Source organism: Salmo salar, chromosome ssa13, assembly GCF_905237065.1.
Source record: "Salmo salar chromosome ssa13, Ssal_v3.1, whole genome shotgun sequence".
Lineage (NCBI taxonomy): Eukaryota > Metazoa > Chordata > Actinopteri > Salmoniformes > Salmonidae > Salmo > Salmo salar.
Window position 1 is genome coordinate 109,572,526 of NC_059454.1, and position 288,358 is coordinate 109,860,883.

General features: G+C 45.4%; 2 protein-coding genes across 8 annotated transcripts in view; one reads left to right on the forward strand and one right to left on the reverse strand.

The window, feature by feature from the left end:
* Positions 1-80,439: 80,439 nt before the first annotated feature.
* On the forward strand, positions 80,440-230,655 carry LOC106568549 (metalloprotease TIKI1). Of its 2 annotated transcripts, XM_045692666.1 has the most exons (8): positions 80,440-81,385; positions 82,102-82,662; positions 132,997-133,143; positions 134,914-135,088; positions 198,372-198,462; positions 219,835-220,116; positions 228,572-228,697; positions 230,182-230,655. In XM_045692666.1, exons 1-8 carry the CDS (start codon positions 81,278-81,280, stop codon positions 230,234-230,236), a joined length of 1,545 nt encoding a protein of 514 aa, XP_045548622.1. In that variant the 5' UTR covers positions 80,440-81,277; the 3' UTR covers positions 230,237-230,655. The 2 variants fall into 2 exon arrangements, with proteins under 2 accessions (XP_045548622.1, XP_045548621.1); XM_045692665.1 differs by having other exon boundaries at positions 228,572-230,655.
* Positions 230,656-285,005: 54,350 nt separating this feature from the next.
* LOC106568550 (protein Hook homolog 3) overlaps positions 285,006-288,358 on the reverse strand; it is a 63,757-nt gene continuing 60,404 nt past the window's right edge. Inside the window, exons 20-22 of one of the 6 annotated variants that reach the window (XM_045692669.1) lie at positions 287,727-287,863; positions 287,543-287,621; positions 285,006-287,504 (exon numbers count right to left, since the gene is read on the reverse strand). In XM_045692669.1, coding sequence (XP_045548625.1) covers positions 287,618-287,621; positions 287,727-287,863 — 141 coding nt within the window. In that variant the 3' untranslated portion in view covers positions 285,006-287,504; positions 287,543-287,617. Of the gene's footprint in view, positions 287,505-287,536; positions 287,864-288,358 lie in introns of all 6 variants that reach the window. The other 5 variants (XM_045692672.1, XM_045692670.1, XM_045692671.1 and 2 more) reach the window with 5 other exon arrangements.

Genomic DNA, 288,358 nt, shown 5'->3' on the forward strand with positions numbered 1-288,358 from the left:
CTATACCACCACTATACCACCAGACACTATACCACCACTATACCACCCGACACTATACCACCACTATACCACCACTATACCACCACTATACCACCACTATACCACCACTATACCACCAGACACTATACCACCAGCCACTATACCACCACTATACCACCACTATACCACCAGACACTATACCACCACTATACCACCACTATACCACCAGACACTATACCACCAGACACTATACCACCAGGCACTATACCACCAGACACTATACCACCACTATACCACCAGACACTATACCACCACTATACCACCACTATACCACCAGACACTATACCACCACTATACCACCTGGACACCATACCACCACTATACCACCACTATACCACCACTATACCACCAGGCACTATACCACCACTATACCACCACTATACCACCAGACACTATACCACAAGACACTATACCACCACTATACCACCACTATACCACCAGACACTATACCACCACTAAACCACCACTATACCACCAGACACTATACCACCACCACTATACCACCACCATACCACCACTATACCACCAGACACTATACCACTACTATACCACCAGACACTATACCACCACTATACCACCACTATACCACCAGACACTCTACCACCACTATACCACCACTATACCACCAGACACTATACCACCAGACACTATACAACCAGACACTATACCACCAGACACTATACCACCACTATACCACCACTATACCACCACTATACCACCACTCTACCACCACTATACCACCACCATACCACCACCATACCACCACCATACCACCACCATACCACCACTATACCACCACTATACCACCACTATATGACCAGACACTATACCACCACTATACCACCACTATACCACCAGACACTATACCACCAGACACTATACCACCACTATACCACCACTATACCACCACCATACCACCACTATACCACCAGACACTATACCACCAGACACCATACCACCACTATACCACCACTATACCACCGCTATACCACCACTATACCACCTGACACCATACCACCGCTATACCACCACTATACCACCACTATACCACCAGACACTATACCATCAGACACTATACCAACACTATACCACCAGACACTATACCACCAGACACTATACAACCAGACACTATACCACCACTATACCACCACTATACCACCAGACACTATACCACCACTATACCACCAGACACTATACCACCAGACACTATACAACCAGACACTATAGCACCACTATACCACCACTATACCACCAGACACTATACCACCACTATACCACCAGACACTATACCACCACTATTCCACCACTATACCACCAGACACTATACCACCACTATACCACCAGACACTATACCACCAGACACTATACCACCAGACACCATACCACCACCATACCACCACTATACCACCACTATACCACCAGACACTATACCACCAGACACTATACCACCACTATACCACCACTATACCACCGCTATACCACCACTATACCACCAGAAACTATACCACCAGACACTATACCACCACTATACCACCACTATACCACCAGACACTAAACCACCACTATACCACCAGACACTATACCACCACTAATCCACCACTATACCACCACTATACCACCAGTCACTATACCACCACTATACCATCACTATACCACCAGACACTATACCACCACTATACCACCACTATACCACCAGACACTATACCACCACCACTAAACCACCACTATACCACCACTATACCACCACTATACCACCACTATACCACCAGACACTATACCACCACTATACCACCTGACACTATACCACCACCATACCACCACTATACCACCACTATACCACCACTATACCACCAGGCACTATACCAACACTATACCACCACTATACCACCAGACACTATACCACAAGACACTATACCACCACTATACCACCACTATACCACCAGACACTATACCACCACTAAACCACCACTATACCACCAGACACTATACCACCACCACTATACCACCACTATACCACCACTATACCACCAGACACTATACCACTACTATACCACCAGACACTATACCACCACTATACCACCACTATACCACCAGACACTATACCACCAGACACTATACCACCAGACACCATACAACCAGACACTATACCACCAGACACTATACCACCACTATACCACCACTATACCACCACTATACCACCACTATATGACCAGAGACTATACCACCACTATACCACCACTATACCACCAGACACTATACCACCACTATACCACCAGACACTATACCACCACTATACCACCACTATACCACCACTATACCACCAGACACTATACCACCAGCCACTATACCACCACTATACCACCACTATACCACCAGACACTATACCACCACTATACCACCACTATACCACCAGACACTATACCACCAGCCACTATACCACCACCATACCACCACTATACCACCAGACACTATACCACCACTATACCACCACTATACCACCAGACACTATACCACCACTATAACACCACTATACCACCAGACACTATACCACCACCATACCACCAGACACTATACCACCACTTTACCACCACTATACCACCACTATACCACCACTATACCACCAGGCACTATACAACCAGACACTATACCACCACTATAACACCACCATACCACCAGACACTATACCACCACCACTATACCACCACTATACCACCACTATACCACCACTATACCACCAGACACTATACCACCACTATACCACCCGACACTATACCACCACTATACCACCACTATACCACCACTATACCACCACTATACCACCAGACACTATACCACCACTATACCACCTGACACTATACCACCACTATACCACCACTATACCACCACTATACCACCAGGCACTATACCACCACCATACCACCACCATACCACCAGACACTATACCACAAGACACTATACCACCACTATACCACCACTATACCACCAGACACTATACCACCACTAAACCACCACTATACCACCAGACACTAAACCACCACTATACTACCAGACACTATACCACCACTATACCACCACTATACCACCACTATACCACCAGACAATATACAACCAGACACTATACCACCAGTCACTATACCACCACTATACCATCACTATACCACCAGACACTATACCACCACTATACCACCACTATACCACCAGACACTATACCACCACCACTAAACCACCACTATACCACCACTATACCACCACTATACCACCACCATACCACCAGACACTATACCACCACTATACCACCTGACACTATACCACCACTATACCACCACTATACCACCACTATACCACCACTATACCACCAGGCACTATACCACCACTATACCACCACTATACCACCAGACACTATACCACCACTTTACCACCACTATACCACCACTATACCACCACTATACCACCAGGCACCATACAACCAGACACTATACCACCACTATAACACCACTATACCACCAGACACTATACCACCACCACTATACCACCACTATACCACCACTATACCACCACTATACCACCAGACACTATACCACCACTATACCACCTGACACTATACCACCACTATACCACCACTATACCACCACTATACCACCACTATACCACCACTATACCACCAGACACTATCCCACCAGCCACTATACCACCACTATACCACCACTATACCACCAGACACTATACCACCACTATACCACCACTATACCACCAGACACTATACCACCAGACACTATACCACCAGGCACTATACCACCAGACACTATACCACCACTATACCACCAGACACTATACCACCACTATACCACCACTATACCACCACTATACCACCAGACACTATACCACCACTATACCACCTGACACTATACCACCACTATACCACCACTATACCACCACTATACCACCACTATACCACCAGGTACTATACCACCACTATACCACCACTATACCACCAGACACTATACCACAAGACACTATACCACCACTATACCACCACTATACCACCAGACACTATACCACCACTAAACCACCACTATACCACCAGACACTAAACCACCACTATACCACCAGACACTATACCACCACTATACCACCACTATACCACCACTATACCACCACTATACCACCAGACACTATACTACCAGACACTATACCACCAGTCACTATACCACCACTATACCATCACTATACCACCAGACACTATACCACCACTATACCACCAGACACTATACCACCACCACTAAACCACCACTATACCACCACTATACCACCACTATACCACCACTATACCACCAGACACTATACCACCACTATACCACCTGACACTATACCACCACTATACCACCACTATACCACCACTATACCACCACTATACCACCAGGCACTATACCACCACTATACCACCACTATACCACCAGACACTATACCACAAGACACTATACCACCACTATACCACCACTATACCACCAGACACTATACCACCACTAAACCACCACTATACCACCAGACACTATACCACCACCACTATACCACCACTATACCACCACTATACCACCAGACACTATACCACTACTATACCACCAGACACTATACCACCACTATACCACCACTATACCACAAGACACTATACCACCAGACACTATACCACCAGACACTATACAACCAGACACTATACCACCAGACACTATACCACCACTATACCACCACCATACCACCACTATACCACCACTATATGACCAGAGACTATACCACCACTATACCACCACTATACCACCAGACACTATACCACCACTATACCACCAGACACTATACCACCACTATACCACCACTATACCACCACCATACCACCAGACACCATACCACCAGCCACTATACCACCACTATACCACCACTATACCACCAGACACTATACCACCACTATACCACCACTATACCACCAGACGCTATACCACCAGCCACTATACCACCAGACACTGTACCACCACTATACCACCACTATACCACCAGACACTATACCACCACTATACCACCACTATACCACCAGACACTATACCACCACTATACCACCAGACACTATACCAACACTATACCACCACTATACCACCAGACACTATACCACCAGACACTATACCACCACTATACCACCACTATACCACCGCTATACCACCACTATACCACCAGACACTATACCACCAGACACTATACCACCACTATACCACCACTATACCACCAGACACTATACCACCACTATACCACCAGACACAATACCACCACTATACCACCACTATACCACCACTATACCACCAGACACTATACAACCAGACACTATACCACCACTATACCACCACTATACCACCGCTATACCACCACTATACCACATGACACTATACCACCACTATACCACCACTATACCACCACTATACCACCAGACACTATACCACCAGACACTATACCACCACTATACCACCAGACACTATACCACCAGACACTATACAACCAGACACTATACACCCACTATACCACCACTATACCACCAGACACTATACCACCACTATACCACCAGACACTATACCACCACTATTCCGCCACTATACCACCAGACACTATACCACCACTATACCACCACTATACCACCAGGCACTATACCACCAGACACTATACCACCACTATAACACCACTATACCACCAGACACTATACCACCACTATACCACCAGACACTATACCACCACTTTACCACCACTATACCACCACTATACCACCACTATACCACCAGGCACTATACAACCAGACACTATACCACCACTATAACACCACTATACCACCAGACACTATACCACCACCACTATACCACCACTATACCACCACTATACCACCACTATACCACCAGACACTATACCACCACTATACCACCTGACACTATACCACCACTATACCACCACTATACCACCACTATACCACCACTATACCACCACTATACCACCAGACACTATACCACCAGCCACTATACCACCACTATACCACCACTATACCACCAGACACTATACCACCACTATACCACCACTATACCACCAGACACTATACCACCAGACACTATACCACCAGGCACTATACCACCAGACACTATACCACCACTATACCACCAGACACTATACCACCACTATACCACCACTATACCACCAGACACTATACCACCACTATACCACCTGACACTATACCACCACTATACCACCACTATACCACCACTATACCACCAGGCACTATACCACCACTATACCACCACTATACCACCAGACACTATACCACAAGACACTATACCACCACTATACCACCACTATACCACCAGACACTATACCACCACTAAACCACCACTATACCACCAGACACTATACCACCACCACTATACCACCACTATACCACCACTATACCACCAGACACTATACCACTACTATACCACCAGACACTATACCACCACTATACCACCACTATACCACCAGACACTATACCACCACTATACCACCACTATACCACCAGACACTATACCACCAGACACTATACAACCAGACACTATACCACCAGACACTATACCACCACTATACCACCACTATACCACCACTATACCACCACTCTACCACCACTATACCACCACTATACCACCACTATACCACGACTATACCACCACTATACCACCACTATACCACCACTATACCACCACTATATGACCAGACACTATACCACCACTATACCACCACTATACCACCAGACACTATACCACCAGACACTATACCACCACTATACCACCACTATACCACCACTATACCACCACTATACCACCAGACACTATACCACCAGACACTATACCACCACTATACCACCACTATACCACCGCTATACCACCACTATACCACCTGACACTATACCACCGCTATACCACCACTATACCACCACTATACCACCAGACACTATACCATCAGACACTATACCAACACTATACCACCAGACACTATACCACCAGACACTATACAACCAGACACTATACCACCACTATACCACCACTATACCACCAGACACTATACCACCACTATACCACCAGACACTATACCACCAGACACTATACAACCAGACACTATAGCACCACTATACCACCACTATACCACCAGACACTATACCACCACTATACCACCAGACACTATACCACCACTATTCCACCACTATACCACCAGACACTATACCACCACTATACCACCAGACACTATACCACCAGACACTATACCACCAGACACTATACCACCACTATACCACCACTATACCACCACTATACCACCAGACACTATACCACCAGACACTATACCACCACTATACCACCACTATACCACCGCTATACCACCACTATACCACCAGAAACTATACCACCAGACACTATACCACCACTATACCACCACTATACCACCAGACACTAAACCACCACTATACCACCAGACACTATACCACCACTAATCCACCACTATACCACCACTATACCACCAGACACTATACAACCAGACACTATACCACCAGTCAATATACCACAACTATACCATCACTATACCACCAGACACTATACCAACACTATACCACCACTATACCACCAGACACTATACCACCACCACTAAACCACCACTATACCACCACTATACCACCACTATACCACCACTATACCACCAGACACTATACCACCACTATACCACCTGACACTATACCACCACTATACCACCACTATACCACCACTATACCACCACTATACCACCAGGCACTATACCACCACTATACCACCACTATACCACCAGACACTATACCACAAGACACTATACCACCACTATACCACCACTATACCACCAGACACTATACCACCACTAAACCACCACTATACCACCAGACAGTATACCACCACCACTATACCACCACTATACCACCACTATACCACCAGACACTATACCACTACTATACCACCAGACACTATACCACCACTATACCACCACTATACCACCAGACACTATACCACCAGACACTATACCACCAGACACTATACCACCACTATACCACCACTATACCACCACTATACCACCACTATACCACCACTATATGACCAGAGACTATACCACCACTATACCACCAGACACTATACCACCACTATACCACCAGACACTATACCACCACTATACCACCACTATACCACCACTATACCACCACTATACCACCAGACACTATACCACCAGCCACTATACCACCACTATACCACCACTATACCACCACTATACCACCACTATACCACCACTATACCACCACTATATGACCAGAGACTATACCACCACTATACCACCACTATACCACCAGACACTATACCACCACTATACCACCAGACACTATACCACCACTATACCACCACTATACCACCACTATACCACCACTATACCACCAGACACTATACCACCAGCCACTATACCACCACTATACCACCACTATACCACCAGACACTATACCACCACTATACCACCACTATACCACCAGACGCTATACCACCAGCCACTATACCACCAGACACTGTACCACCACTATACCACCACTATACCACCAGACACATACCACCACTATACCACCACTATACCACCAGACACTATACCACCACTATACCACCAGACACTATACCACCACTATACCACCACTATACCACCAGACACTATACCACCAGACACTATACCACCACTATACCACCACTATACCACCGCTATACCACCACTATACCACCAGACACTATACCACCAGACACTATACCACCACTATACCACCACTATACCACCAGACACTATACCACCACTATACCACTAGACACTATACCACCACTATACCACCACTATACCACCACTATACCACCAGACACTATACAACCAGACACTATACCACCACTATACCACCACTATACCACCAGACACTATACCACCAGACACTATACCACCACTATACCACCAGACACTATTCCACCAGACACTATACAACCAGACACTATACCACCACTATACCACCACTATACCACCAGACACTATACCACCACTATACCACCAGACACTATACCACCACTATTCCGCCACTATACCACCAGACACTATACCACCACTATACCACCACTATACCACCAGGCACTATACCACCAGACACTATACCACCACTATTCCGCCACTATACCACCAGACACTATACCACCACTATACCACCACTATACCACCAGGCACTATACCACCACCACTATACCACCACTATACCACCAGACACTATACCACCACTATACCACTAGACACTATACCACCACTATACCACCACTATACCACCACTATACCACCAGACACTATACAACCAGACACTATACCACCACTATACCACCACTATACCACCGCTATACCACCACTATACCACCTGACACTATACCACCACTATACCACCACTATACCACCACTATACCACCAGACACTATACCACCAGACACTATACCACCACTATACCACCAGACACTATTCCACCAGACACTATACAACCAGACACTATACCACCACTATACCACCACTATACCACCAGACACTATACCACCACTATACCACCAGACACTATACCACCACTATTCCCGCCACTATACCACCAGACACTATACCACCACTATACCACCACTATACCACCAGGCACTATACCACCAGACACTATACCACCACTATAACACCACTATACCACCAGACACTATACCACCACTATACCACCAGACACTATACCACCACTATACCACCACTATACCACCACTATACCACCAGGCACTATACAACCAGACACTATACCACCACTATAACACCACTATACCACCAGACACTATACCACCACCCCTATACCACCACTATACCACCACTATACCACCACCATACCACCAGACACTATACCACCACTATACCACCTGACACTATACCACCACTATACCACCACTATACCACCACTATACCACCACTATACCACCACTATACCACCAGACACTATACCACCAGCCACTATACCACCACTATACCACCACTATACCACCAGACACTATACCACCACTATACCACCACTATACCACCAGACACTATACCACCAGACACTATATCACCAGGCACTATACCACCAGACACTATACCACCACTATACCACCAGACACTATACCACCACTATACCACCACTATACCACCACTATACCACCACTATACCACCACTATATGACCAGAGACTATACCACCACTATACCACCACTATACCACCAGACACTATACCACCACTATACCACCAGACACTATACCACCACTATACCACCACTATACCACCACTATACCACCACTATACCACCAGACACTATACCACCAGCCACTATACCACCACTATACCACCACTATACCACCAGACACTATACCACCACTATACCACCACTATACCACCAGACGCTATACCACCAGCCACTATACCACCAGACACTGTACCACCACTATACCACCACTATACCACCAGACACTATACCACCACTATACCACCAGACACTATACCACCACTATACCACCAGACACTATACCACCACTATACCACCACTATACCACCAGACACTATACCACCAGACACTATACCACCACTATACCACCACTATACCACCGCTATACCACCACTATACCACCAGACACTATACCACCAGACACTATACCACCACTATACCACCACTATACCACCAGACACTATACCACCACTATACCACTAGACACTATACCACCACTATACCACCACTATACCACCACTATACCACCAGACACTATACCAACCAGACACTATACCACCACTATACCACCACTATACCACCGCTTATACCACCACTATACCACCTGACACTATACCACCACTATACCACCACTATACCACCACTATACCACCAGACACTATACCACCAGACACTATACCACCACTATACCACCAGACACTATTCCACCAGACACTATACAACCAGACACTATACCACCACTATACCACCACTATACCACCAGACACTATACCACCACTATACCACCAGACACTATACCACCACTATTCCGCCACTATACCACCAGACACTATACCACCACTATACCACCACTATACCACCAGGCACTATACCACCAGACACTATACCACCACTATTCCGCCACTATACCACCAGACACTATACCACCACTATACCACCACTATACCACCAGGCACTATACCACCACCACTATACCACCACTATACCACCAGACACTATACCACCACTATACCACCAGACACTATACCACCACTATACCACCACTATACCACCACTATACCACCAGACACTATACAACCAGACACTATACCACAACCATACCACCACTATACCACCGCTATACCACCACTATACCACCCGACACTATACCACCACTATACCACCACTATACCACCACTATACCACCAGACACTATACCACCAGACACTATACCACCACTATACCACCAGACACTATTCCACCAGACACTATACAACCAGACACTATACCACCACTATACCACCACTATACCACCAGACACTATACCACCACTATACCACCAGACACTATACCACCACTATTCCGCCACTATACCACCAGACACTATACCACCACTATACCACCACTATACCACCAGGCACTATACCACCAGACACTATACCACCACTATAACACCACTATACCACCAGACACTATACCACCACTATACCACCAGACACTATACCACCACTTTACCACCACTATACCACCACTATACCACCAGGCACTATACAACCAGACACTATACCACCACTATAACACCACTATACCACCAGACACTATACCACCACCACTATACCACCACTATACCACCACTATACCACCACTATACCACCAGACACTATACCACCACTATACCACCTGACACTATACCACCACTATACCACCACTATACCACCACTATACCACCACTATACCACCAGACACTATACCACCAGCCACTATACCACCACTATACCACCACTATACCACCAGACACTATACCACCACTATACCACCACTATACCACCAGACACTATACCACCAGACACTATATCACCAGGCACTATACCACCAGACACTATACCACCACTATACCACCAGACACTATACCACCACTATACCACCACTACACAACCAGACACTATACCACCACTATACCACCAGACACTATACCACCACTATACCACCACTATACCACCGCTATACCACCACTATACCACCAGACACTATACAACCAGACACTATACCACCACTATACCACCACTATACCACCACTATACCACCGCTATACCACCACTATACCACCAGACACTATACCACCACTATACCACCACTATACCACCACTATACCACCACTATACCACCAGACACTATACCACCAGACACTGTACCACCACTATACCACCAGACACTATACCACCAGACAGTATACAACCAGACACTATAACACCACTATACCACCACTATACCACCAGACACTATACCACCACTATACCACCAGACACTATATCACCAGACACTATACCACCACTATTCCACCACTATACTACCAGACACTATACCACCACTATACCACCACTATACCACCAGACACTATACCACCAGACACTATACCACCAATATAACACCACTATACCACCAGACACTATACCACCACTATACCACCAGACACTATACCACCACTATACCACCAGACACTATACCACCACTATACCACCACTATACCACCAAACACTATACCACCACTATACCACCACTATACCACCAGAAACTATACCACCAGACACTATACCACCACTATACCACCACTATACCACCAGACACTATACCACCACTATACCACCACTATACCAGCAGACACTATACTATACCACAACTATACCACCACTATACCACCACTATACCACCAGACACTATACCACCAGACACTATACCACCAGACACTATACCACCACTATACCACCACTATACCACCAGACACTATACAACCACTATAACACCACTATACCACCAGACACTATACCACCACTATACCACCAGACACTATACCACCAGACACTATACCACCACTATACCACCACTATACCACCAGACACTATACCACCACTATACCACCACTATACCACCACTATACCACCACTATACCACCAGACACTATACCACCACTATACCACCAGACACTATACCACCACTGTACCACCACTATACCACCAGACACTATACCACCAGACACTATACCACCACTATACCACCACTATACCACCAGACACTATACCACCACTATCCACCACTATACCACCACTATACCACCAGACACTGTACCACCAATATAACACCACTATACCACCAGACACTATACCACCACTATACCACCACTATACCACCACTATACCACCAGACACTATACCACCAGACACTATACCACCACTATACCACCACTATACCACCAGACACTATACCACCACTATACCACCAGACACTATACCACCACTATACCACCACTATACCACCACTATACCACCAGACACTATACAACCAGACACTATACCACCAGCCACTATACCACCACTATACCACCACTATACCACCAGACACTATACCACCACTATACCACCAGACACTATACCACCACTATACCACCACTATACCACCAGACACTATACCACCACCACTAAACCACCACTATACCACCACTATACCACCACTATACCACCACTATACCACCAGACACTATACCACCACTGTACCACCACTATACCACCAGACACTATACCACCAGACACTATACCACCACTATACCACCACTATACCACCAGACACTATACCACCACTATCCACCACTATACCACCACTATACCACCAGACACTATACCACCACTATAACACCACTATACCACCAGACACTATACCACCACTATACCACCACTATACCACCACTATACCACCAGACACTATACCACCAGACACTATACCACCACTATACCACCACTATACCACCAGACACTATATCACCACTATACCACCAGACACTATACCACCACTATACCACCACTATACCACCACTATACCACCAGACACTATACAACCAGACACTATACCACCAGTCACTATACCACCACTATACCACCACTATACCACCAGACACTATACCACCACTATACCACCAGACACTATACCACCACTATACCACCACCATACCACCAGACACTATACCACCACCACTAAACCACCACTATACCACCACTATATCACCACTATACCACCACTATACCACCACTATACCACCAGACACTATACCACCACTATACCACCTGACACTATACCACCACTATACCACCACTATACCACCACTATACCACCAGGCACTATACCACCACCATACCACCACTATACCACCAGACACTATACCACAAGACACTATACCACCACTATACCACCACTATACCACCAGACACTATACCACCACTAAACCACCACTATACCACCAGACACTATACCACCACCACTATACCACCACTATACCACCACTATACCACCAGACACTATACCACCACTATACCACCAGACACTATACCACCACTATACCACCACTATACCACCAGACACTATACCACCACTATACCACCAGACACTATACCACCAGACACTATACCACCACTAAACCACCACTATACCACCAGACACTATACAACCACTATACCACCACTATACCACCAGACACTATACCACCAGACACTATACCACCACTATACCACCACTATACCACCGCTATACCACCACTATACCACCAGACACTATACCACCAGACACTATACCACCACTATACCACCACTATACCACCAGACACTATACCACCACTATACCACTAGACACTATACCACCACTATACCACCACTATACCACCACTATACCACCAGACACTATACAACCAGACACTATACCACCACTATACCACCACTATACCACCGCTATACCACCACTATACCACCTGACACTATACCACCACTATACCACCACTATACCACCACTATACCACCAGACACTATACCACCAGACACTATACCACCACTATACCACCAGACACTATTCCACCAGACACTATACAACCAGACACTATACCACCACTATACCACCACTATACCACCAGACACTATACCACCACTATACCACCAGACACTATACCACCACTATTCCGCCACTATACCACCAGACACTATACCACCACTATACCACCACTATACCACCAGGCACTATACCACCAGACACTATACCACCACTATAACACCACTATACCACCAGACACTATACCACCACTATACCACCAGACACTATACCACCACTTTACCACCACTATACCACCACTATACCACCAGGCACTATACAACCAGACACTATACCACCACTATAACACCACTATACCACCAGACACTATACCACCACCACTATACCACCACTATACCACCACTATACCACCACTATACCACCAGACACTATACCACCACTATACCACCTGACACTATACCACCACTATACCACCACTATACCACCACTATACCACCACTATACCACCACTATACCACCAGACACTATACCACCAGCCACTATACCACCACTATACCACCACTATACCACCAGACACTATACCACCACTATACCACCACTATACCACCAGACACTATACCACCAGACACTATATCACCAGGCACTATACCACCAGACACTATACCACCACTATACCACCAGACACTATACCACCACTATACCACCACTACACAACCAGACACTATACCACCACTATACCACCAGACACTATACCACCACTATACCACCACTATACCACCGCTATACCACCACTATACCACCAGACACTATACCACCAGACACTATACCACCACTATACCACCACTATACCACCACTATACCACCGCTATACCACCACTATACCACCAGACACTATACCACCACTATACCACCACTATACCACCACTATACCACCACTATACCACCAGACACTATACCACCAGACACTGTACCACCACTATACCACCAGACACTATACCACCAGACACTATACAACCAGACACTATAACACCACTATACCACCACTATACCACCAGACACTATACCACCACTATACCACCAGACACTATACCACCAGACACTATACCACCACTATTCCACCACTATACCACCAGACACTATACCACCACTATACCACCACTATACCACCAGACACTATACCACCAGACACTATACCACCAATATAACACCACTATACCACCAGACACTATACCACCACTATACCACCAGACACTATACCACCACTATACCACCAGACACTATACCACCACTATACCACCACTATACCACCAAACACTATACCACCACTATACCACCACTATACCACCAGAAACTATACCACCAGACACTATACCACCACTATACCACCACTATACCACCAGACACTATACCACCACTATACCACCACTATACCACCAGACACTATACTATACCACAACTATACCACCACTATACCACCACTATACCACCAGACACTATACCACCAGACACTATACCACCAGACACTATACCACCACTATACCACCACTATACCACCAGACACTATACCACCACTATACCACCAGACACTATACAACCACTATAACACCACTATACCACCAGACACTATACCACGACTATACCACCAGACACTATACCACCAGACACTATACCACCACTATACCACCACTATACCACCAGACACTATACCACCACTATACCACCACTATACCACCGCTATACCACCACTATACCACCAGAAACTATACCACCAGACACTATACCACCACTATACCACCACTATACCACCAGACACTATACCACCACTATACCACCAGACACTATACCACCACTGTACCACCACTATACCACCAGACACTATACCACCAGACACTATACCACCACTATACCACCACTATACCACCAGACACTATACCACCACTATCCACCACTATACCACCACTATACCACCAGACACTATACCACCACTGTACCACCACTATACCACCAGACACTATACCACCAGACACTATACCACCACTATACCACCACTATACCACCAGACACTATACCACCACTATCCACCACTATACCACCACTATACCACCAGACACTATACCACCACTATAACACCACTATACCACCAGACACTATACCACCACTATACCACCACTATACCACCACTATACCACCAGACACTATACCACCAGACACTATACCACCACTATACCACCACTATACCACCAGACACTATATCACCACTATACCACCAGACACTATACCACCACTATACCACCACTATACCACCACTATACCACCAGACACTATACAACCAGACACTATACCACCAGTCACTATACCACCACTATACCACCACTATACCACCAGACACTATACCACCACTATACCACCAGACACTATACCACCACTATACCACCACTATACCACCAGACACTATACCACCACCACTAAACCACCACTATACCACCACTATATCACCACTATACCACCACTATACCACCACTATAACACCAGACACTATACCACCACTATACCACCTGACACTATACCACCACTATACCACCACTATACCACCACTATACCACCAGGCACTATACCACCACTATACCACCACTATACCACCAGACACTATACCACAAGACACTATACCACCACTATACCACCACTATACCACCAGACACTATACCACCACTAAACCACCACTATACCACCAGACACTATACCACCACCACTATACCACCACTATACCACCACTATACCACCAGACACTATACCACTACTATACCACCAGACACTATACCACCACTATACCACCACTATACCACCAGACACTATACCACCACTATACCACCAGACACTATACCACCAGACACTATACAACCAGACACTATACCACCAGACACTATACCACGACTATACCACCACTATACCACCACTATATGACCAGACACTATACCACCACTATACCACCACTATACCACCAGACACTATACCACCACTATACCACCAGACACTATACCACCACTATACCACCACTATACCACCACTATACCACCAGACACTATACAACCAGCCACTATACCACCACTATACAACCACTAAACCACCAGACACTATACCACCACTATACCACCACTATACCACCAGACGCTATACCACCAGACACTATACCACCAGACACTATACCACCACTATACCACCACTATACCACCAGACACTATACCACCACTAAACCACCACTATACCACCAGACACTATACCACCACCACTATACCACCACTATACCACCACTATACCACCAGACACTATACCACCACTATACCACCACTATACCACCAGACACTATACCACCACTATACCACCAGACACTATACCACCAGACACTATACAACCAGACACTATACCACCAGACACTATACCACGACTATACCACCACTATACCACCACTATACCACCACTATACCACCACTATATGACCAGACACTATACCACCACTATACCACCACTATACCACCAGACACTATACCACCACTATACCACCACTATACCACCACTATACCACCAGACACTATACAACCAGCCACTATACCACCACTATACCACCACTAAACCACCAGACACTATACCACCACTATACCACCACTATACCACCAGACGCTATACCACCAGACACTATACCACCAGACACTATACCACCACTATACCACCACTATACCACCAGACACTATACCACCACTATACCACCACTATACCACCAGACACTATACCACCACTATACCACCAGACAATATACCACCACTATACCACCACTATACCACCGCTATACCACCACTATACCACCAGACACTATACCACCAGACACTATACCACCACTATACCACCACTATACCACCGCTATACCACCACTATACCACCAGACACTATACCACCAGACACTATACCACCACTATACCACCAGACACTATACCACCAGACACTATACAACCAGACACTATACCACCACTATACCACCACTATACCACCAGACACTATACCACCACTATACCACCAGACACTATACCACCACTATACCACCACTATACCACAAGGCACTATACCACCAGACACTATACCACCACTATAACACCACTATACCACCAGACACTATACCACCACTATACCACCAGACACTATACCACCACTTTAACACCACTATACCACCACTATACCACCACTATACCACCAGGCACTATACCACCAGACACTATACCACCACTATAACACCACTATACCACCAGACACTATACCACCACCACTATACAACCACTATACCACCACTATACCACCACTATACCACCAGACACAATACCACCACTATACCACCTGACACTATACCACCACTATACCACCACTATACCACCAGACACTATACCACCACTATACCACCACTATACCACCAGACACTATACCACCACTATACCACCTGACACTATACCACCACTATACCACCACTATACCACCAGACACTATACCACCAGACACTATACCACCACTATACCACCACTATACCACCGCTATACCACCACTATACCACCAGACACTATACCACCAGACACTATACCACCACTATACCACCACTATACCACCAGACACTATACCACCAGACACTATACCACCACTATACCACCAGACACTATACCACCAGACACTATACAACCAGACACTATACCACCACTATACCACCACTATACCACCAGACACTATACCACCACTATACCACCAGACACTATACCACCAGACACTATACCACCACTATTCCACCACTATACCACCAGACACTATACCACCACTATACCACCACTATAACACCACTACACCACCAGACACTATACCACCACTATACCACCAGACACTATACCACCACTATACCACCAGACACTATACCACCACTATACCACCACTATACCACCACTATACCACCAAACACTATACCACCACTATACTACCACTATACCACCAGACACTATACCACCAGACACTATACCACCACTATACCACCACTATACCACCAGACACTATACCACCACTATACCACCACTATACCACCAGACACTATACTATACCACCACTATACCACCACTATACCACCACTATACCACCACTATACCACCAGACACTATACCACCAGACACTATACCACCAGACACTATACCACCACTATACCACCACTATACCACCACTATACCACCAGACACTATACCACCAGACACTATACCACCAGACACTATACCACCAGACACTATACCACCACTATACCACCACTATACCACAACTATACCACCAGACACTATACCACCACTATACCACCACTATTCCACCGCTATACCACCACTATACCACCAGAAACTATACCACCAGACACTATACCACCACTATACCACCACTATACCACCAGACACTATACCACCACTATACCACCAGACACTATACCACCACAGTACCACCACTATACCACCAGACACTATGCCACCAAACACTATACCACCACTATACCACCACTATACCACCAGACACTATACCACCACTATCCACCACTATACCACCACTATACCACCAGACACTGTACCACCACTATAACACCACTATACCACCAGACACTATACCACCACTATACCACCACTATACCACCACTATACCACCAGACACTATACCACCAGACACTATACCACCACTATACCACCACTATACCACCAGACACTATACCACCACTATACCACCAGACACTATACCACCACTATACCACCACTATACCACCACTATACCACCAGACACTATACAACCAGACACTATACCACCAGTCACTATACCACCACTATACCACCAGACACTATACCACCACTATACCACCAGACACTATACCACCACTTTACCACCACTATACCACCAGACACTATACCACCACCACTAAACCACCACTATACCACCACTATACCACCACTATACCACCACTATACCACCAGACACTATACCACCACTGTACCACCACTATACCACCAGACACTATACCACCAGACACTATACCACCACTATACCACCAGACACTATACCACCACTATAACACCACTATACCACCAGACACTATACCACCACTATACCACCACTATACCACCACTATACCACCAGACACTATACCACCAGACACTATACCACCACTATACCACCACTATACCACCAGACACTATACCACCACTATACTACCAGACACTATACCACCACTATACCACCACTATACCACCAGACACTATACCACCACTATACCACCAGACACTATACCACCACTATACCACCACTATACCACCAGACACTATACCACCACCACTAAACCACCACTATACCACCACTATACCACCACTATACCACCACTATACCACCACTATACCACCAGACACTATACCACCACTATACCACCTGACACTATACCACCACTATACCACCACTATACCACCAGACACTATATTACAAGACACTATACCACCACTATACCACCACTATACCACCAGACACTATACCACCACTAAACCACCACTATACCACCAGACACTATACCACCTCCACTATACCACCACTATACCACCACTATACCACCAGACACTATACCACTACTATACCACCAGACACTATACCACCACTATACCACCACTATACCACCAGACACTATACCACCACTATACCACCAGACACTATACCACCAGACACTATACCACCAGACACTATACCACCAGACACTATACCACCACTATACCACCACTATACCACCACTATACCACCACTATATGACCAGACACTATACCACCACTATACCACCACTATACCACCAGACACTATACCACCACTATACCACCAGACACTATACCACCACTATACCACCACTATACCACCACTATACCACCAGACACTATACAACCAGCCACTATACCACCACTATACCACCACTAAACCACCAGACACTATACCACCACTATACCAGCACTATACCACCAGACGCTATACCACCAGACACTATACCACCAGACACTATACCACCACTATACCACCACTATACCACCAGACACTATACCACCACCACTATACCACCACTATACCACCACTATACCACCAGACACTATACCACCAGACACTATACCACCACTATACCACCACTATACCACCGCTATACCACCACTATACCACCTGACACTATACCACCACTATACCACCACTATACCACCACTATACCACCAGACACTATACCACCAGACACTATACCACCACTATACCACCAGACACTATACCACCAGACACTATACAACCAGACACTATACCACCACTATACCACCACTATACCGCCAGACACTGTACCACCACTACACCACCAGACACTATACCACCACTATACCACCACTATACCACCAGGCACTATACCACCAGACACTATACCACCACTATAACACCACTATACCACCAGACACTATACCACCACTATACCACCAGACACTATACCACCACTTTAACACCACTATACCACCACTATACCACCACTATACCACCAGGCACTATACCACCAGACACTATACCACCACTATAACACCACTATACCACCAGACACTATACCACCACCACTATACCACCACTATACCACCACTATACCACCACTATACCACCAGACACAATACCACCACTATACCACCTGACACTATACCACCACTATACCACCACTATACCACCACTATACCACCACTATACCACCACTATACCACCAGACACTATACCACCAGACACTATACCACCAGACACTATACCACCACTATACCACCACTATACCACCAGACACTATACCACCACTATACCACCACTATACCACCAGACACTATACCACCACTATACCACCTGACACTATACCACCACTATACCACCACTATACCACCAGACACTATACCACCAGACACTATACCACCACTATACCACCACTATACCACCGCTATACCACCACTATACCACCAGACACTATACCACCAGACACTATACCACCACTATACCACCACTATACCACCACTATACCACCGCTATACCACCACTATACCACCAGACACTATACCACCACTATACCACCACTATACCACCACTATACCACCAGACACTATACCACAAGACACTATACCACCACTATACCACCAGACACTATACCACCAGACACTATACAACCAGACACTATACCACCACTATACCACCACTATACCACCAGACACTATACCACCACTATACCACCAGACACTATACCACCAGACACTATACCACCACTATACCACCAGACACTATACCACCACTATACCACCACTATACCACCACTATACCACCAGACACTATACCACCACTATACCACCACTATACCACCACTATACCACCACTATACCACCACTATACCACCAGGCACTATACTACCAGACACTATACCACCACTATACCACCTGACACTATACCACCAGACACTATACCACCACCACTATACCACCACTATACCACCACTATACCACCACTATACCACCAGACACTATAGCACCACTATACCACCTGACACTATACCACCACTATACCACCACTATACCACCACTATACCACCACTATACCACCATTATACCACCAGACACTATACCACCACTATACCACCAGACACTATACCACCAGACACTATACCACCACTATACCACCACTATACCACCACTATACCACCACTATACCACCAGACACTATACCACCACTATACCACCAGACACAATACCACCACTATAACACCACTATACCACCAGGCACTATACCACCAGACACTATACCACCACTATACCACCACTATACCACCAGACACTATACCACCACTATACCACCCCTATACCACCACTATACCACCAGACACTATACCACCACTATACCACCACTATACCACCAGACACTATACCACCAGACACTATACCACCACTATACCACCACTATACCACCAGACACTATACCACCACTATCCACCACTATACCACCACTATACCACCAGACACTATACCACCACTATAACACCACTATACCACCAGACACTATACCACGACTATACCACCAGACACTATACCACCAGACACTATAACACCACTATACCACCACTATACCACCACTATACCACCAGACACTATACCACCAGACACTATACCACCACTATACCACCAAAATACCACCGCTATACCACCACTATACCACCAGAAACTATACCACCAGACACTATACCACCACTATACCACCACTATACCACCAGACACTAAACCACCAGTATACCACCAGACACTATACCACCACTATTCCACCACTATACCACCACTATACCACCAGACACTATACAACCAGACACTATACCACCAGTCACTATACCACCACTATACCACCAGTATACCACCAGACACTATACCACCACTATACCACCAGACACTATACCACCACTATACCACCATTATACCACCAGACACTATACCACCACCACTATACCACCACTATACCACCACTATACCACCACTATACCACCACTATACCACCACTATACCACCAGACACTATACCACCACTATACCACCTGACACTATACCACCACTATACCACCACCATACCACCACTATACCACCACTATACCACCACTATACCACCACTATACCACCACTATACCACCAGGCACTATACCACCACTATACCACCACTATACCACCAGACACTATACCACCAGACACTATACCACCACTATACCACCACTATACCACCAGACACTATACCACCACTATACCACCAGACACTATACCACCACCACTGTACCACCACTATACCACCACTATACCACCAGACACTATACCACCACTATACCACGACTATACCACCACTATACCACCAGACACTATACCACCAGACACTATACCTCCACTATACCACCGCTATACCACGCTATACCTCCACTATACCACCAGAAACTATACCACCAGACACTATACCACCACTATACCACCACTATACCTCCAGACACTATACCACCACTATACCACCAGACACTATACCACCACTATACCACCACTATACCACTACTATACCACCAGACACTATACAACCAGACACTATACCACCAGTCACTATACCACCACTATACCACCACTATACCACCAGACACTATACCACCACCACTATACCACCACTATACCACCACTATACCACCACTATACCACCACTATACCACCACTATACCACCAGACACTATACCACCACTATACCACCTGACACTATACCACCACTATACCACCACTATACCACCACTATACCACCACTATACCACCAGGCACTATACCACCACTATACCACCACTATACCACCACTATACCACCAGACACTATACCACCACCACTATACCACCACTATACCACCACTATACCACCACTATACCACCATTATACCACCACTATACCACCAGACACTATAACACCACTATACCACCTGACACTATACCACCACTATACCACCACTATACCACCACTATACCACCACTATACCACCAGGCACTATACTACCAGACACTATACCACCACTATACCACCTGACACTATACCACCACTATACCACCACCATACCACCACTATACCACCACTATACCACCACTATACCACCACTATACCACCACTATACCACCAGGCACTATACCACCACTATACCACCACTATACCACCAGACACTATACCACCAGACACTATACCACCACTATACCACCACTATACCACCAGACACTATACCACCACTATACCACCAGACACTATACCACCACCACTGTACCACCACTATACCACCAATATACCACCAGACACTATACCACCACTATACCACGACTATACCACCACTATACCACCAGACACTATACCACCAGACACTATACCACCACTATACCACCGCTATACCACGCTATACCACCACTATACCACCAGAAACTATACCACCAGACACTATACCACCACTATACCACCACTATACCACCAGACACTATACCACCACTATACCACCAGACACTATACCACCACTATACCACCACTATACCACCACTATACCACCAGACACTATACCACCAGACACTATACCACCAGACACTATACCACCACTATACCACCACTATACCACCAGACACTATACCACCACCACTATACCACCACTATACCACCACTATACCACCACTATACCACCAGTATACCACCACTATACCACCAGACACTATACCACCACTATACCACCTGGACACTATACCACCACTATACCACCACCATACCACCACTATACCACCACTATACCACCAGGCACTATACCACCACTATACCACCACTATACCACCACTATACCACCAGACACTATACCACCACCACTATACCACCACTATACCACCACTATACCACCACTATACCACCACTATACCACCACTATACCACCAGACACTATACCACCACTATACCACCTGACACTATACCACCACTATACCACCACTATACCACCACTATACCACCACTATACCACCAGACACTATACCACCACTATACCACCACTATACCACCAGACACTATACCACCACTATACCACCACTATACCACCAGCTATACCACCACTATACCACCACTATACCACCAGGCACTATACCACCAGACACTATACCACCACTATACCACCCTGACACTATACCACCAGACACTATACCACCACCACTATACCACCACTATACCACCACTATACCACCACTATACCACCAGACACTATACCACCACTATACCACCCGACACTATACCTCCACTATACCACCACTATACCACCACTATACCACCACTATACCACCACTATACCACCAGACACTATACCACCACTATACCACCAGACACTATACCACCAGACACTATACCACCACTATACCACCACTATACCACCACTATACCACCACTATACCACCAGACACTATACCACCACTATACCACCAGACACAATACCACCACTATAACACCACTATACCACCAGGCACTATACCACCAGACACTATACCACCACTATACCACCACTATACCACCAGACACTATACCACCACTATACCACCCCTATACCACCACTATACCACCAGACACTATACCACCACTATACCACCACTATACCACCAGACACTATACCACCAGACACTATACCACCACTATACCACCACTATACCACCAGACACTATACCACCACTATCCACCACTATACCACCACTATACCACCAGACACTATACCACCACTATAACACCACTATACCACCAGACACTATACCACCACTATACCACCAGACACTATACCACCAGACACTATACCACCACTATACCACCACTATACCACCACTATACCACCAGACACTATACCACCAGACACTATACCACCACTATACCACCAAAATACCACCGCTATACCACCACTATACCACCAGAAACTATACCACCAGACACTATACCACCACTATACCACCAGACACTAAACCACCAGTATACCACCAGACACTATACCACCACTATTCCACCACTATACCACCACTATACCACCAGACACTATACAACCAGACACTATACCACCAGTCACTATACCACCACTATACCACCACTATACCACCAGACACTATACCACCACTATACCACCAGACACTATACCACCACTATACCACCATTATACCACCAGACACTATACCACCACCACTATACCACCACTATACCACCACTATACCACCACTATACCACCACTATACCACCACTATACCACCAGACACTATACCACCACTATACCACCTGACACTATACCACCACTATACCACCACCATACCACCACTATACCACCACTATACCACCACTATACCACCACTATACCACCACTATACCACCAGGCACTATACCACCACTATACCACCACTATACCACCAGACACTATACCACCAGACACTATACCACCACTATACCACCACTATACCACCAGACACTATACCACCACTATACCACCAGACACTATACCACCACCACTGTACCACCACTATACCACCACTATACCACCAGACACTATACCACCACTATACCACCACTATACCACCACTATACCACCAGACACTATACCACCAGACACTATACCACCACTATACCACCGCTATACCACGCTATACCCCACTATACCACCAGAAACTATACCACCAGACACTATACCACCACTATACCACCACTATACCTCCAGACACTATACCACCACTATACCACCAGACACTATACCACCACTATACCACCACTATACCACCACTATACCACCAGACACTATACAACCAGACACTATACCACCAGTCACTATACCACCACTATACCACCACTATACCACCAGACACTATACCACCACTATACCACCACTATACCACCAGACACTATACCACCACCACTATACCACCACTATACCACCACTATACCACCACTATACCACCATTATACCACCACTATACCACCAGACACTATACCACCACTATACCACCTGACACTATACCACCACTATACCACCACTATACCACCACTATACCACCACTATACCACCAGGCACTATACCACCACTATACCACCACTATACCACCAGACACTATACCACCAGACACTATACCACCACTATACCACCACTATACCACCAGACACTATACCACCACTATACCACCACTATACCACCAGACACTATACCACCACCACTATACCACCACTATACCACCACTATACCACCACTATACCACCACTATACCACCAGACACTATACCACCACTATACCACCTGACACTATACCACCACTATACCACCACTATACCACCACTATACCACCAGACACTATACCACCACCACTATACCACCACTATACCACCACTATACCACCAGGCACTATACCACCACTATACCACCACTAAACCACCACTATACCACCAGACACTATACCACCACCACTATACCACCACTATACCACCACTATACCACCAGACACTATACCACCACTATACCACCACTATACCACCACTATACCACCAGACACTATACCACCAGACACTATACCACCAGACACTATACCACCACTATACCACCACTATACCACCACTATACCACCACTATACCACCAGACACTATACCAACAGACACTATACCACCACTATACCACCACTATACCACCAGACACTATACCACCACTATAACACCACTATACCACCAGACACTATACCACGACTATACCACCAGACACTATACCACCACTATACCACCACTATACCACCACTATACCACCAGACACTATACCAACAGACACTATACCACCACTATACCACCACTATACCACCACTATACCACCAGACACTATACCACCAGACACTATACCACCAGACACTAGACCACCACTATACCACCACTATACCACCAGACACTATACCACCACTATAACACCACTATACCACCAGACACTATACCACGACTATACCACCATACACTATACCACCACTATACCACCAGACACTATACCACCACTATACCACCACTATACCACCGCTATACCACCACTATACCACCAGAAACTATACCACCAGACACTATACCACCAGACACTATACCTCCACTATACCACCGCTATACCACGCTATACCACCACTATACCACCAGAAACTATACCACCAGACACTATACCACCACTATACCACCACTATACCACCAGACACTATACCACCACTATACCACCAGACACTATACCACCACTATACCACCACTATACCACCACTATACCACCAGACACTATACAACCAGACACTATACCACCAGTCACTATACCACCACTATACCACCACTATACCACCAGACACTATACCACCACTATACCACCACTATACCACCACTATACCACCACTATACCACCACTATACCAGCCACTATACCACCAGACACTATACCACCACTATACCACCTGACACTATACCACCACTATACCACCACTATACCACCACTATACCACCACTATACCACCAGGCACTATACCACCACTATACCACCACTATACCACCAGACACTATACCACCAGACACTATACCACCACTATACCACCACTATACCACCAGACACTATACCACCACTATACCACCACTATACCACCAGACACTATACCACCACCACTATACCACCACTATACCACCACTATACCACCACTATACTACCACTATACCACCACTATACCACCAGACACTATACCACCACTATACCACCTGACACTATACCACCACTATACCACCACTATACCACCACTATACCACCAGACACTATACCACCACCACTATACCACCACTATACCACCACTATACCACCAGGCACAATACCACCACTATACCACCACTAAACCACCACTATACCACCAGACACTATACCACCACCACTATACCACCACTATACCACCACTATACCACCAGACACTATACCACCACTATACCACCACTATACCACCACTATACCACCAGACACTATACCACCAGACACTATACCACCAGACACTATACCACCACTATACCACCACTATACCACCACTATACCACCAGACACTATACCACCAGACACTATACCACCACTATACCACCACTATACCACCAGACACTATACCACCACTATACCACCACTATACCACCAGACACTATACCACCACTATACCACCAGACACTATACCACCACTATACCACCACTATACCACCACTATACCACCAGACACTATACCACCAGACACTATACCACCACTATACCACCACTATACCACCACTATACCACCAGACACTATACCACCACTATACCACCAGACACTATACCACCACTATACCACCACTATACCACCAGACACTATACCACCACTATAACACCACTATACCACCAGACACTATACCACGACTATACCACCATACACTATACCACCACTATACCACCAGACACTATACCACCACTATACCACCACTATACCACCGCTATACCACCACTATACCACCAGAAACTATACCACCAGACACTATACCACCACTATAACACCACTATAACACCAGACACTATACCACCACTATACCACCAGACACTATACCACCACTGTACCACCACTATACCACCAGACACTATACCACCACTATACCACCACTATACCACCAGACACTATACCACCACTATCCACCACTATACCACCACTATACCACCAGACACTATACCACCACTATAACACCACTATACCACCAGACACTATACCACCACTATACCACCACTATACCACCAGACACTATACCACCAGACACTATACCACCACTATACCACCAATTTAACACCGCTATACCACCACTATACCACCAGAAACTATACCACAAGACACTATACCACCACTATACCACCACTATACCACCAGACACTATACCACCACTATACCACCAGACACTATACCACCACTATACCACCACTATATCACCAGACACTATACAACCAGACACTATACCACCAGTCACTATACCACGACTATACCACCACTATACCACCAGACACTATAACACCACTATTCCACCAGACACGATACCACCACTATACCACCACTATACCACCAGACACTATACCACCACCACTATACCACCACCATACCACCACTATACCACCACTATACCACCACTATACCACCAGACACTATACCACCACTATACCACCTGACACTATACCACCACTATACCACCACTATACCACCACTATACCACCAGACACTATACCACCACTATACCACCACTATACCACCAGACACTATACCACCAGACACTATACCACCACTATACCACCACTATACCACCAAACACTATACCACCACTAAACCACCACTATACCACCAGACACTATACCACCACCACTATACCACCACTATACCACCACTATACCACCAGACACTATACCACCACTATACCACCACTATACCACCACTATACCACCAGACACTATAACACCAGACACTATACCACCAGACACTATACCACCACTATACCACCAGTATACCACCAGACACTAAACCACCACTATAACACCACTATACCACCAGACACTATACCACCACTATACCACCAGACACTATACCACGACTATACCACCAGACACTATACCACCAGACACTATACCACAACTATACCACCACTATACCACCACTATACCACCAGACACTATACCACCACTATACCACCACTATACCACCGCTATACCACCACTATACCACCAGAAACTATACCACCAGACACTATACCACCACTATACCACCACTATACCACCAGACACTATACCACCACTATACCACCAGACACTATACCACCACTGTAACCACCACTATACCACCAGACACTATACCACCAGACACTATATCACCACTATACCACCACTATACCACCAGACACTATACCACCACTATCCACCACTATACCACCACTATACCACCAGACACTATACCACCACTATAACACCACTATACCACCAGACACTATACCACCACTATACCACCACTATACCACCACTATACCACCAGACACTATATCACCAGACACTATACCACCACTATACCACCACTATACCACAGCTATACCACCACTATACCACTAGAAACTATACCACCAGACACTATACCACCACTATACCACCAGACACTATACCACCACTATACCACCAGACACTATACCACCACTGTACCACCACTATACCACCAGACACTATACCACCAGACACTATACCACCACTATACCACCACTATACCACCACTATACCACCAGACACTATACCACCACTATACCACCAGACACTATACCACCAGACACTATACCACCACCACTATACCACCACTATACCACCTTTATACCACCACTATACCACCACTATACCACCAGACACTATACCACCACTATACCACCACTATACCACCGCTATACCACCACTATACCACCAGAAACTATACCACCAGACACTATACCACCACTATACCACCACTATACCACCAGACACTATACCACCACTATACCACCAGACACTATACCACCACTGTACCACCACTATACCACCAGACACTATACAACCAGACACTATACCACCACTATACCACCACTATACCACCAGACACTATACCACCACTATACCACCAGACACTATACCACCAGACACTATACCACCACTATTCCACCACTATACCACCAGGCACTATACCACCAGACACTATACCACCACTCTACCACCACTATACCACCAGACACTATACCACCACTATACCACCACTATACCACCAGACACTATACCACCACCACTATACCACCACTATACCACCTTTATACCACCACTATACCACCACTATACCACCAGACACTATACCACCACTATACCACCACTATACCACCACTATACCACCACTATACCACCAGACACTATACCACCACTATACCACCACTATACCACCACTATACCACCAGACACTCTACCACCAGACACTATACCACCACTATACCACCACTATACCACCAGACACTATACCACCAGACACTATAACACCACTATACCACCACTATACCACCACTATACCACCACTATACCACCAGACACTATACTACCACTATACCACCACTATACCACCAGACACTATACCACCACTATTCCACCACTATACCACCAGGCACTATACCACCACACACTATACCACCACTCTACCACCACTATACCACCAGACACTATACCACCACTATACCACCACTATACCACCAGACGCTATACCACCACCACTATACCACCACTATACCACCACTATACCACCAGACACTATACCACCACTATACCACCACTATACCACCACTATACCACCAGACACTATACCACCAGACACTATACCACCAGACACTATACCACCACTATACCACCACTATACCACCAGACAATATACCACCACTATAACACCACTATACCACCAGACACTATACCACGACTATACCACCAGACACTACACCACCAGACACTATACCACCACTATACCACCACTATACCACCACTATACCACCAGACACTATACCACCACTATACCACCACTATACCACCGCTATACCACCACTATACCACCAGAAACTATACCACCAGACACTATACCACCACTATACCACCAATATACCACCAGACACTATACCACCACTATACCACCAGACACTATATCACCACTATACCACCACAATACCACCAGACACTATACCACCACTATCCACCACTATACCACCACTATACCACCAGACACTATACCACCACTATAACACCACTATACCACCAGACACTATACCTCCACTATACCACCACTATACCACCGCTATACCACCACTATACCACCAGAAACTATACCACCACTATACCACCACTATACCACCACTATACCACCAGACACTATACCACCACTATACCACCAGACACTATACCACCACTGTACCACCACTATACCACCAGACACTATACAACCAGACACTATACCACCACTATACCACCAGACACTATACCACCACTATACCACCAGACACTATACCACCAGACACTATACCACCACTATTCCACCACTATACCACCAGGCACTATACCACCAGACACTATATCACCACTCTACCACCACTATACCACCAGACACTATACCACCACTATACCACCACTATACCACCAGACACTATACCACCACCACTATACCACCACTATACCATCCTTTATACCACCACTATACCACCACTATACCACCAGACACTATACCACCACTATACCACCACTATACCACCGCTATACCACCACTATACCACCAGAAACTATACCACCAGACACTATACCACCACTATACCACCACTATACCACCAGACACTATACCACCACTATACCACCAGACACTATACCACCACTGTACCACCACTATACCACCAGACACTATACAACCAGACACTATACCACCACTATACCACCACTATACCACCACTATACCACCAGACACTATACCACCACTATACCACCAGACACTATACCACCAGACACTATACCACCACTATTCCACCACTATACCACCAGGCACTATACCACCAGACACTATACCACCACTCTACCACCACTATACCACCAGACACTATACCACCAGTATACCACCACTATACCACCAGACACTATACCACCACTATACCACCAGACACTATACCACCACTCTACCACCACTATACCACCAGACACTATACCACCACTATACCACCAATATACCACCAGACACTATACCACCACCACTATACCACCACTATACCACCTTTATACCACCACTATACCACCACTATACCACCAGACACTATACCACCACTATACCACCACTATACCACCACTATACCACCACTATACCACCAGACACTATACCACCACTATACCACCACTATACCACCACTATACCACCAGACACTCTACCACCAGACACTATACCACCACTATACCACCACTATACCACCAGACACTATACCACCAGACACTATACCACCACTATACCACCACTATACCACCACTATACCACCAGACACTATACCACCAGACACTATACCACCAGACACTATACCACCACTATACCACCAGACACTATACCACCACTATACCACCACTATACCACCAGACACTATACCACCAGACACTATACCACCACTATACCACCACTATACCACCAGACACTATACCACCACTATACCACCAGACACTATACCACCACTATACCACCAGCTATACCACCAACCTATACCACCAGACACTATACCACCACTATACCACCACCTATACCACCAGACACTATACCACCACCGACACTATACCACCAGACACTATACCACCACCACTATACCACCACTATACCACCACCTACCACCACTATACCACCACTATACCACCAGACACTATACCACCACTATACCACCACTATACCACCCTATACCACCACTATACCACCAGAAACTATACCACCAGACACTATACCACCACTATACCACCACTATACCACCAGACACTATACCACCAACTATACCACCAGACACTATACCACCACTGTACCACCACTATACCACCAGACACTATACCACCAGACACTATACCACCACTATACCACCACTATACCACCAGACACTATACCACCACTATACCACCAGACACTATACCACCAGACACTATACCACCACTATTCCACCACTATACCACCAGGCACTATACCACCAGACACTATACCACCACTCTACCACCACTATACCACCAGACACTATACCACCACTATACCACCACTATACCACCAGACACTATACCACCAGCCTAGGTTCTTCCAATTTCTTCCAAATGTTCCTATTATCAAAATATCTGTAAATAAGGTAAAATATTGTGTCACCGTTTACATTGAGAGAGGTACTATTCTCTGTCTTGTCTCCTAAGTTTTGCCTTACTCCGTTTGGACTAATCATCGCCCACTCAATACACACCTGGCAACAAATTGAAAACCTTGTGCAATTGTGAAGACCAATGGCATTCCCAAACACCAGTATTGAAGAAATAACTCCGTACCTCCTTGGCGGGAAACCTATTATTTTTCAAGAATGGTCCTAAACAAGGAATTCATAAACTTTCAGATATAATGAATGATGAAGGTTTATTATTACATTTACATTTTAGTCATTTTAGCAGACGCTCTTATCCAGAGCAACTTACAGTAGTGAATGCATACATTTTTTTTTCTTTTTTTTTTCTCCGTACTGGCCCCCCGTAGGAATCAAACCCACAACCCTGGCGTTGCAAACACCATGCTCTACCCCACTGAGCCACACGGGAAGAATTATTATCCTTTCATGACCTAAAAAGAAAAAAGATGTATAATTTATCTGGTTCGTAATTGTTTATTTATTTGCAGTTAAGAACCGCTATGCTCACTTATGGAGTACCATGGAGTCAACCAATCCCACTCCATCGACTTACTGAGTCGTTAGGTAATCAGAACAGAAGTAGAGATTTTGTATCCATATAAATCTATATAAAAACTACTAGAAGCCCTCCGTAAACCAATGGGAATTGTTACTGTATAGAACGTAGATCTTAAAGACTACCGACAGAATACAGATTGGAAAAGATTCTGGAACAATATCTCAATGTCCTCAATGTCCTCAACTAATAAACTACAAATGAATTCACAGATGTTATTTGACTCTGGGGAAAAACGCTGTCAATTTAAACCTGCTCCTATTCCAAATTGTCTGTTGTGTTCTCAAATGAATATTGGAACCTACAGGGCATTCAGAAAGTATTCAGACCCGTTGACTTTTTCCACATGTTGTTGTGTTACAGCCTTATTATAAAGTAGATTAAATAAATAATAATTCTCAGCAATCTACACACAATAACCCATAATGACAAAGCAAAAACAGGTTTTTAGAACTGTTTTCAAAAAACAGAAATATCTTATTTACTTAAGTATTCGGGCCATTTGCTATGATAATTGAAATGGAGCTCAGCTGCATCCTGTTTCCATTGAGCATCCTTCAGATGTTTCTACAACTTGATTGGAGTCCACCTGTGGTAAATTCAATTGATTGGACATGATTTGGAAAGGAACATGCCTGTCTATATAAGGTTCCACAGTTGACAGTGCATGTCAGAGCAAAACCAAGCCATGAGGTCAAAAGAATTGTCCGTAGAGCTCCGAGACAGGATTGTGTCAAGGCACAGATCTGGGGAAGGGTACCAAAACATTTCTGCAGCATTGAAGGTCCCCAAGAACACAGTGGCCTCCATCATTCTTAGATGGAAGAAGTTTGGAACCACCAAGACTCTTCTTAGAGCTGGCTGCCCGGTCCAAACTGAGCAATCGGGGAGAAGGGCCTTGGTCAGGGAGGTGACCAAGAACCCGATGGTCACTCTGATAGAGCTCCAGAGTTTTTCTGTGGAGATGGGAGAATTTCCAGAAGGACAACCATCTCTACAGCACTCTACCAATCAGGCCTTTATGGTAGAGTGGCCAGAAGGAAGCCACTCCTCAGTAATTAGCACATGACAGCCTGCTTGTAGTTTGTCACAAAGCACCTAAAGGACTCTAAGGCCATGAGAAACAAGATTCTCTGGTCTGATGAAACAAAGATTGAACTCTTTGGCTTGAATGTCAAGCGTCACATTTGGAGGAAACCTGGCACCATCCCTACAGTGAAACATGGTGGTGGTAGCATCATGCTCTGGGGATGTTTTTCAGCGGCAGGGACTGGGAGACTAGGCAGGATTGAGGGAAAGATGAGCGGAGCAAAGTACAGAGTGAGATCCTTGATGAAAATCTGTTACAGAGCGCTCGGGACCTCAGACTGGGACGAAGTTTCACCTTCCAACAGGACAACGACCCTAAGCACAGAGCCAAGACAACGCAGGAGTGGCTTCGGGACAAGTTTCTGAATGTCTTTAAGTGGCCCAGCCAGAGCCCAGACTTGAACCTGATCAAACATCTCTGGAGAGACCTGAAAATAGTTGTCAGCAACGCTCCCCATCCAACCTGACAGAGCTTGAGAGGATCTACAGAGAAGAATGGGAGAAACTCCCCAAATACAGGTGTGCCAGCATCATACCCAAGAAGACTAGAGGCTGTAATCGCTGCCAAAGGTGCTTCAACAGAGTACTGAGTAAAGGGTCTGAATACTTATGTAAATGTAATATTTCAGTTTTCATTTTTAAATACATTTGCAAAAATCTGTTTTTGCTTTGTCATTATGGGGTATTGTGTGTAGATTGATGGGGGGGGGAATATCTACTAAGGCTGTAATGTAACAAAATGTGAAAAAAAGTAAAGGGGTTTTAAATACTTTCCGAATGCACTGTATATAGACGATTAAAAACAGATGGATTCCCGAAGCTGTTCCTTTGATATGTTGATTATTTATCACACGAGCGCTGCACACTTATAGCCTATGCATAATCTGTCGGGCAGAGAGAGCGCACAGCTCTCAAACAACTAGTTGTTCTGTGGAGTTAAGACCGACAGTGGTAGTGGTAGGAAAGATGTTCTTAGTTAATATCTTCCAGTAAATGCTAAGGCAAGAATGGGTATGTAAATCAGGTATTTAAAAAAAGTTCATAGTCTTGGTTGAATATATGGATGGAATTTCTTTTTTTACAACAATTAAATATAAAATGTAGGTCCTTGAAAATTACAAATAAGTGCATGAAAAAGTCCTTGAAGTCCTTGAATTTGACTTGCCAATGTCTGTATGAACCCTGTAGGGACTATTTGCTAAGCCTGCAAATGAAAGATCAAATATCCTGTTATTGAAATTATGCACGCATCATTGCTTTGCTGTCAGATCTTGACCAGGGACAGTATTTTTTTCCATTTGGTTCAGCAGCTTTCAGTTGGCACTGGCCTGGTGTGCCACTGGGAAATTTACTGGAATGTCGAGCCCTGCTGTGTGCTGTGTAAATTTACTGGAAGGTCAAGCCCTGCTGTGTGCGGTGTAAATTTACTTGAACGTCAAGCCCTGCTGTGTGCGGTGTAAATTTACTGGAATGTCAAGCCCTGCTGTGTGCGGTGTAAATTTACTGGAATATTAAGCCCTGCTGTGTGCTGTGTAAATTTACTGGAATATCAAGCCCTGCTGTGTGCTGTGTAAATTTACTGGAATATCAAGCCCTGCTTTGTGCGGTGCATGTAGGGCCTACATGTCGACAACTTTGTGGAGCTTTAATCGATGCTAATGATAACCTAACTGTTTTTCGGGTAGATGGAAAGGCAAATGTAAATGTAACTACAAAGTATCTTTTATGAATACCAAGCAGAATCGTGATTATTTGCATCAATCCGGTGGCCAACTCCATCACACGTGTCCTAAAGAAACAGTGCCATTGTAACGCCCTGGCCATAGAGAGGGGTTTTTTGTTCTTTATTTTGGTTAGGCCAGGGTGTTACATTGGGTGGGCGTTCTATGTTCCTTTTCTATATTTTTGTATTTCTTTGTTTTGGGCCAAGTAGGGTTCCTAATCAGAGGCAGCTGTCTATCGTTGTCTCTGATTAGGAACCATACTTAGGCAGCCTGTTTTCCTTTTGGGTTTTGTGGGTAGTTGTTTCTGTTGTGTTGTTTGCACCGACAGAACTGTTGGCTTTCGTTTTCCCTGTTTTTTTTTTTTTTAAGTGTCTCATTAAAAATCATTATGACCACTTACCACGCTGCATCTTGGTCCCCTCTTCCAGACGATCGTTACAGTGTCCTAAAGAAACAGTGCTTTCCAAACACAACTGTCTGTCTGGTGAATTAAAGGGTAACTACACAAAAAAAACTACATTTTCTCACAATTTTCCCAGAGCTCTAAAATGGTTTCCTGATGTGGTTTAATCCTTCTTTTGGACTTAGAAAAACAATATCATTGGATATTTGAAAAAAAGTGTGATTTAGAAAATAACCTGAAAAAACTCGGGGAAATCATTGTCCACTTTCAATTCTTTTTTATTCTGCCCTTTAGAGGATTTCACAGAAAACAACACACGACACTATGAAATCTCCTATAAATACATTTTGCACTTCCTTTTATATTTTTTGTTTATTATCAATATATATTTTTTTATTTGACAAAATTGGTGATGATCAAATCATCTGATGGTGCCACCAACACACACACACGCACGCACGCACATGCACACACACACACACACACACACACACACACACACACCCACCCACACACACACACACACACACACACACACACACACACACACACACACACACTTTCACTCTCACTCTCACATGCTCCAGATATGCAGATGTGGTTCCAGGATTATCCAATCATATCTGTTTAGCAGATACCGCTAATCACCGCTCACCCATTAATTCATCATAGACAACTGTGGGAGCATAACATCTAATTAACAAGCCTCATCTGACGAGCCGCCCCCAGGTGGTGAAGGTAGGAAACAATATCTCCACCCCGCTGATCCTCAACACTGGAGCCCCACAAGGGTGCGTTCTCAGCCCTCTCCTGTACTCCCTGTTCACCCATGACTGCGTGGCCATGCACGCCTCCAACTCAATCATCAAGTTTGCAGACGACACAACAGTGGTAGACTTGATTACCAACAACGACGAGACGGCCTACAGGGAGGAGGTGAGGGCCCTCGGAGTGTGGTGTCAGGAAAATAACCTCGCACTCAATGTCAACAAAACAAAGGAGATGATGGTGGACTTCAGGAAACAGCAGAGGGAGCAGCCCCCTATCCACATCGACGGGACAGCAGTGGAGAAAGTGGAAAGTTCCTTTTAAGTTCCTTGGCGTACACATCACTGATGAACTGAAATGGTCCACCCACACAGACAGCGTGGTGAAGAAGGCGCAAAAGCGCATCTTCAACCTCTGGAGGCTGAAGAAATGTGGCTTGTCACCAAAAACCCTCACAAACTTTTACAGATGCACAATTGAGAGCATCCTGTCGGGCTGTTACACCGCCTGGTACGGCAGCTGCTCCGCCCACAACCGTAAGGGTAGTGAGGTCTGCAAAACGCATCACCGGGGGCAAACTACCTGCCCTCTAGGACACCTACACCACCCAATGTCACAGGAAGGCCAAAAAGATCATCAAGGACAACAACCACCCTAGCCACTGCCTGTTCACCCCGCTATCATCCAGAAGGTGAGGTCAGTACAGGTGCATCAAAGCTGGAACCGAGAGACTGAAAAACAGCTTCTATCTCAAGGCCATCAGACTGTTAAACAGCCATCACTAACATTGAGTGGCTGCTGCCAACATACTGACTCAAACATCTAGCCACTTTAATAATTAGAAATTGGATGTAATAAATGTATCACTAGTCACTTTAAACAATGCCACTTTATATAATTTATACATACCCTACATTACTCATCTCATATGTATATACTGTACTCTATACCATCTACTGCATCTTGCCTATGCCGTTCGGCCATCGCTCATCCATATATTAATATGTACATATTCTTATTCATTCCTTTACACTTGTGTGTAAAAGGTAGTTGATGTGAAATTGTTAGGTTAGATTACTTGTTAGATATTACTGCATGGTCGGAACTAGAAGCACAAGCATTTCGCTACACTCGCATTAATTAACATCTGTTAAGCATGTGTATGTGACCAATACAATTTGATTTCATGAAGCTCCCAACGAACATTTATTGTACTGATGTTGCTTCCAGAGGCAGTTTGGAACTCGATAGTGAGTGTTACAACTGAGGACAGACGATCTTTATGCGCTTTGAGCTTCAACACTCGGCGGTCCCGTTCGGTGAGCTTGTGTGGACTACCACTTCGCGGCTGAGCCATTGTTGCTCCTTGAAACTTTTCCACTTCACAATAACAGCACTTACAGTTGACCCGGGGGCAGCTCTAGAAGGGCAGAAATTTGACAAACGGACTTGTTGGAAAGGTGGTATCCTATGACGGTGCAACGTTGAAAGTCACTGTGCTCTTTAGTAAGGCCATTCTACTGACAATGTTTGTCTATGGAGATTGCATGACTGTGTTGCTCAATTTTATACACCTGTCAGCGACGGGTGTGGCTGAAATAGCTGAATCCACTAATTTGAACGGTTGTCCACATACTTTTGTAAGTATTGTGCGGCTGGAATGTGATGTGTATAGGACTTGTATTGTAATCCACCCCATAACTGTATTCTAATTGGCTCTTGTATTAGAGCAAGCATTTCTGGGTAGAAGATCAGTCAGAGCTGCCATGATTTGTTATTCTAATCATTTATTTTAATATGAGTTATGCATAGTCTCATCATTAAAGTTTACAGTCTAATGTGCTGACGGTGCATTGTGTCAGCCTCTTCAACCACAAGACCAACAACCTCACTGACAATATCAAACAGAAGTTACTGAATGAGAGACGATGATAAAAAAAAAATTTTGGCAGTGTGGCTCATTAGTTCATCACACAATAGAAAAGTTAGAATAAGAAAGTATTTTAGATGAATAGTGAGACAAATTGAAAACATTGACATCAACAAATTGAACCATTTTAGTCCAGGAGTCTTCAACCATTTATAGCACGATCACTACTTTTAAATTATGAAACATGTTGTGAGTAACTGACACCTTTTTTTTCCCTACACTTCACGAAAAAAGGCTGTCGCCATAGGAGAACCCTTTTTGGTTCCAGCTAGAAACATTTTTGGTTCCAGGTAGAACCCTCTTTGGTTCGAGGAAGAACTTTTTTGGGTTCCATGTAGAACCCTCTGTGTAAAAGGTTCTACATGGAACTTAAAAGGGTTCTACCTGGAACCAAAAAGGGTTCTTCAAAGGGTTCTCCTCTGGGGACAGCCAAAGAATACTTTTTAGGATCTAGATAACACCTTTTTTTCTAAGAGTGTAGCTTTCAAATAGGCACTTTGTATTTTCCCAAATTCTTGGTTATCTTGGTTTTATTTGTTCCTGGTTTTTCACTCTCAAAATTCGAATTATTCTGCAAATGATGTGTACGCGACCAATAACATTTTATTTGATTTGATTAGCTGTCCAAGTGCTTTATAGGCAGACGCATAGCTCGTCCAGGGGGGTGAGCTCTGATCCTGACAGGCTGGTCAGATTCAGTAGCAGCATCAGAAGCTGATGAATCAGGATGCTGCCTTGTAGGCTGTTTCATAGCTAAGGCTCCTTGCAGACAGCCTATAGGCAGTATCCTGACTTAATAGCTCTGAGGCTCAAACTCTGAGGCTGCTATTGAATCTGAGGCTGCTATTGAATCTGAGGCTCAAACTCTGAGGCTGCTATTGAATCTGAGGCTCAAACTCTGAGGCTGCTATTGAATCTGACCAAACTCTGAGGCTGCTATTGAATCTGATCAGCCTGTCAGCAATGGAACACGCCCACTCTTGATCATATCCATAATGCATTGCCTGCTAATCTGCCTGCAAGGAGCTTTACCTACGAAACAGCCTACAAGGCAGAAAATATAACAAGACTACTTAGCTCGCTCACTCACAAGACTTGCCAATTTAGCTGCATTTGGCTGGTGGTCTTGGGGGTGGCACACAGCCTGGGAGAGGCACACGGCCTGGGAGACAGGGCTGCCTATCAGGCATCGTTCAGGTCTTAAATGCCTTTATGAGGGCTTGGCTGCTCCACCAGCTCTTAGCTCAAGGTAAGGGACGTTTAGCTTGATAACATTCAAACTTCTAAACCGATAACAAGCTCCAAACACGAATGAAAGCATGATGTCAGCATGAAATGTACCATCCCTTGGTGTAACAATCAATAAAAAACGTATTCGCTGATCCACCGTGGGGCTCTTCCGCCTCAGCCATACTGTCAGTCTATCATCAATACTGATCCACCGTGGGGCTCTGCCGCCTCAGCCATACTGTCAATCTATCATCAATACTGATCCACCGTGGGGCTCTGCCGCCTCAGCCATACTGTCAGTCTATCATCAATACTGATCCACCGTGGGGCTCTGCCGCCTCAGCCATACTGTCAATCTATCATCAATACTGATCCACCGTGGGGCTCTGCCGCCTCAGCCATACTGTCAATATATCATCAATTCTGATCCACCGTGGGGCTCTGCCTCCTCAGCCATACTGTCAATCTATCATCAATACTGATCCACCGTGGGGCTCTGCCGCCTCAGCCATACTGTCAATCTATCATCAATACTGATCCACCGTGGGGCTCTGCAGCCTCAGCCATACTATCAATATATCATCAATACTGATCCACCGTGGGGCTCTGCCGCCTCAGCCATACTGTCAATCTATCATCAATACTGATCCACCGTGGGGCTCTGCCGCCTCAGCCATACTGTCAGTCTATCATCAATACTAATCCACCGTGGGGCTCTGCCTCCTCAGCCATACTGTCAATCTATCATCAATACTGATCCACCGTGGGGCTCTGCCTCCTCAGCTATACTGTCAATCTATCATCAATGCGTCAACTCCTATTTATAGAGTTCGTCTCGTAATCTCGACAAAAACAGCTTCTCTTATGTCATCATCATGAGGTAAATAAGATGTGATCTCAACATAACGAGGGAATAATTTTTTTATTCATATGTCTTCTCTGGACTTCCATAGTTTCAGCACATTAAATATTAATAATATACATGTGTTGAAGAGAGGTGGTAGTAGAATACCGGGGTGTAATAGAGAGGGGAAAAAGGGCTTAGTGAAAGTAGTGAAACAGACGATCTAACTTAGAACTTCCGTATGTAATCTAAGCAGGGCTTCTGTAAAGACAGCTGCTGACTTCGGGAATCTTCCATGAAGAACAAGAGCAAGAGAGAACAAGACAGCGACATCCAGGCTGCATCACATCCAGTCGTGATTGGGAGTCCCATAGGGCGGCGCAAAATTGGCCCAGCGTCGTCCGGGTTTGGCCCAGCGTAGGCTGTCATTGTAAACAAGAATTTGTTCGTAACTGACAGGCCAAGTTAAATAAAGGTTAAATTAAAAATTATTATTATTTTATTTTTTTATTGACATAATCACTCTCTGGTCACGGAGATACCAATAAAGATGTGATGTAAAGACCAGGCAGTAAATTCACCCAGCAGCTCAGATGGAGAGCTGGGAGAATGTTTGTGTCCCAAATGGCACCCTATTCCCTATATAGCGTACTACTTTAGACCAGAGCCCTATGGAACCCTATTCCCTATATAGTGCACTACTTTTGACCAGATCCCTATGGGTCCAAGTCAAAAAGAGGTGCACTTTATAGGGATTTGGGTGCCACCCAGACCCAGTCCAACGCCACCCAGACCCAGTCCAGCGCCACTCAGACCCAGTCCAGCACCACTCAGACCCTGTCCAACACCACTCAGACCCAGTCCAGCGCCACTCAGACCCAGTCCAGCGCCACTCAGACCCAGTCCAGCACCACTCAGACCCAGTCCAGCGCCACTCAGACCCAGTCCAACACCACTCAGACCCAGTCCAGCGCCACTCAGACCCAGTCCAACACCACTCAGACCCAGTCCAGCGCCACTCAGACCCAGTCCAGCGCCACTCAGACCCAGTCCAGCACCACTCAGACCCAGTCCAACGCCACCCAGACCCAGTCCAGCGCCACCCAGACCCAGTCCAGCGCCACTCAGACCCAGTCCAGCACCACTCAGACCCAGTCCAGCACCATTCAGACCAAGTCCAGCACCACTCACTGCAAACAGTTAGACCCGCTTCTAGCTAGCTGACCACCTATTTTCATTGCATTTTGTGTAAGTTAGGGTTTTTGAGAGTTTTCAAAAAAAGTAACATATATATATCCACATGTTGTGGGACACGCTGTAAATTGTTAAATTTGACTGCGCGACAGATCACACATCATTTAATATCCAACTTTTTACCTCTGAAATATAGCTAACGGATTTCAGGCAAGACGGGTTTTTTTTTTTACCAGAATCCAAGTCAACTATCTAGTAAACGCTTCTGATTTTAGATTGGTGTCTCTTTTATGAACAAAATTAAACGGATATATACTTTTGTTTTGCCAAATCACTTATCAAAAAGCTGATAGTAGTAGTATTTCTACTGAAATGTCAAACCCGTTAGCTAACATTTTTACGACACCAATAATCACAAAACGTTGATGGCTTGATCAAAAGATAACGGTAGTTGAAGGTAATATAATTTCTTAAACGCTGTTGAATATGCCGATAACGCGGGTTGATATGTGATATATCTGAGACCAGATATCTCTCACTTGATTTGAGAATGCTGCTAAGGGTTTGGGATGCAGGGAGTTTAGTTTCCCTGTATATCCAGAGAGCACTGGACTCTGGAGTCAGCTGTGAACAGATGTGGGGCATGCTTGGATGTGGCATCTCATTTTTCCTTTCGTTTACCCGTGTGACCTGTGTGACCTTGACAACAGGTAGCTGTGGTGGCACAGAATCTACATCTTCCTAATTACCCACAGCCCTGTCTCTCCGGGTCCTCTGTGTCCTACACCTGTGTGTGTGTGTGTGTGTGTGTGTGTGTGTGTGTGTGTGTGTGTGTGTGTGTGTGTGTGTGTGTGTGTGTGTGTGTGTGTGTGTGTGTGTGTGTGTGTGTGTGTGTGTGTGTGTGTGTGTGTGTGTGGCCACCCGGGTTGAGAGTCTGAGAGGAAAAACCATTAAAAGATACATAGTTTTATGTGAATAGTTTTCACTCAGCAGACACTCTGATCCACAAGCAGCAGTATCCTAAATGCACCTAAATCACGATGTGATACTACACTCCATACTACACTGTATGTATAGTACTGGGCTAGCTTCACTCAGTCCATTATCACTTCATTAAGTAAAAACTTTCCAATTCAGCGAGTTGCAGATTCTAGGTAGTTTTCAGTATTAAAAAGGTCTGAATTCCTAACTGACACACGGCCACTATGTCCTCAGTAACCCAAACCAAATATGCGTCCCAAAATGGCACCCTATTCCCTAAGTAGTGCACTACTTTTGACCAGAGCCCTATGGGCCCTGTTTAAAAATAGTGCACTATATAGGGAATAGGGTGCCATTTGAGACGCATCTCATATCTCATAGCAATATTATTACTTTAAGCCCCCCTAGGGAGTGAGGTTTTGATTTTTGATTTCCTATATTTAATAATAGCATTTTAATCTCTTCTCTTTCCAGGAACTCATCTTTTCCTGCTCCTTGACCCTTAATAAATATTCTCCCTCGCTTTAAAAATCAACAACCACAAAAAGTGTTTCGCAACAGGTTCTCAGAACCTGTATTTATAGTCAGAATAATGATGCAACAGACGTTGTAATGATTACTCATAGCAGCTAGGTTACGGCAACTGACATAAGCTACTTATAAAATACAACAGTTTTGTTTTGGCCAGCTAGATGGTGCAATACGGAGACATATATGTAGAACAGACAGTGTAGTACGGAGACATATATGTAGAACAGACAGTGTAGTACGGAGACATATATGTAGAACAGACAGTGTAGTATGGAGACATATATGTAGAACAGACAGTGTAGTACGGAGACATATGTGTAGAACAGACAGTGTAGTACGGAGACATATGTGTAGAACAGACAGTGTAGTACGGAGACATATGTGTAGAACAGACAGTGTAGTATGGAGACATATATGTAGAACAAACAGTGTAGTATGGAGACATATATGATGTGGGGCGCTGTCCACAAACAATTGCATTGCATGCTTTCGCTGTAATAGCTACTGTAAATGAAACAGTGCAGTTAGATTAACAAGTATTTAAGCTTTTTCATATAAGACACTTATATGTACCTAAATGTTTAATATCCATAATTTTTATGATTATTTTTTCAATTTGCGCGCCCTCCAGTTTCACAGGAAGTTGTCCGCTAGCTGGACGCCTAATCATGACAACAGTTTGCAGCTGTGCTAACGTAATTGCAAAAGGGTTTTCTAATGACAAATTATCCTTTTAAAATTATAAACTTGGATTAGCTAACACAACATGCCATTTGAACACAGGAGTGATGGTTGTTGATAATGGGCCTCTGTACGCCTATGTAGATATTCCATTAAAAATCAGCCGTTTCCAGCTACAATAGTCATTTACAACATTAACAATGTCAACACTGTACTTCTGATCAATTTGATATTATTTTAATAGACCATTTTTTTTATTTTCTTTCAAAAACAAGTGTAAGGGCTGTCTTCAGGAATGGACCAAAATGCAGCGGAGTTAGTATTCATCTTTCAATTTAATTAGAAAGAACACTATAACAAACAAAACAAGGAAACTGACAGCCAACAGTCCTGTCAGGTGCAAACACACTAAACAAGAAACAATTACCCACAAAACCCAAAGGAAAAACATGCTCCTTATGTGTGACTCCCAATCAACCACAACCCTCTACAGCTGTGCTTGATTGGAAGTCACACGGCCAAAATCAATGAAACAATAAAAAACACACTCCCTTCTGCCACGTCCTGACCCAACTACACCCTCTACTGGTCAGGACGTGACAGTACCCCCCCCTCAAGGTGCAGACCCCGGGATGCACCTAAAAAAAGAACACACAAGAAAATCCCCAATACCCCAACAAAAATTAACCCCAAACCAAAAAGGGGCGAAGGGGAGGGTGGCTGCCGTCACCGACGGCACTGTGCTACACCCTCCCTCCCCAACCCACCTATCCTGGAGGTGGCTCAGGTGCAGGACGTGGACCTCGCTCCACCTTCGGCGTCGCCCACTTTGGTGGTGCCGATAGCTGCGCCGGGCAGACGGGCCACTCGGGCTGACCCTGGCAGACAGACCACTCGGGCTGGGCCGGAGGACTGGAGAGCCACTCGGGCTGGGCCGGAGGACAGGAGGGCCCCTCGGGCTGGACCGGAGGGCAGGAGGGCCCCTCGGGCTGGGCCGGAGAGCAGGAGGGCCCCTCGGGCTGGGCCGGAGAGCAGGAGGGCCCCTCGGGCTGGGCCGGAGGGCAGGAGGGCCCCTCGGGCTGGGCCGGAGGGCAGGAGGGCCCCTCGGGCTGGGCCGGAGGGCAGGAGGGCCCCTCGGGCTGGGCCGGAGGGCAAGAGGGCCCCTCGGGCTGGGCCGGAGGGCAGGCAGGGCACCCTGGCAGATCCGGGCAGGCGGGCACCTCTGGCAGAACCGGGCAGGCGGGCACCTCTGGCAGTTCAGCGCAGTCTGGCCACTCTGGCAGTTCAGCGCAGTCTGGCCACTCTGGCAGTTCAGCGCAGTCTGGCCACTCTGGCAGTTCAGCGCAGTCTGGCCACTCCGGCAGTTCAGCGCAGTCTGGCCACTCCGGCAGTTCAGCGCAGTCTGGCCACTCCGGCAGTTCAGCGCAGTCTGGCCACTCCGGCAGTTCAGCGCAGTCTGGCCACTCCGGCAGTTCAGCGCAGTCTGGCCACTCCGGCAGTTCAGCGCAGTCTGGCCTCTCCGGCAGTTCAGCGCAGTCTGACCTCTCTGGCGACTGTTGACTGGCGGGCAGCTCTGACGACTGTTCACTGGCGGGCAGCTCTGACGACTGTTGACTGGCGGGCAGCTCTGACGACTGTTGACTGGCGGGCAGCTCTGACGACTGTTGACTGGCGGGCAGCTCTGACGACTGTTGACTGGCGGGCAGCTCTGGCGACTGTTGACTGGCGGGCAGCTCTGGTGACTGTTGACTGGCGAGGCTGGGTTGACACACTAGACTCCTGATGCGCGGGGCTGGTATAGGACGTGCCAGCCCGGAGACACGCACCTCCATGCTAGTGCGTCTGGCGGGAAACACCGGACCGAAATGGCGCGCTGGCGGTCTTGATTGTAGGGTTGGCATCACCCCTTCCGGCTCGATGCTCCCCTTGCCCTGGCACCTGCGGGGCGCTGGTACTGGGCGAACTGGGCTGTGCGTCCGTATCGGCGAGATGGTGCGTACCACAGCGTAACATGGCGCCCTCGGCCTCAATTGCACCTCCCTGTAGTCACGGGTAGCTGGCTTACGGCTCTTCCCTGGCCTGGCCAAGCTACCCGTGTGCCCCCCCAAAAAAAAATCTTGGGGCTGCCTCTCGGGTTTCCTAGCCAACCGTGTTCCAGCATAACGTTCCCGATGGTTCCTCTGTCCAGCTGCCTCCACTCTCCTGAGTGCCTCCACCTGTTCCCATGGGAGGCAATCCCTTCCGGCCAGGATCTCTTCCCAGGTGTAGGCTCCCTTGCCATCCAGGACGTCCTCCCATGTCCATTCCTCCCTTTTTCTCTCCTGTTGCTGCTCCTTCCTCTTCCGCTGCTTGGTCCTTGTTTGGTGGGTAATTCTGTAAGGGCTGTCTTCAGGAATGGACCAAAATGCAGCGGAGTTAGTATTCATCTTTCAATTTAATTAGAAAGAACACTATAACAAACAAAACAAGGAAACTGACAGCCAACAGTCCTGTCAGGTGCAAACACACTAAACAAGAAACAATTACCCACAAAACCCAAAGGAAAAACATGCTCCTTATGTGTGACTCCCAATCAACCACAACCCTCTACAGCTGTGCTTGATTGGAAGTCACACGGCCAAAATCAATGAAACAATAAAAAACACACTCCCCTTCTGCCACGTCCTGACCCAACTACACCCTCTACTGGTCAGGATGTGACAACAAGGACATTTCTAAGTGACCCAAAGCTTTTGAACGGTAGTGTATGTAGAATAGACAGTGTAGTAAACTCAGCAAAAAAAGAAACGTCCTCTCACTGTCAACTGCGTTTATTTTCAGCAAACTGAACATGTGTAAATATTTGTATGAAGATAACAAGATTCAACAACTGAGACATAAACTGAACAAGTTCCACAGACATGTGACAAACAGAAATGGACTAACGTGTCCGTGAACAAACGGGAGGTCAAAATCAAAAGTAACAGTCAGAATCTGGTGTGGCCACCAGCTGCATTAAGTACTGCAGTGCATCTCCTCCTCATGGACTGCACCAGATTTGCCAGTTCTTGCTGTGAGATGTTACCCCACTATTCCACCAAGGGACCTGCAAGTTCCCAGACATTTCTGGGGGGAATGGCCCTAGCCCTCACCCTCCGATCCAACAGGTCTCAGACGTGCTCAATGGGATTGAGATCCGGGCTCTTCGCTGGCCATGGAAGAACACTGACATTCCTGTCACGCACAAAACGAGCAGTATGGCTGGTGGCATTGTCATGCTGGAGGGTCATGTCAGGATGAGCCTGCAGGAAGGGTACCACATGAGGGAGAAGGATGTCTTCCCTGTAACACACAGCGTTGAGATTGCCTGCAATGACAACAAGCTCAGTCCAATGATGCTATGACACACCACCCCAGACCATGACGGACCCTCCACCTCTAAATTGATCCCACTCCAGAGTACAGGCCTCGGTGTAATGCTCATTCCTTCGACAATAAACGCGAATCCGACCTTCACCCCTGGTAAGACAAAACCGCGACTCGTCAATGAAGAGCTTTTTTTGCCAGTCCTGTCTGGTCCAGCGATGGTGGCTTTGTGCCTATAGGCAACGTTGTTGCCGGTGATGTCTGGTGAGGACCTGCCTTACAACAGGCCTACAAGCCCTCAGTCCAGCCTCTCTCAGCCTATTGCTGACAGTCTGAGCACTGATGGAGAGATTGTGTGTTCCTGGTGTAACTCGGGCAGTTGTTGTTGCTATCCTGTACCTGTCCCGTAGGTGTGATGTTCGGATGTACTGATCCTGTGCAGGTGTTGTTACATGTGGTCTGCCACTCCGAGGACGATCAGCTGTCCGTCCTGTCTCCCTGTAGCGCTGTCTTAGGCATCTCACAGTACGGACATTGCAATTTATTGGCCACATCTGCAGTCCTCATGACTCCTTGCAGCATGCCTAAGGCACATTCACACAGATGAGCAGGGACCCTGGGCATCTTTATTTTGGTGTTTTTCAGAGTCAGTAGAAAGGCCTCTTTAGTGTCCTAAGTTTTCATAACTGTGACCTTAATTGCCTACCGTCTGTAAGCTGTTAGTGTCTTAACGACCGTTCCACAGGTGCATGTTCATTAATTGTTTATGGTTCATTGAACGAGCATGGAAAACAGTGTTTAAACCCTTTACAATGAAGATCTGTGAAGATCTATTTGGATTTTTAATAATTATATTTGAAAGACAGAGTTCTGAAAAAGGGACGTTTCTTTTTCTGCTGAGTTTATATAGACATACTGTATATATGTGGAATAGACAGTGTAGTATATAGACTGACTGTATATATATGCTGTATATATATGGAATAGACAGTGTAGTATGTAGACATACTGTATATATGTGGAATAGGCAGTGTAGTATCTAGACATACTGTATATATGTAGAATAGACAGTGTAGTATATAGACTGACTGTATATATGTAGAATAGACAGTGTAGTATGTAGACTGACTGTATATGATGTTTGGATGTACTGATCCTGTGCAGGTGTCGTTAGACGTGGTAGACTGACTATATATATGTAGAATAGACAGCGTAGTATGTAGACCTATTGTGAAGGAGTGTTACGTGATGCCAAATTGTCCTTTCACGAGTAAAAAACGAATATCCAAGAGTTGGCGCAGAGAAGAGTTAATAAAAACCTCTGAGTTTGAGAGAAGACAATAAATTGAAGCTGGCACTACAACTCATTTTCCGTCCGACCGATTCTGACCTCTGCCTGTGGACATAACAGTTCTGCACTGCTATCAGACCGGGCCACCAACATCTGGATATCTCACTTTGAATTTTTACCAGTGAAAACAACCTAGTTTCATTATCGTAAGGTTATTTTAAACGGCAGCCTGTGAGATTACGTCTGTCTTGGATGCTCTTAAAGGTCGGAGCCAGACCCTCATGCCGTCTGTGTTATTCACAGGGTTTCCCAGGCTTTCTCAGGCTTTCTCTGGGTTTCCCAGGGTTTCTCAAGGTTTCCCAGGGTTTCTCAGGGTTTCCCAGGCTCTCCCAGGGTTTCTCTGGGTTTCTCAGGGTTTCCCAGGCTCTCCCAGGGTTTCCCAGGGTTTCTCAGGGTTTCTCAGGGTTTCCCAGGGGTTCTCAGGGTTTCTCAGGGTTTCCCAGAGTTTCTCAGGCTTTCTCTGGGTTTCCCAGGGTTTCTCAGGGTTTCCCAGGGTTCCTCTGGGTTTCTCTGGGTTTCTCAGGGCTTCCCAGGGCTTCCCAGGGTTTCTCAGGGTTTCCCAGGGTTTCCCAGGCTCTCCCAGGGTTTCTCAGGGTTTCTCAGGGTTTCTCAGGCGCTTTTTAATTCTTGAAAGCGCCGCTAATTTCTGCATATCTGCATGTTAATTTTTGGTTTCGCTAATGTCCTTACATTGCCTTACTTTTGAAAGCTTTGTGATCAAGGTTTTCATAAAGAAGAACAGACATGGGAAAAAATAAGCATGGATGAATTATGTTGTATTTGAGCCAGAAACATCTTTAGTTAAAGTCTAACACAGCTTGACAAGCCAACCCCCCCAAGGCTCACCATGAAGTCAACATAAAACAGGAACATGAATTTGTTACATAGTCTACTAAATCGATGATGCATCTGTAATCTGACATGGCAGAACGTATCCAGGGCTCTCTGAATGCAGTATCACAATAGTGGAAACCAAGACTGTTCTCAGGGCAGACCTGGATATATACACTGAGAGTCGAAAACATTAAGGACACCTTCCTAATATTGAGTTGCACCCCGTTTTGCTCTCAGAAGAGCCTCAATTCGTCAGAGCATGGACACTACAAGGTGTCGAAAGCGTTCCACAGGGATGCTGGTCCATGTTGACTCCAATGCTTCCCACAGTTGTGTCAAGTTGGCTGGATGTCTTTTGGGTGGTGGACCATTCTTGATACACACGGGAAACTGATGAGCGTGAAATACCAAGCAGCATTGCAGTTCTTGACACAAACCGGTGCGCCTGGCACCTTCTACTATACCCCGTTCAAAGGCACTTAAATATTTTGTCTTGTCCATTCACCCTCTGAATGGCAAACATACACAATCCATGTCTCAATTGTCTCAAGGCTTAAAAATCCTTCTTTAACCTGTCACCTCCCCTTCATCTACACTGATTGAAGTGGATTTAACAAGTGACATCAATAAGGGATCATAGCTTTCACCTGGATTCACCTGGTCAGGCTATGTCATGGAAATAATATCTGTTTTTAATGTTTTGTACAATCAGTGTATTAAGTTTGAGTCGTGTTAGGGAACATTTTTGCATTTTAGTCAACCCTAACCCTTTTCCTAACCTTAACCTGATTCCCCTAACCCTTTTCCCAACCTTAACCTGATTATCCTAACTTGCCAAGTTAATACTCCTACCTCATTACTTCTCTGAAATGTCACTTCTGCTAGTCGAAACCCGACAGACCTGCCCTGAGAACAGTCTTGGTTTCCACTAATGCGATTCAGCTCTCTGAACACTGGAGATCATTTATATCATGTTTCTGATGCTAAATACCGACCCCACTATATGCATAGGGAAATCATGTGTGTTATTATCACAGCTGTGTACCTATTACCACAATGAAAAACCAAGGCGGCACTCAGAAAACTGTACAAGAATATTAGCTAGTAAGAATCCTCTCACCCAGGAAGCAGTCTTTATTGTCGCGCTAGATTTTAACCAAGCAAATTGAAAACTCAACTCAAGATGGAGCCACCAACATAGAGAATAGACAGAGGCAGACTGCAGGACTGTAAATTCATTAGGGATGCAAAAAAGACAATACAAACTCACATTTTAAATCGATGTTTGACAATTCAGACACACAATGCATTTGTCCAGGACTACAGACCATGACAGATGTTACGCACGCCTCTCAGAAGAGGGAACGCAACACCCTGGTACAACTCAACTCTCCGTGGTGTGAAAGAGGTATGGGACTGTAGGTGGAGGTAAAGAGGTATGGGACTGTAGGTGGAGGTAAAGAGGTATGGGACTGTAGGTGGAGGTATAGAGGTATGGGACTGTAGGTGGAGGTAAAGAGGTATGGGACTGTAGGTGGAGGTAAAGAGGTATGGGACTGTAGGTGGAGGTAAAGAGGTATGGGACTGTAGGTGGAGGTATAGAGGTATGGGACTGTAGGTGGAGGTATAGAGGTATGGGACTGTAGGTGGAGGTATAGAGGTATGGGACTGTAGGTGGAGGTATAGAGGTATGGGACTGTAGGTGGAGGTATAGAGGTATGGGACTGTAGGTGGAGGTATAGAGGTATGGGACTGTAGGTGGAGGTATAGAGGTATGGGACTGTAGGTGGAGGTATAGAGGTATGGGACTGTAGGTGGAGGTATAGAGGTATGGGACTGTAGGTGGAGGTATAGAGGTATGGGACTGTAGGTGGAGGTATAGAGGTATGGGACTGTAGGTGGAGGTATAGAGGTATAGGACTGTAGGTGGAGGTATAGAGGCATGGGACTGTAGGTGGAGGTATAGAGGTATGGGACTCTAGGTGGAGGTATAGAGGTATGGGACTGTAGGTGGAGGTATAGAGGTATGGGACTGTAGGTGGAGGTATAGAGGTATGGGACTGTAGGTGGAGGTATAGAGGTATGTGACTGTAGGTGGAGGTATAGAGGTATGGGACTGTAGGTGGAGGTATAGAGGTATGGGACTGTAGGTGGAGGTATGGAGGTATGGGACTGTAGGTGGAGGTATAGAGGTATGGGACTGTAGGTGGAGGTATAGAGGTATGGGACTGTAGGTGGAGGTATAGAGGTATGGGACTGTAGGTGGAGGTATAGAGGTATGGGACTGTAGGTGGAGGTATAGAGGTATGTGACTGTAGGTGGAGGTATAGAGGTGTGGGACTGTAGGTGGAGGTATAGAGGTATGGGACTGTAGGTGGAGGTATAGAGGTATGGGACTGTAGGTGGAGGTATAGAGGTATGGGACTGTAGGTGGAGGTATAGAGGTATGGGACTGTAGGTGGAGGTATTGAGGTATGGGACTGTAGGTGGAGGTATAGAGGTATAGGACTGTAGGTGGAGGTATAGAGGCATGGGACTGTAGGTGGAGGTATAGAGGTATGGGACTGTAGGTGGAGGTATAGAGGTATGGGACTGTAGGTGGAGGTATAGAGGTATGGGACTGTAGGTGGAGGTATATAGGTATGGGACTGTAGGTGGAGGTATAGAGGTATGGGACTGTAGGTGGAGGTATAGAGGTATGGGACTGTAGGTGGAGGTATAGAGGTATGGGACTGTAGGTGGAGGTATAGAGGTATGGGACTGTAGGTGGAGGTATAGAGGTATGTGACTGTAGGTGGAGGTATAGAGGTGTGGGACTGTAGGTGGAGGTATAGAGGTATGGGACTGTAGGTGGAGGTAAAGAGGTATGGGACTGTAGGTGGAGGTATAGAGGTATGTGACTGTAGGTGGAGGTATAGAGGTGTGGGACTGTAGGTGGAGGTATAGAGGTATGGGACTGTAGGTGGAGGTATAGAGGTATGGGACTGTAGGTGGAGGTATAGAGGTGTGGGACTGTAGGTGGAGGTATAGAGGTATGGGACTGTAGTTGGAGGTATAGAGGTATGGGACTGTAGGTGGAGGTATAGAGGTATGGGACTGTAGGTGGAGGTATAGAGGTATGGGACTGTAGGTGGAGGTATAGAGGTATGGGACTGTAGGTGGAGGTATGGGACTGTAGGTGGAGGTATAGAGGTATGGGACTGTAGGTGGAGGTATAGAGGTATGGGACTGTAGGTGGAGGTATAGAGGTATGGGACTGTAGGTGGAGGTATAGAGGTATGGGTCTGTAGGTGGAGGTATAGAGGTATGGGACTGTAGGTGGAGGTATAGAGGTATGGGACTGTAGGTGGAGGTATAGAGGTATGGGACTGTAGGTGGAGGTATAGAGGTATGGGACTGTAGGTGGAGGTATAGAGGTATGTGACTGTAGGTGGCGGTATAGAGGTATGGGACTGTAGGTGGAGGTATAGAGGTATGGGACTGTAGGTGGAGGTATAGAGGTATGGGACTGTAGGTGGAGGTATGGGACTGTAGGTGGAGGTATAGAGGTATGGGACTGTAGGTGGAGGTATAGAGGTATGGGACTGTAGGTGGAGGTATGGGACTGTAGGTGGAGGTATAGAGGTATGGGACTGTAGGTGGAGGTATAGAGGTATGGGACTGTAGGTGGAGGTATAGAGGTATGGGACTGTAGGTGGAGGTATGGGACTGTAGGTGGAGGTATAGAGGTATGGGACTGTAGGTGGAGGTATAGAGGTATGGGACTGTAGGTGGAGGTATAGAGGTATGGGACTGTAGGTGGAGGTATAGAGGTATGGGACTGTAGGTGCGAGTAAGGATGATAAAAGCAGAGAATTACCGTTTTCAAGGAATTTATTCCGTCACACAGTAATTTTGGGGAAAAGGACCTAGACGTAACCAAAGCAAAGAAAGTAAATATCAAAGCCCCTTCTCCTACCTTACCTGCCTACCCACTACTTACCTAACTAGCACCACCTGGTGCACTAACCAAAATACAGGGGGTGGTCCGCCCAGGTCTTTCCTAATGTGCATAGACAGCAAACTACTACGGGTATATGTATGCCCGCGGGCCTCTTGCCTAAACACTCCCTAGGTGCCTTCCCCTTCCCCCCTGGGAACAAATGAAACATAATAACACAAATGTAAGTAAACAATGTCAATCATCAAAACACTGCGTCCTACTTACACAAACAGGACTTACTAATTATCTCTCTCTCTCTCTCTCTCTCTCTCTCTCTCTCTCTCTCTCTCTCTCTCTCTCTCTCTCTCTCTCTCTCTCTCTCTCTCTCTCTCTCTCTCAACAACCAACACAAGATATCAAAGAAGCTTGCTCTGAGCAACAACCAATACAGGATATAGCCATCAGCCTCCTCTCTCAGCAATCATCTCCCCTGAGCAACAGAACACTGGCTTATATTGTTTCAGGAGTCTGTAATTGAAGGCAGCTGCGTCCTGACGAGGGGGCGGGGTCAGCTCTCCAATCATCAAAGGGGGCCGACCAATCAGCTGCTTGGGGAGAATTTCAGGAAGCCATTTCCTGAAACACACACTCACAAATACATAAACTACAACACGGAAACTGGGGAACGTAACACAGACTACAAAGGGAAATCCAGCTGTGCGATGCCCACCGAATCCTCCCTCCCAGACAAGCTTAACACATTCTATGATCGCTGTGAGGCAGACAATACCGAGCCATCCATGAAGACTCCCGCTGTTCCGGACGACCAGGTGATTTCGCTCTCCAAGGCTGACTTGAGGAAAACGATATATATTTACAAAGCGACCCGGCCCAGATGGCATCCCTGGCCGCATCCTCAGAGTGTGTTCTGACTAGCTGGCAGGCATCTTCTCAGACATCTTCAACCTATCCCTGTCCCTAGCTGTAGTCCCCACCTGCTTCAAGGAGACCACCAGTGCCCAAGAAAACCAAGGTGACATGCCCAAATGTCAAAACCAAGGTGACATGCCCACAACCCCACCAGGGGTGTGTCCTCAACCCTCTGCTGTTCTCCCTGTTCTCCATGACTGGGTGGCTTTGCACGACAACAACTCCATCATCAAGTTTGCTAAACGACACCACGGTTCAGTCAGCCTATAGAGAGGAGGTAAGTGAACTGGCATTGTGGTGTCATGACAACAACCTTTCCCTCAACGTCAGCAAAACAAAGGAGTTGATTGTTGACTTGAGGAAGCAGAGAGGAGGGAACATGCCCCTGATCTACATCAACAAGGACTGCAGTAGAGAGAGTCAGCAGTCTTAAGTTCCTTCGGCGTCCACATCACCGAGGATTTGACATGGACAAACAATACCACCACTCTTGTCAAGAGGACTCAACAGCGTCTCTACTTCTTAAGGTATCTGAATAAATGTAGCATTCCAGCCCGGGTCCTCTCCAAATACTTCCTCTGCACCATCGAGAGAATCCTGTCCAGTTGCGTCACGACCGCAAGGCCCCTCCAATGGGTGGTGAAGACGGCCCAGTACATCACTGGGGACGTGTTCAAGACATCTACTTCAAACGGTGCTTGAGGAAGTCCTGCAGCGTAATCAAGGACCCCGCACACCCCAGCCACAAGCTGGTATCGGAGCATGAAGTCTGATACCAACAGGCTCAGAGACTGTTTCTGTCTACAAGCCATCATACTGCTGAACACTTGAACTGTACTAACCATGTGATCACCCCAGCCACAAGCTGGTCACTCCGGTGCCGTCAGGCAGATGGTATTGGAGCATTTGGTCTGATACCAACAGGCTCAGAGACTGTTTCTATCTACGAGCCATCAAACTGCTGGACACTTGAACTGTACTAACCACGTGATCTGATTCTTCGCATCTTAGAACACATGCACTCACTCACGCACACACCCACACGTATATATATATATACACACACACACACACACACACACACACACACACACACACACACACACACACATAGAGAGAGATATACACTGAGTGTACAAATCATTAGGAACACCTGCCCTTTCCATGACATAGACTGAACAGGTGAATCCAGGTGAAAAGCTATGATCCCTTAATGATGTCACTTGTTATTAAATCCACTTCAATCAGTGTAGATGGGGAGCCCACCCATGGCTGTGCCCTTGCCCAGTCATGTGAAATCCCTAGATTAGGAACCTAATGAATTTATTTGAAATTGACTAATATCCTTATATGAACTGTAACTCATTAAAATCATTGAAATTGTTGCAAGTTGCGTTTATATTTTTTGTTCAGTACACTATTGCTAATACTGCACAATTGAAACACTCGTCCCCCAATCCCCCCCTTCCCTTATACGTATAAATGGTGCCTTCCTGTATTATACTGATGCTAAAATGTTTATTCGACTCTACTGAGACATTTGCTTTATGTTGGTATTCTTATATTTGACTATTTCTTAATGTTGTTGCTAAGGAACCAGCAAGTAAGAATTTTCATTAGACAGATATGACTAATAAAACTTAAAACTTAAAAACTGAACCCTTTTGTTAATTTCCTGCTTTATACAGCTCTAATCCTCTCTGGCAATCGGACAACGGAGCAGAACTAATAGGCATTGCATTCTGGGTACACAAACACCTCCTCGCTGGAGGCCAGTTTAGCGCAAGAGTCATTTAATTAACATTAAAGGAATATGTGTTACTGAAGATTGATCTACTGAAATATAGACAGTGTTAGACATGATGACGGGTAGTGTGAAGAAACACCGGACTGAACGGGACTACATCTGTAAAGGTTAGAGGTCAGAAGACCTCCTAATAGTAAAGAAACAGATAGTAAAGGGACATGGAAGGTGACTGAGCGGTGAATATATTGTAACCTGACTTGCCTTAATTCATATCTGAAACTGTCAGATGAGTATCAAATGCACAGTGAATTCTTCATAGCACATGTTTCCGATAGCTGCGTGTGTTGGTCCTCTTACGCATTATTCTTGGCAGCTTCCCACATTACAGAGTCAATAGCACAGACTTTGCCGTTAATGATGCTGGTTAGGATCAGAGCCACTGTGGTGGTTTAGATGTGAGAAGGATTTCTACATTTTAGATTTACTCCGTCAAGCCAGAGAAAATAGCTGATTGTTTTTTTTAATTTAATCTGAGATGTTTATTATACATATGAACATAATCTAACATGGATTACTGGATTACTGTTACTATAGTACATGATCAAGCCAACTAATATTGTGGAATCCCCCCCAAAAAATCTACTTTCTTTGTGATTAACAACATGACATATCCATTTTAGACTGAAGATGTAAAAAAATATATATAAGGTTGATGTTTATATGACCCTCTTATAAACAGACCCTTATTTACCACTTTCTTGTAGGTATACCCCGTTAAACATATCAGTGGGTATCTGGCAAATTGGGAGGGATGGGGAGTGTTGTTAAACCATGGGGGCTGTTTGCATTTCAAGTTAGGGAGGTATTAAACAATGGTGTTAATGAATTTCCAGGCAAGAAAAAAGCAGAGAACCGTTCACACAGACCCAATACCTCTATTTTTTTGGGTACAGGGTGTGTGAAAATGCATTCTTTAGGTGTCTTTAAATTGACCATGTTTTTTTTTACCCCCTACACCTTTCAGATATACCCGAAAAGCAGGTAACAAAAAGAAGCAGGCATGGCAAATTAGTGGGATATACGTGATCGATAGATCTACAGATGTCTGTGTATGGAAAGGGTACTATGTATGATGGACGCCGGGGAGGATGCAGGAAGGATATACTCCAAACACCCGAACAGACCATCGTCCCCATCATTCGCAAGAGAAAGAAACAGAGATTTTCGCGGAAGGAGATCGGGGTGTCTTGTGAGGATCAGGCAACAAGTGGCTAATCTGCCTAAATTTACGAACTAAAAGCACGTATATCCTACCAACGGGACATTAAAAACTGTAATGTCTTATGTTTCACCAAGTCGTGGCGACATTAATAACACTCTATCGGCAGGATAGAACAGCAAACTCTGGTAAGGCACGGGGTGAAGGCCTGAGTATATTTGTAAACAACAGCTAGTGCACAACATCTAAGGAAGTCTCAAGGTTTTGCTCACCTGAGGTAGAGTATCTCATGATAAGCTGTAGACCACATTATCTACCTAGAGAGTTTTCATCTGTATTTTTAGTAGCTACATACCACCACAGACCAATGCTGACACTAAGACCGCACTCAATGAGCTGTATAACGCCATAAGCAAACAGGAAAACGTTCATCCAGAGGCGGCGCTCCTCGTGGCCGAGGACTTTAATGCAGGGAAACTTGAATCAGTTCTACCAAATTTCTATCAGCATGTTAAATGTGCAACCAGAGGGGAAGAAACTCTAGACCACCTATACTACACACACAGAGATGCATACAAAGCTCTCCCTCGCCCTCCATTTGGCAAATCTAACCATAATTATATCCTCCTGATTCCTGTTTACAAGTAAAAATTTAAGCAGGAAGCACCAGTGACTCCGTCTATAAAAAAGTGGTCAGATGAAGCAGATGCTAAACTACAGGACTGTTTTGCTAGCACAGACTGGAACATGTTCCGGTATTCTTCCAATGGCATTGAGGAGTACACCACATTAGTCACTGGCTTCATCAATAAGTGCATCGATGATGTCGTCCCCACAGTGACTGTACGTACATACCCCAACCAGAAGCCATGGATTACAGGCAACATTCGCACTGAGCTAAAGGCTAGAGCTGCCGCTTTCAAGGAGTGGGACTCTAACCCAGAAGCTTATAAGACATCCCGCTATGACCACTGACAAACCATCAAACAGGCAAAGCGTCAAAACAGGACTAAGATGGAATCGTACTACACCGGCTCTGATGCTCGTCAGATGTGGCAGGGCTTGCAAACTATTGCAGACTACAAAGGGAAGCACAGCCAAGTGCTGCCCAGTGAAACGAGAATACCAGATGAGCTAAATTACTTCTATGCTCGCTTCGAGGCAAATAACACTGAAACATGCATGAGAGCATCAGCTGTTCTGGACAACTGTGTGATCACACTCTCCGCAGCCGATGTGAGTAAGACCTTTAAACAGAGTCAATGTGGAGGCTATATACAGGGGGTACCAGTACAGAGTCAATGTGGAGGCTATATACAGGGGGTACCAGTACAGAGTCAATGTGGAGGTTATATACAGGGGCTACCGGTACAGAGTCAATGTGGAGGCTATATACAGGGAGTATCGGTACAGAGTCAATGTGCGGGGGCACCGGTTAGTCAAGGTAATTGAGGTAATATGTACATGTACTAGGTAGAGTTATTAAAGTGACTATGTATAGATAATAACAGAGAGTAGCAGCAGCATAGAAGGGGGGGGGGCAATGCAAGTAGTCTGGGTAGCCCTTTGATTAGCTGTTTGGGAGTCTTATGGCTTGGAGGTAGAAGCTGTTTAGAAGCCTCTTGGACCTAGACTTGGTGCTCCGGTACCGCTTGCCGTGCGGTAGCAGAGAGAACAGTCTATGACTAGGGTGCTAAGTGGGTCCGTACCTCTTAGTACAGTCCGTAACTCTTTGTACAGTCCGTATGTAACCGATGTGAAATGGCTAGCCAGTTAGCAGGGTGCGCGCTAATAGCGTTTCAATCGGTGACGTCACTCGCTCTGAGACCTTGAAGTAGTTGTTCCCCTTGCTCTGCAAGGGCCGTGGCTTTTTGTGGAGCGATGGGTAACGATGCTTCGAGCGTGGCTGTTGTCAATGTGTGCAAAAGGTCCCTGGTTCAAGCCCAGGTAAAGGGGCGAGGAGAGGGATTGAAGCTAAACTGTTACACGTACATCTTAGTACAGTGTACAAATCATCATCTAGTCATCTAAGGACAATGGAGATGCAGTGTGTCCTCCATTGACAAAGACAGGTAGGCATGAATAACACTGCCTGACTGAAAGTGTGTGTAGATGTGTGTCGACTGATGTTTTTAAGGAATCGTTCGTTTTAAGTCATAAGAGCTACTATGTACCTTTTTTTTTACCTCGACACACAAGGTTTACTCTGAATATGACGAGAACATGTGTCCAACGTCTTTAAACAGTGTTGATTTAAACATGAGTGACACCTCGTGGCTCTACGCCAGGAGCCGGATGGTTTGTTTCTTTATAATCTGACAATCCCAAATGGCACCCTATTCACTATATATATATATTTTTTAAAGATGCTATTTAGAACCTAAGAGGATTCTTTGGCTGTTCCCATAGGAGAACCCTTTGAAGTTCCCTTTTCATTGGTTCCAGGTTAAACCCTTTAGGGGTCCATGTGGAACCCTTTCCACAGAACCAATGGGGACAGCCTAAGAACCCTTTCGGAAACCCTTTTTTTTCTAAGAGTTTAGTGTACTACTTTTGACAAGGGCCCTTTGAAGAGAGCCACATGGGCCCAGGTCAAAAACGAGTGCACTATGTAGGGAATCGGGTGACATTTGAGATGCTGACCTTGAGACAGCTCAACCCATGTTACTACCTACAGCTGAATCATCAGAGGTTTGATTCTTAAAAAATATTTGGATAACTACGTGTAGGCCTAACAGAGATAGTTTGATGAACCTTGCCTTAGACTGAAGACTTGTGTTAGTTCCCTGTGCTAGTTCTTTAGACCGAAGACTTGTGTTAGCTCCCCATGCTAGTTCTTTAGCCTGAAGACTTGTGTTCGCTCCCCATGCTAGTTCTTTAGACTGAAGACTTGTGTTAGCTCCCCATGCTAGTTCTTTAGCCCAGTGGGCTAACACAGTCTTGTAGATCACAGTAGATCACAGTAGATCAGGTTCAAACTCAATCAGTCACATACAAATAAGAAATGTCAGCATTTGGTTCGCAAACACACCTCATTGGTGAATACAATGCCTGAAGTAGTCTACACTAGTAGTCTACACGCAGTGAGTCCCCAAGCTAATACAATTACACACCATTAATTCAAAGATCTTACAGGAAGACAGAGTCGACCTAGTGGTCCTAATTATGTATTTTACAAGCTAATACATTTCCACACCACCAAGGCCCTATTCCCACTACAACAGATGAAGGACATTCTGAGGAGCGGAGTGGCCAAAGACACAGCAGGAAATGGAAGCATGGGCAGATAGTAGCCTATATATAGCTTTAATAATTAATATTTTATTTTATATCATATTTATCAGATCATGGACTTTTAGTAGGAGTCGCTCCCTCTGCTGGTTTACTTTAGATCGTTAACAAAACTACTCAACAATCTCACACTCAAACGTTTGAATTGAAATCATCATAATATTTCACAAAAGTCATTCAAAGCAGTTGTTAAAAATATTTATCAAACATGTACATGAAGAGGAATTGCTTCATTTAGGCTAACATTATTTAACATCAAAGTAATTTCCTGTAAAAAGCCCATATGGGTGTATGTGTGTGTGTGTGTGTTAGCGGGCGCACCCATGAATGATAGAGGTTGAGGGGTTGTCTGAATGACTGATAGAGGTTGAGGGGTTGTCTGAATGACTGATAGAGGTTGAGGGGTTGTCTGAATGACTGATAGAGGTTGAGGGGTTGTCTGAATGACTGATAGAGGTTGAGGGGTTGTCTGAATGACTGATAGAGGTTGAGGGGTTGTCTGAATGAATGATAGAGGTTAAGGGGTTGTCTGAATGACTGATAGAGGTTGAGGGGTTGTCTGAATGACTGATAGAGGTTGAGGGGTTGTCTGAATGAATGATAGAGGTTAAGGGGTTGTCTGAATGAATGATAGAGGTTAAGGGGTTGTCTGAATGAATGATAGAGGTTAAGGGGTTGTCTGAATGACTGATAGAGGTTGAGGGGTTGTCTGAATGACTGATAGAGGTTGAGGGGTTGTCTGAATGACTGATAGAGGTTGAGGGGTTGTCTGAATGACTGATAGAGGTTGAGGGGTTGTCTGAATGACTGATAGAGGTTGAAGGGTTGTCTGAATGACTGATAGAGGTTGAGGGGTTGTCTGAATGACTGATAGAGGTTGAGGGGTTGTCTGAATGACTGATAGAGGTTGAGGGGTTGTCTGAATGAATGATAGAGGTTAAGGGGTTGTCTGAGTGTGTGATGTTTTCACAGTTCCCAGGCCATCTACATCTCCAACTATGAAGTAGAACTCATAAAACAGACCGCTCTCCCTGAACTCATGAAACACACCGCTCAACCCTACTCCCTTTCCTTCAACCCTACTTCCTTCTTATTCATCCCTACTCCCTTTCCTTCAACCCTACTTCCTTCTCATTCATCCCTACTCCCTTTCCTTCAACCCTACTTCCTTCTCCTTCAACCCTACTCCCTTTCCTTCAAATCTACTTCCTTCTCATTCATCCCTAATCCCTGCTTCTTCAACCATATTTCAACCCTACTTCCTTCTCCTTCAACCCTACTCCCTTTCCTTCAACCCTACTTCCTTCTCATTCATCCCTAATCCCTGCTTCTTCAACCATATTTCAACCCTACTTCCTTCTCCTTCAACCCTTCTCCTTCAAACCTTCTCCTTCAACCCTACTCCCTTCTCCTTCAAACCTTCTCCTTCAACCCTACTCCCTTCTCCTTCAACTCTTCTCCTTCAACCCTACTCCTTCAACCCTTCTCCTTCAACCCTTCTCCTTCAAACCTTCTCCTTCAACCCTACTCCCTTCTCCTTCAACTCTTCTCCTTCAACCCTACTCCTTCAAACCTTCTCCTTCAACCCTTCTCCTTCAATCCTTCTCCTTCAACCCTACTCCCTTCTCCTTCATCCCTTCTCCTTCAATCCTTCTCCTTCAACTCTTCTCCTTCAACCCTACTCCTTCAACCCTTCTCCTTCAACCCTTCTCCTTCAATCCTTCTCCTTCAACCCTACTCCCTTCTCCTTCATCCCTTCGCCTTCAAACCTTCTCCTTCAACCCTTCTCCTTCAAACCTTCTCCTTCAACCATACTCCCTTCTCCTTCATCCCTAATCCCTGCTTCTTCAACACTACTCCCCGCTGCTTCTTCAACCATATTTCAACCCTATTTCCTTCTCCTTCAACCCTACTCCCTGGCTCAGTGTTCTGTCACTCATTGGGACACTACGTCACCGCAAAATCTACGGGGAGAGCTTGAAAATTCAAGCCCCTTGGGTGCTGCCATAGAGTTACATTAGAAAATGCCTTTCCAAGAAGGCTCAAGGTCATTGGCCACAAATAAAATGATATCAAATCACTTTATATCTTCCGTAGCTTTGATTGGACTATCAACATAATACTTTCAAAATCTTAGCTAGCAAGCTAGCAGTCATCATTATGAATGAAGTCGAGAATCTACCGGCAAATCCTTTTCAATCCTTGTCATACGAAGACAAATTATGAAGAGAAATTATAGATAAAACGTATCGGTGCTCATCGGCCATTGGACATGAACATTACACAACAAGTTGGAAATCGCAAAATTTAACAATGAGTGGTTTGGAAGGAATCCGTGGCTAACTGCAAGCATTGTAAAGCAATCACTAGCGTGCTATTCAGTGGAGTGGATGTGTGGTGCCAAGTTTGGGTTTAAGGGTCTCTTTTCCAAGCTTAAAAGGATAAATAATCCAGCATTACTTCTGCCACTTTCAGACTTCAGTGAGTTCAAGACAACTGGGAACTCTGGGGGAAAAACCAGCTCCGACTGGGAAAATACGTTTTGAACGGTCATCCAACTCGGAATTCCAAGTCGGGAACTCTGGGCTCTTTCTAGAGCTCCGACCTGATGATCACTGTTGTCATGATTTGACCTTGTTTTTTTTCTGTGTTCACAGTTGTCTTGAAAGTACCATAAATCCAGAGAATGACAGAGTTTGATGACAAAGTTTAATGACAAAATTTGCCCAAAAAGGACCACAACCCTACCATCCTGTTCAAGTGAGCACAACACAACAATGGTGAGTCCAACAAAATGTCTTGTATGCTGCTGCATAAATGATGTAATATGCCAGGGCGATGCCTACTTTGAAGAATCTCAAATATAAAATATATTTATATTTGTTTAACACTTTTTTTTGGTTACTACATGATTCCATAGGTGTTATTTAATAGTTTGGAATCCTTCACTATTATGCTACAATGTACAAAATAATGAAAATAAAGAAAAACCCTTGAATGAGTAGGTGTGTCCAAACTTTTGACTGGTACTGTATGTATACTGTATACTGTAGCTAAGAAAGTAATACTAACTGTATGTTGTGTAGTAAGCTGTTAGTAGCCCATGTGCCTCACCCTAATAATTTGGTCCCCTTTCCCCTCATAACTTAACCTACTGTTCTGACTTGGTGGTGCACATGTAGCACATGTAGCCTGTTTTAGAGAAATGTAATCATCAAATATTGAAAGAGCTTTCATTGTCTGCTTATATGCTGCCTTTATTAATCCTACATTTCTGACTTGGTGTACAGGGAGAATACTGTAAGAACGGCCCATGTTCTGAATTCTGTCGCTGTCAATTTCTAAAGTGCTGAGAAAATAATTTGATTGACTACCTCGGTCCCAGCTCGCTCATTAACGTCTTAATCATAATTATGAATTCCCTCTTATCGGCTCGTTGTCCCCTTATGCCATAGTTTGTGCATCTCAATTGTCAGTAGAAAAACCACATTTGTTTAAGTAAGTCAGCCATATCAGCTATGTTTTTTTGAAAGGCAGTAAATGAGGATGAATGAACTACTTCGCTGCCAGACAAGGCTCCGCTGATAACCAGGTGTAGAAGTGGTAAGGTGTTGTGACTATGCTGTTGGGACAGCTTTATGTAGGCAGAGCTTGAGAGGATCTGCAGAGAAGAATGGGAGAAACTCCCCAAATACAGGTGTGCTAAGCTTGTAGCGTCATACCCAAGAAGGCTCCCTGTGGCTCAGTTGGTAGAGCATGGTGTTTGCAACGCCAGGGTTGTGGGTTTGATTCCCATGGGGGGCCAGTACAAAAAAAAGTGAATGAAATGTATGCGTTCACTACTGTAAGTCGCTGTGGATAAGATTGTCTGCTAAATGACTGAAATGTTAATTCAAGGCTCTAATTGCTGCCAATGGTGCTTCAACTGAGTAAAGGGCCTGAATAATTATGTAAATTTCAGTTTTCTATTTCTTTAAATGTCGAAATACCTGTTTTTGCATTGTCATTATGGGGTATTGTGATGTCATTATGGGGTATTGTGATGTCATTATGGGGTATTGTGATGTCATTATGGGGTATTGTGATGTCATTATGGGGTATTGTGTGTAGATTGATGGTGGGAAAAACAAATGAATCCATTTTAGAATAAGGCTGAAACGTAACAAAATGTGGGAAAAGTCAATGGGTCTGAATACTTTCTGAATGAACTGTATAGTTACTGTTTGCTGGCATTCTAAAGCCTAGCGTTTGCTTTTCCCTTTAACTACAGTGGAAATCACACTGAAAACCTAAACATGGCAGGAGCAGGACTACCATGTAAGGGACCATAACGTGTGTGGTTGTGGGTGAAAAGGATGCCAGGATGCCAAAACCAACCAAACAGCAACAAACAAAGGATACTTTGTATTTTTAAAGTATAAATACATTTTGTATTTATACTTTTTATTTTTAATTATTTTTATTTAACCTTTATTTAACTACTTGTGGTATTTACAGTGTACAGTAGATACTAATTTCATTTTATATAGTTTTTATTATCATACCATATATTATTATAATTTATTTTTTCATTTTAAGGAAGCTTAGTTAAATTAAGTAAGTAGTAGAGTACTGTTAAGGAATAGGTTAGGTAGTTTAGACAGCACACTTGTCATGTCCTGACCAGTAAAGGGGGTTATTTGCTATTGTAGTTTGGTGAGGGCGTGGCAGGGGGTGTTTGTTTTATGTGTTTCAGGGTTTTTGGTTTATGTTCTATGTTAGTATATTTCTATGTTTGTTCCAGTGTGTCTATTTCTATGTTTAAGTTTCTTGGGTTGACCTTCAATTGGAGGCAGCTGTTCCTCGTTGCCTCTAATTGAAGGTCCTATTTAGTAGGGGTGTTTTTCCATGGGTTTTGTGGGTAGTTGTCTCCGTGTATTGTCAGTGAACCTTACAGGACTGTTTTTCGTCGTTTGTTTAGTATAAGTGGTTTGTTTTTCTTCAATAAAAGAAGATGAGCATACATACCCGCTGCCTTTTGGTCCACTCACTACGACGAGTATGACAACACTACAGCTTACTACCACCTCCACACTCCATTCCCCCAGGGGGCAGCAGAAACCTTGTCCAAGTGCTGAGCCTGGTTGATAAGGAGAAAGGTGCTGCCAATTATGGTGATGAACAGTGAGTGTCCCAGCTGGCAGAGCTGTGAGGTGGCTGGGTTTGTATGGTGGCCATGAGGCCTATTGTTTGCTTCTGAGTATTTAGTTTGGGCATGCCTCTTTGTATTTTCCCTTTTATGTACATATTTGTTTCCTCACCAGCTGAAAAAAAAATCTGATTGGATTGGCTGACCAAGAGGTCAAGAAGGAGCTGGCCTTTTGTTTAAGGTAAGGTCACCGTCTGCTGGGTACATACAGTACATTCAACATTTAGTTGTACACACTTACTTCCTACATTTTTGTACACATCCAATCAGGTTCCAGACCATGTAGCTAGGCTGCAGACCCCTAGACATAACTAGTCAGGTTACAGACCATGTAACTAGGACTCCTAGACATAATGAGTGTAGCAAAATCAGTAGGCTGGTGACTGGTTTCGTAATAGTACCAACAACAACAAAAAAAGCAGATACCGTAATTTGTACGTAGATACTAATAAGAATTCCCGGTCACACTTTACAATAAGGTACCGCTGAGACAGTTATTGGTGGTGGTAACTGACCAGAATGCATAGTTGCTACATCCATTTTTGGACTTATAAATGAATGGTGTATATACCTATTGATTCTTGAAGAATGTAACTTATAAATGAACTTAGTTCAACTGTTGTACTCCATCAGAACCCAACATATAAACTCGTTTTACTCCAATGGAGTAATGGTTGTTTGGAAACAACATAAATGTAAACAAACACTGTATAGCCTCATAAACATATCAGGGATACTGGAGGGATGGAGGTAGATATGTATAGGGGACAGGGATACTGGAGGGATGGAGGTAGATATGTATAGGGGACAGGGATACTGGAGTGATGGAGGTAGATATGTATAGGGGAGACAGGGATACTGGAGTGATGGAGGTAGATATGTATAGGGGACAGGGATACTGGAGTGATGGAGGTAGATATGTATAGGGGACAGGGATACTGGAGGGATGGAGGTAGATATGTATAGGGGACAGGGATACTGGAGGGATGGAGGTAGATATGTATAGGGGACAGGGATACTGGAGTGATGGAGGTAGATATGTATAGGGGGACAGGGATACTGGAGGGATGGAGGTAGATATGTATAGGGGACAGGGATACTGGAGTGATGGAGGTAGATATGTATAGGGGGAAGGGGACAGGGATACTGGAGGGATGGAGGTAGATATGTATAGGGGAAACAGGGATACTGGAGTGATGGAGGTAGATATGTATAGGGGGAAGGAAGGGATACTGGAGTGATGGAGGTAGATATGTATAGGGGGAAGGGGACAGGGATACTGGAGTGATGGAGGTAGATATGTATAGGGGAGACAGGGATACTGGAGGGATGGAGGTAGATATGTATAGGGGAGACAGGGATACTGGAGTGATGGAGGTAGATATGTATAGGGGGAAGGAGACAGGGATACTGGAGTGATGGAGGTAGATATGTATAGGGGGAAGGGGACAGGGATACTGGAGTGATGGAGGTAGATATGTATAGGGGGAAGGAGACAGGGATACTGGAGTGATGGAGGTAGATATGTATAGGGGACAGGGATACTGGAGTGATGGAGGTAGATATGTATAGGGGGAAGGGGACAGGGATACTGGAGTGATGGAGGTAGATATGTATAGGGGAAGGGGACAGGGATACTGGAGTGATGGAGGTAGATATGTATAGGGGACAGGGATACTGGAGTGATGGAGGTAGATATGTATAGGGGGAAGGAGACAGGGATACTGGAGTGATGGAGGTAGATATGTATAGGGGGAAGGGGACAGGGATACTGGAGTGATGGAGGTAGATATGTATAGGGGAAGGACAGGGATACTGGAGTGATGGAGGTAGATATGTATAGGGGGAAGGGATACTGGAGTGATGGAGGTAGATATGTATAGGGGGAAGGGGACAGGGATACTGGAGGGATGGAGGTAGATATGTATAGGTGGAAGGAGACAGGGATACTGGAGTGATGGAGGTAGATATGTATAGGAGACAGGGATACTGGAGTGATGGAGGTAGATATGTATAGGAGACAGGGATACTGGAGTGATGGAGGTAGATATGTATAGGGGACAGGGATACCGGAGTGATGGAGGTAGATATGTATAGGGGGAAGGATACAGGGATACTGGAGTGATGGAGGTAGATATGTATAGGGGACAGGGATACTGGAGTGATAGAGGTAGATATGTATAGGGGACAGGGATACTGGAGGGATGGAGGTAGATATGTATAGGAGACAGGGATACTGGAGGGATGGAGGTAGATATGTATAGGGGGAAGGAGACAGGGATACTGGAGTGATGGAGGTAGATATGTATAGGGGGAAGGGGACAGGGATACTGGAGTGATGGAGGTAGATATGTATAGGGGGAAGGGGACAGGGATACTGGAGTGATGGAGGTAGATATGTATAGGGGACAGGGATACTGGAGTGATGGAGGTAGATATGTATAGGGGGAAGGGGACAGGGATACTGGAGTGATGGAGGTAGATATGTATAGGGGGAAGGGGACAGGGATACTGGAGTGATGGAGGTAGATATGTATAGGGGAACAGGGATACTGGAGTGATGGAGGTAGATATGTATAGGGGGAAGGGGACAGGGATACTGGAGTGATGGAGGTAGATATGTATAGGGGGAAGGGGACAGGGATACTGGAGTGATGGAGGTAGATATGTATAGGGGACAGGGATACTGGAGTGATGGAGGTAGATATGTATAGGGGAAGGGGATACTGGAGTGATGGAGGTAGATATGTATAGGGGGAAGGGGACAGGGATACTGGAGTGATGGAGGTAGATATGTATAGGGGGAAGGAGACAGGGATACTGGAGTGATGGAGGTAGATATGTATAGGGGAGACAGGGATACTGGAGTGATGGAGGTAGATATGTATAGGGGAAGGAGACAGGGATACTGGAGTGATGGAGGTAGATATGTATAGGGGAAACAGGGATACTGGAGTGATGGAGGTAGATATGTATAGGGGGAAGGATACAGGGATACTGGAGTGATGGAGGTAGATATGTATAGGGGGAAGGGGACAGGGATACTGGAGTGATGGAGGTAGATATGTATAGGGGAAGGGGACAGGGATACTGGAGTGATGGAGGTAGATATGTATAGGAGACAGGGATACTGGAGTGATGGAGGTAGATATGTATAGGGGGAAGGGAACAGGGATACTGGAGTGATGGAGGTAGATATGTATAGGGGAAGGGGACAGGGATACTGGAGTGATGGAGGTAGATATGTATAGGGGTAAGGTGACAGGGATACTGGAGTGATGGAGGTAGATGTGTATAGGGGTAAGGGGACAGGGATACTGGAGTGATGGAGGTAGATATGTATAGGGGGAAGGAGACAGGGATACTGGAGTGATGGAGGTAGATATGTATACGGGGAAGGGGACAGGGATACTGGAGTGATGGAGGTACATATGTATAGGAGGAAGGGGACAGGGATACTGGAGTGATGGAGGTAGATATGTATAGGGGGAAGGGGACAGGGATACTGGACTGATGGAGGTACATATGTATAGGGGGAAGGGGACTAGGCATCAGGATATATGATAAACAGAGCAGCAGCATTGTGTGTCTCTGTGTGTGTGTGTGTATGGACCTTTCAGTTAGCATAGAGACAGTGCAAAAATATAAATAAAATACAAGGATCAACTCAGTCTGTGTAGACATTTTGTTAGCCATTTAGCTAGCAATTTAATTAGCTATTTAGCTGTCTTAAGGTGTTGGGATAGAAGCTGTTCAGGGTCCTGTTGGTGTCAGACGTGATGCACAGGTACTGCTTGCTGTGTGGAAGCAGAGAGAATAGTCTATGGCTTGGGTGGTTGGAGTCTTTAACGATTTTCCGGGCCTTCCTTTCACCCCGCCTGGTATAGAGGTCCTGGATGGCATGGAACTCGGCCCCAGTGATGTACTGGGCTGTCCGCACCACCATCTGTAGCGTCATGCGATCGAGGGCGGTGCTATTACCATACCAAGCGGTGCTATTACCATACCAAGCGGTGCTCTCAACTGTAGAACTTTTGAGGATTTGAGAGGCCCATGTCAAACATGTGCTCGTGTGTTTGGACCATTTTAAATCCTTAGTGATTTGGACCCCGAGGAACATTGACGCTCCCGACCTGCTCCTCTGCATCCCAGTCGATGTGGATGGGGGCACCCCCCCCTTCCAGCTCCCCGCCCTTCCAGTTTCCTGTAGTCCACGATCAGCTCCTTGGTCTTACTGACGTTGAACGCGAGGTTGTTGATCCAGCACCACACAGCCAGGGCCTCTGACTTCCTTCCTGTAGGATGTCTCATCGGTGATCAGACCTACCAACGTCGTGTCGTCAGAACTTGATGATGGTTTTTTTTGGAGTCGTGGGTGAACAGGAAGTACAAGAGGGGACTAAGCACACACCCCAGTTGGGGCCCCCGTGTTTAGGATCATCGTGGCGGAGGTGTCGTTGCCTATCCTCACCACCTGGGGAGCGGCCCGTCAGGAAGTCCAGGATCCAGTTGCAGAGGGAGGTGGTTCAGTCCCAGGGTTCTAAGCTTGGTGACGAGCTTGGAGGTGACAATGCTGTTGAACGCTGAGATGTACTCAATGAACAGCATTCTAACATAGGTATTCCTCTTATCTAGGTGGGTGAGGGCAGTGTGAAGTCCAATAAGAGAGTGCGTCATCTATGGATCTGTTGGGGCGGTTTGCAAATTGGAGTGGGTCTAGGGTGTCTAGGATGGTGGAGATGATGTGTGCCATAACCAGCCATTCAAAGCACTTCATGATGACAGATGTGAGTGCTACAGGGTGGTAGTCATTGTGACAGGAAGCCTCAGTGTTTTTGGGAAACAGGAAATGATGGGTGTCATCATGGGGATTACAGACTGGAACCAGGAGAGGTTGAAAATGGCCGTGAAAATGCCTGTCAGGCTCTGAGAACGCCCCCTGGAATACCGCCTGGCCTCACGGCCTTGCGAGTGTTGACCTTACTCACGTCGACCTTGGAGAGCGAGATCACCCAGCCCTCTGGGTCGGTGATGGCCCTCAAGCACGGCACGATGTTGTTGTTGTCGAAGCGTGCATAAAATGCATTGAGTTTGTCTGGTAGAGAGGCATTGTTGGGCGGATCACGGCTGGGTCTTCCTTTGTTATCCGTAATGGACTGTAGCCACATGTGGTGGTCGTCGGAACCTGTGTAACATAATTCCACCTTATTCCTATTTTGTCCTATATTGTCCCCGCTATGACCTCTGCGGTACATATTCAGAGTTGTCCGAGATAGCTACCTGTGTGTGGTAGCCCTGTCCATTAGTTTAGCACCAACCTCTGTGCCAACCTTTTGATTAGGAAAGCAGTGAAACTTCACTGTGGACAATGTGGCCCAATGCATTTCCTTATGAAGTCGGTGGCCGAGGTGATTAGCTCGTCAATGTTATCTGCGGAGTCTCAAAACATATTATAAATAGCGCTAGCAAAGTACATCCTGTGTGGCTCAGTTGGTAGAGCATGGTGTTTGCAATGCCAGGGTTGTGGGTTCAAGTCCCACGTGGGACCAGTATGGAAGAAAAAAAAAATGTATGAAATGTATTCATTACTGTAAGTTGCTCTGGATAAGAGCGTCTGCTAAATGACTAAAATGTAAAAAAAATGTCCTGTAGCATAATCTCTGACTCTGGTGACCATTTCTCAACAGAGCAAGTAACTGGTACTTCCTGTTTGAGCTTCTGGTTGGATGCAGGAGTAGGGAGTCATGATCTGATTTGCCGACCTTCTCTGAGGACAGGAACTTCCAGGGTCGTACCTATGAGTGCAGCAGCAACTACAATGAAATGAGCTGCTACTTGAGCAGGTGCCAGTCCTGCAGGATTGAGAGTGGTTGTTGCATGATCTATGACCGAAACAAGTACATTAGTACATAGAATAAAATAATGAAAAACCTTTCCTATTAGTTTGATGGTATCATTCATTGTAGTTTATTTATTTAGCCAGGATTCTCCCCTCAGTAGCACTTGCCACTCTTTTCCAGGGAGTTTTCATTTTAAAACATTTATTTAATTAGGCAAGTCAGTTAATTAAGAACAAATTCTTATTTACAATGGCCTAGGAACAGTGGGTTAACAGCCTTATTCAGGGGAAGAACAACAGATTTTTACTTTGTCAGCTCAGGGATTCGATCTTGCAACTTTTTGGTTACTTTCGGTTACTAGTCCAATTGAAACTGGGGTGGCAGGTAACCACCAGGTAACCACCAGGTAACCACTAGGCTACCTGCCACCCCAGTTCTGGGTTCCGAAGTGTCAATGCATTTTTGTTTTTACTATCAATAGAACAGGATTCAGTCCCAGTGCTGTGTTGCCTGTTTGATCGGTACATAATCTGATCAAATCAAATCCCCCCCCAAAAAATGCACCGAATACAAGAGCTGTAGACCTTACAGTGAAATGCTGAATACAACAGCTGTAGACCTTACAGAGAAATGCTTACTTACAAGCCTTTAACCAACAATACTTTAAGAAGTTAAGAACAAAATTATCAAAATAAGTGTTAATAAAAATAAAAAAAGATAAGTCAAAAAATTTAAAATAATAGTAACAAATAATGAAACAGCTGCAGAAAAAATAACAAGCAAGGCTTTATACAGGGGATTACGGTACAGAGTCAATGTGGAGGCTATATACAGGGGGTACCAGTACAGAGTCAATGTGGAGGCTATATACAGGGTATTACGGTACAGAGTCAATGTGGAGGCTATATACAGGGGGTACCAGTACAGAGTCAATGTGGAGGCTATATACAGGGTATTACGGTACAGAGTCAATGTGGAGGCTATATACAGGGTATTACGGTACAGAGTCAATGTGGAGGCTATATACAGGGGGGTACCGGTACAGAGTCAATGTGGAGGCTATATACAGGGGGTACCGGTACAGAGTCAATGTGGAGGCTTTATACAGGGGTGTAACGGTACAGAGTCAATGTGGAGGCTTTATAAAGGGGGTACCGGTACAGAGTCAATGTGGAGGCTATATACAGGGTGTTACGGTACAGAGTCAATGTGGAGGCTATATACAGGGGGTACCGGTACAGAGTCAATGTGGAGGCTATATACAGGGGTGTTACGGTACAGAGTCAATGTGGAGGCTATATACAGGGGGTACCGGTACAGAGTCAATGTGGAGGCTATATACAGGGGTGTTACGGTACAGAGTCAATGTGGAGGCTATATACAGGGGGTACCGGTACAGAGTCAATGTGGAGGCTATATACAGGGGTGTACGGTACAGAGTCAATGTGGAGGCTATATACAGGGGTGTTACGGTACAGAGTCAATGTGGAGGCTATATACAGGGTGTTACAGTACAGAGTCAATGTGGAGGCTATATACAGGGGGTACCGGTACAGAGTCAATGTGGAGGCTATATACAGGGGGTACCGGTACAGAGTCAATGTGGAGGCTATATACAGGGTGTTATGGTACAGAGTCAATGTGGAGGCTATATACAGGGTGTTACGGTACAGAGTCAATGTGGAGGTTATATACAGGGGGTACCAGTACAGAGTCAATGTGGAGACTATATGCATGGTGTTATGGTACAGAGTCAATGTGGAGGCTATATACAGGGTGTTACGGTACAGAGTCAATGTGGAGGCTATATACAGGGGGTACCAGTACAGAGTCAATGTGCAGGTGTATAGGTTAGTCTAGGTAATTGAGGTAATATGTACATGTAGGAAGAGTTAAAGTAACTATGCATAGATAATAAACAGAGAGTAGCAGCAGCGTTAAAGGGGGTTCTGGGTAGCCCTTTGACTAGCTGTTCAGGAGTCTTATGGCTTGGTGGTAGAAGCTATTAAGAAGCCAATCAATGACAGATATCAAGGCTTTGTTGACATATGACATAACTTAGCAAAACTGTCTTGACTTTAAAAAAATCATACTCTACTAATCTACTTTATCACAAAACAAGGTTAACTTTAGGGCATATTTCCAGGTGTAAGAATCACTTGGGAAGAAAGGGAATCTCTTTCAGATACTGTTTTCAGCCACTAGATGGTGCTCCTGCAGGTTTTATGGGTAATGGTTAGGGAGAAGTAGGTATTATAATCACTAATTTAGGCCTTCAGTCAGGGTTGGGGTGAATTCCATTTAAATTCCAGTCAATTCAGGAAGTAAAACAAATTCATAATTGAAAAACTTTGAAGATAATTGGAATTTCAGTGTACTTCCTGAATTGAAATGGAATTCACCCCAGGCCACCCTGTAGTAGTTCAGTTGATGAGAAATAGCATTTTCCAAAAATAGTGCATATTTTATTTCATCACTAAAAGAACGCATATTTACATCGTTTTATACACATTCAAAACGTTGAAATAAGCTTGTTTAAATCAATGAAAAATTTCCAAATACTATTGCCAGACAACAATTTATAGGACTATAAGGACTTATAGGACTATGGATTTCAATGAGTGTTGTGTCAGATTTATTTGCCAACAAAACAACTGTCTTTACTCAATATTTTCATTAACAGATGTCTCTCAACATAGAAGCTATTAATTAAGCGTTGCATTTAAGGGCAGGAGGATTTTTATTTAACTAGGTCTAAGAACAAATTATTATTTTCAATGACAGCCGAGGAACAGTGGGTTAACTGCCTTGTTCAGCGATAGAACGACAGATTTTCACCTTGTCGGCTGGGTGTTAGATCTTGCAACCTTTCGGTTACTGGCCCAACACTCTAACCACAAGGCTACCTGCCGCCTCTACACTCTAACCACAAGGCTACCTGCCACCTCTACACTCTAACCACTAGTCTACCTGCCTCCTCTACCTCTAACCACTAGGCTACCTGCCTCCTCTCTCTAACCACTAGGCTACCTGCCGCCTCTACTCTCTAACCACAAGGCTACCTGCCACCTCTACACTCTAACCACAAGAACCTGCCACCTCTACACTCTAACCACAAGGCTACCTGCCGCCTCTACACTCTAACCACAAGGCTACCTGCCGCCTCTACACTCTAACCACAAGGCTACCTGCCACCTCTACACTCTAACCACAAGGCTACCTGCCACCTCTACACTCTAACCACAAGGCTACCTGCCTCCTCTACACTCTAACCACAAGGCTACCTGCCGCCTCTACACTCTAACCACAAGGCTACCTGCCACCCCGAATGAATGCGAGGCCAACGGTGCCCTTGGCGGGTGTATTCTAATGGTAATAGCTGATGGTTTGAAGGACATTAGCAGGACATTATGGAACTACAGGAAACCCAACACCCGCATGCTCTCCTCAATGGCTGCTCCGCTAATAGTCAACACAGACCATTACAAGCTCAATAAAGGACAATCAGTGACTTACCATTAGAATGAAAAAGTGTGTGATATTTGAAAATGTTTTCATTAAATTGTACCGTAATTACAACCTTTAAATAGTAATCTACTAGTAATACAATTTGCTATTACAAAAGTTGTGGTATTTTTCTTATTGATTCGTATTTAAACATTGTGACTTAATAAAGTTTGCTTTGATTGCTTGCCCTATTCTTAGTGTTAATTAATTGGTAGTCTACCGCTCTCACTCCTGCCGCTGTGAGGGCTCTACCGCTCTCACTCCTGCCGCTGTGAGGGCTCTACCGCTCTCACTCCTGCCGCTGTGAGGGCTCTACCGCTCTCACTCCTGCCGCTGTGAGGGCTCTGGAAAAGCCGAAACTTGTCGAATCCTGATAAAGTCCCCAGGACGAGATCAGACCATAGTCGGATTATACTTTTGAAGTGAATGAGTGTACTCCTCTCACGACCCGCGGAGGTGGGGGGGGGGTTGAAATCAGATTATTGCACAGTGGGGAGGGGGGTGGAGGAGTGGAGAGAGAGAGAGGGAGAGAAAGAGGGTGGGGGCAGGGGGGGGTAGGTAGTGTCCCATGCATGAGCCTAACATAGAGATGCTTACACACTCCAGCAACACTGAGAGAAATGAGGGGAGTCTGGAGTTATGGAAACAAGGAGGACACGATAGAGAAAGATTTCTTCGAGGATTTGGGGAACGATTGATGGCGCTTGGAATTGGACAACCAAATCAGGAGAAAGTGTTGCTACGTCCGCATTCCGTACAGCACCGGTGAAATCATTTATTTCTGCGTGCCTGTTGTGTTTGGAAGTAGATAACAGCGGAGAGTAGTAACAACATTGAGGCGAGGAATTTCCACCGCTCATTCCCGGGGAACCTGAAGACGCACAACTTTCGTTTAGAACCTGTTGCTTGCGTGCACTTTGGATACTAATTTACTCACTGTGAACATTCTGTTCGCTTCTAAGTGTGGCCTATTAAACACTGGAAAGTTAGATTAGATATTTTTATTTTTTTATCTCATTGAGGATTGTAGCCTAGCCTGCTATCGCGGAGCAAGTTATAGTCTTCCATCAAGTGCCATGCATGGCACCTTCTTATCAAATATGAGGGAGAGGGAAAGTGTCAGATTCAAGACAACAGCATGAAGACATAGACACAAAATAACGTCAATGCTTTCACACAAGTGGGGGGAGAAAAAAAAACATTACTCAAAGTATTGAACGCAATTTCACTCAAACATGAGTTCTTCCGGCGGCAGAAAGATAGATAGGCTATATGTCGGCGTGTTTGACTTAATATTTCCATGGAACTGAAATTTGGAAAATAATTAAAGCAATTTCCCCGGAAAGAATAGTTTTTGGGTGGCTTCATCTTGCGACACGGTGTGAAAATAGCGTGCACGTTGGGAGTTACGATGCTGGTCTCTCGGGTCACATTTATTCAAGCGTTCCTAATACTGCTGCTGAAAGGAACCGACCAATGGAGCCTCCGGGAGTCCTCTAACTGCGAGCTCAAAAGGAAAGTAAGTCCCCTAATATCACGTCCAATTGAATATAATTCATGTCTTAGCCAACATCTTAGTAAATTATGCTTTTTTTCATCATTTTTTTTTACATTTCCAATGGAACTGGTATTTGAATATCTGAATGTCCACGGTCCAGTTTTAGCCTATAAAATATGTTAGTCTAAATGATTATTACCTTCCATTCACTTTTCATTTACAAAATATGTTGTTTCTAGGCTAGTTCATTCATCCGCGAGTGTAGCCTAATCCACAAATAGGTGTGAACCTAAAAAAAAAGTAGGTCTAAGTGTTTTCCTGTAAAGTTTCGACATCCTCTTAAGAGCGCAGATCATTTCGGATGTCTATTGTGTGAGTCCAGTGCGCTGTGAAGTGTTCTGCTGATAAGACATTATCAGTCCATTACCGAGCATCACATAGCCTATCGCACGTAGAATCAACAGACTCGGGTCAATTTAAATAGCTACGTGTTCACGCTGTCTATTTGCAATGGATGATAACTAGTAGGTATTGTTGTTTATTGCAAGTCTGTTTTTAGACCAGCCAGCTATTAAATGGTTTGTTTGTCCAGACAGACAGACAGACAGACAGACTGTATATGTTCATTAAGGACATAAGGTTTTGGGTTGACCAATAAACATGAATTTGGTTTTAATAGCCTGGTAATAATACTACTGATTCACTCATGTCTTCTTTCCTCTTTTCCGCATCGGTAGCAAAGTGATCTGAACTCTTTCCTGTGGACCATCAAACGTAACCCTCCGTCCTACTTCTACGGCACGATCCACGTCCCTTACACGCGCGTCTGGGACTTTATCCCAGAGAACTCCAAGAAGGCTTTCCAGGAGAGCAACATGGTTTACTTGGAGCTGGACTTGACCGATCCCTACACCATCTCAGCCCTGACCAGCTGCCAGCTCCTCCCCCAGGGGGGAACCCTACAGGATGTTCTACCCAGGGACATCTACAGACGACTCAAGAGGCACTTGGAGTACGTCAAGCTCATGATGCCGTCGTGGATGACTCCTGACCAGAGGGGTAAAGGACTCTACGCTGACTACCTGTTTAATGCAATAGCTGGGAACTGGGAGAGGAAGAGGCCTGTTTGGGTGATGTTGATGGTGAACTCGTTGACGGAGGCGGACATCAAGACGAGGGGTGTCCCGGTGTTGGATCTGTACCTGGCCCAGGAGGCAGAGAGGATGAGGAAGAGGACAGGAGCCGTGGAGAAGGTGGAGGAGCAGTGTCACCCGCTCAATGGACTGAACTTCTCTCAGGTGAGTCCATCGCACCCTATTCCCTACGTAGTGCACTACTTTAGACCAGAGCCCTATGGAACCCTATTCCCTATATATAGTGCACTACTTTAGACCAGAGCCCTATGGAACCCTATTCCCTATATAGTGCACTACTTTAGACCAGAGCCCTATGGAACCCTATTCCCTATATAGTGCACTACTTTAGACCAGAGCCCTATGGAACCCTATTCCCTATATAGTGCACTACTTTAGACCAGAGCCCTATGGAACCCTATTCCCTATATAGTGTACTACTTTAGACCAGAGCCCTATGGAACCCTATTCCCTATATAGTGTACTACTTTAGACCAGAGCCCTATGGAACCCTATTCCCTATATAGTGTACTACTTTAGACCAGAGCCCTATGGAACCCTATTCCCTATATAGTGCACTACTTTAGACCAGAGCCCTATGGAACCCTATTCCCTATATAGTGTACTACTTTAGACCAGAGCCCTATGGAATAACAAATAACAATAACATGGCTATATACAGGGAGTACCAGGTAATAACATGGCTATATACAGGGACTACCAGGTAATAACATGGCTATATACAGGAAGTACCAGGTAATAACATGGCTATATACAGGGAGTACCAGGTAATAACATGGCTATATACAGGGACTACCAGGTAATAACATGGTTATATACAGGAAGTACCAGGTAATAACATGGCTATATACAGGGAGTACCAGGTAATAACATGGCTATATACAGGGAGTACCAGGTAATAACATGGCTATATACAGGGAGTACCAGGTAATAACATGGCTATATACAGGGAGTACCAGGTAATAACATGGCTATATACAGGAAGTACCAGCTAATAACACGGCTATATACAGGGAGTACCATGTAATAACATGGCTATATACAGGGACTACCAGGTAATAACATGGTTATATACAGGGAGTACCAGGTAATAACATGGTTATATACAGGGAGTACCAGGTAATAACATGGTTATATACAGGGAGTACCAGGTAATAACATGGCTATACACACGGAGTACCAGGTAATAACATGGTTATATACAGGGACTACCAGGTAATAACATGGCTATATACAGGGAGTACCAGGTAATAACATGGCTATATACAGGGAGTACCAGGTAATAACATGGCTATATACAGGGAGTACCAGGTAATAACATGGCTATACACAGGGAGTACCAGGTAATAACATGGCTATATACAGGGAGTACCAGGTAATAACATGGCTATATACAGGGACTACCAGGTAATAACATGGTTATATACAGGGAGTACCAGGTAATAACATGGTTATATACAGGGAGTACCAGGTAATAACATGGCTATATACAGGAAGTACCAGGTAATAACATGGTTATATACAGGGAGTACCAGGTAATAACATGGTTATATACAGGAAGTACCAGGTAATAACATGGCTATATACAGGGAGTACCAGGTAATAACATGGCTATATACAGGGAGTACCAGGTAATAACATGGCTATATACAGGGAGTACCAGGTAATAACATGGCTATATACAGGAAGTACCAGGTAATAACATGGCTATATACAGGGAGTACCAGGTAATAACATGGCTATATACAGGGACTACCAGGTAATAACATGGCTATATACAGGGAGTACCAGGTAATAACATGGCTATATACAGGGAGTACCAGGTAATAACATGGTTATATACAGGGAGTACCAGGTAATAACATGGTTATATACAGGAAGTACCAGGTAATAACATGGTTATATACAGGGAGTACCAGGTAATAACATGGTTATATACAGGGAGTACGAGGTAATAACATGGCTATATACAGGGAGTACCAGGTAATAACATGGCTATATACAGGGAGTACCAGGTAATAACATGGCTATATACAGGGAGTACCAGGTAATAACATGGCTATATACAGGGAGTACCAGGTAATAACATGGTTATATACAGGGAGTACCAGGTAATAACATGGCTATATACAGGGAGTACCAGGTAATAACATGGCTATATACAGGGAGTACCAGGTAATAACATGGCTATATACATATACAGTGGCAATAAAAAGTATGTGAACTCTTTGGAATTACCTGGATTTCTGCATAAATTTGTCATCAAATTTGATCTTATCTTCATCTAAGTCACAACAATAGACAAACACAGTCTGCTTAAACTAATAACACACAAAGTATTGTATTTTTCTTGTCTACATTGAATACAATAGAGTGTCAGCTAAAGACTTACAGAAATCACTGGAACATGCTAACTCTCTGATGAGTCTACAATACGTAAAACATTAAACAAGAATGGTGTTAATGGGAGGACACCACGGAAGAAGCCACCGCTGTCCAAAAATAACATTGCTGCACGTCTGTAGTTTGCAAAAGAGCACCTGGATGTTCCACAGAGCTACTGGCAAAATATTCTGTGGACAGATGAAACTACTGTTGAGTTGTTTGGAAGGAACACACCACATTATGTGTGGAGAAAAAAGGCACAGCACACCAACAACAAAACCTCATCCCAACTGTAAAGTATGGTGGAGGGAGCATCATTGTTTGGAGCTGCTTTGCTGCCTCAGGGCCTGGACAGCTTGCTGTCATTTACAGAAAAATGAATTCCCAAGTTTCTCAAGACATTTTACAGGAGAATGTTAGGCTATCTGTCTGCCAATGGAAGCTCAACAGAAGTTGGGTGATGCAACAGGACAGCGACCCAAAACACAGAAGTAAATCAAGAAAATAATGGCTTCAACAGAAGAAAATATGCCTTCTGGAGTGGTCCAGTCAGAGTCCTGACCTCAACCCGATTGAGATGATGTGGCATGACCTCAAGAGAGCGGTTCAACACCAGACATCCCAAGAATATTGCTGAACTGAAAGTGTTGTAAAGAGGAATGGTCCAAAATTCCTCCTGACCGTTGTGCAGGACTGATCCGCATCCACAGAAAATGTTTGGTTGAGGTTATTGCTGCCAAAGGAGGGTCAACCAGTTATTAAATCCAACGGTTCGCATACTTTTCCCACCCTGCACTGTGAATGTTTACATGGTGTGTTCAATAAAGACATGAAGACGTGTAATTGTTTGTGTGTTATTAGTTTAAGCAGACTGTGTTTGTCTATTGTTGTGACCTAGATGAAGATCAGGACAAATTTATGCTGAAATCCAGGTATTTCCAAAGGGTTCACATATTTTTTTTCTTGCCACTGTATATTTGTTATATATTTCCCTTCATTATTTTCCCCTAACCCTACCACCCCTCACCTAATTGGAGTAAACTAATTGATAACACTTAGGCTTCTTCTTCCAGTTTATACATACTATATACATTTTACAGACACAGTATATTTTACACTAGTTATCTTGTTGTTATTAGCCCAAACCTTCAGCTCCCCTCAACCCCTCCCATCTATCTCTGAACACCATCCAGTTCTATTTGCCATATATTTTTCAAATGTGCTGTGATGATTCACAAAAGTTCTAAACCTTTCCATTTCTCATAGTTTCTACAGATTGTTAATTCAAGATCTACATTTTTTTGCTAAGAGTATCATTATATTATTGATCAATTGACTTTTCAAATCACCCAGCAGTGCTATCTGCAGAGTTAGGTCAATGTTTATATTCTTCAGCCATTCCTGGACCTGCGACCAAAAACAAGCTACATATGGCCAGTACCAAGACAAGTGATCTAATGATTCTGTCTCTATGCAGCAAATTCTGCAGAGCTGGGATGGTTATATCCCCCATAGAGTGCATTCGGAAAGTATTCAGACCCCTTGACTTTTTCCACATTTTGTTACATTACAGCCTTATTCTAAAATGTATTACATTGTTTTCCCCCCCTCATCAATCTACACACAATACACGATAATGATAAAGCAAAACTTAAATATGACAGTTATATAAGTATTCAGACCCTTTACTCAGAACTTTGAAGCACCTCTGGCAGCGATTACAGCCTCTAGTCTTCTTGGGTATGACACTACAAGCTTGGCACACCTGTATTTGGGGAGTTTCTCCCATTCTTCCCTGCAGATGCTCTCAAGCTCTGTCAGGTTGGATAGGGAGCGTCGCTGCACAGCTATTTTCAGGTCTCTCCAGAGATGTTCGATCGGGTTCAAGTCCGGGCTCTGGCTGGGCCACTCAAGGACATTCAGAGACTTATCCTGAAGCTACTCCTGCATTGACTTGGCTGTGTGCTTAGGGTCGTTGTCCTGTTGGAAGTTGAACTTTCAACTCAGTCTGAGGTCCTGAGCGCTCTCAAGCAGGTTTTCGTCAATGATCTCTCTGTACTTTGCTCCTGACTAGTCTCCCAGTCCCTGCTGCTGAAAAACATCCCCACAGCATGATGCTGCCACCACCATGCTTCACCGTAGGGATGGTGCCAGGTTTCCTCCAGACGTGAAGCTTGGCATTCAGGCCAAAGAGTTCAATCTTGGTTTCATCAGACCAGATAATCTTGTTTCTCATGTTCTGAGAGTCCTTTAGGTGCTTTTTGACAAACTACAAGCAGGCTGTCATGTGCTAATTACTGAGGAGTGGCTTCCTTCTGGCCACTCTACCATAAAGGCCTGATTGGTAGAGTGCTGTAGAGATGGTTGTCCTTCTGGAAAGTTCTCCCATCTCCACAGAAAAACTCTGGAGCTCTATCAGAGTGACCATCGGGTTCTTGGTCACCTCCCTGACCAAGGCCCTTCTCCCCGATTGCTCAGTTTGGACCGGGCAGCCAGCTCTAAGAAGAGTCTTGGGGGTTCCAAACTTCTTCAATTTAAGAATGATGGAGGCCACTGTGTTCTTGGGGACCTTCGATACTGAAGACATTTTTTGGTACATAATCCTGTCTCGGAGCTCTACGGACAATTCCTTCAACCTCATGGCTTGGTTTTTGCTCTGACATGTATTGTCAACTGTGGGACCTTATATAGACTGTCACACCCTGACCTTAGATTGCCGTTTATTTTCTCTTTTTTGGGTTAGGTCAGGGTGTGATGTGGAGTGGGCATTCTATGCCATTTTATGTTTTCTATTTCTTTGTGTTGAGCCAAGTATGGTTCCTAATCAGAGGCAGCTGTCTATCGTTGTCTCTGATTGGGAACCATACTTAGGCAGCCCTTTTTCCCTCCTTCTGTGTGGGATCTTGTTTTTGTACAGCTCAGTAAGTCTGCAGAACGTGACGTTCGTTTTTCCATGGTTTGTTATTTTGTTTGAGTGTTCTGAGTTACAATAAATATAAATATGAGCACTTTCCACACTGCACCTTGGTCTACTTCTTTTGACGTTCGTCACATAGACAGGTGCGCCTTTCCAAATCATGTCTAATCAATTGAATTTACCACAGGTGCACTCCAATCAAGTTGTAGAAACATCTCAAAATGATCAATGTAATGGATGCACCTGAGCTCAATTTTGAGTCTCATAGCAAAAGTGTTGAATACTTATGTAAATAAGGTATTTCTGTTATTTTGAATACATTTGCAAAGAAAAAAACAACTTTTCTCTTTGGCATTATGGGGCATTGTGTGTAGATTGATGACGACATTTCTTTGTTTTATCGATTTTAGTGTAAGTCTGTAACAAAATGTGGAAAAGAGAAGGGATCTGAATACATTCAGAATGCACTTTATACATTATATTCTATTGGTTGCAACAACAATAATTTAAATTAAAAAATTAACATTGACTCTGGCATCATTTTGTCTATCAGTTCATAAATCATGAGCCATGGAATTGGTTCATCGAAAATCTCTTCCGAACTATTTTGCAATCTATATAGCATAGCTGTGACTTTTTCGGTCCTTAAATGAAACTGGTATACTTTTTTTATTTATCACAATTTTCTTTAACCAATTCTGGTCTTTAATATTGGGCCGACAGAAAAGTTCCTTACTTTCTCCCCATTCCACTTGCCTCTTCCGTTTTGGTTGGTTGTAATTTTGGGTAGAGCAGACATTTCCATATATTTTTGTTCGCTGCATGTGTGGCATAACTCCACCAGTCCTATTTATGATATAATTTACAATGATTATACCTGCTGAATTTTCCCCCCTCCAAAAATAATGTTTTTTTTATTGTCAATTAGTATATTTGAGTTTAACCATAATATTTGTTGTAATATTTCTTCTGTCTTTTCTGATGGATTAAACTGAAATTGCAACCATCTTTCTATGGCTTGTTTTAAAAATAGTGATATTTTGGAGATTATTTGATTTTCAAATAACCGAAAGTGAGAGGTTATAATCTGAATAAATGGAAAAAAGCCATTCTTGAACATGGGGTGAGACATTCTTACTAATCTGTTCGAGAACCAGTTCGGATATAAGCATAACTTTTGTATGACTGAAGCCTTTAGTGAGAGGTCTAATGCTTTAATATTTAATAATTTCTGCCCTCCGAATTCATATTCATTATATAAATAGGCCTGTTTAATTTTATCTGGCCTACCTTTCCAAACAAAACAGATTTGTTTTGCTCATATAATTCAAATAACACGTCACTAGGTGTAGACAAGGCCGTAAGTAAATGGGTAACGTGGGATTTGACAAAATCAGGGGGATTTTTTTTCCACAAATAGACAGGTATTTTCCTTTCCATGGAAGCAAGATCTTATCTAATTTTGCTAAATTTCGATTAAAATGTATTGGAGTGGAATAATTTATTTATTTCGAGACATGAATGTCAAGTATATCCACATCAGACCCTTTTATATGGAAAAATATACAGTCATGTAACATTTTAATTTTTTAGTAATGCAATACATAATTTAGTACACTGATCATACTTTGGTTGTAATCCAGAGAGGTTAGAAAAATGATCTAGATCCTCTATGAGGCTGTTGAGGGATTGAAATTGTGGATTTGAAAGAAAACATGCCTCATCAGTGTACAATGACACCTTTGTTTTTAAGCCCTTGATATCTACCCCCTTGACATTATTGTTGGATCTGATTTAGCTAACAATAGCTAACATTTCGTTGGCCATAATAAATAGATATGCCGACTATGGACAACCTTGTTTTACTCCTCTTGACAGTTTAAAACTTTCTGAGAAGTAACCATTATTTACTATTTTACATAACTTTAACCCATTGTATAAGAGATTCTCCAAAATTGAAATATTCCAGGCATTTATATATAAATTCCAGTCGTATTTTATCAAAGGCCTTTTCAAAGTCAGCTATGAAAACCAGGCCTGATTTACCAGATATTTCATAGTGTTCTATTGTTTCCAGTACTTGTCTTATATTATCTCCAATGTATCATCCATGTAAAAAACCTGTCTGATTAAGATGAATAATATCTGACAATACCTTTTTAATTCTATGCGCAATGCATTTTGCTAGAATTGTGGCATCACGACAGTGAGGTGTTACGGGCCACCACTTTTTTTAATGGACTGGACCTTTATATTTACCACCTGAGTCAATACTTTGGCTGTGATTACAGATTTAAATCATCTTGGGTATGTCTGTATCAGCTTTGCACATCTGGATTTGTGGATTTTCTCCCATTTTTCCTTGCAGATTGCAGCGGCGGTGAACAGCAATCTTTCAATTTTTCCACAGATTTTCAATGGGATTAAAGTCTGGGCTTTGGCTGGGCCGCTCAAAGACTTTCACATTCTTGTTTTGAAGCCATTCCAGCATTGCTTTGGCAGTATGCTTGGGGTCATTGTCCCATTGGAACTTAGATCTTCACCCCAGTCTAAGGTCATTTGCACTCTGAAACAGGTTCTCATCAAGGATGCCTGTATTTGGCTCCATTGTTCCCTCTATCCTTACCAGTCTCCCAGTTCCTGCCGCTGAAAAGCATCTCCATAGCATGATGCTGCCACTACCATGCTTCACGGTAGGGATGGTGTTAAATGGGTGATAGGCTGTGCCTGGTTTTCTCCAGACATAGCGCTTTGCGTTCAGGCCAAAGAGTTACATTTTTGTGGGTAGAGTCCAGTGTTAGCATAGAATCAATGCACAAGAGTTTGTGCAAAAAAAGGTCAATGCAGGTAATCTGGGTAGCCATTTGATTAACTATTTAGCAGTCTTGTGGTTTGGGGGTAGAAGCTGTTCAGGGTCCTGTTGGTTCAAGACTTGTTACACTGGGACTGCTTGCTGTGCGATAGCAGAGAAAACAGTTTATGGCATGGGTGGCTGGAGTCTTTATCAATGTTTTGGACCTTCCTCTGACACCACCTGGTATAGGTCCTGGATGGCAGGGAGTTTTGCCCCAGTAATGTACAGGGTCGTACTCACCACCAGAGGTGTGGACTCAAGTCACATGACTTGGACTCGAGTCAGACTCGAGTCACAAATATGATGACTTGCAACTCGACTTTGACTTTAACACCAATGACTCGTGACTTGGACTTGAGCCTTTTGACTCGACCTGACTTGATACCCTCCCCAAGCCCAAATATAAAAAACTATGCTATTTAAAAAAGTGTGCAGCGCATCAACTCTTCATTTAACGGATTACAGTTTGAATCGGACAGCAGCCAATCAAATTGTGCCAGCTGAGAAAAAGTTGTGCGTGGCAGTGCAGAGGAACGTGGGTGGATGAATTCAGATGGAGCCCTTGGAAAGATGATACTCAGAATTATTATTTTCAGATGTAAAGACGACGCTGTATCAACAAAAAATGGATTGCAACTTGCAAAACATGCGGGAAGAAAATTACAGATGGAGGGGCAACAATTTCAAACTTTGTTCGACATTTAAAGCTGCACAAAGAACGGTAAATTGTGGCAGCTATATATTTTATTACTTTACTAGTGTATCATGTAGGCTAGCGTAACGTTAAATCAATGAGCCTCCACAGTCAGTCAGTACGGGAACGTGATCATTGCTCCCAAGATTGAGCTACAACTGGCCAGGCTGTTGGTAGCCTAAATCCTGCCTGAAGTTCCTAAAACAAGGTTGGGCGATTGTGGTTGGGCGATTGTGTACAAGCCTACATCGCCCGTCTGCGCCACATAGCGATCCTCGATAGTCGATCACTATTGGGGGGGGGGGGGCTTTCTCATGGCTACCCATGCATTTCCATAGAAATATAACGTTTATTTGGAAAGTAATAAATATAGAGATTTTTTAAAAGCACTCATGATTCGCGTAAATGTAATATACGAACTATTACTCTTGTTAAAAATATGAAATGGTATTACATTTGGTGAAGAGCACATTATGACTTGTTTAGGACTCGAAACTCAAAGTTAAAGACTTGAGATTTGACTTGATACTTGACGGTTTTGACTTGAGACTTGACTCGGACTTGCCTGTCTTGACTTGGGACTTGATTTGGGACTTGAGTGCTAAGACTTGAGACGTACTTGTGACTTGTAAAACAATGACTTGGTCCCAACTCTGCTCACCACCCTCTGTAGCGCCTTGCAGTTGGGTGCCTTGCAGTTGCCGTACCAAGCAATGATGCAGCCAGTTAAGATGCTCTCAATGGTGCAGCTGTAGAACTGAGGCCCCATGCCAAATCTTTTCAGCCTCCTGAAGCTCTCGACCCACTCCACTTCAGCCCCGTCGATGTGGAATGGGGCGTGCTCCCCCCTCCGTTTCATGAAGTCCACGACCAGCTCCTTTCTCTTGCTGATGTTGAGGGAGAGGTTGTTGTCCTGGCACCACACTGACAGGTCTCTGACATGTCATCTGTGGATCTGTTGGGGCGGTATGCAAATTGGAGTGGATCCAGTATGTCTAGGATGATGGTGTTGATGCAAGCCATGACCATCCTTTCAAAGCATTTCATGGCTATAGAAGTGAGTGCTACGTGGCGATATTCATTTAGGCAGGTTACCTTGGCATCCTTGGGCACGGGGACTATGGTAGTCTGCTTGAAACAAGTTAGTATTACAGACCAGGTCGGGATAGGCTGAAAATGTCAGTGAAGACACTTGCCAGCTGGTCAGCTCTGAGTGCCTCATCCTGGTACTCTGTATGGCCCTGCGCCCTTGCAAATGTTAACCTGTTTAAACGTCTTACTCACATCAGCTACAGAGAGTGAGATCACAGTCATCCAAAAGTGTTGCTTGACTCGAAGCAAGCATAGAAGGAATTTTGCTTGTCTGATAGGCTCACATCGCTAGGCAGCTCGTGGCTGGGTTTCCCTTTGTAATCTGGAATAGTTTGCAGGCCCTGCCACATCCCTGTTTTTATGCTTTGCCTGAGTGATGGCTTGCTAGAGGCCGTAACAGGATTTCTTATAAGCATATGGATTAGTGTCCTGCTTCTTGAAAGGGGCAGCTCTAGCCTTTAGCTCAATGCGGATGTTGCCTGTAATCCATGGCTTCTGGTTGGGGTATGTACGTTCGATCACTGTGGGAATGACGTCGTTGATCAATGAAGCTGGTGACTGATGTGGTCAACTCCTCAGTGTTATCGGATGAATCAAGGAACATATTCCAGTTTGTGCTTGCGAAACATTCCTGTAGCTTAGTGTCATCGAACCACTTCTGTATTGAGCGCATCACTGGTACTTCCTGTTTGAGTTTTTGCTTGTAAGCAGGAATATAGAGTTATGGTCCGATTTGGCAAAGGGAGGACGAGGGAGGGCCTTGTCAGTGTTTCTGTGTGTGTGGATTAAAGGTGATCAAGAGTTTTGTCGCCTGTAGTTGCACAGATGGCATACTGGTAAAAATGAGGTAAAACGGATTTCATTTTCCCTGCATTAAAATCACCGGTCACTAGTAGGTGCGTTTTTCTTGTTGGCCCTTATACAGCTCTATGGTTATTGCTCTACTGAGGAAGGTACACAGCAAATTACCTAGTGTTTATTTTTCAGTGTAACATTTCTAGTGCTGATTCTTTAAGTGTTAATTTTACACTTGTTGCTATAAAATAACCCCGGTGTTGGTTTTAATAACCAGTGTTAAACCAAAACCACACCCATCGTTATCATATTTCCCAGCATGCTCTATTGCAGGTTGTATTTTTAGAATTGTTTGTTTCAATATCTATGTTTTTTTTTTTCATGTACATTGATCGATTAATTAATCTTATGCTACTCAAATATAAATAACATACATTTCTCTAAACTAATTCAATCTGTTACTTGGATTTATTGCACCCGTTACTGAAATGGTTGCTCCAGTTTAGATGGTTTACCATAGGTCTTCCCAACCCGGCACTCATTCTGAATGCAAGATTGCGGATGAATAAAAATAGCAAACGCTAGATATCCCCACTCTGGCTGGATTCCAATAGGAATTACACAGCACTTTGTAAGCGAACATAATGTAACCTTGCAGGCCTGATGAGGCCTGTAAACCATGAGTTTCAGGCCACTGTATTAGGCCTAATGAAATACGTGTAGTATTTGACACTGGACCAGTGTTAAATTTAACACTCTCAGTGTTTATTTAACACTGGAGAATTTGCTGTGTAGGTGTGGTCAGACAGCGGCGGCAGCTGAACAAATATTTTTCTATTCGCCGTGTCTTCCGTTATTAAGACAACAATATTTAACCTTGATGGGTTACATTTAGCTCAAAACGACATTGTTCCATCCTGGGTCTCCGTCAGAGCAGATTTGACCCCGCAATTATATTTGTCCTTTGTAGCACACCGTCGCTACGAAATCATGTTAAGTATTGTGGATTTTCTGCTAATACTCCATTGGAACTAAAGGGATTACACATGCACCGTTTTTTTTTTTTAAAGGCAGGCCTGCCCTTGCTGAAGCTCTAGTCCAGAATCCTCTGGCGATTTTTGTGTCGACTCACATGTTTTTCTTTCCTTTAACAAGAGTAATAATTGTAATGCCATTAAATAATTGTAGGTATATGTACAAAGATGCATGTCTATAAAAGGCAGATGAAAGAGGTTACATAATGAATTCAACAGCCGTGATTCACTGGAGTTAATCCGGTGTATAGGAAACATTTACTGTAAATGTTTCCTCCCTGGATTTTGTCTGTTCTTCCCACGTACCTCTAGAGGTGACCCTTTGGTTCATACTTATTGTAAAATAGCAGGGAAGTTAAATTGGTATTAGTAAAGATATAGTAGGCAGCAACAGATATTTTAGTTGGTTTTAGATATATTACAGACAGCAACATATCTTTATTTTGAGCAGCAGCTGGTTATGATGAGGTAATGAGAGAGATTCTCTCACTAATGTGGTTTCTCACAGTAACTCTGGGTACAGGTGTCACAGTTTGCCTGTAATCTGCCTGTCCAGCATGCCTGGTCTAATCCCAACCTTATCCCGATCGGTGACAAGTGAGTTGAATTCTGTTCTGCCTCTCCTAGACATTAAGTGTTTTGGATTCCGATATAAAATGATAGGCATTATGAAGACCAGTTCAATTAATCCTTTAACACTGGAGTGTTCCATTAACACTGGAGTGTTCCATTAACACTGGAGTGTTCCATTAACAAATCAAATCAAATTTGATAGACACATGCGCCGAATACAACAGGTGTAGACCTTACAGTGAAATGCTTACTTACGAGCCCCTAACCAACAATGCATTTTTTTTAAATACGGATAAGAATAAGAAATAGAAGTAGCAAGTAATTAAAGAGCAGCAGTAAAATAACAATAGCGAGACTATATACAGGGGGGTACCGGTACAGAGTCAATGTGTGGGGGCATCGGTTAGTTGAGGTAATATGTACATGTAGGTAGAGTTATTAAAGTGACTATGCATAGATGATAACAACAAAGAGTAGCAGCGGTGTAAAAGGGGGGGAGGGGGGGCAATGCAAATAGTCTGGGTAGCCATTTGATTAGGTGTTCAGGAGTCTTATGGCTTGGGGGTAGAAGCTGTTTCGAAGCCTCTTGGATCTAGACTTGGCGCTCTGGTACCACTTGCTGTACGGTAGCAGAGAGAACAGTCTATGACTAGGGTGGCTGGAGTCTTTGACAATTTTCAGGGCTTTCCTCTGACACCGCCTGGTATAGAGGTCCTGGATGGCATGAAGCTTAGCCCCAGTGATGTACTGGGGCCGTTCGCACTACTCTCTGTAATGCCTTGCGGTTGGAGGCCGAGCAGTTGCCATACCAGGCAGTGATGCAACTAGTCAGGATGCTCTCGATGGTGCAGCTGTAGAACCTTTTGAGGATCTCAGGAACCATGACAAATCTTTTCAGTCTCCTGAGGGGGAATATGTTTTGTCGTGCCCTCTTCATGACTGTCTTGGTGTGCTTGGACCATGTTAGTTTGTTGGTGATGTGGTCACCAAGGAACTTGACGCTCTCAACCTGCTCCACTACAGCTCCGTTGATGAGAATGGAGGCGTGCTCGGTCCTCCTTTTCCTCTAGTCCACAATCATCTCCTTTGTCTTAATCATGTTGAGGGAGAGGTTGTTGTCCTGGCACCACAAGGCCAGGTTTCTGACCTCCTTCCTATAGGCTGTCTCTGCGTTGTCGGTGATCAGGCCTACAACTGTTGTGTAATCGGCAAACTTAATGATGGTGTTGGAGTCGTGCCTGGCCGTGCAGTCATGAGTGAACAGGGAGTACAGGAGGGGACAGAGCATGCACCCCTGAGAGGCCCCTGTGTTGAGGATCAGCGTGGCGGATGTGTTGTTACCTACCCTTACCACCTGGGTCGGCCCATCAGGTAGTCCAGGGTCCAGTTGCAGAGGGAGGTGTTTAGTCCCAGGGTCCTTAGCTTATTGATGAGCTTTTGAGGGCACTATGGTGTTGAATGCTGAGCTGTAGCCAATGAATAGCATTCTCACATAGGTGTTCCTTTTGTCCAGGTGTGAAAGGGCAGTGTGAAGTGCAATAGAGATTGCATCATCTGTGGATCTGTTGGGGCAGCTGGTGCTCTCATGCATGTTTCAGTGTTATTTGCCTCGAAGCGAGCATAGAAGTAGTTTAGCTCGTCTGGTATTCTCGTGTCACTGGGCAGCTCGCGGCTGTGCTTCCCTTTGTAGTCTGTAATAATTTGCAAGCCCTGCCACATCCGACGAGCATCAGAGCCGGTGTAGTACGATTCGATCTTAGTCCTGTATTGACGCTTTGCCTGTTTGATGATTAGTCGTAGGGCATAGCGGATGTAAGGTTCTTATAAGGTTCTGGGTTAGAGTCCCGCTCCTTGAAAATGGCAGCTTTAGCTCAGTGCGGATGTTGCCTGTAATCCATGGCTTCTGGTTGGGGTATGTACGTACTGTCACTGTGGGGATGACGACATCGATGCACTTATTGATGAAGCCAATGACTGATGTGGTGTACTCCTCAATGCCATCGGAAGAATCCCGGAACATGTTCCAGTCTGTGATAGCAAAACAGTCCTGTAGCTTAGCATCTGCTTCATCTGACCACTTTTTTATTGATCATGTCACTGGTGCTTCCTGCTTTAATTTTTGCTTGTAAGCAGGAATCAGGAGGATAGAATCATGGTCAGATTTGCCAAATGGAGGGCGAGGGAGAGCTTTGTATGCGACTCTGTGTGTGGAGTAAAGGTGGTCCAGAGTTTTTTTTTTCATCCTCTGGTTGCACATTTAACATGCTGATAGAAATTTGGTAGAACAGATTTAAGTTTCCCTGCATTAAAGTCCCCGGCTACTTGTAGCGCCGCCTCTGGGTGAGTGTTTTCTTGTTTGCTTATGGCGGAATACAGCTCATTCATTGCTGTCTTAGTGCCAGTCGCTGACTGTGGTGGTATGTAAAACAGCTACAAAAAATACAGATGAAAACTCTCTAGGTAGATAGTGTGGTCTACAGCTTATCATGAGATACTCTACCTCAGGCAAGCAATTGCGCGAGACTTCCTTAGATATCGTGTACCAGCTGTTATTTACAAAAATACATAGTCCGCCGCCCCTGGTCTTACCAGATGTCACTGTTTTATCCTGCCGGTGCAGCGTATAACCAGCCAGCTGTATGTTTATAGTGTCGTCGATCAGCCACGACTCCGTGAAGCATAAGATATTACAGTTTTGAATGTCCGTTGGTAGTTTAATATTCCGCGAAGGTCATCTATTTTATTCTCAAAAGATTGCACGTTTGCTAGCAGATTTGAAAGAAGTGGGGGTTTATTCAATCGCCTACGAATTCTCAGAAGGCAGCCCGCCCTCCGGCCCCTTTTTCTCCGCCTCCTCTTCACGCAAATCACGGGGATCTGGGCCTGTTCCCGAGAAAGCAGTATATCGTTGGCGTCGGGCTCGTCAGACTCGTTAAAGGATTCTTCCAGTCCGTGGTGAGTAATCACAGTCCTGATGTCCTGAAGTTATTTTTAGTCATAAGAGACGGTAGCGGCAACATTATGTACAAAATAAGTAAAAAAAGAAGTCAACGCAAATAAATAAACAAACAAAAAAAACACAAAATCGTTTGGGGGCACATAAAATGTCTGCCTTCTTCTCCTGCGCCATTTTACACTGGAACCTTCCATTAATCCATTAACGCTGGAGTGTTCCGTTAATCCATTAACACTGGAGTGTTCCGTTAATCCATTAACGTTGGAGTGTTCCGTTAATCCATTAACGCTGGAGTGTTCCGTTAATCCATAAATGGAATGCAATCAGGTTTTAGGTCTGGCCACAGCACTGTTTCAGCAACACTGAAGGTTTTAAAGGACATCCACTGTGCTCTTGACAAGAAGTTACATTGTGTGTCTGTTTTTATTGATTTGTCGAAGGCTTTTGACACCGTGGATCATGCTGTGTTAGTGCAAAGGTTAAAATGTTGTGGAATTACTGGTCATGCTCTAGATTTATAAACACATTACATCACGAAAGTACACGATGTGTAATGGAGGATGGTTGTAAATCTGAGTCCATAGAGATGGGCTCGGGTGTTCCGGAAGGTTCTATTTTGGGCCCACTGTTGTTCATTTTGTATATCAACAACATTGGGGATCTGATTGAAACAGTGGATGTTCATTTTTATGCAGATGATACTGTTCTTTATTCAAGTGGTAGTAGTTTATCTTTTGAAAATGCCCAAAGAGCATTTAACATCATACAACAGAATCTGTATGATTTAAAGCTGGTTCTAAATTCTGGTAAAACAAAATCCATGGTATTTTCAAATGCCAAGCATGTTACTAATCATGTCATTGCTACATTGGCTGGACATACTATAGAGCAAGTTAAAGTGTATAAATATTTGGGTGTGTGGGTTGATGATAACCTGAGCTTCACTGTGCATGTAGAGAACTTGATAAGGAAGCTCAAGCTGAGAGTAGGTTTTTATTACCAGCATAAGGCTTGTTTTTCTTTGGAGGCCAGGAAGGAGCTGGTACGATGTACATTACTGGCGGTTTTAGATTTTACTGATATTATTTATATGCAGGCCTCAGCCACTACCCTGAGACCACTTGATTCAGTGTATCCATTAACACTGGAGTGTTACATTAATCCATTAACACTGGAGTGTTCCATTAACACTGGAGTGTTCCGTTAATCCGTCAACGCTGGAGTGTTCCGTTAATCCGTCAACGCTGGAGTGTTCCGTTAATCCGTCAACGCTGGAGTGTTCCGTTAATCCGTCAACGCTGGAGTGTTCCGTTAATCCGTCAACGCTGGAGTGTTCCGTTAATCCGTCAACGCTGGAGTGTTCCGTTAATCCGTCAACGCTGGAGTGTTCCGTTAATCCAGTAACGCTGGAGTGTTCCGTTAATCAAGTAACGCTGGAGTGTTCCGTTAATCCAGTAACGCTGGAGTGTTCCGTTAATCCAGTAACACTGTTCCATTAACACTGGATCCCATGGAACATTCCATACCTCTGTGAACTCCCTTACCAAAAAAAACACATGAAAAAGTCAGACAAAAAAAAGAGAAGTGGTTTCCGGACAGGTTTCTTCTGTATTCCTGGACAATTGGTACCTGCATCTGATGGTCAGTCTCAGCGGAGGGAGAGAGCAGGAGACTGAGGGTCCGCCTCTCAAAGTCCCTCTGTCCTCCTTTCCTCCACTGACACTGACCAGGAAGGGACACCGTCTTCCAGCTGATGGCGAAACTCGAGTCACACCACATTATTTCTAACCTCATGGACAAATTCACGTTGTTTCTCCTATGAACAGAGAAAGTGAAATATTCCTCGATACTAAAAAAAGACCCAAGTCGCTAACAACAACAACAGCAAAAGCCTATAGACTCTTTCCTACTGGTTCATTACTGCTGCAGTGCTGATAGTGGAAGTAGGGTGAACGTGCATTTTATGGCTTATCAAAATGTTGACTACAAAGTGTTGACAGTTCTGAATAATAACTTAAACATGAAGTCACTCATAAAAACAGCATCTCTTTGCTGTATTCGTTGACAGTCTCTCTAGTCGTGGTTTTAAAACATTTTACATCTCACAGGATCTCTTTGCTGTATTCGTTGACAGTCTCTCTAGTCGTGGTTTTTAAACGTTTTACATCTCACAGTATCCACTGTAGCTTTCTCTTATGCTGCTACATTACTGAAGACACGGTCATCTGAGCCATCTGATTGGCCAGCGGTAGACCTATAGTACACTTGATTTGCTCTCTGGGTCCACCGGGAAGGAAGAGTTTGTACCTTCAGACACATGAAATGGTTCAAAATGGGAAACCTTCACCTTTATCATTGTTTTTTATTTTTACAGAAATGTTTGGCGATCGACTAGAAATGGCTTCGCAATCGCCCGGTTGGTGACCACTGACATAGAAGGAAATAAGAAATCCCAGGACATAGTGTCTGTAATAATGTAATAAGCTCACATAGCTGTCACTAACTAGCTGGATGTTCAATTCCCAACTAGTTCTCTACGTACATTATTCATAGAAACTCCATTTTGATCAGATTCTTGCTTTGACAAACCTTATAATTCATGAATTCAACTATTTACTGTTTATGTCAAATTGTTTTGTTTGTCCTGAACAGAAAATGGTAAAAAAAACACTCCCATAGTGTTTTAAATGGTAAAACACTAAATATAAAGGGCTGAACATGCAGATAAATGAAAGTTAGATCAATGAAAAGAGGACTTTTTTGCTGGGTTCCTGGGACTGATAGGGTTAACAAGCAGAACTATCCATTTACATTTTAGTCATTTAGCAGACACTCTTATCCAGAGTGACTTACAGTAGTGAATTCATACATTTCATTTCACGCATTTTTTTTTGTACTGGCCCCCCGTGGGAATCAAACCCACAACCCTGGCGTTGCAAACACCATGCTCCATCCCACTGGGTACACTGGTTGAACCAACGTGGAATAGATGTTGAATTGACATCGGGGCCCGTGGGATGTCTCCATTTGAACGTGATGCATTAACCCCCCCCCCCCCCCATTCCCTTGTCCCGCATTTGTTCCTTTTACATGTGGTCCTCTTTATTCCACCAGTGGAAACATTGCTGCTGCAAAAAGTTATCTCCATCTTTTTCACATGAGGAAAATAACATTATTTCAACCCGACATGTCTGCAATTCCACATGCAAAAGTTATTCCACATGTAAAAGTTAGATTTTCACATGTGAAATTTTCTAACATGCAAACCTACAAATTAGATACTCACGTGATTGATTTTCAAATGTGATTGATTTACACATGTGAACGTGTGAAAGTAAGATTTTCACATGTGAAACGTCAAATTTCAGATGTGATTTGAAATATGTTATTCTCCTCACATGTGAAAAAGGGTGGTATTAACATGTGAACTCAAAATGTAACACATGGGCAAAACATTTATTTTTATTTTTAGGTGCTGAAGAGCCCAGTGATGAATGTGGCTCTTTCTCCCGTCAGTGTAAATAATGGTTTTGAAGGAGTCTTCGTTCATTACCGAGCTGAGAATGGGCCATATGATGTCGTCATGGCGTCAAGGTGCTATTGTTTCCTCCCTCTTGGTTTGACTGGGATTCTACTCGCACTTTACCTAAAGTTGATGCCGGTGGATTTTTGGAGACATTTGCTGAATCGTTCTCAATTCAATTGGTCAGAAGTCGATTTTACTGTTCAAATCAACTGGTATGCTTTGTAAACAACGGGTGTAGACTTACTGACGAGTCATTTTCCAACAATGCAGAGATAAAGACAAATATAATAAAACAATTAAATAGAAATACTAACACAAAGAATAAATACACAGTGAATAACGAATAAAAATAACATGGCTATATACAGGGACTACCAGGTAATAACATGGTTATATACAGGGAGTACCAGGTAATAACATGGCTATATACAGGGAGTACCAGGTAATAACATGGCTATATACAGGGAGTACCAGGTAATAACATGGTTATATACAGGGACTACCAGGTAATAACATGGCTATATACAGGGACTACCAGGTAATAACATGGCTATATACAGGGAGTACCAGGTAATAACATGGCTATATACAGGGAGTACCAGGTAATAACATGGCTATATACAGGGAGTACCAGGTAATAACATGGCTATATACAGGGAGTACCAGGTAATAACATGGCTATATACAGGGAGTACCAGGTAATAACATGGCTATATACAGGGAGTACCAGGTAATAACATGGCTATATACAGGGAGTACCAGGTAATAACATGGCTATATACAGGGAGTACCAGGTAATAACATGGCTATATACAGGGAGTACCAGGTAATAACATGGCTATATACAGGGACTACCAGGTAATAACATGGCTATATACAGGGAGTACCAGGTAATAACATGGCTATATACAGGGACTACCAGGTAATAACATGGCTATATACAGGGAGTACCAGGTAATAACATGGCTATATACAGGGAGTACCAGGTAATAACATGGTTATATACAGGGAGTACCAGGTAATAACATGGTTATATACAGGGAGTACCAGGTAATAACATGGCTATATACAGGGAGTACCAGGTAATAACATGGCTATATACAGGGAGTACCAGGTAATAACATGGCTATATACAGGAAGTACCAGGTAATAACATGGCTATATACAGGGAGTACCAGGTAATAACATGGTTATATACAGGGAGTACCAGGTAATAACATGGCTATATACAGGGAGTACCAGGTAATAACATGGTTATATACAGGGAGTACCAGGTAATAACATGGCTATATACAGGGAGTACCAGGTAATAACATGGCTATATACAGGGAGTACCAGGTAATAACATGGCTATATACAGGGAGTACCAGGTAATAACATGGTTATATACAGGGAGTACCAGGTAATAACATGGCTATATACAGGGAGTACCAGGTAATAACATGGCTATATACAGGAAGTACTAGGTAATAACATGGCTATATACAGGAAGTACCAGGTAATAACATGGTTATATACAGGGAGTACCAGGTAATAACATGGTTATATACAGGGAGTACCAGGTAATAACATGGTTTTATACAGGGACTACCAGGTAATAACATGGTTATATACAGGGACTACCAGGTAATAACATGGCTATATACAGGGAGTACCAGGTAATAACATGGCTATATACAGGGAGTACCAGGTAATAACATGGTTATATACAGGGAGTACCAGGTAATAACATGGTTATATACAGGGAGTACCAGGTAATAACATGGCTATATACAGGGAGTACCAGGTAATAACATGGCTATATACAGGGAGTACCAGGTAATAACATGGCTATATACAGGGAGTACCAGGTAATAACATGGCTATATACAGGGAGTACCAGGTAATAACATGGCTATATACAGGGAGTACCAGGTAATAACATGGCTATATACAGGAGTACCAGGTAATAACATGGCTATATACAGGGAGTACCAGGTAATAACATGGCTATATACAGGGAGTACCAGGTAATAACATGGCTATATACAGGGAGTACCAGGTAATAACATGGCTATATACAGGAAGTACCAGGTAATAACATGGCTATATACAGGGAGTACCAGGTAATAACATGGCTATATACAGGGAGTACCAGGTAATAACATGGCTATATACAGGGAGTACCAGGTAATAACATGGCTATATACAGGGAGTACCAGGTAATAACATGGCTATATACAGGGAGTACCAGGTAATAACATGGCTATATACAGGGAGTACCAGGTAATAACATGGCTATATACAGGAAGTACTAGGTAATAACATGGCTATATACAGGAAGTACCAGGTAATAACATGGTTATATACAGGGAGTACCAGGTAATAACATGGTTATATACAGGGAGTACCAGGTAATAACATGGTTATATACAGGGAGTACCAGGTAATAACATGGTTATATACAGGGAGTACCAGGTAATAACATGGTTATATACAGGGAGTACCAGGTAATAACATGGCTATATACAGGGAGTACCAGGTAATAACATGGCTATATACAGGAAGTACTAGGTAATAACATGGCTATATACAGGAAGTACTAGGTAATAACATGGCTATATACAGGAAGTACCAGTTAATAACATGGCTATATACAGGAAGTACTAGGTAATAACATGGCTATATACAGGAAGTACCAGCTAATAACATGGCTATATACAGGAAGTACCAGGTAAGAACATGGCTATATACAGGAAGTACCAGGTAATAACATGGCTATATACAGGAAGTACCAGGTAATAACATGGCTATATACAGGGAGTACCAGAAAATAACATAACTATGTACATATAGGTAGGGGTAAAGTGACTAGACAACAGGATGTACATATAGGTAGAGGTAAAGTGACTAGACAACAGGATGTACATATAGTAACTGGTAGGGGTAAAGTGACTAGACAACAGGATGTACATATAGGTAGAGGTAAAGTGACTAGACAACAGGATGTACATATAGTAACTGGTAGGGGTAAAGTGACTAGACAACAGGATGTACATATAGTAACTGGTAGGGGTAAAGTGACTAGACAACAGGATGTACATATAGGTAGAGGTAAAGTGACTAGACAACAGGATGTACATATAGTAACTGTTAGGGGTAAAGTGACTAGACAACAGGATGTACATATAGTAACTGGTAGGGGTAAAGTGACTAGACAACAGGATGTACATATAGTAACTGGTAGAGGTAAAGTGACTAGACAACAGGATGTACATATAGTAACTGGTAGGGGTAAAGTGACTAGACAACAGGATGTACATATAGTAACTGGTAGAGGTAAAGTGACTAGACAACAGGATGTACATATAGTAACTGGTAGGGGTAAAGTGACTAGACAACAGGATGTACATATAGTAACTGGTAGGGGTAAAGTGACTAGACAACAGGATGTACATATAGTAACTGGTAGGGGTAAAGTGACTAGACAACAGGATGTACATATAGTAACTGGTAGGGGTAAAGTGACTAGACAACAGGATGTACATATAGTAACTGGTAGGGGTAAAGTGACTAGACAACAGGATGTACATATAGTAACTGGTAGGGGTAAAGTGACTAGACAACAGGATGTACATATAGTAACTGGTAGAGGTAAAGTGACTAGACAACAGGATGAATATATAGTAACTGGTAGGGGTAAAGTGACTAGACAACAGGATGTACATATAGTAACTGGTAGGGGTAAAGTGACTAGACAACAGGATGTACATATAGTAACTGGTAGGGGTAAAGTGACTAGACAACAGGATGTACATATAGTAACTGGTAGGGGTAAAATGACTAGACAACAGGATGTACATATAGTAACTGGTAGGGGTAAAGTGACTAGACAACAGGATGTACATATAGTAACTGGTAGGGGTAAAGTGACTAGACAACAGGATGTACATATAGTAACTGGTAGGGGTAAAGTGACTAGACAACAGGATGTACATATAGTAACTGGTAGGGGTAAAGTGACTAGACAACAGGATGTACATATAGTAACTGGTAGGGGTAAAGTGACTAGACAACAGGATGTACATATAGGTAGAGGTAAAGTGACTAGACAACAGGATGTACATATAGTAACTGGTAGGGGTAAAGTGACTAGACAACAGGATGTACATATAGTAACTGGTAGGGGTAAAGTGACTAGACAACAGGATGTACATATAGTAACTGGTAGGGGTAAAGTGACTAGACAACAGGATGTACATATAGTAACTGGTAGGGGTAAAGTGACTAGACAACAGGATGTACATATAGTAACTGGTAGGGGTAAAGTGACTAGACAACAGGATGTACATATAGTAACTGGTAGGGGTAAAGTGACTAGACAACAGGATGTACATATATGATGTATATTCAGATCATTTGAACAAAACGTAATTAAATCTCTAATTCCCTTTATGATTTTCAAATGATTAACAATATTTGAAAAATGTAAATCAAATGCTTTCTTTCATCTGTTTATGCTCTTTATCGGTGGTATTAAACACTTCCAAAATGTTAAAATGTATACCTTAAAGCCAAATGACATTACAATAAATAAAGTCAACTGTAATAATAATAGATTAGTTTTATACAGATGGGAATGTGAAGAATGAGGATGAAATTGCTCTCTCTCTCTCTCTCTCTCTGTCTCTGTGTCTCTCTCTGTCTCTCTGTCTCTCTCTCTTTCTCTCTCTTTCTCTCTGTCTCTCTCTGTCTCTCTCTGTCTCTTTCTCTCTCTCTTTCTCTCTCTCTTTCTCTTTCTCTCTCTCTCTCTCTCTCTCTCTCTCTCTCTCTCTGTCTCTCTGTCTCTCTGTCTCTCTGTCTCTCTGTCTCTGTCTCTGTCTCTCTCTCTGTCTCTCTCTCTCGTCTTCCTGCCTTTCATTTCCACCAATGGTTCTGAGATCAGATTGTTATTTCTATGACCAAACCAAACACACTTTAAGCACCGTATTAAACCATGCGTGGAGCTTTTCAATAGCACTAGTGATTATAGCTTCATTTTGATATTCACAATTTCTCAATTTAAGAAGAATCCCAGTGGACACAGGCGTCAATTCAATGTCTGTTCCATGTTGGTTTAAATGTAATTTCATTGAAATTACGTGGAAACAACATTGTTTTAACCAGTGTGTCTTCATCATGTGTTAATACAATAATATGTAATGTTTTTACTTGTCACATGCATTGCCATAAGAGCTTTTTTTTATATATATATCTGTGTCCATATTGTCCACAGGTTTCTAGAGGATGGACCACATGGTTCAAGAGAAAATAGCCTAATTAATGAAAAAAGCATCTAATCAACAATAGCATCATTTTCAAATATCTCTGCAACTCTTCCAACAATTGAATTTTTTTCCCCAACTGCCACCAATTTGTCACCAAAACATTTACAACAAAGACATAATGACATAATAAAATACATACAATTTTGTAAAGAAATATAAAAGATGTTTCGTGCTGAAACCCTCATATTAAAACACCAATGATATTCACTAAGTTGATGGTTTATATTTAGGATAATGTTTTACAGCTTTGTCATTCTATTTCGTATTTTTAAAATCATGTTATTTCATTCATAAGGTCACAAAGAGGGCCAGAGATAATTACATACACCTGTGTAGGCTGTCAATGTAAATAAGAATTTGTTCTGAACTTTCCTAGTTAAATAACTTGCCAAGTTTACTTGAAAATGCGACAGAAACACATTGAACTTTTAGATTTTTATTTTAATACATGAAAACTAAATCGGAAAAAGTAAAAAAAAAATTGTGCACTACGTCATCACACACTGATTTTTATCAGCAACAAGTGAGTTTGGTGGAAACACAAGTCTGGTGGGAATATTTGCAGATTTTCTTTGTGTAAATATTCGCATGAAAATCTGTCGACAAATTGGATGGAAACCGAGCGAGTATGTCTGTGTAACGGCTGTCTTTATGTGGAGAGGACCAAGGCGCAGCGGGTTGCATGTTCAACATATATATATATTTATTAAATAAATGTGAACACGAGGAAAAACAAGAATGACAGTTTCACAGGCTACACTTTACAACAGCGGTGTGAAATGCAACTACCCACAATTAACAAACAAAACACATCCCTATTTAAAGGACTCTCAATCAAAGGCAACTACAAACACCTGCCTTCAATTGAGAGTCCAACACCCTAATTACCTAACATAGAAAATATTAAACTAGAAAGAACATAGAACATAACTTGGAAATAATAAATCAAACACCCTTCTAAACAAACCACCACCCCGAACCATATAAAACAAATACCCTCTGCCACGTCCTGACCAAACTACAATCACAAATAACCCCTTTTACTGGTCAGGACATGACAAGAACAGGCTTTATATGTGTTTCGTTGTGTCATTTAAACAGGTTGACACAACTGAAAGCATTAGGTGTTGCATATCTGGATGGATGGATGTCGGAGAGATGTCGGAGAGACTACTTGGAAGGATGTAGTATGTTCATTATGTCACAGTTCTAATTCCTCAAATTTACCACTACTGTCAGACGTGGCTTCGTTTTAGTGTCTTGGTGTCATTTTAACAGGTAACTGACAAGCAAGTAAGCCTTGTCCAGCCAGAAAGGCCCATAGGGCAGAAGTCTATCTCCTGTTTCTGTAGCGTGTGGCAGCTTGATGTACAAGTACTCCCCCTGGACAGGACAGGTAATCAGATATTTTCACCTGTTGCCAAGAATACCTTTTTTTGTCCAGACTCCACAGTGGATTGCTAAGGCTTGGCTGAACTAATGGTTGAAAACGTATCCTAAACACGGGCTCCTCTTCACTATACTGCCCTGGGCCTTTCAGCTTGTTGAGATCAGATCAGGACTTAATAGCTTGGCTCTGTTTTAACGCCAGGTCATGAAAAGCAGCGTGGGGAATACACGTTATGCTACTGCAGTACTGCAGAGAGCAGGTATTGATCAACATCAGTCCTGTTAGACAGGGAGGGAGGGAGGGAGGGAGAGAGAGAGAGGGGGAGAGATGAAGAGAGAGGGGAAGAGAGAGCGAGAGATGGAGTGTTAGACAGGGAGAGAGAGGGGGGCGGGAGAGATGGATGAAGAGAGAGGGGAAGAGAGAGCGAGTGATGGAGAGTTAGACAGGGAGAGAGATGGAGCGTTAGACAGGGAGAGAGAAAGGGGGGCGAGAGAGATAGATGAAGAGAGAGGGGAAGAGAGAGAGATGGAGAGTTAGACAGGGAGAGAGAGGGAGAGAGATAGGGAGAGAGGGGAAGAGAGAGCGAGTTAGACAGAGAGAGATGAAGAGTTAGACAGAGAGAGATGAAGAGTTAGACAGGGAGAGAGAGGTAGAGAGAGGGAGAGAGAGATAGGGAGAGAGATGAAGAGAGAGGGGAAGAGAGAGAGAGATGGAGAGAGAGAGGAAGAGAGAGAGAGAGAGATGGAGAGTTAGAGAGGGAGAGAGGGAGAGGGGGAGGGGGATAGGGAGAGAGATGAAGAGAGAGGAAGAGAGAGAGAGTTAGACAGAGAGATGAAGAGTTAGACAGAGAGAGAGGTAGAGAGATGAAGAGAGAGGGGAAGAGAGAGAGAGATGGAGAGAGAGGAAGAGAGAGATGGAGGGTTAGACAGAGAGATGAAGAGTTAGACAGAGAGAGATGGAGAGTTAGAGAGAGAGAGAGATGAAGAGTTAGACAGGGAGAGAGAGGAACGTGTTAATGCCTACAGGACTAGTATAATAACAATACATGCTTACTTACTTAGGCCTGTCCATGCCAGGTGCTGGGAAGTCAAGTCTTGTTGCTCAGCAACGTGTGAGAAAAGCTCAGCGGGGGGAAAGTCTGCTTTATTACTTTTTTGGATTCAATACAAGCAACAGTCACCTAAATAGTGCATATAATTGACATAACTAGCTGCAGTACCTAGATCAAACATCTGATTACTGATAGATGAAAGAACAGGGCATTTACACTATAGTGCACTACTTTTGACCAGAGCCCAGAGGGCCCTATGTAGTGTACTACTTTTGACCAGAGCCCAGAGGGCCCTATGTAGTGTACTACTTTTGACCAGAGAGCCCAGAGGGCCCTATGTAGTGCACTACTTTTGACCAGAGCCCAGAGGGCCCTATGTAGTGTACTACTTTTGACCAGAGAGCCCAGAGGGCCCTATGTAGTGCACTACTTTTGACCAGAGAGCCCAGAGGGCCCTATGTAGTGCACTACTTTTGACCAGAGCCCAGAGGGCCCTATGTAGTGCACTACTTTTGACCAGAGTCCACAGAGCCCAGAGGGCCCTTTGTAGTGCACTACTTTTGACCAGAGAGCCCAGAGGGCCCTATGTAGTGCACTACTTTTGACCAGAGTCCACAGAGCCCAGAGGGCCCTTTGTAGTGCACTACTTTTGACCAGAGAGCCCAGAGGGCCCTATGTAGTGTACTACTTTTGACCAGAGAGCCCAGAGGGCCCTATGTAGTGTACTACTTTTGACCAGAGTCCACAGAGCCCAGAGGGCCCTTTGTAGTGCACTACTTTTGACTGGAGCCCTATGGTCATAGGGCGTCGTTTGAGACACTGCCAATGATTGTAATGACGCTGAACTAAACAGCAACACTAAAGAGAAGAAATGCAGATTTCGTTATAGATATATCGCTACCTTGATTCCTTTCAACTATAATACACATTAGGAAAATAGTTTTTTTTTTTTTGCGTTCAGTAGTCTTGTGTTTGATGATTTCATCAGAGTTAAAAAAATTCACTCTTGAAGTTCCTTTTTTTTTATCATGAAATTGAACCTTTTTGTATTTATTTTGTACATTTTAAGTTATAACCTCTATGAATATCTTCTCAATCAGGTTTAACTTCAATATTTCTTAGTCAATATTGATTAATGTTGTATTTTCTAGATGGTCCATGTGTTCCACTTAATAGCTAATGCTGTAAATACAACCGAATTGTCACGTCCTGACCTTAGAGAGCCGTGTTGTTTCTCTATTTGGTTAGGTCAGGGTGTGGGCTGGGCATTCTATGCATTCTATTTCTATGTTTTGGGCCGAGTATGGTTTCCAATCAGAGGCAGCTGTCTCTCGTTGTCTCTGATTGGGAACCATACTTAGGCAGCCTTTTTCCCACCTGTGTTTGTGGGTAGTTGTTTTCTGTTTTGTATTTTGTACCTGACGGAACTGTTGGCTTTTCGTTTTGTTATTTTTATTTGTGTGTTTTTTGTTTGTTTATTAAATCATGAGCACTTGCCACGCTGCGCCTTTGGTCCCATTCTTCAGACATGTCTTTTACAGCCCGTAATTCACTATATGATTTTACTGCTGCTGGGTGATCTTAACACGCCTTTAGAGATTTATTCTCAATGATCTTATAGCCTCCATTAGCGTGTGTGTATATAATAGCCATCAGCCTCCAAACGGCCCGTTACAGAGTCACTTTGTCTTTATTGGTAGTTACACATCAGCTCTTAACACTCGTATTACATCAGTAACAAGGACATGTTCAATAAATCAGATTGAATGTTTAGTAGCTAATCACAAATATTAGCCAACTCGTATTACATCAGTAACAAGGACATGTTCAATAAATCAGATTGAATGTTTAGTAGCTAATCACAAATGTTAGCCAACCACACCCTTAGTATAAATGTTATATATAATGATTAAATTGCATTCTTGTCATTACTAAGTTAGTTATATTGAAAATGCAGTTAGAATCATTAGCTAGGAACTGAAAGAAAATGTAAAACAACTAATGAACAAGTTGTACGAACAGCAGCCGAGTCTCTCATGACAGTGAATTCCAAGGGATTATACTTGGATGTTAATGAGGAGTTAGAATAGCCTGCCATATAAGGCTTTATTTCCACCTAAATATCATCTCTCTGTTGCTATTCATCTTTCCAGGGTTTGTAGAGACACTATTCATGGTCCCAACACACATGAAATGCTGCTCCCTATTACCTATATTGTACACTATAGGCCCTGGTCTAAAGTAGTGCCCTGGTCTATAGGCCCTGGTCTATAGGCCCTGGTCTAAAGTAGTGGTCTATAGTAGTGGTCTATAGTAGTGGTCTATAGTAGTGTCCTGGTCTATAGTAGTGGTCTATAGTAGTGGTCTATAGTAGTGGTCTATAGTAGTGTCCTGGTCTATAGTAGTGGTCTATAGTAGTGGTCTATAGTAGTGTCCTGGTCTATAGTAGTGGTCTATAGTAGTGGTCTATAGTAGTGGTCTATAGTAGTGGTCTATAGTAGTGTCCTGGTCTATAGTAGTGGTCTATAGTAGTGGTCTATAGTAGTGTCCTGGTCTATAGTAGTGGTCTATAGTAGTGTCCTGGTCTATAGTAGTGTCCTGGTCTATAGTAGTGGTCTATAGTAGTGGTCTATAGTAGTGGTCTATAGTAGTGTCCTGGTCTATAGTAGTGGTCTATAGTAGTGGTCTATAGTAGTGTCCTGGTCTATAGTAGTGGTCTATAGTAGTGGTCTATAGTAGTGGTCTATAGTAGTGGTCTATAGTAGTGTCCTGGTCTATAGTAGTGGTCTATAGTAGTGGTCTATAGTAGTGGTCTATAGTAGTGTCCTGGTCTATAGTAGTGGTCTATAGTAGTGGTCTATAGTAGTGGTCTATAGTAGTGTCCTGGTCTATAGTAGTGGTCTATAGTAGTGGTCTATAGTAGTGGTCTATAGTAGTGGTCTATAGTAGTGTCCTGGTCTATAGTAGTGGTCTATAGAAGTGGTCTATAGTAGTGGTCTATAGTAGTGGTCTATAGTAGTGTCCTGGTCTATAGTAGTGGTCTATAGTAGTGGTCTATAGTAGTGGTCTATAGTAGTGTCCTGGTCTATAGTAGTGGTCTATAGTAGTGGTCTATAGTAGTGGTCTATAGTAGTGTCCATTTCAGACGCATCCACTGTGTTTCCTCCGTTGTTTCACCAAAGACATATCTTACACATACCAGTATCCATAGCAACATATCTTACACATACCAGTATCCATAGCAACATATCTTACACATACCAGTATCCATAGCAACATATCTTACACATACCAGTATCCATAGCAACATATCTTACGCATACCAGTATCCATAGAAACATATCTTACACATACCAGTATCCATAGAAACATATCTTACACATACCAGTATGCATAGAAACATATCTTACACATACCAGTATCCATAGAAACATATCTTACACATACCAGTATCCATAGAAACATATCTTATACCAGTATCCATAGAAACATATCTTATACCAGTATCCATAGAAACATATCTTATACCAGTATCCATAGAGACATATCTTACACATACCAGTATCCATAGAAACATATCTTACACATACCAGTATCCATAGAAACATATCTTATACCAGTATCCATAGAAACATATCTTACACATACCAGTATCCATAGAAACATATCTTATACCAGTATCCATAGAAACATATCTTACACATACCAGTATCCATAGAAACATATCTTATACCAGTATCCATAGAAACATATCTTATACCAGTATCCATAGAAACATATCTTACACATGCCAGTATCCATAGAAACATATCTTACACCAGTATCCATAGAAACATATCTTATACCAGTATCCATAGAAACATATCTTACACATACCAGTATCCATAGAAACATATCTTACACATACCAGTATCCATAGAAACATATCTTACACATACCAGTATCCATAGAAACATATCTTACACATACCAGTATCCATAGCAACATATCTTATACCAGTATCCATAGAAACATATCTTACGCGTACCAGTATCCATAGCAACATATCTTATACCAGTATCCATAGAAACATACTGTATCTTACATATACCAGTATCCATAGTAACATACTGTATTTAACGCATACCGGTATCCATAATAAGACTGTAATATATCTTACACGTACCAGTGCCCGTAATAAGGGCAGTTGTTTAAAACACAGGAGGAATTTGGGCCTTTTTTCCTACCACCCAGGGGAAATTTGTAAATACTCCATTTGCTATGTGACATTAGGCCTACATTTGTTTATCCACATAGCGTGTGTGTGTGTGTGTGTGTGTGTGTGTGTGTACACATTTTACTATACTTGCGAGTACCAGAAGTCCTCACTAGAATAGTTAACCAACTAAAATTCAGAGAAGTGAAGACATTTTGCCGGTCTTCACTTGTAAAAAAGCAATTTTAAGCTTAGATGTTAAGTTTAGGGTTAGAATTAGGGTTACTCAAGCTATGTAGTCTATTCATTCCTCCTTGATCAATAAATACAACCAACAATGTGTAGTTGTTTCTCTGTAACACTAGCTACCTAGCAATTCTATGAAATTGGATTTAGCTAGCCAGCCAGATAGGTTCCCAATCTCCCATCCTCGTAACTAGAAACCAAGCCATTTCAGGTTAGCAATCAAGTTAGTGTAGCTTGTCTAACTATGTTAGCCGGCATGCCTGCTGGTAAGGGTTGCTAGACTTTAGAAAAGCAAGCAATTACTAAATGTACTGAATAGGACTCACATTCCTTTCAGATTTTTGCAGAGATGCAGAGAAGTATATTTAGTTAAACGTAATCACGGTGAAATTCATAGACAGAGTAATGCCTGCAAAGATTGACAGACATTTACATTGTTCTTTTCAAAACTCAAATGACAATAAATAGATACACAATAGTGTTGTCACCAGAATTTTGACTTCGATATCCGATACCAGGTTTAGTATCACAATACTCGGTACCAAAACAATACCACGGAAAAACAATTAAGACAGTCATGTATGCATTAATTAATCATTATTCAATCAAACAATGATAGCAACATAATGGTAATAATTGATTTAAATGGTCAATCTCTATCGACAGTACAGGTTAATGCATTTTTAGTGGAAGTTTGAGCAAGCATTGAGTTATTGATTTTGTTTTAGCTGATTTCATGGGGCTAAAGATGAAAATATGTTTCTCTTCCATTTGGGACTTATTTTATTGTACTGATCAACAACATTTGCATAGAAGAAGCTTCTTGTATAAAAATGATTTCATACATTGTTACCCCAGGAAATCTTAAGTCTTATTACATACAGCCTGGAAGAACTATTGGATATAAGAGCAACGTCAACTTACCAACATTACGACCAGGAATACGACTTTCCCGAAGTGGATCCTCTGTTTGGACCACCACCCAGGACAATGGATCTAATCCCAGCCGGCGACACAAAACAATGGCGCCGTAGAAGGGGCAGACGGAGCGGCCTCCTGGTCAGGCTCCGTAGACATGCACATCGCCCACCACTCCCGAGTATACTACTCGCCAATGTCCAGTCTCTTGACAATAAGGTAGATGAAATTCAAACAAGGGTTGCCTTCCAGAGAGACATCCGATAATGTAACATCCTCTGATTCACGGAAACATGGCTCTCTCGGGATATGTTGTCGGAATCGGTTCAGCCACCGGGCTTCTCCATGTATCGCGCCGACAGAGATAAACACCTCTCTGGGAAGAGTAAGGGCGGGGTTGTATGCTTCATGATTAACGACTCATGGTGTAACCATAACAACATACAGGAACTCAAGTTCTTCTGCTCAACCCACTTAGATTTCCTTACAATCAAATGCCGGCCATATTACCTCCCAAGACAATTCTCGTCAGTTATTGTCACAGCTGTGTACATTCCCCCTCAAGCAGACACCCCGACGGTCCTCAAGGAACTTCACTCGACTCTATGTAAACTGGAAACCATATATCCTAAGGTTGCATTTATTGTAGCTGGGGATTTTATCAAAGCAAATTTGAGAACAAGGCTACCTAAAATTCTATCAGCATATTGATTGCAGTACTCGCGGGGGTAATACACTCGATCACTGCTACTCTAACTTCCGCGATGCATACAAAGCCCTCCCCCGCCGTCCCTTCCTCAAATCTGACCACGACGTCATCTTTCTCCTACCGTCTTATAGGCAGAAACTCAAACAGGATGTACCAGTGACTAGAACCATTCAACGCTGGTCTGACCAATCGGAATCCACACTTCAAGATTGTTTTGATCACGTGGACTGGAATATGTTTCCCGGTCAGCCTCAGAGAACAACATCGACCTATACGCTCTCTTGGTGAGTGCGTTTAGAAAGAAGTGCATAGGAGATGTTGTTCCCACTTTAAAACCTACCCCAACCAGAAACCGTGGCTGGATGGCGGCATTCGCGCAAAACTGAAAAGCGCGAACCACCGCATTTAACCATGGAAAGAGATCTTGGAATATGGCTGAATATAAACAGTGTAGTTATTCCCTCCGCGAGTCAATCAAGCAAGCGAAATTCCAGTACAGGGACAAAGTGGAGTCTCAATTCAATGGCTCAGACACGAGATGTATGTGGCAGGGTCTACAGACAATCACGGATTACAAAAAGAAAAACAGCCACATCACAGACACGCTTCCAGACAAACTAAACACCTTCTTTTCCCGCTTTGAGGATAATACAGTGCCACTGTCGCGGCCCGCTAACAAGGACTGCGCCCCTCCTTCTCCGTGGCCGATGTGAGTAAAACATTTAAGCATGTTAACTCTCTCAAGGCTACTGGCCGAGACGGCATCCTTAGACGCATCCCCAGAGCATGCGCAGACCAGCTGGCTGGTGTGTTTATGGACATATTCAATTGTTCCCTATCCCAGTCTGCTGTCCCCACATGCTTCAAGATGGCCACCATTGTTCCTGTACCCAAGAAGACAAAGATAACTGAACTAAATGACTAACGCCCCATAGCACTCACTTCAGTCATCATGAAATGCTTTGAGAGACTAGTCAACGATCATATCACCTCCACCTTACTGGCCACCCCAGACCCACTTCAGTTTGCATACCCCTCAACAGGTCCACAGACAATGCAATCGCCATCACACTGCACACTGCCCTATCCAATCTGGACAAGAGGAATGCTGTTCATTGACTACAGCTCAGCATTCAACTCCATAGTAGCTCATCATCAAGTTGGAGGCCCTGGGTTTCAACCCCGCCCTGTGCAACAGGGTCCTGGACTTTCTGACAGGTCGCCCCCAGGTGGTGAAGGTAGAAAATAACATCTCCACTTCGCTGATCCTCAACACTGGGGCCCCAACAAGGGTGCGTGCTCAGCCCTCTCCTGTACTCCCTGTTCACCAACGACTGCGTGGCCATGCACGCCTCCAACTCAATCATCAATTTTGCAGACGACACAACAGAGGTGGGCTTGATTACCAACAACGATGAGACAGCCTACAGGGAGGAGGTGAGGGCACTCGGAGTGTGGTGTCAGGAAAACTACCTCTCACTCAACGTCAATAAAACAAAGGAGATGATCGTGGACTTCAGGAAACAGCAGAGGGAGCACCCCCCATCCACATCAAAGGCGACAGTAGTGGAGAAGGTGGAAAGATTTAAGTTCCTCGGCGTACATATCACAGACAAACTGAAATGGTCCACCCACACAGACAGTGTGGTGAAGAAGACGCAACAGTGCCTCTTCAACCTCAGGAGGCTGAAGAAATTTGTCTTGTCACCCAAAACCCTGACAAACCTTTACAGATGCACAATCGAGAGCATCCCGTCGGGCTGTATCACCGCCTGGTACGTCAACTGCACCGCCCTCAACCGCAAGGCTCTCCAGAGGGTGGTGCGGTCTGCGCAACGCATAACCCGGGGCAAACTACCTGCCCTCCATGACACCTACAGCACCCAATGTCACAGGAAGGCCAAAAAGATCATCAAGGACAACAACCACCCGAGCCACTGCCTGTTCACCCCGCTATCATCCAGAAGGTGTTGTCAGTGCAGGTGCATCAAAGCTGAGACCGAGAGACTGAAAAACAGCTTCTATCTCAAGGCCATTAGACTGCAAAACAGCAATCACTAACTCAGAGAGGCTGCTGCCTACATTGAGACCCAATCACTGGGCACTTTAGTAAACGGATCACTAGTCACTTTAAACAATGCCACTTTAAATAATGTTTAAATATCTAACATTACTCATAGCATATGTTTAAACTGTATTTTATACCATCTATTGCACCTTGCCTATGCCGCTCGGCCATCGCTCATCCATATATTTATATGTACATATTCTCATTCACCCCTTTAGATATGTGTGTATTATGTAATTGTTGGGGAATTGTTCGATTACTTGTTAGATATTACTGCACTGTCGGAACTAGAAGCACAAGCATTTCGCTAGCAGTGAGTTAGTGGATCAGGAACGGTGCTTTATAATAAGGGGTAGCAGTGAGTTAGTGGAGCAGGAACGTTGCTCTATAATAAGGGGTAGCAGTGAGTTAGGTGAGGTGTTCAGCAAGGCCCGGGCCACGTCGCTTCCGCCGCACCGACCCTATGACTGCGGGATTGACCTTCTCCCTAGCACCATGCCGCCCCGGGGACATCTGTAATCTCTGTCGGGACCGGAGACCAAGGCTATGGATACCTACATTAGGGACTCCGTAGCTGTTGGATTTATCAGTCTCTCTTCCTCTCCCGCCGGCACAGGCTTCTTCTTCGTGGAGAAAAAGGACAAGACCATGCGCCCGTGCATTGACTAGCGGGGACTCAACGACATTACGGGTTAAGAACCGTTACCTGCTACCACTCATTTCCTCGCCCTTCGAGCCGCTCCAGGGGGCCACTGTGTTTTCCAAGCTGGATCTACGGAACGCCTACCACCTGGTGCGGATACGAGAGGGGGACGAGTGGAAGACCGTCTTCAACACAGCCAGTGGCCACCACGAGTGTTTGGTCATGCCCTTTGGTCTCACCAACGTCCCTGCTGTGTTCCAGGCTCTGGTGAATGATGTTCTCCGCGACATGTTGAACCGGTTCATCTTCGTCTACATTGATGACATCCTCATCTTCTCCCGCTCCTTTCAAGAACACGTGCTCCATGTCCGGCAGGTACTTCAACACCTTCTGGAGAATCAGCTGTTTGTGAAGGCGGAGAAGTGCGAGTTCCATCGCTCCACCATCCCCTTTCTGGATTACATCATCTCTGCTGGGAGTGTCCAGATGGATCCCGGGAAGGTGAGAGCAATGATGGATTGGCCTCAGCCTACGTCCAGGGTGCAGCTGCAACGTTTCCTGGGGTTCGGCAATTTCTATCGACGCTTTATCCGGGGTTACAGCACCCTGGCTTCCCCCCTGTCAGCACTCACCTCACCCAAGGTTCCGTTCACGTGGTTTCCAGCTGCTGACCGAGCGTTCCAGGACCTCAAATGTCGCTTCACCACAGCTCCCATCCTGGTTCATCCTGACTCATTTCGTCAGTTCTTAGTGGAGGACAATGCTTCAGACGTCGGAGTGGAGGCTGTCCTATACCAACGTTCTGCCCTTGACCTCAAGCTACATCCCTGCGCCTCCTTCTCCCATCGCCTGAACGCCACGGAAAGGAACTACGATGTGGGGAATCGGGAGCTTCTCGCAGCGAAGATGACGTTGGAGGAACGGAGGTACTGGCTGGAGGGGGCGGAACATCCGTTCATCATGTGGACCGACCACAAGAACCTGGAGTATCTCCGCACCGCCAAGCACCTCAACTCCAGGCAAGCCAGATGGGCCCTGATGTTCACACGGTTCAACTTCTCCCTCTCGTACCGGCCGGGATCCAAGAATGTCAAACCGGATGCGCTGTCCCGCCGCTATAGCCCCGCCGCTGCACCCCCGGAAGCCGAGACCTTTCCCCCCCTGCTCCAAAATCAATAGCCCCTCTGCTGTTCGTCCTCTGTTGCCCCGTACCCGCCGTTTTCTTCCTACTTTTCATGTGTCTAGATGTAAACCCTTGTCTCACAGCCCTTTGTCTCCTGTTTCCTGTGTTTTCTGTCTGTCTGTGCCAGTTCGTCTTGTTTGTCAAGCTTACTAAGCGTTTGTCCTGTCAGCTCCTGTATCTTCCCAGCCTCACTTTTTCTCGCCCTCCTGGTTTTTGACCCTTGCCAGTCCTGACCCCGAACCCTCCCGCCTGACCACTCTGCCTGCCCCTGACCCTGAGCCTGCCTGTCGTCCTGTACCTTTGCCTCTGTTGCTGTAATAAACATTGTTACTACGACACAGTCTGCATCTGGGTCTTACCTTTATCCTGATAGGCAGGCTGTTTTCAGGGAGAACTCCTCCCTCTCAGATGAAACGGCAGGCTGAGTTTTCAGGTTCATTTTGCTGTTTGTCTTTGTCTGGCTTTGGTAGCTGACATCATAAAACCTGTGGACAACAAGCCCACTGTTCCTCTCTGCCCTAAATTCATTACATCTTTCTCTTCTCTCTCTTTCTCTCTCTGTCGATCTCTCTGTCTCACTCTCTCTGTCTGTTGCTCAATCTCTCTCTCTCTCTCTCCGTCTTCTTTGAAAGCCTCTCATGTCGTCCATTCTAAACTGGCCTTCTGCATAGAAAGTTGATGTCTTTGTCTTAAACTCAAACATAGAAAAATTGATAGAAACATGTATGTAAATAATCTAGAACTCTGGATTGGATTCTCTCTCCTAATATGGTGCTATACAAAACCTCCATGTTTGTATAGAGACGCGTCGTTTCACATGGTTCCTCAACGACGTGACAAACACTGTTCATTAGAAGAGTTTAAGAAAGAAAATGTTTACGTGACCTCTGAGCACATGCGGTTCAAATAGGAAGTGCATTAGTGACCTTACAGATGTAGCAGCCTGGGCACCTAAACACTGGGTAGTGTCCCTATTCCCTATAGGGCACTATTAGGGTGCCATTTAGGACTCAGACTCCATCTATTTACACTACAGAGAAGCAAGAGGGTTAGGATGACGGTTATAAAAGAGTTCAGGATAATGGATCTGAGATCAGTTGATTGATTGAGATGGACTGACAAAGTATCATATAGTAATTACTGTGTGTGCGTGTCTTACAATATTGAGTTTTCACAATGTTGTGCCTATTGAACCACTAAAGTGATTCAGGACAGAATTTTTATTTAACTAGGCAAGTCAGTTCAGAACAAATTCTTGTTTACAGTGACAGCCTAGGAACAGTGAGTTAACTGCCTTGTTCAGGGGTAGAACAACTGATTTTTACCTTGTCAGCTCAGGGATTTGATCCAGCAACCTTTCGGGTTACTGGCCCAACGCTCTAACCACTAGGTTAGCTGCCGCCACGAAGAGTAGACAATGTTAACATTTACAACAACATTTATTGTTGGCCCCTATATAATGACTCTTTCTTCATAACGACCCTGGATCAGATTATAATGATGTCCCTGGATCAGATTATAATGATGTCCCTGGGTCAGATTAACATGATGTCCCTGGGTCAGATTGTAATGATGTCCCTGGGTCAGATTGTAATGATGTCCCTGTGTCAGATTATAATGATGTCCCTGGATCAGATTATAATGATGTCCCTGGATCAGATTATAATGATGTCCCTGGATCAGATTATAATGATGTACCTGTGTCAGATTGTAATGATGTCCCTGTGTCAGATTATAATGATGTCCCTGGGTCAGATTGTAATGATGTCCCTGGGTCAGATTATAATGATGTCCCTGGATCAGATTAACATGATGTCCCTGGATCAGATTATAATGATGTCCCTGGATCAGATTATAATGATGTCCCTGGGTCAGATTATAATGATGTCCCTGGGTCAGATTATAATGATGTCCCTGGGTCAGATTATAATGATGTCCCTGGGTCAGATTATAATGATGTCCCTGGGTCAGATTATAATGATGTCCCTGGTTCAGATTATAATGATGTCCCTGGGTCAGATTATAATGATGTCCCTGGGTCAGATTATAATGATGTCCCTGGGTCAGATTATAATGATGTCCCTGGGTCAGATTATAATGATGTCCCTGGGTCAGATTATAATGATGTCCCTGGGTCAGATTATAATGATGTCCCTGTGTCAGATTATAATGATGTCCCTGGATCAGATTATAATGATGTCCCTGGGTCAGATTATAATGATGTCCCTGGGTCAGATTATAATGATGTCCCTGAATCAGATTATAATGATGTCCCTGGGTCAGATTATAATGATATCCCTGGGTCAATGGCCAGCCCTCCCTTTGAGTCCCTCCCTTATTTTGTTGCTGTTATGAAAGGCCTGTGAAAGACCCTGTGAGGCCTGTGAAGGACCATCTGTCTGCATCCTAAATGGCTCCCTATTCCCAGGGAGCCATTTCGGACCTACTGTACAAGGGGGGCCCGCAGGTGGTTTGAGTAAAAAGAAAATATATATATATTGAAACTGTAGAAATTACAATGGACCTACATTTCATACAGTATCTTGACTGTGTCCAGTTCGCTAATAATCACCAAAATGAAAGCTAGACAGTCAGGGAGCATCGGAAATTCCCCCAAAAATGGATAAAAGACTATATTTAGGGAGGAAATATAACCTGTTTTCAGTGCGGCCCCTCTGGACATGGTTGAAGACCGAATGCGGCCCCCAGGGGAAAATGAGTTTGACACCAAACAGTCCCAGCCCGTCCCGTTGCCTGGCTACCCAGACTCCTTGCTCCTGCCCGACGACGTCATTTCCTTCTCCGCAATGATGAGTCGTCTGGATCTGACTACCTCCCTGACACTTTACCGAATGCAAACACATTCTAGACTGTCTGATTGGTCCAGAAACCTGTTGGTTCTGGCCAGAGCCAGAACTCACGTGGGTGAAGCGTCGGTTTGGAAAATGTGTCATCGGCTTTGAAATTCTGATTGGTTAGAGACGGTCCAATCGCTATGACTTTGTTTTGTACAACACCCCTCATGTCCCCGATCACCACAAATGACTTTAATGATGGCAGTCTCTGACTGAAGTATGTAGTGAATAACAGAGCAGCGGAGGAATTTTAGTGTGAGTCATCAGGCTATCCACCAGGGGACAGAATGTTTGTTTATTTTCCCCATAACATGACAGAAAAACATTCTCTCGTTCCTATAAATACAAACCGGTTACTCTCTCATTCCTATAAATACAAACCGGTTACTCTCTCATTCCTATAAATACATACAGGTTACTCTCTCTCATTCCTATAAATACATACAGGTTACTCTCTCTCATTCCTATAAATACATACAGGTTACTCTCTCTCATTCCTATAAATACATACAGGTTACTCTCTCTCATTCCCATACATACAAACAGGTTACTTTCTCATTCCCATACATACAAACCGGTTACTCTCTCATTCCCATACATACAAACAGGTTACTCTCTCTCATTCCTATAAATACAAACAGGTTACTCTCCAATTTACAACCTACTTACCTTGGTTGATTGTCAATCTACATTTGATTTATTTGTGTATGTGTGTAATGTATTTATAGAACATACAGATGTAGGATCTTAATTTGATCCCTCTTTTGCTGCTGAGAATGTGTAGCGTATTTGAGTTTTAAAAAGGCTTCTAAAGTTTGTAATGTCCACTTTGACATTTCAGACTTGATTATCCCTAGTGAAAAATGTATCAACCCCTCACAAAAATGCCCATGATTTATAATCTACATAATACTTTACATTTCCTGATGCTGCAGGATTACCTTCCTGCTGTAGCAAACTGGCTGAAATGAAGATCCTACATCTGTACAGGGCTAGTTTTGCAGCTGTGTTGACAAAGCAGGTCTCCCAAAATAGACCAGCATTCTCTATATCAAAGTTCTACAAAAGCTGTTTCTGTACAGTCGCTAGAGACTTCGGTTAAAATTGTAAATCACTGAACACATCTATCGACTCACTCTTTTAGTACTTTTTCATGAATGAAGTTGTCAAATAATAGAAAACCTACTATATAGCACCCCCTCTTATGTTCCTGTTGTCATATAGGAAGTCTGTGAACTAGCACCCCATGCTACCCTTCCCTTTGTCCCGGTCAGGATTGGAAAGTTAATAAAGAACCATCAAAGGCATGCCTGAGTCAGACTTGAGTAATCCGTAATGAGGAGTTACTCCCTGCTACCCCCCCCCCCAGGAATGCAGGGGTCAAATGTGAAGACCTGGACTGCTGCTGGAGTCTCTGATTGGGCCTCTGAGGGGCTGGTGGGATCCAATAGGAAGGTGTGGAGAGCAGAGAAGAGCAGCTAGACGACATAGTGCAGAGATAATGTCGGCAGGCTTTAAACAGAGATTTACTGGCCTGTCCAACCAACATGCCTTGCTGTATAGTCTGGTACAGACCTGGGTTCAAGTAGCATTTTAAATATTTTCAAATGCTTAAAATAAGATGTGTTTGATTGAGCTTGCCTGGCTCCCGAGTGGCGCAGCGGTCTAAGACACAGCATCTCAGTGCAAGAGGTATCACTACAGACCCTGGTTCAAATCCAGGCTGTATCACATCTGACAGTGATAAGGAGTCCCACAGGCTGGCACGCAATCGGACCAGTGTCGTGTGGGTTTGGATGGGGTAGGACCGTTATTGTATATAAAGTGGGGCAGCAGGGTAGCCTAGTGGTTAGAGCGTTGGACCAGTAACCTAAAGGTTGCTAGACCAAATCCCCAAGCTGACAAGGTAATAATCTGTCGTTCTGCCCCTGAACAAGGCAGTTAACCCACTGTTCCTAGGCTGTCATTGAAAATAAGAATTTGTTCTTAACTGACCTGCCTAGTTAAATAAAGGTAAAATGGACCTGCAGTAGGATCTTAATTTGATCACCCTGTAGCAGTGTATTTGAGGCTTCTGAAATTTGTAATTTCATACTTGATTTTCCCGTACAATTTTTTAAATCAACCCCAACAAAAATGTCCATTAATTATAATCCACATATTAATTCACATTTCCTAAAGCTGCAGGATTCAAACTGGCTCAAATTATGATCCTACATTTGTAGGAATAGTCACAAAAATATAAAAACGTACCCATCTGGCACTCCAGGCAAGGCTAGAGAAAAAGGATTTGAAAGATCTTAAACAGGATTTGAACACAGGTGTGGTCTTGTCTACCTGCTGGAGAATTTTCCCTCTGTTGAACAGAACACAGAACACTGTAAGTGTTCTGGAACAAGAGTTGACAGACTGGTGACAGGCAGTGTTGTTCAGGGTATCGGGGAAAGCAGAGAACACTCAAGCTGTGGTGAGGGATTTATTCTTCCTCAGGATCACTCCTCAGTACAGAGAGCAGAGCAGGACAGGCTCATTCAGGATCACTCCTCAGTACAGACAGCAGAGCTGGACAGGCTCATTCAGGATCACTCCTCAGTACAGAGAGCAGAGCAGGACAGGCTCATTCAGAATCACTCCTCAGTACAGACAGCAGAGCAGAGCAGGACAGGCTCATTCAGGATCACTCCTCAGTACAGAGAGCAGAGCAGGACAGGCTCATTCAGAATCACTCCTCAGTACAGACAGCAGAGCAGAGCAGGACAGGCTCATTCAGGATCACTCCTCAGTACAGAGAGCAGAGCAGGACAGGCTCATTCAGAATCACTCCTCAGTAGAGACAGCAGAGCAGAGCAGGACAGGCTCATTCAGGATCACTCCTCAGTACAGAGAGCAGAGCAGGACAGGCTCATTCAGAATGACTCCTCAGTAGAGACAGCAGAGCAGAGCAGGACAGGCTCATTCAGAATCACTCCTCAGTAGAGACAGCAGAGCAGAGCAGGACAGGCTCATTCAGGATCACTCCTCAGTACAGACAGCAGAGCAGAGCAGGACAGGCTCATTCAGGATCACTCCTTAACATTTGTAGTGAGGTTGTCAAAAATGAGTTAGTAATTGACAGTGGGAAAGTGAAGAGCAGAGAGCAGACCAAGACAGGCTCATTATGGATCAAACCTCAGTACAAACAGCAGAGCAGAGCAGGACAGGCTCATTATGGATCAAACCTCAGTACAAACAGCAGAGCAGAGCAGGACAGGCTCATTATGGATCAAACCTCAGTACAAACAGCAGAGCAGACCAAGACAGGCTCATTATGGATCAAACCTCAGTACAAACAGCAGAGCAGACCAAGACAGGCTCATTATGGATCAAACCTCAGTACAAACAGCAGAGCAGAGCAGGACAGGCTCATTATGGATCAAACCTCAGTACAAACAGCAGAGCAGAGCAGGACAGGCTCATTGTGGATCAATCCTCAGAATTTGTAGTGAGTAGAGGTCGACCGACTCTGATTTTTCAACGCCGATCCCGATACCGATTATTGGGGGACCAAAACCCCCGATACCGATTAATCGGCGATTTAATTTTTTTAAATGTATTTGTAATAATGACAATTACAACAATACTGAATGAAAAATCAATTTAGCCTCAAATAAATAATGAAACATGTTCAATTTGGTTTAAATAATGCAAAAACAAAGTGTTGGAGAAGAAAGTAAAAGTGCAATATGTGCCATGTAAGAAAGCTAACGTTTAAGTTCCTTGCTCAGAACATGAGAACATATGAAAGCTGGTGGTTCCTTTTAACATGAGTCTTCAATATTCCCAGTTAAGAAGTTTTAGGTTGTAGTTATTATAGGAATTATAGGACTATTTCTCTCTATACGATTTGTATTTCATATACCTTTGACTATTGGATGTTCTTATAGGCACTTTAGTATTGCCAGTGTAACAGTATAGCTTACGTCCCTCTCCTTGCTCCTACCTGGGCTTTAACCAGGAACACATCGACAAAAGCCACCCTTGAAGCAGCGTTACCCATGTAGAGCAAGGGGAAACAACTACCCCAAATCTCAGAGCGAGTGACGTTTGAAACGCTATTAGCGTGCACCTGGCTAACTAGCTAGCCATTTCACATCGGTTACACCAGCCTAATCTTGGGAGTTGACAGGCTTGAAGTAATAAACAGCGCAATGCATTGCGAAGGGCTGCTGGCAAAACGCACGGAAGTGCTATTTTGAATGAATGCTTACGAGCCTGCTGCTGCCTACCATCGCTCAGTCAGACTGCTCTATCAAATCGTAGACTTAATTATAACATAATAACACACAGAAATACGAGCCTTAGGTCATTAATATGGTCGAATCCGGAAACAATCATCTCGAAAACAAAACGTGATTCCTGTTACATTGCACAACCTTCAATGTTATGTCATAATTACATACAATTCTGGCAAATTAGTTCGCAACGAGCCAGGCGGCCCAAACTGTTGCATATACCCTGACTGCATGCAATGAACGCAAAATGGCACAATTTCACCTGGTTAATATTGCCTGCTAACCTGGATTTCTTTTAGCTAAATATGCAGGTTTAAAAATATATACTTCTCTGTATTGATTTTAAGAAAGGCATTGATGTTTATGGTTAGGAACAGTCGTGCAACGATTGTGCTTTTTTCGCAAATGCGCTTTTGTTAAATCATCCCCCGTTTGGCGAAGTCGGCTGTCTTTATTAGGAAGAAATAGTCTTCACAGTTCACAACGAGCCAGGCGGCCCAAACTGCTGCATATACCCTGACTCTGCAAGAGAAGTGACACATTTTCCCTAGTTAAAAGAAATTCATGTTAGCAGGCAATATTAACTAAATATGCAGGTTTAAAAATATATACTTGTGTATTGATTTTAAGAAAGGCATTGATGTTTATGGTTGGAGCAACGTGTACCTAAGCGATTATATGCAACGCAGGACAGGCTAGATAAACTAGTAATATTATCAACCATGTGTAGTTAACTAGTGATTATGATTGATTGATTGTTTTTTATAAGATAAGTTTAATGCTAGCTAGCAACTTACCTTGGCTTCTTACTGCATTCGCGTAACAGGCAGGCTCCTCATGGAGTGCAATGTAAAGCAGGTGGTTAGAGCGTTGGACTAGTTAACCGTAAGGTTGCAAGATTGAATTCCTGAGCTGACAAGGTAAAAATCTGTTGTTCTGCCCCTGAACAAGGCAGTTAACCCACCGTTCCTAGGCCGTCATTGAAAATAAGAATGTGTTCTTAACTGATTTGCCTAGTTAAATAAAGGTCTAAAAAAATACAAATAAAAAAAATAAAAATTGGCCAAATCGGCGTCCAAAAATACCGATTTCCGATTGTTATGAAAACTTGAAATCGGCCCTAATTAATCGCCCATTCCAATTAATCGGTCGACCTCTAGTAGTGAGGTTGTAAAAATTGGTTAGTAATTGACAGTGGGAAAGTGAAGTATCTTTTGACTTCCAGAAAGTGTCTTTAGTGGAGTGCAAAACGGGCCATGTAGGTCTCAGAGGAAGTGACTTCAGAGCACTAGAAGTGAAGGAGAGCCAACCGCTACACAGTGTGGTCAAACTCTGGTCAAACTGCTCTACCTAGCTCCACTAAACCGTCTCGTCAAATAATCCCCTCTAACTTGCTCTGACTGTTACAGTGTGGTCTTGTAAAAGGGATTCTGTCCTCAACCACAGGTTAAACAGGATATGGCTGATGCCAGGCTAAACTACAGCACATGGCTGATGCCAGGATAAACTACAGGACATGGCTGATGCCAGGATAAACTACAGCACATGGCTGATGCCAGGCTAAACTACAGGACATGACTGATGCCAGGCTAAACTACAGGACATGGCTGATGCCAGGCTAAACTACAGGACATGACTGATGCCAGGCTAAACTACAGGACATGGCTGATGCCAGGATAAACTACAGGACATGGCTGATGCCAGGATAAACTACAGGACATGACTGATGCCAGGCTAAACTACAGGACATGACTGATGCCAGGATAAACTACAGGACATGGCTGATGCCAGGATAAACTACAGGACATGGCTGATGCCAGGATAAACTACAGGACATGACTGATGCCAGGCTAAACTACAGGCTGTGTACTTAAAATCTCCCCAAGACCAACCAGCTACTGACTTACCTGACTCAAGCCCTTGGCTCCTGTGAGGAGCGTAGGCCATTGGCTGCTGTGAGGAGCGTAGGCCATTGGCTGCTGTGAGGAGCGTAGGCCATTGGCTGCTGTGAGGAGCGTAGGCCATTGGCTGCTGTGAGGAGCGTAGGCCATTGGCTGCTGTGAGGAGCGTAGGCCATTGGCTGCTGTGAGGAGCGTAGGCCATTGGCTGCTGTGAGGAGCGTAGGCCATTGGCTGCTGTGAGGAGCGTAGGCCATTGGCTCCTGTGAGGAGCGTAGGCCATTGGCTGCTGTGAGGAGCGTAGGCCATTGGCTGCTGTGAGGAGCGTAGGCCATTGGCTCCTGTGAGGAGCGTAGGCCATTGGCTGCTGTGAGGAGCGTAGGCCATTGGCTGCTGTGAGGAGCGTAGGCCATTGGCTGCTGTGAGGAGCGTAGGCCATTGGCTGCTGTGAGGAGCGTAGGCCATTGGCTGCTGTGAGGAGCTTAGGCCATTGGCTCCTGTGAGGAGCGTAGGCCATTGGCTGCTGTGAGGAGCGTAGGCCATTGGCTCCTGTGAGGAGCGTAGGCCATTGGCTGCTGTGAGGAGCGTAGGCCATTGGCTGCTGTGAGGAGCGTAGGCCATTGGCTGCTGTGAGGAGCTTAGGCCATTGGCTCCTGTGAGGAGCGTAGGCCATTGGCTGCTGTGAGGAGCGTAGGCCATTGGCTCCTGTGAGGAGCGTAGGCCATTGGCTGCTGTGAGGAGCGTAGGCCATTGGCTGCTGTGAGGAGCGTAGGCCATTGGCTCCTGTGAGGAGCGTAGGCCATTGGCGAGTTACTGCTGTTACCACTACACCTCGTGGCCCTTTCTTTTGAGTATAGGTTCGGTTATTTTGTCCTAAAGACCAGTTTAGTAGGACAAAATACTTTTTTATGAGTGACAGATTGAATTTAAAGCTGCAATTTGTAACTTTTTGGTGGCGACCTGACCAAATTCACTTAGAAATGTGAGTTATAGATTTGTCATTCTCACTTAAAGCAACTTTAAGAAGCGGTAGATCTGTTCTATGTGCACTATTTCTATGCTTCCCATTCTTAAGTTTTGTTTTTATGCGTCTTTTTATTTCGGTTTTGAACAGTAGCTTCAAACAGCTGAAAATAAAATATTTTTGATAATTGAAAATATATTTCACAGTGATTTAGATGGTATAAGGACTCCCTACACTTGCTTGTTTTGTCACAAACTTAAAGTTGGTGAACTGTTAGAATTTTAGCCACCAGGAAATGGTGGAGAGATTTCTGTATATTGCCCCTTTAAACCATCGTGCAGTAACCTCTCTACCACTCCGCTCTAATCCTGTCATTTGGGACAAAGCTACAGTGTTCTCTTCACCTAACAGGTAGTCTGTTTTGAATTATTCTGCTCGTATTCTCATGTTTCCTCTCTTAATATCTTAACTTCCTTAACTGTGTTTAACACTCGGCCGTTGAAGCAGTACTTTGAATCTCTACACAAGAAGCACACTCGTTTCTTATATCACCCTGGAGATATATAGCTGTAACAGTCATTGAATATGCCTACATATATCAGCCTGGAGATATACACTTAGAAAAAAAGGTTCTATCTATAACTTAAATGGGTTGTTGGGCTGTCCCCATAGAAGAACCCTTTGAAGAACCCTTTTTGAGTTCCATGTAGAACCTTTTTGAGTTCCATGTAGAACCCTTTTCACAGAGGAGGTGTTAAATGGAACCCAAAAGAATTCTACCTGGGACCAAAGAGGGTTCTACCTGGGACCAAAGAGGGTTCTACCTGGGACCAAAGAGGGTTCTACCTGGGACCAAAGAGGGTTCTACCTGGGACCAAAGAGGGTTCTACCTGGGACCAAAGAGGGTTCTACCTGGGACCAAAGAGGGTTCTACCTGGGACCAAAGAGGGTTCTACCTGGGACCAAAAAGGGTTCTACCTGGGACCAAAAAGGGTTCTACCTGGGACCAAAGAGGGTTGTACCTGGGACCAAAGAGGGTTCTACCTGGGACCAAAGAGGGTTCTACCTGGGACCAAAAAGGGTTCTACCTGGGACCAAAAAGGGTTCCTCTACGAGTACAGCTGAATAGCCCTTTTGGAATCCTATTTTCTCAGAGTGTACAGCTGTAGCAGTCATTGAATATGCTTGCCGAGACATTACTTATTTCTACACCGTGTTTTTGTCAATCGATTTCTGTCCGCATTTTCTGTAAAGCTTCTGTGAGTTTAATTCTACCTGATCAGAATAGTTATTTTGGGGTGGCAGCTAGCCTAGTGGTTAAAGCACTGGGCCAGTAACCATAAAGGTTGCTGGATTGAATCCCTGAGCTGACAAGGTAAATAAACAAAATCTGTCATTCTGAACAAGGCAGTTATAACCTACTGTTCCCCGGTTACACGTCATTGTAAATGAGAATTTCTTCTTAACTGACTTGCCTAGTTAAATAAAGTATAAATGAACATTTAATAGAATGAAAGGATCTAACAGAACATAAAGTTCAGGGTTTCGTTGTCAAACTTAACATGGTGGAAATAAGACAAACAGTTGAATTAACAGGAAGTCTTCATTTGTCCTTGGGTTCTGGCCAAGAGACCATTCGGCTGGCTGGCTGGCTGGCTGCTGGAATCATCAGGATTGTCCCAAATAGCACCCTATAGTGCACTACTTTGGACTAGAAGCTCTGGTCAAAAAGATTGCGCTACGTAGGGAATAGGGTTCCATAGTGAGAGGACGCTTGTCAGGCAGAAGAGCTTTCCCCAAAATACTGGACTCTCTCCCGCTACAGAAAGACAGATCGGAGTATTTGCTAATTGATTTAGAAATAGTAAGCTTGAGTAATTAAACTACTGCTATGTTTATTCATTGAGTAGTTAATAGTCATGTCATCAAGGACTGATACTAGTAAACTAACCTCCATACAAGCCATCTCTATTGCTTACTTTCGTCCAATCCTTTGAGAGGTAACCCGGTAGGTAGCCTAGCGGTTAGCACATTGAGCAAGTAACTGAATAGTTGCAAGAGCAAATCCCTGACCTGACAAGGTAAAACATCTGTCGTTCTGCCCCTGAACAAGGCAGTTTAACCCACTGTTCCCCCGGTAGGCCGTCATTGTAAATAAGAATTTGTTCTTTAACTGACTTGCCTAGTTTAAATAAAGAAATAAAACCCAGCTCATCCTAGTCTCTGATCTCAGTGATAATCAATGTTTTGCCTGCTTGTTTTTCTGTTGGAGTCCTGTTGGACACATGGCAGGCTACGTTTTTTGTGTCACCATGTAATCCTCCTGTGTTTTTGGTTTTTTTACCCAGTGGCTCCTGCTAGACCGGATCACTACACTCTATGCCCGCCCAAAAAAAGTTCTTCATCAACCCCACCATTGATCTCTCACAATGGCTCTCCCCTCACCAAAAAAAAAATACAAAAATACCTCCTTTATTTGTTTCTCAACAAGGAAAGTCAATCAAGCAGCCAGGCGTAGCGTGTGAATCCGCAACCACAGCTATGTGATGTGTGCAGGGATATGCATGGATAAGAGGGGTGGCACATGAATATATATTTCTATGCACACCCCTACACCGGGACCTCTTTTATGTGTTGTTTTCTACAGTGCTCAGATGACACATTTCTTCCTCCGGCGTTCATTGTAGTCGGGGGATGGTGTAGGAGAAGAAGGCAGAGCTCAGCAGATGCCTTCTTGTCTGCTACAAAGGCCCCCCCCTCCCTCCGTCAACCTCTCCACTCCCTACACTTTCATCAGCTCTTGATCAAAGCTTGCACTCTGCATATGAAAAGGGTCCCGGCTTTATGCTGCTCAAATTAGACTATCGCCACCCCACCAGCCTCCCAACTCCTCAACAAAACCCATCTGTTCTGTCCAGACTTCATCTTTCAGAGGCTTTTCTCAACCCTCACAGGCCTTTCAGCTCATTACATTACGGTTATGGAGTGGGGAGCGTAGATCGATCGCACAGAAAAAAATAAGGAGAGAAAGGGAGAGAGGACAGCAACACAATTAGACCCAACCAAATCATGAGAAAACAAAAAGATAATTACTTGACACATTGGAAAGAATTAACAAAAATAACAGAGCAAACTAGAATGCTATTTGGCCCTAAACAGAGAGTACACAGTGGCAGAATACCTGACCACTGTGACTGACCCAAACTTAAGGAAAGCTTTGACTATGTACAGACTCAGTGAGCATAGCCTTGCTATTGAGAAAGGCCGATGTAGGCAGACATGGCTCTCAAGAGAAGACAGGCTATGTGCACACTGCCCACAAAATGAGGTGGAAACTGAGCTGCACTTCCTAACCTCCTGCCCAATGTATAACCATATTAGAGACATATATTTACCTCAGCTTACACAGATCCACAAAGAATTTGAAAACAAATCCAATCTTGATAAACTCCCATATCTACTGGGTGAAATACCACAGTGTTCCATCACAGCAGCAAGATGTGTGACCTGTTGCCACAAGAAAAGGGCAACCTGTGAAGAACAAACACCATTGTAAATACAACCCATATTTATGTTTATTTATTTTATTTTCAGGAGGGCACTATACATATATATTTGCAAGGATTCCCTACCTCTTATTATTGATTCATGTAGTAAATGTGATTCCCTACCTCTTATTATGGATTCATGTAGTAAATGTGATTCCCTACCTCTTATTATTGATTCATGTAGTAAATGTGATTCCCTACCTCTTATAATGGATTCATGTAGTAAATGTGATTCCCTACCTCTTATTATTGATTCATGTAGTAAATGTGATTCCCTACCTCTTATTATTGATTCATGTAGTAAATGTGATTCCCTACCTCTTATTATTGATTCATATAGTAAATGTGATTCCCTACCTCTTATTATTGATTCATATAGTAAATGTGCATATCTTCCCCATCTACAGGTGATCTTTGCCCTGAACCAGACTCTTGTACAGCAGGAGAGTGTGAGAGCAGGCAGTCTGCAGGGCTCCTACACCACTGAGGACCTCATCAAGCACTACAACTGTGGAGACCTCAACTCCATCATCTTTAACCACGACACCTCACAGGTCAGTTACAACCACTCTGACCCCAAACCCCTAACCTCTATCCTGACCCCTGATCCCTAATTCAGCCTCTAACCCTGACCCCTGACCCCTAATTCAGCCTCTAACCCTGTCCTTACCTCTGACCCCTAACCTCTAACCCTGACCCCTAACCATGACCCCTAATTTGACCCCTGATCCCTAATTCAGCCTCTAACCCTGTCCTTACCTCTGACCCCTAACCTCTAACCCTGACCCCTGACCCCTGATCCCTAATTCAGGCCTCTAACCCTGTCCTTACCTCTGACCCCTAACCTCTAACCCTGACCCCTAACCCTGACCCCTAAACCTGACCCCTGATCCCTAATTCAGCCTCTAACCCTGTCCTTACCTTTGACCCCTAACTTCTAACCCTGACCCCTAAACCTGACCCCTAATTCAGACCTCTAACCCTGACCCCTACACCTGAACCCTTACCCCTAATTCAGACCTCGAACCCTGTCCTACCCTGTCCTAACCATGTCCAGCCTTGTCCTAACCCTGTCCCCACACTGTCCTAACCCTTCCTCTACCCTGCCCTTACCCTGTCCTAACCCTGTCCTAAACCTGCCCCCCACCCTGTCCTTACCCTGTCCCACCCTGTCCTAACCCTGTCCCCACCCTGTCCCCACCCTGTCCTCACCCTGTCCTAACCCTGTCCTCACCCTGTCCTCACCCTGTCCCCACCCTGTCCTTACCCTGTCCTAACCCTGTCCCCACCCTGTCCTAACCCTGTCCCCACCCTGTCCTCACCCTGTCCCTACCCTGTCCCCACCCTGTCCTAACCCTGTCCCCACCCTGTCCCCACCCTGTCCCCACCCTGTCCCAACCCTGCCCTAACCCTGTCCCCACCCTGTCCTCACCCTGCCCTTACCCTGTCCCCACCCTGTCCTAACCCTGTCCCCACCCTGCCCTAACCCTGCCCTTACTCTGTCCCCACCCTGTCCTAACCCTGTCCCCACCCTGTCATAACCCTGTCCCCACCCTGTCCCCACCCTGCCCTAACCCTGTCCTCACCCTGTCCCCACCCTGTCCTAACCCTGTCCTAACCCTGTCCCCACCCTGTCATAACCCCTGTCCCTACCCTGTCCCCACCCTGTCCCCACCCTGTCCCAACCCCTGCCCCCACCCTGTCCTAACCCTGTCCCCACCCTGCCCTAACCCTGTCCCCACCCTGTCCCCACCCTGTCCCCACCCTGCCCTTACCCTGTCCCCACCCTGTCCTAACCCTGTCCCACCCTGTCCCCACCCTGTCCCCACCCTATCCTTACCCTGTCCCCACCCTGTCATAACCCCTGTCCCCACCCTGTCCCCACCCTGTCCCCACCCTGCCCCTACCCTGTCCCCACCCTGTCCTAACCCTGTCCCACCCTGTCCCCACCCTGTCCTAACCCTGTCCCACCCTGTCCCCACCCTGTCCCCACCCTATCCTTACCCTGTCCCCACCCTGTCATAACCCTGTCCCTACCCTGTCCCCACCCTGTCCCCACCCTGTCCCTACCCTGTCCCCACCCTGTCCTAACCCTGTCCCACCCTGTCCCCACCCTGTCCCCACCCTATCCTTACCCTGTCTCCACCCTGTCCCCACCCTATCCTTACTCTGTCCCCTGTCAAGGTCCCCAACTTCAACAACCTGGCGTTGCTCCCCAGTCAACAGATTCCAGCTTAGTGAATGACCAGCTATAATGTCACGATTACGTTGTGCTTATTGAAGTGTAATATGTCCTTTATGACATGCAAATCATCCCTCTGCAGGTCCCCAACTTCAACAACATAACCCTGCGCCCCAGCGAACAGATAACAGCCCAGGAGATCGACAGCTACTTCAGACAGGAACTGATCTACAAGAGGAACGACAGGATGGGGAACAGGGTCAAGGCTCTGATGGAGGAACACCCGGACAACAGCTTCTTCTTCGCCTTCGGAGCAGGTCAGTGATGATGATGAGGAGGGTGATGATGATCATGATGGTGGTGGTGGGCTATTATCTGCTGGACCCCAGGAAGAGTAGCTGCTGCCTTGGCAGGAACTAATGGGGATCCATAATAAACCCCAGGAAGAGTAGCTGCTGCCTTGGGAGGAACTAATGGGGTCCATAATAAACCCCAGGAAGAGTAGCTGCTGCCTTGGGAGGAACTAATGGGGATCCATAATAAACCCCAGGAAGAGTAGCTGCTGCCTTGGCAGGAACTAATGGGGATCCATAATAAACCCCAGGAAGAGTAGCTGCTGCCTTGGCAGGAACTAATGTGGATCCATATGAAACCCCAGGAAGAGTAGCTGCTGCCTTGGCAGGAACTAATGGGGATCCATAATAAACCCCAGGAAGAGTAGCTGCTGCCTTGGCAGGAACTAATGGGGATCCATAATAAACCCCAGGAAGAGTAGCTGCTGCCTTGGCAGGAACTAATGGGGATCCATAATAGACCCCAGGAAGAGTAGCTGCTGCCTTGGCAGGAACTAATGTGAATCCATAATAAACCCCAGGAAGAGTAGCTGCTGCCTTGACAGGAACTAATGTGGATCCATAATAAACCCCAGGAAGAGTAGCTGCTGCCTTGACAGGAACTAATGTGGATCCATAATAAACCCCAGGAAGAGTAGCTGCTGCCTTGGCAGGTACTAATGGGGATCCATAATAAACCCCAGGAAGAGTAGCTACTGCCTTGGCAGGAACTAATGGGGATCCATAATAAACCCCAGGAAGAGTAGCTGCTGCCTTGGCAGGAACAAACAGGGATCCATAATAAACCCCAGGAAGAGTAGCTGCTGCCTTGGCTAATGGGGATCCATAATAAACTCCAGGAAGAGTAGCTGCTGCCTTGGCAGGAACAAACGGGGATCCATAATAAACTCCAGGAAGAGTAGCTGCTGCCTTGGCAGGTACTAATGCGTATCCATAATAAACCTCAGGAAGAGTAGCTGCTGCCTTGGCAGGAACTAATGGGGATCCATAATAAATACAAAAACAAGTGGGGATGTTGGTTATGAGTAATTGCACCCCGAGTTCTACTACCCATTTCTAAATGTCAGATATGCCTTTCTAATGATTGGGCCCACTTGACCATTGATTGATTCAGTATGGAGCTATGAAGAGTGAATCGTCTTTACAACATTGGTTATGAGCAGACTGTATATCTCCTCCCTTTATCCTCCCTTCATTCCTTTACTCCTTCACTCCCCGACGCGGTGGTAAAACACTTCTCCAAGGCCTGAAGTCATACATCTACACCCCAAATCGCAACCTACTCCCTATGTGCTCTGGTCTAAAGTAGTGCACTATATAGGGGATAGGGTTCCATAGGGCTCTGGTCTAAAGTAGTGCACTATATATAGGGAATAGGGTTGCATAGGGCTCTGGTCTAAAGTAGTGCACTATATAGGGAATAGGGTTCCATAGGGCTCTGGTCTAAAGTAGTGCACTATATAGGGAATAGGGTTCCGTAGGGCTCTGGTCTAAAGTAGTGCACTATATATAGGGAATAGGGTTTCATAGGGCTCTGGTCTAATGTAGTGCACTATACATAGGGAATAGGGTTCCATAGGGCTCTGGTCTAAAGTAGTGCACTATATAGGGAATAGAGTTTCATAGGGCTCTGGTCTGAAGTAGTCCACTATATTGTGAATAGGGTTTCATAGGACTCTGGTATAAAGTAGTGCACTATATAGGGAATAGTGTACCATTTGGGACACAGCCATAGTCTTGGTTCAGTCTGAGGTCACCTCTAGATCATGTGTAGAGACCGTGGTCAGGTCAGGCATTCAATTAAACGAGTGGACAATTACATCTGATTAAAGCTACTTCAGATCCACACAGCTTAAAATCTTTTTTTGTGAGCATGGCACGTGCAGAACAGAGAGGGCTTAGCTAGACTGAAGGAGGTTAAGTTCAAACCCTACAGAAATGGAAGACCTCCACTATTATGTATTGTAGTCCTCCTCTTTGACCTGCCGACCTCTGTTGGCCGGATGTATCGTAGTCCTCCTCTTTGACCTGCCGACCTCTGTTGGCCGGATGTATTGTAGTCCTCCTCTTTGACCTGCCGACCTCTGTTGGCCGGATGTATTGTAGTCCTCCTCTTTGACCTGCCGACCTCTGTTGGCCGGATGTATCGTAGTCCTCCTCTTTGACCTGCCGACCTCTGTTGGCCGGATGTATCGTAGTCCTCCTCTTTGACCTGCCGACCTCTGTTGGCCGGATGTATCGTAGTCCTCCTCTTTGACCTGCCGACCTCTGTTGGCCGGATGTATTGTAGTCCTCCTCTTTGACCTGCCGACCTCTGTTGGCCGGATGTATTGTAGTCCTCCTCTTTGACCTGCCGACCTCTGTTGGCCGGATGTATTGTAGTCCTCCTCTTTGACCTGCCGACCTCTGTTGGCTGGATGTATTGTAGTCCTCCTCTTTGACCTGCCGACCGCGCTCTGTTGGCTGGGATTCGTATGGCAACGTTCTCATATTTAGGGGTGAAATTCAGGAATCCACTTGTTGCCACATTGTTTGGTTCATTTAACTGAGACTTGGAAGCTGAGCAGGTTTAAAGAGAGTGTGAACTTTAGAGAGTTCATATTGGTGGAGCTACGAGAGCAGAGGGTCAAGGGCTGAGGGCTGGGGGCTGAGGGCTGAGATCTGAGAGCTGAGATCTGGGGGCTGAGAGCTGGGGACTGAGGGCTGGGGGCTGGGGGCTGAGAGCTGAGGGCTGGGGGCTGAGAGCTGAGAGCTGAGGGCTGGGGACTGAGGGCTGGGGGCTGAGAGCTGGGGGACTGGGGGCTGGGGGACTGGGGGCTGGGGGACTGGGGGCTGAGGACTGAGAGCTGGGGGCTGAGGGCTGGGGACTGAGGGCTGGGGGCTGAGGGCTGAGAGCTGAGGGCTGGGGGCTGAGAGCTGAGGGCTGAGGGCTGGGGGCTGAGTGCTGAGGGCTGAGGGCTGGGGGCTGGGGGCTGAGGGCTGGGGGCTGAGGGCTGGGGCTGAGAGCTGAGAGCTGAGGGCTGGGGACTGAGGGCTGGGGGCTGAGGACTGGGGGACTGGGGGCTGAGGGCTGGGGGCTGAGGGCTGAGAGCTGAGGGCTGGGGGCTGAGGGTTGAGGGCTGGGGGCTGAGAGCTCCTCCCCTCCACTACACCCCCGCCCACCTCCTCTCCTCCACTACCCCCCGCCCACCTCCTCTCCTCCACTACCCCCCCGCCCACCTCCTCTCCTCCACTACCCCCCGCCCACCTCCTCTCCTCCACTACCCCCCGCACACCTCCTCCCCTCCACTACAGCCCCGCCCACTTCCTCCCCTCCACTACCCCCCGCCCACCTCCTCTCCTCCACTACCCCCCGCCCACCTCCTCTCCTCCACTACCCCCCGCCCACCTCCTCTCCTCCACTACCCCCCCGCCCACCTCCTCTCCTCCACTACCCCCCCGCCCACCTCCTCTCCTCCACTACCCCCCGCCCACCTCCTCTCCTCCACTACCCCCGCCCACCTCCTCTCCTCCACTACCCCCCACCCACCTCCTCTCCTCCACTACCCCCGCACACCTCCTCCCCTCCACTACAGCCCCGCCCACCTCCTCTCCTCCACTACCCCCCGCCCACCTCCTCTCCTCCACTACCCCCCGCCCACCTCCTCTCCTCCACTACCCCCCCGCCCACCTCCTCTCCTCCACTACCCCCCGCCCACCTCCTCTCCTCCACTACCCCCCGCCCACCTCCTCTCCTCCACTACCCCCCGCCCACCTCCTCTCCTCCACTACCCCCCGCCCACCTCCTCTCCTCCACTACCCCCCGCCCACCTCCTCTCCTCCAACTACCACCTCACCATTTTTTGTATCTGTAATCATGTGTTTTACAGCTGCATATATAAAATGCTGTTCTGCTTTAAAGTGCTGCTTCCCAGAGGTGTGAAACTGAAGCCTTGAGAGGATGTCGTCACCTTTAGTTAATGATGACCAGTGTGTGTGTGTGTGTGTGTGTGTGTGTGTGTGTGTGTGTGTGTGTGTGTGTGTGTGTGTGTGTGTGTGTGCGTGCGTGCGTGCGTGCGCGTGTTGAGTTCTGAGGAGGGTTTAAAGGGAAACTGCACCCGCTGATTTAGCCTCGTTTTTAGACTCCTCAAGAAATGCTGGCGGCCATGACAGAAGTCAAACGTGAGTTGGCTTGGGGGTGTGCTTCGATATTGGGTGTTTTTTGGGTGTGTCTTTGCCACCACTAAGACACACCCATCTGTCAGAACCTTGCCCGCAGCTGTTTCCTCCCACTCCATCACAACATGGAGCGGCAGGTAGCCTAGTGGTTAGAGCGTTGGACTTGTAACTGAAAGGTTGCAAGATTGAATCCCCGAGCTGACAAGGTAAAAATCTGTTGTTGTGCCCCAGAACAAGGCAGTTAACCCACTGTTCCTAGGCCGTCATTGAAAATAAGAATTTGTTCTTAAATGACTTGCCAAGTTAAATAAAGGTAAAAAAACCTCCTGCAGGTTGAGTTCAATAACTACAGGCAGATGTATGGTGAGGTCTTTGCAATCAAATTGTATTGGTCACATACACATGGTTAGCAGATGTTAATGCGAGTGTAGTGAAATGCTTGTGCTTCTAGTTTTGACTATGCAGTAATATCTAACATGTAATATAACAATTATACAGTATATACATATGAGATGAGTAATGTAGGATATGTAAACATTATTAAAGTGACTAGTGATACCTTTATTAAGATGATATTTTTGGCCTTCCTGTGACATCGGGTGGTGTAGGTGTCCTAGAGGGCAGGTAGTTTGCCCCCGGTGATGCGTGTGCAGACCTCACCACCCTCTGGAGAGCCTTGCGGTTGAGGGCGGTGCAGTTGCCGTACCAGGTGGTGATATAGCCTGACGGGATGCTCTCAATTGTGCATCTGAAAAGTTTGTGAGTGTTTTTGTTGAGAAGCCACATTTCTTCAGCCTCCTGAGGTTTAAGAGGCGCTGCTGCGCCTTCTACACCACGCTGTCTGTGTGGGTGGACCATTTCAGATCATCAGTGATGTGTACGCAGAGGAACTTAAAACTTCTACCTTCTCCACTACTGTCCCGTGGATGGGGGGGCTGCTCCCTCTGCTGTTTTCTGAAGTCCATGATCATCTCCTTTGTTTTGTTGACATTGAGTGAGGTTGTTTTCCTGACACCACACTCCGAGGGCCCTCACCTCCTCCCTGTAGGCCGTCTCGTCGTTGTTGGTAATCAAGCCTACCACTGTAGTGTCGTCTGCAAACTTGATGATTGAGTTGGAGGCGTGCATGGCCACGCAGTCATGGGTGAACAGGGAGTACAGGAGAGGGCTGAGAACACACCCTTGTGGGGCCCCAGTGTTGAGGATCAGCGGGGTGGAGATGTTGTTTCCTACCTTCACCACCTGGGGGCGGCCCGTCAGAAAGTCCAGGACACAGTTCTACAGGGCGGGGTCGAGACCCAGGGTCTCGAGCTTAATGACGAATTTGGAGGTTACTATGGTGTTAAATGCTGAGCTGTAGTCAATGAACAGCATTCTTACATAGGTATTCTTCTTGTCCAGATGGGATAGGGTAGTGTGCAGTGTGATGGCGATTGCATCTAGTGTGGATCTATTCGGGCGGTAAGCAAATTGAAGTGGGTCTAGGTTGTCAGGTAGGGTGGAGGTGATATGATCCTTAACGATCGTCTCAAAGCACTTAATGATGACAGAAGTGAGTGTTACGGGGCGACAGTCATTTAGTTCAGTTACCTTTGCTTTCTTTGGAAAAGGAACAATGCTGGACATCTTGAAGGAAGTGGGGACAGAAGACTGGGATAAGGAGAGATTGAATATGTCCGTAAACACACCAGCCAGCTGGTCTGCGCATGCTCTGAGGACGCGGCTAGGGATGCCGTCTGGGCCTGCAGCCTTACGAGGGTTAACACGTTTAAATGTTTTACTCACGTTGGCCACGGAGAAGGAGAGCCCACAGGCTTTGGTAGCGGGCCGTGTCGGTGGCACTGTATTGTCCTCAAAGCGAGCAAATAGGTTGTTTAATTTGTCTGGGAGCAAGACATCGATGTCCGTGACGAGGCTGGTTTTCTTTTTGTAATCCATGATTGACTGTAGAGCCTTCCACATACGTCTCGTGCTTGAGCCGTTGAATTGCAACTCTACTTTGTCTCTCTACTGACGCTTTGCTTGTTTGATTGCCTTGCGGAGGGAATAACTGCACTGTTTGTATTCGGTCATGTTTCCGGTCGCCTTGCCATGATTAAAATTGGTGGTTTGCGCTTTCAGTTTAGCTCGAATGCTGCCATCAATCCATGGTTTCTGGTTAGGGAAGGTTTTAATAGTCACAGTGGGTACGACATCTCCAATGCATTTGCTAATTAACTCGCTCACCGAGTCAGCGTATACATCAATGTTATTATCTGAGGCTATCAGGAACATATCCCAGTCCACTTGATCGAAGCAATCTTGAAGCGTGGAATCCGATTGGTCAGACCAGATTTGTATAGACCTGAGCACAGGCATTTCCTGTTTTAGTTTCTGTCTGTAGGCTGGGAGAAACAAAATGGAGTCATGGTCAGATTTGCCAAAGGCAGGGCGGGGGCAGGCTTTGTATGCATCGCGGAAGTTCAAGTAGCAATGATGCAGAATGCTACCAGCTCGTGTCGCGCATTCAATATGCTGATAGAATTTACAAAGTATTGTTCTTAGGTTAGCTTTGTTAAAATCCCCAGCTACAATAAATGCAGCCACATGATGTATGATTTCCAGTTTACATAAAGTCCAGTGAAGTTCGTTCAGGGCCGACGAGGTATCTGCTGTGACTATAATCGAAGAGAATTATCTTGGATGATAATGCCGTCGGCATTTGATTGTAAGGAATTCTAGGTCAGGTGAACAAAAGGACTTGAGTTCCTGTACGTTGTTGTGATTACACCATGGGTCATTAATCATAAGGCATACACCCCCGCCCTTCTTCTTACCAGAGAGATGTTTGTTTCTGTCGGCGCGATGCATGAAGAAACCTCTGACAACATATCCGGAGTGAGTCATGTTTCTGTGAAACAGAGAATGTTACAATCTCTGATGTCTCTCTGGAAGGCAACTCGTGCCCTAACTTCGTCCACCTTGTTATCTAGAGATTGGACATTGGCGAGTAATATGCTAGGAGGCGGTGGATGGTGTGCTCGCCTTCTGAGTCTGACCAATAGGCCGCTCTGTCTGCCTCTCCTGTGGCGACCGCGTTGTTTTGGGTCGGGCCTCTGGGATGAGATCCCATGTCCAGGGTGAAGGTCCGAAAAAAGGATCCACTTCGGGAAAGACGTATTCCTGGTGTTAATGGTTATGGGATCCATAATAAACCCCAGGAAGAGTAGCTGCTGCCTTGGCAGGAACTAATGGGGATCCATAATAAACCCCAGGAAGAGTAGCATCTTCCTTGGCAGGAACTAATGGGGATCCATAATAAACCCCAGGAAGAGTAGCTGCTGCCTTGGCAGGAACTAATGGGGATCCATAATAAACCCCAGGAAGAGTAGCTGTGCCTTGGCAGGAACTAATGGGGATCCATAATAAACCCCAGGAAGAGTAGCTGCTGCCTTGGCAGGAACTAATGGGGATCCATAATAAACCCCAGGAAGAGTAGCTGCTGCCTTGGTAAATAATAAATACAAATACAATACACACGAAACATGCATATTGATGCCACACACACACACTCACACATAGACACACTTTCATACTTCACGAAAGCCTTCACATACTTCTCCTCTGTTCATCTGGTGATGTAGAGGTTAATCCAGGTCCTGCAGTGCCTAGCTCCACTCCCCAGGTGCTCTCATTTGTTGACTTCTGTAACCGTAAAAGCCTTGGTTTCATGCATGTTAACATTAGAAGCCTACTCCCTAAGTTTGTTTTACTCACTGCTTTAGCACACTCTGCCAACCCGGGTGTCTGAATCGTGGCTTAGGAAAACCAACAAAAACCCTGAAATCTCCATCGCTAACTATAACATTTTCCGCCAAGATAGAACTGCCAAAGAGGGCGGTGTTGCAATCCACTACAAAGATAGCCTGCAGAGTTCTGTATTACTATCCAAGTCTGTACCCAAACAATTCGAGCTTCTATTTCTAAAAATGCACCTTTCCAGAAACAAGTCTCTCACCATTGCCGCTTGCTATAGACCTCCCTCTGCCCCCAGCTGTGCCCTCGATACCATATGTGAATTGATTGCCCCCCATCTATCTTCTGAGCTCGTGCTACGAGGTGACCTATACTGGGACATGCTTAACACCCCAGCCATCCTACAATCTAAGCTTGATGCTCTCAATCTCACACAAATTATCAATGAACCTACCAGGTACAACCCCAAATCCGTAAACACGGGCACCCTCATAGATGTCATCCTAACTAACTAACTAACTTGCCCTCCAAATACACCTCTGCTGTTTTCAATCAGATCTCCGCGGTCACTGCCTCATTGCCTGCGTCCGTAATGGGTCTGCGGTCAAACAACCACCCCTCATCACTGTCAAACGCTCCCTAAAACACTTCTGCGAGCAGGCCTTTCTAATCAACCTGGCCGGGGTATCCTGGAATGACATTGACCTCATCCCATCAGTAGATGATGCCTGGCTATTCTTTAAAAGTGCCTTCCATCTTAAATAGGCATGCACCATTCAAAAAATGTAGAACTGGGAATAGATATAGTCCTTGGTTCACTCCAGAACAGTCTGCCCTTGACCAGCACAAAAATATCCTGTGGCGTTCTATTCCCTCCGAAATCCGGGTAACTCCAAAGGGTTCACATACTTTTTCTTACCACTGTATATAGCCATGTTATTATGTTGGAAATGTGCTCGTCAGTAAGCATTTCACTGTGAAGTCTACACCTGTTGTATTCGCTACATGTGACAAATAAAATCTGATCTGATTTTATTGATTGTCCCCAGCATACACTGTTAAAATAGAAAGACTTAAAACGCCATCATTGTGTAGTGAAACCATGAAAAGTAGTTCACCTAAGCTGAGATCTGGTGTTTGGAGGGTGTTTGAATGTAAACCCAATGTAAGTGTTGTAATTCACTGAATGTATTTCTAAACAGAAGGGAAGCACTCTGAAACACCGAAAGTGGTTCTTCAATCTGAATATTGGTGTTTTTAAGAGAGCCTTGTGAAATCCATTGTTGTTGTATAAAAGGCAACATTAAAACACAAAAAGCAGACTGTGTCTCATACAATCAAATGGTTTTGAAATGGTTTATAGCATAAATATTGATTGATGATTTTCCATCAATATTTTAATTAACATTTTAAAGAAGACACTGGGAATGTAATACTTTTCCAAGGGTAGAAAATGGTAGGAATTATAGGCCCAGTGACATTATATATAAACTATGTTACAATCAAATGATAAGGGTAAGTTATAGCAAGGGTAACATGAGGGAACGTATGAAGTGGACCTTCATAGTCTTCATGTGAGAAAGTGGATGTTAACACGGGTCTCCTGCTTTCAAAACACTGCCTTAGTCCACTCAGCCAGTCTTCAGAACTAAACGGTTGTGCTGAACCACCCTTACATTCAGCACATGTGACCCGATTCAGACTTGAGATACAGTTGAAGTCGGAAGTTTACATACACCTTAGCCAAATACATTTAAACTCAGTTTTTCACAATTCCTGACATTTAATCCTAGTAAAAATTCCCTGTTTTAGGTCAGTTAGGATCACCACTTTATTTTAAGAATGTGAAATGTCAGAATAATATTAGAGAGAATGATTTATTTCAGCTTTTAATTCTTTCATCACATTCCCAGTGGGTCAGAAGTTTACATACACTCAATTAGTATTTGGTAGCATTTCCTTTAAATTGTTTAACCTGGGTCAAACGTTTTGGGTAGCCTTCCACAAGCTTCCCACAATAAGTTGGGGGAATTTTGGCCCATTCCTCCTGACAGAGCTGGTGTAACTGAGTCAGTTTGTAGGCCTCCTTGCTCGCACATGCTTTTTCAGTTCTGCCCACAAATGTTCTATAGGCTGAGGTCAGGGCTTTGTATTGGCCACTCCAATACTTTGTTGTCCTTAAGCCATTTTGCCACAACTTTGGAAGTTTGCTTGGGGTCATTGTCCATTTGGAAGACCCATTTGCGACCAAGCTTTAACTTCCTGACAGATGTCTTGAGATGTTGCTTCAACATATCCACATAATTTTCCTGCCTCATGATGCCATCTATTTTGTGAAGTGCACCAGTTCCTCCTGCAGCAAAGCACCCCCACAACATGATGCTGCCACCCCCGTGCTTCACGGTTGGGATGGTGTTCTTCGGCTTGCAAGCTTCCCCCTTTTTCCTCTAAACATAACGATGGTCATTATGGTCAAACAGTTCTATTTTTGTTTCATCAGACCAGAGGACATTTCTCCAAAAAGTATGATCTTTGTCCCCATGTGCAGTTGCAAACCGTAGTCTGTCTTTTTTATGGCGGTTTTGGAGCAGTGGCTTCTTCCTTGCTGAGCGGCCTTTCAAGTTATGTCGATATAGGACTCGTTTTACTGTAGATATAGATACTTTTGTACCTGTTTCCTCCAGCATCTTCACAAGGTCCTTTGCTGTTGTTCTGGGATTGTTTTGCACTTTTCACACCAAAGTACGTTCATCTGAGTGGTGTGATGGCTGCGTGGTCCCATGGTGTTTATACTTGCGTACTATTGTTTGTACAGATGAACGTGGTACCTTCAGGCGTTTGGATATTGCTCCCAAGGATGAACCAGACTTGTGTCGGTCAACAATTTTCTTCCGAGGTCTTGGCTGATTTCTTTTGATTTTCCCATGATGTCAAGCAAAGAGGCACTGAGTTTGAAGGTAGGCCTTAAAATACATCCACAGGTACACCTCCAATTGATTCAAATGATGTCAATTAGCCTATCAGAAGCTTCTAAAGCCATGGCATCATTTTCTGGATTTTTCCAAGCTGTTTAAAGGCAGGCACAGTCAACTTAGTGTATGTAAACTTCTGACCCACTGGAATTGTAATACAGTGAATTATAAGTGAAATCTGTAAACTGTATGTAAACAATTGTTGGAAAAATTACTTGTGTCATGCACAAAGTAGATGTCCTAACCAACTTTGCCAAAACTATAGTTTGTTAACAAGACATTTGTGGAGTGGTTGAAAAATGAGTTTTAATGACTCCGACCTATGTGTATGTAAACTTCCGACTTCAACTGTAAGTAGACTGACTTATCAAAACATGGACTTAAGTCAAATAAAGAATTAAGTCCATGTTAAATCAACTCAAATCTTGGAATTCCACCTTTATTTATCTTTGCTTTGTTTAGACAGGTTAGAAACAGGAGGACAGCTCCCGACTTTTGTCTGCATAATCAACTTACACACAGCTCTGACACACACTTATCCCACCAGACATGCCACCAGGGGTCTTTTCACAGTCCCCAAATCCAGAACAAATTCAAGAAAGAGTACAGTATTATATGCAGCCATTACTGCATGGAACTCCCTTCCATCTCATATTGCTCAAATAAACAGCAAACCTTTTTTTTTTTTTAAACAGATAAAGCAACACCTCACGGCACAACGCCTCTCCCCTATTTCACCTAGAGAGTTTGTGTTTATACATTGATATGTTGGCTACGTGTGCCTTTTGAAGAAAAAAATGATTCTGTAGTTCTGTCCTTCAGCTGTTGTCTATTAATGTTCTGTATTTGACACGGGTGTCGTAGGGTTTAGACCAAGACGCAGCGGGAAAATATATACTCATCTTCTTTTATTAACGGACAAAGAAGGAAAAAACAAACACGTATACAAAAAAACACGACGACAAAGAACAGGCCGGTAAGGCACAAAGCTATACACAGCAACAATCTCCCACAAAATCCCATGACAAACACATTCCTATTTATAGGACCTTCAATCAGAGGCAACGATAGACAGCTGCCTCCAACTGAAGGCCCCAACACCAATTAGCTAAACATAGAAATACAAACGACTAGACTGAACATAGAAATAAACTTAAATAGAACAATAACCAAAACCCTGGACTAATAAATCAAATACCCCTCTACATACACAACCACCCCGAACCATATAAACTAAATACCCCCTCTACATGAACACATACACAAACACACCCTGAACCACATAAAACAAATAACCCCCTGCCACGTCCTGACCAAACTATAAGAACAAATAACCCCTTTACTGGTCAGGACGTGACAGTATTATGTTTCATATTTTATGTGGACCCCAGGAAGAGTAGCTGCTGCTTTTGCAACAGCTAATGGGGAGCCTAATAAAATGTGATCGACCGGCTCGATTCGGTCTTATGTAATAAAAATTTGTAATTGTGTTTTTTTTACATAGGATAAAAGACTCAGAGCAAGAAAATGGTATATCATACACTACAGTTGAGGAACAATGGGAAAGTAATTCTGTTTTGAAAGTTAATAAACTTGTAACCTCACTTTTGAGAAAATGGCCCTTAATTAAACCCTTAGTCCGCTGCTCCCGCTCCTGCTCTCCTAAGGCACTTCATCTTCGTGCTAGAGGCATCACTACAGACCCTGGTTCGATCCCGGGTGGTATCACAACCGGGCGTGATCGGGAGTCCCGTAGTGCGGCACGCTGTTTTTATGTTATCCAGAGCGTTGGTGACTGCAGCAATTAATTATGATTTGTTTGTCAACGTTTACTGCCACCGGCCATACTCAACGGGTGTTGAGCGTTTGGGAATTCGTCAGTTATTCTGTGCTCTGGCACACTCAGATGAGAGTGCTCTGAAATCGGAGTAGATGGCCAGAGCGAATGTACCAGCTACATAAACATAAACATTCTATTGAAATAGTTACTTGCATAGTGGAGTCTTTTGTTTAGACATGTAGCTTGCTAGCTAAACAATTAACCATATCTCAACTCATAACGTTACTACCCTGCATGAATCTGCAGGTAGCTAACCAACCAGGTTCAATGTTAGCTAGCTAATATTAGGTTATAACTAGCAATGCAAATGGCTCTGGGATATGAATCATATTACTACACAGATCATACACGTAACGTTAGCTAGCGAGCCAACCAGCTAACATTAGCTAGCTAGCTAACAGTACACTTTAACTTGAAATGAAAATGACTTTCTGACAAAAGTAGAAACGTGTAATATCTGAAAATGTAGCTAGTTAGACTCTCTTACCCGTATACATGGATGGACGCTTCTCCCTCTCTGTCATGGATGCCATGGTTGCCCCTTAGTTTGAAGATGTAATCCAGAGCCTTCTGTGTTCTCTTTTCGACTCCGTCTGCATATTTGCAATCAAACACCAGAATTTTCTCCATCTCCTTAGCTATCATACTCTAATTCCACTGATATCAAACTCGGTCCTCCAGGAAGTGGAGAGCCACACTGATGCAGTTCTACTATGTGATATCTTTCATAAAATCTGCGTTAGAAAGTATTACCTACACATACTGACCAGCTCATGTTATAGACAGAAGCATGCTACATGACAGACCAATCCGAACTCATCTCTCGGCATGTCCAGCCCACTCATTATCTCAGCCAATCATGGCTAGCGGGAAGGTTGCTGACTTTTTCCGTGGCTAAACCAACTCGGCTCGTAATTTAACAATTGTATTGGTATTTACAGATGGAATAGAAGTTTGTTATTAAGACACATGAAAATTCACATGTTCCAGAATGCATTTCTGCCAACAAAAAAAACAAAGTAGTGATGCGCCTAGTGATGCCTAGTTTCCTGAAAATAAGTCACAAATACCAAACATGGTATATGTCTGGCTTAACGGAGTCTTGGTGGAGCAGGAGTTCCGTTGGTGATGGAATGAGGCTCCTTTTTTCAAATCACCTGGGCTGTCCACACCTCAGATTGGTGGAATGAGGCTCATTCTTCAAATCACCTGGGCTGTCCACACCTCAGATTGATGAATTAGTTGATGGAATGATTAGCCCTAACTCTTCAGTATGATGAAGCATTCGAGGTGTTGTGTTAACAGATCTTAGATAAGATTTGAGGATGAAAATATATTGTTTCCTAAACGTTTTAGTTCCATAATGTTTTTGCTGTTGCTGAACATTTACACATGGCTGTTTATTAACCCTACCCATGTTGTGTTGAATTGAACGACTGTCTCTGTTTCTGTGAAGAATGTAGAGTAGCAAGGGGCTAGTTGAGGCCTTCGAGGTCTTCACAGTCTGGTGAGCGTGGAGTCTACAGGAAGTCTGGGAGTGAAAGCAGAGACGGACTAATAGGTCTGCCTGTCGGACCGCTGGCTTTGCACGTCTAACAAGGACTACGTTTAGTTACCCCCTGTCCCAGAGGGTTATTTACAAGGGTCTTGTCCACGAAGGTGAGTGAAACTGATCTGCTTGTTCCGTTCAGCCCAGGAGGCTGCTAAGAGGCACCACCCTTTGACTCAGAGATGAAGAGACAGAGGCACCCCTCAGACTGCAGGCAAGTCCCTCCCTATCACTGTTTCACAGGGAGTGTGTGAAGTAGAGTGAGAGAGATAGAAGGAGGGAGGAGAGCTGGGGAGAAAGAAAGAGACAGGGGGGGAGGGACAGAGAGATGGAGAGGGGGGGGTAGAGAGATTGTGAGAGGGGGGGAGATGGAGAGAGTGAGGGAAAGAGATGGAGAGAGAGAGGAGGGGAGAGAGAGAGAGAGAGAGAGAGAGCGGGAGGGGATCTGTACCTAATGACTCCCCAGAGGAGAGGGTGAGAAGTAAAGTGAGAGTCAAGGTTACGAACAGGGTCTTCGATGGTCCACAGGGCCACAATGGACCCCTTCATTACGAAGCAGAGGCCCCTCAAGGCTCTTCACTGCTCAGGAACATCAGCTGTAGGAACAGGCCTTATGAGACCCTCATCTCTTGTCCACCTTGTCTTGTAACATAGAGAAAGCAACCACACCAGCACTAAAGTCAGTCCTATTTTGAGATCATCTGCAGCCCTGGCTGACAGAGGGTATTTTAACACGTTGTTTAAAGTACACTGAGAATTTTAAAAGCTTTTTTTTTGTATTAGTCACCATGAACTGTGCCTTCTCCAGTTGCTACTGAGAGTTGAGCTTTGCCCTTTAAAAAAGAAAATCTGACACTCTCTCTCTCTCTTGTTGTAATTCAGTTCAACCTAACAAATACATGTCTACTTAACTTATGTAAATGTCATCAGGAACATTTTGGAAAACAAGAGCCACGCTTATTATGTTTACACGTAGCCAGAGACAACGGCCAAGTCCCAAAATATCACCCTATTCCCTACCTAGTGTACCTATGGGCCCTGGTGCAAAGTAGTGCACTATGAAGGGAATAGGGTGCCATTTGGGATACACAAAAAGAGCGCTTGGCTGCGGCTCTCTGCCTGAGTGAATAATGTGGAAACTGGCATGTGTTTATCTCAGTCAGTGGTGTGAGAAATATGCCCTAATGTTGTTTGAGTTTCAGAGCGTTGTATCTTGGAGCCCATTTAGTTCCGTCTGTAGAATGACAGTTGGATGCAGCCCATTTAGTTCCGTCTGTAGAATGACAGTTGGATGCAGCCCATTTAGTTCCGTCTGTAGAATGACAGTTGGATGCAGCCCCATTTAGTTCCGTCTGTAGAATGACAGTTGGATGCAGCCCCATTTAGTTCCGTCTGTAGAATGACAGTTGGATGCAGCCCATTTAGTTCCGTCTGTAGAATGACAGTTGGATGCAGCCCCATTTAGTTCCGTCTGTAGAATGACAGTTGGATGCAGCCCCATTTAGTTCCGTCTGTAGAATGACAGTTGGATGCAGCCCCATTTAGTTCCGTCTGTAGAATGACAGTTGGATGCAGCCCCATTTAGTTCCGTCTGTAGAATGACAGTTGGATGCAGCCCATTTAGTTCCGTCTGTAGAATGACAGTTGGATGCAGCCCCATTTAGTTCCGTCTGTAGAATGACAGTTGGATGCAGCCCCATTTAGTTCCGTCTGTAGAATGACAGTTGGATGCAGCCCCATTTAGTTCCGTCTGTAGAATGACAGTTGGATACAGCCCCATTTAGTTCCGTCTGTAGAATGACAGTTGGATGCAGCCCCATTTAGTTCCGTCTGTAGAATGACAGTTGGATGCAGCCCCATTTAGTTCCGTCTGTAGAATGACAGTTGGATACAGCCCCATTTAGTTCCGTCTGTAGAATGACAGTTGGATGCAGCCCATTTAGTTCCGTCTGTAGAATGACAGTTGGATGCAGCCCCATTTAGTTCCGTCTGTAGAATGACAGTTGGATGCAGCCCCATTTAGTTCCGTCTGTAGAATGACAGTTGGATGCAGCCCCATTTAGTTCCGTCTGTAGAATGACAGTTGGATGCAGCCCCATTTAGTTCCGTCTGTAGAATGACAGTTGGATGCAGCCCCATTTAGTTCCGTCTGTAGAATGACAGTTGGATGCAGCCCATTTAGTTCCGTCTGTAGAATGACAGTTGGATGCAGCCCATTTAGTTCCGTCTGTAGAATGACAGTTGGATACAGCCCCATTTAGTTCCGTCTGTAGAATGACAGTTGGATGCAGCCCATTTAGTTCCATCTGTAGAATGACAGTTGGATGCAGCCCCATTTAGTTCCGTCTGTAGAATGACAGTTGGATGCAGCCCATTTAGTTCCGTCTGTAGAATGACAGTTGGATGCAGCCCCATTTAGTTCCGTCTGTAGAATGACAGTTGGATGCAGCCCATTTAGTTCCGTCTGTAGAATGACAGTTGGATGCAGCCCCATTTAGTTCCGTCTGTAGAATGACAGTTGGATGCAGCCCCATTTAGTTCCGTCTGTAGAATGACAGTTGGATGCAGCCCATTTAGTTCCGTCTGTAGAATGACAGTTGGATACAGCCCCATTTAGTTCCGTCTGTAGAATGACAGTTGGATGCAGCCCATTTAGTTCCGTCTGTAGAATGACAGTTGGATGCAGCCCATTTAGTTCCGTCTGTAGAATGACAGTTGGATGCAGCCCATTTAGTTCCGTCTGTAGAATGACAGTTGGATGCAGCCCCATTTAGTTCCGTCTGTAGAATGACAGTTGGATGCAGCCCATTTAGTTCCGTCTGTAGAATGACAGTTGGATGCAGCCCATTTAGTTCCGTCTGTAGAATGACAGTTGGATGCAGCCCCATTTAGTTCCGTCTGTAGAATGACAGTTGGATGCAGCCCCATTTAGTTCCGTCTGTAGAATGACAGTTGGATGCAGCCCCATTTAGTTCCGTCTGTAGAATGACAGTTGGATGCAGCCCATTTAGTTCCGTCTGTAGAATGACAGTTGGATGCAGCCCCATTTAGTTCCGTCTGTAGAATGACAGTTGGATGCAGCCCCATTTAGTTCCGTCTGTAGAATGACAGTTGGATGCAGCCCCATTTAGTTCCGTCTGTAGAATGACAGTTGGATGCAGCCCCATTCAGTTCCGTCTGTAGAATGACAGTTGGATGCAGCCCCATTTAGTTGCGACTTTGTAGGCTGTCGTCTTTCGGATTGGTACATAACATTATTGGTAAATTACATAACAATAACAAGGCTATATACAGGGGGTACAGGTACCGAGTCAATGTGCGGGGGTACAGGTTAGTCGGTAATTTTGTAAAGTGACTATGGATAGATAATAAATAGCTAGTAGCAGCAGTGTAAAAACAAAGTGGGGGGGGGGGGGGTCAATGTAAATAGTCCAGGTGACCATTTTATTAATTGTTCAGCAGTCTTATGGCTTGGGGGTAGAAGCTGTTAAGGACACTTTTGGTCCTAGACTTGGTGCTCCGGTACCGCTTGCCGTGCGGTAGCAGAGAGAACAGTCTGGAGTCTTTGACAATTTTTGGGGCTTCCTCTGACACCGCCTAGTATATAGGTCCTGGATGGCAGGAAGCTGATGGCGGTGATGCAACCGGTCAGGATGCTCTCGATGGTGCTGCTGTAGAACTTTTTGAGGATCTGGGGACCCATGCCAAATCTTTTCAGTCTCCTGAGGGGGAAAGGTGTTGTCGTGCCCTCTTCAAAACTGTCTTGGTGTGTTTGGACCATGATAGTTTGTTGGTGATGTGGACACCAAGGAACTTGAAACTCTCGACCCGCTCCACTACAGCCCCGTCGATGTTAATGGAGGCTTGTTTGACCCTCCTTTTCCTGTAGTCCACGATCATCTCCTATAGTCCCTGAGCTCTAAACCCTTATTCCCCTGGCTCTAACTCCAGACTATAACCCATGGTTCCCCTGGCTCAAACCCCAGACTATAACCCATGGTTCCCATGGCTCTAACTCCAGACTATAACCCATGGTTCCCCTGGCTCAAACCCCAGACTATAACCCATGGTTCCCATGGCTCAAACCCCTGGCTCTAACCCCTGGTTCCCCTGACTCTAACCCCTGGCTCTAACCAGTGGTTCCCCTGGTTCTAACCCCTGGTTCCCCTGGCTCGAACCCTGGCTCTAACCCCTGGTTCCCCTGGCTCTAACCCCTGGCTCGACCCTGGCTCGAACCCCTGGCTCGACCCCTGGTTCCCCTGACTCTAACCCCTGGCTCTAACCAGTGGTTCCCCTGGTTCTAACCCCTGGTTCCCCTGGCTCGAACCCTGGCTCGAACCCCGGCTCGAACCCCTGGTTCCCCTGACTCTAACCCCTGGCTCTAACCAGTGGTTCCCCTGGTTCTAACCCCTGGTTCTAACCCCTGATTCACCTGGCTCGAACCCCTGGCTCTAACCCCTGGTTCCCCTGGCTCTAACCCCTGGTTCCCCAGGCTCTAACCCCTGGTGCCCCTGGCTCTAACCCCTGGTTCTAACCCCTGGTTCCCCTGGCTCTAACCCCTGGTTCCCCTGGCTCTAACCCCTGGTTCCCCTGGCTCTAACCCCTGGTTCCCCTGGCTCTAACCCCTGGAACTAACCCCCGGTTCCCCTGGCTCGAACCCCTTGTTCCCCTGGCTATAGCCCGGGGACTATAGGGGTTACTGGATTGTAGCTTGTTGTAGAATACATTTAACTAGCTGGCAATAAATCCAAATACCGTTCAGCTATGTAAAGTATGCAGAAATAAAGAAATGTTGAAATGAAGGTATACTCTCTTAGCTACATCCTGAATATTATTCAACCAGAAAACTACAGCTTTGTAGGCCTGATTTACCTTCTCTCCTAAACTGCTTTGACTTTAATGTAATTCCATATGAATTTAATGAATCATTTAAAGTTGATTGAATTAATTTAGATAAGCGGGCAGGGGCTGTCAAAAGACAGATGTACGGTGAACAACAGACCTGATGTTCTCTAGTTGTTGTTTAGTTCATTAGCAAATGAGATAATACATTTTTGTTGTTGTTGTCCTTGTTTAATTAAAATTAAATGTCATTGTTAAATTAGATTCCAATTCAATGTATTTATGTTTGCCAATCAGGTTTTTCTCAACAGTTAAAACTTTGTGGAAAGGATTGGAGCTTTTGATATTTTTTGACAAGAAACTTATGTAACAAATTGGTTATACAGTATGTAGAATTCACATGAATGAATACCTTGTTTGGTATTGCACTGCGTTCAATACATAGAATTTATACCACAGCGTTGTTAAATACTCGTTTCTGATTGGCTAGAAGGGCATTCTAGAATGGACATTAAAAATCAGATAATGGGACAGTTGAAAAAGGTATCGGACAACTTGCAATCATGACGCAATTAAGTACGTACACATGCAGACCGTGCTTACTACAAAGTTACAGAAAGCTAAACCCAACAACCACACAAACCAAAATTGAATATATTGTAAATGCAAGTCCAACAAGGCAAAACGTTGCTGGCTAATTAGCTAGAATGTATTTGTTTTTGCAGAGACATATTTTTTTGGAGCATCTGATGACCTAATGTTGTGATAAGCATGAATTTTTCTACTTCCTACTAGTCATGACACAAGTGGCGCTATGCTCTCAAATCCTCCCTCATGTTTATAGTTTAGTGGGGCTATGCTCTCAAATCCTCCCTCATGTTTATAGTTTAGTGTTGCTATGCTCTCAAATCCTCCCTCATGTTTATAGTTTAGTGGGGCTATGCTCTCAAATCCTCCCTCATGTTTCTAGTTTAGTGGGGCTATGCTCTCAAATCCTCCCTCATGTTTCTAGTTTAGTGGGGCTATGCTCTCAAATCCTCCCTCATGTTTATAGTTTAGTGGTGCTATGCTCTCAAATCCTCCCTCATGTTTATAGTTTAGTGGGGCTATGCTCTCTAATCCTCCCTCATGTTTATAGTTTAGTGTTGCTATGCTCTCAAATCCTCCCTCATGTTTCTAGTTTAGTGGGGCTATGCTGTCAAATCCTCCCTCATGTTTCTAGTTTAGTGGGGCTATGCTCTCAAATCCTCCCTCATGTTTATAGTTTAGTGGGGCTATGCTCTCAAATCCTCCCTCATGTTTCTAGTTTAGTGGGGCTATGCTCTCAAATCCTCCCTCGTGTTTATAGTTTAGTGGGGCTATGCTCTCAAATCCTCCCTCATGTTTATAGTTTAGTGGGGCTATGCTCTCAAATCCTCCCTCATGTTTCTAGTTTAGTGGGGCTATGCTCTCAAATCCTCCCTCATGTTTCTAGTTTAGTGGGGCTATGCTGTCAAATCCTCCCTCATGTTGCTAGTTTAGTGGGGCTATGCTCTCAAATCCTCCCTCATGTTTCTAGTTTAGTGGGGCTATGCTCTCAAATCCTCCCTCATGTTTATAGTTTAGTGGGGCTATGCTGTCAAATCCTCCCTCATGTTTATAGTTTAGTGGGGCTATGCTCTCAAATCCTCCCTCATGTTGCTAGTTTAGTGCCGCTATGCTCTCAAATCCTCCCTCATGTTTATAGTTTAGTGTTGCTATGCTCTCAAATCCTCCCTCATGTTTCTAGTTTAGTGTTGCTATGCTCTCTAATCCTCCCTCATGTTTCTAGTTTAGTGGGGCTATGCTCTCAAATCCTCCCTCATGTTTCTAGTTTAGTGTTGCTATGCTCTCAAATCCTCCCTCATGTTTCTAGTTTAGTGGGGCTATGCTCTCAAATCCTCCCTCATGTTTCTAGTTTAGTGTTGCTATGCTATCAAATCCTCCCTCATGTTTCTAGTTTAGTGGGGCTATGCTATCAAATCCTCCCTCATGTTTCTAGTTTAGTGGGGCTATGCTCTCTAATCCTCCCTCGTGTTTATAGTTTGACCAGCTGTTTTCAGCAACTGATATGTTCGGTTGTCATGTTGGCAGGTTTCCTAACAATAAACTATTTAGCTAGCTTCTAGCCTAATCTCCTTCGTAATGAACAGTGTCCAGTGTGTTGACGAGAAGGCACACTTTTCTAGCTATGCCAGGCAAAATCGGGCATCATCAGCTCATAGTTATGGATGTACCCAAATGAATATCAATAGAAAACAGCTACTTTGCTGTTATTCCGGCCGCAGCAGTCGTGACTGTGTTAGCCGTAGCTAGCTGGCTAGCTAGAAAGCAAAAGATAAAAACATTGCCAACGAGCATGGCAATGGAACATAAAGAACGAACGACTGTCCATAAATATCAAACTAATCAAAAGATGATAAAGTACTAATTTGATTTTATAAATGAAAACATGAACACGTTTTATTTCTACCAGTAAACGCTTGCTTATGGTATTGTTTTCTTTGGCAACTGTGGTATAAGCGAGATAAACAGCATAAACAAATGTAACGGAATAAACGTTGCTGTTATTCTGGCTGCGGAGGTCTTGACTGTGTTTCCATGGCTAGCTAGCAGCAAGCAAAGGATAAGAATGAGAAACTATGAATTTGCTTATAAAAAAATAAAATATTGAAGAAAAAACAGTTATAAATGTGTGCTTTCATATTGTTTTCTTTGGCAATTGTGGTAAAAGCGGGATAAACATGGCAAAATTAACTCTGCCTTGTCCCGCTACGCCGTCCATTATTTCAACGGTAATCCACTTATCCCTTACTTATATCATATAGAATTCATATAGGGATAAACACCAACAATCTGTACATGGGAACCAGTTGAACCAAGGAAGCCACGGGAACCAGGGGAGACAGGGGAACCAGGGGAACCAGGGGAACCAGGGGAGACAGGGGAGACAGGGGAACCAGGGGAGACAGGGGAACTAGGGGAACTAGGGGAACCAGGGGAGACAGGGGAACTAGGGGAACCAGGGGAACCAGGGGAGACAGGGGAGACAGGGGAACTAGGGGAAACCAGGTGAACCAGGGGAGACGGGAACCAGGGGAAACCAGGTGAACTAGGGGAGACAGGGGAACCAGGGGAGACAGGGGAACCAGGGGAACTAGGGGAGACATGGGAGACAGGGGAACCAGGGGAGACAGGGGAACCAGGGGAGACAGGGGAACCAGGGGAAACAGGGGAACCAGGGGAAACAGGGGAACCAGGGGAGACAGGGGAACCAGGGGAGACAGGGGAGACAGGGGAACCAGGGGAGACAGGGGAACTAGGGGAAACCAGGTGAACCAGGGGAGACAGGGGAGACAGGGGAACCAGGGGAGACAGGGGAACTAGGGGAACCAGGGGAACTAGGGGAACCAGGGGAACCAGGGGAGACAGGGGAGACAGGGGAACTAGGGGAAACCAGGTGAACCAGGGGAGACGGGAACCAGGGGAAACCAGGTGAACTAGGGGAGACAGGGGAACCAGGGGAGACAGGGGAACCAGGGGAACTAGGGGAGACATGGGAGACAGGGGAGACAGGGGAACCAGGGGAAACAGGGGAACCAGGGGAGACAGGGGAGACAGGGGAACTAGGGGAGACATGGGAGACAGGGGAACCAGGGGAGACAGGGGAACCAGGGGAGACAGGGGAGACAGGGGAACTAGGGGAAACCAGGTGAACCAGGGGAGACGGGAACCAGGGGAAACCAGGTGAACTAGGGGAGACAGGGGAACCAGGGGAACTAGGGGAGACATGGGAGACAGGGGAACCAGGGGAGACAGGGGAACCAGGGGAACTAGGGGAGACATGGGAGACAGGGGAACCAGGGGAGACAGGGGAACCAGGGGAGACAGGGGAACCAGGGGAACTAGGGGAGACATGGGAGACAGGGGAACCAGGGGAACCAGGGGAGACAGGGGAACCAGGGGAGACAGGGGAACCAGGGGAGACAGGGGAACCAGGGGAGACAGGGGAACCAGGGGAGACAGGGGAACCAGGGGAGACAGAAAAACCAGGGGAGACAGGGGAGACAGGGGAACCAGGGGAGACAGGGGAACCAGGGGAGACAGGGGAACCAGGGGAGACAGGGGAACCAGGGGAGACAGGGGAACCAGGGGAGACAGGGGAACTAGGGGAACCAGGGGAACCAGGGGAGACAGAAAAACCAGGGGAACCAGGGGAACCAGGGGAGACAGGGGAACTAGGGGAGACAGGGGAACTAGGGGAGACAGGGGAACCAGGGGAAACCAGGGGAACCAGGGGAGACAGGGGAACCAGGGGAACTAGGGGAGACAGGGGAACCAGGGGAGACAGGGGAACTAGGGGAGACAGGGGAACCAGGGGAACCAGGGGAGACAGGGGAACCAGGGGAACCAGGGGAGACAGGGGAGACAGGGGAACCAGGGGAGACAGGGGAACCAGGGGAGACAGGGGAACCAGGGGAACCAGGGGAGACAGGGGAACCAGGGGAACTAGGGGAGACATGGGAACCAGGGGAACCAGGGGAGACAGGGGAACCAGGGGAGACAGGGGAACCAGGGGAGACAGGGGAACCAGGGGAACCAGGGGAACCAGGGGAGACAGGGGAACCAGGGGAGACAGGGGAACCAGGGGAACCAGAGGTTGTGTCTCTACTGGCATCACTAATTCAACCTCCTCAAGTATGTATCTTTCTTTTTTCTCTTTAGAGCAACCTAACTATACAACCTAACTATACAACTTAACAATACAACCTAACTATACAACCTAACTATACAACTTAACAATACAACCTAACTATACAACCTAACTATACAACCTAACAATACAACCTAACTAACTATACAACCTAACTAACTATACAACCTAACAATACAACCTAACTATACAACCTAACTATACAACTTAACAATACAACCTAACTATACAACCTAACTATACAACCTACCTAACTATACAACCTAACAATACAACCTAACTATACAACCTAACTAACTATACAACCTAACTAACTATACAACCTAACAATACAACCTAACTATACAACCTAACAATACAACCTAACTATACAACCTAACTAACTATACAACCTAACTATACAACCTACCTAACTATACAACCTAACAATACAACCTAACTATACAACCTAACTAACTATACAACCTACCTAACTATACAACCTAACAATACAACCTAACTATACAACCTAACTAACAATACAACCTAACAATACAACCTAACTATACAACCTAACTATACAACCTAACTAACTATACAACCTAACTAACTATACAACCTAACTAACTATACAACCTAACTATACAACCTAACTAACTATACAACCTAACTATACAACCTAACTATACAACCTAACTAACTATACAACCTAACTAACTATACAACCTAACTATACAACCTAACTATACAACCTAACTAACTATACAACCTAACAATACAACCTAACTATACAACCTAACTAACTATACAACCTAACTAACTATACAACCTAACTAACTATACAACCATAACTAACTATACAACCTAACTAACTATACAACCTAACTATACAACCTAACTATACAACCTAACTAACTATACAACCTAACAATACAACCTAACTAACTATACAACCTAACTAACTATACAACCTAACTAACTATACAACCTAACTATACAACCTAACTAACTATACAACCTAACTAACTATACAACCTAACTATACAACCTAACTAACTATACAGCCTAACTATACAACCTAACTATACAACCTAACTAACTATACAACCTAACTAACTATACAACCTAACAATACAACCTAACTAACTATACAACCTAACTAACTATACAACCTAACTAACTATACAACCTAACTAACTATACAACCTAACTATACAACCTAACTATACAACCTAACAATACAGCCTAACTAACTATACAACCTAACTATGCAACCTAACTATACAACCTAACTAACTATACAACCTAACTAACTATACAACCTAACTATACAACCTAACTATACAACCTAACTAACTATACAACCTAACAATACAACCTAACTATACAACCTAACTAACTATACAACCTAACTAACTATACAACCTAACTAACTATACCACCTAACTATACAACCTAACTATACAACCTAACTATACAACCTAACAATACAGCCTAACTAACTATACAACCTAACTATACAACCTAACTATACAGCCTAACTAACTATACAGCCTAACTAACTATACAACCTAACTATACAACCTAACTATACAACCTAACTATACAACCTAACTAACTATACAACCTAACTATACAACCTACCTAACTATACAACCTAACTAACTATACAACCTAACTAACTATACAACCTAACTATACAACCTAACTATACAACCTAACTATACAACCTAACTAACTATACAACCTAACTATACAACCTACCTAACTATACAACCTAACTATACAACCTAACTAACTATACAACCTAACTATACAACCTACCTAACTATACAACCTAACTATACAACCTAACTAACTATACAACCTAACTATACAACCTAACTATACAACCTAACTATACAACCTAACTATACAACCTAACTAACTATACAACCTAACTAACTATACAACCTAACTAACTATACAACCTAACAATACAACCTAACAATACAACCTAACAATACAACCTAACTATACAACCTAACTAACTATACAACCTAACTAACTATACAACCTAACTAACTATACAACCTAACAATACAACCTAACAATACAACCTAACTATACAACCTAACTAACTATACAACCTAACTAACTATACAACCTAACTATACAACCTAACAATACAGCCTAACTAACTATACAACCTAACAATACAACCTAACAATACAACCTAAGTAACTATACAACCTAACTATACAACCTAACTATACAACCTAACTAACTATACAACCTAACTATACAACCTAACTAACTATACAACCTAACTATACAACCTAACTAACTATACAACCTAACTAACTATACAACCTAACAATACAACCTAACTATACAACCTAACTGTACAACCTAACTATACAACATTCAGTATTTTCCAGACGCTAAAGAACAATGTATAGAACAAACATGCTGGCATTTCCTCTCCTCCTCTGTCTCATAAACTGGTGTTATAAATTGGTGTTATAAACTGGTTTTGTAAAATTGTGTTTTACAACTGTTTGGTGTGAATGTATACATGTCAGAAACAGGAGTAAAGAAACCAGGCCAGTAGTGCTGTAACCATAGAAATAGAATTATTGGGAATGTCCGGTTTCGATGGCTTCAGCCCTGTGAACATGGCCAACACATAGAGCAGGGGAGACAGTGACAGAGCCTGAGAGACTCGTCTGCTCATAGATTTGTGTCGCGTTTGCCTGCTCAGACGTTGTATGTATCAACCAATGGAACCACGTATCATACTTCCAGATTAGAGTGCAAGTTGCGATTTCTCACAAACTTGACAGTTTATAGGGCTTCCCGAGTGGCACATCGGTCTAAGGCACTGCATCTCAGTGTTAGAGGCGTCACTACAGTCCCTGGTTCGAATCCAGGTTTTATCACATCCGGCCGTGATTGGGAGTCCCATAGGGTGGTGCACAATTGGTCAAGCGTCGTCCAGGTTTGGCCGGGGTAGGCCGCCATTGCAAATAATAATTTGTTCTTAACTGACTTGTCTAGTTAAATAAAGGTTACAAAATAAAAATACTAATAATAATAAAATAAAAAATGAATATATATATATATATATATATATAAATGGCTTTCCACATGTCTACGTCACTTTTCACCCTCTCCTGCTTGAGGTCTGGTTTTCAATTTCCACGTTCGGAGTTTCATACAACTATGTAGTAGGAACTTGTCACAACATCCTCAGTGATTTATGAAAAGAGTTGAACTGACCTGAACTCTTGGACCCTGAAGCCCAGAGCCGTGATTGGTGCACCTGGAATTAGGCTTTATGTCTTCGCCCGGGGCCAACTCTCATTTGACCGACAAATACCTCAGCACTATGAAAGGAGAGAACATGACATATCTAGGGCTTCAACTGATCATCATCCACGGGAATTGTTCTGAGAAGCTGTCCTTGTCATTTAGAACTACAAACACACTGAACTAAGGGTGCCCGGAGGGGACAGACACAGGATGATTATTACATAGAAAACTCTTACGACCAAAAGTTGAAAGTTGATTTGAAATATTTTTGTTTTGTTTCTCTCTCTCTCCTTCGAGTCTTTGTGTCTGCTGTTTTGGAGCTGTGAGGTTTATATACTAGGACCTCCTCATCCTTTTAAAACATGACCATTACACATTGCCTTCAGGAAGTATTCATACACCTTGACTTCCTCCACATTTTATTATGTTATAGCCTGAATTCAAAATGGATGACGTTGATTTATTTTCTCACCGATCTACACACAATACCCCATAATGACAAAGTGAAAACATGTTTTTAAATATTTTAGCAAATTTACTGAAAATTAAATACAGAATTATCTCATTTACATAAGTATTCACACCTCTGAATTAATACTTTATAGAAGTACCTTTGGCAGTGATTGCAGCTGTGAGTCTTTCTGGGTAAGTCTCTAAGAGCTTTCCACACCTGGATTTTGCAACATTTCCCCATTATTATTTTCTAAATTCTTTAAGATCTTTCAAATCAGTCATTGCTGGACAACCATTTTCAGGTCTTGTCATAGGTTTTCAAGTAAATTTAAGTCAAAACTGTAACTCGACCACTCAGGAACATTCACTGTCTTCTTGGTAATCAACTCCAGGGTAGAATTGGCCTTGTGTTTTAGGTTATTGGGGTGAATTCATCTCCCAGTGTCTGGTGGAAAGCAGACTGAATCAGGTTTTTCTCTAGGATTTTGCCTGAAAAAACTCCCAAGTCCTTAATGATTACAAGCATACCCATAACATGATGCAGCCACCACTAAGTTTGAAAATATGGAGAGTGGTACTCAGTAATGTGTTGTGTTGGATTTGCCCCAAACATAACACTTTGTATTCAGGACAAAACATGAATTGCTTTGCCTCATTGTTTGCAGTATTACTTTAGTGCCTTGTTGCAAACAGGATGCATGTTTTAGGATATTTTAGTTCTGTACAGGCTTCCTTCTTTTCACTCTGTCATTTAGGTTAGTATTGTGGAGTAACTACAATGTTGTTGATCCATCCTCAGTTTTCTCCTATCACAGCCATTAAACTCTGTAACTGTTTTAAAGTCACCATAGGCCTCGTGGTGAAATCCCTGAGCGGTTTCCTTCCTCTCCGGCAACTGAGTTAGGAAGGACGCCTGTATCTTTTCAGTGACTGGGTGTATTGATACACCATCCAAAGTGTAATTAATATCTTGCTCAAAGGGATATTCAATGTCTGTTTTTTTACCAATAGGTACCCTCTTCTTTGTGAGGAATTGGAAAACCTCCCTGGTTTTTGTGGTTGAATCTCTGTTTGAAATTCACTGCTCGACTGAGGGACCTTACAGATAATTGTATGTGTTGGGTATAGAGATGAGGTAGTCATTCATAAATCATGGTAAACACTATTATTGCACACAGAGTGAGTCCATGCAACTTATTTTGTGATTTGTTAATTAAGTACATTTTCACTCCCGAACTTATTTAGGCTTGTCATAACAAAGGGGTTGAATACTTATTGACTCAAGACATTTCAGCTTTTCATATTTTTATTCATTTGTAAAAATGTCTAAAAACATAATTCCACTTTGACATTATGGGGTATTGTGGGGTATTATGGGGTATTGTGGGGTATTGTGGGGTATTGTGGGGAATTGTGGGGTATTGTGGGGAATTGTGGGGTATTGTGTGGAATTGTGGGGTATTGTGGGGTATTGTGGGGAATTGTGGGGTATTGTGGGGAATTGTGGGGTATTGTGGGGAATTGTGGGGAATTGTGGGGTATTGTGGGGTATTGTGGGGTATTATGGGGCATTGTGGGGAATTGTGGGGTATTGTGTGTAGGCCAGTGACACAAATAATCTCTAATTCATCTATTATAAATTCAGGCTGTAACACATCAAAATGTATAAAAAAGTCAATGTGTGTGAAGGCACTGTATACTTCTGTTTCAATGTGTACTTTATTGATATACTTCTGTCAAGGAGTCAAGTAGGCTAGTACTCAACTTTTGTGTGTTTTTAATATACGGTACATTGCTTCTTTCTTCGGAGTCCTGCATTGTACAGTACAGCATGTACCGGATGTTTCTGCGATTTGGTTCATGGTTCATGAACGCTAAAGGCAAACCTGAAGACTGATGATGGATTATATATATATATATTTTAAAGTTTTCTTGATTTTAACGATCACGTTTTGTTGGAATTGGTCTTCATGTGCTAGGACAATCGTTGAAACAATAGACTCCGGACTTGATGCTGTGAAGTTCTAATGAGAAAAACATGAAATGTGTTTTTGAATTCAACATCAGATTGTAGTTTAGTGGGACCATATGGACCTCTGGGTTTGTTTCATTATGTAACTTACCTTGTTGAATGTTTACAGGCTTTCTGGGAAGCAAGCCGACGCCTCTTCCAGAGCTCAGAGGGTCGTTCAGGATGGGTGGTATAGAGAGAAGGTGGTATAGAGAGGAGAGAGGGGTGGTATAGAGAGGAGGAGAGGGGGGTGGTATAGAGAGGAGAGAGGGGTGGTATAGAGAGGAGAGAAGGGTGGTATAGAGAGAAGGAGAGAGGGGTGGAATAGAGAGGAGAGAGGGGTGGTATAGAGAGGAGAAAGGGGTGGTATAGAGAGGAGGAGAGAGGGGTGGTATAGAGAGAAGGAGAGAGGGGTGGTATAGAGAGAAGTAAGGAGGGGTGGTATAGAGAGGAGAGAGGGGTGGTATAGAGGAGAGAGTGGTGGTATAGAGAAAAGGAGGGAGGGTGGTATAGAGAGGAGGAGAGAGGGGTGGTATAGAGAGGAGGAGAGAGGGGTGGTATAGAGGAGAGAGGGTGGTATAGAGGAGAAGTTTTAGAGAGATTATAGAGAGGAGGAGAGAGGGGTGGTATAGAAGGAGGGAGGTTAGAGAGGAGGGAGGGTGGTATAGAGAGGAGGAGAGAGGGGTGGTATAGAGAAAAGGGACACAGAGAGATGAGTTGAAGAGCTCTGAGGAGTAACAGACCTACTTGGCTGTCTTCTGATAGAGTCCAGCCACCCACCCTGGGGGTATTCTAGCCTGGTCCCAGATCTGTTTATGCTGTCTAGCCAACTGTGGTGACAACCATAGAAATTGGCTAGACAATACAAACAGATCGAGAAACTAAGCTAAAACATGTTCCACACGTCTCGAGATACAGAACTCTCGTAGAGGATCTGCAATCAGTACAACTACTAGTGCTGCTGCTGCTAGAAAACGTTCAGTTCACGTTCCCCCGGTTGCTCCTGTCTCTTCAAGAGAGATTATTTTACAAAATCAAATGAGACTAAGACATAACATGGCAAAGACTGAAAATAATCTGACGTTAAAATGCAATGTGATGTGCTGTTAATTCAGCTGGTTTGTGTTCAACCGGCATACTTCCTCCTTGCTTTGCTTGGCAGTGTGAGAGGACCTTTAGCTCTAGCTGCCAGCGAGATGTAAATCTCTGAACCAACGCCTGCCTCCATAAAGTCTCCATCCGAAATGACACACTACTCCCTATGGACCTTAGTCAAATGTAGTCCCAACTAAATAGGGAATAGGGTGCCATTTGGGACAAACTCTCCAGGTTTATTTTAAGGAAAGGCTTCACACCCTCCTGTTCATCATGTAGCACTCTGGGTTTCATTGTTCATAGCAGACATCTAAAAAGCTGCTCGACATAAACAACGGCGGCTCGGGTTGCTCGTCGGACCTCGTCTTGATGCCGAGGTTTGTCGAGTCGATGGAGGAAAAGTTATGAACATTGTGTGATCATTTGGTATTTTCTTACTTTAGCCTGGATTACTTCTTATGGAAGTGTCGTGCATGTTTGACATGCCCCCCCCCCCCCAAAATGGCTGAGGTCCCAAATGGAACCCTGTTTTTCATATGTAGTGCACTACTGCTGACAAAAGGGCCCGCATCATAGGGCTCTGGTCAAATGTAGTGCACATCATAGGGCTCTGGGCAAATGTAGTGCACATCATAGGGCTCTGGGCAAATGTAGTGCACATCATAGGGCTCTGGTCAAATGTAGTGCACATCATAGGGCTCTGGGCAAATGTAGTGCACATCATAGGGCTCTGGTCAAATGTAGTGAACTAAATAAGGAATAGAGTGCCTTTCAGATGTTCTCCTGTCTGTACTTTAGGAATTGAAAGCATATTTATTTATTTGTGTTATTGAGAAGAAGAAAAACCGACCTACAGGCCAAGCAGAAGAAAGGGAACTGTCCAAACTAAAATGATATTCTGGGTGGAAATCTACCCTGAGGAATAAGTTATTTGGTTACCAAGGGAAAAAGCTCCATGGTTGAGACAAAGAGTCTTGAGACTCATCATTTGTTCATAAATTTCACCAGAACGGTCATGTGTTAAACCTATCTATTCCTGATTGTAAACTGATAACTTTCATTTCCAGTAAATGTTCATTTTCAATTTCTTTTTAAAGGGGTCAACAAAGACTTCTGTGCCCTAAAGTAGACTTTACACAGGCCCCTTGTCAAGACACAGTCTGTGGGCTTTCTCTCTGGGTGTTTTCACATCCCTCTCCTATCGTACCTTAGCATCAAAGGATTTCAAATTCCCAGATTTTGTTCGACGTGCCTTTTACCCAAGCTCTTTGTTTTTTATTACATTGAATTTAATTCACATAATCTTTATTGCTCTCTCTCTCTCTCTCTCTCTCTCTCTCTCTCTCTCTCTCTCTCCGTCCGTCCGTCTCTCTCTCTCTCTCTCTCTCTCTCTCTCTCTCTCTCTCTCTCTCTCTCTCTCTCTCTCTCCGTCTCTCTTCGTCTCGTCTCTCTCTCTCTCTCTCTCTCTCTCTCTCTCTCTCTCTCTCTCTCTCTCTCTCTCTCTCTCTCTCTCTCTCTCTCTCTCTCTCTCTCTCTCTCTCTCTCCTTTCTCTCTCTCTCTCCTCTCTCTCTCTCTCTCTCTCTCTCTCTCTCTCTCTCTCTCTCTCTCTCTCTCTCTCTCTCTCTCTCTCTCTCTCTCTCTCTCTCTCTCTCTCTCTCTCTCTCTCTCTCTCTCTCTCTCTCTCTCTCTCTCTCTCTCTCTCTCTCTCTCTCTCTCTCTCTCTCTCTCTCTCTCTCTCCTCTTTGAAAGACGTTAAAAGGTTATCGTTAGAACCAGAAAAATGGGAACACATTCCTCTCTGCTCCCTCTAGCATGGATGACATGAATGGAAAGAGATGTTTTAATGTTTAACCTTTTAAACTTTGGAATAGGGCCTCTCTCTGGTGGGTGAGAGATTTCTGTCTGGGTTTGTTGTTTAAATAGAGGTGTGCTCTTTCATTACCATACAGCCATACCTCTGGTCTCACCTGTTTAACCATACAGCCATACCTCTGGTCTCACCTGTTCTACCATACAGCCATACCTCTGGTCTCACCTGTTTAACCATACAGCCATACCTCTGGTCTCACCTGTTTAACCATACAGCCATACCTCTGGTCTCACCTGTTCTACCATACAGCCATACCTCTGGTCTCACCTGTTTAACCATACAGCCATACCTCTGGTCTCACCTGTTCTACCATACAGCCATACCTCTGGTCTCACCTGTTCTACCATACAGCCATACCTCTGGTCTCACCTGTTTAACCATACAGCCATACCTCTGGTCTCACCTGTTTAACCATACAGCCATACCTCTGGTCTCACCTGTTCTACCATACAGCCATACCTCTGGTCTCACCTGTTCTACCATACAGCCATACCTCTGGTCTCACCTGTTCTACCATACAGCCATACCTCTGGTCTCACCTGTTCTACCATACAGCCATACCTCTGGTCTCACCTGTTTAACCATACAGCCATACCTCTGGTCTCACCTGTTCTACCATACAGCCATACCTCTGGTCTCACCTGTTTAACCATACAGCCATACCTCTGGTCTCACCTGTTCTACCATACAGCCATACCTCTGGTCTCACCTGTTCTACCATACAGCCATACCTCTGGTCTCACCTGTTTAACCATACAGCCATACCTCTGGTCTCACCTGTTCTACCATACAGCCATACCTCTGGTCTCACCTGTTTAACCATACAGCCATACCTCTGGTCTCACCTGTTTAACCATACAGCCATACCTCTGGTCTCACCTGTTCTACCATACAGCCATACCTCTGGTCTCACCTGTTCTACCATACAGCCATACCTCTGGTCTCACCTGTTCTACCATACAGCCATACCTCTGGTCTCACCTGTTTAACCATACAGCCATACCTCTGATCTCACCTGTTTAACCATACAGCCATACCTCTGGTCTCACCTGTTTAACCATACAGCCATACCTCTGGTCTCACCTGTTTAACCATACAGCCATACCTCTGGTCTCACCTGTTTAACCATACAGCCATACCTCTGGTCTCACCTGTTCTACCATACAGCCATACCTCTGATCTCACCTGTTTAACCATACAGCCATACCTCTGGTCTCACCTGTTTAACCATACAGCCATACCTCTGGTCTCACCTGTTTAACCATACAGCCATACCTCTGGTCTCACCTGTTTAACCATACAGCCATACCTCTGGTCTCACCTGTTCTACCATACAGCCATACCTCTGGTCTCACCTGTTCTACCATACAGCCATACCTCTGGTCTCACCTGTTTAACCATACAGCCATACCTCTGGTCTCACCTGTTCTACCATACAGCCATACCTCTGGTCTCACCTGTTTAACCATACAGCCATACCTCTGGTCTCACCTGTTCTACCATACAGCCATACCTCTGGTCTCACCTGTTTAACCATACAGCCATACCTCTGGTCTCACCTGTTTAACCATACAGCCATACCTCTGGTCTCACCTGTTCTACCATACAGCCATACCTCTGGTCTCACCTGTTCTACCATACAGCCATACCTCTGGTCTCACCTGTTCTACCATACAGCCATACCTCTGGTCTCACCTGTTTAACCATACAGCCATACCTCTGGTCTCACCTGTTTAACCATACAGCCATACCTCTGGTCTCACCTGTTTAACCATACAGCCATACCTCTGGTCTCACCTGTTTAACCATACAGCCATACCTCTGGTCTCACCTGTTTAACCATACAGCCATACCTCTGGTCTCACCTGTTTAACCATACAGCCATACCTCTGGTCTCACCTGTTCTACCATACAGCCATACCTCTGGTCTCACCTGTTTAACCATACAGCCATACCTCTGGTCTCACCTGTTTAACCATACAGCCATACCTCTGATCTCACCTGTTTAACCATACAGCCATACCTCTGGTCTCACCTGTTTAACCATACAGCCATACCTCTGGTCTCACCTGTTTAACCATACAGCCATACCTCTGGTCTCACCTGTTCTACCATACAGCCATACCTCTGGTCTCACCTGTTCTACCATACAGCCATACCTCTGGTCTCACCTGTTCTACCATACAGCCATACCTCTGGTCTCACCTGTTTAACCATACAGCCATACCTCTGGTCTCACCTGTTTAACCATACAGCCATACCTCTGGTCTCACCTGTTCTACCATACAGCCATACCTCTGGTCTCACCTGTTTAACCATACAGCCATACCTCTGGTCTCACCTGTTCTACCATACAGCCATACCTCTGGTCTCACCTGTTTAACCATACAGCCATACCTCTGGTCTCACCTGTTCTACCATACAGCCATACCTCTGGTCTCACCTGTTTAACCATACAGCCATACCTCTGGTCTCACCTGTTTAACCATACAGCCATACCTCTGGTCTCACCTGTTCTACCATACAGCCATACCTCTGGTCTCACCTGTTCTACCATACAGCCATACCTCTGGTCTCACCTGTTCTACCATACAGCCATACCTCTGGTCTCACCTGTTTAACCATACAGCCATACCTCTGATCTCACCTGTTTAACCATACAGCCATACCTCTGGTCTCACCTGTTTAACCATACAGCCATACCTCTGGTCTCACCTGTTTAACCATACAGCCATACCTCTGGTCTCACCTGTTTAACCATACAGCCATACCTCTGGTCTCACCTGTTTAACCATACAGCCATACCTCTGGTCTCACCTGTTTAACCATACAGCCATACCTCTGGTCTCACCTGTTTAACCATACAGCCATACCTCTGATCTCACCTGTTTAACCATACAGCCATACCTCTGGTCTCACCTGTTTAACCATACAGCCATACCTCTGGTCTCACCTGTTTAACCATACAGCCATACCTCTGGTCTCACCTGTTCTACCATACAGCCATACCTCTGGTCTCACCTGTTCTACCATACAGCCATACCTCTGGTCTCACCTGTTCTACCATACAGCCATACCTCTGGTCTCACCTGTTTAACCATACAGCCATACCTCTGGTCTCACCTGTTCTACCATACAGCCATACCTCTGGTCTCACCTGTTCTACCATACAGCCATACCTCTGGTCTCACCTGTTTAACCATACAGCCATACCTCTGGTCTCACCTGTTCTACCATACAGCCATACCTCTGGTCTCACCTGTTTAACCATACAGCCATACCTCTGGTCTCACCTGTTTAACCATACAGCCATACCTCTGGTCTCACCTGTTCTACCATACAGCCATACCTCTGGTCTCACCTGTTCTACCATACAGCCATACCTCTGGTCTCACCTGTTCTACCATACAGCCATACCTCTGGTCTCACCTGTTTAACCATACAGCCATACCTCTGGTCTCACCTGTTTAACCATACAGCCATACCTCTGGTCTCACCTGTTCTACCATACAGCCATACCTCTGGTCTCACCTGTTTAACCATACAGCCATACCTCTGGTCTCACCTGTTTAACCATACAGCCATACCTCTGGTCTCACCTGTTCTACCATACAGCCATACCTCTGGTCTCACCTGTTCTACCATACAGCCATACCTCTGGTCTCACCTGTTCTACCATACAGCCATACCTCTGGTCTCACCTGTTTAACCATACAGCCATACCTCTGGTCTCACCTGTTCTACCATACAGCCATACCTCTGGTCTCACCTGTTTAACCATACAGCCATACCTCTGGTCTCACCTGTTCTACCATACAGCCATACCTCTGGTCTCACCTGTTTAACCATACAGCCATACCTCTGGTCTCACCTGTTCTACCATACAGCCATACCTCTGGTCTCACCTGTTTAACCATACAGCCATACCTCTGGTCTCACCTGTTCTACCATACAGCCATACCTCTGGTCTCACCTGTTCTACCATACAGCCATACCTCTGGTCTCACCTGTTCTACCATACAGCCATACCTCTGGTCTCACCTGTTCTACCATACAGCCATACCTCTGGTCTCACCTGTTCTACCATACAGCCATACCTCTGGTCTCACCTGTTCAACCATACAGCCATACCTCTGGTCTCACCTGTTTAACCATACAGCCATACCTCTGGTCTCACCTGTTTAACCATACAGCCATACCTCTGGTCTCACCTGTTCTACCATACAGCCATACCTCTGGTCTCACCTGTTTAACCATACAGCCATACCTCTGGTCTCACCTGTTCTACCATACAGCCATACCTCTGGTCTCACCTGTTTATCCATACAGCCATACCTCTGGTCTCACCTGTTTAACCATACAGCCATACCTCTGGTCTCACCTGTTCTACCATACAGCCATACCTCTGGTCTCACCTGTTCTACCATACAGCCATACCTCTGGTCTCACCTGTTTAACCATACAGCCATACCTCTGGTCTCACCTGTTCTACCATACAGCCATACCTCTGGTCTCACCTGTTTAACCATACAGCCATACCTCTGGTCTCACCTGTTTAACCATACAGCCATACCTCTGGTCTCACCTGTTCTACCATACAGCCATACCTCTGGTCTCACCTGTTTAACCATACAGCCATACCTCTGGTCTCACCTGTTCTACCATACAGCCATACCTCTGGTCTCACCTGTTCTACCATACAGCCATACCTCTGGTCTCACCTGTTCTACCATACAGCCATACCTCTGGTCTCACCTGTTTAACCATACAGCCATACCTCTGGTCTCACTGCTGTTTAACCATACAGCCATACCTCTGGTCTCACATGCTGTTCTACCATACAGCCATACCTCTGGTCTCACCTGTTTAACCATACAGCCATACCTCTGGTCTCACCTGTTCTACCATACAGCCATACCTCTGGTCTCACCTGTTTAACCATACAGCCATACCTCTGGTCTCACCTGTTTAACCATACAGCCTACCTCTGGTCTCACCTGTTCTACCATACAGCCATACCTCTGGTCTCACCTGTTTAACCATACAGCCATACCTCTGGTCTCACCTGTTCTACCATACAGCCATACCTCTGGTCTCACCTGTTTAACCATACAGCCATACCTCTGGTCTCACCTGTTCTACCATACAGCCATACCTCTGGTCTCACCTGTTTAACCATACAGCCATACCTCTGGTCTCACCTGTTTAACCATACAGCCATACCTCTGGTCTCACCTGTTCTACCATACAGCCATACCTCTGGTCTCACCTGTTTAACCATACAGCCATACCTCTGGTCTCACCTGTTCTACCATACAGCCATACCTCTGGTCTCACCTGTTTAACCATACAGCCATACCTCTGGTCTCACCTGTTTAACCATACAGCCATACCTCTGGTCTCACCTGTTTAACCATACAGCCATACCTCTGGTCTCACCTGTTTAACCATACAGCCATACCTCTGGTCTCACCTGTTTAATCATACAGCCATACCTCTGGTCTCACCTGTTCTACCATACAGCCATACCTCTGGTCTCACCTGTTCTACCATACAGCCATACCTCTGGTCTCACCTGTTTAACCATACAGCCATACCTCTGGTCTCACCTGTTCTACCATACAGCCATACCTCTGGTCTCACCTGTTCTACCATACAGCCATACCTCTGGTCTCACCTGTTTAACCATACAGCCATACCTCTATGATATCAGCTGTCTTTCCATGGTCTGATAGAGACTCCATCTTGTTTCCATAGATGATGATAATGCATGTTGAATGAAATCAGAGATTTTTTTTTCTCGTGAAACTCTTTGTCATTACCTGCTAATGTTACAGTTTGTATTACAGCACCCTGTCTCACACTGCTGTTACAGTGCTTATTACAGCACCCTGTCTCACACTGCTGTTACAGTGCTTATTACAGCACCCTGTCTCACACTGCTGTTACAGTGCTTATTACAGCACCCTGTCTCACACTGCTGTTACAGTGCTTATTACAGCACCCTGTCTCACACTGCTGTTACAGTGCTTATTACAGCACCCTGTCTCACACTGCTGTTACAGTGCTTATTACAGCACCCTGTCTCACACTGCTGTTACAGTGCTTATTACAGCACCCTGTCTCACACTGCTGTTACAGTGCTTATTACAGCACCCTGTCTCACACTGCTGTTACAGTGCTTATTACAGCACCCTGTCTCACACTGCTGTTACAGTGCTTATTACAGCACCCTGTCTCACACTGCTGTTACAGTGCTTATTACAGCACCCTGTCTCACACTGCTGTTACAGTGCTTATTACAGCACCCTGTCTCACACTGCTGTTACAGTGCTTATTACAGCACCCTGTCTCACACTGCTGTTACAGTGCTTATTACAGCACCCTGTCTCACACTGCTGTTACAGTGCTTATTACAGCACCCTGTCTCACACTGCTGTTACAGTGCTTATTACAGCACCCTGTCTCACACTGCTGTTACAGTGCTTATTACAGCACCCTGTCTCACACTGCTGTTACAGTGCTTATTACAGCACCCTGTCTCACACTGCTGTTACAGTGCTTATTACAGCACCCTGTCTCACACTGCTGTTACAGTGCTTATTACAGCACCCTGTCTCACACTGCTGTTACAGTGCTTATTACAGCACCCTGTCTCACACTGCTGTTACAGTGCTTATTACAGCACCCTGTCTCACACTGCTGTTACAGTGCTTATTACAGCACCCTGTCTCACACTGCTGTTACAGTGCTTATTACAGCACCCTGTCTCACACTGCTGTTACAGTGCTTATTACAGCACCCTGTCTCACACTGCTGTTACAGTGCTTATTACAGCACCCTGTCTCACACTGCTGTTACAGTGCTTATTACAGCACCCACACTCTCTGTCAATCCTTTCCTCCCCCTTAATTACCAAGGCTTTCAGGTTTGTGTGTTTGTGTTGGAGAAATGACATTGACTTTTTAACTTCCCCCTAGTTACTGAGGGAATCATGGTTGAAGTCATTAACGACTACAGACTAGAAACACTACAACAACATGTTGAGGTTGTGTTTGGCTCAGTCCCGAGCTTCACTCCTTTAGCTGGTCTTTATATAGGATCTACTGTAATGTCAATCCACACAGTAAGCCAAGGAAACAGGCCACAGAGCGTTTTTGATGCCAGAAATGATGCCTTTTATTATGAGTGTGACAACACACAAAAACAAAAACCCCCTGATGAAGGCTAAGTGCTGAAACGTGTTGGTTTGACTTTAAACCATAAAAAAACATTTTTACATCCGGTGCCGACAGAGATGGCAGCCTCGCTTCGCGTTCTTAGGAAACTATGCAGTATTTTTTTTACATTTTTGAATGTATTATTTCTTACACTGTTATCCCAGGAAATCTTAAGTCTTATTACATACAGCCAGGAGGAACTATTGGATATAAGAGCAACGTCAACTTACCAACATTACGACCAGGAATACGACTTTCCTGAAGTGGATCCTCTGTTTGGACCACCACCCAGGACAATGGATCTAATCCCAGCCGGCGACGCAAAACAACGGCGTCGCAGAAGGGGCAGACGGAGCGGTCTTCTGGTCAGGCTCCGTAGACATGCACATCGCCCACCACTCCCGAGTATACTACTCGCCAATGTCCAGTCTCTTGACAACATGGTAGATGAAATTCAAACAAGGGTTGCCTTCCAGAGAGACATCCGAGAATGTAACATCCTCTGATTCACGGAAACATGGCTCTCTCGGGATATGTTGTCGGAATCGGTTCAGCCACCGGGCTTCTCCATGTATCGCGCCGACAGAGATAAACACCTCTCTGGGAAGAGTAAGGGCGGGGTTGTATGCTTCATGATTAACGACTCATGGTGTAATCATAACAACATACAGGAACTCAAGTCCTAGACGGACACATTGTATCAGCTTCCACTGTCCTCTAAGAGTTGCTGGATCTCCTCTGGACTTTGTGTCCGTCTACGGAGCCTGACCAGAAGACCGCTCCGTCTGCCCCTTCTGCAACGCCGTTGTTTTGGGTCGCCTGTTGGGATCTGATCCATTGTCCTGGGTGGTGGTCCAAACAGAGGATCCGCTTCGGGAAAGTCGTATTCCAGGTCGTAATGTTGAAGAGTTCCCTTCACACTTGGACTGTGACAAATCATGTATGTTTTATTATAGGAATCTGTGCTTACTGTCCTGTATACTGCACACAGATGGACAGGTCTGTGGTTTGATTTTTCTGTGGCGTTAATGTCTTTCACTTCCTGTCTTGTTATATCACCATCACCCTGTATAGAGTAACAGAGTAACCTTGTAAAAAAAAAAAAAAGGTATTTAAGTGCAGTGACGGGTTAGAGGGCTATAAACTGTGGCTGAGTAGAGGTGGAGGTAGAGAGAGTGACCGGGTTAGGGGGAATGCCACTGGCAATTTGACTGTGTGTGTGTATCCCAAACGCCACTCTATTCCCTACATAGTGCACTACTTTTGACCAGGCTGGGGTGGGGGCAGTGGATAAGGTCTTCCCGGTGCATATATCTATCTATACATATGCTTTATATGTGTGTGTGTACACAGCACCAGTCAAAAGATTGGACACCTCTCTCATTCAAGGGTTTTTTCTTCTTTATTTTTTTACTATTTTCTACATTGTAGAATAATAGTGAAGACATCAAAACTATAAAATAACACATATGGAATCATGTAGTAACCAACAACAAAAAAACTCCCACAAGTTGTGTTGGCTTGATGGGCTCTTCTTACGTACCATATGGTCAAGCTGCTCCCACAACAGCTCAATAGGGTTGAGATCCGGTGACTGTGCTGGCCACTCCATTATAGACCAGAATACCAGCTGACTGCTTCTTCCCTAAATAGTTCTGTCGTAGTTTGGAGCCGTGCTTTGGGTCATTGTCCTGTTGTAGGATGTCACGTCCTGGCCAGTATAAGGGTTAATTAGTATTGTAGTTTGGTCAGGACGTGGCAGAGGGTATTCGTTTTATGTGGTTCGGGGTGGTGTGTTTGTTAAAAGGGTGTTTGATTTAGTATTTCCGGGTTTATGTTTAGGTATTTCTATGTTTAGTCTAGTGTGTCTGGTTCTATGTTGAGTTAATTGGGGTTGGACTTCCAATTGAAGGCAGCTGTTTGGTGTTGCCTTTGATTGGAAGTCCTATATTAGTTGGGTGTGTTTGTCTTGTATTTTGTGGGTGATTGTTCTGTGTTGAGCCTATGCTTTGCCAGACTGTTGGTTGTTCGTTTATTCTCGTAAGTTCGTTTCGTTTTGTTGTTTTGATGTTCATTTAGTCTGTAAATAAATACACACGATGAGCATACACATACCTGCTGCGTTTTGGTCCTCATTCACCGACGACAACCGTGACATAGGAGGAAATTGTCTCCAATTAAGCGCCCTGTCCACAGGGTATGGCATGGCGTTGCAAAATGGAGTGATAGCCTTCCTTCAAGATCCCTTTTACCCTGTACAAATCTCCCAGTTTACCACCACCAAAGCACCCCCAGACCATCACATTTCCTCCACCATGCTGACAGATGGCGTCAAACACGCCTCCATCATCTTTTCAATTTTTTCTGCGTCTCGCGAATGTTTTTCTTTGTGATCCGATCACCTCAAACTTAGATTCGTCTGTCCATAACAGTTTTTTCCAATCTTCCTCTGTCCAGTGTCTGAGTTATTTTGCCCATCTTAATCTTTTCTTTTGATTGGCCAGTCTGAGATATATGGCTTTTTCTTTACAACTCTGCCTAGAAGGCCAGCATCCCGGAGTCGCCTCTTCACTGTTGACGTTGAGACTGGGGTTTTGCGGGTATTATTATTTAATGAAGCTGCCAGTTGAGGACTTGTGAGGCGTCTGTTTCTCAAACTAAACACTCTAATGTACTTGTCCTCTTGCTCAGTTGTGCACCGGGGCCTCCCACTCCTCTTTATATTCTGGTTAGAGCCAGTTTGCGCTGTTCTGTGAAGGGAGTAGTACACAGCGTTGTACGAGATCTTCAGTTTATCAGCAATTTCTCGCATGGAAAAGCCTTCGTTAATCAGAACAAGAATAGACTGACGAGTTTCAGAAGAAAGTTATTTGTTTCTGGCCATTTTGAGCCTGTAATCAAACCCACAAATGCTGATGCTCCAGATACTCAACTAGTCTAAAAAAGGCCAGTTTTCAGCTGTGCTAACATAATTGCAAAAGGGTTTTCTAATGATCAATTAACCTTTTAAAATTATAAACTTGGATTAACTAACACAACGTGCCATTGGAACACAGGAGTGATGGTTGCTGATAATGGGCCTCTGTACGCCTATGTAGATATACCATTAAAAATCAGCCGTTTCCAGCTACAATAGTCATTTCCAACATTAACAATGTCTACACTGTATTTCTGATCAATTTGATATCATTTTAATGGACAAAAAATGGCGCTTTTCTTTCAAAAACAAGGACATTTCTAAGTGACCACAAATGTTTGAATGGTAGTGTGTGTGTGTATATATATATATATATATATATATGTGTGTGTGTGTGTGTGTGTATGTATATATATATATATATACACATGTATTATTTTTCAGTGGTGGCCACGATGCAACATTAGCTGCTGCTAAATGCATATAGGGGAAACACTGGTGCCAGTACTAACGCTGTCACCCTGAGCTGACTTCGTAGACAGACAGGACGCCTCTGGCCAATGGCTACCGTATCCCATTAGCTAGGACCCTGAGACAGACCAGGAAGGGCCTGCAGTGGTCCGGACCAGAGGGGCCTAGAAAGGACTTATGAGGGATGAGGTTGGTTGGGGGAGCAGATAGGCAGGCAGACAGACAGGCCTTCCCAGCCGACAGTATCCCATTAGGCTGTGTGACTGAAAAGCCTGGAGGGGCCAAGCCTCCTCGTGCCTTCACCTCTCATCCCCTGGGGTCATCTAAAGGTCAGGCAGGGAGCCAGCCAGTCCAGGGGAGCTCAACTGAAGCTGTTAAATATCAAAGGCAAAACATTTTAGACAGGCAAAGCTAGGCAAGGCAAGGAGAAACCTTTCAGACAGGCAAAGCCAGGCAAGGCAAGCTCATACACGTCACCGACACCAGATTCCTTTCGTTTGGGCACATCGTAGCAAAATGTTTTGTAACGGGAATATGAAACGTAGAGTTTCTTATTCGACATGTTCAGTTCCTTTTTCAGTCCGTTCTGTTCCATTTGGTGCCTAATTAAAATACAAGCCGGCTCTCCGCTGACCAACACAGCCAGGCACTCTGTCCAAGAGGTATAGTGACCCAGCATGACAGGCCCAGCCATACAAACTGGCTCGATGGAAAATAAAAAATATTGAATCATATACATTTCACGTCGATGGACATTGACAGTGTTTTTGTTTGGTCTGAAGGTTTATTGCTGAATGTTAAAAGCAGATTGTAGTCCTCGGTAAAAGCTGAGTTTAGTTTAGAGACGGGGAGAGACTGCCCATCAGGGGAAAGAAAATGTTGCTGAGGGGTTTAAAAAGGGGGCAATCTGGGATTCAACAAAAAAACAGTAACCCTGCCACTTTTATATATATATATATAAAGGGCTGATGGATAGGGCAGAAGAAATGTAGCCACAGTCGAATGAATAGATGGAGCTATGGATGCAAGGACTGTACCAATCCCAGATTGCCTCTTTAAAGAGTCAGATACACTGAGAATGTAGCATAATAAATAAATCAGTTTAAGCTAGACAGATCTGTTTTCTTCTTGTTCGGGCTGCTTCTAAATCCACCGCATCCGCCTATGTCTCATATCTGCGGTGTGTAAAGTGGCAGAGCTACAGTGTTGTTTTGTCAGACCAGGAGACATCCTTGAAAATCGGTCTTCTCACGAAAACATCTGTAGCATCCGAACGGTTTGGCCTTAGAACTAGTATGAAAAGGTGAGACTCTCACGAACACGATGGTTTTGCCCCACAAGCCCCACGTTTTGCCCCACAAGCCCCACTGGACTTATATAAAGGTAACCCATACAAATGAATGGAAGTACGGAGGTCGTTTTGTGCCAACAAAAATAAGGTGTTAAATATGTGTAAAAAAAATATATATATATATATATATATATTTCCTGAGCTTTCTTATATATCATTGATATAGGACAGACACTTCAAAACCTTAACCTCAATCCTCATGATTTATCTTCTGACTGTATTTTTTTGCCATTTATGAAATGTTTTACTCAATGCATTTCTATGTGCTGTAGTAGTAAAGGCCAAATTCAATATTTTATCAAATGATTCCTAAAGGGGTCCTAAAGTTCAACATCAAACAGCTAAATGATCCACAGTATGACCTTCTTAAAACAATTCCATATGTTAGCTTAGACTTTTAAGAATTACATCACAATGGATTGTTTTTTAATAAAGCAGCTGCCTTTTAGCTGTCAAAAGTCGGTGGAGTAGCTAGCTAGCTAATGTTTTGCTAACTTTTAGCTAGTAAGTGAACTGGCACTGGCAGTATGTGATAATAAAGAATGTATTAAATCATTTCTCCATCATCTAGCTACATAGCTAGCTTGGTAAAGCATTTAGTGTTGTGTGTATTGTGCTGCACTTACCACCCAATTTGTTTCATATGAAGTGGCTGCCTGGCTCAGTTAGGAAGCTAACGCTAGCTTTCGTTAGCTAGCTAACTAATGAGCACATGCACATTAACAAACTGAATCTAACAAAAAAAAATCTTTCTTCAAGAACAAAACTCCTTAGCTAGATGTAAAGTATGTAAAGACTAGAAAAAAATAGATAGATTATGCAGTTTAATTGTTTTAGTTTAATTGTGATGAAAAGGGGGGTAATTACATCAGGAGAAGGGGGGTGATTACACCAGGAGAAGGGGGGTGATTACACCAGGAGAAGGGGGGGATTACACCAGGAGAAGGGGGTGATTACACCAGGAGAAGGGGGTGATTACACCTGGAGAAGGGGGGATTACACCAGGAGAAGGGGGTGATTACACCAGGAGAAGGGGGGTGATTACACCAGGAGAAGGGGGGTGATTACACCAGGAGAAGGGGGGTGATTACACCAGGAGAAGGGGGGTGATTACACCAGGAGAAGGGGGTGATTACACCAGGAGAAGGGGGGTGATTACACCAGGAGAAGGGGGGTGATTACACCAGGAGAAGGGGGTGATTACACCAGGAGAAGGGGGGTGATTACACCAGGAGAAGGGGGTGATTACACCAGGAGAAGGGGGTGATTACACCAGGAGAAGGGGGGTGATTACACCAGGAGAAGGGGGGTGATTAGACCAGGAGAAGGGGGTGATTACACCAGGAGAAGGGGGTGATTACACCAGGAGAAGGGGGTGATTACACCAGGAGAAGGGGGTGATTACACCAGGAGAAGGGGGGTGATTACACCAGGAGAAGGGGGGTGATTACACCAGGAGAAGGGGGGTGATTACACCAGGAGAGGGGGGGTGATTACACCAGGAGAAGGGGGTGATTACACCTGGAGAAGGGGGGTGATTACACCAGGAGAAGGGGGTGATTACACCAGGAGAAGGGGGTGATTACACCAGGAGAAGGGGGTGATTACACCAGGAGAAGGGGGGTGATTACACCAGGAGAAGGGGGATGATTACACCAGGAGAAGGGGGGTGATTACACCAGGAGAAGGGGGTGATTACACCAGGAGAAGGGGGTGATTACACCAGAGAAGGGGGTGATTACACCAGAAGGGGGTGATTACACCAGGAGAAGGGGGGTGATTACACCAGGAGAAGGGGGGTGATTACACCAGGAGAAGGGGGGGTGATTACACCAGGAGAAGGGGGTGATTACACCAGGAGAAGGGGGGTGATTACACCAGGAGAAGGGGGTGATTACACCAGGAGAAGGGGGGTGATTACACCAGGAGAAGGGGGTGATTACACCAGGAGAGGGGGGTGATTACACCAGGAGAAGGGGGTGATTACACCAGGAGAAGGGGGGTGATTACACCAGGAGAAGGGGGGTGATTACACCAGGAGAGGGGGGGTGATTACACCAGGAGAAGGGGGGATTACACCAGGAGAAGGGGGGTGATTACACCAGGAGAGGGGGGTGATTACACCAGGAGAAGGGGGGTGATTACACCAGGAGAAGGGGGGTGATTACACCAGGAGAAGGGGGGATTACACCAGGAGAAGGGGGGTGATTACACCAGGAGAGGGGGGGTGATTACACCAGGAGAGGGGGGTGATTACACCAGGAGAAGGGGGTGATTACACCAGGAGAAGGGGGTGATTACACCAGGAGAAGGGGGGATTACACCAGGAGAGGGGGGGTGATTACACCAGGAGAAGGGGGGTGATTACACCAGGAGAAGGGGGGTGATTACACCAGGAGAAGGGGTGATTACACCAGGAGAAGGGGGGTGATTACACCAGGAGAAGGGGGTGATTACACCAGGAGAAGGGGGTGATTACACCAGGAGAAGGGGGGTGATTACACCAGGAGAAGGGGGTGATTACACCAGGAGAAGGGGGTGATTACACCAGGAGAAGGGGGGGTGATTACACCAGGAGAAGGGGGTGATTACACCAGGAGAAGGGGGGTGATTACACCAGGAGAAGGGGGGTGATTACACCAGGAGAAGGGGGTGATTACACCAGGAGAAGGGGGGTGATTACACCAGGAGAAGGGGGGTGATTACACCAGGAGAAGGGGGGTGATTACACCAGGAGAAGGGGGGTGATTACACCAGGAGAAGGGGGGTGATTACACCAGGAGAAGGGGGTGATTACACCAGGAGAAGGGGGGTGATTACACCAGGAGAAGGGGGTGATTACACCAGGAGAAGGGGGGTGATTACACCAGGAGAAGGGGGGTGATTACACCAGGAGAAGGGGGGTGATTACACCAGGAGAAGGGGGTGATTACACCAGGAGAAGGGGGTGATTACACCAGGAGAAGGGGGGTGATTACACCAGGAGAAGGGGGGTGATTACACCAGGAGAAGGGGGGTGATTACACCAGGAGAAGGGGGGTGATTACACCAGGAGAAGGGGGGTGATTACACCAGGAGAAGGGGGGGTGATTACACCAGGAGAAGGGGGGTGATTACACCAGGAGAAGGGGGGTGATTACACCAGGAGAAGGGGGTGATTACACCAGGAGAAGGGGGGGTGATTACACCAGGAGAAGGGGGGTGATTACACCAGGAGAAGGGGGGTGATTACACCAGGAGAAGGGGGGATTACACCAGGAGAAGGGGGGTGATTACACCAGGAGAAGGGGGGTGATTACACCAGGAGAAGGGGGGTGATTACACCAGGAGAAGGGGGGTGATTACACCAGGAGAAGGGGGGTGATTACACCAGGAGAAGGGGGTGATTACACCAGGAGAAGGGGGGTGATTACACCAGGAGAAGGGGGTGATTACACCAGGAGAAGGGGGTGATTACACCAGGAGAAGGGGGGTGATTACACCAGGAGAAGGGGGGTGATTACACCAGGAGAAGGGGGTGATTACACCAGGAGAAGGGGGGTGATTACACCAGGAGAAGGGGGGGTGATTACACCAGGAGAAGGGGGTGATTACACCAGGAGAAGGGGGGTGATTACACCAGGAGAAGGGGGTGATTACACCAGGAGAAGGGGGGTGATTACACCAGGAGAAGGGGGTGATTACACCAGGAGAAGGGGGGTGATTACACCAGGAGAAGGGGGGTGATTACACCAGGAGAAGGGGGTGATTACACCAGGAGAAGGGGGGTGATTACACCAGGAGAAGGGGGGTGATTACACCAGGAGAAGGGGGGTGATTACACCAGGAGAAGGGGGTGATTACACCAGGAGAAGGGGGGTGATTACACCAGGAGAGGGGGGTGATTACACCAGGAGAAGGGGGGTGATTACACCAGGAGAAGGGGGGTGATTACACCAGGAGAAGGGGGGTGATTACACCAGGAGAAGGGGGGTGATTACACCAGGAGAAGGGGGTGATTACACCAGGAGAAGGGGGGTGATTACACCAGGAGAGGGGGGGTGATTACACCAGGAGAGGGGGGTGATTACACCAGGAGAAGGGGGTGATTACACCAGGAGAAGGGGGTGATTACACCAGGAGAAGGGGGGTGATTACACCAGGAGAAGGGGGGTGATTACACCAGGAGAAGGGGGTGATTACACCAGGAGAAGGGGGGTGATTACACCAGGAGAAGGGGGGTGATTACACCAGTAGAGGGGGTGATTACACCAGGAGAGAGGGGGGTGATTACACCAGGAGAAGGGGGGTGATTACACCAGGAGAAGGGGGTGATTACACCAGGAGAAGGGGGTGATTACACCAGGAGAAGGGGGGTGATTACACCAGGAGAAGGGGGTGATTACACCAGGAGAAGGGGGTGATTACACCTGGAGAAGGGGGGATTACACCAGGAGAAGGGGGGTGATTACACCAGGAGAAGGGGGGTGATTACACCAGGAGAAGGGGGTGATTACACCAGGAGAAGGGGGGTGATTACACCAGGAGAGGGGGGTGATTACACCAGGAGAGGGGGGGTGATTACACCAGGAGAAGGGGGGTGATTACACCAGGAGAAGGGGGGTGATTACACCAGGAGAGGGGGGGTGATTACACCAGGAGAGGGGGGGTGATTACACCAGGAGAAGGGGGGTGATTACACCAGGAGAAGGGGGGTGATTACACCTGGAGAGGGGGGGTGATTACACTCCTGTTAGCTTCCCCATGTGGAGGTTTGTGCAGTCAGAGTACCGTAATAAAACCATGTTAATGACCAAGGCCAGAGGTTGTTGGAGAATTGAGATGTGTATTAATGACAGATTGACACTGTTTTATATTACCATGTCGTCAATGTGGGTGGCAGCGCCAGCGTGTAAAAAACGTTTATTTTCTTTATGTGTGTGCCACCGGTCTGTCGTTGCAGTGAAGGGCTACTCCTCCCTAACAGCTACAGACGTAGAGTTACCCACCGTCTCGGCCCACCGGACGCAAGCAATGATTTTCACAATTACAACTTTTGATCATTCCCCTCCACCATAACTTGGGCTCTGTTAATGTCAAATCATGACTCCGACAGTTTAATTCAGCATGATTGATTCTCTCTCTCTCTCTCTCTCTAGAAGTTAAGAGCTCAGTAGAAAACCGCCGAGTGAAAAAACAAAGGTTTTAGAGGTGGTCTTTCTGGTCACCTTTGACCTATTTCATCCCCCTAACACACACACACACACACACACACACACACACACACACACACACGCGCGCCAGCGGGCCTACTCCCTGGCTCTCAGTTTAGATAGCCAGTAGTATGGACGTCGTTAGAGTTGTTTACTCAGTTGTCAGGAGACGCCAGGGGCTGAGGGAAGGTTTATGTTGACATTTTGACCCAGCCAACAGCGTTATCCCTCGGACATCAAAAAACACCTCGGCCCGGTCTGGGAAATCTCCAGCTGCCTGATGAGCCTGTCTATGTTTTGGTCTGGGAGCAGTGAGAATATGAGCCATAATCTTTACCCCATGGATATACATTGTGTTCATTCATTTGCCTTGGTCTGAGGAGCTGTTTTCCAATTTTTTTTGTAAATTATATTTCTAAGGTTTAACAGCGCAAATACCTGACTCAACTACCCAGTAATGTAAAGCCAGTGTCCAACTTGACTGGTGATACACCACTGTAGGGATAATCATCAAGCTGAACATGCTGCCCAGCTCTGCTCTCCCACCTCCAACTGTAAATTAAAAATAAAGGTTTCTTTCAAAAAAATGGTTCTTCACCTTTAAAAAGTTCCTTTGGAGAACTCTGGCCCGATATAAAGAACCTTTGAGTGAAGTGTGGGGTTCTTGTCGTTGCATCTACGGTTCTGCAGAATTCTGAAAAGGTTTCTGATATGTATGGAAGCCTACAGATGTGTCCATTTCATAGCACACTGACCAGTGTTTTTTTTGTAAAAAAAATTGGGGGGGGGGGTTTCCCCCAGTGTAATATTTCTACTGTTGATTCAAGAGTTAAATTCACACTGTGAAGAGAAAACCCCAGCCAATAAGATGTAGAAGCATGGTAGCTAGGAAAAGGAGAAAAAAAAGTCCTTAGAAAGGCAGGACCCTAGGAAGAATCCTAAGGCCCAGTCCTCTTCTGCCTTTGCTGGGTGGAGATTATAAAGAGTACATGACCATTAAGGACAGATCGTTCTTCAGGATGTTCATAGTTCGTAGATGTCAGTTGGCTTTTCGTCACCGAGCATACAGAGGTTTAGACAGCAGGTGCGGTAGAGAGAGAGAGAGAGAGGGGTGGGAGACAGGGGGAGAGGGGGGAGAGAGAGGGAGAGAGAAAGAGAGAGCGAGAGAGAGGGGGGAGACAGGGGGAGAGAGAGAGAGAGAGAGAGAGAGAGAGAGAGATATAATTAAAACATGTTATTATTCCAATCTGTCACCCGTTACTGAAATGGTTGTTCCAATTTAGATGTTTAAGGTAATCTCTTACCTTAGTCTTCCCAACCCTGGCAGTCATTCTGAATAGAGGTTGCAAGGAAATAGAAATTCCAAATGTTGGATATCCCTGCTCTGGCTGGATTCCAATAGGAATTACACAGCACTTTGCAAGCCAGCATAATGGGATCGCAGGCCTGATGTGACCTGTAAACAATGAGTTTCAGGCCAGTGTATTACCAGTCTATTAGGGTAAAACTAGGCCCTCAAAGAAGGCTTATATGTATAGTATTATCTTAAATAATTACATTTTAATGATGACATATTTAATTAGGATCTCACTTGGTGAAGGCTACAGGACTAAAAATGAAGAACGTAACAAGCATGTCTCTATCACTATCAATCCCAGTCATGGGTGGTACTGGTAACTCTACAATTCACTCGAAAGGCACCCTGGGAAATATGCAAATGTAGTTTAAAACTCTGTTGAATTCAGGTCCTGGAAGGCTGAAATATTTCTGGTTTGGGATTTTCGTATTGGTTCTTCAGGGACCCTATTATGGTTCCTCTATGGCATCACTCTCAAGAACCTTATTTGGTTCCAACTTGCACTTTTATTTTTTAGAGTGTAGTCGGACAAGCTAGTCTGTAGCTGGCCTTTCCACCTACTGTAGCTGGCCTTTTCCACCTACTGTAGCTGGCCTTTCTACCTACTGTAGCTGGCCTTTCCACCTACTGTAGCTGGCCTTTTCCACCTACTGTAGCTGGCCTTTTCCACCTACTGTAGCTGGCCTTTCCACCTACTGTAGCTGGCCTTTCCACCTACTGTAGCTGGTCTTTCCACCTACTGCAGCTGGCATTTCCACCTACTGTAGCTGGCCTTTCCAATTACTGTAGCTGGCCTTTCTACCTACTGTAGCTGGCCTTTCCACCTACTGTAGCTGGCCTTTCTACCTACTGTAGCTGGCCTTTCCACCTACTGTAGCTGGCCTTTTCCACCTACTGTAGCTGGCCTTTCCACCTACTGTAGCTGGCCTTTTCCACCTACTGTAGCTGGCCTTTTCCACCTACTGTAGCTGGCCTTTCCACCTACTGTAGCTGGTCTTTCCACCTCCTGTAGCTGGCCTTTTCCACCTACTGTAGCTGGCCTTTCCAATTACTGTAGCTGGCCTTTCTACCTACTGTAGCTGGCCTTTCCACCTACTGTAGCTGGCCTTTTCCACCTACTGTAGCTGGCCTTTTCCACCTACTGTAGCTGGCCTTTCCACCTACTGTAGCTGGCCAAGTTAAAAGGTGCAATTTGCAATATGTACTCATTTTTGTTTGGTAATTTCAGTGAATAACCCATTGGCTGGTATTTTGGCTGAGAAATGAAGGATTTTGTCTTAAATCGCCAGCTGGCTGCAGTGATTGTGGTCTGACTGTGTGTGGAATACCTAGCTATGAAGGATGGGTATACATAAACAGCTGCACTGGCTTGTAGGATGAACACACACACACACACACACACACACTGCCTGGCGTTTATTTATTTAGTTACTGTGTAATGTTTTGGGAACTGCTATTCAGCCCCGGTCACCATTTGTAATATAAATATTGCTGTGCTGTATGGAAAGGAACTATATTTAAGACTTACCATATGTTCTATTAATTGGTAGGAAGGATTGGTGACGACGGCTGCGTTTTTAGGGAACACTTAACAGAGTGACTGGTTGTGTCAGTACTTGGAGGGGGTTCTATCTAGAACCATAGGGGGTTCTATCTAGAACCATAGGGGGTTCTATCTAGAACCATAGGGGTGCTATCTAGAACCATAGGGGGTTCTATCTAGAACCATAGGGGGTTCTATCTAGAACCATAGGAGGTTCTATCTAGAACCATAGGGGTGCTATCTAGAACCATAGGGGGTTCTATCTAGAACCATAGGGGTGCTATCTAGAACCATAGGGGGTTCTCTCTAGAACCATAGGGGGTTCTATCTAGAACCATAGGGGTGCTATCTAGAATCATAGGGGGTTCTCTCTAGAAACATAAGGGGTTCTATCTGTCCCCAATAGGAGAAACCTTCGGAGTACCCCGTTTTTGTTGTTCCCGGGGACTATAGGGGGATGTTGGAACTTAACTGTGTTGTTCTTCACTAGTTATATATTAGTTAGGCTGTGGTAGTTAGGTTGTGGTAGTTAGGTTGTGGTAGTTAGGGGCCTGTGGTAGTTAGGCTGTGGTAGCTAGGCTGTGGTAGTCAGGCTGTGGTAGTTAGGGGCCTGTGGTAGTTAGGCTGTGGTAGTTAGGGCCCTTGGGTAGTTAGGGCCCTGTGGTAGTTAGGGCCCTGTGGTAGTTAGGGCCCTGTGGCAGTTAGGGCCCTGTGGTAGTTAGGGCCCTGTGGTAGTTAGACTGTGGTAGTTAGGCTGTGCTAGTTAGACTGTGGTAGTTAGGCTGTGGTAGTTAGGGCCCTGTGGTAGTTAGGCTGTGGTAGTTAGGGCCCTGTGGTAGTTAGGCTGTGGTAGTTAGGCTGTGGTAGTTAGACTGTGGTAGTTAGGCTGTTGTAGTTAGGGCCCTTGGGTAGTTAGGCTGTGGTAGTTAGGGCCCTGTGGTAGTTAGGTTGTAGTAGTTAGGATGTGGTAGTTAGGGCCCTGTGGTAGTTAGGCTGTGGTAGTTAGGACCCTGTGGTAGATAGGCTGTGGTAGTTAGGACCTACAGGCCTGTGGTAGTTAGGCTGTGGTAGTTAGGGCCCTGTGGTAGTTAGGACCTACAGGCCTGTGGTAGTTAGGCTGTGGTAGTTAGGATCCTGTTGTAGTTAGGCTGTGGTAGTTAGGCTGTGGTAGTTAGGTTGTGGTAGTTAGGGCCCTGTGGTAGTTAGGCTGTGGTAGTTAGGCTGTGGTAGTTAGGCTGTGGTAGTTAGGGCCCTGTGGTAGTTAGGCTGTGGTAGTTAGGGTCCTGTGGTAGTTAGGCTGTGGTAGTTAGCGCCCTGTGGTAGTTAGGCTGTGGTAGTTAGGCTGTGGTAGTTAGACTGTGGTAGTTAGGCTGTGGTAGTTAGGGCCCTTGTGTAGTTAGGCTGTGGTAGTTAGGGCCCTGTGGTAGTTAGGTTGTAGTAGTTAGGATGTGGTAGTTCGGACCTGTGGTAGTTAGGCTGTGGTAGTTAGGCTGTGGTAGTTAGGCCCTACAGGCCTGTGGTAGTTAGGCTGTGGTAGTTAGGGCCCTGTGGTAGTTAGGCTGTGGTAGTTAGGACCTACAGGCCTGTGGTAGTTAGGCTGTGGTAGTTAGGGTCCTGTTGTAGTTTGGCTGTGGTAGTTAGGCTGTGGTAGTTAGGCTGTGGTAGTTAGGGCCCTGTGGTAGTTAGGATGTGGTAGTTAGGCTGTGGTAGTTAGGCTGTGGTAGTTAGGGCCCTGTGGTAGTTAGGGCCCTGTGGTAGTTAGGCTGTGGTAGTTAGACTGTGGTAGTTAGGCTGTGGTAGTTAGACTGTGGTAGTTGGGCTGTGGTAGTTAGGGCCCTGTGGTAGTTAGGCTGTGGTAGTTAGGGCCCTGTGGTAGTTAGGCTGTGGTAGTTAGGCTGTGGTAGTTAGGCTGTGGTAGTTAGACTGTGGTAGTTAGGCTGTGGTAGTTAGGTGCCTTGGGTAGTTAGGCTGTGGTAGTTAGGGCCCTGTGGTAGTTAGGTTGTAGTAGTTAGGCGGTGGTAGTTAGGACCCTGTGGTAGTTAGGCTGTGGTTTTTAGGACCTACAGGCCTGTGGTAGTTAGGCTGTGGTAGTTAGGGTCCTGTGGTAGTTAGGCCGTGTTAGTTAGGCTGTGGTAGTTAGGCTGTGGTAGTTAGGCTGTGGTAGTTAGGGCCCTGTGGTAGTTAGGATGTGGTAGTTAGACTGTGGTAGTTAGACTGTGGTAGTTAGGCTGTGGTAGTTAGGGCCCTGTGGTAGTTAGGGCCCTGTGGTTGTTAGGGCCCTGTGGTAGTTAGACTGTGGTAGTTAGACTGTGGTAGTTAGGCTGTGGTAGTTAGGGCCCTGTGGTAGTTAGGGCCCTGTGGTAGTTAGGGCCCTGTGGTAGTTAGGTCCCTGTGGTAGTTACGGCCCTGTGGTAGTTAGGGCCCTGTGGTAGTTAGGCTGTGGTAGTTAGGTGGTGGTAGTTAGGCTGTGGTAGTTAGGTTGTGGTAGTTAGGGCCCTGTGGTAGTTAGGCTGTAGTTAGGCTGTGGTAGTTAGGGCCCTGTGGTAGTTAGGCTGTGGTAGTTAGGGCCCTGTGGTAGTTAGGGCCCTGTGGTAGTTAGGTCCCTATGGTAGTTAGGCTGTGGTAGTTAGGCTGTGGTAGTTAGGCTGTGGTAGTTAGGCTGTGGTAGTTAGGACCCTGTGGTAGTTAGGGCCCTGTGGTAGTTAGGGCCCTGTGGTAGTTAGGTTGTAGTAGTTAGGGCCCTGTGGTAGTTAGGCTGTGGTAGTTACGCTGTGGTAGTTAGGCTGTGGTAGTTAGACTGTGGTATTTAGGCTGTGGTAGTTAGGGCCCTTGGGTAGTTAGGCTGTGGTAGTTAGGCTGTGGTAGTTAGACTGTGGTAGTTAGGCTGTGGTAGTTAGACTGTGGTAGTTGGGCTGTGGTAGTTAGGGCCCTGTGGTAGTTAGGCTGTGGTAGTTAGGGCCCTGTGGTAGTTAGGCTGTGGTAGTTAGGCTGTGGTAGTTAGGCTGTGGTAGTTAGACTGTGGTAGTTAGGCTGTGGTAGTTAGGTGCCTTGGGTAGTTAGGCTGTGGTAGTTAGGGCCCTGTGGTAGTTAGGTTGTAGTAGTTAGGCGGTGGTAGTTAGGACCCTGTGGTAGTTAGGCTGTGGTTTTTAGGACCTACAGGCCTGTGGTAGTTAGGCTGTGGTAGTTAGGGTCCTGTGGTAGTTAGGCCGTGTTAGTTAGGCTGTGGTAGTTAGGCTGTGGTAGTTAGGCTGTGGTAGTTAGGGCCCTGTGGTAGTTAGGATGTGGTAGTTAGACTGTGGTAGTTAGGCTGTGGTAGTTAGGCTGTGGTAGTTAGGGCCCTGTGGTAGTTAGGGCCCTGTGGTTGTTAGGGCCCTGTGGTAGTTAGGCTGTGGTAGTTAGACTGTGGTAGTTAGGCTGTGGTAGTTAGGGCCCTGTGGTAGTTAGGGCCCTGTGGTAGTTAGGGACCTGTGGTAGTTAGGTCCCTGTGGTAGTTACGGCCCTGTGGTAGTTAGGGCCCTGTGGTAGTTAGGCTGTGGTAGTTAGGTGGTGGTAGTTAGGCTGTGGTAGTTAGGTTGTGGTAGTTAGGGCCCTGTGGTAGTTAGGCTGTAGTTAGGCTGTGGTAGTTAGGGCCCTGTGGTAGTTAGGCTGTGGTAGTTAGGGCCCTGTGGTAGTTAGGGCCCTGTGGTAGTTAGGTCCCTATGGTAGTTAGGCTGTGGTAGTTAGGCTGTGGTAGTTAGGCTGTGGTAGTTAGGCTGTGGTAGTTAGGACCCTGTGGTAGTTAGGGCCCTGTGGTAGTTAGGTTGTAGTAGTTAGGGCCCTGTGGTAGTTAGGCTGTGGTAGTTACGCTGTGGTAGTTAGGCTGTGGTAGTTAGACTGTGGTATTTAGGCTGTGGTAGTTAGGGCCCTTGGGTAGTTAGGCTGTGGTAGTTAGGCTGTGGTAGTTAGGGCCCTGTGGTAGTTAGGCTGTGGTAGTTAGACTGTGGTAGTTGGGCTGTGGTAGTTAGGGCCCTGTGGTAGTTAGGCTGTGGTAGTTAGGGCCCTGTGGTAGTTAGGCTGTGGTAGTTAGGCTGTGGTAGTTAGGCTGTGGTAGTTAGACTGTGGTAGTTAGGCTGTGGTAGTTAGGTGCCTTGGGTAGTTAGGCTGTGGTAGTTAGGGCCCTGTGGTAGTTAGGTTGTAGTAGTTAGGCGGTGGTAGTTAGGACCCTGTGGTAGTTAGGCTGTGGTTTTTAGGACCTACAGGCCTGTGGTAGTTAGGCTGTGGTAGTTAGGGTCCTGTGGTAGTTAGGCCGTGTTAGTTAGGCTGTGGTAGTTAGGCTGTGGTAGTTAGGCTGTGGTAGTTAGGGCCCTGTGGTAGTTAGGATGTGGTAGTTAGACTGTGGTAGTTAGACTGTGGTAGTTAGACTGTGGTAGTTAGGCTGTGGTAGTTAGGGCCCTGTGGTAGTTAGGCTGTGGTAGTTAGGGCCCTGTGGTAGTTAGGGCCCTGTGGTAGTTAGGTCCCTGTGGTAGTTACGGCCCTGTGGTAGTTAGGGCCCTGTGGTAGTTAGGCTGTGGTAGTTAGGTGGTGGTAGTTAGGCTGTGGTAGTTAGGTTGTGGTAGTTAGGGCCCTGTGGTAGTTAGGCTGTATTAGTTAGGATGTGGTAGTTAGGGCCCTGTGGTAGTTAGGCTGTGGTAGTTAGGGCCCTGTGGTAGTTAGGTTGTGGTAGTTAGGGCCCTGTGGTAGTTAGGATGTAGTAGTTAGGTTGTGGTAGTTAGGCTGTGGTAGTTAGGGCCCTGTGGTAGTTAGGCTGTGGTAGTTAGGCTGTGGTAGTTAGGTGGTTGTGGTAGTTACGGCCCTGTGGTAGTTATGCTGTGGTAGTTAGACTGTGGTAGTTAGGGCCCTGTGGTAGTTAGGCTGTGGTAGTTAGGGCCCTGTGGTAGTTAGGCTGTGGTAGTTAGGGCCCTGTGGTAGTTAGGCTGTGGTAGTTAGGGCCCTGTGGTAGTTAGGGCCCTGTGGTAGTTAGGCTGTGGTAGTTAGGCTGTGGTAGTTAGGCTGTGGTAGTTAGGGCCCTGTGGTATTTTAGGTTGTGGTAGTTAGGCTGTAGTTAGGCTGTGGTAGTTAGGGCCCTGTGGTAGTTAGGCTGTGGTAGTTAGGGCCCTGTGGTAGTTAGGGCCCTGTGGTAGTTAGGTCCCTATGGTAGTTAGGCTGTGGTAGTTAGGCTGTGGTAGTTAGGCTGTGGTAGTTAGGCTGTGGTAGTTAGGACCCTGTGGTAGTTGGGGCCCTGTGGTAGTTAGGGCCCTGTGGTAGTTAGGTTGTAGTAGTTAGGGCCCTGTGGTAGTTAGGCTGTGGTAGTTACGCTGTGGTAGTTAGGCTGTGGTAGTTAGACTGTGGTATTTAGGGTGTGGTAGTTAGGGTCCTTGGGTAGTTAGGCTGTGGTAGTTAGGCTGTGGTAGTTAGGGCCCTGTGGTAGTTAGGCTGTGGTAGTTAGACTGTGGTAGTTAGGCTGTGGTAGTTAGGCTGTGGTAGTTAGGCTGTGGTAGTTAGGACCCTGTGGCAGTTAGGCTGTGGTTGTTAGGCTGTGGTAGTTAGGTGGTTGTGGTAGTTACGGCCCTGTGGTAGTTATGCTGTGGTAGTTAGGCTGTGGTAGTTAGGCTGTGGTAGTTAGGCTGTGGTAGTTAGACTGTGGTAGTTAGGGGCCTGTGGTAGTTAGGTTGTGGTAGTTAGGATGTGGTAGTTAGGCTGTGGTAGTTAGGTTGTGGTAGTTAGGGCCATGTGGTAGTTAGGCTGTGGTAGTTAGGCTGTGGTAGTTAGGGCCCTGTGGTAGTTAGGGCCCTGTGGTAGTTATGCTGTGGTAGTTAGGGCCCTGTGGTAGTTAGGCTGTAGTAGTTAGGATGTGGTAGTTAGGTTGTGGTAGTTAGGGCCCTGTGGTAGTTAGGCTGTGGTAGTTAGGGCCCTGTGGTAGTTAGGCTGTGGTAGTTAGGGCCCTGTGGTTGTTAGGCTGTGGTAGTTAGGGCCCTGTGGTAGTTTAGGTTGTGGTAGTTAGGCTGTGGTAGTTAGGGCCCTTCGGTAGTTAGGCTGTGGTAGTTAGGGCCCTGTGGTAGTTAGGGCCCTGTGGTAGTTAGGTCCCTATGGTAGTTAGGCTGTGGTAGTTAGGCTGTGGTAGTTAGGGCCCTGTGGTAGTTAGGTTGTGGTAGTTAGGCTGTGGTAGTTAGGCTGTGGTAGTTAGGGCCCTGTGGTAGTTAGGGCCCTGTGGTAGTTAGGGCCCTGTGGTAGTAAGGGCCCTGTGGTAGTTAGGGCCCTGTGGTAGTTAGGTTGTAGTAGTTAGGGCCCTGTGGTAGTTAGGCTGTGGTAGTTAGGCTGTGGTAGTTAGACTGTGGTATTTAGGCTGTGGTAGTTAGGGCCCTTGGGTAGTTAGGCTGTGGTAGTTAGGACCCTGTGGCAGTTAGGGCCCTTTGGTAGTTAGGCTGTGGTAGTTAGGATGTGGTAGTTAGACTGTGGTAGTTAGGCTGTGGTAGTTAGGCTGTGGTAGTTAGGCTGTGGTAGTTAGGACCCTGTGGTAGTTAGGACCCTGTGGTAGTTAGGACCCTTGGGTAGTAAGGCTGTGTTAGTTAGGACCCTGTGGTAGTTAGGGCCCTGTGGTAGTTAGGGCCCTGTGGTAGTTAGGCTGTGGTAGTTAGGCTGTGGTATTTAGGCTGTGGTAGTTAGGCTGTGGTAGTTATGGCCCTGTGGTAGTTAGGCTTTGGTAGTTAGGGCCCTGTGGTAGTTAGACTGTGGTAGTTAGGCTGTGGTAGTTAGGGCCCTGTGGTAGTTAGACTGTGGTAGTTAGACTGTGGTAGTTAGGCTGTGGTAGTTAGGGCCCTGTGGTAGTTAGACTGTGGTAGTTAGGCTGTGGTAGTTAGGGCCCATGGGTAGTTAGGGCCCTGTGGTAGTTAGGGCCCTGTGGTAGTTAGGGCCCTGTGGTAGTTAGACTGTGGTAGTTAGACTGTGGTAGTTAGGCTGTGGTAGTTAGTGTCCTGTGGTAGTTAGGGCCCTGTGGTAGTTAGGCTGTGGTAGTTAGGGCCCATGGGTAGTTAGGGCCCTGTGGTAGTTAGGGCCCTGTGGTAGTTAGACTGTGGTAGTTAGACTGTCGTAGTTAGGCTGTGGTAGTTAGGGCCCTGTGGTAGTTAGGGCCCTGTGGTAGTTAGGGCCCTGTGGTAGTTAGGGCCCATGGGTAGTTAGGGCCCTGTGGTAGTTAGGGCCCTGTGGTAGTTAGACTGTGGTAGTTAGGCTGTGGTAGTTAGGGCCCTGTGGTAGTTAGGGCCCTGTGGTAGTTAGGGCCCTGTGGTAGTTAGACTGTGGTAGTTAGGCTGTGGTAGTTAGGGCCCATGGGTAGTTAGGGCCCTGTGGTAGTTAGGGCCCTGTGGTAGTTAGGGCCCTGTGGTAGTTAGACTGTGGTAGTTAGGCTGTGGTAGTTAGGGCCCTGTGGTAGTTAGGGCCCTGTGGTAATTAGGTCCCTGTGGTAGTTAGACTGTGGTAGTTAGGCTGTGGTAGTTAGGGCCCTTGGGTAGTTAGGCTGTGGTAGTTAGGGCCCTGTGGTAGTTAGGTTGTAGTAGTTAGGATGTGGTAGTTAGGACCCTGTGGTAGTTAGGCTGTGGTAGTTAGGGCCCTGTGGTAGTTAGGCTGTGGTAGTTAGGACCTACAGGCCTGTGGTAGTTAGGCTGTGGTAGTTAGGGCCCTGTGGTAGTTAGGCAGTGGGAGTTAGGGCCCTGTGGTAGTTAGGCTGTGGTAGTTAGGCTGTGGGAGTTAGGCTGTGGGAGTTAGGGCCCTTGGGTTGTTAGGCTGTGGTTGTTAGGGCCCTGTGGTAGTTAGGGCCCTGTGGTAGTTAGACTGTGGTAGTTAGACTGTGGTAGTTAGACTGTGGTAGTTAGGCTGTGGTAGTTCTGGCCCTTGGGTAGTTAGGCGGTGGTAGTTAGGCTGTGGTAGTTAGGCTGTGGTAGTTAGGACCTACAGGCCTGTGGTAGTTAGTCTGTGGTAGTTAGGGCCCTGTGGTAGTTAGGCTGTGGTAGTTAGGACCTACAGGCCTGTGGTAGTTAGGCTGTGGTAGTTAGGGCCCTGTGGTAGTTAGGCTGTGGTAGTTAGGGCCCTGTGGTAGTTAGGCTGTGGTAGTTAGGACCTACAGGCCTGTGGTAGTTAGGCTGTGGTAGTTAGGACCTACAGGCCTGTGGTAGTTAGGCTCCATGAAAGGCTCTGACTTTGTTGACACACTGCCACGCTACATGGCTTAGTTTGTGAGGACAAGGAGAGCCTCCGTCCTTTTGTGACGTGCCGCAACCTGAACCAACAATGCTTCACTTCACCTAGAGAGTGTAGGGGACGGGGAGGGGGGGGGGAGGAGAGGAGGGTAGGGGGACAAGAGGAGAGAAGAAGAGAGGAGGAGAGGAAAGGAGAGCTGGAGAGAGGAGGATCCACTCTGTTTCCTTCTCTTCCTACTTCACTGAAGCTAATCCTTTCAGTTTCCTTCTCTTCTACTGAAGCTAATCCACTCAGTTTCCTTCTCTTCCACTGAAGCTAATCTACTCAGTTTCCTTCTCTTCCACTGAAGCTAATCCTCTCAGTTTCCTTCTCTTTCACTGAAGCTAATCCATTCAGTTTCCTTCTCTTCCTTCTTCACTGAAGCTAATCCACTCAGTTTCCTTCTCTTCCTTCTTCACTGAAGCTAATCCCCTCAGTTTCCTTCTCCTCCACTGAAGCTAATCCACTCTGTTTCCTTCTCTTCCACTGAAGCTAATCCACTCTGTTTCCTTCTCCTCCACTGAAGCTAATCTACTCTGTTTCCTTCTCTTCCACTGAAGCTAATCCTCTCTGTTTCCTTCTCTTCCACTGAAGCTAATCCACTCAGTTTCCTTCTCTTCCTTCTTCACTGAAGCTAATCCACTCAGTTTCCTTCTCCTCCACTGAAGCTAATCCACTCTGTTTCCTTCTCTTCCACTGAAGCTAATCCACTCTGTTTCCTTCTCCTCCACTGAAGCTAATCCACTCTGTTTCCTTCTCCTCCACTGAAGCTAATCCTCTCTGTTTCCTTCTCTTCCACTGAAGCTAATCCACTCTGTTTCCTTCTCTTCCACTGAAGCTAATCCTCTCTGTTTCCTTCTCTTCCACTGAAGCTAATCCACTCTCTGTTTCCTTCTCTTCCACTGAAGCTAATCCCTCTGTTTCCTTCTCTTCCACTGAAGCTAATCCTCTCTGTTTCCTTCTCTTCCACTGAAGCTAATCCACTCAGTTTCCTTCTCTGTTTCTATAATTTACCACTGGCCATAGTCAGTTAGTTGTTAAACCACTAAACGTGCACATTAAGTTAAAAGCTCCCAGTCAGCGACTGACTCGATGACCTTTTATGTGTTTTGGGGCTTTTTTTTTACTGATGAGAATCGATGTAACCAGAGTAATGGTGAAATAACCAGAGTAATGGTGAAATAACCAGAGTAATGGTGAAATAACCAGAGTAATGGTGAAATAACCAGAGCAATGGTGAAATAACCAGAGTAATGGTGAAATAACCAGAGTAATGGTGAAATAACCAGAGTAATGGTGAAATAACCAGAGTACTGGTGAAATAACCAGAGTAATGGTGAAATAACCAGAGCAATGGTGAAATAACCAGAGCAATGGTGAAATAACCAGAGCAATGGTGAAATAACCAGAGTAATGGTGAAATAACCAGAGTAATGGTGAAATAACCAGGGTAATGGTGAAATAACGAGAGTAATGGTGAAATAACCAGAGTAATGGTGAAATAACCAGAGTAATGGTGAAATAACCAGAGCAATGGTGAAATAACCAGAGCAATGGTGAAATAACCAGAGTAATGGTGAAATAACCAGAGTAATGGTGAAATAACCAGAGTAATGGTGAAATAACCAGGGTAATGGTGAAATAACGAGAGTAATGGTGAAATAACCAGAGCAATGGTGAAATAACCAGAGTAATGGTGAAATAACCAGAGTAATGGTGAAAAATAACCAGAGTAATGGTGAAATAACCAGGGTAATGGTGAAATAACCAGAGTAATGGTGAAATAACCAGAGTAATGACGAAATAACCAGAGTAATGGTGAAATAACCAGCGTAATGGTGAAATAACCAGAGTAATGGTGAAATAACCAGAGTAATGGTGAAATAACCAGGGTTATGGTGAAATAACGAGAGTAATGGTGAAATAACCAGAGTAATGGTGAAATAACCAGAGTAATGGTGAAATATCTCTCTTGGTTTGTTGTATTTCACTTGGACTACTCTGTGAGAGCTGAGATATAGATATATATAGATATATATACATATAGTGTTACAGTTAGTTAGCAAGTACTGCCACTCTCCTCTTCACGGCTCTGAGAGGGCTGGCTGGCAAAAGCTACCAGACCTAGTTTGCTTCAACCTGATCCTGTAGTGCCAGGTGGGCAGAGTTTGAACATTTGGGACTTTACTTTTGGTTCATTGCAACAGGCAAGCTCAATCAAGCACAGTTGAAGTATTTGAAAAGTTTTCAACTAGTATTTGAACGCAGGTCTGGTTGGCTTAGTGGCACGGCATTGGTCCTGTTTGCGACGCTCATGTTGACTGATAGACGGGGTCCTGGGGCTTGCAGAGTCTCTGAAACAGAGAGACTGAAACAGAGAGACCTAACCCTAACACGAGAACTGTGTTTTTATTACAGGTCACTTCCTGGGCAACAACACAGTGATTGATGTGCTGAGGAATCAGGGCTATGAAGTGGAGCACACTCCTGCAGGGCAACCCATTACCAGGTAATAATACACCCCTATCTGTCCTCACCAACACACAACCACTCCCCATGCTGTCTATCTGACTACCCACAATCCCACTTCCACCTCCCCCACCGTACCCTCTCTATCTGACTACCCACAATCCCACTTCCACTCTACCCCCCCACCGTACCCTCTCTATCTGACTACCCACAATCCCACCTCCACTCTACCCCCCCACCGTACCCTCTCTATCTGACTACCCACAATCCCACCTCCACTCTACCTCCCCACCACACCCTCTCTATCTGACTACCCACAATCCCACCTCCACTCTACCTCCCCCACCGTACCCTGTGTATCTGACTACCCACAATCCCACTTCCACTCTACCTCCCCCACCGTACCCTGTGTGTCTGACTACCCACAATCCCACCTCCACTCTACCCCCCCCCCACCGTACCCTGTGTGTCTGACTACCCTCCAATGTCTTCTGAAGACTCAATCTCTCCTCAAAGATGAATGTCTACAGATTGTTAATACCATGAATATGCCCTGAAGTAGACTTGTATAGACATGAGGGGCATTAAGGCAATTGAATGTTTCTGGACAGGAATGGCTTGTAAATCCATTTTGATGTGGATGTTTTGGCGAATTGAAAAATAAATGAACTCGTCAGAGTCAGTGTAGTGGGAGGAGGTGGTGCTCAAGTGAGGTCAGCGATAATAACAATGCTCATAGTATCGTAGCTACACTGCTAACCTCATTAGGCCTTGTTGTCCTCACGCTGGCTAACATCACGCTGGTCTTAAGGCTGGTTTACAGTTGGTCTGTCCATATGTCAGTAGACAGTTGTCGCGGTGACATCGTGAACATTCTATTGTCGTCCGACATCAAACTTGTCGTTGTCGTTATGGAAAAACTATAAAAACACAAAGAACGACAAGCTGCGTGACATCAGCAGCACGGTGGTACAAAATAGCAATAATGTTGTGTTTTAACTCCAATGAACCCATCTGTTTAAAAATGTATTTTAGTATATGTTAATCTAGCAAACCAGGCAACTAAAACTTTCTAAACTATGTTTTGGTTCGTTTGTAGCTTGTTAGCTAGCTAGCTAGCGTTAAGTTAGCTGGTTAGCCCGTTCAAATAACGACCATATCATAACTGACAACGTCTTAACTTAAGCTCATTTTAATTCAGGAAAATAAACTCACAACAATATCATTATTTACAAGTTAATGGCGAGCTAAATTACATTAAATAGTTTTACGGTTGTGAGTGTGATGAAATAAAAGCAGGGCTTTCTACCAAAGAATTTTAGAACTCTCATTGCCCTCGTCAGTCAGGTAACCTCGACAACGGACACAGCGACTGGGTCAAAGTTGAACTTTTTTCATCTGTCTGCAACAAGGGAACCGACAGTCGCAGCGACGGTCTCTACGGAGTATAAATTAAATGACGTTTTGACCAGCGGCACTTTAGACCTGACTGCTACTATACATTATGCACATTATATTATTATTATATTATTATATATTATATATTATAGATGATAGTATACACATTATACATGTTAGTATACACATTATACATGTTAGTATACACATTATACATGTTAGTATACACATTATACATGTTAGTATACGCATTATACATGGTAGTATACATATGATACATGGTAGTATACACATGATACATGTTAGTATGCACATTATACATGTTAGTATACACATTATAGATGATAGTATACACATTATACATGTTAGTATACACATTATACATGGTAGTATACATATGATACATGGTAGTATACACATGATACATGTTAGTATGCACATTATACATGTTAGTATACACATTATAGATGATAGTATACACATTATACATGTTAGTATGCAACATGATAGTATACACATTATACATGTTAGTATACAACTAGTTTACACATTATACATATTAGTATACACATTATACATGTTAGTTTACACATGATACATGTTAGTATACACATTATACATGTTAGTATACACATTATACAAATATTATACACATTATACATGTTTGTATACACATTATACAAATAGTATACACATTATACAAATAGTATACACATTATACATATTAGTATACACATTATACATGGTAGAATACACATTATACATGGTAGTATACACATTATACATGTTAGAATACAACATGATAGTATACACATTATACATGTTAGTATACAACATGTTAGTTTACACATTATACATGATAGTATACAACATGATAGTATACACATGATACATGTTAGTATACAGATTATACATGTTAGTATACACATTATACAAATAGTATAAACATTTTACATGGTAGTATACACATTATACATGGTAGTATACACATTATACAAATAGTATAAACATTGTACATGGTAGTATACACATTATACATGATATTATACACATTATACATGTTAGAGTACACATTATACAAATAGTATACACATTATACATGTTAGTATACACATTATACAAATATCATACACATTGTACATGGTAGTATACACATTATACATGTTAGAATACACATTATACAAATACACATTATACAAATAGTATACACTTAGCACATGTTATTATTATACACAAGACATAATTGCAGAAACTGAATAATTACTGCAAATTATACACACTGCAAATATATTATACATTTTAAACACATTATAAGAAAGGGTTACACTGTGACCTCCATCCCTCACTGGTCATTGTAAAATATTTGACCATTTGGACGTTCTGTTGTTTCAGGGCATAAGAATGTCTTCCTGTGGGGGCAAAGTGACCATAAAGCCCCAATGCCACACAGCCTGAATACAATCTGAGTATATAGCATGAACAGGCCCTATCCCACTATCCACATAATCAGCTACAGAACATCCCAAGGGTTCTTGTAAATTCAAACGTTCACAAGCCGAATGGAGTCTTTGTGTGTTCAGAGCAGTAGTCTAGACTCCACACAGCTCCTCCACTCCACTCCACACAGCTCCTCCACTCCACACAGCTCCTCCACTCCACTCCACACAGCACCTCCACTCCACACAGCTTCTGCACTCCACACAGCTGCTCCACTCCACTCCACACAGCTCCTCCACTCCACACAGCTCCTCCACTCCACTCCACAGGGCTCCTCCACTCCACACAGCTCCTCCACTCCACACGGCTCCTCCACTCCACAGGGCTCCTCCACTTCACAGGGCTCCTCCACTCCACAGGGCTCCTCCACTCCACAGGGCTCCTCCACTCCACACAGCTCCTCCACTCCACACGGCTCCTCCACTCCACACGGCTCCTCCACTCCACAGGGCTACTCCAATCCACAGGGCTCCTCCACTCCACACAGCTCCTCCACTCCACACAGCTCCTCCACTCCACACAGCTCCTCCACTCCACACAGCTCCTCCACTCCACACGGCTCCTCCCTCCACTCCACACAGCTCCTCCCTCCACTCCACACAGCTCCTCCACTCCACACAGCTCCTCCACTCCACACAGCTCCTCCACTCCACAGGGCTCCTCCACTCCACAGGGCTCCTCCACTCCACAGGGCCCCTCCACTCCACACAGCTCCTCCACTCCACACAGCTCCTCCACTCCACACAGCTCCTCCACTCCACACAGCTCCTCCACTCCACACAGCTGCTCTACTACACACAGCTCCTCCACTCCACACAGCTCCTCCACTCCACACAGCTCCTCCACTCCACACAGCTCCTCCACTCCACACAGCTCCTCCACTCCACAGGGCTCCTCCACTCCACTCCACAGGGCTCCTCCACTCCACAGGGCTCCTCCACTCCACACAGCTCCTCCACTCCATACAGCTCCTCTACTCCACACAGCTGCTCTACTAAAACACAGCTCCTCCACTCCACACAGCTCCTCCACTCCACACAGCTCCTCTACTACACACAGCTCCTCCACTCCACACAGCTCCTCCACTCCACACAGCTCCTCCACTCCACACAGCTGCTCTACTACACACAGCTCCTCCACTCCACACAGCTGCTCTACTACACACAGCTCCTCCACTCCACACAGCTCCTCCACTCCACAGGGCTCCTCCACTCCACAGGGCTCCTCCACTCCAAACAGCTCCTCCACTCCACACAGCTCCTCCACTCCACACAGCTCCTAAACTCCACACAGCTCCTCCACTCCACACGGCTCCTCCCTCCACTCCACACAGCTCCTCCCTCCACTCCACACAGCTCCTCCACTCCACACAGCTCCTCCACTCCACACAGCTCCTCCACTCCACACAGCTCCTCCACTCCACAGGGCTCCTCCACTCCACAGGGCTCCTCCACTCCACAGGGCTCCTCCACTCCACAGGGCCCCTCCACTCCACACAGCTCCTCCACTCCACACAGCTCCTCCACTCCACACAGCTGCTCTACTACACACAGCTCCTCCACTCCACACAGCTCCTCCACTCCACACAGCTCCTCCACTCCACACAGCTCCTCCACTCCACACAGCTCCTCCACTCCACTCCACTCCACAGGGCTCCTCCACTCCACAGGGCTCCTCCACTCCACACAGCTCCTCCACTCCATACAGCTCCTCTACTCCACACAGCTGCTCTACTAAAACACAGCTCCTCCACTCCACACAGCTCCTCCACTCCACACAGCTCCTCTACTACACACAGCTCCTCCACTCCACACAGCTCCTCCACTCCACACAGCTGCTCTACTCCACACAGCTGCTCTACTACACACAGCTCCTCCACTCCACACAGCTGCTCTACTACACACAGCTCCTCCACTCCACACAGCTCCTCCACTCCACAGGGCTCCTCCACTCCACACAGCTCCTCCACTCCACAGGGCTCCTCCACTCCACACAGCTCCTCCACTCCACACAGCTCCTCCACTCCACACAGCTGCTCTACTACACACAGCTCCTCCACTCCACACTGCTGCTCTACTACACAGCTCCTCCACTCCACACAGCTCCTCCACTCCACACAGCTCCTCCACTCCACACAGCTCCTCCCTCCACTCCACACGGCTCCTCCACTCCACACAGCTCCTCCACTCCACAGGGCTCCTCCACTCCACACAGCTCCTCTACTACACACAGCTCCTCCACTCCACTCCACACAGCTCCTCCACTCCACACAGCTCCTCCACTCCACACAGCTCCTCCACTCCACACAGCTCCTCCACTCCACACAGCTCCTCCACTCCACACAGCTGCTCTACTACACACAGCTCCTCCACTCCACACAGCTCCTCCACTCCACACAGCTGCTCTGCTACACACAGCTCCTCTACTCCACAGGGCTCCTCCACTCCACACAGCTCCTCCAATCCACACAGCTGCTCTACTACACACAGCTCCTCCACTCCACACAGCTCCTCCACTCCACACAGCTCCTCCCTCCACTCCACACGGCTCCTCCACTCCACACAGCTCCTCCACTCCACAGGGCTCCTCCACTCCACACAGCTCCTCTACTACACACAGCTCCTCCACTCCACTCCACACAGCTCCTCCACTCCACACAGCTCCTCCACTCCAAACAGCTCCTCCACTCCACACAGCTCCTCCACTCCACACAGCTCCTCCACTCCACACAGCTGCTCTACTACACACAGCTCCTCCACTCCACACAGCTCCTCCACTCCACACAGCTGCTCTGCTACACACAGCTCCTCTACTCCACAGGGCTCCTCCACTCCACACAGCTCCTCCAATCCACACAGCTGCTCTACTACACACAGCTCCTCTACTCCACACAGCTCCTCCACTCCACACAGCTGCTCTACTCCACACAGCTCCTCCACTCCACAGGGCTCCTCCACTCCACACAGCTCCTACACTCCACACAGCTGCTCTACTACACACAGCTCCTCCACTCCACACAGCTCCTCCACTCCACACAGCTGCTCTACTCCACACAGCTGCTCTACTACACACAGCTCCTCCACTCCACACAGCTGCTCTACTACACACAGCTCCTCCACTCCACACAGCTCCTCCACTCCACAGGGCTCCTCCACTCCACACAGCTCCTCCACTCCACAGGGCTCCTCCACTCCACACAGCTCCTCCACTCCACACAGCTCCTCCACTCCACACAGCTGCTCTACTACACACAGCTCCTCCACTCCACACAGCTGCTCTACTACACAGCTCCTCCACTCCACACAGCTCCTCCACTCCACACAGCTCCTCCCTCCACTCCACACAGCTCCTCCCTCCACTCCACACGGCTCCTCCACTCCACACAGCTCCTCCACTCCACAGGGCTCCTCCACTCCACACAGCTCCTCTACTACACACAGCTCCTCCACTCCACTCCACACAGCTCCTCCACTCCACACAGCTCCTCCACTCCACACAGCTCCTCCACTCCACACAGCTCCTCCACTCCACACAGCTCCTCCACTCCACACAGCTGCTCTACTACACACAGCTCCTCCACTCCACACAGCTCCTCCACTCCACACAGCTGCTCTGCTACACACAGCTCCTCTACTCCACAGGGCTCCTCCACTCCACACAGCTCCTCCAATCCACACAGCTGCTCTACTACACACAGCTCCTCCACTCCACACAGCTCCTCCACTCCACACAGCTCCTCCCTCCACTCCACACGGCTCCTCCACTCCACACAGCTCCTCCACTCCACAGGGCTCCTCCACTCCACACAGCTCCTCTACTACACACAGCTCCTCCACTCCACTCCACACAGCTCCTCCACTCCACACAGCTCCTCCACTCCACACAGCTCCTCCACTCCACACAGCTCCTCCACTCCACACAGCTGCTCTACTACACACAGCTCCTCCACTCCACACAGCTCCTCCGCTCCACACAGCTGCTCTGCTACACACAGCTCCTCTACTCCACAGGGCTCCTCCACTCCACACAGCTCCTCCAATCCACACAGCTGCTCTACTACACACAGCTCCTCCACTCCACACAGCTCCTCCACTCCACACAGCTGCTCTACTCCACACAGCTCCTCCACTCCACAGGGCTCCTCCACTCCACACAGCTCCTACACTCCACACAGCTGCTCTACTACACACAGCTCCTCCACTCCACACAGCTCCTCCACTCCACACAGCTGCTCTACTACACACAGCTCCTCCACTCCACACTGCTGCTCTACTACACACAGCTCCTCCACTCTACACAGCTCCTCCACTCCACACAGCTCCTCCACTCCACACAGCTCCTCCACTCCACAGGGCTCCTCTACTCCACAGGGCTCCTCCACTCCACAGGGCCCCTCCACTCCACACAGCTCCTCCACTCCACACAGCTCCTCCACTCCACACAGCTCCTCCACTCCACACAGCTCCTCCACTCCACACAGCTGCTCTACTACACACAGCTCCTCCACTCCACACAGCTCCTCCACTCCACACAGCTCCTCCACTCCACACAGCTCCTCCACTCCACACAGCTCCTCCACTCCACAGGGCTCCTCCACTCCACTCCACAGGGCTCCTCCACTCCACAGGGCTCCTCCACTCCACAGGGCTCCTCCACTCCACACAGCTCCTCCACTCCATACAGCTCCTCTACTCCACACAGCTGCTCTACTACACACAGCTCCTCCACTCCACACAGCTCCTCCACTCCACACAGCTCCTCTACTACACACAGCTCCTCCACTCCACACAGCTCCTCCACTCCACACAGCTCCTCCACTCCACACAGCTCCTCCACTCCACAGCTCCTCCACTCCACACAGCTCCTCCACTCCACACAGCTCCTCCACTCCACACAGCTGCTCTACTACACACAGCTCCTCCACTCCACACAGCTCCTCCACTCCACACAGCTCCTCCACTCCACACAGCGCCTCCACTCCACACAGCTCCTCTACTCCACAGGGCTCCTCCACTCCACAGGGCTCCTCCACTCCACACAGCTCCTCCACTCCACACAGCTGCTCTACTACACACAGCTCCTCCACTCCACACAGCTGCTCTACTACACACAGCTCCTCCACTCCACACAGCTCCTCCACTCCACACAGCTCCACACAGCTCCTCCACTCTACACAGCTCCTCCCTCCACTCCACACAGCTCCTCCACTCCACAGGGCTCCTCCACTCCACACAGCTCCTCCACTCCACACAGCTCCTCCACTCCACACAGCTCCTCCACTCCACACAGCTCCTCCCTCCACAGGGCTCCTCCACTCCACACAGCTCCTCCACTCCACACAGCAGCTCTACTACACACAGGTCCTCCACTCCACACAGCTGCTCTACTACACACAGCTCCTCCACTCCACACAGCTCCTCCATTCCACACAGCTCCTCCACTCCACACAGCTCCTCCACTCTACACAGCTCCTCCCTCCACTCCACACGGCTCCTCCACTCCACACAGCTCCTCCACTCCACAGGGCTCCTCCACTCCACACAGCTCCTCTACTACACACAGCTCCTCCACTCCACTCCACACAGCTCCTCCACTCCACACAGCTCCTCCACTCCACACAGCTCCTCCACTCCACACAGCTCCTCTACTCCACACAGCTGCTCTACTACACACAGCTCCTCCACTCCACACAGCTCCTCCACTCCACACAGCTCCTCCACTCCACACAGCTGCTCTACTACACACAGCTCCTCCACTCCACACAGCTCCTCCACTCCACACAGCTGCTCTGCTACACACAGCTCCTCTACTCCACAGGGCTCCTCCACTCCACACAGCTCCTCCACTCCACACAGCTGCTCTACTACACACAGCTCCTCCACTCCACACAGCTGCTCTACTACACACAGCTCCTCCACTCCACACAGCTCCTCCACTCCACACAGCTCCTCCACTCCACACAGCTCCTCCACTCCACACAGCTCCTCCACTCCACACAGCTGCTCTACTACACACAGCTCCTCCACTCCACACAGCTGCTCTACTACACACAGCTCCTCCACTCCACACAGCTCCTCCACTCCACACAGCTCCTCCACTCTACACAGCTCCTCCACTCCACACAGCTCCTCCACTCCACACAGCTCCTCCACTCTACACAGCTCCTCCACTCTACACAGCTCCTCCACTCCACACAGCTCCTCCACTCCACACAGCTCCTCCACTCTACACAGCTCCTCCCTCCACTCCACACAGCTCCTCCACTCCACAGGGCTCCTCCACTCCACACGGCTCCTCCACTCCACAGGGCTCCTCCACTCCACACAGCTCCTCCACTCCACACAGCTCCTCCACTCCACACAGCTCCTCCACTCCACAGGGCTCCTCCACTCCACAGGGCTCCTCCACTCCACACAGCTCCTCCACTCCACAGGGCTCCTCCACTCCACACGGCTCCTCCACTCCACAGGGCTCCTCCACTCCACACAGCTCCTCCACTCCACACAGCTCCTCCACTCCACACGGCTCCTCCACTCCACAGGGCTCCTCCACTCCACAGGGCTCCTCCACTCCACACATGGAGTTTGAATGATGATTTGTGCTGCTCTTACTCTGTTGTAATTGACAAAATGTTTTTAGTGGTCTAGGTCCCCTGTCAGACTGATGGTACAGCGTGATGCCAGTGTCTGGTGGTACAGCGTGATGCCAGTGTCTGGTGGTACAGCGTGATGCCAGTGTCTGGTGGTACAGCGTGATGCCAGTGTCTGGTGGTACAGCGTGATGCCAGTGTCTGGTACCAGGGTCTGGTGGTACAGCGTGATGCCAGTGTCTGGTGGTACAGCGTGATGCCAGTGTCTGGTACCAGTGTCTGGTGGTACAGCGTGATGCCAGTGTCTGGTGGTACAGCGTGATGCCAGTGTCTGGTACCAGTGTCCGGTGGTACAGCGTGATGCCAGTGTCTGGTGGTACAGCGTGATGCCAGTGTCCGGTGGTACAGCGTGATGCCAGTGTCTGGTGGTACAGCGTGATGCCAGTGTCTGGTGGTACAGCGTGATGCCAGTGTCTGGTGGTACAGCGTGATGCCAGTGTCTGGTACCAGTGTCTGGTGGTACAGCGTGATGCCAGTGTTCGGTGGTACAGCGTGATGCCAGTGTCTGGTGGTACAGCGTGAAGCCAGTGTCTGGTGGTACAGCGTGATGCCAGTGTCTGGTGGTACAGCGTGATGCCAGTGTCTGGTGGTACAGCGTGATGCCAGTGTCTGATGGTACAGCGTGATGCCAGTGTCTGGTACCAGTGTCCGGTGGTACAGCGTGATGCCAGTATCCGGTGGTACAGCGTGATGCCAGTGTCTGGTGGTACAGCGTGATGCCAGTGTCTGGTGGTACAGCGTGATGCCAGTGTCTGGTGGTACAGCGTGATGCCAGTGTCTGGTGGTACAGCATGATGCCAGTGTCTGGTGGTACAGCGTGATGCCAGTGTCTGGTACCAGTGTCTGGTGGTACAGCGTGATGCCAGTGTCTGGTACCAGTGTCTGGTGGTACAGCGTGATGCCAGTGTCTGGTGGTACAGCGTGATGCCAGTGTCTGGTGGTACAGTGTGATGCCAGTGTCTGGTGGTACAGCGTGAAGCCAGTATCTGGTGGTACAGCGTGATGCCAGTGTCTGGTGGTACAGCGTGATGCCAGTGTCTGGTGGTACAGCGTGATGCCAGTGTCTGATGGTACAGCGTGATGCCAGTGTCTGGTACCGTGTCCGGTGGTACAGCGTGATGCCAGTATCCGGTGGTACAGCGTGATGCCAGTGTCTGGTGGTACAGCGTGATGCCAGTGTCTGGTGGTACAGCGTGATGCCAGTGTCTGGTGGTACAGCGTGATGCCAGTGTCTGGTGGTACAGCATGATGCCAGTGTCTGGTGGTACAGCGTGATGCCAGTGTCTGGTACCAGTGTCTGGTGGTACAGCGTGATGCCAGTGTCTGGTACCAGTGTCTGGTGGTACAGCGTGATGCCAGTGTCTGGTGGTACAGCGTGATGCCAGTGTCTGGTGGTACAGTGTGATGCCAGTGTCTGGTGGTACAGCGTGATACCAGTGTTCTATGTAACTTAACATAAACACATGATGGAACAATCATGGGCTCCCGAGTGGCACAGCGATCTGATGCACTACATCTCAGTGCTAGAGGCGTCACTACAGACCCTGGTTCGATTCCAGGCTGTTTCACAACCGGCCGTGATTAGAAGTCTTATAGGGCGGCGCAGAATTGGCCCAGGGTAGGCTGTGATTGTAAATAAGAATTTGTTCTTAACTGACTTGCCTAATTCAATAAAGGTAAAATATTAAAACTAAGCTTGTTAAATGTTAGTCACTCACTCCAACAATGAAACATGGCAAATCTGGCCACATTAAGAATATTTTATTTTGCTACACTGTAATCACACAATGAACAGATGAAAATAAATTCACTCATTCATTTTACACACAAAATATTCCATATAAGATGAAGGCCTCTATTTGATCAAACCTCGTGGGAAATGGTCTAGGGGTGTGTTAGAAATAGTTTTGCAATTTTTTACAGACGGAATTATGAGCGCAAGAGTTGGCGGTGGCGTGAAAGGGCTGGGTTTAAAAGAATAAACAACTTGTAGGTATGACGAGAGCTTGGCCACTCACTGGCCAATGAACGCATTCCATGGCCTTAATACTGCATACGTTTGTCTCAGGACAGTGTTTACGTTGTCATCAACTCCCTTCCAAGATGGCGCAGCAGTAAGATGTGTTTGTTTTTGTCCCGTGTAAATATTCTGTCTTTTTTGTTGTTGTTTTTTTTGTATATTTTTCATTATATTTCAATCTCTTTTTTCCATTTTTGAATTAAATATACCTTCCTGCAACTCGCCTCACCCAATGTGGTACAGATCTGCTATTTTTTTAGACCTTATAATTGGAACCTCCATCAGAAGCTAGCCATCAGAAGCTAGCCAGCTAATTAGCTACTAGCTATTTAGTTATTGTTAGCCGCTGCTAGCGGTTTTTACCTTTAGCTCGGACTCCAGCCGCTTTAGCCCTGATAGCCCGGATAATACCTGCCAGTCTGCACAGCGCGATATCAGCCCTGAGCATATCGGACTGCTTTTTTCCCCCACTACATCACCGGATTCCTGCCGCAAGCTCTGGACCATTACACCGGATCTTCGCAGCTAGCTAGCTGCTACCGAGTGGCTATTGTGGCTAATGCCCTTGTCCAGGCGCATGCACCAGTTAGCCTCGAGCTAGGCCCATCTCCCGGCTAGCAAACGAAGTACTCCAGCTACAATACCTCTCTTGCCAAGTGGCCTGGACCCTTTGTCGACACGGAGCCCCGCCGATCCATCACAACTTATCTGCTGGTCTGCTGACATAATTCGGCCGATGTGCTCACAACCGGCCTCTGCGTCGTGGATGTTGGTGATGATCCATCTGCTAGCCCCGGCCCGCTAGCTTCCTGAACACCGTCTCTCCCGCTCGTCTAGCACAGTAATCGACTACCGAATGGCTCCGTGTAGTGGAGTATATCAAAATGTCATCAATATACACCACTACACCCTGCCCGTGCAGGTCCCTGAAAATCTAATCTACAAAGGCTTGGAAGACTGATGGAGCATTCATCAACCCGTACGGAATGACGAGGTACTCATAATGCCCAGAGGTGGTACTGAAAGCCGTCTTCCACTCTTCTCCCTCTCGGATACGCACCAGGTTGTAAGCGCTCCAGAGATCTAGTTTGGTGAAGAAGCGCGCCCCATGCATTGACTCTATTGCTGTGCCTATGAGCGGTAGCGGGTAACTGTACCTCACGGTGATCTGATTCAGACCCCGATAGTCAATACACGGGCGCAGACCTCCATCCTTCTTCTTCACAAAAAAATGATCTCGAGGAGGCGGGTGAAGTGGAGGACCAAATGTACCCCTGACGCAGGGATTCGAGAGATATGTTTCCATAGCCTCCGTCTCCACCTGTGAGAGGGGATACACGTGACTCCTGGGAAGTGCAGCGTCTACCAGGAGATCTATCGCACAATCGCCCCGTCGATGAGGTGGTAATTGAGTCGCCTTTTTTTTGGAGAAGGCAAGAGCCAAATCGGCATATTCAGGGGGAATGCGCACGGTGGAGACCCGGTCTGGACTCTCCACCGTAGTAGCACCAACGGAAACCCCTAAACACCTCCCTGAGCACTCTCGCGACCACCCCGTGAGAGCCCCCTGTGGCCTAGAAATAGCAGGGTTATGACAAGCTAACCAGGGTAGGCCCAGCACCATGGGAAATGCAGGAGAGTCAATAAGGAAGAGTAATTCTCTCCATATGACCCCCCTGCGTCACCATGCCCAAAGGCGCGGTGACCTCCCTAATCAACCCTGACCCTAAGGGTCGACTATTTAAGGCGTGAACGGGGAAGGGCACATCCACGCGAGCGATGGGGATCCCTAAACTATGGGCTAAAGCTCTATCAATAAAATTCCCTTTCTGATATTCTTCTGTGCTGTTTTTGGGCCCATCTGTATGAATTTCTGATGTTGTACAGCTTACTGGGCTGTGAATGTGTGGTTGTTTCCAGGTCTGTTCTTTTGAGGAACAACGTAATTTGGCTGTGATCAGACAGAGGTGTTAGTGGCTTGACAGTGAATGAGCTGAGAGAGAAAGGGTCAATGTCTGTGATCATATAGTCTACTGTACTGTGGCCAAGAGTTGAGCAGTAGGTGAATCTCCCCAAAGAGTCCCCCCCGTAACCTACCATTGACAAAGTACAGACCCAGGGTTCTACAGAGCTGCAACAGATCCCTTTCGTTGTTGTTGACGGTGCCGTCACTGTTGTTTCTATGGGGGAGATTAAGACAGTTAGAAACAGTATGGCCTGTAATAAAGCTGTCCCCTCGTGTGCTCGTTAGATCAGGTAGTGCTCCTGTGCGCGCATTTGTGTCATCACAGATGAGCACATTTCCCTGGGCCTGGAAATGGCACGTCTCTTCCTCAAGGGTGGGGAAGATCTCCTCTGAGTAATATGGGGATTCTGAGGGGGGGAAATATATTGCGCAAAGGAACACATCTTTTTCTGTCAGTACAAGTTCTTTTTTCAGTTTTAACCAAATGTGATATTTTCCCATTTTGAGGGGATCAATTAGATGTTGTAGTTGGGATTTGTACCAAATGATCAATCCTTCAGTCTCTGCCTATATTGACAGAGCTGTGTTTCTGTGACGGCACAATGACCTCTCTGTAGCCTGTGGGACAGTGAGTGACAACGTCAGCCTTACACCATGTCTCCTGCAGAATGATGACGTCAACATCTTTCAGATTGTTGTTGAACTCCAGTTCTAAACTCTTCAGTCCGAAGGTTGATGAGTTTAGACCCTGAATGTTCCACATGCTAACTGATCGGTTGATGAGTTTAGACCCTGAATGTTCCACATGCTAACTGATAGGTTGATGAGTTTAGACCCTGAATGTTCCACATGCTAACTGATAGGTTGATGAGTTTAGACCCTGAATGTTCCACATGCTAACTGATAGGTTGATGAGTTTAGACCCTGAATGTTCCACATGCTAACTGATAGGTTGATGAGTTTAGACCCTGAATGTTCCACATGCTAACTGATAGGTTGATGAGTTTAGGCCCTGAATGTTCCACATGCTAACTGATAGGTTGATGAGTTTAGGCCCTGAATGTTCCACATGCTAACTGATAGGTTGATGAGTTTAGACCCTGAATGTTCCACATGCTAACTGATAGGTTGATGAGTTTAGGCCCTGAATGTTCCACATGCTAACTGATAGGTTGATGAGTTTAGACCCTGAATGTTCCACATGCTAACTGATAGGTTGATGAGTTTAGACCCTGAATGTTCCACATGCTAACTGATAGGTTGATGAGTTTAGACCCTGAATGTTCCACATGCTAACTGATAGGTTGATGAGTTTAGACCCTGAATGTTCCACATGCTAACTGATAGGTTGATGAGTTTAGACCCTGAATGTTCCACATGCTAACTGATAGGTTGATGAGTTTAGACCCTGAATGTTCCACATGCTAACTGATAGGTTGATGAGTTTAGACCCTGAATGTTCCACATGCTAACTGATAGGTTGATGAGTTTAGACCCTGAATGTTCCACATGCTAACTGATAGGTTGATGAGTTTAGACCCTGAATGTTCCACATGCTAACTGATAGGTTGATGAGTTTAGACCCTGAATGTTCCACATGCTAACTGATAGGTTGATGAGTTTAGGCCCTGAATGTTCCACATGCTAACTGATAGGTTGATGAGTTTAGACCCTGAATGTTCCACATGCTAACTGATCGGTTGATGAGTTTAGACCCTGAATGTTCCACATGCTAACTGATAGGTTGATGAGTTTAGACCCTGAATGTTCCACATGCTAACTGATAGGTTGATGAGTTTAGACCCTGAATGTTCCACATGCTAACTGATAGGTTGATGAGTTTAGACCCTGAATGTTCCACATGCTAACTGATAGGTTGATGAGTTTAGACCCTGAATGTTCCACATGCTAACTGATAGGTTGATGAGTTTAGACCCTGAATGTTCCACATGCTAACTGATAGGTTGATGAGTTTAGACCCTGAATGTTCCACATGCTAACTGATAGGTTGATGAGTTTAGACCCTGAATGTTCCACATGCTAACTGATAGGTTGATGAGTTTAGGCCCTGAATGTTCCACATGCTAACTGATAGGTTGATGAGTTTAGACCCTGAATGTTCCACATGCTAACTGATAGGTTGATGAGTTTAGACCCTGAATGTTCCACATGCTAACTGATAGGTTGATGAGTTTAGACCCTGAATGTTCCACATGCTAACTGATAGGTTGATGAGTTTAGACCCTGAATGTTCCACATGCTAACTGATAGGTTGATGAGTTTAGGCCCTGAATGTTCCACATGCTAACTGATAGGTTGATGAGTTTAGACCCTGAATGTTCCACATGCTAACTGATAGGTTGATGAGTTTAGACCCTGAATGTTCCACATGCTAACTGATCGGTTGATGAGTTTAGACCCTGAATGTTCCACATGCTAACTGATAGGTTGATGAGTTTAGACCCTGAATGTTCCACATGCTAACTGATAGGTTGATGAGTTTAGACCCTGAATGTTCCACATGCTAACTGATAGTGATTTCATGTTGCAAAAAGAAAGAATAGCAGTCAGAAATACAGTAACTACTAACTAATAAGTTGTTAAGAGATAAACAGGATAACAGCTAACATTGTTTCTGTTATATATATATATAGATATTCCTATTCATTGAACAAGTAAATTCTAGTACAGTGTGTGTGTGTGTGTGTGTGTGTGTGTGTGTGTGTGTGTGTGTGTGTGTGTGTGTGTGTGTGTGTGTGTGTGTGTGTGTGTGTGTGTGTGCGTGGTGTGTTGTGTTGTGTTGTGTTGTGTTGTGTTTGTGTGCATGCGTCCGTGTGTGTTTAGTGCAGTTTAGTGCAGATGTATTGGAGGAGCTGTTTAATCTCACTTAATCCTGTCCTCTGACGACCTCTGCGTAGCAGCGCTGGTCCTGCTGTTGGGCCCTGTGGAGTGGAGGGGGGCCAGGTCTGGGCCGTGGGGCTTCCTCTCTGGCCTGGTAGAGATGGTGGTCTGGTGGTCTGGTAGTAGGCTGGGCCCTGTGGAGTGGAGGGGGGCCCAGGTCTGGGCCGTGGGGCTTCCTCTCTGGTCTGGTAGAGGTGGTGGTCTGGTAGTAGGCTGGGCCCTGTGGAGTGGAGGGGGGCCAGGTCTGGGTTGTGGTGAGGGGCTGCAGCTTCTCTCTGGGAGTCTCTACAGTCTGTTCTCTGTGCTGTAGCACCCTCTTGATGACAGACAACTCATTTGCCATCTCCTCCATTACCTGCACTAGCTCTCTCCTCATGGTGACCTTTACCTCCTCCAGAGCTGTGGTAAGGCTCTCTCTCCTCATGGTACCATTTACCTCCTCCAGAGCTGTGGTAAGGCTCTCTCCTCATGGTGACCTTTACCTCCTCCAGAGCTGTGGTCAAGGCTGCTCTTCAGCTCATGGTAACCTTTACCTCCCTCCAGAGCTGAGGTGGTAAGGCTCTCTCCTCATGGTGACCCTTACCTCCTCCAGAGCTGTGGTAAGACTCTCTCTCAGCTCCTGGAGTTCTTCAGCTGGGGGCCTGCTCTTGTTCAGATCTGGTCCTGTCAGAAGCTCTGTGTCTGGGTCTGGTGGTGGTGTAGCTGGAGGGCTGCTCCTTCAGCTCAGTAACCCATACCTCTAACAGAGCCAGCCTGTCTCTCAGCAGTCTGGAGGTGGTGTAGCTGGGGGGCTGCTCCTTCAGCTCAGTAACCCATACCTCTAACAGAGCCAGCCTGTCTCTCAGCAGGCTGATGGTAGTGTGGTCTTGGCTCTGGTGGTTGTAGGCAGGCAGGGGGGAGGATAGCCCTGCTGTTGGGGTGCCTGAGGTGAGGGGAGAGGTCGGGGTGCTGTCCTTGTCTTTTTTGCTTTCTGCTATCTTCGTTAGGGTGGGGAAGTCCTGCACAACAGAGCGGAGTGCAGCCTCACTGCCCTGGACCATGATAGTGCCGTTCAGAAACCTGTTTTCCTGGTCCTTATCGCTGTCCTCAAAAATGTGGATTTGCCTTCCCTTGCAGATAACTTTCTTTGTGGTACAGCTGAAATGCCTGGTTACAGCTGTATGCCAGGCAGTAGTGTGGTCTGTGTAAAATAACAGGTTTGTAACGGTCCCGTTTTGTGAGCAGTCGGCGTAACAACGTTTCTGGGTTCTCCCTCTGAATTCTGTGTTTAAAGTTGATTCTTCCCTTCTCTGATTTGATTTCTGCTGGGTATTAAAAAAACAACAAAGTCTCTCAGTCTCTGCCGTTGCTGTCGCTGCTAGCGCTGCCTCAGTGGCCATGTTGCTATGGTTACCACCAGTAAACGGTTAGAGCTAGACGGTAAGCTAGCTGACAGGTTTGAATTTGGCTAGCTACCACGATGAAGATTGTTTTTTTAACTCACTCCCTGTCAATCTTTTCCTCCTGTGTTGATCTTCAGTTGTTCAATTTGATTGCCTATACATTTTTTTGCTAATTTAATCGTGTCAATCTCTCTCTTAACAACCAGACAGTTATGTAATGAAACAGCAGGGAGCAGGTCTCGAACCCTCGACCTTCAAGCCCGAAGTCCAGCACGCTATCGACTGTGCCGCAAAAGCATGCTCGTCCGGCAGATTTCTGCGCTTATAAACCCAGGGTCCGTTACAGTTATAACAAGTCAGGAGCTGTTCTTCTGCATGACCTCTCTCTCTCTCTCTCTCTCTCTCTCTCTCTCTCTCTCTCTCTCTCTCTCTCTCTCTCTCTCTCTCTCTCTCTCTCTCTCTCTCTCTCTCTCAGTCTTTCTGCACCTGGCTTCAGAAGGATCATACTATCCCATACCTGTATTCATTAGTAGCACAGAGGAGCTACGATCACCTGTTTTGAGTTAGTAATTTCCAGCCATTGAAAGCTGGTGTCCACTGTTCACAGGGCTGGTAGATTACTTTGTAAATGTAGGTCTAATCCGTTACAATTACTAGTTACATGTCCAAAATTATAATCAGTAATGTAACTTTTAGATTACTTTCCCCTTAAGAGGCATTAGAAGAAGACAAACTGAATATTACCAATTTAATGACTATCTATTGCAGGATAAATCAATGTTAGAGTTTACATGGCTGGCCATATGTGGATGTTGCATTATGGGTTGGGTATGTAGGCTTCTTCTAACCCGTCGTAATGCAGCTAATAATATGATTAGTGTCATATCTGCTCCCGCTCTGCTCCCGCTCTGCTCCCGCTCTGCTCCCGCTCTTCCTCCCCGGCGCTTGAGGGCGCCAGGCTGCCCTGCATCACACCTGTCTTCCTTCATCACGCGCATCAGCGATATTGGATTCACCTGAACTCACTCATCACCTGTTTATTACCTCCCTTATATCTGTCAGTTCCACTGCTCTGTTCCCAGCTGATACATTAATTGTATTTTTGTTTGTTTGTGTTACTCGTTTGCTGACGCTGTTCCTGTCTCGTTCCATGTCCGTTCGTTGTTAAATGTTTAACTCCCCGTACATGCTTCGTCTCTCCAGCGTCATCCCACGTGACAATTAGGCTATATCTTTACATTGAAAACCAAGTCTATCAGAATTCCAGTCATTCCAATTCATTTAATAACCTTTGATCTTGAGAAATAGGTCTTGAAAATATATAAATATAGATTAGCTTTTTTTTTTTTTTACCTGACCATAACCCCGAAAACTAAGGACTTATTAGCCTACTCTGTTGTTTATGATTGTGTTGTCATGGACGACTGATTGGGCTCATTGATTCCAGTTGTAAAATAAATGCTGCGCTCATGGAACAGCTTTGATCACTACTGAAAAGGGCTATTTACATGGGAAACACCAATGCCATATGCTGCATTTGCTACAGGAATATATTGTTTACCTTTTAGTTTGGTGACACTTTGATATATTGATAACATGCAGCTGATTAAGTCTATCAAAGTGTGCGAGTTTGTGTCTCTTAGGCCTATGGATATATATATATATTTTTTTTTTCTCGATCGGCAAGAAATAGATTGAACAATAAAAGCCCCATTCGCGGTCTTCTTAAAACAAACTGTGTTTTTTTGACAGTATGGAGCACAGCACCACGGAGGAGTCACAGGCGTTGTAGTGAACAGACCAAGGCGCTCCGTGTTGAGTGCTCATCTTTTATTTTAGAATTTGAAAAAGCACTTCACAAAGAAAAAAACAAATGACAGCTAAACAGTTCTGTCGGGTATCCTCACACACTAAACAGAAAACAACCACCCACAAAACCCAAAGGAAAAAACAGGCTGCCTAAGTATGGCTTCCAATCAGAGACAACGAAAGACACCTGCCTCCTTCCTGATTGGAAAACATACTCGGCCAAACATGGAAAACGAAACATTTAAAATAGAAAACTAGAACAAAATCCCCTAGAAACAAACAAACCCCAAAACACACAAAACAACCCCCCCTGCCACGCCCTGACCATTCTACTATGGCAAAAGACCCCTTTACTGGTCAGGACGTGACAGGTGGAGTTTAGAAGGGATGAACTCTCTCAAACTGTTATTCCATAGAGGCTGGGATTTGTACTATACAGCTGTTGCAAGAGCGCATGTTTCACTGACTGTCCACTGGTCGCAAAAACAATGATTGATAGGTAGCTAAAAACGTCTTCAATTCAAACATTACTGGGTTAAAATACGCATACTGTATACAAAAACATACGGAATACAACTAATATTGAGTTGCAACCACTTTTGCCCTCAGAATTCCACAGGGATGCTGGTCCATGTTGACTCCAATACTTTAGTTGTGTCAAGTTGACTGGAGGACCATTCATGATTCACACAGGAACCTGTTGAGCGTGAAAAACTCAGCAGCGTTGCAGATCTTGACACACTCAAACCGGTGCACCTGGCACCTACTACCATACCCCGTTTAATGACACTTCAATCTTTTGTGTTGCCCGTTCACTCATCTGAATGGCACACATACACAATCCATGTCTCCATTGTCTCAAGGCTTAAAAATCCTTCTTTAACCCGTCTCCTCCCCTTCATCTACACTGATTGAAGTGGATTTAACAAGTGACATCAATAAGGGATCATATCATTCACCTGGATTCACCTGTTCAGTCCAAGTCTTCGAAAGAGCAGGCGTTCTTAATGTTTTGTACGCTCAGTGTACATTTGAACAGCCATCCACAACAAACACAATCCGTAAGGCACAAATAGCTAAATGAGAGAGCAGCAGTGTGATTCACATTAATGCGCTATGTAGATATCAATAATAAGTGATATCCGTATCACCGTAGACTACACCACTGCTGTCATCCTTACCTCCAAGCGTTTATTCAAGTTGGATCATCTTTGGATGTCGACAGCAGTCGCACCATTGGAAGACTTGGACTGTAGCCTTCTATTCCTGCAATTCATCAAACACATCTGGTCTGTCATCATAGTGGTCTCTGATTGGTGGTCATCATTTGGTGTGTCATCATAGTGGTTCGTCTCTGATTGGTGGTCATCATTTGGTGTGTCATCATAGTGGTCTCTGATTGGTGGTCATCATTTGCTGTGCCATCATAGTGGTCTCTGATTGGTGGTTGTGGGCAGACTCGTGCAGGTGTTACCAACAAAATTAAACTTACGCCTTTTTTTAACATTTTGATTTGAATATCATTGAGAAAACAGAAAGGTGTCCAAAAATGTGTTTCGCAAACATCCTTTCGGGAATTTAAAAGTCATTCTAGAAGTAATAATATACTTTTTTCAAAAGTATCTGATTACAATATCTTTGCTGGTAATTTAACAGATTACAGTTACCGTTTTTGGATATCCCGTTACATGGCATCCCATTACTCCCCAACCATGACTGTTCAGATGTTAAATCCAAGTCCTTTTAACAACCGTTTCCTATTTCTAACATTACTCTCTCCATCACCGCAGTCGATCGATATCGGCCCCCGACCAGACGGGTCGTTCTCTGGGTCAGAACCTGGATGAGTCCCCTTACCTGGAGCCTTTCCTCCACGAACTTCATGACGAGGAGCAACAGCACCCTCTGCAGGACAACCCACTACCCCACATACTGCTGCCGCCTCATCGCTCCCACAGCCTGGAGCTGATGGACACGCTGGACCGCAAGCTGAAGCAGAAACGACGAACCAAACAGAGGAAACACCAGAGAAACGGACAGTTTAATGACCTCTGGGTCCGCATCGAAGAGAGGTGAGATGTGTGTTACTGATCTATTGAGAAAAGCCCTAAAGATTTTAGTACTACAATGATATAAGTGTACGTCAGTTGGGTCGTAGGTTCAATTCTCACAGAGATCGCTTTGGATAAAAGCATCTGCTAAATTGTATATATTAAATAACTATGGGTGGTGGTTAGCTTAGCATACCAGCATCTTATTGGGTCGGCAGGTAGCCTAGTGGTTAGAGTGTTGGGCCGGTAACCTAAAGGTTGCGAGATCGAATCCCTGAGCTGACAAGGTAAAATGTCATCCTAAACAAGGCAGTTAACCCCACTGTTTCTAGGCTGTCATTGAAAATAAGAATTTGTTCTTTAACTGACTTGCCAAGTTAAATAAATACAATTATTATGAAGTTATGTTCCTTAAAATGTGACATCACAGGTTTTTACATTCACCTCATCTAGATGTCAAGACAGTTGGTCCAGGGGGGGTTCAGTTGAGTAGCAAATCTTGTCCTAGGTAGCTTTCGCTTTGCGGCTTAAGTCTGGCCAGTGTACTTGTCAGTACTGGGTGTTACTGCTCTGTCAAGGGAGATCTAACCTTTAACTGGCACTTCCTGTTAGAGACCATGGCAGGCACAACCACCAATCATATCACATCACAACCACCAATCATATCACATCACAACCACCCCATGAGATAATTTTTTTTTTTTACCCCCAACATACATGTTATTTATGGGAATTTATGGGAATTTGTCAAGAATGGTTCTCTACTGGTTCAGTGTTATGGAAAGAAAATATGTCCAGGAAGATTGTAGCTGCAGGCAAGAGAACTTTGTGACAAAAACATGATCCTATTTTCAGAAATTTGACTAAGATCACAAAGAGAGAGAGCAATGTTGAATTTGCTATAAAGAATAACCACACAATTGTTCCATGGTTGATTCTCTGACTGACTGGTTATATATAAATATAGGGTCAGTTTCCTAAACCCGGGACTGAAAAGCTCAATGGAAAATGTCAATTGAAATGGAAACCAGCCTTTAATTTAATATAAAATATCTAGGAATTATCATAGACATAAGTCATGTTATAGCTTGACCGATTTAGCTTTTTAACTGTCAAGGCTGACAAAGGGATGAATGCTAAATTCAAAATAATCCTTTTTTAGTCATTTTAATTAAACAAGTACATTCAGTTGTCTTCCTCCACGCGGCCAATAGTAGTTGTCAAATCTATCCTGAGGCAAATGGGGCAATGGGTGGAAACTGGCTCCAGATTCGAACCGGCCAGTCGTTTGTCGTCTTTCTTGTTGACACAGATGGAGAGTATGAATGTAATTTACAATTTCAAACACTGAAACAATTTATCCCTACTTCCATTTCTGTGTTTCTGCCTGCTGAAAGTCCAGGACCTGTCAGACGGCCGGCTCGCTCCAGTCCTCGAAGGCCTCCTAGCAGCCAGAAACCGCCTGTTTTTTCAGACTTTATTTATTTATTCTACATGGAAAATAAAGCTGAACATTTAGTATGCATTCCAAATGGCAACCTATTCCCTATGGGCGCTGGTCAACAGTAGTGCACCCTATTCCCTATGGGCGCTGGTCAACAGTAGTGCACCCTATTCCCTATGGGTGCTGGTCAACAGTAGTGCACCCTATTCCCTATGGGCCCTGGTCAACAGTAGTGCACCCTATTCCCTATGGGCCCTGGTCAACAGTAGTGCACCCTATTCCCTATGGGCGCTGGTCAACAGTAGTGCACCCTATTCCCTATGGGCGCTGGTCAACAGTAGTGCACCCTATTCCCTATGGGCGCTGGTCAACAGTAGTGCACCCTATTCCCTATGGGCCCTGTTCAACAGTAGTGCACCCTATTCCCTATGGGCCCTGGTCAACAGTAGTGCACCCTATTCCCTATGGGCGCTGGTCAACAGTAGTGCACCCTATTCCCTATGGGCGCTGGTCACTATAAAGGGAATGGGGACAGAGCCATAGACAATCCCCAGTCCTGAAATGAAAATCTCCTGATGTTTCTAGACACATGTAGTCTACTTCAGGTCTGGAAAATGTTTTCATTTGGAACATTTTCATTAATATTCTGTACTTTGATCCAGGAACGGTAGCCTGCAGAGTTTTCCTCTAAACATATGGCAGTTTGTCCCAAATGGCACCCTATATAGTGCACTACTTTAGACCAGAGCCCTGTAGAACCCTATTCCCTATATAGTGTACTACTTTGGACCAGAGCCATTGTACTATATAGGGAATAGTGTGCCATTTGGGACACAAACAAACATCTCTCTAGTTGGTGTACAGAACAGTGCGTTTCCAGTAGAGAGGAATATCTCTCTAGTTGGTGTACAGAACAGTGTGTTTCCAGTAGAGAGGAATATCTCTCTAGTTGGTGTACAGAACAGTGTGTTTCCAGTAGAGAGGAATATCTCTCTAGTTGGTGTACAGAACAGTGTGTTTCCAGTAGAGAGGAATATCTCTCTACAGAACAGTGCGTTTCCAGTAGAGAGGAATATCTCTCTAGTTGGTGTACAGAACAGTGCGTTTCCAGTAGAGAGGAATATCTCTCTAGTTGGTGTACAGAACAGTGTGTTTCCAGTAGAGAGGAATATCTCTCTAGTTGGTGTACAGAACAGTGTGTTTCCAGTAGAGAGGAATGTCTCTCTAGTTGGTGTACAGAACAGTGCGTTTCCAGTAGAGAGGAATATCTCTCTACAGAACAGTGTGTTTCCAGTAGAGAGGAATATCTCTCTAGTTGGTTTGATGCGTGGCCACAATGCAGACGTTTACATTTCAGTCATTTAGCAGACACTCTTACCCAGAGCGTCTTACAGTTAGTGAGTGTATACATTTTCATACTGGTCCTCTGTAGGCATCTGAACCCACAAGCCTGACGTGGCAAGCACCATGCTCCGTGTGGCTCAGTTGGTAGAGCATAGTGTTTGCAATGCCAGGGTTGTGGGTTCGATTCCCATGGGGGACCAGTACGAAAAAAAAATTAAATGTATGAAATGTATGTATTCACTACTGTAAGTCACTCTGGATAAGAGCGTCTGCTAAATGACTAAAATGTCAATGTAAGTGAGCCACACTGGACTGATTATGCCTGCTGAGTGTACTGGCAACACTTTGTGATGCATGTTTAACTATAATAAACCTGAGTCCATCCCAAATGGAACGATTGCACTGTATAGTGCATGACCAGGGTTCATCATAGGGTGCCATATGGCCCTGGTCTAAAGTAGTGTACTATATAGGGAATAGGGTTTCATAGGGCTCTGGTCTAAAGTAGTGCACTATATAGGGAATAGGGTTCCATAGGGCTCTGGTCTAAAGTAGTGCACTATATAGGGAATAGGGTTCCATAGGGCTCTGGTCTAAAGTAGTGCACTATAGAGGGAATAGGGTTCCATAGGGCTCTGGTCTAAAGTAGTGCACTATATATAGGGAATAGGGTTCTATAGGGCTCTGGTCTAAAGTAGTGCACTATAGAGGGAATAGGGTTCCATAGGGCTCTGGTCTAAAGTAGTGCACTATAGAGGGAATAGGGTTCCATAGGGCTCTGGTCTAAAACAGTGCTCTAAAGTAGTACCCTATTCCCTATATAGTGCACTACTTTAGACCAGAGCCCTATGGAACCCTATTCCCTATATATAGTGCACTACTTTAGACCGGAGTCCCTATTCGCTATATATAGTGCACTACTTTAGACCAGAGCCCTATGGGCCCTGATGCACTATTTAGGAAATATGGTTCCATTTGGAACGCTCCCTAGTCATCACAGGACTGACTGCTGACTCCTGGTCCATTATACATTCACCACTTTACCAGAGTTTAGTCCTTTCCTTTCAACTTGAAATATGTGGCAATTACAACTTCAATTGAACATTGTATAATGAATTTAATTCGATTTTTTTGAATTTCTGTATATTTTCTATTTTCTTTACTAATGGAAGCTAGTTACTGGGTTGGCTTTTTCGCTCAACCAATAAGGGCAGGCAGAGAAACCGGTGTGTTTGTTGTGATTGGCTGAGACCCAGTCAGCCCATCCCCAGTTCCTGGTTCTAATAGGCTACGTTAAACAGGACTCTTTTCAAGCCATTTCGCCTGGTGGGAGCGGTGCTATAGATTGGCCATAGATTTCAGCATACATACGGGTGAGTCAGTCAGTGTCGATAACTAGCTGAGCACTCGTTCATGTCCGGATTGTGTAATCTAGTCAACACATCGCTAAACCGTAGAGTACAGACTTGCTAAACCTAGCCTCAGTAATGGACGATACTGATTCATCAGGGAGCCACAAAGATGAAGTAAACAAATTGAATCGCTGAATTCACGTTATGTTTGCTATTTCATGCGGACACAGAATAGAAAGAAGATAAACAAATGATTTTGGGTTCCAATTTCGCATTGTTTAAAGTTCACGCAAAGTAATGAGACTGGGTGTGTAAATATCGTAAAATTGGTCTCATGTATAGGCCCTCGAACACAAACTAAATGAAACTAAACCCATCAGCCTGCAACGCAAATAATTAATCTCAGTGATTGACAGGTATCCTATATACACTACATTACCACATTTACCCGAAAGTATGTGGACAGCTGCTCGTCCAACATCTCATTCCAAAGTCATGGGCATTAATATGGAGTTGGTCCCCACCTTTGCTGCTATAACAGCCTCCACTCTTCCTGGAAGGCTTTCCACTAGATGTTGGAGCATTGCTGAGGGGACTTGCTTCCATTCAGCCACAAGAGCATTAGTGAGATCGGGCACTGATGTTGGGCGGTTAGGTCGGGCTCGCAGTCGGAGTTTCAATTCATCCCAAAGGTGTTCGATGGGGTTGAGGTCAGGGTTCTGTGTAGGCCAATCAAGTTCTTCCACACCGATCCCGACAAACAATTTCTGTATGGACATCGCTTTGTGCAAGGGGTCATTGTCATGCTGAAACAGGAAAGGGCCTTCCCCAAACTGTTGCTACAAAGTTGGAAAGCACAGAATCATCCAGAATGTCATTGTATGCTGTAGCATTAAGATTTCCCTTCACTGAAACTAAGGGGCCCGAACCATGAAAAACAGCCCCAGACCATTATTCCTCCTCCACCAAACTTTACAGTTGGCACTATGCATTGGGGCAGGTAGCGTTCTCCTGCATCCACCAAACCCAGATTCGTCCGTCAGACTGCCAGATGGTGAAGAGTGATTCATCACTCCAGAGAACACGTTTCCACTGCTCCAGAGCCCAATGGTGGCGAGCTTTACACCACTTGGCATTGCGCATGGTGATCTTAGGCTTGTGTGTGGCTTCTCAGTCCTTAAAACCCATTTCATGAAGCTCCCGACAAACAGTTCTTGTGCTGACGTTGTTGCTTCCAGAGGCAGTTTGGAACTCGGTAGTGAGTGTTGTAACCAAGGACAGATTTTTACACGCTACGCGCTTTAACACTCGGCGGTCCCGTTCTGTGAGTTTGTGTGGCCTACCACTTCGTGGCTGAGCCGTTGTTGCTCCTAGACGTTTCCACTTCACAATAACAGCACTGACAGTTGACCCGGGCAGCTCTAGCAGGGCAGACATTTGACAAACTGGCTTGTTGGAAAGGTTTCATCCTATGACAGTGATACGTTGAAAGTCACTGAGTTCTTCAGTACGGCCATTTTTACTACCAATGTTTGTCTATGGAGATTGCATGGCGGTGTGCTCATTTTTTATAAACCTGTCAGCAACGGGTGTGGCTGAGAAAGCTGAATCCACTAATTTGAAGGGGTGTCCACATACTTTTGTGTATAAAGTGTATATTATACATTGTTTACTTTTGGGAAAGCTACCAAGTGGCTGGAACAGTTATCTACTGTTAATTTGAACAAATGTAAATTATGTTCTTATATCAAAGATTGTCAACTATAAAGTATAAACCCACTAAAGCTTAATTTACCAATGAGGTCCCAGGCGGAGGGTTCACAGCTGAACGTGGACGCGCATTGAATCCCACACCTACAGTCCACTACCTGGCAACTGTCCACTACCTGACAACAGTCCACTACCTGGCAACAGTCCACTACCTGGCAACTGTCCACTACCTGACAACAGTCCACTACCTGGGAACAGTCCACTACCTGACAGCAGTCCACTACCTGGGAACAGTCCACTACCTGACAACAGTCCACTACCTGACAGCAGTCCACTACCTGACAACAGTCCACTACCTGACAACAGTCCACTACCTGGGAACAGTCCACTACCTGACAACAGTCCACTACCTGACAACAGTCCACTACCTGGCAACAGTCCACTACCTGGCTGCAGTCCACTACCTGACTGCAGTCCACTACCTGACAACAGTCCACTACCTGACAACAGTCCACTACCTGACAACAGTCCACTACCTGACAACAGTCCACCACCTGACAACAGTCCACTACCTGACAACAGTCCGCCACCTGACAACAGTCCGCTACCTGACAACAGTCCACCACCTGACAACAGTCCACCACCTGACAACAGTCCGCCACCTGACAACAGTCCGCTACCTGACAACAGTCCACTACCTGACAACAGTCCACTACCTGACAACAGTCCACCACCTGACAACAGTCCACTACCTGACAACAGTCCGCCACCTGACAACAGTCCGCTACCTGACAACAGTCCGCTACCTGACAACAGTCCGCTACCTGACAACAGTCCACTACCTGACAACAGTCCACTACCTGACAACAGTCCACCACCTGACAACAGTCCACCACCTGACAACAGTCCACTACCTGACAACAGTCCACCACCTGACAACAGTCCACTACCTGACAACAGTCCGCTACCTGACAACAGTCCGCTACCTGACAACAGTCCGCTACCTGACAACAGTCCGCTACCTGACAACAGTCCACCACCTGACAACAGTCCACCACCTGACAACAGTCCACTACCTGACAACAGTCCACCACCTGACAACAGTCCGCTACCTGACAACAGTCCGCTACCTGACAACAGTCCGCTACCTGACAACAGTCCGCTACCTGACAACAGTCCGCTACCTGACAACAGTCCGCTACCTGACAACAGTCCACCACCTGACAACAGTCTACTACCTGACAACAGTCCACTACCTGACAACAGTCCACCACCTGACAACAGTCCGCTACCTGACAACAGTCCACTACCTGACAACAGTCCACCACCTGACAACAGTCTACTACCTGACAACAGTCCACTACCTGACAACAGTCCACCACCTGACAACAGTCCACTACCTGACAACAGTCCACTACCTGACAACAGTCCACTACCTGACAACAGTCCACTACCTGGCAACAGAGGAGCACCACAGATATTGAGATGAGTGAGATGCAACACTTCGCTCTCACACAGTATCTGCACATGTGCACGGGTTCGCTTCACACTGTTACAGCGAGGTAGCCAGGACACCAAAACAGCGAAGAAGATTGAGCCTCACGCGTCAACTCTATTAGTTGTTGCGGAAATGTACCCACTATGATGTTTACTTTCTGCCTCTATGTCATATTGCTAAGTTTACCTTTCAACTAGGAACAGTATTAATGTTAGGGATCGTGTAGAAACAGTTCAAGTAGGAACAGTATTAATGTTAGGGATCGTGTAGAAACAGTTCAACTAGGAACAGTATTAATGTTAGGGATCGTGTAGAAACAGTTCAACTAGGAACAGTATCAATGTTAGGGATCGTGTAGAAACAGTTCAACTAGGAACAGTATTAATGTTAGGGATCGTGTAGAAACAGTTCAACTAGGAACAGTATCAATGTTAGGGATCGTGTAGAAACAGTTCAAGTAGGAACAGTATTAATGTTAGGGATCGTGTAGAAACAGTTCAAGTAGGAACAGTATTAATGTTAGGGATCGTGTAGAAACAGTTCAACTAGGAACAGTATTAATGTTAGGGATCGTGTAGAAACAGTTCAAGTAGGAACAGTATTAATGTTAGGGATCGTGTAGAAACAGTTCAACTAGGAACAGTATTAATGTTAGGGATCGTGTAGAAACAGTTCAAGTAGGAACAGTATTAATGTTAGGGATCGTGTAGAAACAGTTCAACTAGGAACAGTATTAATGTTAGGGATCGTGTAGAAACAGTTCAACTAGGAACAGTATTAATGTTAGGGATCGTGTAGAAACAGTTCAACTAGGAACAGTATCAATGTTAGGGATCGTGTAGAAACAGTTCAAGTAGGAACAGTATTAATGTTAGGGATCGTGTAGAAACAGTTCAACTAGGAACAACGTAGAACAGATCCTCTGTGAGCGACAGACAACAGTGTTGCTGTTTTGTTTAGGAAAGTCATACTGAGATGACATAATATTTATTTCAAGGGAGAGTCTGAGACCATGTTGTTGGCAGGGAATGTGTGCCCTCATCTCTCAACCCACAGATGGACATAACACACTGATTACTATCCAAGATTAATCTAACATGCAATCCTCTTGTCTCTCTTGTCTCTCAGCACCACAGTGGAGTCCCCCCCTCCTCCTCCTCCGCTGGTCCGTATTATTAATGGTTACATCACGGTACGGCCTCACCACCACGACCGCGAGAGAGGCCACGCCCATGGCAGAGCCAATTACAACAGGTTGTTGTCAGGCTCCTCCACCTCTACGCCCTTGTGTGTCTTCTGGTTACTTTTTACAGTGTTGTGTCATTTCTGGACTCTCTAAACCCTCCTGCTAACATCTGGACTCTAATACCAGATCTGTACAGGAGGTTGTTGGTTTAAAATCCTCCTGGTAACATCTGGACTCTAGTAGCAGCTCTAGTCTAAAGCACGAGGTTATTGGTTCAAATCCCTTCTGCTCACAATGAATAATCTATTTCAACACACAATGGGGGCGAATCCAAACTTTCCCTTACGTCATATTTTCAGTTAATCATGCATTGATGTCGAGTGACAGTGTGACTTAAAGGGATACTTCAGGATTTTGGCAATTAAGCCATTTATGTACTTTCCCAGAGTCAGATAAATTCATGGATACAATTTGTATGTCTCTGCATCTAGTATGAAGAAATGTACAGGTAGTTTCGCGAGCCAATGCTAACTAGCGTTAGCGCAATGACTGAAAGTCTATGTTATCTACTAGCATGAAATTGCGCTAACGCTAGTTAGCAACTTCCTTTAAACTGCCCTCAAGGGGGCATAAAAATGGTATCCACAAGTTCATCTGACTCTGGAGAAGTAGATAAAGGGCTTTATTGCCAAAATCCTGCAGCATCCCTTTAATGGAAGTTAGGATTGGTCCAAATCCATCTCAACAGGATCTTTTTACGTGTTTTATTATTTCAAATGTTTTTTTTTGTTGTTGTTTTTTTTACAGCAGCGACATATTAGAATAAACCCAAACGGCTCCTACTCTAACAAGTTTGTTTTCTTCCAATTTATTCTTCACTTTTTGAAGAATGTGTTTCGTATCGCATAATACTGTGGGAATTGTATATATCTACATATTATAGATTGTATTTTAGAAATATGACATTTTTAAACGGTCGAATGTGTTTTTGTTTATTGTTGTTGTTGTTTATAAATAGATACAGTATATTTTCTAGACTAAAGCTGGTACTAACCACCATAACCCGTATTTGACAGCCTGGTTCCCGATCTGTTTGTGCTGTCTTGGCATTGACCATTGGGCAGGGGTATTGAAATTACGAGCCTAGAGGTCCATAATACTGCTGGTTTTATGTTCCACCTGATAATTAATTGCATCCACCTGGTGCCCCAGGTCTAAATCGGTCCTTGATTTAGAGGCAATCAACAGTGGAACTGACTTCAAGGTCAAGATTTTGAATTGGCTATGTTATAGGAGTTGGCAAGACAGAACAAATATACCTGGAACCAGGCTACATATCTCTTCTAGGTTGAAATGTGACGTCGGGGAGAAACGATCCAAACCAGTGTTATCTACGGCTTGTTGTTTGTCTATCGTATGCTGAGAGAATTATGTTTTTAATATTTTTACATAATGTGTTTAATTTATTTAACTTTATAGTTATAGGTAATGTAAACATGTCTTGTGATTGTTATTGCTCATCCCAATGTGATTTTCTTCATTCTCTCTCCAGCCTCCCAGTCAGCCTAAAAGGCTGGTTTATACGAGGTCAAACAACACGTCTGTAGACTACTAGAATGTGACGTGTCCACAGATCGTCTTTAGAACGACAGTAAATCAACCTTAAGTTTGGATCATGTACTACTGTATAGCAGCAGATTGATGAAATGAGTTATATGCTGTTGTAGCTCACTGAAATGAGTTGAATAAGGTTGTAGCTCACTGAAATGAGTTGTATCTTGTTGTAGCTCACTGAAATGAGTTGTATCCTGTTGTAGCTCACTGAAATGAGTTGTATAAGGTTGTAGCTCACTGAAATGAGTTGTATCTTGTTGTAGCTCACTGAAATGAGTTGTATCCTGTTGTAGCTCACTGAAATGAGTTGTATCCTGTTGTAGCTCACTGACATTTCAATTGTGAGGCATGAGATGATTGAAATATTTTTTGCAAAAATGTTGAGAACAATAAAAATATTTATCTAGTTAAACGTTTGAGTCAGATGACTTTGTTAGAACGTTTCCCCTGCACCATTGATTAGCAGAATCACTCAGAGGAGAATGTCAGAAGAGTCATATTTACATTTAACATTTTAGTCATTTAGCAGACGCTCTTATCCAGAGCGACTTACAGTAGTGAATGCATACATTTCATACAATTTCATACATTTCTTTTTCTGTGCTGGCCCCCCCGTGGGAATCGAACCCACAATCCTGGCGTTGCAAACACCATGCTCTACTCTACCAACTGAGCTACGTTCGTAATCACATTTTCTGGTTTCTGGTATATTACTGTAATATACAACACTGGCATGTCTGCAGATTATGTAACTTTTATCTAAACAGGGATGTCTTCTGTTGTAGCATATTTAACGGATGGTCTGTGAGCTTCCACACAACATGAGTGACATGGTATTTAACCCCCCCCCCTTGGGGCTGTTAGAGTACGATGCAGGCCCAAAATGTTCCAGAATAATCCTTTCCCAAACTCAAATGATCCAGAGACATGATACTTGGCAGATCTGCTTCATAATATTTCATTACTTTATTGCCCCTTTAAAAAAGACCAAGGAGGTTTTCATCTTTGGACAGCAGAATGGTGATAAAAAGAGCGACGTTAAATTAAGTTTTGTGGCTGTTTTCAGTCTGTTGCTGCCCTACCAGTTATTAACCTTTAACTATGGCTGGCATCAGTAACTGTTGGAAAATATTCCTCCTGTACAGCACTAAAAAGGAAGGGTGCTTTATGGTAGAGCCTTTCTGAGGACCATTAAACCCTGTTTAACTCCACAGTGTCAGCTATACACTACAACCTCTATACCAGGCGGTGTCTAGCCAACCCTAGTCATAGAGTGTTCTCTCTGCTACCGCACGGCAAGCGGTACCGGAGCGCCAAGTCTAGGTCCAAGAGGCTTCTAAACAGCTTCTACCCCCCCAAGACATAAGACTCCTGAACAGCTAATCAAATGGCTACCCAGACTATTTGCATTGCCCCTCCCCTCTCCACACCACTGCCACTCTCTGTTGTCATCTATGCATAGTCACTTTAATTAACTCTACCTACATGTACATATTACCTCAACTAACCGGTACCCCCTGTATATACTGTTATATTTTTTTTTTACTGCTGCTCTTTAATCACTTGTTACTTTTATCTCTTATTCTTATCCGTATTTGTTTTAAACTGCATTGTTGGTTAGGGGCTCGTAAGTAAGCATTTCACAGTAAGGTCTACACCTGTTGTATTCGGCGCATGTGACTAATAAAATTTGATTTGATTTTGAATGTGCTACGGTATCAGCAATGATAGGTAGACAGCAATGGAGGTTCCTCAGAGGAGGAACGGGAAGACCATCCTCAGTTAGTATTATTAAAATAAAAATAGTGAAACATTAAAAAAGTTATCCTTTTTAGATGAACTATACTAAATATATTCACGTCACCAAATAACTGATTAAAACACACTGTTTGGCAAAGACGGACTACAATATACTCAACAGCACCCTCTAGGGACAACGATTTTCCGTCCTCCTCTGGGTACATTGACTTCAATACAAAATCTAGGAGGCTTATGGTTCTCACCCCCTTCCATAGACTTACACAGTAATTATGATGACTTCCGGAGGACGTCCTCCAACCTATCAGAGCTCTTGCAGCATGAACTGACATGTTGTCCGTCCAATCAAAGGATCGGATAATGAATCTAGTACCGAAAACATAAGCTACAGTTAGCTAGCACTGCAGTGCATAACATGTGGTGAGTAGTTGACTCAAAGAGAGAGAAAGACAATAGTTTAACAGTTTTTTAATTAATTTCTTCAAAAAATTCAGGAGAAGCAGCAGAGAGAGAGAGAGAGAGCTATATTTCATTGTATTTTTTTCTTCTTAGTTTTCCTTTCACTTAGCTAGCAAATGAAGCTAATTTAGCCAACTCAACATCTTGACTCAGATGCTTATTTTTTGTCTAGGAAAACGCGTCAGCGAGGGTCCAACGTTGCAGAGCCCTCAGCCCACTTGTTTAACATGATGTTTGAATGACTACCTCGTCTCTGTTCCCCACACATACAATTATCTGTAAAGTCCCTCAGTCAAGCAGTGGCATTTCAAACACAACGATACAGGCGTCCTTCGTAACTCAGTTGCCGGAGAGGAAGGAAACCACTCAGGGATTTCACCATGACACCAATGGTGACTTTAAAACAATTGCAGAGTTTAATGGCTGTGATAGGAGAAAACAAAGAACGGATCAACAACATTGTAGTTATTACTCCACAATACTAACCTAATTGACAGAGTAAAAAGAAGGAAGCCTGTACAGAATACAAATATTCCAAAACATGCATCCTGTTTGCAACAAGGCACTAAAGTAATACTGCAAACAATGAGGCAAAGCAATTCATGTTTTGTCCTGACTACAAAGTGTTATGTTTGGGGCAAATCCAACACAACACATTACTGAGTACCACTCTCCATATTTTCAAACTTAGTGGTGGCTGCATCATGTTATGGGTATGCTTGTAATCATTAAGGACTTGGGAGTTTTTTCAGGCAAAATCCTAGAGAAAAACCTGATTCAGTCTGCTTTCCACCAGACACTGGGAGATGAATTCACCCCAATAACCTAAAACACAAGGCCAATTCTACCCTGGAGTTGATTACCAAGAAGACAGTGAATGTTCCTGAGTGGTCGAGTTACAGTTTTGACTTAAATTTACTTGAAAACCTATGACACGACCTGAAAATGGTTGTCCAGTAATGATCAACAATTTTACAATGCTTGAAGAATTTTTAAAATAATAGTAGGCAAATTGATCACAATCCAGGTGTGGAAAGCTTAGAGATTTGCCCAGAAAGACTCACAGCTGTAATCGCTGCCAAAGGTGCTTCTAGAAAGTATTGACTCAGGGGTGTGAATAGGTATGTAAATGAAATAATTCTGTATTTCATTTACAATAAATTAGAGAGAAAAAAAATTAAAACTGTTTTATCTTTGTCAAAAAAATGTATTTAATCCATTTTGAATTCAGGCAATAATAAGTCAAGGGGTATGAATACTTTCTGAAGGTACTGTATATTTACAGTATCTACCTCAATTACCCCATACCCCTCCACATCGTTCGGTACTAGTACCCCGTGTATAAAGCCAAGTTATCGTTACTCATTGTGTATTTATTCCTCGTATTATGTTTTCTATCTTTTTCTCTCTGCATTGTTGGGAAGGACCAGTAAGCAAGCATTTCACTGATAGTCTACACCTGTTGTTTACCGAGCATGTGACAAATAACATTTATTTTGATTTTCTTCATCCCGTCTCATCCCGTCAGCGGGATCAAAATCCAGCGAAAAATCATATCGCCAATTAGCATTAAAAAAATCATAATTAAAAAAAAAATAATTATATATATATTTTTTTTATAGATACACCTCTCCTGAATCGACCCACGTCGTCCGATTTCAAAAAGGTTTTACAGGAAAAGCAAATCATTAGATTATGTTAGATGAGTCCATCGTAAAAAGCAGCTTCATAGCCATTTTCCGACCAACCACTTGCATCACATATAATCAAAAAACAGCTAAATGCAGCACTAACCTTTTACAAACTTCATCAGATGACACACCTAGGACATCATGTTATACAATGCATGCATTCTTTTGTTCAATAAAGGTCATATTTATATATAAAAACAGCATTTTACATCGGCATCTGACGTTGACTAAATAATTTCCCCTCAAATGCGTCCCGGTAAACAATGCTACAATTCCCTAAATTACTATCCGATAACGATTTTTTAAATTTATATTGTCAATCTAACATTTATAGATGAATATCTCTTGAGAACACCTGTCATACCAGATTTTAAATTAACTTTACTGGGTAACCACACTTTGCGATAAAAGGAGATGCGATACTCAGAAAATGAGCTAATATACAGAGCTCGGCGCCATCTTGGAACAATCGCATGTCACATCTCATCTTGTATAATATTGTCAATAATCGCCTACCTTTAGTTGTCTTCATCTGAAAGCATCCCAGGTCCACAACAGATGTATTTTCGGTCGAAAAAGTCCATACTTCACGTTCCATTAGCCTGCTGTTGGTAGCGCGTCCTAGGGCTCTCTCCAAGCGCAGGGCTGAAGTTCCGGATAAAATGAGATTCTCCCGCCTGTAGGTTCGTTCAAACATGTCAAACGTTGTAAAACATTAATCTTCAGGGCCTGTAACACCAAGAGAGCCAATAAGATTCGAGGGGGATGATTTCATTGCCTTTAAAACCGTTTCCAAAGGTGGGGGTAGACATGGCCGCCGGCGTCATAATGGTGATGGCCCATCCCCTGTGACCAATTTCCAAAGAGTCTCATTCACTGAGTTTCGACTGTATAAGGCTCAAACCACTGTGAAAAGACTGGCGACATCTAGTGGAAGCAATAGGAAGTGCTCACTGAACCATGGTTAACGGTGTGATTTATAGGGAAAGATGAGAAGTCGAGTCCACAATTCTGAATTCCACTTCCTGTTTCAATCGGTCTCGGGGTTTTGACTGCCATTTGAGTTCTGTTATACTCACAGACACCATTCAAACAGTTTTAGAAACTTTAGGGTGTTTTCTATCCATATATAATAAGTATATGCATGCCCTAGCTTCTGAGTTTGATTAGTAGGCCGTTGAAAATGGGAACGATTTTTTTTCAAAATGCGCTGTGGCGCCCCCTATCCTAGGGTTAATCAAAATGTATCAAGTTAGTTCTGTGTGTTCCCAAAAATCCGAACCCTTACCCAGTAAGCAAAATTAAGTTTAAAAGACGTATTTTTAAAGATGTTGACGTTAAGATCATTTTAGGTTCTGAATGAAAGGTGAAAATACGTATTTTAAGGACATTTTAAATATGTATATTCCAGACGTTGAAAATACATTTTATTCCGGACGTTGAAAATACGTATTTTACGGACGTTGAAATCAGGTTTATTTTCGGGTTCTGAAAGAATGTTGAAAATACTTTCTCTACTATTTTTTTTTTATTTTATTTTTTTACTGTATTGTAATGTACTGCAACCTGCTGTGTTCTACTGCAGTGGTTCTCAAACCTCTCAGCGGGGACCAATCAAAATGTAGCTGTGGATTTCATAGCTAGCTAAAACGGTTGCCTAGCAACACACATCTTCAGAAGATTTGTAAGAAGATATTTGAGAAATTCGTAAGAAAATCATTAAATCTTAAGACATTGTTGAGGAATTGCACTTATCTTATGAACTTTTTTATTTTTTTTCTTAAGAAGCTTCTTAAGTAATTTTTTGGGGTGAATCTGGGCCCTTGAGGATTAAGTTAAATCAGGTGTGATAGCTCTGGAATAGATCAGTTACAGTTACATTTGAACTTTGAACTTCCTTCAAATAACAAATCTACCATTCCAGTGTTTTACTTGCTATACTTTATTTACTTTGCCACCATGGCCTTTTTTGCCTTTACCTCCCTTATCTCACATCATTCGCTCACATTGTATATAGTCTTATTTTTTTCTACTGTATCATTGATTGTATGTTGTTTTACTCCATGTGTAACTCTGTGTTTTTGTATGTTGTCGAACTGCTTTGCTTTATCTTGGCCAGGTCGCAATTGTAAATGAGAACTTGTTCTCAACTTGCCTACCTGGTTAAATAAAGGTGAAATAAAAAATAAATACATTTAAAAAACGACCTAAGGTCCCCATAGAGAGGTTTGAGAACCCCTACTCTAACGTATTGTGCTGTCCAAAACTTGTGAAAACAATAGATGTCTATGATTGGTTCAGATTTTCGTCCGGACCAGATCAACAATCAACGTCCGTGGATGAGATTCCCTAAAACGCCACTTCGATACAGCAACGACAGATTGAAGTGTTAAATCCACTTCAAATCAGTGTTGATGAAGGGAAGGAGACAGGTTAAAGAAGGATTTTTAAGCCTTGAGACAATTGAGACATGGATTGTGTATGTGTGCCATTCAGATGAGTGAACAGGCAAGACAAAAGATTTAAGTGCCTTTGAACGGGGTATGGTAGTAGGTGCCAGGTGCACCTGTTTGTGTCAAGAACTGCAATGCTGCTGGGTATTTCACACTCAACAGTTTCCCGATGTGTATCAAGAATGGTCCACCACCCAAAAGGACATCCAGCCAACTTGACTCAACTGTGGGAAGCATTGGAGTCAACATGGGCCAGCATCCCTGTGGAACGCTTTCGACACCTTGTAGAGTCCATGTAAGAAGTAATGTGATCCAATACCGTGAAAATTATTTAATTTTTTATTTTACTTTTATTTAACTAGGCAAGTCAGTTATGAACAAATTCTTATTTACAATGACGGCCTATCCCGGCCAAACCCGGACAACGCTGGGCCAATAGTGTGCCGCCCTATGGGACTCCCAATCACGGCCGGATGTGATACAGCCTGGATTCGAACCAGGGACTGTAGTGACGCCTCTTGCACTGAGATACAGTGCCTTAGACCTCTGTGCCACACGGGAGTAATTTGCCCCCTTTTTGATACTGAATGTTGTTAAATCTTCAACCAAAACCATAATATTAGATAAAGAGAACTTGAGTCTACAAATAACACAAAAATATGGATTTAATTAATTTAATTAGCAAAGTTATGCAATACCCAATTCCCCTGTGTGAAAAAGTAATTTCCCCCTTACACTCAATAACTGGTTGTGCCACATTTAGCTGCAATGACTCCAACCAAACGCTTCCTGTAGTTGTTGATCAGTCTCTCACATCGCTGTGGAGGAATTTTGGCCCACTAATTCCATGCAGAACCTCTTTCACTCAGCTATATTTCAAGCATGAACTGCTCGTTTCAAGTCCTGCCACAACATCTCAATTGGGATTAGGTCTGGACTTTAACTAGGCCATTCCAAAACTTCAAATGTGTTGCTTTATAGCCATTTTAATGTGGACTTGATTGTGTCTTTTGGATCATTGTCTTGCTGCATGACCCAGCTGCACTTCAGCCCACAGACGGATGGGCCTGACATTCTCCTGTAGAATTCTCTGATATAGAGCAGAATTCATGGTTTCTTCTATTAAAGCAAGTCGTCCAGGTCCTGAGGCAGCAAAGCATCCCCAAACCATTACACTACCACCACCATGCTTGACCGGTGGTATTGAGGTCTTACTGTGGAATGCAGTGTTTGGTTTTTTTCGCCAGGTATAATGGGAACCATCTCGTCCAGAAAGTTGATTCAAGTTTGCCAAACAAAAACACCTGGATGCACCTGGTTGATCCTCAAGACTCTTGGAAGTCCGACTCTATGGACAGATGATTCAAAGGTTAACTTTTTGGACAAACATGGGTCCCATTAACATGGTGTTAGTGACTGTGCAGCTGTTCGGCAAAATTTAGCACATTTATTACAAATAAAAAACAGAAATACATTATTTACATAAGTATTCAGACCCTTTGCTATGAGACTCTAAATTGAGCTCAGGTGCTTCCTGTTTCCATTGATCATCCTTGAGATGTTTCTACAACTTGATTGGAGTCCACCTGTGGATTAATTAAATTGATTGGACATGATTTGGAAAGGCACACACCTGTCTATATAAGGTCCCACAGTTGACAGTGCATGTCAGAGCAAAAACCAAGCCATGAGGTCGAAGGAATTGTCCGTAGAGCTCCGATACAGGATTGAAGGTCACCAAGAACACAGTGGCATCCATAATTTCTAAAGGCTTGTTTTTGGGCTACTTCGAAGTTCCACCGTGGGCGTCATGGCCTTTCTCTTTTCAGAAAAAAAATCAATTTCACTGTGACCTGCTGCTGCTGACTATGAGTGAGGCAGGCTGTCACTGTGTGTGTGGATGGGAGGGCCAGAGGGGTGTGAGTGAGTGGATGGGAGGGCTGAAGGGGGGGGGGGTGTGAGTGGATGGGAGGGCCAGAGGGGTGTGTGTGAGTGATGGAGAGGTCTGGAGGGGTGTGTGTGAGTGATGGAGAGGGCTGGAGGGGTGTGTGTGAGTGATGGAGAGGGCTGGAGGGGTGTGTGTGAGTGATGGAGAGGGCTGGAGGGGTGTGTGTGAGTGGTGGAGAGGGCTGTAGGGGTGTGTGCTGAGAGAGCACTGTATATGCTAACTGGAACTAGGAAACTGACACTTCTAACTTGCTAACTATCACGTTTACAGCCTTATACAAAAAAATTTATTAAATCAATAAAAATCTTCAGCAATCTACACACAATACCCCATAATGACAAAGCAAAAACAGGTTTTTAAAAATGTTTACTAATGTATTAAAATTAAAAAAACAGAAATACTTTATTTACATACAGTTGAAGTAGTAAGTTTACATACACTTAGGTTGGAGTCATTAAAACTGGTTTTTCAACCACTCCCCAAATTTCTTATTAACAAACTATAGTTTTGGCAAGACGGTCATTACATCTACTTTGTGCATGACACAAGTAATTTTTACAACAATTGTTTACAGACAGATTATTTCACTTATAATTCAGTGTATCACAATTCCGGTGGGTCAGAAGTTTACATACACTAAGTTGACTGTGCCTTTAAACAGCTTGGAAAATTCCAGAAAATTATGTCATGACTTTAGAAGCTTCTGATAGGCTAATTGACATAATTTGAGTCAATTGGAGGTGTACCTGTGGATGTAGTTCAAGGCTTACCTTCAAACACAGTGTGTCTTTGCTTGACATCATGGGAAAATCAAAAGAAATCAGCCAAGACCTCAGAAAAAAAATTGTTGAACTCCACAAGTCTGGTATATCCTTGGGAGCAATTTCCAAACGCCTGAAGGTACCACGTTCATCTGTACAAACAATAGTACGCAAATATAAACACCATGGGACCACGCAGCCGTCATACCGCTCTGGAAGGAGACGTGTTCTGTCTCCTAGAGATGAACATACTTTGGTAGGAGAAGTGTAAATCAATCCCAGAACAACAGCAAAGGACCTTGTGAAGATGCTGGAGGAAACAGGTACAAAAGTATCTATATCCACAGTAAAACGAGTCCTATATCGACATAACCTGAAAGGCCGCTCAGCAAGCAAGAAGCCACTGCTCCAAAACCACCATAAAAAAGACAGACTATGGTTTGCTACTGCACATGGGGATAAAGATCGTACTTTTTGGAGAAATGTCCTCTGGTCTGATGAAACAAAAACTGTTTGGCCATAATGACGATCATTATGTTTGGAGAAAAAGGGGAGGCTTGCAAGCCGAAGAACACCATCCTGACCGTGAAACACAGGGGTGGCAGCATTGTTGTGGGGTTGCTTTGCTGCAGGAGCGACTGGTGCACTTCACAAAATAGATGGCATCATGAGGCAGGAAAATGATGTGGCTATATTGAAGCAACATCTCAAGACATCTGTCAGGAAGTTAAAGCTTGGTCGCAAATGGGTCCAAATGGACAATGACCCCAAGCATACTTCCAAAGTTGTGGCAAAATGGCTTAAGGACAACAAAGTCAAGGTATTGGAGTGGCCATCACAAAGCCTTGACCTCAATCCCATACCAAACTTGTGGGCAGAACTGAAAAAGCATGTTCGAGCAAGGAGGCTTACAAACCTGATTCAGTTGCACCAAGTCTGTCAGGAGGAATGGGCCAAAATTTACCCAACTTATTGTGGGAAACTTGTGGAAGGCTACCTGAAACGTTTAACCCAAGTTAAACAATTTAAAGGCAATGCTACCAAATACTAATTGAGTGTATTTAAACTTCTGACCCACTGGGAATGTGATGAAAGAAATAAAAGCTGAAATAAATCATTCTCTCTACTATTATTTTGACATTTCACATTCTTAAAATAAAGTGGTGATCCTAACTGACTTAAGACAGGGAATTTTTTACTAGGATTAAATGTCAGGAATTGTGAAAAACTGAGTTTAAATATATTTGGCTAAAGTGTATGTAAACTTCCGACTTCAACTGTATACCTGCAAGAGTCCACTATTGGGTCAGGTGAGTGAGGAGACAGCAGCACGCGCGCACGTCGTAAAAACTTTTTACCAGTTGTATGTGGACTATGGACTACAATGACGGCCTACTGGGGAACAGTGGGTTAACTGCCTTGTTCAGGGGCAGAACAACAGATTTTTACATTGTCAGCTCAGGGATTTGAGCCAGTAACCTTTCAGTTACTGGCCCAATGCTCTAACCACTAGGCTTCCTGCCGCCTCGTCTGAACACCATTCCAATGTCAACTTTGATTAATGAAAACGATATCAAGCGAAGTGTCTTACTGGCTGTGAGAGCGGAAATTTGAAATGGAAGTTATGGAACTCCCTCACGTGCTTCTGTTATGCTTCTGTTATGGGGAAAAGTCGTCAATTGAAACTGACATTAAATGTGGAGAATGATATATTTGCATCTGTTGGCCATCAAGTATTGGCCATCAAGTAGCCTAATAATTGATATACCATTATACAACGGGTGGGTCTAATCCTGAATGCTGATTGGTTAAAAGCACATTCCAGTCGGTGTCTGTTCCACAAGTTACCACCGGCTAAATCTATGACGTTAAAATGCCTATTTACTCTGTTTCATCTGACTGTGCATTCCACTGTCTCATCAGCCCAGCCAGGCAATTTATATACTTGATCTCCGCTATAAAAAGCATCTAGACATTATGTCACATTTCTTTTAGACTTAACATTTACTTTTCAACAGCAGAGATTTGTATAAACATTGCTGTCTGTCTCTCCGACATTTGCAACATTGTTTCAATATTGAAATTGGATCTCCAGCTGTCCCATAGTAATGAACGTGTAGAGGTCTGGAGTCGGGACAAGAGAGGGAGAGGCAGGCAGCGTTTCTCAGCCAGTCGAAATCATGAATCAACTGGCATAATTTTTATGGAAATATACAAAGAAATAGCTATTGAAAAAAGGTCAAATGAAACAAAGGGCAGCTAGTTTCCAGCTTCAGTTTGAAGTGATTGTGTTGGCTGTGTTGTTAGCTGTAGTGTTGGCTAGCTCCTCTGAACAACAGTGTCCTGACGAGAGAGTACATTTTCTACGCCAGGTGAAACCGCGCTTCATTAGCTCATTGTCCTGGATGTTTCCAAATAAATGTCAGTAGAAAACAACTTAAACACATGCATATGAGGCTACTGTTGTTATTCTGCACTGTTTGACGTGACTGTAAGTTAGCCGCAGTTGGCTAGCTAGCAAACAAGGGATAAGAACATTGCCAGCCAGAATGGCAATGGAACAGTTTGAATGAACGACTGGGTCGCGTCCATAGATACAGAACAACAAGACTGAACGACTGGGTCGCGTCCATAGATACAGAACAAAAAGACTGAACGACTGGGTCGCGTCCATAGATACAGAACAAAAAGACTGAACGACTGGGTCGCGTCCATAGATACAGAACAAAAAGACTGAACGACTGGGTCGCGTCCATAGATACAGAACAAAAAGACTGAACGACTGGGTCGAGTCCATCGATACAGAACAAAAAGACTGAACGACTGGGTCGCGTCCATAGATACAGAACAAAAAGACTGAACGACTGGGTCTCGTCCATAGATACAGAACAAAAAGACTTAACGACTGGGTCTTGTCTCTGGCAACCGAAACGATAGACTGAACGACCAGCCGGCTTGGGTAGCAACCCTAGATTTGTGACAGGACTATATATTGTGGAAGTATGAAATAATGTGAATAAATTCATCAAAATATTTTTTTTTTAAATGAAGATATGTCAATCATTATTTGAATATATGTTGGTAGGCTAGTATCAAATGTTGTTGTGGTAGATGTAGGTAGTCATGGTGATTTGAGCAATAGGTGCACTCAATTTAGCAACAGATCTCCCGGTCTGCCGGGTAGGCGAAATGGGAACACTTTGCTTACCTGGTGTACAGGGCTTCTGAATCAAGTGCACCTAACCGTCAACTGCGCAACACAAAAAAAAAAAGAGCTCAAGCCTTTATCGTTTGCTTTTCCACAGGAATGTTTGGTGATCCACTAGGAATGGTCACTGCTCTAGACATTCCAACTCTCTCTTGCCTGGCTACCCAAACTCTGGCCAAAAGTTACGCCCACGGACGTTCATTTCTTCTCGGCAATGAGTCTGGATCAGAGTACATCCACAACATTTTTTGTTGTTGTTGTAGAACACAAACACCTTCTAACCATTCTGATTTGTTCCAGAGAACGATGGGTTGGGCCAGAACCAACGGCATTTTGAATATTTGATTTTGATTTGCTGACGAGTTAGAGACGATCCAATCACTTGATTACTTAAAAAAAATATTTACATCGCCTCAAACGACTTCAGCGTTGGCAGTCTCAGACTGAAGTATATAGCGAACATAGAGCAGCGAATGAATTCAGTTGGAGTTGTCAGGCAAAACACCACCTGCAACAACTAATGGCAAACCGAAACAGAATTCAACTCTTAAAGCCTCTGAATTGTCAATCCAACATCTCAAATCAAATGTTATTTGTCAAATGCGCCTGAATACAACAGGTGTAGACCTTACAGTGAAATGCTTACTTAAGATTAATTAAAGAGCTGCAGTAAAATAACAAGCGAGGCTATATACAGGGTATTACAGTACAGAGTCAATGTGGAGGCTATATACAGGGGGTACCGGTACAGAGTCAATGTGGAGGCTATATACAGGGTATTACAGTACAGAGTCAATGTGGAGGCTATATACAGGGTGTTACGGTACAGAGTCAATGTGGAGGCTATATACAGGGGGTACCGGTACAGAGTCAATGTGGAGGCTATATACAGGGGGTACCAGTACAGAGTCAATGTGGAGGTTATATACAGGGGTACTGGTACAGAGTCAATGTGGAGGCTATATACAGTGGGTACCAGTACAGAGTCAATGTGGAGGTTATATACAGGGGGTACCGGTACAGAGTCAATGTGGAGGCTATATACAGGGGGTACCAGTACAGAGTCAATGTGGAGGCTATATACAGGGTATTACGGTACAGAGTCAATGTGGAGGCTATATACAGTGGGTACCGGTACAGAGTCAATGTGGAGGCTATATACAGGGGTTACGGTACAGCGTCAATGTGGAGGCTATATACAGGGGGTACCGGTACAGAGTCAATGTGGAGGTTATATACAGGGGTACTGGTACAGAGTCAATGTGGAGGCTATATACAGGGGGTACCAGTACAGAGTCAATGTGGAGGTTATATACAGGGGGTACCGGTACAGAGTCAATGTGGAGGCTATATACAGGGGGTACCAGTACAGAGTCAATGTGGAGGCTGCATACCAGTACAGAGTCAATGTGGAGGCTATATACAGGGGTACCAGTACAGTGTCAATGTGGAGGCTATATACAGGGGGTACCGGTACAGAGTCAATGTGGAGGCTATATACAGGGGGTACCGGTACAGAGTCAATGTGGAGGCTATATACAGGGTGTACAGGGTGTTACGGTACAGAGTCAATGTGGAGGCTATATACAGGGGGTACCGGTACAGAGTCAATGTGGAGGTTATATACAGGGGGTACCGGTACAGAGTCAATGTGGAGGCTATATACAGGGGGTACCGGTACAGAGTCAATGTGGAGGCTATATACAGGGGGTACCGGTACAGAGTCAATGTGGAGGCTATATACAGGGGTTACGGTACAGCGTCAATGTGGAGGCTATATACAGGGGGTACCGGTACAGAGTCAATGTGGAGGCTATATACAGGGGGTACCAGTACAGAGTCAATGTGGAGGTTATATACAGGGTACTGGTACAGAGTCAATGTGGAGGCTATATACAGGGGGTACCAGTACAGAGTCAATGTGGAGGTTATATACAGGGGGTACCGGTACAGAGTCAATGTGGAGGTTATATATACAGGGGGTACCAGTACAGAGTCAATGTGGAGGCTATATACAGGGTATTACGGTACAGAGTCAATGTGGAGGCTATATACAGTGGGTACCGGTACAGAGTCAATGTGGAGGCTATATACAGGGGTTACGGTACAGCGTCAATGTGGAGGCTATATACAGGGGCTACCGGTACAGAGTCAATGTGGAGGTTATATACAGGGGTACTGGTACAGAGTCAATGTGGAGGCTATATACAGGGGGTACCAGTACAGAGTCAATGTGGAGGTTATATACAGGGGGTACCGGTACAGAGTCAATGTGGAGGCTATATACAGGGGTATTACGGTACAGAGTCAATGTGGAGGCTATATACAGTGGGTACCGGTACAGAGTCAATGTGGAGGCTATATACAGGGGTTACGGTACAGCGTCAATGTGGAGGCTATATACAAGGGGTACCGGTACAGAGTCAATGTGGAGGTTATATACAGGGGTACTGGTACAGAGTCAATGTGGAGGCTATATACAGGGTGTACCGGTACAGAGTCAATGTGGAGGCTATATACAGGGGGTACCAGTACAGAGTCAATGTGGAGGCTGCATACCAGTACAGAGTCAATGTGGAGGCTATATACAGGGGGTACCAGTACAGAGTCAATGTGGAGGCTATATACAGGGGGTACCGGTACAGAGTCAATGTGGAGGCTATATACAGGGGGTACCGGTACAGAGTCAATGTGGAGGCTATATACAGGGTGTACAGGGTGTTACGGTACAGAGTCAATGTGGAGGCTATATACAGGGGGTACCGGTACAGAGTCAATGTGGAGGTTATATACAGGGGGTACCGGTACAGAGTCAATGTGGAGGCTATATACAGGGGGTACCGGTACAGAGTCAATGTGGAGGCTATATACAGGGGGTACCGGTACAGAGTCAATGTGGAGGCTATATACAGGGGTTACGGTACAGCGTCAATGTGGAGGCTATATACAGGGGGTACCGGTACAGAGTCAATGTGGAGGCTATATACAGGGGGTACCAGTACAGAGTCAATGTGGAGGTTATATACAGGGTACTGGTACAGAGTCAATGTGGAGGCTATATACAGGGGGTACCAGTACAGAGTCAATGTGGAGGTTATATACAGGGGGTACCGGTACAGAGTCAATGTGGAGGTTATATATACAGGGGGTACCAGTACAGAGTCAATGTGGAGGCTATATACAGGGTATTACGGTACAGAGTCAATGTGGAGGCTATATACAGTGGGTACCGGTACAGAGTCAATGTGGAGGCTATATACAGGGGTTACGGTACAGCGTCAATGTGGAGGCTATATACAGGGGCTACCGGTACAGAGTCAATGTGGAGGTTATATACAGGGGTACTGGTACAGAGTCAATGTGGAGGCTATATACAGGGGGTACCAGTACAGAGTCAATGTGGAGGTTATATACAGGGGGTACCGGTACAGAGTCAATGTGGAGGCTATATACAGGGGGTACCAGTACAGAGTCAATGTGGAGGCTGCATACCAGTACAGAGTCAATGTGGAGGCTATATACAGGGGGTACCAGTACAGAGTCAATGTGGAGGCTATATACAGGGGGTACCGGTACAGAGTCAATGTGGAGGCTATATACAGGGGGTACCGGTACAGAGTCAATGTGGAGGCTATATACAGGGTGTACAGGGTGTTACGGTACAGAGTCAATGTGGAGGCTATATACAGGGGGTACCGGTACAGAGTCAATGTGGAGGTTATATACACGGGGTACCGGTACAGAGTCAATGTGGAGGCTATATACAGGGGGTACCGGTACAGAGTCAATGTGGAGGCTATATACAGGGGGTACCGGTACAGAGTCAATGTGGAGGCTATATACAGGGGTTACGGTACAGCGTCAATGTGGAGGTTATATACAGGGGGTACCGGTACAGAGTCAATGTGGAGGCTATATACAGGGGGTACCGGTACAGAGTCAATGTGGAGGCTATATACAGGGGGTACCAGTACAGAGTCAATGTGAAGGTTATATACAGGGGTTACGGTACAGCGTCAATGTGGAGGCTATATACAGGGGGTACCGGTACAGAGTCAATGTGGAGGCTATATACAGGGGGTACCAATACAGAGTCAATGTGGAGGCTGCATACCAGTACAGAGTCAACGTGGAGGCTATATACAGGGGTTACGGTACAGCGTCAATGTGGAGGCTATATACAGGGGGTACCGGTACAGAGTCAATGTGGAGGTTATATACAGGGGTTACGGTACAGCGTCAATGTGGAGGCTATATACAGGGGGTACCGGTACAGAGTCAATGTGGAGGCTATAAACAGGGGGTACCAGTACAGAGTCAATGTGGAGGCTGCATACCAGTACAGAGTCAATGTGGAGGCTATATACAGGGGTTACGGTACAGCGTCAATGTGGAGGCTATATACAGGGGGTACCGGTACAGAGTCAATGTGGAGGTTATATACAGGGGTACTGGTACAGAGTCAATGTGGAGGCTATATACAGGGGTACCAGTACAGAGTCAATGTGGAGGTTATATACAGGGGGGTACCGGTACAGAGTCAATGTGGAGGTTATATACAGGGTGTTACGGTACAGAGTCAATGTGGAGGCTATATACAGGGGGGTACCGGTACAGAGTCAATGTGGAGGCTATATACAGGGGGTACCAGTACAGAGTCAATGTGGAGGCTGCATGCCAGTACAGAGTCAATGTGGAGGCTATATACAGGGGGTACCAGTACAGAGTCAATGTGGAGGCTATATACAGGGGGTACCGGTACAGAGTCAATGTGGAGGCTATATACAGGGGGTACCGGTACAGAGTCAATGTGGAGGCTATATACAGGGTGTACAGGGTGTTACGGTACAGAGTCAATGTGGAGGTTATATACAGGGGGTACCAGTACGGAGTCAATGTGGAGGTTATATACAGGGGGGTACCGGTACAGAGTCAATGTGGAGGTTATATACAGGGTGTTACGGTACAGAGTCAATGTGGAGGCTATATACAGGGGGTACCGGTACAGAGTCATTGTGGAGGCTATATACAGGGGGTACCAGTACAGAGTCAATGTGGAGGTTATATACAGGGTACTGGTACAGAGTCAATGTGGAGGCTATATACAGGGGGTACCAGTACAGAGTCAATGTGGAGGTTATATACAGGGGGTACCGGTACAGAGTCAATGTGGAGGTTATATATACAGGGGGTACCAGTACAGAGTCAATGTGGAGGCTATATACAGGGTATTACGGTACAGAGTCAATGTGGAGGCTATATACAGTGGGTACCGGTACAGAGTCAATGTGGAGGCTATATACAGGGGTTATGGTACAGCGTCAATGTGGGTGCTATATACAGGGGGTACCGGTACAGAGTCAATGTGGAGGTTATATACAGGGGTACTGGTACAGAGTCAATGTGGAGGCTATATACAGGGGGTACCAGTACAGAGTCAATGTGGAGGTTATATACAGGGGGTACCGGTACAGAGTCAATGTGGAGGCTATATACAGGGGGTACCAGTACAGAGTCAATGTGGAGGCTGCATACCAGTACAGAGTCAATGTGGAGGCTATATACAGGGGGTACCAGTACAGAGTCAATGTGGAGGCTATATACAGGGGGTACCGGTACAGAGTCAATGTGGAGGCTATATACAGGGGGTACGGTACAGCGTCAATGTGGAGGTTATATACAGGGGGTACCGGTACAGAGTCAATGTGGAGGCTATATACAGGGGTTATGGTACAGCGTCAATGTGGAGGCTATATACAGGGGGTACCGGTACAGAGTCAATGTGGAGGTTATATACAGGGGTACTGGTACAGAGTCAATGTGGAGGCTATATACAGGGGGTACCAGTACAGAGTCAATGTGGAGGTTATATACAGGGGGTACCGGTACAGAGTCAATGTGGAGGCTATATACAGGGGGTACCAGTACAGAGTCAATGTGGAGGCTGCATACCAGTACAGAGTCAATGTGGAGGCTATATACAGGGGGTACCAGTACAGAGTCAATGTGGAGGCTATATACAGGGGGTACCGGTACAGAGTCAATGTGGAGGCTATATACAGGGGGTACCGGTACAGAGTCAATGTGGAGGCTATATACAGGGTGTACAGGGTGTTACGGTACAGAGTCAATGTGGAGGCTATATACAGGGGGTACCGGTACAGAGTCAATGTGGAGGTTATATACACGGGGTACCGGTACAGAGTCAATGTGGAGGCTATATACAGGGGGTACCGGTACAGAGTCAATGTGGAGGCTATATACATTGGGTACCGGTACAGAGTCAATGTGGAGGCTATATACAGGGGGTACCAATACAGAGTCAATGTGGAGGCTGCATACCAGTACAGAGTCAATGTGGAGGCTATATACAGGGGTTACGGTACAGCGTCAATGTGGAGGCTATATACAGGGGGTACCGGTACAGAGTCAATGTGTAGGTTATATACAGGGGTTACGGTACAGCGTCAATGTGGAGGCTATATACAGGGGGTACCGGTACAGAGTCAATGTGGAGGCTATATACAGGGGGTACCGGTACAGAGTCAATGTGGAGGCTATATACAGGGGGTACCAGTACAGAGTCAATGTGGAGGCTATATACAGGGGTTACGGTACAGCGTCAATGTGGAGGCTATATACAGGGGTTACGGTACAGCGTCAATGTGAGTTATATACAGGGGTTACGGTACAGCGTCAATGTGGAGGCTATATACAGGGGGTACCGGTACAGAGTCAATGTGGAGGCTATATACAGGGGGTACCAGTACAGAGTCAATGTGGAGGCTGCATACCAGTACAGAGTCAATGTGGAGGCTATATACAGGGGTTACGGTACAGCGTCAATGTGGAGGCTATATACAGGGGGTACCGGTACAGAGTCAATGTGGAGGTTATATACAGGGGTACTGGTACAGAGTCAATGTGGAGGCTATATACAGGGGGTACCAGTACGGAGTCAATGTGGAGGTTATATACAGGGGGGTACCGGTACAGAGTCAATGTGGAGGTTATATACAGGGTGTTACGGTACAGAGTCAATGTGGAGGCTATATACAGGGGGGTACCGGTACAGAGTCAATGTGGAGGCTATATACAGGGGGTACCAGTACAGAGTCAATGTGGAGGCTGCATACCAGTACAGAGTCAATGTGGAGGCTATATACAGGGGGTACCAGTACAGAGTCAATGTGGAGGCTATATACAGGGGGTACCGGTACAGAGTCAATGTGGAGGCTATATACAGGGGGTACCGGTACAGAGTCAATGTGGAGGCTATATACAGGGTGTACAGGGTGTTACGGTACAGAGTCAATGTGGAGGTTATATACAGGGGGTACCAGTACGGAGTCAATGTGGAGGTTATATACAGGGGGGTACCGGTACAGAGTCAATGTGGAGGTTATATACAGGGTGTTACGGTACAGAGTCAATGTGGAGGCTATATACAGGGGGGTACCGGTACAGAGTCAATGTGGAGGCTATATACAGGGGGTACCAGTACAGAGTCAATGTGGAGGCTGCATACCAGTACAGAGTCAATGTGGAGGCTATATACAGGGGGTACCAGTACAGAGTCAATGTGGAGGCTATATACAGGGGGTACCGGTACAGAGTCAATGTGGAGGCTATATACAGGGGGTACCGGTACAGAGTCAATGTGGAGGCTATATACAGGGTGTACAGGGTGTTACGGTACAGAGTCAATGTGGAGGCTATATACAGGGGGTACCGGTACAGAGTCAATGTGGAGGTTATATACAGGGGGTACCGGTACAGAGTCAATGTGGAGGCTATATACAGGGGGTACCGGTACAGAGTCAATGTGCAGGCTATATACAGGGGGTACCGGTACAGAGTCAATGTGGAGGCTATATACAGGGGGTACCGGTACAGAGTCAATGTGGAGGCTATATACAGGGGGTACCGGTACAGAGTCAATGTGGAGGCTATATACAGGGGGTACCGGTACAGAGTCAATGTGTGGGGGCACCAGTTAGTCGAGGTAATATGTAGGTACAGTTAAAGTGACTATGCATAGATAGTAAACAGAGAGTAGCAGCAGTGTAAAAAGAGGGGACGGGGGGCAATGCAAATAGTTTGGGTAGCCATTAGCTGTTCAGGAGTCTTATGGCTTGGGGGGTAGAAGCTGTTAAAAACTCTACGGGATTGGTGTCCCTGTACCGGGACGGTTGAGCTAATGTGCGCAAATGTGACATCGACATGTCTTATAGCTAATTTAGACTCCCCATTTCCCCCATATAAATTCATCTTTCCCATTCCCCCCCCCACCCCCCCAGCTAAATTAGTCTCCCCATTTCCCCCCAGCTAAATTAGTCTCCCCAATCCCCCCCAGCTAAATTAGTCTCCCCAATCCCCCCCTCTCCAGCTAAACTAGTCTCCCCATTTCCCCCCAGCTAAATTAGTCTCCCCAATCCCCCCCAGCTAAATTAGTCTCCCCAATCCCCCCTCTCCAGCTAAACTAGTCTCCCCATTTCCCCCCCAGCTAAGCTAAACTAGTCTCCCCATTTCCCCCCAGCTAAACTAGTCTCCCCATTCCCCCCAGCTAAACTAGTCTCCCCATTCCCCCCAGCTAAACTAGTCTCCCCATTTCCCCCAGCTAAATTAGTCTCCCCAATCCCCCAGCTAAATTAGTCTCCCCATTTCCCCCCCAGCTAAATTAGTCTCCCCAATCCCCCAGCTAAATTAGTCTCCCCATTTCCCCCAGCTAAATTAGTCTCCCCAATCCCCCCTCTCCAGCTAAACTAGTCTCCCCATTTCCCCCCCTAGCTAAACTAGTCTCCCCATTCCCCCCCAGCTAAATTAGTCTCCCCATTTCCCCCCCAGCTAAATTAGTCTCCCCAATCCCCCCCAGCTAAACTAGTCTCCCCATTCCCCCCAGCTAAATTAGTCTCCCCATTCCCCCCAGCTAAACTAGTCTCCCCATTTCCCCCCCAGATAAATGAGTCTCCCCATTCCCCCCAGCTAAACTAGTCTCCCCATTCCCCCCAGCTAAACTAGTCTCCCCATTTCCCCCCAGCTAAACTAGTCTCCCCATTCCCCCCAGCTAAACTAGTCTCCCCATTTGCCCCCCCAGCTAAACTAGTCTCCCCATTCCCCCCCAGCTAAATTAGTCTCCCCATTCCCCCCCAGCTAAATTAGCCTCCCCATTTCCCCCCCAGCTAAACTAGTCTCCGCATTCCCCCCAGCTAAATTAGTCTCCCCATTTCCCCCCAGCTAAACTAGTCTCGCCATTTCCCCCCCAGCTAAATTAGCCTCCCCATTCCCTCCCAGCTAAACTAGTCTCCCCATTTCCCCCCAGCTAAATTAGCCTCCCCATTCCCCCCAGCTAAATTAGCCTCCCCATTCCCCCCAGCTAAACTAGTCTCCCCATTCCCCCCCAGCTAAACTAGTCTCCCCATTTCCCCCCAGCTAAACTAGTCTCCCCATTCCCCCCCAGCTAAATTAGCCTCCCCATTTCCTCCCAGCTAAATTAGCCTCCCCATTTCCTCCCAGCTAAATTAGCCTCCCCATTCCCCCCCAGCTAAATTAGTCTCCCCATTCCCCCCCAGCTAAATTAGCCTCCCCATTTCCCCCCAGCTAAATTAGTCTCCCCATTCCCCCCCCAGCTAAACTAGTCTCCCCATTTCCCCCCAGCTAAATACTCCTACATGTAGAATATTGTTTGTGTGTACTTGGCACTACATTGAGGTCATAATTGGATTAATAATTGTATGGATGTCAACCCCAATACATGTTGATGTCATCATCAATCACCTGCATTACAGTTAAAAACTACTGACGACCACCACCGATTTCTGTATGCTAGCTATCCTACCAGCTTATTTCAATGGTATTTAACAGTGCTATCCTACCAGCTTATTTCAATGGTATTTAACAGTGCTATCCTACCAGCTTATTTCAATGGTATTTAACAGTGCTATCCTACCAGCTAATTTCAATGGTATTTAACAGTGCTATGCTACCGGCTCATTTCAATGGTATTTAACAGTGCTACGCTACCAGCTTATTTCAATGGTATTTAACAGTGCTATCCTACCAGCTTATTTGAATGATATTTAACAGTGCTATCCTACCAGCTTATTTGAATGATATTTAACAGTGCTATCCTACCAGCTTATTTTAATGATATTTAACAGTGCTATCCTACCAGCTTATTTCAATGGTATTTAACAGTGCTATCTTACCAGCTAATTTCAATGGTATTTAACAGTGCTATCCTACCAGCTAATTTCAATGGAATTTAACAGTGCTATCCTACCAGCTAATTTCAATGGTATTTAACAGTGCTATCCTACCAGCTTATTTGAGTGGTATTTAACAGTGCTATGCTACCAGCTTATTTGAGTGGCATTTAACAGTGCTATGCTACCAGCTTATTTCAGTGGTATTTAACAGTGCTATGCTACCGGCTTATTTGAGTGGTATTTAACAGTGCTATCCTACCAGCTTATTTCAATGGTATTTAACAGTGCTATGCTACCGGCTTATTTGAGTGGTATTTAACAGTGCTATGCTACCAGCTTATTTGAATGGCATTTAACAGTGCTATGCTACCAGCTTATTTCAATGGTATTTAACAGTGCTATGCTACCAGCTTATTTGAATGGCATTTAACAGTGCTATGCTACCAGCTTATTTGAATGGCAACCACATCGTGGGCCTGTTACAATACATCATTGACCTCTTTTCCGCATCTATTCCCATTACCTCCCTGATCTCTGTCCGTCTATTCCCATTACCTCCCTGATCTCTGTCCATCTATTCCCATTACCTCCCTGATCTCTGTCCGTCTATTCCCATTACCTCCCTGATCTCTGTCCGTCTATTCCCATTACCTCCCTGATCTCTGTCCGTCTATTCCCATTACCTCCCTGATCTCTGTCCGTCTATTCCCATTACCTCCCTGATCTCTGTCCATCTATTCCCATTACCTCCCTGATCTCTGTCCATCTATTCCCATTACCTCCCTGATCTCTGTCCGTCTATTCCCATTACCTCCCTGATCTCTGTCCATCTATTCCCATTACCTCCCTGATCTCTGTCCGTCTATTCCCATTACCTCCCTGATCTCTGTCCGTCTATTCCCATTACCTCCCTGATCTCTGTCCGTCTATTCCCATTACCTCCCTGATCTCTGTCCATCTATTCCCATTACCTCCCTGATCTCTGTCCATCTATTCCCATTACCTCCCTGATCTCTGTCCATCTATTCCCATTACCTCCCTGATCTCTGTCCATCTATTCCCATTACCTCCCTGATCTCTGTCCATCTATTCCCATTACCTCCCTGATCTCTGTCCATCTATTCCCATTACCTCCCTGTTTTCTGTCCATCTATTCCCATTACCTCCCTGATCTCTGTCCATCTATTCCCATTACCTCCCTGATCTCTGTCCATCTATTCCCATTACCTCCCTGATCTCTGTCCATCTATTCCCATTACCTCCCTGATCTCTGTCCATCTATTCCCATTACCTCCCTGTTCTCTGTCCATCTATTCCCATTACCTCCCTGATCTCGTTCCAAGAGTTCAAACTCATTTCATGTCTTTGAAATCCCTACACAAGGTATCACTTGTTCCGATAGTTTTTCATCAAAGTTGTCCATGTTTGTTGTCAAGGAAGTTGTCAAGGAAGTGAGTGTGTTTGTGGTTATACAGGATGTACTGCCCCCACCTCCTGTAAACCAATCATGTCACTGCAAAGCTATACCCAGTCGATTTATATATATTGTAATAATGACAATACAACAATACTGAATTCACACTTTTATTTTAACTTAATATAATACATCAATAAAATCAATTTAGCCTCAAATAAATAATGAAACATGTTCAATTTGGTTTAAATAATGCAAAAACAAAGTGTTGGAGAAGAAAGTAAAAGTGCAATATGTGCCATGTAAAAAAGCTAACGTTTAAGTTCCTTGCTCAGAACATGAGAACATATGAAAGCTGGTGGTTCCTTTTAACATGAGTCTTCAATATTCCCAGGTAAGTTTTAGGTTGTAGTTATTATAGGACTATTTCTCTCTCTACCATTTGTATTTCATATACCTTTGACCATTGAATGCTCTTATAGGCACTATAGTATTGCCATCCTAATCTCGGGAGTTGATAGGCTTGAAGTCATAAACAGCGCTGTGCTTCAAGCAATGCTAAAAGCTGCTGGCAAACGCAGTAAAGTGCTGTTTGAATGAATGCTTACGAGCCTGCTGCTGCCTACCACTGCTCAGTCAGACTGCTCTATCAAATCATAGACTTAATTATAATATAATAAACACACAGAAATACGAGCCTTTGGTCATTAATATGGTCAAATCCGGAAACTATCATTTAGAAAACAAAATGTTTATTCTTTCAGTGAAATACGAAAGAGGGAGAGGGGAGAGATGGTGGGAAGAGGGGTGGAGAGTGAGATAGAGGGTGGAGAAAGGAGTGAGGGAGAGGGTGGAGAGATGGTGGAGAGAGGGCGAAGAGAGTGGAGTGGGTGGAGAGAGCGTGGAGAGAGGGATAGGGTGAAGAGAGAGTAGAGTGGGTGGAGAGAGCATGGAGAGAGGAGAGGGTGCAGGTAGGGAGAGGGTGGAAGAGGGAGAGAGGTTGGAGAGAGGAGAGAGGGAGAGAGAGGTGGAGGGTGGAGAGAGGGTGGAGAGAGAGGTTGGAGAGGGGAGAGAGGTTGGAGAGGGGAGAGAGGGAGAGACGGAGAGAGAGGTTGGAGAGGGGAGAGAGGGAGAGACGAGAGAGGAGATAGAGAGGGTGGATAGTAGAGAGTGGGTAGAGAGAGGAGAGAGAGAGAGGGTGGAGAGAGGAGAGAGAGGGTAGAGTGAGAGAGAGGTTGGCGAGAGGGAGAGATTGGAGAGGGGAAAGAGGGAGAGGGTGGAGTGAGGAGAGCGAGGGTGGGAGAGAGGAGAGTAGAGAGAGGGGAGAGAGAGGAGAGAGATGAAGAGGGTGGAGAGAGGCAGAGGGGAGAGTGGAGAGAGGGTGGAGAGAAGGAAAGAGGGTGGAGAGCGAGAGGTTGGAGAGACGAGAGAGGGTGGAGAGAGGAGGATCGAGAAGAGAGGGAGAAGGTGGAGAGGGAGAGGGTGAAGAGATTAAAGAGGGAGAGTGAGAGAGGGTGGAGAGAGGGAAAAGGTGGAGAGAGGAAGAGTGACATAGCAAACGCTGTAAATTTTACACATTCACAGTAAACATTGCATATCTTGGCTCAATCTGAAATTACATTTAGCAATTGGATTGAATCCGGCCCTAGTTATTCATTAATCCTCTACTGAAAATCCTCTTAAACTGAAGTACTGAGACAAAGTCGGACTGCCTCACCTTTTGACGTAGATTCATATTGACGATTAGCCTGGTCCCAGATCTGTGTGTGCTGGCTTGCCAAATCCTATGGTCATTGTCCAACCAATGACAATAGCCACGCCAATGATCATAGTTGAGTTGGCAAAACAACAACAGAGCTGGAAACTGGAAACAGGCTAACTGAAAATACTGTTAATCCATCCATCCATCTTTATTTTCTCCTTCACTAAAAACCTTCCTCAATATTGAAGCAATTTAGAGTTCCAACATTCCATAGAAACCTGAGGCTAACGAGGGGTGGCATTTTTTTTAAATGAAAGGATAGTTGTTGGTTTTTTTTTTACTTCATGATTGGTCGACGTCAACAATACAAGCAGTATGACATTTTCGATTTTAATTTCAAACAGGCTGTGGGGCTGATGACAACACAAAGTAGTCATTGATTCCCTCATGTGTGAGTTTTCCTGGGTTAGTTAGTTAGACTGTGGCAGCATAGCTGGTCCTGGTCCAGGACCGGAGCCTACTGTAGGGGGCTACGTCCCAAATGACACTATTCCCCATAGGGCTCTGGTCAAACGTAGTGCACGATATAGGGAGTAGGGTGCCGTTTGAGACGTAACCTAGCAGTCACCTGACACAGCGTTTAATCACACAGTCTGCTCCAGCAGCCAAGTTTCGCTAGTCTTTTCACGGCTTTAATAAATGGCAGGTGAGAAGTGGATCACGAAAACTCAAACCTCATGTTTGGGCTGTTTGACACAGTGAGAGAAAAAAAAAAGACTCTCTCTCTGAATCGTTTTGACATCATGAAGCAATGAGAGCTTCTGACAGATGGACTCTTACAGGGTTCAGTTAGTTAAACAGCCCCCAGACGGAAGACATAGTCCAAACTCAGTGTGTTCGTTTAGTTGAAACAACCAGTTCTAATGTATCATTTAGTTGAAACAACCAGCTCTAATGTATCATTTAGTTGAAACAACCAGCTCTAATGTATCGTTTAGATGAAACAACCAGCTCTAATGTATAATTTAGTTGAAACAACCAGCTCTAATGTATCATTTAGTTGAAACAACCAGTTCTAATGTATCATTTAGTTGAAACAACCAGCTCTAATGTATCATTTAGTTGAAACAACCAGCTCTAATGTATCATTTAGTTGAAACAACCAGGTCTAATGTATCATTTAGTTGAAACAACCAGCTCTAATGTATCATTTAGTTGAAACAACCAGCTCTAATGTATCATTTAGTTGAAACAACCAGCTCTAATGTATCATTTAGTTGAAACAACCAGCTCTAATGTATCATTTAGTTGAAACAACCAGCTCTAATGTATCATTTAGTTGAAACAACCAGCTCTAATGTATCGTTTAGTTGAAACAACCAGCTCTAATGTATCATTTAGTTGAAACAACCAGCTCTAATGTATCATTTAGTTGAAACAACCAGCTCTAATGTATCATTTAGTTGAAACAACCAGCTCTAATGTATCGTTTAGATGAAACAACCAGCTCTAATGTATCGTTTAGATGAAACAACCAGCTCTAATGTATCATTTAGATGAAACAACCAGCTCTAATGTATCATTTAGTTGAAACAACCAGCTCTAATGTATCATTTAGTTGAAACAACCAGCTCTAATGTATCATTTAGTTGAAACAACCAGTTCTAATGTATCGTTTAGTTGAAACAACCAGTTCTAATGTATCATTTAGTTGAAACAACCAGCTCTAATGTATCATTTAGATGAAACAACCAGCTCTAATGTATCATTTAGTTGAAACAACCAGCTCTAATGTATCATTTAGTTGAAACAACCAGCTCTAATGTATCGTTTAGTTGAAACAACCAGTTCTAATGTATCATTTAGTTGAAACAACCAGCTCTAATGTATCATTTAGTTGAAACAACCAGCTCTAATGTATCATTTAGTTGAAACAACCAACTCTAATGTATCATTTAGTTGAAACAACCAGCTCTAATGTATCGTTTAGTTGAAACAACCAGGTCTAATGTATCATTTAGTTGAAACAACCAGCTCTAATGTATCATTTAGTTGAAACAACCAGCTCTAATGTATCATTTAGTTGAAACAACCAGCTCTAATGTATCATTTAGTTGAAACAACCAGCTCTAATGTATCGTTTAGATGAAACAACCAGCTCTAATGTATCATTTAGTTGAAACAACCAGCTCTAATGTATCGTTTAGTTGAAACAACCAGTTCTAATGTATCATTTAGTTGAAACAACCAGCTCTAATGTATCGTTTAGATGAAACAACCAGCTCTAATGTATCATTTAGTTGAAACAACCAGCTCTAATGTATCATTTAGTTGAAACAACCAGCTCTAATGTATCGTTTAGTTGAAACAACCAGTTCTAATGTATCATTTAGTTGAAACAACCAGCTCTAATGTATCATTTAGTTGAAACAACCAGCTCTATTGTATCATTTAGTTGAAACAACCAGCTCTAATGTATCATTTAGTTGAAACAACCAGCTCTAATGTATCGTTTAGATGAAACAACCAGCTCTAATGTATCATTTAGTTGAAACAACCAGTTCTAATGTATCATTTAGTTGAAACAACCAGCTCTAATGTATCGTTTAGATGAAACAACCAGCTCTAATGTATCATTTAGTTGAAACAACCAGCTCTAATGTATCATTTAGTTGAAACAACCAGCTCTAATGTATAATTTAGTTGAAACAACCAGCTCTAATGTATCATTTAGTTGAAACAACCAGCTCTAATGTATCATTTAGTTGAAACAACCAGCTCTAATGTATCATTTAGTTGAAACAACCAGCTCTAATGTATCATTTAGTTGAAACAACCAGCTCTAATGTATCATTTAGTTGAAACAACCAGCTCTAATGTATAATTTAGTTGAAACAACCAGCTCTAATGTATCGTTTAGTTGAAACAACCAGCTCTAATGTATCATTTAGTTGAAACAACCAGCTCTAATGTATCATTTAGTTGAAACAACCAGCTCTAATGTATCGTTTAGTTGAAACAACCAGTTCTAATGTATCATTTAGTTGAAACAACCAGCTCTAATGTATCATTTAGTTGAAACAACCAGCTCTAATGTATCATTTAGTTGAAACAACCAGCTCTAATGTATCATTTAGTTGAAACAACCAGCTCTAATGTATAATTTAGTTGAAACAACCAGCTCTAATGTATCGTTTAGTTGAAACAACCAGTTCTAATGTATCATTTAGTTGAAACAACCAGCTCTAATGTATCATTTAGTTGAAACAACCAGCTCTAATGTATCGTTTAGTTGAAACAACCAGTTCTAATGTATCATTTAGTTGAAACAACCAGCTCTAATGTATCATTTAGTTGAAACAACCAGCTCTAATGTATCGTTTAGTTGAAACAACCAGCTCTAATGTATCATTTAGTTGAAACAACCAGCTCTAATGTATCGTTTAGTTGAAACAACCAGTTCTAATGTATCGTTTAGTTGAAACAACCAGCTCTAATGTATCATTTAGTTGAAACAACCAGCTCTAATGTATCATTTAGTTGAAACAACCAGCTCTAATGTATCATTTAGTTGAAACAACCAGTTCTAATGTATCATTTAGTTGAAACAACCAGCTCTAATGTATCATTTAGTTGAAACAACCAGCTCTAATGTATCGTTTAGTTGAAACAACCAGTTCTAATGTATCATTTAGTTGAAACAACCAGCTCTAATGTATCATTTAGTTGAAACAACCAGCTCTAATGTATCGTTTAGTTGAAACAACCAGCTCTAATGTATCATTTAGTTGAAACAACCAGCTCTAATGTATCATTTAGTTGAAACAACCAGCTCTAATGTATCGTTTAGTTGAAACAACCAGCTCTAATGTATCATTTAGTTGAAACAACCAGCTCTAATGTATCATTTAGTTGAAACAACCAGCTCTAATGTATCGTTTAGTTGAAACAACCAGCTCTAATGTATCATTTAGTTGAAACAACCAGCTCTAATGTATCAATGTGTTTCAGGTTGGTTAGTGGACCTCTCAGTGGTGTATCTATAAAGGAATGGTTCTGTTCTCAACATAAGAGGGGTTTCTGACCATAATGTAGTCATTTCCACAACCTCAATGGATTTGATTACTAAATGTATTCAGTAAAAAACACTTCATCATTCTTCACATGTATTGTATTGAAGTCAAGGTGCATGTTACACATTCAACTACGACTACATGTGGATCTCATTATACTGGGTTTGTAAAGCTACCGGTGTTATAACAAAGCTACCGGTGTTTTACCAAAGCTACCGGTGTTTTACCAAAGCTACCGGTCATTTACCAAAGCTACCGGTCATTTACCAAAGCTACTGGTCATTTACCAAAGCTAACGGTAATTTACCAAAGCTACCGGTGTTTTACCAAAGCTACCGGTGTTTTATCAAAGCTAATGGTAATTTACCAAAATTCACAGAATCTTTGCTAGTTAGCAGGTTATTTGACATTTTTGACATTTTAGTCATTTAGCAGACGCTCTTATCCAGAGTGACTTACAGTAGTGAATACATACATTTCATACATTTCTTTCTCCATACTGGTCCCCCACAGGAATCGAACCCACAACCCTGGCGTTGCAAACACCATGCTCTACCAACTGAGCCACACGGAACCATTTCTGACTGGCTAGGCAGTAGGCACAGCTGTAGCGTCAGGAGCACATAAGGCTTCTCATCCACAAATGCCAGTGAAGTCTAATATCCAGTTACTATTTTCCCAATCAAACACTCACTGCAAAAAAATTACAATACTTTAAGAGCAGCAACTCACTCTTGGTTATCTATGGCAATCAATGGTAACTTTAGTAATTTATACATAAATAACTTTTTTTTTTTAATTATTCATAAATAGTATAGATTTTTTCTTTATATCTGTGTCCATATTGTCCAAGAGCTTCTGGTAGATAGACCAGATGGTTCAAGAGAAAATAGCCAAAATAATGAACAAAGACATTATTTGTCAATTAACTCTTCAAGCAACTCTTCCAGCTATTGACTTCTTTCACGACTGCCACCAATTTGGCGACAAAACATTTACAAAATACATATTAACGTTGTAAAATACTGTAAATAAAAGTGTGTAAAAAAATGTTGAATAAATGAAGATATTTCATGCTGAAACCCTCATGTTAAATACCAATAATATTCACTAAGGTCATGGTTTATCTTTAGGATGTTTTACAGCTTTGTCATTCTATTTTTCATGGAGAAAAAAATAATCTTATTTGATTGTTTTATACTGAATAATAATAAACGTAACATGCAAAAATGTCAGTTCACACAGTATAAGGAAATCAGTCAACTTAAATAAATTCATTAGACCCTAATCTATGGATTTCACATGACTGGGCAGTGGTGCAGCTATGGGTGGAGAGCCAGACACAGCCAATCAGAGTGAGTTTTTCAGCACAAAAGGGCTTTATTACAGACAGAAATACTCCTCAGTTTCATCAGTTGTCCAGGTGGCTGGTCTCAGACAATCTCGCAGGGGAAGAAGCTGGATGTGGAGGTCCTGGGCTGCCGTGGTTACACGTGGTTTGCGATTGTGAGGCCAGTTGCCAAGTTCTCTAAAATTACTTTGGAGGCGGCTTGTGATAGAGAAATTAACATTCAATTCTCTGGCAACAGCACTGATGGACATTCCAGCAGTCAGCATGCCAATTGAACGCTCCCTCAAAACTTGAGACATCTGTGGCATTGTGTTGTGTGACAAAACTGCACATTTTAGAGCAGCCTTTTATTGTCCCCAGCACAAGGTGCACATGTGTAGTGATCATGCTGTTTAATCAGCTTCTTGATATGCCACATCTGTCAGGTGGATGGATTATCTTGGCAAAGGAGAAATGTTCACTAACAGGGATGTAAACAAATTTGTGAACAACATTTTAAAGGAATAAGCTTTTTGTGAGTTTGGAAAGATTCTAGAACATTTTATTTCAGCTCATGAAACATGGGACCAACACTTTACATGTTGTGTTTATATTTTTGTTCAGTATATACAGAACCAGTCAAAAGTTTGGACACACTTACTCATCCAATATTTATATTTTTCTACATTGTAGAATAATAGTGAAGACATCAAAACTATGAAATAACACATATGGAGTCATGTAGTAACCAAAAAAAGTGTTAAACAAATCAAAATATATTTTATATTTGACATTCTTCAAAGTAGCCACCCTTTGCCTTGATGACAGCTTTGCACACTCAAGGCATTTCATTCTCTCAACCAGCTTCATAAGGAATGCTTTTCCAACAGTCTTGAAGGAGTTCCCACATTTGCTGAGCACTTGTTGGCTGCTTTTCCGTCACCTTGCGGTCCAACTCATCCCAAACCATCTCAATAGGGTTGAGGTCAGGTGATTGTGGAGGGCAGGTCATCTGCTTGAGGACTCCATCACTCTCCCTCTTGGTCATATAGCCCTTACAGAGCCGGGAGGTGTGTTTTGGGTCCTGTTGAAAAACAAATGATAGTCCCACTAAGCACAAACCAGATGGGATGGTGTATCGCTGCAGAATGATATGGTAGCCATGCTGGTTAAGTGTGCCTTGAATTCTATGTAAATCATAGAGAGTGTCACCAGCCAAGCACCCCCACATCACCTCCTCCTCCATGCTTCACGGTGGGAACCACACATGCGGAGATCATCCGTTCACCTACTCTGCATCTCACAATGACACAGCCGTTGGATCCAAAAATCTCAAATTTGGACTCATCAGACCAAAGGACAGATTTCCACCGGTCTAATGTCCATTGCTCGTGTTTGTTGGTCCAAGCAAGTCTGTTCTTCTTATTGGTGTCCTTTAGTAGTGGTTTATTTGCAGCCATGAAGGCCTGATTCATGCAGTCTCCTCTGAACAGTTGATGTTGAGATGTGTTACTTGAACTCTGTGAAGCATTTATTTGGGCAGCAATCTGAGGTGCAATTAACTCTAATGAACTTATCCTCTGCAGCAGAGGTAACTCTGGGTCTTCCTTTCCTGTGGCGGTCCTCATGAGAGCCAGATTCATCATAGTGCTTGTCACGTGTACTCCCCCCTCCAGCCTCTAGGTCATCAGGCTGCTGATTATCCTGCACACCCGTCACCATCGTCAAGCGCACCTGCGCCTCATAACACTCACCTGGACTCCATCACCTCCTTGATTACCGTCCCTATATCTGTCCCTCCCCTTGGTTCTTTCCTCAGGTGTCTCTGTTTTCATGTCGGTGTGTTGTTTGTGTTTCGTGTTCACTGTTTCTTTTATTTATTAAAACACTCACTTCATGAACTTGCTTCCTGACTCTCAGCGTACTCGTTACAACGCTTGATGGTTTTTGACTGCACTTGAAACTTTCAAAGTTCTTGAAATGTTACGGATTGACAGACCTTCATGTTTTAAAGTAACGATGGACTGTCGTTTTCTCTTTGCTTATTTGAGCTGTTCTTGCCATAATATGGACTTGGTCTTTTACCAAATAGGGCTATCTTCTGTATACCACCCCTACCTTGTCACAACACAACTGATTAGCTCAAATGCATTAAGAAGGACAGAAATTCAAGGCACACATGTTAATTGAAATGAATCCCAGGTGACTACCTCATGAAGCTGGTTGAGAGAATGCCAAATGTGCAAAGCTGTCATCAAGGCAAAGGGTGGCAACTTTGATTAATTAAAATATTTGTTCAACACTTTTTTGGTTACTACATGATTCCATATGTGTTATTTCATATGTTTGATGTCTTCACTATTATTCTATAATGTAGGAAATAGTAAAAATAAAGAAAAACCCTGGAATGAGTAGATGTGTCCAAACTTTTGACTGAAACGGTATATTTGAGATGTGATAAGGCCAGAGATACTTAAACTCCTGTGGTAATCTGAAGTAGAGGGCCAGAGATAATTACACCCCTGTGGTAATCTGAAGTAGAGGGCCAGAGATAATTACACCCCTGTGGTAATCTGAAGTAGAGGGCCTGAGATAATCTGAAGTAGAGGGCCAGAGATAATTACACCCCTGTGGTAATCTGAAGTAGAGGGCCAGAGATAATTACACCCCTGTGATAATCTGAAGAAGAGGGCCAGAGATAATTACACCCCTGTGATAATCTGAAGAAGAGGGCCAGAGATAATTACACCCCTGTGATAATCTGAAGTAGAGGGCCAGAGATAATTACACCCCTGTGATAATCTGAAGTAGAGGGCCAGAGATAATTACACCCCTGTGATAATCTGAAGTAGAGGGCCAGAGATAATTACACCCCTGTGATAATCTGAAGTAGAGGGCCAGAGATAATTACACCCCTGTGATAATCTGAAGTAGAGGGCCAGAGATAATTACACCCCTGTGATAATCTGATGTAGAGGGCCAGAGATAATTACACCCCTGTGATAATCTGAAGTAGAGGGCCAGAGATAATTACACCCCTGTGATAATCTGAAGTAGAGGGCCAGAGATAATTACACTCCTGTGATAATCTGAAGTAGAGGGCCAGAGATAATTACACCCCTGTGATAATCTGAAGTAGAGGGCCAGAGATAATTACACCCCTGCGATAATCTGAAGTAGAGGGCCAGAGATAATTACACCCCTGTGATAATCTGAAGTAGAGGGCCAGAGATAATTACACCCCTGTGATAATCTGAAGTAGAGGGCCAGAGATAATTACACCCCTGTGATAATCTGATTAGGGCCAGAGATAATTACACCCCTGTGATAATCTGAAGTAGAGGGCCTGAGATAATCTGAAGTAGAGGGCCAGAGATAATTACACCCCTGTGATAATCTGAAGTAGAGGGCCAGAGATAATTACACGCCTGTGATAATCTGAAGTAGAGGGCCAGAGATAATTACACGCCTGTGATAATCTGAAGTAGAGGGCCAGAGATAATTACACCCCTGTGATAATCTGATTAGGGCCAGAGATAATTACACCCCTGTGATAATCTGAAGTAGAGGGCCAGAGATAATTACACGCCTGTGATAATCTGAAGTAGAGGGCCAGAGATAATTACACGCCTGTGATATTCTGAAGTACCAAAAGGACCACTAGAGGTTGTGGTAAATTACAAAATCCTTTAAAGTTAACAAAATTTGGGTAGTTTACAGGTAAACTTTGAACGTTTCCAGTAATATCCCCTCCCTTTGTCAGCCTAGCTATAATTTATGTGATGTGAAAGTTTTCATAGAAACAGAGACAAGCAACACACACACCACACCGAAAGAGGATGCATTTGAGTTATCGTGACATTTTTAGCCAGCGTGTCGTGACTCATGCTCTGAGCTCTGTCCAGAAAATCAAATGATTGTTTGAACAGCTGAGCTTTTTCTCACACAGCCTGCTGCAGCGGCCGGGAATAACACTGATTAATTAAGCCACATAGACCTCAGAGGACCGATATCTCAGGCCATAGACCTCAGAGGACCGATATCTCAGGCCATAGACCTCAGAGGACTGATAGCGGTACCGGAGCACCAAGTCTAGGTCCAAGAGGCTTCTAAACAGCTTCTACCCCCAAGCCATAAGACTCCTGAACAGCTAATCAAATGGCTACCCAGACTATTTGCACCCCCCCCCCCCCCATACTCCTGCTACTCTCTGTTATTATCTATGCATAGTGACTTTAATAACTCTACCCACATATACATAATACCTCAATTAACTCGACACCGGTGCCCCTGCACATTGTGACTCTGTACCGGTACCCCCTGTATATAGCCTCCACATTGACTCTGTACCGGTACCCCCTGTATATAGCCTCCACATTGACTCTGTACCGTAACACCCTGTATATAACCTCCACATTGACTCTGTACCGGTACCCCCTGTATATAGCCTCCACATTGACTCTGTACTGGTACCCCCTGTATATAGCCTCCACATTGACTCTGTACCGTAACACCCTGTATATAGCCTCCACATTGACTCTGTACTGGTACCCCCTGTATATAGCCTCCACATTGACTCAGTACCGGTACCCCCTGTATATAGCCTCCACATTGACTCAGTACCGGTACCCCCTGTATATAGCCTCCACATTGACTCTGTACCGGTACCCCCTGTATATAGCCTCCACATTGACTCTGTACCGGTACCCCCTGTATATAGCCTCCACATTGACTCTGTACCGTAACACCCTGTATATAGCCTCCACATTGACTCTGTACCGGTACCCCCTGTATATAGCCTCCACATTGACTCTGTACCGTAACACCCTGTATATAGCCTCCACATTGACTCTGTACCGTAACACCCTGTATATAGCCTCCACATTGACTCTGTACCGGTACCCCCTGTATATAGCCTCCACATTGACTCTGTACCGGTACCCCCTGTATATAGCCTCCACATTGACTCTGTACCGGTACCCCCTGTATATAGCCTCCACATTGACTCTGTACCGGTACCCCCTGTATATAGCCTCCACATTGACTCTGTACCGGTACCCCCTGTATATAGCCTCCACATTGACTCTGTACCGGTACCCCCTGTATATAGCCTCCACATTGACTCTGTACCGTAACACCCTGTATATAGCCTCCACATTGACTCTGTACCGGTACCCCCTGTATATAGCCTCCACATTGACTCTGTACCGGTACCCCCTGTATATAGCCTCCACATTGACTCTGTACCGGTACCCCCTGTATATAGCCTCCACATTGACTCTGTACCGGTACCCCCTGTATATAGCCTCCACATTGACTCTGTACCATAACACCCTGTATATAGCCTCCACATTGACTCTGTACCGGTACCCCCTGTATATAGCCTCCACATTGACTCTGTACCGGTACCCCCTGTATATAGCCTCCACATTGACTCTGTACCGTAACACCCTGTATATAGCCTCCACATTGACTCTGTACTGGTACCCCCTGTATATAGCCTCCACATTGACTCTGTACCGTAACACCCTGTATATAGCCTCCACATTGACTCTGTACCGGTACCCCCTGTATATAGCCTCCACATTGACTCTGTACCGTAACACCCTGTATATAGCCCCGCTATTGTTATTTACTGCTGCTCTTTAATTATTTGTTATTCTTATCTCTTACTTTTTAAGGGATTTTCTTAAAACTGCATTAACACTGGGGTGATATAGTGAGGGAAAAAAGTATTTGATCCCCTGCTGATTTTGAACGTTTGCCCACTGACAAAGAAATTATCAGGGAAATAAGTATTTTGCAAGCCGAAGAACACCATCCCAAACGTGAAGCACGGGGGTGGCAGCATCATGTTGTGGTGGTGCTTTGCTGCAGGAGGGACTGGTACACTTCACAAATAGATGGCATCATGAGGCAGGAAAATTATGTGGATATATTGAAGCAACATCTCAAGACATCTGTCAGGAAGTTAAAGCTTGGTTGCAAATGGGTCTTCCAAATGGACATTGACGCCAAGCATACTTCCAAAGTTGTGGCAAAATGGCTTAAGGACAACAAAGTCAAGGTATTGGAGTGGCCATCAAAAAACCCTGACCTCAATCCCATTGAAAATGTGTGGGCAGAACTGAAAAAGCGTGTGCGGGCAAGGTGGCCTTGAAACCTGACTCAGTTACACCAGCTCTGTCATGGAAGAATGGGCCAAAATTCACCCAACTTATTGTGGGAAGCTTGATGAAGGCTACCTAAAATGTTTGACCCAAGTTAAACAATTTAAAGGCAATGCTACCAAATACTAATTGAGTGTATGTAAACTTCTGACCCACTGGGAATGTGATGAAAGAAATGAAAGCTGAAATAAATAATTCTCTCTACTATTATTCTGACATTTCACATTCTTTAAAATAAAGTGGTGATTTTAACTGACTTAAGAAAGGACATTTTTACTAGGATTAAATGTCAGGAATTGTGAAAAACTGAGTTTAAATGTATTTGGCTAAGGTGTATGTAAACTTCCGACTTCAACTGTATGTAGAGAGAGGAGAGAACATAGAGAGAGCGTGAGAGAGAGACAGAAGAAAGGGGTGAGAGAGAACATTGAGAGAGAAAGAAAAGAGACAGAAGAGATGGATGAGAGAGGGGTGGGGGGGAGAGAGAGAAATATAGAAATGGGGAGTGGGCTCTGCTCGAATACGTCAGAGCTGCAGGTCATTCATTGAGCCTGACAGGAAATGAGATCATTCATATAACCTGACAGGAAGTTAGGTCATTATGGGCTCCACTTCATCTGTAAGGCAGTTTGAGGAAGGGCCATGTTTTCTCAGACCACAGCAGTTTGAGGAAGGGCCATGTTTTCTCAGACCACAGCAGTTTGAGGAAGGGCCATGTTTTCTCAGACCACAGCAGTTTGAAGAAGGGCCATGTTTTTCTCAGACCACAGCAGTTTGAAGAAGGGCCATGTTTTCTCAGACCACAGCAGTTTGAAGAAGGGCCATGTTTTTCTCAGACCACAGCAGTTTGAAGAAGGGCCATGTTTTCTCAGACCACAGCAGTTTGAAGAAGGGCCATGTTTTTCTCAGACCACAGCAGTTTGAAGAAGGGCCATGTTTTCTCAGACCACAGCAGTTTGAGGAAGGGCCATGTTTTTCTCAGACCACAGCAGTTTGAAGAAGGGCCATGTTTTTCTCAGACCACAGCAGTTTGAAGAAGGGCCATGTTTTCTCAGACCACAGCAGTTTGAGGAAGGGCCATGTTTTTCTCAGACCACAGCAGTTTGAAGAAGGGCCATGTTTTCTCAGACCACAGCAGTTTGAGGAAGGGCCATGTTTTCTCAGACCACAGCAGTTTGAAGAAGGGCCATGTTTTCTCAGACCACAGCAGTTTGAGGAAGGGCCATGTTTTCTCAGACCACAGCAGTTTGAAGAAGGGCCATGTTTTTCTCAGACCACAGCAGTTTGAGGAAGGGCCATGTTTTCTCAGACCACAGCAGTTTGAAGAAGGGCAATGTTTTCTCTGATCATATCAGTATGAGGAAGGGCCATGTTTTCTCAGATCCTCGCTATCTGTGTGTGTTTTAGAACCAGAAGTCCTCAATAGAATACTAAACCAAGGAGAATATTCCTAAAAATAAAAAAAAGGCTATTTATGGTTAGAATGAGGGTTAGGTTCAGGGTAATGGGTTAGAATGAGGGTTAGGTTCAGGGTTATGGGTTAGAATGAGGGTTAGAATTAGAATGAGGGTTGGGTTGAGGGTTGAAATGAGGGTTAGGTTCAGGGTAATGGTTAGAATGAGGGTTAGGTTTAGGGTTATGGGTTAGAATGAGGGTTAGGTTCAGGGTTATGGCTAGAATGAGGGTTAGGTTTAGGGTAATGGGTTAGAATGAGGGTTAGAAATAGAATGAGGGTTGTGTTGAGGGTTAAAATGAGGGTTAGGTTCAGGGTTAGAATGAGGGTTATGGGTTAGAATGAGGGTTAGGTTCAGGGTAATGGTTAGAATGAGGGTTAAGTTCAGGGTTAGGATATGAATGAGGGTTAAGTTCAGGGTTAGGGGTAATAATGAGGGTTAGAAATAGAATGAGGGTTGTGTTGAGGGTTAAAATGAGGGTTAGGTTCAGGGTTAGGATATGAATGAGGGTTAAGTTCAGGGTTAAAATGAGGGTTAGGTTCAGGGTTATGGGTTAGAATGAGGGTTATGGGTTAGAATGTGGGTTAAGTTCAGGGTTAGGGTTAGAATGAGGGTTAAGTTCAGGGTTAGGATATGAATGAGGGTTAAGTTCAGGGTTAAAATGAGGGTTAGGTTCAGGGTTATGGGTTAGAATGAGGGTTATGGGTTAGAATGTGGGTTAGGTTCAGGGTAATGGTTAGAATGAGGGTTAAGTTCAGGGTTAGGATATGAATGAGGGTTAAGTTCAGGGTTAGGGGTTAGAATGAGGGTTAGAAATAGAATGAGGGTTGTGTTGAGGGTTAAAATGAGGGTTAGGTTCAGGGTTAGGATATGAATGAGGGTTAAGTTCAGGGTTAAAATGAGGGTTAGGTTCAGGGTTATGGGTTAGAATGAGGGTTATGGGTTAGAATGTGGGTTAAGTTCAGGGTTAGGGTTAGAATGAGGGTTAAGTTCAGGGTTAGGATATGAATGAGGGTTAAGTTCAGGGTTAAAATGAGGGTTAGGTTCAGGGTTAGGGGTTAGAATGAGGGTTAAGTTCAGGGTTAGGGGTTAGAATGAGGGTTAAGTTCAGGGTTAGGGTTAGAATGAGGGTTAAGTTCAGGGTTAGGGGTTAGAATGAGGGTTAAGTTCAGGGTTAGGGTTAGAATGAGGGTTAAGTTCAGGGTTAGGGGTTAGAATGAGGGTTAAGTTCAGGGTTAGGGGTTAGAATGTAGGTTAAGTTCAGGGTTAGGGGTTAGAATGTAGGTTAAGTTCAGGGTTAGGGGTTAGCGAGTCCCCTGCTGTTTGAGCAGCTTGTCCTCATTACTGCACCAGTATAGAACACTGCCATGTAAACAAAACTGAACCAAAAAACAATGAGTAGACTGGCTAAGGGTTTATGGTTAACAGGATGTTGAATGGGAATCAATTGTTGGTCCCCAAGTATATTAATAACCAACTGTATGTGTGTGCGTGCGTGTGTGTGTGTGTGTGTCAACACAAGAGAAGATCTATGATGTTGACTTTACTGAGTTTGGCAGTGGTAATATCTCTGTCAGTCCTCTCATCATCAGATGGTATGGTAACTCCATGAGGACTTCACAGCTCATAACACAATCACCTCTTTAGCTAGTTCTGCTTTTTCAAAATCACATGACAAATCTTATCGCCGAGCGAAGGGTTTCACTGACCTAGGACTTTTTTTTGTTGTTTTGTTTTTAGGACAATAAACATCTGGTGGATCAGATGGGGTTGAATCATGAATCAGGCTGCTAATGTTATACACAGTCTGTGAAAGGAAGGAAGGAAGAAACCTGTGAACAGCTATTTTCAGTCTTTTTACTGGAAGTTTAGTCATAATTGTTAATAAACAGACTTCAAAGAAAGAACAACCGTTTTCCGTTAACATTCCAAACCCATTGAGAACAAAATGGAGAATTTCTGGATGGATAATATGCAAGACCCAATGAGCAAAAACAGGTTGAATCCACATTATTTCCACGTATAATTATTATTTATTTTAAAATCAATCTGATGACCAGGGAATTCATTTTTTATTTCATTTTTTTTTACTTTTAACCTCAATACAATGACATGTTGACATTTTTTCATTGATTTCATGTTGAAATAACGTTAGTTGACAACTCAACGAAATGTAAGTCAAAACTAAACGTTGAACGTCTGTGTCAAGTGGAGAGAAACACTAGAATAACGAAACGTATTTCTAACCTTCCCGAGAGTATTGTTCTTGTGCCAATAATTCGATTAAAACGCTCCAACGGGGAGTCTTTGGGAAGGGCTCAACCAAAACACCACTAGTGACTGTTACGGGGATTCATCTCTAACATGCAGTCATGAATATAACGCAGAACTGAACAGGACTCCCCACAAGAGAACAGCTATTTGTTCTGTTAAACCTGGTGGTCTCTTGTATTTATGCCAAAACCAACACAACACATCTCCAAATGAATTGGACAGCTAGCTAGTCTTTTCCAAGGAACCTTTCACTCCGGAACATATTGGCGCCATTTTGTGGAAATGTATCGCTTTGGACCTCATACACACTAAAATGGCCGTCTGCCATACCAGGGGGATGAAACAGTCATTTCAATCTGAAAGCTACGGTTTATACGGTTGATAAAATAAAAAAGGTTATGGATGTGGTTGGTAAGGAGAGCTATGGATGATATGACTGTCAGTCTGCAAGTTCACTGATTCATTTCCAAGGCAATCAAACCCTTCCCATTATAGGAAGTCCTGTTTCATGTGGTTGGCTTCAGGATGACAGGAGACATTTCAATTGATCCTCCTGTAAAGATATTCTCCCACACACACACACACACACACACACACACACTGTCACAATTAGGGTTAGAAAGGGAGGATATATAATACTGGAAACTATCCAAGTTTACCAGTAAAGTACCAGAATGTTGGTAACTTTCAAGGAGTTTATGGAATTTTATCAGATGACAACTAGTGGTCCTTTTGGTACTTCAGATTATCACAGGGGTGTAATTATCTCTGGCCCTCTACTTCAGATTATCACAGGGGTGTAATTATCTCTGGCCCTCTTCTTCAGATTAACACAGGGGTGTAATTATCTCTGGCCCTCTACTTCAGATTATCACAGGGGTGTAATTATCTCTGGCCCTCTACTTCAGATTACCACAGGGGTGTAATTATCTCTGGCCCTCTACTTCAGATTATCACAGGGGTGTAATTATCTCAGGCCCTCTACTTCAGATTATCACAGGGGTGTAATTATCTCTGGCCCTGAAACAACACCTTGTCTAACGACCCTGAAACAACACCTTGTCTAACGACCCTGAAACAACACCTTGTCTAACGACCCTGAAACAACACCTTGCCTAACGACCCTGAAACAACACCTTGTGGAACGACCCTGAAACAACACCTTGTGGAACGACCCTGAAACAACACCTTGTGGAACGACCCTGAAACAACACCTTGTGGAACGACCCTGAAACAACACCTTGCCTAACGACCCTGAAACAACACCTTGTGGAACGACCCTGAAACAACACCTTGTGGAACGACCCTGAAACAACACCTTGTCTAACGACCCTGAAACAACACCTTGCCTAACGACCCTGAAACAACACCTTGCCTAACGACCCTGAAACAACACCTTGCCTAACGACCCTGAAACAACACCTTGTGGAACTTTGGTTCAGAGGATGTTCCTAGAAAAAAGGGGCCTCAGTCTCAGTGTTACATACAGAGATGTCTGTCTAGGAGACTATACTCCAACCTGTGTTACATAGAGAGAGATGTCTGTCTAGGAGACTATACTCCAACCTCAGTGTTACATAGAGATGTCTGTCTAGGAGACTCTATACTCCAACCTCAGTGTTACATACAGAGAGATGTCTGTCTAGGAGACTATACTCCAACCTCAGTGTTACATACAGAGATGTCTGTCTAGGAGACTCTATACTCCAACCTCAGTGTTACATACAGAGAGATGTCTGTCTAGGAGACTATACTCCAACCTCAGTGTTACATACAGAGATGTCTGTCTAGGAGACTCTATACTCCAACCTCAGTGTTACATACAGAGAGATGTCTGTCTAGGAGACTCTATACGCCAACCTCAGTGTTACATAGAGAGAGATGTCTGTCTAGGAGACTATACTCCAACCTCAGTGTTACATAGAGATGTCTGTCTAGGAGACTATACTCCAACCTCAGTGTTACATAGAGATGTCTGTCTAGGAGACTATACTCCAACCTCAGTGTTACATAGAGATGTCTGTCTAGGAGACTCTATACTCCAACCTCAGCTCATTTCCCAAGGAACCTGTGAAGACATTCCTTCACACCACTCCCTGCCCAACCAAAACCTCCCCTCCAGGCTCCAGTGTGTCAAAAGGTGCCATTTGAAACCCATTCTCAGTCAGGACAGGGGCACCAAGCAGGCAGTTCTGTTTGTATCGTTACCTCCAGTAAAGTGCAGTAGTATGTTCCGTATCAAGATGGGAAGCAGATGAAGGCCAACTCTCTCTCAGCATGTGAGAATTACAATGTTAAAACAGAGAGAGGGAGAAAAATAAAAAAAAGTGTTTGACATTCATTCTCCCATAGACGACGGCACAAAACAATCAGTGGCTTAGAAAAAAAGTCTTACAACATTTTGGGGGAAAAAAATGTTTAGGAAACATGAATATGACTTTCTATTAAAAAAAAATTCAAAAAAAAAAGAGTAATAGAAACAGGCGAATATAGTTTTATACAATCTTTATTACAACTTCCTCACCAGCTGTACATGTTCACATTTTAAAATTAACAACTTTTACAAGGACAGGTAACTATGAAATCCATCTGATTAAAATGTCATGTTCTCTTCTCAAATGACCTCGGACTTCCTCATTCACTGTTTGTTTCTCCCATACAGTGTGTACATATTGTATACAAGCATCAATATAAACACATGGAAAAATCGAGAAAAAAAAAAGGTTATTTGGTAATTCAGTTTATGTTAAATAAAAATACAGAAAACATAAAACCTGCTGATAAGTTCTGACTGAAAAGCTTCAGTTATTATTGTTATTTTTAAACAATTATTTTCTCCTAGAAGTTTATTATAGCCTGGTTAAACCATACTGAAAACGCTGATCGCCATCGTTTGAAACATTCAGTCTGGTTTAACCAGGCTATAAAAGGTTTATTGTCCCAAAGTTGCGGTTTCCCTGTCAAGAATGCACAAACCGATGTGGGGGAGCCAGGCTAGGAGACTAACCGCTGTGGAGGGGGAGCCAGGCTAGCAGACTAACCGCTGGGGGGAGCCAGGCTAGCAGACTAACCGCTGGGGGGAGCCAGGCTAGCAGACTAACCGCTGTGGGGGACCAGGCTAGGAGACTAACCGCCTGGGGGGAGCCAGGCTAGGAGACTAACCGCTGGGGGGAGCCAGGCTAGGAGACTAACCACTGGGGGGAGCCAGGCTAGGAGACTAACCACTGGGGGGAGCCAGGCTAGGAGACTAACCGCTGGGGGGAGCCAGGCTAGGAGACTAACCGCTGTGGGGGAGCCAGGCTAGGAGACTAACCGCTGGGGGGAGCCAGGCTAGGAGACTAACCGCTGTGGGGGACCAGGCTAGGAGACTAACCGCTGTGGGGGAGCCAGGCTAGGAGACTAACCGCTGTGGGGGAGCCAGGCTAGGAGACTAACCGCTGTGGGGGAGCAGGCTAGCAGACTAACTGCTGGGGGGACCAGGCTAGGAGACTAACCGCTGTGGGGGACCAGGCTAGGAGACTAACCGCTGGGGGGACCAGGCTAGGAGACTAACCGCTGTGGGGGAGCCAGGCTAGGAGACTAACCGCTGGGGGGGGGGACCAGGCTAGGAGACTAACCGCTGGGGGGGAGCCAGGCTAGGAGACTAACCGCTGTGGGGGGGACCAGGCTAGGAGACTAACCGCTGTGGGGGGGACCAGGCTAGGAGACTAACCGCTGTGGGGGAGCCAGGCTAGGAGACTAACCGCTGGGGGGAGCAGGCTAGGAGACTAACCGCTGTGGGGGAGCAGGCTAGGAGACTAACCGCTGGGGGGAGCCAGGCTAGGAGACTAACCGCTGGGGGGGACCAGGCTAGGAGACTAACCGCTGGGGGGGACCAGGCTAGGAGACTAACCGCTGGGGGGGACCAGGCTAGGAGACTAACCGCTGGGGGGAGCCAGGCTAGGAGACTAACCGCTGGGGGGAGCCAGGCTAGGAGACTAACCGCTGGGGGGGGGACCAGGCTAGGAGACTAACCGCTGTGGGGGAGCCAGGCTAGGAGACTAACCGCTGGGGGGGGGACCAGGCTAGGAGACTAACCGCTGGGGGGGAGCCAGGCTAGGAGACTAACCGCTGTGGGGGAGCAGGCTAGGAGACTAACCGCTGTGGGGGAGCCAGGCTAGCAGACTAACCGCTGTGGGGGAGCCAGGCTAGCAGACTAACCGCTGGGGGGGAGCCAGGCTAGGAGACTAACCGCTGGGGGGGGGACCAGGCTAGGAGACTAACCGCTGGGGGGGGGACCAGGCTAGGAGACTAACCGCTGGGGGGAGCCAGGCTAGGAGACTAACCGCTGGGGGGGAGCCAGGCTAGGAGACTAACCGCTGTGGGGGAGCCAGGCTAGGAGACTAACCGCTGGGGGGAGCCAGGCTAGGAGACTAACCGCTGGGGGGGAGCCAGGCTAGGAGACTAACCGCTGGGGGGGGACCAGGCTAGGAGACTAACCGCTGGGGGGGGACCAGGCTAGGAGACTAACCGCTGTGGGGGACCAGGCTAGGAGACTAACCGCTGTGGGGGAGCCAGGCTAGGAGACTAACCACTGGGGGGGGACCAGGCTAGGAGACTAACCGCTGGGGGGGGAGCCAGGCTAGGAGACTAACCGCTGGGGGGGGAGCCAGGCTAGGAGACTATACTCCAACCTCAGTGTTACATAGAGATGTCTGTCTAGGAGACTATACTCCAACCTCAGTGTTACATAGAGATGTCTGTCTAGGAGACTATACTCCAACCTCAGTGTTACATAGAGATGTCTGTCTAGGAGACTCTATACTCCAACCTCAGCTCATTTCCCAAGGAACCTGTGAAGACATTCCTTCACACCACTCCCTGCCCAACCAAAACCTCCCCTCCAGGCTCCAGTGTGTCAAAAGGTGCCATTTGAAACCCATTCTCAGTCAGGACAGGGGCACCAAGCAGGCAGTTCTGTTTGTATCGTTACCTCCAGTAAAGTGCAGTAGTATGTTCCGTATCAAGATGGGAAGCAGATGAAGGCCAACTCTCTCTCAGCATGTGAGAATTACAATGTTAAAACAGAGAGAGGGAGAAAAAAAAAAAAAAGTGTTTGACATTCATTCTCCCATAGACGACGGCACAAAACAATCAGTGGCTTAGAAAAAGGTCTTACAACATTTTGGGGGAAAAAAATAGGAAACATGAATATGACTTTCTATTAAAAAAAAATTAAAAAAAAAGAGTAATAGAAACAGGCGAATATAGTTTTATACAATCTTTATTACAACTTCCTCACCAGCTGTACATGTTCACATTTTAAAATTAACAACTTTTACAAGGACAGGTAACTATGAAATCCATCTGATTAAAATGTCATGTTCTCTTCTCAAATGACCTCGGACTTCCTCATTCACTGTTTGTTTCTCCCATACAGTGTGTACATATTGTATACAAGCATCAATATAAACACATGGAAAAATCGAGAAAAAAAAAGGTTATTTGGTAATTCAGTTTATGTTAAATAAAAATACAGAAAACATAAAACCTGCTGATAAGTTCTGACTGAAAAGCTTCAGTTATTATTGTTATTTTTAAACAATTATTTTCTCCTAGAAGTTTATTATAGCCTGGTTAAACCATACTGAAAACGCTGATCGCCATCGTTTGAAACATTCAGTCTGGTTTAACCAGGCTATAAAAGGTTTATTGTCCCAAAGTTGCGGTTTCCCTGTCAAGAATGCACAAACCGATGTGGGGGAGCCAGGCTAGGAGACTAACCGCTGTGGAGGGGGAGCCAGGCTAGCAGACTAACCGCTGGGGGGGAGCCAGGCTAGCAGACTAACCGCTGGGGGGAGCCAGGCTAGCAGACTAACCGCTGTGGGGGACCAGGCTAGGAGACTAACCGCCTGGGGGGGAGCCAGGCTAGGAGACTAACCGCTGGGGGGAGCCAGGCTAGGAGACTAACCACTGGGGGGAGCCAGGCTAGGAGACTAACCGCTGTGGGGGAGCCAGGCTAGGAGACTAACCGCTGGGGGGGAGCCAGGCTAGGAGACTAACCGCTGTGGGGGACCAGGCTAGGAGACTAACCGCTGTGGGGGAGCCAGGCTAGGAGACTAACCGCTGTGGGGGAGCCAGGCTAGGAGACTAACCGCTGTGGGGGAGCAGGCTAGCAGACTAACTGCTGGGGGGGACCAGGCTAGGAGACTAACCGCTGTGGGGGACCAGGCTAGGAGACTAACCGCTGGGGGGGACCAGGCTAGGAGACTAACCGCTGTGGGGGAGCCAGGCTAGGAGACTAACCGCTGGGGGGGGGACCAGGCTAGGAGACTAACCGCTGGGGGGGAGCCAGGCTAGGAGACTAACCGCTGTGGGGGGGACCAGGCTAGGAGACTAACCGCTGTGGGGGGGACCAGGCTAGGAGACTAACCGCTGTGGGGGAGCCAGGCTAGGAGACTAACCGCTGGGGGGGAGCAGGCTAGGAGACTAACCGCTGGGGGGAGCCAGGCTAGGAGACTAACCGCTGGGGGGAGCCAGGCTAGGAGACTAACCGCTGGGGGGGGACCAGGCTAGGAGACTAACCGCTGGGGGGGACCAGGCTAGGAGACTAACCGCTGGGGGGGACCAGGCTAGGAGACTAACCGCTGGGGGGAGCCAGGCTAGGAGACTAACCGCTGGGGGGGAGCCAGGCTAGGAGACTAACCGCTGGGGGGGGGGGACCAGGCTAGGAGACTAACCGCTGTGGGGGAGCCAGGCTAGGAGACTAACCGCTGGGGGGGGGACCAGGCTAGGAGACTAACCGCGGGGGGGAGCCAGGCTAGGAGACTAACCGCTGTGGGGGAGCAGGCTAGGAGACTAACCGCTGTGGGGGAGCCAGGCTAGCAGACTAACCGCTGTGGGGGAGCCAGGCTAGCAGACTAACCGCTGGGGGGGAGCCAGGCTAGGAGACTAACCGCTGGGGGGGGACCAGGCTAGGAGACTAACCGCTGGGGGGGGACCAGGCTAGGAGACTAACCGCTGGGGGGGAGCCAGGCTAGGAGACTAACCGCTGGGGGGAGCCAGGCTAGGAGACTAACCGCTGTGGGGGAGCCAGGCTAGGAGACTAACCGCTGGGGGGGAGCCAGGCTAGGAGACTAACCGCTGGGGGGGGACCAGGCTAGGAGACTAACCGCTGTGGGGGGGACCAGGCTAGGAGACTAACCGCTGTGGGGGAGCCAGGCTAGGAGACTAACCGCTGGGGGGGGACCAGGCTAGGAGACTAACCGCTGGGGGGGGAGCCAGGCTAGGAGACTAACCGCTGGGGGGGAGCCAGGCTAGGAGACTAACCGCTGGGGGGGAACCAGGCTAGGAGACTAACCGCTGGGGGGACCAGGCTAGGAGACTAACCGCTGGGGGGGAGCCAGGCTAGGAGACTAACCGCTGTGGGGGAGCCAGGCTAGGAGACTAACCGCTGGGGGGAGCCAGGCTAGGAGACTAACCGCTGGGGGGGAGCCAGGCTAGGAGACTAACCGCTGGGGGGGGACCAGGCTAGGAGACTAACCGCTGTGGGGGGGGACCAGGCTAGGAGACTAACCGCTGTGGGGGAGCCAGGCTAGGAGACTAACCGCTGGGGGGAGCAGGCTAGGAGACTAACCGCTGTGGGGGAGCAGGCTAGGAGACTAACCGCTGGGGGGAGACCAGACTAGGAGACTAACCGCTGGGGGGGACCAGGCTAGGAGACTAACCGCTGGGGGGACCAGGCTAGGAGACTAACCGCTGGGGGGGGACCAGGCTAGGAGACTAACCGCTGGGGGGGGACCAGGCTAGGAGACTAACCGCTGGGGGGGGCCAGGCTAGGAGACTAACCGCTGGGGGGGAGCCAGGCTAGGAGACTAACCGCTGGGGGGACCAGGCTAGGAGACTAACCGCTGTGGGGGGCCAGGCTAGGAGACTAACCGCTGTGGGGGGAGCCAGGCTAGGAGACTAACCGCTGGGGGGGAGACCAGGCTAGGAGACTAACCGCTGTGGGGGAGCCAGGCTAGGAGACTAACCGCTGGGGGGGGACCAGGCTAGGAGACTAACCGCTGGGGGGAGCCAGGCTAGGAGACTAACCGCTGTGGGGGAGCAGGCTAGGAGACTAACCGCTGGGGGGGAGCCAGGCTAGGAGACTAACCGCTGTGGGGGAGCCAGGCTAGCAGACTAACCGCTGGGGGGGAGCCAGGCTAGGAGACTAACCGCTGGGGGGGACCAGGCTAGGAGACTAACCGCTGGGGGGGGGAGCCAGGCTAGGAGACTAACCGCTGGGGGGGAGCCAGGCTAGGAGACTAACCGCTGTGGGGGAGCAGGCTAGGAGACTAACCGCTGGGGGGGAGCCAGGCTAGCAGACTAACCGCTGGGGGGGGGACCAGGCTAGGAGACTAACCGCTGTGGGGGAGCCAGGCTAGGAGACTAACCGCTGGGGGGGAGCCAGGCTAGGAGACTAACCGCTGTGGGGGACCAGGCTAGGAGACTAACCGCTGTGGGGGAGCCAGGCTAGGAGACTAACCGCTGTGGGGGAGCCAGGCTAGGAGACTAACCGCTGGGGGGGGGACCAGGCTAGGAGACTAACCGCTGGGGGGGAGCCAGGCTAGGAGACTAACCGCTGGGGGGGACCAGGCTAGGAGACTAACCGCTGGGGGGAGCCAGGCTAGGAGACTAACCGCTGGGGGGGAGCCAGGCTAGCAGACTAACCGCTGGGGGGGGAGCCAGGCTAGGAGACTAACCGCTGGGGGGAGCCAGGCTAGGAGACTAACCGCTGTGGGGGAGCCAGGCTAGGAGACTAACCGCCTGGGGGGGAGCCAGGCTAGGAGACTAACCGCTGTGGGGGAGCCAGGCTAGCAGACTAACCGCTGGGGGGAGCCAGGCTAGGAGACTAACCGCTGGGGGGGGACCAGGCTAGGAGACTAACCGCTGGGGGGGAGCCAGGCTAGGAGACTAACCGCTGGGGGGAGCCAGGCTAGCAGACTAACCGCTGGGGGGGAGCCAGGCTAGCAGACTAACCGCTGGGGGGGGGCCAGGCTAGGAGACTAACCGCTGGGGGGAGCCAGGCTAGGAGACTAACCGCTGGGGGGAGCCAGGCTAGGAGACTAACCGCTGTGGGGGAGCCAGGCTAGGAGACTAACCGCTGTGGGGGAGCCAGGCTAGGAGACTAACCGCTGTGGGGGAGCCAGGCTAGGAGACTAACCGCTGTGGGGGAGCCAGGCTAGGGGACTAACCGCTGTGGGGGACCAGGCTAGGAGACTAACCGCTGTGGGGGAGCCAGGCTAGGAGACTAACCGCTGGGGGGGACCAGGCTAGGAGACTAACCGCTGGGGGGGACCAGGCTAGGAGACTAACCGCTGGGGGGACCAGGCTAGGAGACTAACCGCTGTGGGGGAGCCAGGCTAGGAGACTAACCGCTGGGGGGGGGGACCAGGCTAGGAGACTAACCGCTGGGGGGGAGCCAGGCTAGGAGACTAACCGCTGTGGGGGACCAGGCTAGCAGACTAACCGCTGTGGGGGAGCCAGGCTAGGAGACTAACCGCTGTGGGGGACCAGGCTAGGAGACTAACCGCTGTGGGGGAGACCAGGCTAGGAGACTAACCGCTGTGGGGGACCAGGCTAGGAGACTAACCGCTGGGGGGAGACCAGGCTAGGAGGCTAACCGCTGGGGGGGGGGACCAGGCTAGGAGGCTAACCGCTGGGGGGGGACCAGGCTAGGAGGCTAACCGCTGGGGGGGACCAGGCTAGGAGACTAACCGCTGGGGGGGACCAGGCTAGGAGACTAACCGCTGGGGGGGACCAGGCTAGGAGACTAACCGCTGGGGGGGACCAGGCTAGGAGACTAACCGCCTGGGGGGACCAGGCTAGGAGACTAACCGCCTGGGGGGGACCAGGCTAGGAGACTAACCGCTGGGGGGGGACCAGGCTAGGAGACTAACCGCTGGGGGGGGGACCAGGCTAGGAGACTAACCGCTGTGGGGGACCAGGCTAGGAGACTAACCGCTGTGGGGGACCAGGCTAGGAGACTAACCGCTGTGGGGGACCAGGGTAGGAGACTAACCGCTGTGGGGGACCAGGCTAGGAGACTAACCGCTGTGGGGGACCAGGCTAGGAGACTAACCGCTGTGGGGGACCAGGCTAGGAGACTAACCGCTGTGGGGGACCAGGCTAGGAGACTAACCGCTGTGGGGGACCAGGCTAGGAGACTAACCGCTGTGGGGGACCAGGCTAGGAGACTAACCGCTGTGGGGGACCAGGCTAGGAGACTAACCGCTGTGGGGGACCAGGCTAGGAGACTAACCGCTGTGGGGGACCAGGCTAGGAGACTAACCGCTGGGGGACCAGGCTAGGAGACTAACCGCTGTGGGGGACCAGTGTAGAACAGGTAGGAGACTAACTGCTGTGGGGGACCAGTGTAGAACAGGTAGGAGACTAACCGCTGTGGGGGACCAGTGTAGAACAGGTAGGAGATAATGGGTCTATCATCATGGACGGTAGTGAAAAACCAGTCGTAACTTCAGTACAACTTTACTTAATACCAGAGGTTATAATGCATTATGATGCGGCTATAATGCATTGTCATAAGCATATGACCCTATTATAAATGTCTCATCTCATAATGGATGAAATACCAGCCGTTTGAGTCAGTTGACATAAAGAGACAAGATAATACTCTTATAGGTGCTTATGAGCAGTTATGAAGCATTATACCTGCAGGCTTGAAGTAAAGTGTTATCATTTTTCCAGAGCTCCTCTAGCAAGTGGTTTTGAAACTAACTCTTAGTTCCAAACTGCACCCTATTCCCTATATAGGGCCCATAGGGCTCTGGTCTAAAGTAGTGCACTAAGTAGGGAATAGGGTTCCATAGGGTTCTGGTCTAAAGTAGTGCACTAAGTAGGGAATAGGGTTCCATAGGGCTCTGGTCTAAAGTAGTGCACTATATAGGGAATAGGGTTCCATAGGGCTCTGGTCTAAAGTAGTGTACTATATAGGGAATAGGGTTCCATAGGGCTCTGGTCTAAAGTAGTGCACTATATAGGGAATAGGGTTCCATAGGGCTCTGGTGTAAAGTAGTGCACTAAGTAGGGAATAGTGTTCCATTTGGGATGCAGGTGGTAGTTTTACGTTCATCAGGAGACATGCAAAAAAACTAACAGGACAGACAGTTGAGACACCTTGCCCTACCAATCATATCAACGCATGTCAGGAGACCAGTCTTTCACACAAGAAGACTCAGAAAAAGTTCATCAGTTGCATAATAAGATGGACAAGTATATTTTTGTTATTATGTGAAAACTTTAATTAAAAAAAAAAAAGACAACAGAATCAGGATGAATTACACTACTACAGCCCCTAAGCTGTCTCTTTCTCACACTGGTTTTACACTTGAGGTAAAAGCCCTTTAAAAATGTTCATAATATCCTTGTTGACTTGCTGCCTGTTTGTCCATGGGCGTCACACCTGGGTCGTGTTCATTAGGGCCCATCGTAGCAATACGTTTCAAAAACATTGTGCAACACACACAAAACAAAAATAAAAAAAATAGTACTCCCCGTTTGTGTCCATTTGGTGCCTGATGAACGTGACCCAGGCTTCAAAAAGGCTTTGGGGAAAAGTGTTTCATATCAAATCAGGCTACTAACTTTATAAAAGGTTCGACAGGTTATCCGCTCTCATTTAATACAACGAACAAACGAACGAACGAGAGATAGAGAGAGAGAGACTTCTCCCACTACTCTACCATTTAGAGAGAGAGAGAGAGAGAGAGAGAGAGACAGGACAGAGACAATATGAGCAGTCAGAGACAGGACAGAGACAATATGAGCAGTCAGAGACAGGACAGAGACAATATGAGCAGTCAGAGACAGGACAGAGACAATATGAGCAGTCAGCGACAGGACAGAGACAATATGAGCAGTCAGAGACAGGTCAGAGACAGGTCAGAGACAATATGAGCAGTCAGAGACAGGACAGAGACAATATGAGCAGTCAGAGACAGGACAGAGACAATATGAGCAGTCAGAGACAGGACAGAGAGACAATATGACCAGTCAGAGACAGGACAGAGAGACAATATGACCAGTCAGAGACAGGACAGAGAGACAATATGACCAGTCAGAGACAGGACAGAGAGACAATATGACCAGTCAGAGACAGGACAGAGAGACAATATGACCAGTCAGAGACAGGACAGAGAGACAATATGACCAGTCAGAGACAGGACAGAGAGACAATATGACCAGTCAGAGACAGGACAGAGAGACAATATGACCAGTCAGAGACAGGACAGAGAGACAATATGACCAGTCAGAGACAGGACAGAGAGACAATATGACCAGTCAGAGACAGGACAGAGAGACAATATGACCAGTCAGAGACAGGACAGAGAGACAATATGACCAGTCAGAGACAGGACAGAGAGACAATATGACCAGTCAGAGACAGGACAGAGAGACAATATGACCAGTCAGAGACAGGACAGAGAGACAATATGACCAGTCAGCAACAGGACAGAGAGACAATATGACCAGTCAGAGACAGGACAGAGAGACAATATGACCAGTCAGCAACAGGACAGAGACAATATGAGCAGTCAGAGACAGGACAGAGACAATATGAGCAGTCAGAGACAGGTCAGAGACAATATGAGCAGTCAGAGACAGGACAGAGAGACAATATGAGCAGTCAGAGACAGGTCAGAGACAATATGAGCAGTCAGAGACAGGACAGAGAGACAATATGACCAGTCAGAGACAGGACAGTAAAGTCGTTTAACACGCTGAAGGTTTTAAAATGATAGGTAGGAGGATGAAACGAATAATGAACTAGCGAAGTAGGGTTGTGAACGTTAAAACAAAATTGGGATCGTTAATAAAAATAAATCCCTAACCGAAAAACAAATGTTTTTTTCTTTCATTTTATCATCTGTCCTAACCATAACTTTCTCTGTTAGCTGCTGATCTCTGGGCCCCGCTCATCTCTTGGCCCTGCACTGTCCTGCTTCTGCTCCGTGTGCTCTCTGCCTGTTAGTATCCATAGCAACGGCTCCGCTCGGACGATGAGTGAGAGAGACAGAGCTTTAAGCTTTTTTTCCGTCACGTTAAAACGTCTCGTATATCACGTGGCTGATAAACAGATATTCATATCGTATGATTCTAACGTTCCTAGTATGAAGGTCTGTCTACGTTCTGCTAAATGACAACCGTAGTCAAGTACACAGTCCAACCCGTTGGTAATCTACCGCTTATTTCATTGGGACAGACACAATGGAGGGAGTATAGTGCCTTAATTAGGTCGGTCAGAGTTAAGACATTCAAACTCCTTTCAACTACGACACGACGCCCCGCGTAGCGTCAGAGACGTAAAGGAGTACGTAGCGCAGTGAGTGAACGAGAACGGGAAAATAGGCCTCACGCTAAAACTCGAAGATCAATTTATATATGTTACGATCCACATCCTCCAGGCAGCAGCGGTTCTTTCACGAGTTCATGCGTTTTGTATTTCAGACCCCTTTCGATACCTTCAAATTACAATTTCCATCTGTTAGATATAGCCAGATATGACCACTGACTTAAGTCCACTGCTTAAAATATGGACACTACCGTTTAGAAAGCAACTGGTCCCACTACACACTGAAATATGAACGAAGGCCTGGACAGGTTCGTTCACACACAGCAGAACTGTTCTCACATGGTCATAGGATAAAAAGAGGAAAGAACAGCTTGGAATTCCCTCAAACAACGCAGGAGGACACGGGAGAGATGCTAGATCGGTAATCGCTGGTTCAATAATCAATAATGACTGCTGGCTGGTATGAGCGGACTACAGATGGGGATGAAGGGTGCTTCGCCTTATTTCAGGATCATTAATAATTCAGGCAATTTAAAAAATGGTTTATTTAGAAACAGGAAGCTTTCTACTGTTAACATTTCTAATGATGATGATGATGACGATGAAGAAGAAAGACCTTGTTTAATATCTTCCACAGCTAATACATTGCCAACAGGCTAGAGGAGTCCCCTCTATACAACTAACCTTTCAAATCTCCCACTACAGGCAACAACAAGACTGTCTTAACACAGACAAACGGAAAGCACACTCAGCGTTACTGAACACATATAAAAAAAAGGGTACCGGGAGAGCTAACGAGACCAACTCAGAGACATACCATATCCCTCTCTGTTACTAAACATGTCCTGACAGTCACTGACTGCAAGGCATTACATCACATCCTGTAAGCATCAGATCGAGATACAAAAAAATATCCTACGATTTAAAAAATAAAATAAAAAAAATCAATCCGCTACCAATTTGTGAAAACTGCATCTCTGCTCATAACATTGTGTTACAAAAGAAATCTGAAAACAGTTATTAGATAGACGGATTCCTGACAGAACAGTAACACGTTTTAGAGAAATGTGCATAATAATACTGTCAGTTAAAGATCCAGGTAGATGAACTCATCCATCCTGAACTGAAGGACTGAAGAGGAGGACAGAACAGAGGAACGGTCCAGGACAGGTTTAATCCATCCTGAACTGAAGGACTGAAGAGGAGGACAGAACAGAGGAACGATCCAGGACAGGTTTAATCCATCCTGAACTGAAGGACTGAAGAGGAGGACAGAACAGAGGAACGGTCCAGGACAGGTTTAATCCATCCTGAACTGAAGGACTGAAGAGGAGGACAGAACAGAGGAAGTCCAGGACAGGTTTAATCCATCCTGAACTGAAGGACTGAAGAGGAGGACAGAACAGAGGAACAAGGACAGGTTTAATCCATCCTGAACTGAAGGACTGAAGAGGAGGACAGAACAGAGGAACGGCAGGACAGGTTTAATCCATCCTGAACTGAAGGACTGAAGAGGAGGACAGAACAGAGGAACGATACAGGACAGGTTTAATCCATCCTGAACTGAAGGACTGAAGAGGAGGACAGAACAGAGGAACGGTCCAGGACAGGTTTAATCCATCCTGAACTGAAGGACTGAAGAGGAGGACAGAACAGAGGACAGGTTTAATCCATCCTGAACTGAAGGACTGAAGAGGAGGACAGAACAGAGGACAGGTTTAATCCATCCTGAACTGAAGGACTGAAGAGGAGGACAGAACAGAGGAACGGTCCAGGACAGGTTTAATCCATCCTGAACTGAAGGACTGAAGAGGAGGACAGAACAGAGGAACGATACAGGACAGGTTTAATCCATCCTGAACTGAAGGACTGAAGAGGAGGACAGAACAGAGGAACGATACAGGACAGGTTTAATCCATCCTGAACTGAAGGACTGAAGAGGAGGACAGAACAGAGGAACGGTCCAGGACAGGTTTAATCCATCCTGAACTGAAGGACTGAAGAGGAGGACAGAACAGAGGACAGGTTTAATCCATCCTGAACTGAAGGACTGAAGAGGAGGACAGAACAGAGGACAGGTTTAATCCATCCTGAACTGAAGGACTGAAGAGGAGGACAGAACAGGTTTAATCCATCCTGAACTGTCTGGATTGCTTGGCAGAGCCGACGCCCGTTAGAGAGCGGCGTCTGGTCTGTCTGGTGGATAACTGATGGATTCCGGGGCTGGGGTCAGTTGTTGCCGTGTCTACCTGGCCTGGAGGGTCAGGACTCAGGGTGAAGGGTCAGGACTCAGGGTGGAAGGGTCACGGTGCTGGGGTCCCGGTGCTGTGTCTACCTGGCCTGGAGGGTGAGGACTCAGGGTGAAGGGTCAGGACTCAGGGTGAAGGGTCACGGTGCTGGGGTCCCGGTGCTGTGTCTACCTGGCCTGGAGGGTCAGGACTCAGGGTGAAGGGTCAGGACTCAGGGTGAAGGGTCACGGTGCTGGGGTCCCGGTGCTGTGTCTACCTGGCCTGGAGGGTGAGGACTCAGGGTGAAGGGTCAGGACTCAGGGTGAAGGGTCACGGTGCTGGGGTCCCGGTGCTGTGTCTACCTGGCCTGGAGGGTGAGGACTCAGGGTGAAGGGTCAGGACTCAGGGTGAAGGGTCACGGTGCTGGGGTCCCGGTGCTGTGTCTACCTGGCCTGGAGGGTCAGGACTCAGGGTGAAGGGTCACGGTGCTGTGTTTACCTGGCCTGGAGGGTCAGGACTCAGGGTGAAGGGTCACGGTGCTGGGGTCCCGGTGCTGTGTTTACCTGGCCTGGAGGGTCAGGACTCAGGGTGAAGGGTCACGGTGCTGGGGTCCCGGTGCTGTGTTTACCTGGCCTGGAGGGACAGGAGTCAGGGTGAAGGGTCAGGACTCAGGGTGAAGGGTCACGGTGCTGGGGTCCCGGTGCTGTGTCTACCTGGCCTGGAGGGTCAGGACTCAGGGTGAAGGGTCACGGTGCTGGGGTCCCGGTGCTGTGTCTACCTGGCCTGGAGGGTCAGGACTCAGGGTGAAGGGTCCCGGTGCTGTGTCTACCTGGCCTGGAGGGTCAGGACTCAGGGTGAAGGGTCAGGACTCAAGGTGAAGGGTCAGGGTGCTGGGGTCCCGGTGCTGTGTCTACCTGGCCTGGAGGGTCAGGGTGAAGGGTGAAGGGTCAGGACTCAGGGTGAAGGGTCAGGACTCAAGGTGAAGGGTCAGGGTGCTGGGGTCCCGGTGCTGTGTCTACCTGGCGGTGGTAGGCTGGACGTGTCCGGGGTAGGAGCGGCGTGTACTGGTAGCCTGTCTCTGGCGGGCCAGGAAGGACTGTCCTGAACCCGTACTGGCCAGACGGTCCTCTGCTGCCTTCTTCTGGAGAGCCATGCCCTGGGGGGGGGACGACGACACGGTGGCTTCATTAAGATATTCATTAAAGATATTCAGATATACATTAAAGGAACTGATGGTTAAATCCCCTGCATCTGCTGTGGGACATTTCTTCAAATGTTTCACTCACAATCGCTGTTGACGGCACCACTGCTCCTTGTTTTAATCTCTATGGAGTTTTCATTATAAGTGACAGGAAATCCTACAGCGCCCTCTAGTGTTTGAAATGACTAATATAATGAATTATAAACTGAGTGGTTTGATCCCGTGAATGCTGACTGGCTAAAAGCTGTGGTATATCAGACCGTATAACACGGTTATGACAAAAACATGTATTTTTACTGCTCTAATTACGTTGGTAACCTGTTTATAATAGCAATAAGACACCTCAGGGGATTGTGATATATTGGTCAATATACAACGGCTAAGGGTGTTGCATTGTGCATAAGAACAGCTCTTAGCCGTGGTATATTGGTCATATATCACACCCCCTCG

Excerpts from the sequence above, each read along its gene's own strand:
- LOC106568549 (XM_045692665.1), top strand. The coding sequence starts at position 81,278 with ATGCTGGTCTCTCGGGTCACATTTATTCAAGCGTTCCTAATACTGCTG. Across the intron at positions 133,144-134,913 it reads TTAACCACGACACCTCACAG|GTCCCCAACTTCAACAACAT; the intron begins GTCAGTTACAAC and ends ATCCCTCTGCAG. Across the intron at positions 220,117-228,571 it reads TGGGTCCGCATCGAAGAGAG|CACCACAGTGGAGTCCCCCC; the intron begins GTGAGATGTGTG and ends CTTGTCTCTCAG.